This window comes from Crinia signifera, chromosome 4 (assembly GCF_055691185.1).
Source record: "Crinia signifera chromosome 4, ASM5569118v1, whole genome shotgun sequence".
NCBI lineage: Eukaryota > Metazoa > Chordata > Amphibia > Anura > Myobatrachidae > Crinia > Crinia signifera.
Genome location: NC_139220.1, coordinates 290,558,356 through 290,826,299, shown reverse-complemented (window position 1 = coordinate 290,826,299; position 267,944 = coordinate 290,558,356). Strand labels below are relative to the sequence as shown.

The window sequence follows — 267,944 nt, the reverse complement described above, 5'->3', positions numbered from 1 at the left end:
GTGCTCCCTGGATCTAATTGCACTTGTCGTTGAGGAGGTTGGCTCAAAGCTTAAGAAAATCAAAGTAGAAATCTCTGAGAATGAAAAAGAATCATTAAGTATTTTGAAGGCTGAGAAGTCTGAGGATTGGTTGGGGCTTATACAATCCCAAATAGATAAGTACAAAACAGACCTAATAGCCTTCAAAAGGAAAAAACTTGAAACGCAAGAAAGTGACTACCAGAGACACGTTGTTTATAAATGGTTGACTGGGGAGGGCTCTTCCCAAACCCCTGGGTATCGATACCGAGGAGGGTATCGATCTAGACAAACACGCTACAGAGAGCCTGACTCACAATTGTCCAATTCTTCCTCTGAGACTGACACGGGAAATAGTTTACCACCCTCCCGAGGCACTTCTTACCAACAACCTACCCCATCTTTTTTAGATCAGGGTACCAGGCCCACCCGCAGGGACGTCTTAAGTCGACCAGCAAAAGACCGCACCCGCGGAGGGGTGGGAAATCAAGGCAGATGGTTCAGGGGGTACAGGAATTGATTTTCAACCTATCCTCAAAAACTCTTACGTACCCAAAGAGCACATTGCTCTCGAAAGGTTTGAACTTCATCCCCACACATAAATTTAATTCTTTTCAGTGGTCTATTGACCACTTTAAAATGGGGAGGAAGCTCCGACTTCGAGAGCATTTTGACAATAAAACCACACAAGTACCTCCTGGCACACCTCATGTCAGGAAGATTTTCAAAAAACCAAGTACTTCTATTCTATTAGCATGAATGCTAGTTTGAAAACCTTCCTGAGGGTGGTGGACCATCTAAGCTGGAAGACTGGTGAGTGCTCTTTACAAAAAGACTATATTTGGCTGTACCCCTGGGACTACATGCTTGAGTTTGGCACCCCAGCAGTTGGAATTTGAGGATTGAGTGTGCCGGTTCTATGATATTCTGTATATATGGAAATTCGCTTCTACTGACTGTGTTTCCTGGACTGTGCACCCATTGGATACAATTGAATTCGATATAAATATCTCTGTTGTTAATAACATTGTGGAATTGGTTTATACCTAAAGTTCTGGCATGGGAGTGAGTTATATCTCAGAAGTGGATTTCTTCACCATTCATTTTAATTGATACATTTTTTTTTAAAGAAATTGTTTCAGTTAATGTAATACTATTGTGGAGTCCTGGTAGTTAAACTTAAATTGATGTGATAAAGTGTGATTAGTGTATACTAATGGCGACAAGTTTATTGGGGTTGGATGAAATCGCCCTGAGCGATGCGGAAAATATTCAAATCAGTTTAACTGATGATGAAATAGACAAGGTACTTTTGACTGAGTTAGATTTTGCTCAATTACCCTCTGCTACCTCTGCAGATCATTTCCATAAATTACACAGGTTAAAGAGAAGGGAGATTGATTTAACCCTACATGGGCAGTTCCTCTCCGAGTACTATCGAAAGAAACGTATTCCGAGAGGATTTAGAATCAACAATACTCCCACCATCAGCCGTCGGAATCCATCTTTTTGCGTCCGATGGTGTGGAGTACTCAACAAGTGCTCCCTGGATCTAATTGCACTTGTCGTTGAGGAGGTTGGCTCAAAGCTTAAGAAAATCAAAGTAGAAATCTCTGAGTATGAAAAAGAATCATTAAGTATTTTGAAGGCTGAGAAGTCTGAGGATTGGTTGGGGCTTATACAATCCCAAATAGATAAGTACAAAACAGACCTAATAGCCTTCAAAAGGAAAAAACTTCAAACGCTAGAAAGTGACTACCAGAGACACGTTGTTTATAAATGGTTAACTGGGGAGGGCTCTTCCCAAACCCCTGGGTATCGATACCGAGGAGGGTATCGATCTAGACAAACACGCTACAGAGAGCCTGAGTCACAGTTGTCCAATTCTTCCTCTGAGACTGACACGGGAAATAGTTTACCACCCTCCCGAGGCACTTCTTACAAACAACCTACCCCATCTTTTTTAGATCAGGGTACCAGGCCCACCCGCAGGGACGTCTTAAGTCGACCAGCAAAAGACTGCACCCGCGGAGGGGTGGGAAATCAAGGCAGAGGGTTCAGGGGGTACAGGAATTGATTTTCAACCTATCCTCAAAAACTCTTACGTACCCAAAGAGCACATTGCTCTCGAAAGGTTTGAACTTCATCCCCACACATAAATTTAATTCTTTTCAGTGGTCCATTGACCACTTTAAAATGGGGAGGAAGCTCCGACTTCGAGAGCATTTTGACAATAAAACCACACAAGTACCTCCTGGCACACCTCATGTCAGGAAGATTTTCAAAAAACCAAGTACTTATGATTCTATTAGCATGAATGCTAGTTTGAAAACCTTCCTGAGGGTGGTGGACCATCTAAGCTGGAAGACTGGTGAGTGCTCTTTACAAAAAGACTATATTTGGCTGTACCCATGGGACTACATGCTTGAGTTCGGCACCCCAGCAGTTGGAATTTGAGGATTGAGTGTGCCGGTTCTATGACATTCTGTATATAATTATACATATATTAAAATACTAATAGAACTAGATATATTCATTTATTTAAAAATATATTTTTCTTATACTTGTAAAATTCATATTATAGATACTTTATCTTAAATATTCATTCATTTCTTTCACAGCCTCTGTGTATCTTTATCTCGAACAAATATATATTTATTTCTTACAAAAAATGTATACATATATAAAGAGAGAGTATTCACTTCATAAACTTTATACTATCATAAGATGTTGTTTATAGTCCAAAATCATATATCATTTATTACATTTGTGCCCTATCTAATTCTACATCAATCTATCCTAATTATCTTAATCTATACTCAATTTATTTTAATATTATCTTAATTGGCACATTTTATAATATAACCCCCTACCATCCCCCCCCCCCCTTTGACTTGATCCCAATGTCCCTCATAGTATTACATCAAGTCCCCCCTCCCTATAACAGTTACAAGTACCTATATTTCCTGTGTCCAGCCCTTTCACATAGAAGCCGAATTGTTCCTGCAAAACTCTGTGTGTCATAAGAAAAGGACAGTTTCAAAGGCACACAGAGATGAGGTTATGAAAAGTGGGAGTTGACTGCTCACTGCATTGCATTAAACATGGCTGACAAGTTTTTGAACCCAGAGGTCTTCTGTGTTTTTTGCTGTTTATAGCAAATCAGAGCATTATGCAGGTGCTTACACTGTGCTACCTTGCACAGTTTTATGCAAGGAGGAGAAACGCACAATTTTTGGTGGAGAGGGCTTCCACTCGACGCAGGTATTTGCACCGGAATAGAGCCCGGATTTTATCCAGTGTTAACTCCATACTCAGGTTTTCAAGTGCCTCGAACTGGTCATTGTGGGCCAGAGACCGCAGGCATGGAGAAGCGTTCTGGGTCACTGTGGAAGCTTTTGCACCAGAGCAGTGGCTAGCACATTTTTTCGTATGTCACAAGCTACCTTTTAACTACTATTTTTTTTTTTCAAATGAATTGTTTTAAATTGTGTCTTTTTATTAACTTAAATGAATTAAAATATGTATAGAACAATTAATTGCGCTCTCTTATCTATTGTACTTTTAACTTTCCTGCTGGAACTGGTCACCCCAGCACTTATAAGGGGATGCACCAACTATCGGAAGTCCATCAAGCCGTGCAGGGGATGTGTTGTGGTGGTACGCAACCCCATGTCTGTTTGGTGTGGGCATTTCTACAGTGTGTGTTCTAGTCCGGGAATTGACACAGGCATTGTTGGACAGCCTTTACCACTGTTTCATCTGCTTACCACAAGGCAACTGACTAAATTAGACCATAAAAGGCTTTCTGCAAAGAGGCTATCCGCAGTGTGCTGGAGCCATCAATGGGACACACATACCCATTATTGCACCCCCAGATAACTCAACGGATTACCATAATCATAAAGGTTGGCACTCCATCATCCTGCAGGCTGTGGTGGACCATAAGTATTGGTAAGTAATATGCAGTGTTTACATGTAGGTGATGTGATTGGGTTGCACTGTATATTAAACACAAATACGTTTTTTGTTCAGTTTCACAGATGTCTACATTGGCAGGCCTGGTCGTGCTCATGACTCACGGGTACTTGCCAATTCGGACTTGTTCCAGATAGCAGAGGAGAGGTGGCTGGTTGTTCCCTAGAGAGGTAAATGTGTCTATTTTTGAAAAATGTTTAGTTTACTGCAAAATAAGCATGCAGTAGTTGTAAATTTGGGTAAATGTCCGCCCTATTACATTGTACAGCTAGGGTGTCAAATGTATGTTGCTAATGCTTCGGAATAACTACACATCCCAGCATGCTGTGTCATAGTTTGGAGATTTTATAAAGCTGAAACCGTGTAAAGGCATGCTGGCATGTTGTTATTAACTACCGCTGTTCTCGTCTAATATACAGTAGATAGAGCCTCAAGTAATGCAACATATACTTGCCACCTATACTATTCTAATGTTTTGTTTTTACCTTCACAGAGATGAAAGTTTGTATCTGGGGTGGAGATCCCAGTCCATCTTATTGGAGATACGGCATACCCTTTGAGGCATTGGATTATGAAGGGTGTCTGTGGACATAAAATTAGAACACCGTGGGGGGGAGTGGCCGGACCTGGAAACTGAATGGACGTGCAACAGGGTGCCACTGGAGTGTTTCTAGCATGCACCGCAGAGCAGGGAACCCAGACCCAAATCTGCCCACGACAATGACACCTAACCTGGGTAGACAGCAGAGACCTGGTGCACGGGAGGATACCGCGTGGACCTTGGAGCCGGGCACTCGGTTTTCCGTGTGCTGCAGGTTGAGGCTGATTGCGGCGGCAGGAGCAGGAGGAGAGGAAATGGGGAGTGCTCCCACGGGACGGACGGAGTGTGACATGGCAGCAGTGTGATCGGCTGGTGCCGAGATCTGCCTGACCGAGAGAGGAGTGGGCAGCAGGGACTGCGGAAGAGACGCAGGTCAGTGGAGGAGGTGGGCACCTGAATAAGGAGTCAGAGTTTGAGAACTTTGGACGGCCTGCCGGAGGAGCCTGTGGACGCAGCAGGAGCCAAGCACCGGAGCAGGGGGCCTGAGTTGGGTGAGTGGAGAGTCTCCCCTTTTGAGCCCTGCATTATAAACAGGCAATTGGAAACTGCTGTATTGCTGTAACACTGGGGACATAAATTACATGCTGGGATAAGAAGTGGCATAGATATACAGCTGACCAAAATTAGTGGGCACAGGGACCCGGCTGAGAGTTGCTCTTGAAATATTATTATATCACCTCTTGAGAGACGCTGCAGAGGGGACCTTGGAGCCGAGCGTGCAGATAGCTGGACGCTGCAGGTTGAGGGGAACCACTAGAACAGGAGCAAGTCAGAAATACCTGTATAGGAGTCCTGTGATTAAAGCAGTGCGAACACCTTGGACCCAGTAAAGGAGTCATAGGAGAGAGGGGATACATAGATCTGAGGTCACCCCTGGATAAAAGCACACCCTTGACGCCTGAATCTGGAAACCGTGAAGGGGTAGCATCAGGGATTTGGGACACTTAAAACCAGGAGGGTATGGGGTGTTGAAGCACGACTGTTATTTGTGACTATCTGCCACAGGATTTGGTAGATGGAATTTTGGAGGCCTATTTCAGAAGGCTATATATTTCCTATGGGAATACTTTACTAAAAGTTAATACAAAAGCCCTGAATCCCTTCAAACCCCAAGACACCCAAGGAGATCCTCTCTTTCTTTCCCCTAAAGATCAGACCCATGTTTCCAGGCCTCAGATCCAAGTGGATGGATATAATTAGGTAATAGAGATGCTTGGGCTGCCTGCTAACTAAATATTGTTTATGAAGGGTCACTAAAAATGAGATAAAAAAATATCTCCTATAAGCTAAAAGTTGGAAAAACTTGTTGGAAGCTAAAATCTCAGTAAGAATACTGGTTACCAGCAAGAACAACCCCCTCCCTCTCTTTGTGATGGATCTTATACAGAGATAAAATGGCTAACAAGAACTGCAAAAATCAATCCCAGGAACAGTCCTCTTTTTTCAGCTCAAAAAGGGGAAAACAGGGAAATCAGCAACCACTTTCACCAGTGACTGTCTCAAGTGAAATTAACTCACCATCGCATTCTGAAACATCGCAACTAACCGATGTAGATCCATACGAGTCACTGGTGCAGAGATTAACCACTACATTTGAGGTAGAACTGCAGGCGGCCACACAAGAGTTGAAAGCAGAGATCTCCTCTTTAGGAACACGCATTGATACGCTGGAACACAAAACGGATGAAATCTGTAACTATCAAGATGGTATATCACAAGAATTTGCAGAAATGAGAGCAGAAATGGTGAATATGCGCGATCATATGGAAGATCTGAAAAAAACAGATCGAGAAGAAATAATTTGCGCATAAGAAATGTCCCCGAAAGTGTTGACAATTGTCATTTCCAGGATATTTGAAGGGCCTCTTCCAGCAATTGCTCCCAGTCTACAAAGAAGATCAATTTTTGCTGGACAGGGCCCATAGATAGGATCTGCTGCACTATGCTGGGATATAGAGAAAAAAAAAATCCTTGCTAATACGATATTCGATATGGGTAGAGAAGAAACATCTACTATAAATACCTCATCAGAGGACATTGATTTAGATCATGTGTTTAGGAAATTAGAAAAACTACTCATTAAGGAAAGCAAGGTATGGTGGGAAACCGTCACGATCGAACGGTATATAGCAGATCAACTTATTCCCAAGGGTCTTAGAATACATAAAACCTGTTCTTTCAAAAGTGAAAACCCAGAATTTGTTAAAGAGTGGGAAGGAGCACTTGAAAATTGTGCCTTCTCTTTAATGAATATTATTGTTAAAGAGAGATGACAAGAACTACTAAAACTAGAGACATCCATAAAAGAGATCAGTAAATGTATGGAACCATTTAGGGACCTTCCTGAATGTAAAGAATTAGAGGAGGCATTAGAACCCAGAATTATAAGAAAAGAGAAAGAAATTATCTCACGAAAACAGAGGAAATTTGCCAGAGATAGAGATGAGATTATAGAGTCCCAAAGACAGAAAGATGATGAGGAAGTGGTATTTACGGAGGATGAGGAAGAGTCAGACGCAGAGGTCCCTCTGGATGATCCCCCTTGCCCTATCCACAATACACCACTCAATAAATTAAATATTAAAAATGAAAATCTCAGATGGAATTTAAAACAAAAGGTCTTTCGGACTCATGATGAGGACCCAATAAGGAATAAAAACAGAGAGAGATATAGAACTCCGAGTGATGAAAGGAGACCTATAATAAAGGGAAATTACAGAAATAGATATAACTCCTTCAATAATAGGTACTCCTAGAGAGACAGACGGCCGAATAACTACTATAGACCATACCAGAGATCAAATTATCAATCAAGGAATAGGTCTTATAATAGACAGGACGATGATTTTTGGGAGTCAACATATACTAAGAACAGATATGGCCCCCTCACTAGACCGTCTTTTTTAGAACGGAATTGGAGGAGGAATCAAAGATACTAGTGACTAAAACTAAAAAGAAAGCCAAATCTAATAAAAGAGGTAAAAGGGGCAAAAAGAAGACAGCAATTAAAGAGCCAATAGAAATGGGAAACCCCAATACTGATGCGGAAGTTAAAACAAAAATCTTTAACCTAAGCAATTATACATTAGAACCGAATGAAGAAAAGATATTAGAAATAGGTCTCAAATTTGCCCCACAAAGTAAAATGAACAAATTTGAGACATATATATATACAAAAGTTTGTGAGACATTTGAGTCTAAAAAGATATTTTTTTAACCAACCTAACAGTGAAAAAGAAAGTGAGGCCAGCACTTCAGATAGAATCTATCAATTCAAACCTAAATCTACATTTAATCCTACTTTGAGTAGGGGCTGTTTCCTTGAAAGTTTTAATAAGCTTGTCTGTGCAGATTTAGAAAAAATCGAACCCAAGTATCAAGGAAAAGCAAATATAAACAAAAAGGAAAGAGAAGCACTAAAAAGATTAGAAGAGAACGAAATGATTACTATTAAACCGGCTGACAAAGGCGGAGGAGTGGTCATTATGAATACAGAGGACTATGATAAGGAAGTACTCCGCCTTTTAAATGATAGGGAAACCTATAAACCATTAAGAGGTAACCCCACCGAAAGGATAGAAAAAAACCTTATCGAGTTAGTTGAAAAATATAAGAACCTAAAAACCATTAGCGACAAAGAAAGTAAGTACCTCATTAATAGTCAACCAGTCATGCCAGTTATTTATATACTGCCGAAAATCCATAAGGATTCACAGAACCCACCCGGCAGACCAATCATTGCTAGCACAGAGTCACTTTCATCTAATCTTAGTCATTTTTTAGATTCATTTTTACAACCCGAAGTTTTAAAATTAAAATCGTATGTAAAAGACACCATAGATGTCATTAAAAAACTAAAAGACACCAATATCTCGAATCACTGTCAGCTAGTGACAGCTGACGTGACTTCGTTGTATACGATTATTAAGCATGATTTAGGGATAGAAGCCCTAGAACACACTTTTAACGTCAGTTCAGATAACCCACACTTAATTTCTTTTATTAAGGATGCTGCTATGTTTTTATTGAATAATAATTTCTTTGGTTCAAAGGTCAATTTTATCTACAGGTACAAGGTACCGCTAAGGGGTCACGTTTTGCCCCATCATATGCGAACCTTTTTATGGGATGGTGGGAGGATAACAACATATGGAACAACAATCCTTATTTAAAATACATACCATTGTGGATTAGGTTTATAGACGATATTTAGTTTTTATGGGAAGGGAGTCAAGAAGATTTGACAGCCTTCTGTGAATATCTTAATCAAAATACCTCCAACATTAAACTGACATTTACTGTCAGTAATAAAGAACTACATTTTTTAGATCTCACCATTTCAATTGAGGAGGGTATAATACTCACTAGTAATTTTAATAAACCCACTGACAGTAATGCCTATATTGGTATAACAAGCCAACACCACCCGCAATGGCTAAAAAACATCCCAAAAGGCCAAGTCCAATGTGTACGTCGTAACTGCTCCAAGAAAGAGGTATTTTTTTGGAACAAGTGAAAACGACAAAAAAAATTTTTGGTACTTATGTATTATCTGGGCTCCCATGTTAAATGCACCCCATTTTTTCATACCCCTACTATCCAACTACGCATGGAGTTGATTTTATATAGTGTGGCGAGCGCAGCGAGCCACCGTGCCCGAAGCGTGGCGAGCGCAGCGAGCCCCGCGAGGGGACGCGGTCTGATAAGAAAAACGGGAGCCCAGATATTACATAAGTACCAATTTTTTTTTAAAAAGGGCTATGATAGTAAAAATATTGACCTCCTTATCACTAAAATTGCAGATATCCCCCAAAATGAGTTATTAGTATATAAAGAAAAAAATTTAGAAAATAAACTGAATGTCCCTTTTATATCTACTTTTAATTCACAATATAGATCAATGGAGAAAATTATAGCAAAACATTGGCACATTTTAAAAGCGGACCCCATTTTAAAAGACATTATACCAAACCGACCAAAATTTATATATAAAAAATCTGGGAATATAAGAAACAGACTGGTAAAAAGTGCAGTCCCAGACAAAAAATCAGATCGCATTAAGACAAAAGGTTTCCACAGATGTGGTTCATGCTTGGTATGTAGGGCACACAAAAAACAAGAATCAAAACATATAGAATTTACGTCTAATGCAAATAAGAAGAATTTTAAGCCGGTTCCGGCTCTCTGATGAGAGGAGGCTGAACGCTGCAGCTCCGCTCACGAGGCCGCCCAGACCACGCTTTTCAAGGCATATTTGCCTCCCAGACGCCGCCATCCACCAGCCCTCCCTCCCCAGACACCATACGCTGCATGGAGACGCAGCCACAAACGATGCCCGCTCCCAAAAGCCGATCACAGCGAGACGCTGAAAAAAAATCCAAGATGGCGCCCGGCATATCAGACGCTGCGCCTGGATCCTTCCTGGTCCCTCCAGACACCCCAGCACGCCGATCGCCGACCCCCCATAGCGGGGACACCAGCACAGCACCTCTCCAGACGGAGGATAATGCTCCAGATCCCATACAGGTACTCCCAGCACCCTCACACCCAGTCACATATGGGGACATGGTCCAGACCATAAGAGCTGCTATTGGGCCTTTACTCAAGGAGCAGACTGCTGATATTAAACAGCAGATAGCTCAACTGACACAGAGGACACTAATCAACGAACACAGGGTGGGAGAAAACTTTATGGCGATTGCTGAACTGAAGCAAGAGTCACACAGGCACACTAAAGAACTTTACCAGGTTCACAACAAACTACAGGACCTGGAGAACAGGTCCAGGAGAAATAACCTGAGAATCATCGGCCTCCCGGAAACAGTCAAAGGCCAAAGCCTATATGACTTTATAAAGCTTACACTCCCCAATCTGCTTCAGATACAAGACAGATGTACAGATATGGTTTTGGAGAGAGCTCACAGGTTAGGCCCCCTGCGACCTCAAGAGGGAGCCAGACCCAGGGCTGTGATCTTCAAGCTACTGAACTATTTACACAAGGAATTAATCTGGAGTGCCTCCCGCAGGCACAGAAATATTGAATGGGAAGGAAACAAAATCCTCCTATTCCAGGATTTTTCAGCAGAGGTCGCAAAGGCTAGGAAAGACTTTTCCCCAATATGTACCAGGCTGATAAAGGCAGAAAGAAAATTTGCACTTATATTCCCGGCCAAACTGCGTATATTTGAAGGAAATTCATTTAAAGAGTTTTCTACCCCCCTCGACGCAGAGCAGTACCTAAATGAGGACTCTCAGACCCACGCATCACCCCGCTTCATGTCGGAATGTGACTGAACCTGTCACATACTTAACCTTAGAAAAGCTGCACCATCTCCATCTACCTTCATGCTGCAACCTTCTCCCCCTTCCCCCTCCCGTCACCAACCTTACAAAGATCTTCAAGCAACTATACCCATACACAGATAAATAAAAGTGGGCAAAGGCTTTGGGAACTAACTGAGGACTATACCCTACAAGTTCTCAGCATGTCGACCACATTTACAGAGGAAATGTTCACAGAGACAACATATCCATGTAATTACAATCTCTCCTGATTCTATGAACCTCTGCCTGGACGCAACCGGAAGAAAAGCCTAAATACCCCCCCCCCACCTCCCCCCCATTCCCCCCCCCTCAACTCCACCTGCTCAATCACCCAGCCCAGAACCACCCCACAACCCCCAGACCCAGAATACAGAACCCAAGGAAAGACTCCTGAATCATGGGCTCCCCTATACCATTCCCCCCCCCCCTCCCTCCTCTGTTGGCGTTACAGTTTTTACGTTTATTTCTATTGGGCCGAAGTGCCTTGGGAGTTTATGAGCGTTCCCACCTAAGATACGTAAGTTGCACCTAAGATGCACAGAACTGCATACCCGAACTCCATCCCTCCCGGAAGTTTACATGTTATAATGTTACTGGAAATGTTTTCCAGTTATCTCCTCTTTTTACTCTCTCATTTTCTATTCTGTTCCCTATCTTTACTTTCCTCCCCACCTCCCTCCCAAGCACATCGACGAAATCTTATATATGACAAGTCACCCTCAGTGAGTATGAAACTGCTTAAATTCCTATGTGATAATGTCTAATGTCAGTTAAAATAGCCTCTTGGAATGTAGGGGGCATCAACTCCCCCTGCAAGAGAAAGAAAATTCTGATATACTTGAGGAAATTACATGTGGATATTGTATGTCTCCAGGAGACACACTTGACTGCCACTGAGTCTCTGAAATTATCTACCATGGGATGGAAGGTGCAAGCCGCTGCCCCTTTCACCTCCAAGGCAAGAGGCCTGGTGATACTATCTAGAGGCTCAGTCTCAGTGAGGGTTGACCAGGTAACGCCTGATCCAGAAGGCCGTTTTCTGTTGTGCCGTATCACGATTGCTGACAAAGTTTATATGTGTGTGAATGTCTACGCCCCAAATGTCTATTCAAAACCATTTTTAGATAAGCTGGTCTCCCTAATTTCCCCTCACTTACATCTCCCTATATTATTATGTGGTGACCTAAACATGCTGGCACACCCGGTACTAGACAAACAAATAAAGACAAATACAAAGAGGCGACAGCCCAAATTTGGGGTCACAGCACTAGCTTCTAAACTACACCTTATTGATGTGTGGCGCACACTGCACCCCACAGACTCAGAATTTACATGCCTATCAGCATCCACGGGGGGGCTCTCCCGCATAGATTATATACTAACGTCGTCTAATATTCTGCCAAATATTGAAGAGGCTAACATAGAGTCCATTACACTCTCGGACCATGCAGTCGTATGGATAAAATTGGCCCTTTCCCCGGAACCCTCCTCTTTTATTTCATGGAGATGCCCACCTTCCTTAGCCTCCTCGATCTCGTTGAGAAACGAGGTCCTGAAGGCGTGGGAGAACTACCATAAATCCAACTCAGAAACCCTTGAAACCAACCCAATGCTTTACTGGCAGGCATCTAAGGCCGTCATTAGAGGTGCAATAATTTCACTAACCACACATCAGAAACGTAAACTAACAGCAGACTATATTTCAGCCCAAAGCGTCCTAACAGAAACATACCAAACATACAAATCCCACCCCTCCCCACAAAATCGCATCACCTATAACCAAAAGAGAACCCAATTTGACAAACTACTTTCCAAACTTGAAGCAAGATTCACTTTTAAAAGGGAATATAAATTCCATAAATATGGAAATAAATCGAGCAGACTCCTGACAAACCTTCTACAGGGGCAGAGACCACCATCCACGATCCATCCATTAATCAAACCTGACGGTACACATACAACAAGTAATAGCCAAATAGCAAAAGTTCTAAATGAATTCTATGCCAACTTATACGCTCTCCCAACCTCAGCAGCCCAACACCGAGATCAATTCTGGAATAACATCACACTGCCCCAATTAGATGAAAAAACAAGGGAGACCATCATAGCTGATATCACCTTAGATGAAGTAACCAAAGCCATAGCCCAATTAAAGTCTGGTAAAGCCCCTGGCCCTGATGGCTTCACGGCCGAATACTATAAACTTCTTTTACCCTATATAGCCCCAACCCTTACCTCTATGTTTAATGCCCTCCTGAAGTCAAGAACTACCCCAATGCTATTTAACTCTGCTAACATTAGAGTATTACCCAAACCAGGAAGAGATCTGTCGGACCCGGCCTCATACAGACCGATTTCCTTGTTGAATCTGGACTACAAGCTTTTAACAAAAATTTTATCATTTTAAATTGAACTTTACCCCTACTATTCTGAAAATAACAAATTCTCTGGCAGGTTGGAAAGATCTTCCTCTATCCCTACTGGGACGCGCTGAAGTGGTAAAGACCATACTACTCCCAAAACTTACATACATTATGCAGCTACTCCCAATTAGTATCTCCAGGAAAGACGCCATACATACCACAAAAACATGTAGCTCATTCATCTGGCACTCAAAAAAGCCCAAAATATCTATGAAAAAGCTGCAACAACCAAAACACCTCGGAGGCCTTGGCTTCCCCGACCTACTCCTCTACTCTAAAGCCCTCCTCAACAGATACGCCCTGGACTGGATCCTCGACAGAGACAATTACACTATCCCTGACCTAGATAAAGCCATACTCTCACCCTACTCACCCTGTGCACTGCTGCACTCCCCTAAAAAGCTAATACCAACCCTGATACACTCTAATATTTTCTTTAGAGATACGTACAAAGCATGGCTCTTCCTATGTAAAACACTCAAAAAAGACCCATCAAATTCCCCTTGGCTGACATTTTGGGGCAATCCAATGTTTACCCCGGCTGTAAACTCTGCTTTGTTTAACCGTATCAAATCAAAAGGATTGTGCCTCACTTCCCAAGTCTATGACCCAGGAGGAGGCACTTACTCATTCTCACAGCTGCGAGAGGACTTTGGACTCCCCCACAACACTTTATTCCCTATCATGCAACTCACACACTATGTTAAATCACTCCCATTAGACACTTTCCCCCAAACTCCTCTAGATCCATTCTACAGGATCACCTCCAAATTTCTATCCAAAAAATTTAAAACAAAGATGATATATGCAGAACTATTAGCTCCACACACAGAAACCCTTTGGTCACCTCCAAGGCAAGAGGCCTGGTGATACTATCTAGAGGCTCAGTCTCAGTGAGGGTTGACCAGGTAACGCCTGATCCAGAAGGCCGTTTTCTGTTGTGCCGTATCACGATTGCTGACAAAGTTTATATGTGTGTGAATGTCTACGCCCCAAATGTCTATTCAAAACCATTTTTAGATAAGCTGGTCTCCCTAATTTCCCCTCACTTACATCTCCCTATATTATTATGTGGTGACCTAAACATGCTGGCACACCCGGTACTAGACAAACAAATAAAGACAAATACAAAGAGGCGACAGCCCAAATTTGGGGTCACAGCACTAGCTTCTAAACTACACCTTATTGATGTGTGGCGCACACTGCACCCCACAGACTCAGAATTTACATGCCTATCAGCATCCACGGGGGGGGCTCTCCCGCATAGATTATATACTAACGTCGTCTAATATTCTGCCAAATATTGAAGAGGCTAACATAGAGTCCATTACACTCTCGGACCATGCAGTCGTATGGATAAAATTGGCCCTTTCCCCGGAACCCTCCTCTTTTATTTCATGGAGATGCCCACCTTCCTTAGCCTCCTCGATCTCGTTGAGAAACGAGGTCCTGAAGGCGTGGGAGAACTACCATAAATCCAACTCAGAAACCCTTGAAACCAACCCAATGCTTTACTGGCAGGCATCTAAGGCCGTCATTAGAGGTGCAATAATTTCACTAACCACACATCAGAAACGTAAACTAACAGCAGACTATATTTCAGCCCAAAGCGTCCTAACAGAAACATACCAAACATACAAATCCCACCCCTCCCCACAAAATCGCATCACCTATAACCAAAAGAGAACCCAATTTGACAAACTACTTTCCAAACTTGAAGCAAGATTCACTTTTAAAAGGGAATATAAATTCCATAAATATGGAAATAAATCGAGCAGACTCCTGACAAACCTTCTACAGGGGCAGAGACCACCATCCACGATCCATCCATTAATCAAACCTGACGGTACACATACAACAAGTAATAGCCAAATAGCAAAAGTTCTAAATGAATTCTATGCCAATTTATACGCTCTCCCAACCTCAGCAGCCCAACACCGAGATCAATTCTGGAATAACATCACACTGCCCCAATTAGATAATAAAAACAAGGGAGACCATCATAGCTGATATCACCTTAGATGAAGTAACCAAAGCCATAGCCCAATTAAAGTCTGGTAAAGCCCCTGGCCCTGATGGCTTCACGGCCGAATACTATAAACTTCTTTTACCCTATATAGCCCCAACCCTTACCTCTATGTTTAATGCCCTCCTGAAGTCAAGAACTACCCCAATGCTATTTAACTCTGCTAACATTAGAGTATTACCCAAACCAGGAAGAGATCTGTCGGACCCGGCCTCATACAGACCGATTTCCTTGTTGAATCTGGACTACAAGCTTTTAACAAAAATTTTATCAGACAGACTAAAACCAGTAGTCCCTAACTTGGTCCACCCCGACCAAACTGGTTTCGTCGCCGGGCGTCATCCGGTGACGAATATTAGGAAAGTCCTGGCAGCACTTTCCCAATACCAGGGTTCCGTGTCGGGGCCTTCAAAGGCAATCCTTTCATTGGATGCCGAGAAGGCCTTTGACATGGTCCACTGGGATCACCTGTTTCACACACTGGACCGTTTTGGCTTTCCAGAGGAATTTATATCATGGCTGCAAACTCTGTATGAGGCCTCGTCCTCCAGAATCATATGTAACGGCTCCATTTCAGAACCCTTTAAGGTACTCAGAGGTACAAGACAAGGATGCCCCCTATCCCCTCTCCTGTTCGCTCTCGCCCTAGAACCCCTAGCTGTTGCTCTTCGCACATCCCCAAGATTTACAGGTATCATGGTAGGGCACACAGATATACGGGTGTCACTCTTTGCAGATGACATGCTACTTTTCTTGTCAAATCCCCAACACTCCATCCCCACTTCTCTAGAAATTATCAATCAATTCGGAACATTCTCAGGATACAAAATAAATATTGCAAAATCTGAACTACTTAACATTTATGCCCCCCCCCCCCCCGGAATTCCCAGATAACCCAGACCTGAAAACTATCAGAATCCAAACCTCCCATATCAAATATCTTGGCATCCTTCTACCAAATAAAATTGAAAATCTATATAAATTGAACTTTACCCCTACTATTCTGAAAATAACAAATTCTCTGGCAGGTTGGAAAGATCTTCCTCTATCCCTACTGGGACGCGCTGAAGTGGTAAAGACCATACTACTCCCAAAACTTACATACATTATGCAGCTACTCCCAATTAGTATCTCCAGGAAAGACGCCATACATACCACAAAAACATGTAGCTCATTCATCTGGCACTCAAAAAAGCCCAAAATATCTATGAAAAAGCTGCAACAACCAAAACACCACGGAGGCCTTGGCTTCCCCGACCTACTCCTCTACTCTAAAGCCCTCCTCAACAGATACGCCCTGGACTGGATCCTCGACAGAGACAATTACACTATCCCTGACCTAGATAAAGCCATACTCTCACCCTACTCACCCTGTGCACTGCTGCACTCCCCTAAAAAGCTAATACCAACCCTGATACACTCTAATATTTTCTTTAGAGATACGTACGAAGCATGGCTCTTCCTATGTAAAACACTCAAAAAAGACCCATCAAATTCCCCTTGGCTGACATTTTGGGGCAATCCAATGTTTACCCCGGCTGTAAACTCTGCTGTGTTTAACCGTATCAAATCAAAAGGATTGTGCCTCACTTCCCAAGTCTATGACCCAGGAGGAGGCACTTACTCATTCTCACAGCTGCGAGAGGACTTTGGACTCCCCCACAACACTTTATTCCCTATCATGCAACTCACACACTATGTTAAATCACTCCCATTAGACACTTTCCCCCAAACTCCTCTAGATCCATTCTACAGGATCACCTCCAAATTTCTATCCAAAAAATTTAAAACAAAGATGATATATGCAGAACTATTAGCTCCACACACAGAAACCCTTTGGTCCCAAATTACACAATCGTGGAACCGAGACCTACCAGACACCCTCTCCCAGGACACGCTATTTAAATACCACTCGAACATAATGAGCATATTGAGAACTTCTTTATTGCAAGAAACACATATTAAGACAATAAACAGAGCCTATATATCGCAATCACAAAGAAGCCACTATGTAGACGGAGAGACTGGGCAATGTCCAAAATGTAAAGGCAATCCCGCAACGATTCTCCATAACCTGTGGACCTGTGGACACATTAAAAATTTTTGGAATAAAATTATAAACTATATCAAGATAAATTTCGGAATCACCCCCACCCTACACCCCATACCCATGCTCTTTGCCAATTTTGACAGGTGGCAATTAAATACCTACCAGACTAAACATATACCCTTCCTTGTCATATTGGTTACAGCAGCGAAGAAGCTGATCCTTAAAAATTGGATAACCCCGCACACCCCAACTTTACAAAACCTACTCCTCATGCTAACCAAAATGATGCACTTTGATAAATACGACTCCTCCCTCCCGAGAGCCTCCAGCACAGGATTCCTCAGAAGATGGGAACACTATGAGAAGATTTCAAAGTAGTAGGATACAGGTCCAAATATTCCCTTAACCCCCTTACTGGAATAAGGTTTTGACTCACGAGAAATGCAAAACAGGTTGAAAGTTAATCAGAGTGCTTGTTAACCCAAGTTACCCCCCCCCCCCACCCCCCTACCCCCTTTACCCTCCTCTATTCCACTTCTCCAACTCTATTTCATCCTTTTCTAAATGTTTTAAGTGTATTTTTATATTATGTAAACAACATTTGGTAACGTAACATGACCCTATTTGAGTATAGCAAGGATACTTGGGACAGATCTGAGAATACAGGGCGTCGCAAGAACTAAAAGAAAGCTGAAGGCTTCTGAGCGGGACTGAGCCCATACTCCTCCTCAAAAGCGACGCCCTGGATATCTCAATACCCCTATGAGTTAAGTGTGGTACACAAAACCACACGGATCCTGAAAATAAAATACATACGCCCAAAGTAAACTTGTGTTATCAAATGTGACCATTATATATCTCACCTTATGTATCTCACCTGTATGTCACCTATTTCGATATAGCGACCGTGTTACTGTACTGTCTAAATAACTCTATTTTTATTTATATGCACTTTAAAATCAAATAAAATTTGTTTAAAAAAAAAAAAAAAAAGAAGAATTTTAAAATCACGGATTTTATGACGTGTAATAGCACGAATTGTGTCTATTTAATACAATGTAATTGTGATCTGCAATACATAGGACGCACTACGAGAAAACTGAGGGAAAGATGGGGAGAACATCTACGTAATATTAAAAAAGGATTTATGAATCTTAGCTTCTCAAAACATTTCAAGGAGAAACATAACTGTTCAACAGATGGTATCAAATTAATGATGGGTATAAAGAAAATTGAAGGAAACTGGAGAATAAAAGGTATTGAGAGTTTCCTAGCAAAAAATGAAATGAGACTCATCTATGAGGTCGAAACTTTAGAACCACTAGGATTGAATAGTGATTTTGAGATCAAATAGTTTTTATGAAAAAGTGCTATACTGGTAAATGTGATTTTTAATATTTATCTTTTAGTATTCTCCATTTCAGCTATGTATTTATTTATTTATTTATTATGGCCTATTTGCACCCAAATATCGTGTTTACATTTTTTTATAAAATATGCCCTATAAAGCGCCCCAGTGGCAGCATTGCATAAATAGGAACTATAGATAAGCCTAGTGGAACGCATACCACTTCCTGGCTTATGGAACGCATAGGGACTTCCGGGCGCAATGATAAAAAGCTCCGGATAGATAGACAGGCAGGTGGAACGCATTCTAAAATGGCCGCTGACACGCGCGCCTACTTCCGGGAGCGGACGCCAACGTCCCGTGGTGTGGACGCTGCTGTCTTTTAGAGGGGGCATTAAGGAAGGAGATCCATCTCCTAATATAAGCGCTGCTCGCTTGTTATTGTACCTACATGGATTATTAAGCTATGGGGAGGGGATAATAAAACGGAGCACCATCACTTCCGGCTTGTATATTTCCGGTCACATGGGACGCCAGTGTAAGGAATATAGATATTCGAGTGATTAACTTATTTTTGAGACAATAGTATTGTAAGTATGTATTGTTGTAACACATGTATACCTTGGTTTGTTTACTTTTAACAACGATTACAAAGATATGAGCATCCCCATGTGACTAAGTATGGGGGAGGAGTTAAGAGGCATGATGGGTATAAAAACCCAGACAGGCCACCATTGAACACACACCCTGAGGAAGGCTTGTGATCAAGCAGAAACGTGTTGGTGGATATTTTACCATATTATCACCATACCATCTGAGGCTATAATAGGAGGACTTTTTTCGGTGGAAACCCGGGATCCCACTGAGAACTATCCCTCTGACTGTCCATTAAGCGACACAAATAGCCTTGATGATAAGGCCAGACACGGTACTATGCCAAATCATTGTGTGTATTTTTGTGTATTGAAATAAATTGGTACAGTTTTACGCTATGTGCATAATTTAAATTTTGGTACTTATGTAATATCTGGGCTACCGTTTTTTCTTATGAGACCGTGTCCCCTCGCGGGGCTCGCTGCGCTCGCCACGCTTTGGGCTCGCCACACTATATAAAATCAACTCCATGCGTAGTTGGATAGTAGGGGTATGAAAAAATGGGGTGCATTTAACATGGGAGCCCAGATAATACATAAGTACCTAAATTTTAAACTGAGGTATACAAGTGAAAGAGAAAGGGAATCATATTTGGAAACGACACTATACGAGATATCTTGTGGCCTAAGAAAAGGCTCATTTGCGGTACGGGAAAAATCCTTTGACCTGAGAGATTTTAATTATATGTTTATTTTATTTTTAATATCTACACTATGAAGGTTGCGATTTCTCTTTTTTTCTTGTTTTGAGGTATCGCATTTCTACAAGGCTCATCAACATCGAAATCCTTTATCTCAAGTGGGAGCGCCCTGTCAACCCTACTGTTCTTTGTATCTGCTATCGCTGGATAGTTTGGTGACTATCTTTTTTTTTTATAAGGCTGCACCCTTTGTGTAGAGCGCAGGTTCTTTATTATTTTTGTATTAGGGCCCATAGAGAACCAAACCAGCTATGGACCAACCGCCTAGAGATATCATTGTACGAGTACACCACTCACATATTAAAATAAAAATTATGGAGTCATGTAGGACAACCTCGTCAATTCAGTACAAAGACTCACATTTGTTAATTTTTCAATACTTAGCTCCCTCAACGTTGAGGAAGAGAAGAGAGATGGGGGCCTGTTACCAAAATTCTACGTGAAAAGAGGATTCTTTACAGATGGGGGTTTCCATTCTCGCTCCAGTTTTCATACGATGGGAATAAACAGACATTGAAAAACTTAGAATCTGGATTAGAAACTTTAAAGCGTCTGGGCCTTCTGGTACCCTCTCACTTACTTCCAACAGAAGGAGACTTGGGAAACTCAAAAGCTAAAATTCCCCGGGAGCAGAATGGTCCAAGTCATGAAGCACCGAATAAAAGTGTTAACGAAGATTGTGGAATCTGCAGCAAATAAGCAGTTTAAGAATTGAACCGATTAGCATTATTTAAATGGAAAGTTTTACACTAATGAGGGATCCATAGATGCAAAATGATTTTCCCTTTTTTTTTCCCCCTTTTTCTTTCCTCTTATCTTCTTTGTTCTCTTCCATATTCACACTTTCACGCTCACACTTAATAGTTTAGGGGCACAGAATTGATTGAGCCAAAGTAAGGATGTAGCCACAGCTCAATCCCTCTTAAATTTAAGGAAAAAGAAAAAGATAATTAATATATATTAGGCACTGTGAACCTAGTATATGGATTCACGATATGTAAAGAGCATCAATGTAAAATGAGCACTAGCACTATTTATAAAGTAAGAATACAGTACTAGTCCTCCTCTCTTTTTTTTTTTAGGGGGGGGGTTCCCCCACTTTCCGTCAAAGGGGGGAGACGGGGAGGGGAGGAAAGGAAGAGTAAAACATCACACGGAATCCATTAGAATGACTAACATAGGATCTTCTTCTTCTCCTCCTCCTGCCCCCTTCCTCCTTCCTCCTATAAGGGAAACATCATAACGACACTAAATGTGTATAATATGACTTAGTGGAGACTGGCTGTGTCTTCCAATAGCTAGACATCACAGCATCTGAGTTAGAGATATTAATTAGTTTAATGAAGCTTAGGAATTTGTGTCAAATACAGGAGCTGACCTAAGATATCCAAGGGCAGCCCATGCCTCACTAAAACACTTTTACCCCCACACACACACACACACCCTCCGCAACTTGAGGTCCAGACCCGGAGGGGACGACTAATTTTTTTTTCTTTGTACTAAGATGTCCGGTTGGACACCTTCCCAAATGCGCTTTTTCGTTTTTCTTCTTTTTGTCTTTGTACCACCCCATCCTCTTTTCCTGACATTGTAGCAAACGACCTTATTGCGAAACACTCATATCATGAAATGTATCCATCATCATTACCCACCATGAAGCTAAAAATAATGACATTAAATGTGAATGGTCTAAACTCGCCACGTAAGCGTACGATGGCGATACAGTTTTTAAGAAACAACATATACTATTATTGCAAGAAACGCATTTCAATCCTCAACACCCTGCAATGTCTTCAAGTGCCCTCCCTCATGCTTACTATTCTACATTTGAAAAACAAAAAAAATGTACTGCCATATTGTTGCATAACTCATTGGCGTTTAAAATAGATTAGATAGGATAGATAGGAATCTATGTAAATCCGGGCGAGCGGTTTAATATCCTGGTCCTACATCTGACTCACTCCTATATAACTATAGCATCAGTCTATGCCCCAAATATGGAGCAAAGGGCATTTCATAAGGTTTTCTTTATACTACTTAATAAAATAGCTAGAGGAAGAATAGTCATTGGAGGAAATTTTAATGCGGTCCCAGATGTAAAATGGGACAGATCAGCAGCTAAACCTTGAAGCCCGGCAATAGTTAAAGAATCAAAAAGACTTAAAAGAGTCTATAACGGATCATAATTTGTTTGATGCCTGGAGGGTAGCACACTCTGAGGAACATACTTACACGCATTATTCCATACCGCATAAAACATACTCTAGATTGGATCTATTTTTGATGCTAATACAACTTCTGACCTAGCGAAGGCCTGGGTCACACCAGTGGTATGGTCGGATCATATAGCGGTTACAATAGAGATAGGCTCTAGGCAAACATTTTTCTCAGCGTTTCGATGGAGATTGAACCCGTCAATTCTTTTGAAAAAGGAACACATTACCCATATAGAAAAAACGCTGAAAGAATATTTTGAGATAAATATTACAGAAGATATCCACCCATCAGTAGTCTAGGAAGCTCACAAGGTGGTAATCAGAGGGCATTTTTTAGTTCTAGCGAAATCCAAAAAAATAAAAGATCAGAAAACCTGTACCGAATTGGAACAGCAGATAGAGTCATTGACACTCAGCCACCAAAAAAACCCCAAAAAAACATAGTATTTATAGTAAACTTTTAACGCTAAAAAGTCAATTATATCAGAATCAGTTAGCAAAAGCAGTAAAAACTATGAAATGGCTTCAATATAAGTGTTATGCGAAAGGGGATAAAGCTGACTCACTGCTGGCCCAACGGTTGCGAAAACGGAAACAAAGGGATCGCATTTTTTCAATAAAAGATGTGCAAAATAACTTAACATATGATCCTCAGGGGATTGCACAGTGCTTCAGAGAGTTCTATCACTCATTGTATAATATTCCAAAAGAAATGGATGAAGGAACAATAAGGACACAAATAGACAAATTCTTAGCAACATGTCCTCTTCCTGTGCTCTCTGAGGCACAATGGGGAAATTTACTAAAGGAAATTTGTAAAAAAAAATAGGTGTATTTGTATCCATATATACATTTATTTTTGACATTTACTATTCCGAAAATACGGCAATTCATATTCGTATTGATAGCACATCAATACGAATACGAATTGCCGTATTTTCGGGATAGTAAATGTCAAACATAAGTGTATTTCTGGATACATATAAACCTATTTTTTTACAAATTTCCTTTAGTAAATTTCCCCCAATGTGTCAATCCATGGAGGCTGAAATATCACTTGAGGAGATCGAAAGGACAATTAAATCATTGAAAAACCCTTCAGCGCCAGGCACCAATGGACTGACGGCTATATATTATAAGAAATTTAGCAATATCTCAGCGCCATATTTAAAAACCCTTTATAATACAATCTTAGGGGGTCAGTCATTTATACTAGCAACAACTCTAGCAGAGATTATAGTACTTCCCAAAACTGGAAGAGATCCTTCTCTTTGTAGTAGTTACCGCCCAATATCACTATTGAACTCAGACCTCAAACTCTTTGCAAAAATTTTAGCCAATCGTTTAGCAAAAGTAATACCCGTACTAGTCCATCCAAACCAGGTGGGCTTTATTCCGAATAGGCAAGCTTTTGATAATATAAGAAGGGCAATTGATACGATTCAGTTAACCGAAAGGTTTAAAATACCCTCATTAGTTATGAGTTTGGATGCTGAAAAAACGTTTGATCGCGTATCATGGACTTATATGATCCAGATCTTGGAACGGGTTGGGATTTCAGGGCGATTCCTGATGGGCATCCAATCTTTATATAGAATAGAATAGAATAAACTTTATTCTCCATGTGTGCTTGCGCACACTAGGAATTTTTTGTGAATTACAGTGCAGCATCAAGCAGGGATGAAATGGGGGGGAGGGGGACACATTACATGCATTCCATTGAGACATTATACACATTCCATTGAGACATTATACGCATTACATTGAGAGCATTTAGACATCACTTGCGGGGATCACATGCCCGCCAAGCGGCACAGCGCCTAGGCAGCCATCAGTGGCGCCACTGGTCGTTGCAGCAGCCAGGTAGGTAGCAATATAAGCAGGGACAGTACATTTATCACATAAGGGACATGTACCTGCCGAGCTGTACAGCGCCTAGGCAGCCATCAGCGGCGCCACTGGTCGTTGCGGCAGCCAGGTAGGTAGCAATATAAGCAGGGACAGTACATTTATCACACCGGGAACATATACCCGCCGAGCTGCACAGCGCCTAGGTAGCCATCAGCGGCACCACTGGTCATTGTAGCAGCCAGGTAGGTAGCAATATAAGCAGGGACAGTACAGTTATCACACAGGGAACACATACCCACCAAGCTGCACAGCGCCTAGGCAGCCATCAGTGGCGCCACTGGTCGTTGCAGCAGCCAGGTAGGTAGCAATATAAGCAGGGACAGGGATAGCTCCCCTGTAGCATCAGTATTGGTTAATGGGTTTAAATCAACCTCATTTACAATTAAAAACGGGACAAGACAAGGATGCCCCCTATCCCCTTTAATATTTGCACTGATGATTGAACCCTTAGCAGTCAAAATTCGGAATTATATTGATATCGGGGATTAAGATAGCAGAGGAATACAAAATGTCACTGTATGCAGATGACATTCTTCTGACACTATCAGACCCAATCCCGTCCTTATCAAAGCTATTTCAGATATTGCAAGAATTTAGTATAATTTCACATTTTAAAATGAACACTGCAAAAACAGAAGTATTGGATATCCATCTCCCCACTTCAGTGAAAGATGAAATTTTGTCTATGTTTCATTTTGAGTGGAAAAAACATCAATTGAAATATCTTGGAATATTCTTAACTAAACAATACCATCATCTATATGAGGCTAACTACACGAGATTGATAGGAGAAATCACAGGGGAATTAACCCCTTCCCGACATTTGACGTATATATACGTCATGGCCGGGAAGTACTTCCCGACACATGACGTATATATACGTCATGACTTCAAACTGTCACTGCGTCTAGAGACGCAGTGACAGAGGGACGATGTCTGCTGTCCCTGACAGCAGACATGTCCCTGCATGCCCAGGGGGGGCTGCGATGCCGCCCCCCCGTCGGCGATCGCTGTGATTGGCTGTTCAGTGTGAACAGCCATTCACAGCGTTTTCTGTGTCACCGGCGAATAACGTTCGCCGGTGACACGGGATCGGAGGTGATTGGTGCTGTAAAGTACAGCACCAATAACCGCGGGGTGTAAGGGTGACACTGGTGTCACCCAACCTCACCCCGCCCGCCCCCAAAGGCCGTGATTGGTTCGTCGGACCGACGGACCAATCACAGCCATGGAGGGGGGTTTAAACTAACGGTGACTGCACTGCAGACGCCATTCCGGTCTGGAATAGCGTGCAGTGCGGTCACCGTGCCCAGCTGCCGCCATTTACTGACCAGAACCTTGCTAAATACTTACCTGATCACTGCCTGGATCTTGCTTCTTCTTGTGACATCCTGTGCTGTGTTGTGCTGTGTTGTGCTGCTGCGAGTTATTAGATAGAGAGATAGAGAGAGAGAGATAGAGAGAGATAGAGAGGCCTAGTGACAGAGAGTGCTATATTTTGTGCTGCTGCAGTGTAATAGAGTTATAGATAGAGAGATAGAGAGAGATAGAGAGAGAGAGATAGAGAGAGATAGAGAGAAAGTGACAGATTGTGCTATATATTTTTTATATAACTGACTGCTGCCCCCCCTTTTGTGCTGATCAGTATAAATTAACTGATCAGCAACTTTTTGGGGGCACAGGTTTTTTTTATATATATATATATATATACCTGTCAGTGCTGCTGCTGCAGTGTTATAGAGTGATAGATAGTGAGAGATAGAGAGAGATAGTGACAGAGAGTGATAGAGACTGCTATATTTTGTGTCTGCTGCCCCCATTTTGTGCACCCCCAGCAACTTTTTGGGGGTGCAGGGGTTATTTTTCATATATATAACTGTCAGTGCTGCTGCTGCAGTGTTATAGAGTGATAGATAGTGAGAGATAGAGAGATAGAGAGAGATAGTGACAGAGAGTGATAGAGAGTGCTAAATTTTGTGTCTGCTGCCCCCGCCTTTTGTGCTGATCACTATATCTGAGGTGATCAGCAACTTTTTGGGGGTGCAGAGGTTTTTTTTTTTTATATATACTTGCCAGTTGCACTGTCAGTTGCACCAAAGGTTGTGCACCTGCTGCCCCTCACTGGTAATCAGTGTCGCATCACTGATCACCTTTTTTTTTTTTGTGGGTGCTGTGGGGTCTTTTTTTAATTTTTTTTTTACACACACTGTGATTTTGTGGGTGTCCTGTGGCCACTGTGCGCTGATCAGTGACGTACATCACTGATCATCTTTTTCGGCACAGGGTTGATCTATTTTTTTTTTTGATCAAATTCCTGTTGCCTTTGAGCGCTGTTCAGTGACGGACGTTACTGACCAACATCTGTGCTCAATTTTTGGCGCAGGACCTTTTTTTTTTTTTTTTAACCCCTTCAATTATTTTTTTTTTTAACCCCTTCAATTTTTTTTTTTTTTTAACCCCTTCAATTTTTTTTTTTTGTATAAAGTATTTTTTTTTTCTGCACTACATACACACTACACACTACATACCCCCCGGGTTGAAATAAAGTTTGTACCCCCCCCCCTACACTATACACGTGTTGAAACATTTCACTACCAGTAACACAAAAATAAAAATGGCATCCCAAATGTCATCCCAAATGTCATCCCAGTCATCCAGAAGAATGTATTCAGCGGAGGAGGCATATGCCATGCTTGCCTCTGACTCTGACACAGCCAGTGATGCAAGCGGGGAATTTGAAGGATTCGTCTTAAGCTCCTCTTCCTCCTCTGGTGATGAGGGACCCCCTCAAAGACGCCCCTGTAGAGCAGCTGAGACCCACCCCCCAATAATTGATCTCGTATGGACCCCACCACCAGACAATTTTGAGCCCCAGGTTCCTGAGTTTTTGGCCATGCCAGGAATCCAATTTGATTCCACAGGTCTCAGAGAAATTGACTTTTTCAAATTATTTTTCTCTGATAATTTTATAAATTTAATGGTGGACCAAACTAATTTATATGCCCAGCAGTTTATTGCTCAAAACCCCACGTCATCATTTGCTAGGTGGACCCCTGTAGATGCAGTAGAGATGATGACGTTTTGGGGTCTGGTGTTTCATATGGGCATAGTAAAAAAGCCAGAAATTAGGCAATATTGGAGTACAGATGTTCTGTACAGCACCCCATTTTACCGTATGGCCATGCCCCGGGCTCGATTTGAGACGATCCTTAAATTTTTGCATTACAACGATAATGCACAGTGCCCACCCAGAGATGATCCCACCTTTGACCGGCTATTCAAAGTCAGGCCGGTCATTGATCATTTCAGTGCCAAATTTGAAGAGATGTACATCCCAGATAAATTCATTTGCATAGACGAGTCCCTTATACATTTTAAAGGAAGGGTTAAATTCCGCCAGTACCTTCCCAGTAAGAGGGCAAGGTATGGCATAAAAATGTATAAGCTGTGTGAAAGCACCTCAGGGTACACTCACAGGTTTAGGGTATATGAAGAGAAGGATTCAAGAATTGAACCACCAGAATGCCCCCCCTCCCTCGTAGGTGTTAGTGGAAAAATTGTCTGGGATTTAGTGCACCCCTTCCTGGATAAAGGTTATCACCTCTATGTGGATAACTTTTACACTAGCATCCCCCTGTTTAAGGCCCTTGGTTCAAGAGGTACAGCAGCTTGCGGTACTGTGCGCAAGAACCAAAGAGGCCTCCCAAAAACGCACATTGCCCAAGTAATGAGAAGGGGTGAAAGCAAGGGAATATGCACCGAAAATATGTTGTTGGTCAAATATAAGGACAAGAGGGATGTCCTTATACTGACAACAATTCACGGAGACAGTACCACCTCCGTCCCTATACGAGGTACCAGTACCCACACCTCAAAACCTAATTGTATCCTGGATTACAATAGGTACATGGGCGGAGTGGATCTTTCAGATCAGGTACTGAAGCCGTACAGTGCCCTGCGGAAAACAAAAATCTGGTACAAGAAGCTGGCCGTGTATATCATCCAGATGGCACTGTATAACGCTTACGTGCTATTCCGTTCTACCGGCCAGAGGGGGACATTTATGCACTTTCAAGAGGAAGTCATAAAGGGCCTAGTATTTGGGAACCAGCAGGCAGAGGGCCCCAGTACTTCTAGTACTGGCCCCCGTATTGTACCAGGGCAGCATTTTCCGAACGAAATCCCCTCCACTGCAAGAAAGGGCAGGACACAAAAAAGGTGCAAAGTTTGCTATAAAAAGGGAATAAGAAAGGAAACTATTTTCCACTGTGAAACTTGCCCCGACAAACCCGGCCTATGTATAAAGGAGTGTTTTAAAATATACCACACATCTATGGATTATTAGGTTCATCATTTCACCGTGCTTCGGGGGTCTTGCTAATGCCACATAGCACCCACCAACATTCCACCAGAATCTGAGCTGCAAAATCCAAAAATCACTCCTTCCCTTCTGAGTCCTGCCATGCACCCAACTGGTATTTTTTGGTCACATATGAGGCATTGCCATACTCGGGAGAAATTGGGGCACAGATTTTGGGGTGCTTTTTCTCCTTCATACCTTCTGAAAATTAAAAATTTTGAGCCAGAACTGCATTTTTGTGTAAAAAAAATGTAATTTTTCATTTTCACTGCCCAGTTGTATCAAAATTGGTGAAACCCCTGGGGGTTTGAAATGTACACTATACCCCTAGATGAATTCCCTGAGGGGTGTAGTTTGCAAAATGGGGTCACTTGTGGGGTGGTTCCACTGTATTGGTGCTTTTAGGGTCTTGCTAATGCGACATAGCACCCACCAACATTCCACCAGAATTTGTGCTGCAAAATCCAAATATCACTGCTTCCCTTCTGAGTCCTGACACTTTTTGGTCACACATGAGGCATTGCCGTACTCGGGAGAAATTGGGGCACAGATTTTGGGGTGCTTTTTCTCCTTCATACCTTCTGAAAATGAAAAATTTTGAGCCAGAACTGCATTTTTGTGTAAAAAAATGTAATTTTTCATTTTCACTGCCCAGTTGTATCAAAATTGGTGAAACCCCTGGGGGTTTGAAATGTACACTATACCCCTAGATGAATTCCCTGAGGGGTGTAGTTTGCAAAATGGGGTCACTTGTGGGGTGGTTCCACTGTATTGGTGCTTTGGGGGTCTTGCTAATGCGACATAGCACCCACCAACATTCCACCAGAATTTGTGCTGCAAAATCCAAATATCACTCCTTCCCTTCTGAGTCCTGACACTTTTTGGTCACACATGAGGCATTGCCGTACTCGGGAGAAATTGGGGCACAGATTTTGGGGTGCTTTTTCTCCTTCATACCTTCTGAAAATGAAAAATTTTGAGCCAGAACTGCATTTTTGTGTAAAAAAATGTAATTTTTCATTTTCACTGCCCAGTTGTATCAAAATTGGTGAAACCCCTGGGGGTTTGAAATGTACACTATACCCCTAGATGAATTCCCTGAGGGGTGTAGTTTGCAAAATGGGGTCACTTGTGGGGGGGGTTCCACTGTTTTGGTGCTTTGGGGGTCTTGCTAATGCGACATAGCACCCACCAACATTCCACCACCAAAAATCACTCCTTCCCTTCTGAGTCCTGCCATGCACCCAACTGGTATTTTTTGGTCACATATGAGGCATTGCCATACTCGGGAGAAATTGGGGCACAGATTTTGGGGTGCTTTTTCTCCTTCATACCTTCTGAAAATGAAAAATTTTGAGCCAGAACTGCATTTTTGTGTAAAAAAATGTAATTTTTCATTTTCACTGCCCAGTTGTATCAAAATTGGTGAAACCCCTGGGGGTTTGAAATGTACACTATACCCCTAGATGAATTCCCTGAGGGGTGTAGTTTGCAAAATGGGGTCACTTGTGGGGGGTTCCACTGTATTGGTGCTTGGGGGGTCTTGCTAATGCAACATAGCACCCACCAACATTCCACCAGAATCTGAGCTGCAAAATCCAAAAATCACTCCTTCCTTTCTGAGTCCTGCCATGCACCCAAATGGTATTTTTTGGTCACATGTGAGGCATTGCCGTACTCGGGAGAAATTGGGGCACAGATTTTGGGGTGCTTTGTCTCCTTCATTCCTTGTGAAAATGAAAAATTTTGAGCCAGAACTGCATTTTTGTGTAAAAAATGTAATTTTGCATTTGCACAGCCCAGTTGTATCAAAATTGGTGAAACCCCTGGGGGTTTGAAATGTACACTATACCCCTAGATGAATTCCCTGAGGGGTGTAGTTTGCAAAATGGGGTCACTTGTGGGGGGGTTCCACTGTATTGGTACTTGGGGGGTCTTGCTAATGCGACATAGCACCCACCAAAATTCCACCAGAATCTGAGCTGCAAAATCCAAAAATCACTCCTTCCCTTCTGAGTCCTGCCATGCACCCAAATGGTATTTTTTGGTCACATGTGAGGCATTGCCGTACTCGGGAGAAATTGGGGCACAGATTTTGGGGTGCTTTTTCTCCTTCATACCTTCTGAAAATTAAAAATTTTGAGCCAGAACTGCATTTTTGTGTAACAAAATGTAATTTTTTCATTTTCACTGCCCAGTTGTATCAAAATTGGTGAAACCCCTGGGGGTTTAAAAATGTACACTATACCCCTAGATGAATTCCCTGAGGGGTGTAGTTTGCAAAATGGGGTCACTTGTGGGGGGGTTCCACTGTATTGGTGCTTTGGGGGTCTTGCTAATGCGACATAGCACCCACCAACATTCCACCACCAAAAATCACTCCTTCTCTTCTGAGTCCTGCCATGCACCCAACTGGTATTTTTTGGTCACATATGAGGCATTGCCATACTCGGGAGAAATTGGGGCACAGATTTTGGGGTGCTTTTTCTCCTTCATACCTTATGAAAATGAAAAATTTTGAGCCAGAACTGCATTTTTGTGTAAAAAAATGAAATTTTTCATTTTCACTGCCCAGTTGTATCAAAATTGTTGAAACCCCTGGGGGTTTGAAATGTACACTATAGCCCTAGATGAATTCCCTGAGGGGTGTAGTTTGCAAAATGGGGTCACTTGTGGGGGGGTTCCACTGTATTGGTGCTTGGGGGGTCTTGCTAATGCAACATAGCACCCACCAAAATTCCACCAGAATCTGAGCTGCAAAATCCCAAAATCACTCCTTCCCTTCTGAGTCCTGCCATGCACCCAAATGGTATTTTTTGGTCACATGTGAGGCATTGCCGTACTCGGGAGAAATTGGGGCACAGATTTTGGGGTGCTTTTTCTCCTTCATACCTTCTGAAAATGAAAAATTTTGAGCCAGAACTGCATTTTTGTGTAAAAAAATGTAATTTTTCATTTTCACTGCCCAGTTGTATCAAAATTGGTGAAACCCCTGGGGGTTTGAAATGTACACTATACCCCTAGATGAATTCCCTGAGGGGTGTAGTTTGCAAAATGGGGTCACTTGTGGGGGGGTTCCACTGTATTGGTGCTTTGGGGGTCTTGCTAATGCGACATAGCACCCACCAACATTCCACCACCAAAAATCACTCCTTCCCTTCTGAGTCCTGCCATGCACCCAACTGGTATTTTTTGGTCACATATGAGGCATTGCCATACTCGGGAGAAATTGGGGCACAGATTTTGGGGTGCTTTTTCTCCTTCATACCTTCTGAAAATGAAAAATTTTGAGCCAGAACTGCATTTTTGTGTAAAAAATGTAATTTTTAATTATCACTGCCCAGTTGTACCACAATTGGTGAAACCCCTGGGGGTTTGAAATGTACACTATACCCCTAGATGAATTCCCTGAGGGGTGTAGTTTGCAAAATGGGGTCACTTGTGGGGGGGTTCCTTACTTTTAGCATCTTATGGTGCCTAGAAACCTACATGGTGCCTAAAAAATAATCTCATAAAAAGGAGGCTCCAAAATCAAGTAGGTGCTCCTTCTATTATGAAGCCTGTGGTTTGGTCAACGTGCACACTAGGGCCACATATAGGATATTTATGAAAAAAAAGAATTGGGGGAATTAATTTTTAGTCACATTTCTCTAGTAAAATGTACTGTGTTCCTTAGAAAAATGTATTAAAATTGCAAATCTGCAAAAAAAATTTTTTTTGAAATTTCACCTACACTTTGTTTTAATTCCTGTAAAACACCTAAAGGGTTAACAAACTTCCAAAATGCTGTTTTGAATACTGTGAGGGGTGCAGTTTTTGAAATGGCATCATTTATGGGGGTGTCTCACATACAAGTCCCTCAAAGTCACATCAGAACTGAACTGGTCCCTAAAAAAATCAGTGTTTGAAATTTTCTTGAAAATTTGAGAATTTGCTATTCATATTGTAAGCCTCCTAGTGTCCAAAAAAATTAAAAGGAAGTTGAAATAATGATGGAAACATAAAGTAGACATATGGTCTATGTTAGTTATTAACTATTTTGAGTGGTATGATTATTTGTCTCACAAGCAGAAAATTTAACATTTTGCAAATTGCTAAATTTTCCATTTTTTTACGACATTTTGGTATTTTTCACAAAAAAACACAGACTGTATCGACCAAATTTACCACTAATTTGAAGTACAATGTGTCACGAAAAAACAATCTCAAAATCACTGGGATAAGTAAAAGCAAAAAAAAGTTATCCCCACTTAAGTGATACATGTCAGATTTGAAAAAAAGGGCTCTGTCAGGAACGCAAAAACTGGCTCTGTCAGGAAGGGGTTAACTGAGTGGTCTGGACAATTTATATGGACAGTTAGAGCAAATGCCCTGAAAATTAATGTGCTCATAGGCGCCGAAACCAAGGGTGCTTCGGGGACTGAGCACCCATGGAAAGTGAGGAGCACCCACGGCACGGGCCACGGCAGCGGGTTCCCAGCAGCGGATATACCATCAGCTGTGGGGGTCCCTGCGGCGGATGGGAACTAGTAGCGGTATTAATACCGCTACTAGTTCCCATCTTCAGCAGGGACCCTGATGCTGATGGCATATCCGCTGCTGGGACCCCGCTGTGGGGCTGCCAGGATCCCTAACGCGAGCAGCGGGTGAGTCCCAGAGGCAGTGGGGGGATGGTAGTTCGGAGGGGGAGGATGGTAGTCCGGGGGGTCCTGTGGGAGCACCCACCTGATAAAATGCAAATCGGCGCCCCTGAATGTGCTACCCCATTTGCTCTATTTATTTCAAGCCTTGCCAATAGTGATACCATCATATATTATTTAAGAACCTGCATAGGGCATATGCACGATTTCTATGGGCAGGAAAAAGACCTAGAGTACGTTTGAAATTACTACAGAACGGTACTAAAGAAGGTGGACTTGGGGTCCCAAACTTGAAACTTTATTACTATGCCATACATATGTCACAGGCAGTGCTATGGCACTCACAGACATCAACTCGTAGATGGGTACAGTTGGAATCAGAAAGCCTTCAGCTGCACTCTAGTTCGACATTACTTTGGTTACCAAAAAATCAGAGACCTATAAATGTAAGGAACTCTCCAATTATCACATTTACCCTAACACTTTGGGATGGAATAACCAAATTTTACAAATTATTATCTACTCATCAGGCCCTTTTTGCACTCTGGGACAACCCAGACTTCCCTGCTGGAAAAAAAGAGATATTTTCGTAAATACTGGACCAAAAAGGATTTGTTATTTTTTAATGATCTCTCCAGTACATATAATTTTCCAACATTTTTGGAATTGCAAACAAAATATGATATCCCAACACACTGTTTCTATCAATTTTTGCAGTTACGCAGCTTTCACATGTCAATGTCTCAGTTGGACAAATTAGGGAGCAAAACTAAACTAGAATCTCTGGGGGAAATTTACTAAAGGAAATTTGTAAAAAAAAATAGGAGTATTTCAATCCAGAAATACACTCATTTTTTACATTTCCTACCCTGAAAATACGGCAATTCGTATTCGTATTGATGTGCTATCAATACGAATACAAATTGCCGTATTTTCGGGATAGTAAATGTCAAAAATAAGTGTATTTCTGGATACAAATACACCTATTTTTTACAAATTTCCTTTAGTAAATTTCCCCCTTTATGTCTGAAAAGGACAAAATCTAAAGGTTTAATATCATGCATTTACCAACTCTAAAACACCTATAAGATATTTACACGTTGCTATATGACCCCTTCGAGACTAGCCCGGATTTATCCTAATGAATCAGAATTTTGCTGGAGAGAATGTGGGTTAAGAGGCATTTTGCTTCACATTTTCTGGGAATGTTCCAGGGTAATTAACATGGAAATTCATACATGGATTAATAATCACAGATTACAGAGCTAACAATTCCATTCACCCCGGCCTTCCTTCTACTACCACAAAATATACCTAAAGTACCAAAAGATGCCCAGAAGCTTTTATGGTTCATGACTAGTGCAGTGAAGATCAAAACTGACCTTCATTGGAAGTCGCAAACTATCCCATCGAGGAACGCTATCTTGGCAGCAATTTGGGACATGTACCATATGGAATATCAGCGCACACACCCAGAGAGACATAAACCCAGGCTGGGTTTATGGTGTAAAGGGATCTGCTGATTCCCTGGTTCCCCGAGGGGCTCTCTGCAACTGTGCACATACGGGCCCGCACTGTTATTCACTCATCCATTTATTTATTTTCTTTGCACCACTCTGTAATTTTCAATAAAGCACTTTATGCACACAATACTGACTAAAGTTTCATTTAACATATACACAAGCAGCGCTTCAGCCCAACCTTTCTTTGTAACTTGTAAACCAATTGGGGGTACGGGACACCCCTGAGGCTCGAGCAGCGCCAAAACAACTCACCACAGGTGAGCGCGGTATAGCCACCATTTTTCCATATGGAATACATGTCCAGTATTGTTGAGGATAAACCATCTCCATTCAAAGAGATCTGGGCACCTTGGTTATTATACCATAACCTCCCCCCGTCGTTTTCTTAATTCCTAAAGGAGCAAGTGGACAGGAAAGAAAAGGTGTACTTGTAATTGTCGAGATATGTAGGGATGTGGAGCACTTGGTGCTCCATCAGGTTCTGTAACAGTAGCAACGATCGAGTTAAGGGTATAGAGAGTGTAAAGGCATACGAAGTAGCAGCTGCCTCCTTTTCCCTTCCCTAGTGACCCTGTGTTGTTATTTTTTGTTCTTGTTGTTTTTTTCTTCTTTCCTCCCTCCCCTCCCTTAAACCTGTATTGATTTATATGTCAATGGATGTATTATCTGTAAAACCTTGAAAAAACAATAATAATAAAAAAAAAAATGAGAACACCGCACTTGAAGGCCCTTGTAAGTGCCACTGGCATAGGATATTATCAAAAAATATTATAGGAATCAAAAAAAAAAAGAACGAACGTTTCAACAATATGGTAACATTACTACAACTGCCTGTAGGCATTGCTGATTACAGTGCAGGCTAGACTGTTATGATTAGTGCCTTCAGAAAAACTAGACCCGGAATCATATGCATAATTATGCACATTGCCATATTGCCTAGTATATCCTGTGCCATTGAGACTATTATGTATTGTCTCCTGTGGACTGGTATTGGCATGAGGCCTGCTTGGCACTGTGGCTTGTGCATAATTACTGGTTGTGTCTTCAGTTTAACTTCGCCCTGGGGCCTGCGGAGTAGTTTGATTTGGATTTGAAGGCATAAATGTACGGCCTCTGTTGTGATGTGGTGGATTACAATAATCACCCTCAGCGTACAAAGGACTATACATCTTGTAAGGGTGCGGATTCTGTCATGTAGACACCATATTGGTAAGGAAGGTCATCTGTGCCTCACTGTTTTCACACGGTATTCATTCATGGAGACACACAAGCTGTGTGAGAAACAAACCTTGTAGCTGTCTCTTATTGTCAAGAAGCGCTGCAGTCGGGCATCCTCTTGAGTTTGGAATTCAACATCGGATTCTCGCAGATGATCAACCAGGATTCTTGACATTGTGCGTGTAGCAAGCTCCATCTTTGATGTTTTTTTGTTCTTCCTTGCAGGTACATCAAGTACTACAAAGAATCAATCATTGCAATCGACTAGCAGCCATGTCAGCATATACTGTATATGCTTGAGGCCTTCTCGTGGCCACTCACTAATTGGTCCTTGGTGTTTTTTGGACACACAATTGTACTCACAATCCTTCATACCATCTAGAGCCGGCACTGATTCCCAAATTACTTAAGTGGGGGTCGCCCATATTTTAGTGTTCAGCACCAGGCTCCACTAGCAGGGGGTGTAATGCCATAGCCAGGGGACACACTTGACGGGGTCCCGTGGCCAAAGCAATGCCCACCCAAACTAGTCAGCACAGGCCAGGAGTTTCTGGGATGATAGGGACCCCAAATAAAGAGGTCCCCCCTTACCAGGGCACACCAGGCCTGTGCTGAAGGCCTGGGCGATTGCTGTTTTACAAAATATTGGCTTTTACAGTGGGACTACAGGTCCCAGCAAGCCTGCCGCACATGCTGGTACTTGGGAGAACCACATGTACCAACATGTGGGGCATTAAAGGCCCACCGGTACTTATAGCTCCCTGTAAATCAAATATTAAAATAGATACACAAACAATAGCTTACTGTTACGATGCAACGTTGGGGTTTCAGTCTGTGCAGGAGTTGGTGTCCCAGATGGTGTGCTGGTGCTGGCTCCACAGTCCTCAACCTCATCATCTATTGCAGGGGTGGGGAACCTCCGGACCGTGGGCCATAAACCCATTCCATCCTCCCAGCACCATTTTTCCTCCTGGTATTGTCACAAACTTTGTTGTAGTACTAGCGGAGAGCTTTTAGTTTGTTGACTACCGGTTGCTGGGTATGCACAATGCCCCTTGAGGTGAGGATCTCAGCGTCCTTCACTGTGCCAGTGATTTGTTTCGTGATCTCTTCCTCCCCTCTGACCGCCAACAGCTCACTGACCTCGTCTTTCCAATGTACCATGCCTGCTGCAGCACATGTCTGATGCCACTGCCAAACCTGTTCAACCTCTCAGGGACCCAGAAATGCTCAGCCAATCGCACAGCGCCATGCTGCACAGCTAATACATACAGATAGTGGTAGATGCTCAAATTAGTTCAGTAAAACTTTTCAGGTGCATGCAAGGGAGGGGTAAATACTTAGTAAGTACCAAGACATTGGTTCCCCCGGCACACTGAATAGTTTTAGCAACCAATCTTGAACACTACATGATAATAGACTTCAGAGATATTGGTTACATATACCTGCGCAGGTGTATGACATGCCCCCAAGCCGCGTCAAGGCTTCACTGTATATTGGGGGTCCCTAGCGCTGTATCTAGGTGCAGCACCCCAAAAACTATCATAAGCTAGGAGGCCCAGCACGGCATGCCAGTGAGATACTAAGTGTTAATAATTAGTGATAGGAAGCCGAAGCTATACATAAAGAGATAGATAAATGAAATGTTATTAAAATTATTTTGGGTTACTCCATGTTACTGTGCTACATCTGTGCTCTGCAGATGATGGACTATTTAAAGTACTTAAAATGTGCCTGAACTCATCTGAGGGTCAACTTTCGGCTTTGTGGCTCTGACCAGTGGTGCAGAGAGAGGGGGGTACTAATTATCCGGGCTCAGGTCTGTTACCTGGCAGATGCAGCAGCTCTTATACTTTTTCACACCAGAAAATGCAGGGACTTACCCAGGAAAATGGTCCCTGGATCATGCAGGGACATTCCCAGGTTGGCCACTTTCACACCAGCCTAGTCCCTGCATTTTGTGGTGTGAGGGGGAGAGAGAACCCCCCTCCTCCCGTTTAACTTGCTATATTTTCGTAACCAATTGTCCCATTACGGGACCAGTATCATATTGAAGAACTTTTTAGTGGGCTTTGAAGGATACTGGTCCCATAAAACTGGGTTGTTTGGTTCCAGAGAAATCTGCCCTCAAAGAAATCAACATCCATGAAATTACATTTCAGAAATAAAACATTTGTTTGCCCGCAATCTCTCCAGAAATAATTGACTCATATGGACCATCCCAGTATCATATTGAAGGCCCATCAATTTAGGTTTGAATGAGATCAGCCAAGAGCTTGTGTGATGCCGGGGGGACCAGCAGTCATCAGAACCCAGCGATATCTTGTTGGAAAGCCCCAGCCCTCAGCTTCAAAATGAGTTATGGTGGGAGGGGGTGGGTGCACAGCATCTCCGGCAGCAGGCATTAAAGACCCGGCAGCTTTCCCCAGAGGCGGCTGATAAGGGAGAGGGTCCCCAGGCAGTGACCTGGCAGCTTCACCAGCAGCAGCGCACATTACGATCACCAGGGCCAGCGAGAAGCCAAGTAAGTACCTTTCACACCAGCCTGTATCCTTCGAACCTGTAAATTTTGGCTGTTGTGAAAGGGTATTAGCCCAGTACATGTTCCTGTGTTCTAGTCTGCAGTGTGGCCAAGGAGGTGCTAAAAATGCTATTATTTTCTGTATTTCTATGGGTGCATGGCCTTCCTTCCATACTTAGAAAAATATTAAATATATAAAATAAAACTTTTATTACTATTTATAAAAAAAGAAAAAGTGAAATATAAACACACGCACATGCACAAGTGAATGGAACACAGTGAAGGACTTTATTCTGGGTCACTCGCAAATGCAAATTCCTTCTCAAATGGACAAAACCATGTGCACTGCAGAGGGGGGGGGGGCAGATGTAACATGTGCAGAGAGTTAGATTTGGGTTAGTTCTTGTTTCTGTGCAGGGAAAATACTGTCTGCTTTTTTTTTTTTACTGCAATATAGATCTCACTCTGAAGTAGAACCCCACCCAAATCTAATTATTTCAGCACGTTACACCTGCCCCCCCCCCCCCCCGTTTTGTCCATTTGAGAAGGAATTTGCCTTTGCAAGTGAACCAGAATAAGGGCATAAATGTCTTCTTGTAATAAATTTGTGAATCAAATTCTTAGCATCTAATTTTTTCATAATACAAATGTATATAGTGATTTCATGCTATCCAGCTAAATCATCTTCATCATCTTCAATATACCGGCAACTTCGGTAGTATCAACTTTACAGTGTGATATATAATATATATTTCTTCAATCTCCCTTATATATTGAGACATCTATATATACAAGAAATTTAGTGGAGTTCCCACATAATTCGCAACATTTGTTGTTATTTCTTGTAACATGAAGAGTAAAGCCCCGTACACACGGGGGAGATATATTGCTCAGTTTCACCTTTTCATCAGCGACCAGAGATGGTTGCTGATGAAAGGGAACCTCTGCCGGCGGTGCTGCAGAGGTAATTAGCTGGTCGCAGGAGCAAGCTCCTGCGACCAGCGATTAGAATGGGGCTGAAAACGGGAGCGCGCACCCGGCGATTTATCGCCGGGGCACACTCCCATCACTGGCAATATGGTTGCCTGCGACCATATTTCCAGCGATTTCAGCCCCTATTGCCCCCCGTGTGTACACAGCTTTAGTGTAACAGTCCAGTACCATAATTGTTACTCATGTTTGAGTGGCTTAAATTGTATTTACTGCATAAGATTTCTGTTTCATCTAGACACACAACCTACTAGGCAGTTTGGTATTTCTCATAAGGGGTTTCTTTTGCCTGAACAGTTTAATACATTTATACCCCTTTCACACTGCAGCTATTAAACGGTAAATTGCCATTTTTTTTAGCCTTATACAATGGGTAAAGCTGCAGTGTGAAAGTTTCAGGGTGCTTTACCCATTTAGCAAAATACCAGTACTTGTTAAACGGTTAAAAACCGTGTCTTACCTGTTTCAGAGCAGTTTTTTTGGCAGTGTGAACGGCTCTGTTTCTATGGCTTGAAATGTGTTCCTTGGGGGTTAAACAGGTTGATTGTGTGAATAGTATTACATGCTATTTAAAATGGTTTTCACCTGCAATGTGAAAGGGGTTTAGTGGCTCAGACCCGTTTTTAATACCATTTCAAAATACTGGGTCTTAAACGTTTAGGCAATGTGAAAGCAGAATAACTGGTGATTTAGCTGGAAAGCACAATTTATCACTATGTACATTTGTATTATGAAAATAATGAGACGCTAAAAATTTAATTCACAAATTTATTAAAACAAGACATTTAGTGCATTGAAACACTCACATCAGCTTTTTAACTACCCCTTTTTTGTGTTTGTTCCATTCACTTATGCATGAGTGTTTTTATATTTCACATATAGTTAGTAATAAAAGTTATATTTTACATCTATTCCTTCTTGGTGCACTATACCTTGATATAGTATATATTTTGGGGATAGTGCTGCGCTCAATCTTATGTACTTGATACTATATAATTATGGGAATAGTGAATAAATGGATGTGACACAGTGTTTACTCTAAACCAAATTTACTTAAGGAAGTTTTTACATTGATACAGTGATGCACACAGTATAGAAAATTTGCCACATTGCGTGCACTGGCCCTTGGCCTCTGTACACGATTTGTGTCTGAAATCTCCTGGTCTGTGTGCTTGCACAGTTCAAATTGTCCAATCTTTGCTGCTGGATTGCAGCGTTAAAAGTCTCAGTCTATTTGACTATACTCTGTTTGCGGCGTCCCGTCAAACAGTTGTATAGTAGTGCAAATAAGTCTTCGGGTACCCCTTTAGATCTTACAGCTTCTTCTGCGGATTTTCGGAGGGAAGGAATGGTGCAGATTAGGGTGCCGGTGTCTTCTCCGCTGCTACTTGGGATGGCGGAGGTGCCGCACGAGTGATAATGCACTCAATACGTCACACGCCGCTGACACCCATTCGCTACAGGGACTTAGAGCAGCAGGGGTCAGTGTATTAGGCAGTACCTTGATATACCTTTTCTTATTTTTTTACTATTTACCCTTCATTTGTCTGCAAATAAAAAGGTCCCATTTCAACTATGACAAATCATTAGATATCAACATAAGATTTGTATTTCAAAGTGATATTTTAATATTTAATTCATTAAAATAAAAGGTCATTTTAAAATAGCTTCCATTTGGTTAGTTTTTTTTTTTGTTTTTAATGTTTTAATTCTTAGCATAATTCATTTTACAAAAGTTTTTGGTGGGTATGCATTCCCTCTCTGCTATTTTCGATGGGGAAAATAGTGGCGGGTGCCTATTCAATGCTGTCTTTCCTGACAGCATTGAAGAGACATCTCGGCAGAGCAAGCCGACTTTAAAAGCTGCCGGACCCCTTGTGCAGACTTCATAAGTGTATTCACACCACCTAAATTGCATATTTGCTTATATTATCTGTTGGGCCTGCATCAGTGTTCTTTCAGCTTACCATCGATGCAACCCCCTGCAGTATTACCTCTTTATGTACACATGTGATAACAATCTGCAATACCCTGTGATACCGATTGCCAAGTTATTTAACAACTGCCATTATCTGTACCATCTCCGGCGAGCTTTACTAAAATACTTGTTTTACAACAGTCATCTCCTCCATTCAATGTCATGCCTTCGGGCAACCCTACTGGTCACCATATCCTGGCACAAGAGCCCCTATGCCTGCGGCTTCTGAGCAATTCCTCAGGCTTGACATGTGGGAGGCATACAGCCTACCATATGACTGACATCCGTGGAATTCTCCTTCAGTATCGGGGAGGAGCTGCATGTGTAAGTACGTGGCTCCTCGTTCCCTTGGTTCGGGTTACTCGTTTTGTTTTGTAACCCTTGAATTAATACTTGAACCCAAGATAACCAATCTACCCCGGAAGTAGGGGAGTATAATATATACCCCCACAGGTCCATAAGGGATTCTATGGGACAAGAAGACAGACTATGTGGGAATATAGGTAAGTATGAGAGTGCATGTATGTAATGTAAGTTTTACTTTCAATGGTGTGTCTTTATTTTAGTATTGGTCTTAATGGAGAACTGCAAGTCTTCGCAGGCCCTTTAATGGCCCACATGCAGGTACTCATGATTCTCCTTTTTTTTTTTCTACTGCAACCAGGACCGATTATGGACTGGTTCCCCCATTATTATTATTATTTTTTTACTTGAAACCCACCTTTCCCAGTTTCACATTTGAGATTTTTTTTTTTTAAGATGACAAAAACAAATAGAATTGCACCCTATTATATTTGGCCCCATATACAAGTTATTAGAACATGCAGAGCCAGCCCTAGCCAAGATTTTGGCTGGTGCCCACTAGCACTGCCGCTAGTTATACCTATGACCCAGCAACCCTTTCCCAGCACAGCACATTCACCCAGCAGCACAGATCCTTGCAGCACCCAGCAACACCCTTCACCCATAGCAATTCTATATCACCCCTTATAAAGAACCAGGGATGCCATCATAAATTGGGGGGCCTGTGATTGACAAAAGCGGTAGGAGATGAAGAGAGGTAGAAGATAGAGCTGTATCTCATTCACACTATATACAGAGCAGTATCTCATTCACACTATATACAGAGCAGAAGGCAGCAAGGTATTTACTAAACTATACAACTGCACTGCTTCCTTTCGCCACTGAGCAGCCTCTGTTGTAAAGGATCATTTTGTGGGTGGCAGTGCTGCAAGTAAGTTTAGTACAGAGTAGTACGGTGTACCTTTAAGAAATATGTTGCCGATACACCATACCACCCTGCATCCCCTGCTACACTTCTCCCACCCCTCCAGCAGCTGCTGCTAAGAGGTGAAGGAGAGCACCGAACAGCACCACAGGCTATCCCCACCCCTCAGGTGCCTCCGCAGGCTTCCCTCACCCTTCTGGTGACTCTCGGCCATTTCAATTACAGCGTTGCACCTGAGCCAATCGGAGTATGCGTACAAGCAGCCACGGTGATTGGCTCACAAATTTGCACCAGATTTGAAATGGTCGAGAGCCACCGGAGGGGTGAGGGAAGCCTGCGGCGCTGCACAGCCTGGGGTCAGGGCCCGGGAGTCAGCATGGCATGCTGAGATGTGTAGTTCAACAACAGCTGGAGGGCCGAAGGTTTCCCATCTCTGCCGGCATACCAAGTGCCCTAGGCAATTGCCTAATCTTAGGACTAGCTCTGAACACATGGACAACACAGTCACGGTATAGAACTATTGTATTAGCTCTTCAACGATTGCAACATAAAAAATGTATGTAATATAACATGTATACAAAAGTGATTAGACACTGACTGTAATTAGAACATCAATTTACTAATATCAGTAGGTTGTAGGGCCACCATAAGCAGTGTATGTTTTGCCATTCTGCCTTAAGTACAGTGACACAGGAGGTGGTCGAATTCGGCCTATAAACACACCAGTTGTTCCAATCCGTCCCAGAAGTTCTCAATGGGGCTAAGATCTGGACTCTAAACTGGCCAAATTCTCTGTATACCAGTCCAGCATCGCACTGGAAACATGATAACTTTACTGTACCAAAATGTACACTCTGGCATCAGACATTCTGGCAGTCACCAAACACATCCATTTAATCTGAAAACTGTGATTCATTCAGTTTCACTTGTGCAGAGGTGTCCAATTACTTTTGTCTACATAACATACTATAATCACCACATGGAGGGTATCTTTACTCCAAGCCTACAATAGACTTCATGACACAAGGGCCAAACAGTGCCTGGCAAAAAAAAAAAAGGTACCTGTGTACTAGCACGGCACCCACAATATTTGGTCGCACAACATATAATCACATGGCATACACCCAATGCACTGCGATGCAATTTAAAATTGTATAAGCCCCCTATACGATGTTTAATTGTATAAGCACCCTAATGGGGGCTTACAATGTTAAAATACACCCCCACTATGAACGTGAACTCAAAGCATGGTGAGCGCAGCGGTACGCGTCCTATGACCTTTTCATACCCCCACTATCCACATTGGCGTGGAGTTGATTTTAAATAGTTTGGCGAGCGCAGCAAGCCACCGAGCCCAAAGCGTGGCGAGCCCCGCGAGGGGACGCGTATTACTTTACATGTATTCTGCTGTGCTCGTCATGCTTCGGGCTCGGTGGCTCGCCACACTATATAAAATCAACTCCGGGCCGACGTGGATAGTGGGGGTATGAAATGGTCGTAGGATGCGTACCGCCGCCGCTCGCCACACTTCGGGTTGGCGTTGATAGTGGGGGTGCTTTTAACATATTAACCCCTTCCCGCCGCAGCCTGTTTTTGCCTTCCTGACAGAGCCCTTTTTTTCAAATCTGACATGTATCACTTAAGTGGGGATAACTTTTTTTTGCTTTTATCCCAGTGATTTTGAGATTGTTTTCTCGTGACACATTGTACTTCAAGTTAGTGGTAAATTTTCGTCGATAAAGTCTGTGTTTTTTTGTGAAAAATACCAAAATGTCGTAAAAAAATGGAAAATTTTGCAATTTTCAAAATGTTAAATTTTCTGCTTGTGAGACAAATAATCATACCACTCAAAATAGTTAATAACCAACATAGACCATATGTCTACTTTATGTTGCCATCATTATTTCAACCTCCTTTTAATTTTTTTGGACACTAGGAGGCTTAAAATATGAATAGCAAATTCTCAAATTTTCAAGAAAATTTCAAACACTGATTTTTTTAGGGACCAGTTCAGTTCTAATGTGACTTTGAGGGACACATCAGAAATGATGCCATTTCAAAAACTGCACCCCTCACCCCTCACAGTATTCAAAACAGCATTTTGGAAGTTTATTAACCCTTTAGGTGTTTCACAGGAATTAAAACAAAGTGTAGGTGAAATTTCAAAATTTCATTTTTCAATTTCATTTCATTCAAAACAGCATTTTGGAAGTTTGTTAACCCTTTAGGTGTTTCACAGGAATTAAAACAAAGTGTAGGTGAAATTTCAAAATTTTATTTTTTTTGCAGATTTTCAATTTTAATACATTTTTCTAAGGAACACAGTACATTTTACTAGAGAAATGTGACTAAAAATTGATTCCCCCAATTCTTTTGTTTTCATAAATATCCTATATGTGGCCCTAGTGTGCACGTTGACCAAACCACAGGCTTCATAATAGAAGGAGCACCTACTTGATTTTGGAGCCTCCTTTTTATGAGATTATTTTTTAGGCACCATGTAGGTTTCTAGGCACCATAAGATGCTAAAAGTTAGGAATCCCCCCACAAGTGACCCCATTTTGCAAACTACACCCCTCAGGGAATTCATCTAGGGGTATAATGTACATTTCAAACCCCCAGGGGTTTCACCAATTGTGGTACAACTGGGCAGTGAAAATGAAAAATTAAATTTTTTACACAAAAATGCAGTTCTGGCTCAAAATTTTTCATTTTCACAAGGAATGAAGGAGACAAAGCACCCCAAAATCTGTGCCCCAATTTCTCCTGAGTACGGCAATGCCTCACATGTGACCAAAAAATACCATTTGGGTGCATGGCAGGACTCAGAAGGGAAGGAGTGATTTTTGTATTTTGCAGCTCAGATTCTGGTGGAAATTTGGTGGGTGCTATGTCGCATTAGCAAGACCCCCAAAGCACCAATACAGTGGAAGCCCCCCACAAGTGACCCCATTTTGAAAACTACACCCCTCAGGGAATTCATCTAGGGGTATAGTGTACATTTCAAACCCCCAGGGGTTTCACCAATTTTGATACAACTGGGCTGTGCAAATGAAAAATTACATTTTTTTACACAAAAATGCAGTTCTGGCTCAAAATTTTTCATTTTCATAAGGTATGAAGGAGAAAAAGCACCCCAAAATCTGTGCACCAATTTCTCCCGAGTATGGCAATGCCTCACATGTGACCAAAAAATACCATTTGGGTGCATGGCAGAACTCAGAAGGGAAGGAGTGATTTTTGTATTTTGCAGCTCAGATTCTGGTGGAATTTTGGTGGGTGCTATGTCGCATTAGCAAGACCCCCAAAGCACCAATACAGTGGAAGCCCCCCACAAGTGACCCCATTTTGCAAACTAAACCCCTCAGGGAATTCATCTAGGGGTATAGTGTACATTTCAAACCCCCAGGGGTTTCACCAATTTTGATACAACTGGGCTGTGCAAATGAAAAATTACATTTTTTTTACACAAAAATGCAGTTCTGGCTCAAATTTTTTTATTTTCATAAGGTATGAAGGAGAAAAAGCACCCCAAAATCTGTGCACCAATTTCTCCCGAGTATGGCAATGCCTCACATGTGACCAAAAAATACCATTTGGGTGCATGGCAGGACTCAGAAGGGAAGGAGTGATTTTTGTATTTTGCAGCTCAGATTCTGGTGGAATTTTGGTGGGTGCTATGTCGCATTAGCAAGACCCCCAAAGCACCAATACAGTGGAAGCCCCCCACAAGTGACCCCATTTTGCAAACTACACCCCTCAGGGAATTCATCTAGGGGTATAGTGTACATTTCAAACCCCCAGGGGTTTCACCAATTTTGATACAACTGGGCTGTGCAAATGAAAAATTACATTTTTTTACACAAAAATGCAGTTCTGGCTCAAAATTTTTCATTTTCATAAGGTATGAAGGAGAAAAAGCACCCCAAAATCTGTGCACCAATTTCTCCCGAGTATGGCAATGCCTCACATGTGACCAAAAAATACCATTTGGGTGCATGGCAGGACTCAGAAGGGAAGGAGTGATTTTTGTATTTTGCAGCTCAGATTCTGGTGGAATTTTGGTGGGTGCTATGTCGCATTAGCAAGACCCCCAAAGCACCAATACAGTGGAAGCCCCCCACAAGTGACCCCATTTTGCAAACTACACCCCTCAGGGAATTCATCTAGGGGTATAGTGTACATTTCAAACCCCCAGGGGTTTCACCAATTTTGATACAACTGGGCTGTGCAAATGAAAAATTACATTTTTTTACACAAAAATGCAGTTCTGGCTCAAAATTTTTCATTTTCATAAGGTATGAAGGAGAAAAAGCACCCCAAAATCTGTGCACCAATTTCTCCCGAGTATGGCAATGCCTCACATGTGACCAAAAAATACCATTTGGGTGCATGGCAGGACTCAGAAGGGAAGGAGTGATTTTTGTATTTTGCAGCTCAGATTCTGGTGGAATTTTGGTGGGTGCTATGTCGCATTAGCAAGACCCCCAAAGCACCAATACAGTGGAAGCCCCCCACAAGTGACCCCATTTTGCAAACTACACCCCTCAGGGAATTCATCTAGGCGTATAGTGTACATTTCAAACCCCCAGGGGTTTCACCAATTTTGATACAACTGGGCTGTGCAAATAAAAAATTACATTTTTTTACACAAAAATGCAGTTCTGGCTCAAAGTTTTTCATTTTCATAAGGTATGAAGGAGAAAAAGCACCCCAAAATCTGTGCACCAATTTCTCCCGAGTATGGCAATGCCTCACATGTGACCAAAAAATACCATTTGGGTGCATGGCAGGACTCAGAAGGGAAGGAGTGATTTTTGTATTTTGCAGCTCAGATTCTGGTGGAATTTTGGTGGGTGCTATGTCGCATTAGCAAGACCCCCAAAGCACCAATACAGTGGAAGCCCCCCACAAGTGACCCCATTTTGCAAACTACACCCCTCAGGGAATTCATCTAGGCGTATAGTGTACATTCCAAACCCCCAGGGGTTTCACCAATTTTGATACAACTGGGCTGTGCAAATGAAAAATTACATTTTTTTACACAAAAATGCAGTTCTGGCTCAAAATTTTTCATTTTCATAAGGTATGAAGGAGAAAAAGCACCCCAAAATCTGTGCACCAATTTCTCCCGAGTATGGCAATGCCTCACATGTGACCAAAAAATACCATTTGGGTGCATGGCAGGACTCAGAAGGGAAGGAGTGATTTTTGTATTTTGCAGCTCAGATTCTGGTGGAATTTTGGTGGGTGCTATGTCGCATTAGCAAGACCCCCAAAGCACCAATACAGTGGAACCCCCCAAAAGTGACCCCATTTTGCAAACTACACCCCTCAGGGAATTCATCTAGGGGTATAGTGTACATTTCAAACCCCCAGGGGTTTCACCAATTTTGATACAACTGGGCTGTGCAAATGAAAAATTACATTTTTTTACACAAAAATGCAGTTCTGGCTCAAAATTTTTCATTTTCATAAGGTATGAAGGAGAAAAAGCACCCCAAAATCTGTGCCCCAATTTCTCCCGAGTACGGCAATGCCTCACATGTGACCAAAAAATACCAGTTGGGTGCATGGCAGGACTCAGAAGGGAAGGAGTGATTTTTGGATTTTGCGGCTCAGATTCTGGTGGAATGAATGGTGGGTGCTATGTGGCATTAGCAAGACCCCCGAAGCACGGTGAAATGATGAACCTAATAATCCATAGATGTGTGGTATATTTTAAAACACTCCTTTATACATAGGCCGGGTTTGTCGGGACAAGTGTCACACTGGAAAATAGTTTGCTTTCTTATTCCCTTTTTATAGCAAACTTTGCACCTTTTTTGTGTCCTGCCCTTTTTTCCAGTGGAGGGGATTTCATCAGGAAAATGCTGCCCTGGTACAATACGGGGGCCAGTACTAGAAGTACTGGGGCCCTCTGCCTGCTGGTTCCCAAATATTAGGCCCTTTATGACTTCCTCTTGAAAGTGCATAAATGTCCCCCTCTGGCTGGTAGAACGGAATAGCACGTAAGCGTTATACAGTGCCATCTGGATGATATACACGGCCAGCTTCTTGTACCAGATTTTTGTTTTCCGCAGGGCACTGTACGGCTTCAGTACCTGATCTGAAAGATCCACTCCGCCCATGTACTTATTGTAATCCAGGATACAATTAGGTTTTGAGGTGTGGGTACTGGTACCTCGTACAGGGACGGAGGTGGTACTGTCTCCGTGAATTGTTGTCAGTATAAGGACATCCCTCTTGTCCTTATATTTGACCAACAACATATTTTTGGTGGATTGTGCCCTGCTTTCACCCCTTCTCATTACTTGGGCAATGTGCGTTTTTGGGAGGCCTCTTTGGTTCTTGCGCACAGTACCGCAAGCTGCTGTACCTCTTGAACCAAGGGCCTTAAACAGGGGGATGCTAGTGTAAAAGTTATCCACATAGAGGTGATAACCTTTATCCAGGAAGGGGTGCACTAAATCCCAGACAATTTTTCCACTAACACCTACGAGGGAGGGGGGGCATTCTGGCGGTTCAATTCTTGAATCCTTCCCTTCCTATACCCTAAACCTGTGGGTGTACCCTGAGGTGCTTTCACACAGCTTATACATTTTTATGCCATACCTTGCCCTCTTATTGGGAAGGTACTGGCGGAATTTAACCCTTCCTTTAAAATGTATAAGGGACTCGTCTATGCAAATGAATTTATCTGGGATGTGCATCTCTGCAAATTTGGCACTGAAATGATCAATGACCGGCCTGACTTTGAATAGCCGGTCAAAGGTGGGATCATCTCTGGGTGGGCACTGTGCATTATCGTTGTAATGCAAAAATTTAAGGATTAACTCAAAACGAGTCCGGGTCATGGCCATACGGTAAAGTGGGGTGCTGTACAGAACATCTGTACTCCAATATTGCCTAATTTCTGGCTTTTTTACTATGCCCATATGAAACACCAGACCCCAAAACGTCATCATCTCTACTGCATCTACAGGGGTCCACCTAGCAAATGATGACGTGGGGTTTTGAGCAATAAACTGCTGGGCATATAAATTAGTTTGGTCCACCATTAAATTTATAAAATCATCAGAGAAAAATAATTTGAAAAAGTCAATTTCTCTGAGACCTGTGGAATCAAATTGGATTCTTGGGATGGCCAAAAACTCAGGAACCTGGGGCTCAAAATTGTCTGGTGGTGGGGTCCATACGAGATCAAATTATTGGGGGGGGGTCTCAGCTGCTCTACGGGGGCGTCTTTGAGGGGGTCCCTCATCACTAGAGGAGGAAGAGGAGCTTAAGATGAATCCTTCAAATTCCCCGCTTGCATCACTGGCTGTGTCAGAGTCAGAGGCAAGCATGGCATATGCCTCCTCCGCTGAATACATTCTTCTGGATGACTGGGATGACATTTGGGATGACATTTGGGATGCCATTTTTATTTTTGTGTTTCTGGTAGTGAAATGTTTCAACACGTGTATAGTGTAGGGGGGGTACAAACTTTATTTCAACCCGGGGGGGTATGTAGTGTGTAGTGTGTATGTAGTGCAGAAAAAAAAAAAAAAGGTCCAGCGCCAAAAATTAAGCACAGATGTTGGTCAGTAACGTCCGTCACTGAACAGCGCTCAAAGGCAACAGGAATTTGATCAAAAAAATATAAATAAAATAGATCAACCCTGTGCCGAAAAAGCTGATCAGTGATGTACGTCACTGATCAGCGCACAGTGGCCACAGGACACCCACAAAATCACAGTGTGTGTAAAAAAAAAATTAAAAAAAGACCCCACAGCACCCTCAAAAAAAAAAAAAAAAAAGGTGATCACTGATGCGACACTGATTACCAGTGAGGGGCAGCAGGTGCACAACCTTTGGTGCAACTGACAGTGCAACTGGCAGCAACTGACAGGTATATATAAAAAAAAAAACCTGCACCCCCAAAAAGTTGCTGATCAGCACAGATATACTGATCAGCACAAAAGGGGGGGCAGCAGACACAAAATATAGCACTCTCTATCACTCTCTGTCACTATCTCTCTATCTCTCACTATCTCTCACTCTATGACACTGCAGCAGCAGCACTGACAGGTATATATATAAAAAAAAAAACTCTGCACCCCCAAAAAGTTGCTGATCAGCACAGATATACTGATCAGCACAAAAGGGGGGGCAGCAGACACAAAATATAGCACTCTCTATCACTCTCTGTCACTATCTCTCTCTATCTCTCTATCTATCACTCTATGACACTGCAGCAGCAGCACTGACAGGTATATATATAAAAAAAAAAACCTCTGCACCCCCAAAAAGTTGCTGATCAGTTAATTTATACTGATCAGCACAAAAGGGGGGGCAGCAGTCAGTTGCACACGCAGCACAGCTGTATATATAAAAAAAAAAAACCAGCACCCCCAAAAAGTTGCTGATCAGCACAGATATACTGATCAGCACAACAGGGGGGGGGGGGGGGCAGCAGACACAAAATATAGCACTCTCTGTCACTATCTCTCTCTATCTCTCTATCTATAACTCTATCACACTGCAGCAGCACAACACAGGAAGTCACAAGATCCAGGAAGCATCCAGCACGCTACAAGCAGTGATCAGGTAAGTATTTGCAAGGATCAGGTCAGTATATCACGGCAGATAGGCACGGTGACCGCACTGCACGCAATTCCAGACCGGAATGGCGTCGGCAGTGCAGTCACCGTTAGTTTAAATCACCCTCCATGGCTGTGATTGGTCCGTCGGTCCGACGGACCAATCACGGCCTTTGGGGGCGGGTGGGGTGAGGTGGGGTGACACCAGTGTCACCCTTACACCCCGTGGTGATTGGTGCTGTACTTTACAGCACCAATCACCACCGATCCCTGTGTCACCGGCGAACGTTATTCGCCGGTACACAGAAAACGCTGTAATTGGCTGTTCACATTTGAACAGCCAATCGCAGCGATCGCCGACGGGGGGGAGGCATCGCCGCCCCCCCTGGACATGCTGGGAAATGTCTGCTGTCAGGGACAGCAGACATCTCCAAACTGTCACCGCGTCTATAGACGCGGTGACAGTTTAAAGCCATGACGTACATTTATGCCATGCGTCGGGAAGTACATCCCGGCCATGACGTAAATGTACGTCAAATGTCGGGAAGGGGTTAAGCACCCAACACGTTTAATTAACTTATAGGGGTCACTTTTAACATGGGAAAACCCATTAGGGTGCTTATACAATTTTAAATCGCATACCATTGTATATGCGATACAATGGCATACAATTCGATGGTATACAATTTAAAATTGTATACCATCGCATCGCATGCCTTATAGTCTGCGATGCGATGGGCGCCGTGCTAGTACACACGTACCCAAAAAAATTACTTTGCAAAAGTAGTCAGGTCAACATTCTCACTTTACAGAATAACAAATTATGTAATACATTTAGTTGATATTTTTTTTATTCCAAAGCACTGAATCTTTGCAATACATTTTATGTGAAATCATTTTAGGCTACAAAACATCTTCAATAAATAAATCTGTTTACATAAGTGTTGAACTCTTGTTTCAGCAAACGTTTGTGAAGAACATTTTCCACAAGAGGACATTGTTAACATTTGGCCTCCGGAAGTGAATCATTAAAAGAACTAAAAGACATTCTCTCCGTAATAACCCTATAGGAAAGGGATGATTACTCAGAGTGTGAATCTGCAGGAACACTATGAAAATGAAAGGATCACAAAGATGTTCTAGATAAAATGGAATGTAGTGCATCAAGTAAAAGACATACAGTATGAAGACAAGCTTGTGTGATGTGGCCTAGAAAACTTGTGCACAAGAAGAAGGGGATGTGGTCATTACGTCAGCAGTGTCTAGGTCAGGTATGGAGAACTTTTGGCCCTCCAGCTGTTGTTGAACTACACATCCCAGCATGCCCTGCAAAAGTTTTTTTGTTTTGCTTGCCCATGCTAAACCTGTAGCAAGGCATGCTGGGATGTGTAGTTCAACAACAGCTGAAGGGCCAAAGGTTCCCCATCTCTGGTCTAGGTAGACAGTCAAAAGGTAAACCACTATAGGTCTACATGGTCAACACAAGCAAAAGGTCAACATGAGTTTTGCAGGATTTGTTTTTCTAAAACCAACTTGTTCATAAGTTTCCATTCCAGTGGGCATAGAGAGAAAAGCATGGTGAGCACAGCGAGACATGCAAGGGGACATAGTACACTTATATAGTGTTCGTGTCGACATAGACACCAATAAAAAAAAAAAATGTAGTTGACCTTTTGTCCATGTCAATATCTTGACTGTGTCGACCTTTTTCATGTAGCGACCTTTTCACTGTAGACTAATAGTGGTGGACCTTTTCACTTTCTACCTAGACAATATTGACCTAACAAACCCATACTCAAAAGGAGCCATGTGTAGTATGGTGGTGGCAGCATTTTATATGGGGCACCATTACAATCAGCAGGGGCATGGGCAGCTTTGTAAAACTGAAGGAACAATGAATGGTGCAAAATAATGTAAATACTGTTAAAAAATAAAAACCACAAATGTCCTACATAAAAGTCATCATTAGACAGACTTAGTATCGAACATGTCTGTCTGTATAAGACGCAGTGGCAAAGGCAGGATTTTTAGATTTCCAAATGTAATCCAAAATCTCCAACTCTGCAGCGCATTGGAGTAAGTACAGGAGTCTGTGGGAGCGGTAACAGCCCTGAGAATTGGTCTTTTTATACAATGGATACTGCAGGGAATACGGTATTAATATTTTACAGTACAGATTGTCTATAGCTGGGGTAGCCAACTCCAGTCCTCGAGAGCTACCAACAGTTAATGGTTTCCAGGTCTCCTCACAGAATCACAAGTGAAGTATTTAGCTCCACCTGTGGATCTTTTAAAATGTGTTAGTGAGTAATGAGTGCACCTGTGCAGCAGCTAGGTTGTCTGGAAAATGTGAACTGTTGGTAGCTCTCAAGGACTGGAGTTGGCTACCACTGGTCTATAGTATAGGCCATTTTTAAAAAGATAAAATGGGCAGGAAATGTTTAAACATATCAAAATAAATACACAAACAAAATAGAACCAGTACTGCTCTTCCTAATCTCGCAATCTCCTACTTCATGGTAAGGCTCCTGTCTCTTCCTCCTGGCAGCTGCTCTCTGGTCCATTATGATTTTTTGAGGGCTCAGATCCACACATACAGTAAATGTGGTAGAAGAAGCTCTGCTTTGACCCTTACACTGCAGGATGTGGTGGCAGCTCTATTGATCATATAAAATACTAGTGCTGTTGTTGTCATAATTTAAGGCACTTGCCAAGAGGAGGGGGGTTTCTGGGCAACCAGAACCCCTCCTGCATTTGCCTATGAGATGGTCTCTCACCAGTTACAGATCTCACAGGACTTTGCCATCTTGCAAGAAGAGCAGCCGGTACTTGTGAGTTATCCGGGCTCCCGATTTTTTGATTGTATGCCTTAAGTTAAGGCATACAATCCGATGCGATGCGATACGATATCGCATCGCATCGCATCGCATCCGACCATCGGATGCGATGACCCGATTTTTCCATAGGAATCAATGTTAAAATGATTCCTATGGAAAAAGGGGTCCTTTTCATACCCCTACTATCCAAGTGGGCATGGAGTTGGATATAAACCTGTGGCGAGCGTAGCGAGCCACCGAGCCCGAAGCGTGGCGAGCGAAGCGAGCCCCGCGAGGGGACGGTATTCCGTGTCCCCTCGCGGGGCTCGCCACGCTTCGGGCTCGGTGGCTCGCTACGCTCGCCACAGGTTTATATCCAACTCCATGCCCACTTGGATAGTAGGGGTATGAAAAGGACCCCTTTTTCCCATTGAATTCCATGTTAAAATGGACTCAGTCCATTTTAACATTGATTCCTATGGAAAAATCGGGTCATCGCATCGCATCGCATCCGATGGTCGCATGCGATGCGATGCGATGTCCCGATCCGACCCGATTTTAAAATCGGACGCCCGGATAACTCACAAGTACCGAGCAGCCTTGATAACTTAAGAAAGGAAACCAAAAAACAAACATTATCCCATCTGAAGAGGTGCGATTTTGCTTGCGATTCAATTGGATCAAAATGAACGGCAAGCAAAACACATTTGATATGGACTATACGAGTATAGTACAGATCTGTACTATATAGTGTGGCCTGCACAATCTATTTTTCTATTAGATCGATGCTACATAACAGGATCAAATTGGCATTGAATGCGGCTGAAAACCATTCAATGTCGATTTGATTTTGCTTATATTATCAAAATTTTATAGAAAAATAGACCAAATCGAACCGTGTGTATGGTGCATTACAAGCACATCAAGAGTTTATTTACTAAAATAGGAGTATTATTGAAGACGGGATGTTGTTATTGGAAACCAAAACAGAATCTAATATCTTCTAGAAGGTGTTCGATAAATAAGTAGATGATTCACATAGGTTGCTATTGGCAACCTCCCATTTTACTAAATACACCCCATTTTTTGGCTATGGTTTTGTGCAGAATCCACGTTTCCTGAAGATTAGGTTTTAAACAAACAAAAAAATGCATTTTAATTAAAAATGCCTCCTCTTTTTTACTCAATTTAATGTCTCTGCTTAAGCGCTTCCTATGTGTAGGAAAAATTAGGAAGCTAATGAAAACCTGCCATTTTAAAAACTCAACAACCTACCCCATTAAAATGAGGTATCACTTTTTTTTTGTTTGGTGGGAGGGGGTTAGTTATCTGCTTTTAAATACCTTAGTAAATGGGAAATGTTATTTTGCATACGGTTTCAGTTATTGTCTGGTGAGCACCATAATGACTTTCCAGATACTGGACAACGGGCCTAATTCAGACTGGGTTGGAGTTTTGTGACTACTCCCCAGGGCCGGTGCTAGGGTGTCTGGCGCCCTCCTGCAAACCAAACATTTTGCGCCCTTTCACATTGCCATTGCAAGAAGCTGCAGCCCGATTGTGGGAGCATATGCAACATGCGATCTTATGGAGGATCTTGGGTGCATGTACACGTATGCAATGCATACACCATCTCAGTGCTGTGTCTACAAAATTTTGCAGGCACTAAAGGTGCCCATACACGCTGCGAGAATCGCATATGTTATAGGCTAGATCGCATTGCATCGCATGGCATGCAATGTGTGTGCAATGCGATCCGAAAGCAGTACAAAAAGTATATGCTGCACATACTTTTTGTACTGTGTGATGCGATGCCCGATTTCAGCGTGTATGGCCACCTTTAGGCACATAACCCAGCCCATTATTTAAAAAGTGTCTAAATTAATATATAAACATCTACAATTATTTAAAAAATAGTTAGAAACATGTATAATAAAAGACTCACTGTTCTTTTGCTGTTTAACTCTTGTATCTGCATAGGCAGGACGCTGAAGATGCCATTACACCCCTCTCATGACTGAGGGGGAAAGGAGGGGAGAGAAGGAGGAGATGGAAGAATAGGGGAGGAGATAGAGGGGGCGGAGTGTTGAGGACTGGCAGTGGCCTCTCCATACTACCGCCCACTCCCCCCCAGCTACTTAAGCTGCGGTCTTGCGTGCGCGAAAATCACAGAGTAGCGTTTTTTTGGAGACCTGCAATGATTTTTGAATCAAACCCAAAAGCTGAATCAAGCCCAATAGTCTAAAAGAAGGGACTCCCTTCTTTCATATGCGGGTAACCTCACATTTAGAGATGTAATCGGAAAACGTCAGGGTAATATTGTCTGGTGATTACCACACATGTCCTACAGCCCGCCTGACAGATGCAATTATTTTTGCTCAGATAAACCCATCTGATAAACAATAAAACATGTCAGATAAATGTCATGCCTATCTGATGTGGATAGCAAGCTTCATCAGCAACCAGGAGAGCACTGGACATTATATATAATCCCAGCACAGTATGATCATGTCAGCAGCCAGAACATCACGTATAACCCCAGCTCAGAGAGCCACCCTTTCTGAAATCAGATCATTGGAGAATGCAGCACAAATTCAGTTGTGCACAAGTAGCATTGGATGGTTATTGCTGTGACCATGACAACAGTTACAGTACCACTCCTCCATGGATTGGGAGAAAGGGTTGAGACACGAATACTGTATTGGATGATCTTATCCTGCTGTCTAATTAAAAAGAATTCCAATATGGTCTCACATCTTATAAAATCTGAATTGCTTATTAGCATTGGAATGCTGCATTTCCCCAACGCAGATAGCACCCAACTAGCCATATGGTCAACACTACTATCCGGTATTGCTATATACAGACTACAGCTTGGCCCATTTCACAGGCATTTCCTTCAAGTGCATCACATTACTGGATTCAGTCCGGCGTGACAATATATTATCAATACTAATAAAAACCATCATTTGCTCCTGAGAAAGCAGACATTGCCTCTTTGCAATAAGAGGTGGCTGCCATGCATCGTGGCAGAAGAATATTAAACGTTCATAAATGGAATGTAGTCATCTCTGTCCCTTTATAGGATTAGACATCCAGACTGTATCCGGCAGTACTCAGCTTCCTCTCCTGAGCCCCAGAAACTCGGCCCTTGTTCCTGTAGGGCTGGTGACAGTCCCGGTCTGTTAATGGAGGGTAATACTGTCTGTAACAAAGGCAGGCAAAAAACAGTCCAATAATGGCACCAACTACAACATCTGCAAGAGAAAGAGTTGTGTAGTTAGCATTAAACGTGTCAAGCTTTGGAACGACTATACTAATACTACCCCCTGCACAAAGCCATTATACCAGCATATCGGCATACTCACCCTGCCAGTGATGCTTGTAATCACAGGTGCGGGACAATGCGATGGCTATAGCACAGAGCAGGGGAAACAGGAAGGTGCACAATCTCCAGGAATGTCCACGACCAGTGGGGGAGAAGCTTCCAAGTTTCCCAGCGATATACAGAGCAGTGAAGCCAAGCCCGGCAAAGGCAACTGGTAGAGAAGGGATAGGGGGGGGGCAAAGGGAAAAGAAAAGATTTACTAAACTGTGGGATTTCAGAAGTGGAGAAGTTTCCCATAGCAACTCATCAGATTCTGGCTATTATCTCCCAGAAGGTGCTAGGTGGTTATGCAGTATAATTTGATTGGTTGCTATTGGAAACATCACCACTTCCAAATCCTGGTGGAGAATCCAAATAACTTAAATCACTTTGCAGCAGAAAACACTTGGGGATCTGCCTATACCAACGGTAGTGAATATCAGGTTATATCCCACACACAGGACTAGTGTTAAAGAGTAGAATACATTTCAAATAGCTTTTTGTATAACAAAATGAGGTGTTAGACCTCAAAACATCTGTGTGGGAGATGCTCCCTGGAACGGAATACTCAAATACAGAGGATGGATAATTTAACCAAAGAAAGTGGTTCTTTTGCAGGGCACACTTTTGTAATAATTACAGTTTCATTCATACATAGCTTTTATTCCCTTACGAAGATATTACTCCAAATGGACAAACATTAGGAATACAAATTAAAAACATACATAATTTAATGTAAAGTGCTGAAACCGCAAGAAATAGTAGAAACAAATTAGTATAGGCTTGTTAGTTAGCAAAGCGTGATGAAAAATCTCTGTGGCAATTGACTAAGTCTTAATGGAGATCAAGGTTATTTTCCTTTTGGTGGTGAAATTGATACAATTATAGAAAGTTTGCCGCTTATAAACAACCATTCATTTGGTCATGAACAACCTTATGTAAAGGTGTCATTTGCAGTAAAGGCATGAAAAACCTTATGTAAAGGTGTCATTTGCAGTAAAGGCCCATACACACTTATTTATTGATTATTATCAGTGTCTTATATAGCGCACACATATTCTGCAGCGCTTTACAGAGACTATTTGAACATTCACATTAGTCCCTGCCCCAGTGGATCTTACAATCTATATTCCCTACCACATGTACACGCACACAGACATTCTAGGGTTAATTTTGTTGGGTGCCAATTAACCTAACAGTATATTTTTGGATTGTGGGAGGAAACTGGAGTACCCAGAGGAAACCCACGCAAGCACGGGGAGAATATACAAACTCACCACAGTTAGGGCCAGTTAGGGCCATGGTGGGTATCGAACCCATGACCTCAGTGCTGTGAGGCGTACTGTCCATAACAAATGAACCATCATCGCAAAACATGCTGGTAAAACCAGCAGATGAACCACCTGGCTAGCGATGATGCGGGAGCGCGCATCATCACTAGTCGGGCTTCGCTGGCCCATACACACGTGCTGATTTTCAGCTGTAAGTCTGCAAGTGTGTATGGGCCAGCGATGCCAGACTAGTGATGATGCACACTCCCGCATCATCGCTAGCCAGGTGGTTCATCTGTTTTGCAATGATGGTTCATTTTTCAACCATCATCGCTCAGTATGTACGGCGTTGGGCGATGATGGCTGAAAGATGAGCCATTGTCAGCCCGCCCTCCTCCCTCCCGCTTACCCATACATCCCTGCTGCCCGCCTTCCTCCCTCTCCCTGCTCCATATGGAGCACACTACTTGCGTCTTGGCGGTCTGGCCTCCTCCCTCCCCCTGCTCCACACAGAGGGAGCACATTACATGTCACCGCCTCGCCGGCTTTCCGCCCGCCCCCTCCCTCTGCTTCAAACGGTGCACGATACATACTCCACACCGACTGGCTGCTCGCCTGCCGCATCAGTAGGAGCACCAATGTGCGCCCAGCTGCCCGCCCGCTCCCTCCCCCTACTCCCCCACACACACACACACACACACACCGCATCAGTAGGAGCAGTGGGGCTTTACACTGCCAACCAATGTGCACCCAGCTGCCCGTCTGCTCCCTCCCCCTGCACGCTGCATCTGACAGTAGGTGCAGTGGGTCTTTACAATGCCCACCAATGTGTTATTTACCGATAAGCCAGTAATATATACATTGCTAGCACAGGCCAGCAATGTACATTTATTTATAAGCCAGTAATGTATGCATTGCTGCACCACTACCCGCCAATGCACATTTCTTTATATGCAGCTAACAAGGACATAGGGAGGGCGGAGCTCAGGTCACCAAAAGAGTACCACTCTCGCTGCCCACTGATCCGCCCTCCAAGTGCGCTCCGTCGCGAAGGCGCAGAGTCTCTGACAGCATTACAGAGAGCCTGCGCCCCAGCAACCACCACAGAGAAGACATGCTAGAGGTACTCCTGCACCTCTAGCATCTGCCACACTGAAAGAAGCCAGAGGTACAGGAAAACCTCTAGTGACTGTCTCCTTTGTGGCAGTGGCCATCTTTGGAGGAATGCAGAGCATCTGTGATGCTGTCAGAGACGGTCTCCGGGGCGGACGGGCGAGCAATATAAACATTTTAATCCCCCTGGGGAACGAACATGTAATCTCCCTGGCTATGTGCATGGAACATCTGGCAACAAGCATGTAACCCCTATGGCAACGAGCATGTAGTTAAGCGGCACATCAGGGTGCATTAGTAGCACTACAGGGTGCATTATGTGTAAGTGGAATTAAAATGCCATAAGGGGGGGGGGTGTAAAATGTATAATTATGAATTGCGTGTATAGTAGTGTGGTTGTGGTATAGGGTTCCGACAGTCGGGATCCCGACGGTCATTATCCCGACTGGCCGGACCCAGACAGCATGGTGAGCGCAACAAAGCCCCTTGCGGACACGGTGGCTCGCTGCACTCGCCACCTATTCTATTCTCCCTCTCTGGGGGTCGTGGTCCGAAACGAGGGAGAATAGCCTGTGGCCGTCGGGCACCCGTGTGTCCGGGTTTTGACTGTAGGGATCCCGACATCGGGTAAATGACTGTCGGGATCCTGTCCAGCACCCGTATAGTGTTACCCTGAAGATTGTGTGGTAAATTCTATAATGGGCATTACAGCTTGTGTGACTAGGGGGAGAGGGGGTGCCAAAATGTACCATTGCTCCTGGGCACCATGTCACCTAGATACTCCTCTGGACGGTAACGTATACATTGCTGGCACAGGTCAGTAATGTTTACATTACTGGTGCCACTGCACCCCCTCAATGTAGATTTTGTTATGTCATACATTGCTGGTGCAGGTAAGTGGATTTCTACCTACGTTTACCAATGGCTGCAAATGAAAACGCAGCTGTGCACATGGGCGGGATTTTGCTCGGTTGGGGTGGAGTTGACTCGGTCGCTGGGCTCTGAATACACACAGCCCAGCGATCAGTACTGAATCAGGCCCTAAGAACAGAAATGCACTGAATAAAATGGCCCCTACTCCCACCCTTGGAAGTCAAACCCAGCCCATTATGTAAAAAACCTTTTATATGAAAGACTTTCAGCAAAGTCTTTCACCTCCTGAAAATATCTTGCTCTTTGGGAAAATAACTCAGTGTGTATGCACTACTTTGGTGACAGATATATCTTTCAAAGATTTTGGCAAAGTCTTTTGAAATTAAAATCTTCTGGTGTGTATGGGCCTTAAGAGTGTAGGGTGTACACACAGAGAGATTTTGGCTAATGGACAATTTTGACTACGCAATTTTGAGAGAGATTTTGGCTAGATGCACTGGAGATTTTGACTAAGCGATTTTGTCTAAGAAATGATAGTCTATGATCTAATCAAAATTACCTTGCCTGCACAGTCAATCTATGGTATAATAACCAAGAAGAAGAAAATAATTCCTACAAGGGGCACTCAAAGCTGACTTATATTGGCTTGTTCAGCATTTTTTTTATCTGTTTAGTCTCCCAAGAAAATTGTATTAAAATTTAACTTTTATTATTATTATGTAAAAAAGCTGCGAAATATGTTAAAACAATAGTGACAAAGTGCAAATAAAGTGACAGTAATTAAAATAGAGCTCACCGGTCCGTGTGTGTATTGTATTATGGTTCTGTGCCTATCTTGCAATTGTGTAACAATTTCAGGAATTAATGTATCCAGATGGATGTTCTCACCAGAAACATGTTGTCTGGCACTTGTTATCTGAGAAAGTTCTCAGAAAGTCGTAACTTTAATATAAATTTCTGCAACTATGTTGCTTTGATGAGTTACCAATGTGCTCTTAGAGCGGTATAACATAATTTTCATCAACAGTATATACTAATATCAACTTCCCGCTAACTTACAATCAATATTTGCAGAGTTAATTGCAGTATACTAACACCACATTTATTCAACTGGCTCGAGGCAATACACTTGCATCTCCACTACAGTTGTGAGGCTGAACAAGCCAATATAAGTCAGCTTTGAGTGCCCCTTGTAGGAATTATTTTCTTCTTCTTGGTTATTGTACGATTGTATTAATTCCTGGGCAGCACCTCCCTATACATATTAAGCCTGAATTTATGGCAGCACCCCTTATAGGGAATACCTGACTATTGAAATGAATTGGGCTGTGCGGATTAACCCTCTCTGGTCAATTACAGTCAATCTATGCTAAGCAATCTATGCTAGACAATATTGACTAAGCAGGGGGAAAAAAATAGGGAGATTTTGGCTAACCTTCTAGGAGATTTTGACTATCTAGTCAAAATGTCCTGCTAAAATCTCACCGTGTGTACACCCCTTTACAGTGATGATTGTCTATACCACACCTATATGGCCTATGAATATGTAATGGATTTGAGTGCAGGAGGTACTCTAACCTGTAGATCTTGTTTTTATCATTGCTTTGTCCAACAGTAGATTATCTACTATTCTATTAGCAGTCTCCTCTATATAACAATTGTTGCCAGTACCGCAGCTGGCGCTATACCCTTGACCAGAGGTTACTATCAGAAAGTATAACAATCCAAGACCTGGGACAGTGTGTAAGATATAGATCATTATTCCTACACTACTGGTTAAATGGGGAAGGACCTTGCAATCCAACGGAATCAGATATCTTCGGCACTAGTGGCAAGCTTTCACAACTCTGTGTCTAACATTTGGCTTAGGACTCTATATCATGCAAAGTAAATGGAGGAAGTGAATAAAAGTGTTATTTATGGTATAACAAAACACAATACAAACTTTTAGTAGAAATAAAGAATTGCAGAGAAATTAGTCACAAGGGACACCCACCCAACAGGCACTATGATACAATGTGGTGACCATTCTCCTCAGTAAGAAGTGGATTACATAAGTCCTCTGCTTATATCTGCCAACAATGTATGTGGTGACTAATTTGAAATGTTGCTTACATGAGGCGTGGCCACTGGGAAAACTCTTTCTCCCTTCAATCACCACCTCTGGGTCACCTGTACAGTCAAGTCGGGGAGATTCTCGGCCATCTGGAAAACAGCGGAACAAGAAGTCTGGACGAGGCCTAAGGTAGGGGGAGGAGAGAATAAAAAAAAAATATGGTATAAAACGCTGTGACGCAAAATCAGAGATGCAAACAGATCGGACAGAAAACAGCGATCATCCTGGATTCAAGCATCAACAAATAAAATGATGATAGAAAGGTGCGGTAGATGGAAGGTGCTGTATAGGACTGTCTCATCAGCCAACAGAAGTCATATTACATTTGGCGGAGTAGTAAACCTCCAGAAATAAAAGTTCACCTATTTGTGGTGCCTAGAGCAGTCACATTCACCACAAACACATTGATGGGATATGCTGTAGAAGAGACATCCCCCCCACACGCACTTATAATTTTTCCCTCCTGCATGGTAATTATACATTCTTTCAGCCACAACAGGTTCACCACAAGAAAGTGGAACTGGATGTGCCTGGAGACAAGTACAGAGAAAGCCGGATCATTGCTGTTCTCTCTAAAACCAAACTGCACCCACACTTTGTTTAAACTAAATAAATCTCGGTTAGAGGTATAAAAATGAGAGGGGGGGGGTGAGTGAGAAATCTCCCAACTCGACCCTTCTATACAAGTTCTGCATCTCTCATCCACACTCATTACCTTCCAGGAATTCACAGCTACAGGCTGCTCCCCCTCTTTTGAATGCGCTCCCACCCTCAGTGAAGACGTTACTCTAGCCTTCCAAACATTAAGTAGTTATCTGAAAGCGCAACTTCCATAAGTTATTCTACCCACTTACCTCCCCCCTACACATAACTTAATGCAAGCTTTCTACACACATACTGCTGACCCCAGGCCAACACTCCTGTGTTAGTGGATCATACAGCCCACCAAGAACCTCTGCCATCTGGCTTGAGTAATATTCATCAATTTTCTATTGCCCTGTAGACTTTAAACATGCAAGCAGGGCCCTCTTACCTCTTATTACAAAGTGTCATTTAATTACTGTTCGGCTCCTAACTGTAAAGTGAATATGCTGGCACTATATAAATAGCAAGCCCGCGCTAAGCAAAAGCTTTGAAAGCTAGTCTGCTACCTTCTGTGTTTGTGCATCAGTGAGAAAGATGTAGTTATCCTCTCTGTCAACAGAGGGCAGTGTTTGAGACTCACAGACACTAGACATATATAGATCTGAAAAGTGGGGAATAATATTGTATCTTAAAACAAATGCATTGCCGGGTTTTTTTCTGTAAGAGATGTGCAAAATATTGGCTAAAAATGCCAGCGGCCAGTTATATGAATTCAACTAAAGAGGTTGTGTAAAAATAAATAAATAAATAAAAAAAAATAGATATTTCCTATAAAAAAAGAAAACATTATTGGTCATTATGATGAATAAAAATGGTTTGCTTGCCAATTTTCACACCAATTTTGACAAATTAACTTTGCAATCAAAGGGTTAAAGAAGATCTAGCACTTTCCTATCGGATCACGTGGATCCTTATGCTTAAACCAGCAAGAGTCCATATATTTTTAAATATGTTGATCGAGGTCCAGAAAAAAAAAAAAAGAAGATATAAAGATAGAGATAGATACATACATACAAAATCGGCACTCGGTGCTTAAAATGTACCATGTGCCGCAACCTGGTGGTATGCAAGACATTTCAACACCCACACAACGACTACAAGTTTATCATCCGACATGTGTTAACTTGCTTGACCACTCACGTTGTGTACCTCATGTTTTGCCCATGTCGACTGTACTACGTCGGCAAAACTATTCGCACTATCCGCGAAAGAATGGCTTTACACCGCTCTGCAATCAATAGTGCCATCACCACTAGAAAATCAAACCAACCTGTGGCCAGACACTACCCAGAAGCGGGCCACCAAGTAGCAGACATTAAGTTCATTCTTATAGATCATGTACCCCCGCTGTCCCGGGGAGGTGACCGTGACGGGCTTCTCCTTAAGTTGGAGACTAAGTGGATATATAAATTACAAACAGCCAAACCCAATGGGCTAAATGACCGCTTAAACTGGAATATTTTTCTGTGACCTTGTGCCATATTTAGTATGCATTTTTCTTTATTTTTTTTTCATTTATTTCACCAGAGGTTCTGTCCGCACACCCTGGACTATGTTCATCTATGCACTGCAGTGACCTGATTATTTAGCTAATATGCTGCTCTACTGAGCGTACTTAACACTTGTGTTCCTTTGCCTCTGCTTTGTGTATTCTGGTACCCGGCCAATGGGAGCCAGCCTGGTTACTGAGGACGCACCCAGTCTGTCTGCGTTGCTATGCGGTGCATGGGTGGTGACGTCAGTAGCGCGCGCCCCTTTTCCGTGGGGAGAGGAGGAGGCGGCTGCTACACTCAGATGCAGGCTGGAACTATTGGAGCCGGTAACTATATATTTGTGGTCCCACCGGCGTGCAGGCTTATTGTATGGCATGTTCATGTAGTCTTGATAACGATTCTTAAGTGAATTGAAACGTCGACCAGTATCATGTAACTGCCTTTATTCTTCATAAAAAAAAAAAAAAATTTGCTTTACCAAGTCCCCTGAAGTGATACGACTATTTATTCAAGATAGATAGATATAGATAGATAGGTGTGTGTGTATTCATATAATTATTTATTAAGGGGGCACAAAACTCCATCCCATTGACCTGAGAGACCCCTCCTCCCCATTCCCCCCCCCCCCCCCCACTGCATAGCATCCATTAAAAGAAAAAAACAATACTCCCATCCTATGTTAAATCTCTTACTGGGAGTGGCTGTCACGACCCCCGCTGTTCCCTGCTGCTGTAGCTGCTCCCGGCAGGTCCTCATGCCTTCACAGCTCCCGCTGGGCCTTCCTGCCACTGCACAGTCTTCTTGTAGAGCTGTGGCAGCCTCAACACATGGCGCCGATTGTTCTAATCACTATATGCGCGCGGTGACATCACCCGGCACCAGCCACAATGCATTACTGGGACCGCTGCAGGCGGATAGAAAAGTGGACCGTTTAAACTCCTGAAACTAGCAGCACCGCACTGCTAGTTTCAGGAATTTAGACTGTCCACTTTTCTATCCTTTGCGGTCCGGGAGATGGACCGCGGTCCGCCAGTTGCCGATCCCTGCCCTAGAACATCAAAATGTCACCCCTCGGATAAAGGTTTCTTATTGAGAAGATATAGATATATTTAAAAAAAATAATAATAATTGTCCACATATGTTGTTATGATTGGCAACCACCAACACTGGTTTCACCTGTTACACTGCCCATAAATAATGTGAAATGAACACTTGCAAGTGGTTTAACACAATTGTATAGGACAATTACTGCGCCTCTGGTACAGCAGCTTATGGAAATATCCTAGGAATTACCAATAACTAACATGCTACCTCCAAAATATAGAAAAACCACCAACGCTGTACCTCCACAGTATAATTTAATGATATATAGTCGTGAAATGTATACAAAAAAAGTTATTTTCACAGAACAAACAATATATGTGACAGTGATCTGCTACAATCTGTACAAATGCAGTCTGTACACAGAGTTTAGTATCCAACACTGCCTCCTACAGAAGTTGGTCAGAAGAACTACTGTTACTCTGATAAATGTACAGATAATGGCATGTATAGAGAGTATTAGGGAAAGGGCTACTATGTTGTCACTTACCTTCCTACTATGAGTTTTATTGTATTGGTAAATATGCCATTGAGGGCAAGAGAGAGACTGGCAGCTGTGGAAACAAAGAGAGGAAACATGAAACTACATAATCCAGGCTTTACAAATATGCCAACGAGGAAAGATTTCAGCTTTGTACATAACATAGGCACACAGACAATAGGCAGAAATAAATGTTAATGCTATTAAATGTTAATTTTATGAAAGTGGTCTTTCCTTGCTTTCATTCCCTGGGGAAGAGAAAGAGAACCCAACTAGCTATGACATTTACTCATGGCTAATAGATTTGCAAGGCGCTATGCAATTAGCCCTGAAAAGCCAATGTCAGCCACCACTTATGGAACTTACAAAAGAAAAAGTGAAAATGTTCTCCAGCCACAGCACTATTTCAGCTAATTGAATAAACCCACAAGTGTAGAGAATGGCACAGATATTCCTTTCTTGCTCAGCCTGTGCTTACAAGTTAAAGGGTGCAGACACTTGGAACCAAATGTCTGTCTTCTTCAGTACTTTGGGATCAACAATCTTTGTGCTCCAATACAGATGTGAGGTTGCTTGTGCAATGGGCCCAATTCAGATCTGATCTGACGGCGTACGATTATCAGTGAACTGCACATGCAGATAGGATGCAATGTGCATGCACGATGCTCGTCAGTGATGAATTCCTGCAACTTTTTCTGATCGCTGGTTGTTCGCGCATTGATTGACATGAAGTAGGCATCCGGGGGTGGGAACCAGCTGTTTAGTGGGAGTGCTAACAAATGCAGATGTGCCATAAAAAAAAAAAAGGGAAGAAGTGAACAGTAGATGGTGAGACCGTTACAAATATTCACACAGGTGCGAATGGATGTGCACATTCATTCGCACAGCGAGAACATTAATTGGCAAGGCGGGATTTCCATGGAACAGGGCGGTGGCTTATCTGCACATATTTGCAGTTGTGCAAACAGTTCTGAGTCTGGCTGACAGTGGGCTGCAATGGATATAAAAGCTTCCTTTTTATCACCACTAAGTACATGGAGATCCTTGAATAAATTAAATGTTATCCACCTGCCATTCAAAAGGTGACTTGGGCAAGAACAAACTGTTCTCTAGCGGCCAAGGAGTAGCAGTCCGTGCTGGGAAAGAGACCCCCTGCAAATAAGCTACAGATTGTAACAAATTATATGCCAATAAATATCCATTTGGTTTCACACATGATGTGAGCTGGTAGGAGATGATGTTGAATGAACCTTGAATTCCATGGAGTGATAGGGAACATGTATAATGTCCCTGATCAAAGGGTGGAATTGTTAAAGGTATATGGATTCTAGCCATTCTATAATCATGTATCTACTTCTATCATTTCAAAACCAGATATCAGTTTATCACGATGACTTGCAATTTGTTGGTCATCTAATGAAATCCAGACGTTCTGTATAAAACAGGATATGTTACGTAAGGGTATTTCCAGAATAATCTTTGGAAATGAGCCTTTTTGCACACATTGAGAATAAGTCATAAGACCGGCCTCTATAGTGGCAATAGATCTTCACGCAGTTAAAATGACCATACATGGACTTAAGGAAATGCTGGTTATGACGTATTATTAGGAGTGTCTGCCCGAAGCATCATAAGTTATAAAACTAGCCACAACTGCACCCAAGGTTCAGGTTGTCGTGTGGTGGTCGTAGGGAGTCCAGCAAGGAGACAGCAGAGATGAAGGGGCAGGAATGGGAAGATGTCTTGCCATGTGGTATTGTATTGAATTACATTCTTGTGTATGATGAAGAAATAAATAATTAATACCCTTTACATTGCTTCTGGTAAATGTCCTTCTTGCATGAGCATGGCGATAGCACTATGTTGTGGATAAACCAAGTTTCAACAGAAAGCTCACTAGCTAAGCACAAAACAATATCCCACTGAACAGAAACTCTCTAATGAAAGGCCTATTTCCCGATAAAGTTTAAGCTTGCAGACAGGGATTTTCTTCACCTTAAAGGTGCCCATACACTGTGCGGCTTCACTGTGCGATGAGCTCCCGCAGGCATCTCATCGCACAGTACAAAAAATATGTGCTGCACATACTTTTTGTACTGCCCTCGCATCACATGCGTTGCGATGCAGCCCATAACGCGTGCGATCATCGCACCGTTTATGGGCACTTTAGTTTTTACTCAAGTCTGTGTATTAAGAAATGGACAATTTGTAAAAACATTACTACGATAACAAATGTCTTTCCCATAAACTGGTCAGACAGCCGTCACCTCTCATCCACCTGACACACCAAAACATTCCTCCCGAAGATAGATCTACTGAACAAAAGCTTTTACAAGCCATAATAATGTACCATTGTGTAATAAACTGCAGAACCGACAAAGCTCTGTAGTTCTTTTTTTTTTTTTTTAATAGAAGGTGTGTGCGCCACAGTTATTATTGTGTTTTATAAAAGAACCTGGGGTTTCTGCTGCTGGCATGTCAGATTAATAACTCATACCCCTTTCACACCGCACCATGGACTTGGGTTATTACCGACGTGTCAACCCGGGTCGAGGCGCAGCGTGAAAGCTTATAACCCGGGTTGATCAACCTGGCAATTCGACCTGGGTTATAAGAAGCGGTAAACCCAGGTCGCCATCTGTATAATGGGCGAACCGGGATCAAAATCCCAGGTCCGAAACAGCTCATCGATGTGAAAAGGAGTATAAGCAACTGCTGTAAGTGTGCGCTGTGCCATATTATACATAGAACTACTGTCATGAGTTGGTTCCAACTATTTTTCTTTTTATCTATGTCAATGGGCAGTATTCAATGAGAAAAATTCGCCCTGTTTTATGGCAAATTTGTGCTTTTTTCGCCTTGGACGGAGCATTTTGCTCTCCAAAAGCGAGCAACCCTATTCAATGTGAAATATTTGCCGTCTTTCTAAGTGATTTTCGCCGTCTCTCGCCGTGTAGCAATTCTCCATCTTTTCATGGAGAGCTGGAATGTGAACTTTTAAACTAAAAGGTTTTTTTTTTTTTTGGTGTAAAAAAAAAAAAAAAAAAAAAAAAAAAATCAGGATTTTTTTTTCTGTGAAGGGGCATGTTATTTTTATTCATGTGCTTATAGCACATGAATATATATTTAAATTTTAAAAAATATATTTTTTTTAAATTATTATTATTTTTTTTTTTTTAACACAGAGCAGCCAGCAGGGGGCCGGAGCTCTCGAGCCACTCATTAGATATTCATATATTCACTGCATCCGATCATTACATTTATATTCACTGCATCCGATCATTACATATGCACGATCGGGTGCAGTGAATACTGGGTCCCCCGCTGGCTATAGGGGGGGGCAGCTTGTGCTGCCTGGGTCCCGGGGAGCCCACCTCCCCTCCACATATGTTCTGGGGCAGCCAGGGAGACTTTAATCTCCCTGGATGCCACCGTCCCACGGCTCCCTGCCAGCTCACTGCCGCGGACGCTCATCCGCTGCAGGGGTTAAGACTCGCCGCGAGTGGCGGCGAGTCTTAACCAGATTGAATAGAGGGAGCAGGAGTGGCAGCGAGCCCTCCGGAACAGGGCGAGTGCATGGCGAGAGAAAAAAAAATCTCTCGCCATGCACAGCGATTTTTTTTCATTGAATACTGCCCAATGAGGGGATATGGGCAATATCCTGGTATATGGCCACAAATATATCAATGCTATTAAGAAAGGTAGTGCACTGAACGGTTAACGAAGGTTTCTCCAGGGTAAGAATATTTAAAATCACAGAATATCTTGCGTGAAATCACTCTGCATGTGCCCAGTGGGGACACTTTGAAAGACTGATGCTTAAGCCAGCCTGCGTATGGAGAGGTAGGACTGAAGAGGAGATAAGAGGTTCAACATAGACCAAGTAAAGAATGTGGGAATTCAAGCTAACATTATATGGAGATGGCAAGAAGCAGGTGCATACAGTACTCACAAACTACATCTGCCTGGTGACGATTGATTCGGTCTATGTTGGCCATCCATAGATTGTGTGTACATTTTTATCCAAATTATTTAATTATCTTGTAAGAATGTTACTTTAAACAGGTATATATGCTGCTGATGTGGATCTGAATGTACCTTACAATAATTATAACTTTGTAAAAACAAATAAATTTAGTTAGTTTTTTTAAATAAAAAGCCAAAATTTACGAATGCTTTTTTTTTTTTTTTTTTAAACTCAGGACCCCACACAGTGCATGTTTTCCATGTCTCCTAACAGAATCACAAGTGAAATAATTAGCTCCACCTGTGATATTTAAAACAAAATTTTTAGAGGCTTCAGTAAAATTACCCCTTAAATGTTAACACAGATTTTCATGAAGGATATGCATGATAACAATATAAGGTACTCTTTACTTAGTTGGGCGCCCGTCGCGGGCATCGCGGGTACATTTTGGTCTGGCCGCGACGCGACCGACGCGATGCCTGTGATTTCCCATTGAAACCCATGTTAAACATGGAAATCGTGTCGGTCGCGTCGCGGCCGGCCATAAATGTACCCGCGATGCCCGCGACGCGATGCTCCCGATTTACCATAGGAATCAATGTTAAAAGGCGCGATGGACCCGATTTTACTGTTAAATGGCTCAATGGACCCGATTTGGCCATAGGAATCAATGTTAAATGGGCCACAGAGCCCATTAACCCTTAAATGTCCCCCCCAATTTTTAACGCCACCCCACGATCCACGCCAACCCGAAGCGTGGCGAGCGCAGCGAGCCCGCGAGGGGCGGCGGTACGCGTCCTCCGACCTTTTCATGCCCTACTATCCACTAGGGCGTGGAGTGAGAATAGAATAGTGTGGCGAGCGCAGCGAGCCACCGAGCCCGAAGCGTGGCGAGCGCAGCGAGCCCCGCGAGGGGACGCGGATACCTTCACAGGTAGACGCGTCCCCTCGCGGGCTTCACAGGTGTCGGCGTCGCCACGGACACCTGTGAAGCCCGCGAGGGGACGCGTATAACTGTGAAGGTATCCGCGTGCGCTCGCCACGCTTCGGGCTCGGTGGCTCGCTGCGCTCGCCACACTATTCTATTCTCACTCCACGCCCTAGTGGATAGTAGGGCATGAAAAGGTCGGAGGACGCGTACCGCCGCCCTTCGCGGGCTCGCTGCGCTCGCCACGCTTCGGGTTGGCGTGGATCGTGGGGTGGCGTTAAAAATTGGGGGGGACATTTAAGGGTTAATGGGCTCTGTGGCCCATTTAACATTGATTCCTATGGCCAAATCGGGTCAATTGAGCCATTTAACAGTAAAATCGCGGTCAATCAGCCTTTTTAACATTGTTCCCTATGGGAAAATCGCGGTCATCCCGATTTACCCGCGATGCCCGCGATTTTTACCCCCGACGACCGCGATTTCAATCGCTGGCGCCCATCTAGGTAAAGAGTACCCAATATAATTATATTGAATACAATCCAGTAAATTGAATGTGTACACTGTGAAATTGATATTGAATCGAATGTAAAAGTACAAATATAATGCCAGATCTAATGCCAACATCAAATCTAAAGGTGTGTACACACGTACAGATTTTCTGTCTGATCTATCTGGTGGGAACAAAAACTGTATATGTATGGGAGCAACTGACAATCCAAAAATTGATCCCAAACACTTGAAAACAGACAGTGATCAGTCAGACAAATTGTTTAATCGTTCTGATATAACAAATTTATTAAAGCATATATTTTTTTTCGGTTTTCCTGCATTTGGTTGGAAATAATTGAATGTCATATGCTCCCATACATTTACAGGTTTTTGTTCCCACAGATAGATCAGACAGAAAATCTGTACGTGTGCACGCACCTTAAAGCAAATCAAAGTGTGTGTGTACACAGCTATAGACATGTGGTTAATATCCCTTTCACACTGCAGCTCTTAACCGTTATATTGACTTATTTTTAGCCTTTTAAAATGGTTAGAGCTGCAGTGTGAAAGCGCCAGTCTGTATTTACCGGTTACAAATAACTGGTACTTGCAAACGGGTAAAAAAGCAGAGTCCTACACAGTTCAGAGCCATTTTTTTTTGCAGTGTGAATGACCCTGAACCGGTATATAGGACTCAAGCAGTGAGCACTGAGCTGGTTATCCGCGCTGTGTATATGTGTATATATATATATATATATATATATATATATATATATATATATATATATATATATATATATATATATATATATATATATATATATATATATATATATATATATAATGAGCGGGAGCCGATCATTACATATGCACATATGTAATGAGCGGGACCCGCATATGTAATGAAATATGCACTGCACTGTCTAGCTACTGCCTGTCCTGTTCTCCTCCCTGCAAACCTGCTTGAGACCCGGTATTTATGTGCGGTGTGAAAGGGGTTTAAAACAGTAATATACCGGCTTTCACCTGCAATATTAAAGGGGTTAAGTGGCTCAGACCAGTTTTAAATACCAATATACCGGATCTTAAACGTTTAGGAAATATGAAAGCAGTATGACTGGTTGACAGAAGCTTGCAGATGTAGAGGACTTGCAGCCTGATTCAGACCTGCTCACTAGGCTGCTTTTATCGGGTAAACACCAAACATCAGACCGGGTAGCGAAGTCGTCCTGTACGGAGCGGAACTGAATCGCCCCATAAGTGATTGCTATAGAAAATTGAAGAGGAGAAACCAGAAGGGCTCCTAGATAGTGGTTCCCAACCTCGGTTTTTGGAGTACCCCCAACAGTGCACATTTTCCAGGTACACAGAATCACAAGTGACATAATTAGCTCCACCTGTGGATGTTTTAAAATTTGTCTGAACAACAAGTGCACCTGTCGGGGTGACCTGGAAAGCATGATGATTGGGGTTGGGAATCATTGGTCTAGGGCCTTGATGGCTAACCTTGACACTCCAGATGTTGCTGAACTACACATCCCAGCATGCTCTGCATCAGATTTAGAATGGCCAAATAGCAAAGCTGAAGCAGAGCATGCAGGGATATGTAGTTAAGCAAAAGCTGGAGTGTCAAGGTTTGCCATCAATGTTCTAGGGTATAAAAAAAATAAGAAGAATTCAAAAAAAGAAAATTTCCTTGACAGTCCTTTTCGGAAATATCCTTTGCAGAGCTACATGTTGTATTGTACACTGTATGAGTAATGCTCAGGTTACTCATCAATGTGTTAATCTGCACTTTCTTTTATTTAAAGAACCTCTGCACTATACCGCCCTACCTATACAAATGCTATGGGTTCAAAGGTATCTTGCAAACATAAAACAAGAACACTGCTTGGATTGTAAACTCACATTATGGCTCGTGTATCTTTGCGACTCAGAAGGAAATCCCTTTATCGAAAGCTCTGTTTATTACATATGAGGAGACCTGAAATACTCAGCCATGCAAGGAAAGCATTGACAATATTGCCATTGTTCACCGATAAATTAGATCACTTAAGCTTGATTTTTTTGGTTTAATAATCCAGGGAACAGTTGCTGAACACTATAAAATGGATTTATGCTGCGTACACCAAGTGCCAGCGGATCCAGCAACTGCCAGCCCCACCGATGAAGCAGCCAATTTGGTAATTAAATACACACACACACAAACACACAATTGGCTGCTCAGTATGTTTGACATTTGAATTTCCCTGACCAGCTGTGCCATTACCGTCAGTGGTTCCTGTGAATAGCATATGGTACAGTCTACCACACATGGCAAAATATGGGCATCAGCTGGTGCTGTAGGGCCGACCTGATGTGTGTAGTCTGAATAACAATAACACCCACCGATGCACTACAGATATAAGGTTTGTCATGCAACATCTTTCTAGCGTGTACCCAGCCTTACACCTATACTGCTGTGAGTAAGCAATTTAATATTATAAAAATGCATTACCAAGTATGGCTACCAATGTATCCGCGTGATCCGCCTTGCGGCAAATACGTGCGATGACCATGACAACAATAGGAGTCAGGAAAGAGATCAGCTGGAAACACAAAGAATATCACATCAGAACCGAAACACATGCACATAAGGATTTCCATATTCATAGGTGGATCCTCATTCCCACCAGGAATGTTTAGGATTAAGAGCACAGACTACTGGAGTTGGAAATGGCAATGCAGAAGAAGGTATGGGTGAGGCAGGGAAAGCCTGTAGCTAGTGAGGACGCTACATAGCGTATGATGTAAACAGCAGCACAATTATTGCAATAGAGTGGTCAGAGCTGAAATAATGAGTATATATGTGGGATTATATTTTAAGTGAGAGGTTAAACTAGAAGCATATGCTCACCATTTGACATAAAACCTTTATTATGCTCTCTCCCTTTTCAGCAAGTCATGTAACAAAATACATGTTCTATAAACTCATCACTTTATTCCGCCAAATATAATATTGTCTAACTAAGCTGGAAGGGGCTACATTTACCATACGGAATTTAGCCAATGGATTTAAAAATAAATTAAACGGAATACATAACACTCCTAGCTGTGTATTAAATATAGTGACCCCTTTAAATCCAGCAGCCAAAACTACTGCAATTGCATAAGCTTTTTTCAGAATTACTACAAATTTAAAATTCAGCCGAAGAAATTTTGTGCTCACTTTTCTGTTCTACCTTTTTTTTTTTTTAAATAATGGACTTTATATTCCTGAAAAACAGCTGTGCCACCTGAAATTAGGGGTCAAGTCACACTAGGCACTACAGTATAGGTCAACCCCATCACAATACTATCCTTGTGTTAGGGTTTCCCCATAAACAAACCCCCCCCCCCCCCCCCAACAATACATAAGAATTTATGATCATGGTAATGGTCTTGTAATTGGCCTAGCAGGGCTCTCATGTAAGTAAGCATGCTGTTCTGCTACCCCCAGCAAGTGTCACCCCTAAGCACTTGCCTCACATGCCAAATGGGAAATTCACCAATGGTACCATCAGAAACTTACAAACATACTGTTAGTGGGGACCCGATCGGAAGTCACATATGGATTTCTATAAAGCCACATTTCCTCAGGCTGTATCACCCGCTGGAATGGGTGCATCATTTCTGTCAATCTATGGAGTAGAAAGGGAGGGGAAAAATATTTTATAGAAGAGCTATATAGATACTCTAGGCTAGTGGTTACCAACCCTGGTCCTCAAGTACCCCCCCCCAACAGTGCACGGTTTCACAAGTGAAATAATTGGATCCACATTTGAATTTTATAAAATGTGTCTGAATAAGAGTGCACCTGTGCACATGCTGGGTGATCTGAAAAACACAGACTGTTGGGGGTACTTGAGGACCAGGGTGGGGAACCACTGTTCTAGGACTTACTATTGTTCAGAAGTGCAAGCACCTGAACTCTCACCCTATGTGGACGCACTGTATTTTGTATGCAGCCATTTGGCAAAATATAGTGCTACCATAGTCAGGAATACATAAAAATGGTGGTACATTAAATGCAGTATATAGACAGAAGACCTTTGAAAGAACTTTGACCCCAACTGAATTGCCCCTGGAAAAAGTAAACCGAATTGGAGGAGCAGAATAAAAGGTTATTTAAAGGACCCATTCATATGGAAGGAATGGGCTTCTCTGTGATGCACATAAATGTGCAGAGAGATTTAGATTTGGGTGAGTTATTTTATTTCTGTGCAGAGAAAATACTAACTGCTTCATTTTTACACTGCAATATAGATCTCACTTTGAAGTAAAACCCCACCCAAATCTAATTCTCTCACAAGATACATCTGCCCCATCTGCAGAGTGCACATGGTTTTGTCCATTTGAGAAGGAATTTGCCTTTGCGAGTGAACCAGAATAAGGGCCCATGTGCAGGATCCACAAAATGTAAAAATAATCAGCACAGTCTATGGGTGTGCCTAGTCACATCGCCTTAAGACCAAGATGCATTATCTGAAGGGAAAAGCTATATCTGTATGCGGTCCTTTTGCATACGATGTATTGCATGCAATATCATTCATGGCTGCAGGAACTGATAGATCCTTGTGGCAGTCACTGAGATCTGCAATTGCGATGAGAGGCAAACAGGAACACGCCTTGCAGGAAAAGGACACGCAATACACTTCATACGATCCATAACAACAATGCATCAGAAACGCATGAAAAGTGCCCATGTGGATGGGGGCCTTTAAGCTGAGATTTATCTGTCCAATCTGTTGGGAACAAAAACTTGTAATGTATGGGAGCATATAAGAATCAAGCATTTTCTCCAAACAACGGAAACAGACAATGGGGGAAATTTACTAAGAAGGGAGATCTATTTCACATGGGATGTTGCTATGGGCAACCAATCAGAATCCACTTCTTATTTATTTAGCATTTTCTAGAAAATGCTAAATAAATAAGAAGTGGATTCTGATTGGTTGCCCATAGCAACATCCCATGTGAAATTAAACTCCCTTCTTAGAAAATTGAACCCAATGGCTATTCCAGCACGTTGGATACAATTAGAAGTGAGTATTTTGTCCATAGTAACCAGATTTTATACATTCTAGAAGGTACTAGATAAACAAAGTATCATTACATATTTCTAGATCGCCATAATTATGTAGCGAAGACATAGGGGCCAATTCGGAGCTGTTCAAACAGGTCCGAAATCGTCCCCGTCCCGGATGGTGAGGGTCTGCGTGTGTGCAAAGCTCCAGTGAGCGCCTTCAGTGAGTTATTTTTTATTTGGCAGGGCGCTTGCTACCTGATTGACAGGCAGGGGGCATTCAGGGGTGGGCACCCGGCTTTCATGGGCGTGTCCACAAAAATGATGGGTGCAGCAGTGAATATACACAGCCTAGCGAGCAGGTCTGAATTGGACCCATCGTTTACACTCTATAGAGGGAGAGGGTCCCACTGCATTGACACAATGGCTATAAATATAAACTGGATGCCAAGTGCACGAGATCAACTGTGAATGCACAAATCCAGAAAATGAAAGCTTAATATGCAAAACAAGGCGTATCTCCCTCTTTGTTAGAGTGCCTTTGTTGGCATATAGGGCCTGATTCTGGTGGACTCGCTAAGCAGTGGTATTTTGCTGCTTAGTGAGCAATGTACTGCCGCCGGGTGTGCGTATACCCACCCCCAGCAAATTCCCCACTGCACTGCGAACGGATGTTTTGCATAAACATCTATTCGCAGAGTAGCATGTGTGCCCATAAATTATTCGATGGATGCCGACCATTGAATGATTTCTACAGTGCTCACATATCTAAGTCAGTCCCTGCTGACTTAAGGTGTGTGCACACTTGTACAATTTAGACTACATAGTGCAGATCTGCACTATATAGTCAATGCAGCCAAGACTTTCTGGCTGTGATACGGGAGCGCAAGGGTTAAAACCCATACAATCTGCATGAGATCCAGAAAGTTATCAATTTAACACTACAAAAGAAAGAGAACTGGAAAGTGTACAGAAGCCGGATGTTTGTATATGTACAACACATATTTAACTGCCTAGGATTAGTGCCTCATGAGTATTCATTAAGCTTTAACAAGTTCATTAGTTTCTGTCTAATCAGGAAGCTGCATTCAAATTATCTGTTGGTGGTAGCGGACATGACTCACAGAAAGATTCCTAGTAGCAGTATCCGGATGCAGAATTCAGCTGCAAAGCCTTCCAGGATCCTCTTGTTCATCCTGGTGTAAAAGGTCAGAGTCTGAAGTAGGAGACAGTTGGTAAAACATTGTAGTATCCACAGCCTCAGAAATGCGCACACCTGCCTTTTGTATTCTTACTAGGAAAGTCTGGCATATAAAAACATATAATATATATATATATATATATATATATATATATATATATATATATATATATATATATATATATATATATATATATATATATATATATATATATATATATACACACACACACACAAAATATTGGGCTCAATGACCTGCCAAACATAGTCAAAATTGATCTCATTTTATCAATGTTGAAACTTACAACGCTTATAGAGATTGCATTTATTAGGGTTTCATCTCTGTGTGACAAGTATACATAGTGTTCATTCTAGCACCCGCTATCTTTGAAAACCCATGCAGTTCCTCTTCCCTACCTGGGGTGTCGCTGTCTGCTGTGGTGTTTCTAGCACAGGTCTGGTTTGCATATCAGTGCTGATATACAAACCACACTGTGCTAGAAGCACTACAGCAGACATCGACACCCCAGACAGGGAAGAGGAACTGCATAGGTTTTCAAAGCTAGCAGGTGCTAGAATGAACACTATATACACCTTTCACACCTCAGACCCAGGTGCTGACGTGTCAAGGTGTGGTGTGAAAGCACCAAAGCTTATAACCCAGGTCGACCAACCCATCAATTTGATTCAGGTATAAGAAGGGTTAAATCCAGGTCACCATCTCTATAATGGATGTCTTAGATTTAATGTGAAATTTAGCTCGATCCCCAAGTCAAAAAAAATAAAAAAGTACTATAAATAATAGGTCTACTAATGAGGCAATTTCAGGGCATTTTCTAAGTGATCGAACTAGAAAAATGCCCCTACATTGCTCTGTGGTGATGCGGTCAAAATTTCGGCGGTCGAAATATCGACGCCAGAATCCCGACTGCCGCAATGCTGGCACTTCCTCTCTCTATGGGTGTCCACAACACCCATAGAGGGAGAATAAAATAGTGTTCCGAGTGCAGCAAGCCCATAAGGGCGGGGCGTCGGGGGGAATCTACGTCCCCCCCCTTGTCGGCATTGCAGCGGTCGGGATTCCAGCATCGGTATTTAGACCGTCGGGATCTCATACTGATCCCACTCGGTGTGTAGGGGCCATAGCAATAGCGATGCGCGGCACTAATCACCCAGCGAGTAATATCCATCATGCTGTACAAATCTAGTTAATAGCCGGTCAGGGCCAGCGCTGACACATTGCTGTGTGCCGAATGATCTAGTATTGCTCAGAATGCTCAGCAAATCTCCCAATGTGTAGGCCCCTTAAGCCTTGAAAAATGAGAAGTTTGAGAGAGATAAAGTACAGCCAATCAGTTCCTAACTGCCATGTTATAGGGTGTTTTTGAAAAAATACAGGGAGCTGGTTATCTGGTAGTTTATCACTGTTGAAGCTTAGTACACCTGGCCCAAAGACAGACCAAAAAAAAAAAAAACCTGGCCCTATGAGCTTAGTACCAACCCCACAACACCCCCCCCCCCTTTTTGTTTACAGTAGTGGTAATATTAGTTTACAAAACACCCACTGCAGCACATGTACGTAGTCATCCATATTGCAGCACAGGCTGTAGGGAACATACTGAAAGTAGTGCCTAGATATTATATGGTAAACTAGGAATCGGTAACCACTCAAAGAACCAACTTTCCAGATGATCCAAAGCAGAAATATTCGGTACTTCCTCATCTTTGCAGCCACCGCTTATGCCAGTTTTGTTAGCCGCTACGTGAAACGCGATTGTCCATTCGCAGGCTCGCTTAACTCACAAAAGGGAATAGATGGTGGCATGGACCCCAAATATAACCCTCGCCGCTCGCTATGTAAGTTCAGTAGCGTAAGCGATGAGGATGTACCAAATATTCTATATAAAAAGACATACTGGGGACAAATATAAGCACAACCGTTATAGTGAATGAATCACTACAAGACAGGCCTTCATATTTTCTTGTGCCCTCCAGCATTGAAATTGTTTGCTAAACACTGAAGTTACAGACAAGCTCAGCTCCATTTACCTTATTTATGTACAGTACTTCTTTCCTGACTATGCAATGGTGCGTTTCTTTCTGCTCAAACCTTACCACAATAACAGAATAACCATTTAACAATTGAAAGTGAGATAATTGACAGTTCTTTATACAGAAGTGTGTAGATTAGATCTGTGCATATCAAGCATTTACCATAACACAGTTCTTATCTTAATTTACTGTAGAAAACACAGGTGGTTGGCTCCAGTCCAGACACAAGCTCCAGGTCATTACAGCACCCATACTTACTATTGTGACAACATTTCCTCCAAAAAGCCTCTGGGGGTTTGAGAAATCATCCTAAATATCTGGTTTAGAATAGTTTCATGTACCAAAACCATTACAGTCCTGTGATGCATGCACTTGCTAATAGTTTTATGTGCACCATCACAGTACATAATAGCAAATGACATTTGGATAAGGCTCTAGAAAACCAGGTTCAGGGCTATTACAATCTGACAGGCTGACAAATGGCATACTACTGGTATGCTTTCTAATATTGATACTTGCATTGTACGCAAGTTTCCCCCTAATAAAAATAATCAACAATCACACACAGACCTGTAAAATATATAAATAAAAAGTACATTATACTACAAACATAATACAAATAATAAAGGGGTTAAAAGCATGTACCACAATGCAGTGAAAAATGCATTACAACAATATGCAGCGTCTATCCTGCATGCATTACAGCTCTACAAGCTACACAAACGACTTATCTAGCGTACCACGTCATGTATTAGCTCCAATGAGGCAGTAATGGAGAGCTAATCAACACCCGCCTGAGGAATAGTGTGACTGTGACCCAGCGGCAGGGACCAGGCTATCAGCACCACTACGGTGACGTGCCCAGGTCCCGCCCACTCAACTTGCACACGTGGCACTGGCACAGCTCCTGATTGTCTCTGCAGCCTCAGATTCCGCTACATACAGCGCTAGGAGAGAGACAAGCCGGTCACCTCTGTATGGCGTGTGCTGCCACCTACCTGCCGCCGGTACAACTACAACTAGTGATCACGAATTCTAACATAAGTGAAATAAAATGTATCAGTTACATTAAATGTATCACCTGTTTTATTACCGCTTCATGTAGCAGCAATTGCTGCATATGTGCCGATTCTGTGGGTGCTTGAGGGCCCAAGCACCCACGAAAATTGATGAGCACCCACCCACTCAGCAGCGGCCCACCCGCCCGTGTCCCATTGCCCTCCCTCGTCGCTGGCACAGGTAATGTGTGGGCATTTATGTACCTACACTGTGGGGGCATTTATGTATTTGGCACTGTTGCCATAATTTGAATATTGGAGACAACTGTGCTGTCAGTATCAGTATTATTTTGAGGCCACGCCCCTTTCCCATGAAGCCACTCCCCTATATTTTTGGCTTGAGCACCCACCAGCAAAAACATAAATCGGCACCTATGAAGTGCTGTATATATTCTTTGGGTACTTGTGTAGTATCACGGCTCCCACGATGTGCATCGTATAGGAAAAAATCGCATCGCATGCGATGTGATGTGATGCGATGCGATGCAATGCAATGCAATGCCATTCTTCACAGAAATCATTGACGTGTTAAAATCATGTTAAATGCACCCCAAAGGGCATTTGTTACTGTACCACCCCCACTATGAACGCAAACCCAAAGCGTGGCGAGCGCAGCGAGCCCGCGAGGGGCGGCGGTACGCATCCTACGACCTTTTCATACCCCCACTATCCACGTCGGTGTGGAGTTGAGAACAAAAAGTGTGGCGAGCGCAGCGTGCCACCGAGCCCGAAGCGTGGCAAGCGCAGCGAGCCCCGCGAGGGGACACGGATAGCTGTGAATCCCGCGAGGGGATACGGATACCTGTGAAGGTATCCGCGTGCGCTCGCCACGCTTCGGGCTCGACGTGGATAGTGGGGGTATGAAAAGGTCGTAGGATGCATACCGACGCCCCTCGCGGGCTCCCTGCGCTCGCTACGCTTCGGATTGGCGTTGATAGTGGGGGTGGTACAGTGTGAAAAATGACACTTGGGGTGCATTTAACATGTTTGCTACTAATTTAAATGCATTTGGGTGCATTTGTGATCAAAATCGCATGCCATCGCATCGCATCGCTTCGCATGGCATCGCATGGCATGCGATGCGATGGCATGCGATTTTTATAACAAATGCATAAAGCACCCGGAAAAATCGCATCGCGTCGCATGCCATCGCATGCCACTACATATGGCATGCGATGGCATGCGATGGGAGCCGTTAAGGTATACAAGTACCATTCTTTGTATAGTAGATAAGTGGATTCAATTTATTAGAAAGTTTCCACTTAAGCGTCTGTGCCCTTTTTTTGTGGATTGCATATTCTATGTGATTTGTGTCTGGCAGCTGGCACACGATTTTCGTGAGGGTGGATAAACATGCTGCTACTGTACTGTGCAAACAGCAGTGATCCTTATCCATACTTGCCTACGTTTGAAAACTAGTTTCAGGGAGATTATAGTATAGTTGGTAGTAGAATTTTGCACAGTGCCACATTGAAGGGGCATGTTATGCTCCACCCAAAGGAGAGATTGTGAAGAGATTGTGAATGTGGCACCTAGAAATGTTGGTGTGTACTGCCACATCTGAGAATAATATTTTAAAATGACTTATATCCAAATGTAGATGACCCCCAAAGCAGTTAGTAAGAGCTACTATACTTGCTAAAGAAAAGTCACTGATACATGTCATGGATTGTTCATCTATTGTATTTTACACATGGTTACATATAAAAATGGACACAAGACATGCATGTAGCCATAGGGATTATTGGCACAGATGTATGAACCAGTGTTAAGTGCAGAAATGCACTTAACACTGGTTAACTGGGGGGGGGGGGGGTTACGTTTTTCCTAATGTATCACTAGCGCACCTAACGTGCACTAGGCGGGGCTGTCCCCTGCAATCCCCCCCAGTGATTAGCGGCCGGGGCGATGTATTAAAAGCCTTCAAGGCGTTAATTCGCCCCGGCCACTTCGCCAGCTCAGGGCTAGCGTTGTCCTATCCCCCACTGTGGGGACAACGCGAGCCCTGCTTCTGGCTCTGGCTGCGCTGGAGATCTCGCGTTTGCGCATGCCCAGAAAGCCGGCTGGGGGCGGGCTGCGAGTGCGCATGTGCGGGGCGGCGGGGGAGCCAATAAGGAGAGCCATTCACGCTGGGCATAATGGCTCTCCTTATCTGCTTTGGGGGGGTTAATACATCTGTTTGTAACGTTTGCCCGCTTCTCCACGTTATGCTGGAGAAGTGGGACTTGTTATGTGCAAAACATTATAGGCAGATTCATACATCTGCCCCATTGTGTTTTATCACCAACTCTGGGAAATGGCGCTGATGAATCAATGTAAATGTATCTATTTATTTATTTATTATTAACAGTTTCTTACATAGCGCACACATATTCCGCAGCGCTTTACAGAGAATATTTGAACATTCACATTAGTCCCTGACCCAGTGGAGCTTACAATCTATATTCCCTACCACATGTATACGCACACACAGACATTCTAGGGTTAATTTGGTTGGAAGCCAATTAACCTACCTGTATATTTTTGGATTGTGGGAGGAAACTGGCGTACCCAGAGTAAACCCACGCAAGCACGGGGAGAATATACAAACTCCACACAGTTAGGGCCATTCCTATTTTTTACAAAAAATTTTTTAGCTACATAATGTGGGTTAGGTGAAATAAGGGAGATTGCTAGACTAATCATGGAGAGCGGGAGATTGCTGCTATTTCAGGGAGTCTCCTGCAGAATGCAGGAGGGTAGGCAACTATGTTTAAGACCTTATCTACAAGAGAGCCGGTTATCAGGGGAACGGAATTGGTTTATAAGTATCCAAATCTCGATTTCCACAACCACACCCCACCACCCCTTAACCCTAGAGGTGATTAGAAAATAGCTAGGCACTAAAGCAAAATACAATTATTATATTTATTAGTATTATTATTTTTATTAATAATAAATAAATAATATAACCATATAATAGTTTATGGGGCCCATTTATCGATAACTGCATTTTGACTGGACTTTACAACTTGCATTACAATTTATGACTAACAAGGGCACAACCAGGGCCGGTGCAAGCCCTGTCAGCGCCCCAGGTGACCAGCACACCCGCCCGCCCCCCTCACCCGCTCCAACCAGATCCACGGGGGTGCAGCGGGCACCACCCGCAGATCACTTCGCTCCAGGGGGGCCAGCATATTGCTGCTGTCCATCACGGGGGAGGGGGGAGGGCAGGGGGTGCCTGCCGCTGACTAGCTGGGGTGCTGCTGCCACTCTCGATCGTAATCCACGGGCGGGCTCCAGTCAGGGGGGAGGGGGAGTGGTGGGGGGTTGAGTTGCTGGGTGTCCCGTACTTGCCAACTGCTGCAGCATTCTTCCGCTTTCCTGGTCTCCTCGGTGGCTCAGTGCTGCCCTCCAGTGGCCGGCACCCTAGGCAAATGCCTAAAGCTGCCTAGTGGTGGCGCTGTCCCTGGGCACAACTGACATGGGTGCAAGAAGTGCAGCAGCTATGGGTAGAGTGACCAACCATCCCGGGTTTGCCCGGGACAGTCCTGATTTTAACCTCATAAATCCCGCGTCCCGGACACACCCATCCCGGGACGCGTAAAGTCCCTTTTTAACAAAATAAAATGTCTGGTGTTGTTACTTAGTGATGTGCCGGGCAGCTCACTGCTCTATCCGGCCTCACAGCATTAGACTTGGAGTGTGGGAGGGGAAGCTGTTACGCGGTGTGCGTGCCTCCCCATTATTGGTTAGTTCGGCCGCCGCGTGACCGCTTCCCCTCCCACTCTCCCAGTAATGCTGTGCAGCCACTGACTGCCAGCCAGGGCGGGTGCGGCCGGTCACCGTCAGGCAGCATTACTGGGAGCACGGCGCCGCGTTACTGACCTGCTGCTGCCTTTGCTGGTGAGCCCCTGGCCTGGCATGACTGAAGGCGGTGACCCGACGGCTGCTGGAGGCTGGAGTCTGCGAGGCTCTGCTGAGACTGTCAGTCAGTCTCTGCTCTGTGTCTGCAACGGACGGTATGCGAGCTGCTGAGTGTGCCACCCTGCCCTTGCCTGTGTGCGGCTGGGTGAGTCACTCTGACTCTGTGAGAGTCGAGATAAATCATTAAAAGTTCTGTTCTATGGGGGCGTGGCTACGGTGGCGAGCGGGTAGGACGCGTTTGGACGGAGCTCCCTGGCTAACCATCCGTTACCCCATCCTGCGCCTTTGGCGACACCTGATTTCCCCGCCAGCGGTTGCCTGGAGACTCAGCCCTGCCCCGCACTAGCCGCCCGCCCGTCAGATTCGGTCCCGGCGTAGCAGCCAGCCCGCCGGACCGAGGAGAGGACTGCGGCCTACCACCCTTGCCGTACAGCGTACAGTGCACTCCCGCCCAGACGCCTGCCGCTGCTGTTGCTGAGACCGCGCCGTGGAGGTGATCCCCGCGAGCGACTCACCCGCTGACACCCGGCGCCCATCGAGAGGGAAACATCCTCCATCTCCCCGCCTGGATCCTGGTGAGTCCTGCGCTGCGGGCGCCATCTTGGGCTCAACGCAGCACTTATACAAGCCCACAAGCCTGAAGCGGCCCCCCCAGAAGGGCCTCACATCCCCTGTCAGCTGCACCTACCCAGAGGGGTCCTCACAGGACTGCCATTGCCCAGAACTACCAGTGGTGAGGGTAGCTTACAGTAGCCCACACCCCATTAATAGATCCAGCACTATAACCTTATACTGACAAGAGACTGCCATAGCTGAGGAGGGGGTGTATATTAGCCCGGCGCCATTCAACATGGTGAAGCAGAATCATAGCACCTCTGCAGCAAAGCTGGCCAAATTTGCAAGGGGGCAGGAGGCACAAGGCCCGTCGGCACCGCCGGGGGACTCCGGGCAGGGCTCTGGGGACCCAGCTGGCCCTGATGCCCCCCCTGACGACACTTCGCCTGCACCCCCATCCCTCCAACAAATCCTGGAGGCCATTGCTGGCACTGAGAAACGTTTATCTGATAAAATGGAGAAGGTGCAGTGCGATCTATCCCTCCTTAGACAGGACGTGCAGCGCATCAGGGAGCGTGTGGGGGAGGTGGAGACCCGGGTCTCAACTGTTGAAGACGCAATAGATCCTATGAAAACCACAGTCTCTACCCTGACACAGCAGGTCACAACTATTCAGAATAAACTAATGGATATGGAGGGCCGTTTGAGGAGAAACAATGTCCGCTTCATCGGCCTGCCGGAAAAGGAGGAGGGTACGGCGCCAGAGGCTTTTTTGGAGGCCTGGCTGATCGAGACATTTGGCAGAGAATCCTTCACCCCTCAATTTGCTGTCGTGAGAGCCCACAGAATCCCTACCCGTCCACTCCCTCCGGGGGCCCCACCCAGAACTTTTATTGCCAAACTCCTACATTATAAGGACCGTGATACGATCCTGCGACTGAACCGCACCAAAGGCCCTATGATCAGAAACGGCGTCACCATCTCCACGTTTCCTGATTTCGCCATAGAGGTACAGAAGAAGAGGGCCTCTTTCTTCCCTGTGAAATGCAGGTTGCGAGACTTGGGCCTTCCCTATTCCATGCTCTTCCCGGCCCGGTTGCGGGTGGTGGCGGAGGGAGAGACCAAATTCTTCAGCAGCCCTCGTGAGGTGGCAGCCTGGCTCGATAGATATGCGCCTGGAGCTCGCCAGTTAGCTCCGGCCTGATCCTCCATGATTGCGAGACGAAGGACTTGATTTACATTTATATGGACACCTTACTCCACTCTCTTATACGCTCTCCAGGAGATCCCAAGACGCCTGAGTGGTACTGATGTTGTCCGATTAACGTGAATATTATTAGAGATGTATTACAATTGATCTGATTCACTATGCCTTAGCGGGAGGGGGAGGGGAGGGGGGGTGGCGGGGGGGGGGAATGTTACTAAATGTTGTGTACTCTTTGCATAGGTGTCGCTTTAGACAAACTAAGGCCAATATATAGCCAGGGGGCCCCGATGCTTGCATTGGTAGTTATTAACTGACTGCTCCCATAGTTCGTAGACATTGCTGACCTTTCTTGGTCTCCATAGTTACTAGGTTAGGGTTACAAGTATGCCTAGGTTGGGGGAGGTATACAGGGAGGGGGTGTATTTTGTTGGGATTGTTATTTCTATGTTTCCCTGTTTTTCTTCTTTCTCCTTTTCTATTAGTCATGTAAGATATACTGATTTGATATGCACACAATTGGAGGGTATGATGTGTTTTGTAGTAATGATTGCGGTGTACTCGGGTCTACAAGGCGGCAGCACTGATACGACAGTTCTCTACGGCCCCCGCCCTATAACTCAATATGACGCAACTTAACATTTTAACCTGGAATGTCCGGGGGATAAACGATAGAGTTAAACGTTCCCTAGTTCTTAAAATGGTTAGGCAGTACGGCTCGGACATCACCTGCCTTATCGAGACCCACTTGGAGGGAAATAGACTAATGTCCCTACGCAGGCCATGGGTGGGATGGGCATACCATAGCTCCCACACGACTCACTCTAGAGGGGTTTCTGTACTAATTAACAAATCAGTACAATTTGTGCTGCTAGACGTTAAGACAGACCCACTGGGTAGATACGTCTTCCTCCAATGTAAACTATACTCCCAGTCCTTCTTTATCCTGGCGCTCTATGTCCCCCCTCCTTTCAACTACGATGTCTTAAAACAAGCGGCTGCTTATGTGGCCCAATCTCCTGACACACCAGTAGTATGCCTTGGGGATTTTAATAAACTAATGAACCTGCAGCTAGACAGATGGTGGCCCCCTGGTTCCGTCCCTACTGATGACCGCCCCACAGGTTTTGCAAAATATGTGGAGTCAATTGGCTTGAGGGATGCCTGGCGACAAAAACACCCCGCGGTCACTCAATACTCCTGCTTCTCTAAAACTCATAACTCCTTCTCGCGCATTGATCTGGCCCTAGTCTCCCCCCCAGTATTGCCCAGACTCCAAAACATCTGCTACAAAGCGAGGGGTGTCTCGGACCACTCTCCTCTGATGCTGACGGTGGGGATGGAATGCCAGAGGGGACAGTCCTTCTGGAAACTACATCCCTCCTGGTTATTACAAATTGGAGAATCCTCGGACCTCCAGACTTTGTGGGATGGGTACTTTGACATCAATACAGGTACAGCCCCTGCCCCGGTAGTGTGGGAAGCATTCAAAGCATAGAACACTACATGATAATAGAATTCAGAGATATTGGTTACATATACCTGCGCAGGTGTATGCTATGCCCCCAAGCCGTGTCAAGGCTTCTCTGTATATTGGGGGTCCCTAGCGCTATATCTAGGTGCAGGGTGCGGCACCCCAAAAAACCATCATAAGCTGGGAAGCCCAGTGCGGCATGCCAGTGATATACTAAGTGTTAATAATTAGTGATAGGAAGCCGAAGCTATATAAAAAGAGAGAGATAAATGAATGTAATTAAAATAGGATAGAGATAGTGTTAGTGAGGGAAAAGTGTTCATAGAATGTAAGGGCATGCTGCACTAAAGCCACCCAGCCCATCCAGTCCAGGAGCACCGCACCCCACACCACCGTTACCATAAATTGGGTCTACGATTAACCAGCAAGGAGCCACATGATAATATACTGATGCTAAGGTTAAATTAAATTGATTTAATTTAAGTACGAGGATATTAAACCTACCTAGTGGGTCAGAATATAATTGTTCTATTTGACATGTTAGTGAATTATGTATAAATATGGCTGTCCCTTTTCGTTTTTTTTTATCCATTGAATAATACACCTTAGGGAACGTACGTGAAGCTAATGAGGGATGTTTGGTTTTAAAATGTGTCTCTTGTAGTAATAATATTTTAACTTTTTGTTTTTTAAAGAATTGAATTGCCATTGTACGTTTGCGTGGAGAGTTTAAACCGTTTACATTTAATGTCATTATTTTTATTGTCAAGGGGAATTCCTATGGTCTATGCATATCAATTGTACGATGGATTGTAACATATCAGAATATTTTACCCAAGGGAAAGAAGAAAGATCAGAGGTGTCAAAAGGACACTTGAGTGTAGATATCCAACAGGGCATCTGAGAAAAAAAAAAAATTGTCCGTTGACTCACGGTCACGGCTATCCGCCATATAGGTGTCAACTAGTTAGTTGTCTACCCAAAAATTGCGGAGGGGGGTGGGGGTATAATGGTGTGTGGGCTGCCATTTTCATATTTATGTAGATATTTTCATCTTACTTTAGAGATATATCCTGAGTTCATACACTACTAAAAACCAGGTTATTTCCTTCCTTTCGTATCGTTGTCTCGAAGGGAGGGGAGAACAAAAAAAAAAAAAAGGGGGGGGGGCTCTATAACCTGTTTTGCCATAATATCTGTTTAACAAATAATCTGAGTTCCCCTCATCAATCCTAGCTCTTGTCATTCTGATATATGACAAATCAGGTCACAAATGTTTAATAAAATTTACCTAATTTTTAGTGTCCCCTCCATAATTAGAACTATTTCCCAGAAGTATTTATACCATTTATAGAGCCTATTAAAAAGGTTTAGAAAAGAACCGAAGTGATATATATAAGAGAAAAAAAAAGTAAACCGTAAGTAAGATTATAAGAGTGTGTGTGTGTGTGTGTGAAGGGGGGGGGGGGGGGGGGGGGGGATCGCATTCCCCTTAAAGATCCTCATTCTTGTTTTCATGCTGAGTTACTGGGGGGTTTTAATAGTCTCCTCCATTGAATATTTCTGCCAGCCCCCCGATCGTTTTTCCTTTCCCCCTTTTCTTAATTTAAGATTGACAGTATATTTCAATTCAAGCTTGGTGCTTATATTAGTTCCATATTTTCGTGGTGTGCAAAGTGAAGATAGGTGAACAGAGAGAAAAAAAATAAAAAGGTAAGTGGATAAAGGGAGTACCTTCCTTTACCTCTTATTTTGTGTTTTCCCTTCCCTCCCCCCTCCCCCTCACCCTCTCAAATTTACTCTTATGTGCTTTTCTATTCATATCTACTACAGTCGTGAAATAAACCAGATATAGTTCCATATTTTAGTGGTTTGTGAAAAAAAAAGGGGAAGTGGATAAAGGAAGTACCTTCCTTTACCTCTTATTCTGTGTTTTCCCTTCCCTCCCCCCTCCCCCGAGCCCTCTCAGGTTTACTCTTATGTAATTTTCTATTCATATCTACTACAGTCGTGAAATAAACTGGATATAGTTCCATATTTTAGTGATTTGTGAAGTGAGAATAGGTGAGTAGAGGAAAAAATTAAAAAAAAAAATTAATAAAAAAAAAAATTAGGGGGGGGGGGGGAAGTGCTACGGTCATGATTTTTACAGTCAACTAGGTACAGAAAAATAAAGATGAAAAATTAGTATTTGTCTGATCCTTATTGTGGTGACTTGGCTACATCAGTCCGGTTCTTCTCTTTTTCCTTGAAAAAAAAAATACATATATATACGTATATACATGCACACATATATATACACACTAGGTGATTCATCGCGCCCTACGGGCGCTCTTCACACCGTCGTAAGGGGCTGCGCCCCCTTAATTTGTGAATGTTTGTATATGAGAAATATAGTTAGAATTGTATGAAAGATGCCCTGTATTGCAACTTAGGTGTCCGCGAATCGCGGGAGGGGGGGTCGCGGAGGGTGCCGCGAATTGCAGGAGGGGGGGTTGTGGGGGGGTGGATGCTGCGAATCGCGGGAGGGGAGGGATTGCAGAGAATCGCGGGAGGGGGGTCGCGGGGTGGGTTGCCGCAAATCGCGGGAGGGGGGTTACGGGGGTTGCGGCGAATCATGGTAGGGGGGGTCGCGGGGGGTGTGCCGTGAATCACGGGAGGGGGGGTCACGGGGTGGGGTGCCGAGAATCGCGCGGGGGGGGGGTGTGTGTGCCGTGAATCGCGGGAGTGGGGGTTGTGGGGGGGTGGGGGGGGGGGTGACGCGAATCGCCACAAGAAAAAATCAACACAGAAAGGTCAACACATGTAAATGTTGACATAAGTGTGGCACTTCATTGGTGTCCATGTCGACACATGAGAATGAATATGAAAATATTCAAAAAATGAAAAAAAAAAATTCAAAAACTCATGTTGTCAACCTTTTTCATTGTCGACCATAGCCATGTCAGTGTTTTCCATGTGCAATTTAATTCTGGAGCTGCTGCGAATCACGGGGGGTGCCGCGAATTGCGGGAGGGGGGGGGTCGCGGGGTTGGGTGCCGCGAATCGCGGGAGGGCGGGGTTCACAGGGGTTCCGGTGGGGGGTTGCCGCGAATTGCGGGAGGTGGGGGGTCACGGGGGGTGCCGCGAATCGCGGGAGGGGGGGTTGCGGGGGGGGTGTGACGCGAATCACCACAAGAAAAAATCAACACAGAAAGGTCAACACATGTAAATGTTGACATAAGTGTGCCACTTCATTGGTGTCCATGTTGACACATGACAATGAATATGAAAACATTCAAAAAATGAAATAAATCTTCAAAAACTCATGTCAACCTTTTTCATTGTCGACCATAGCCGTGCCAGTGTTTTGCATGTGCCATTTAATCCTGGGGCTGCCGCGAATCGCGGGGGGTGCCGCGATTTGCGGGAGGGGGGGGGGTTGCGGGGGTGGGTGCCGCGAATCGCGGGAGAGCGGGGTTCATGGGGGTTCCGGTGGGGGGTTGCCGCCAATTGCGGGAGGGGGGGAGGTCGCGGGGGGGTGCCGGGAATCGCCGGAGGGGGGGTTGCGGGGGGTGTGACGCGAATCGCCACAAGAAAAAAATCAACACAGAAAGGTCAACACATGTAAATGTTGACATAAGTGTGGCACTTCATTGGTGTCCATGTCGACACATGAGAATGAATATGAAAATATTCAAAAAATGACAAAAAAACTTCAAAAACTCATGTCAACCTTTTTCATTGTCGACCATAGCCATGTCAGTGTTTTCCATGTGCAATTTAATTCTGGAGCTGCCGCGAATCACGGGGGGGGGGGGGGTGCCGCGAATTGCGGGAGGGGGGGTCGCGGGGGTGGGTGCCGCGAATCGCGGGAGGGCGGGGTTCACAGGGGTTCCGGTGGGGGGTTGCCGCGAATTGCGGGAGGTGGGGGGTCACGGGGGGTGCCGCGAATCGCGGGAGGGGGGGTTGCAGGGGGGTGTGACGCGAATCGCCACAAGAAAAAATCAACACAGAAAGGTCAACACATGTAAATGTTGACATAAGTGTGCCACTTCATTGGTGTCCATGTCGACACATGACAATGAATATGAAAAAATTAAAAAAATTAAAAATAAATCTTCAAAAACTCATGTCAACCTTTTTCATTGTCGACCATAGCCATGTCAATGTTTTGCATGTGCCATTTAATCCTGGGGCTGCTGTGAATTGCGGGGGGGGGGGGGTGCCGCGAATCGCGGGAGGGGGGTCGCAGGGGGGGTGCCGCCAATCGTGCAAGGGGGGGTCGCGGGGGGGTTCTTTTTGCCGCGAATCGCGGGAGGGAGGTCGAGGGGGGGGGTGTTTTTTCCGCGAATCGGGGGGGGGGGGGGTCACGGGGGAGGGTTTGCCGCGATTCGCGGGAGGGGGGGGTCGCGGGGTGGTGGTTATGCCGCGAATTGCGGGAGGGGTCGTGGGGGGGGTTCTTTTTGCAGCGAATCGCGGGAGGGGGGGTCGCGGGGGTGTCTTTGCTGCGAATCGCGGTAGGGGGGGTCGGGGGGGGGAGCGGGTGTTTTTGCCGTGAATCGCGGGAGGGGGGGGGGGCGCGGGGGGGAAGGTTTTGCCGCAAATCGCGGGAGGGGGGCGCTCACCTGGTGGCTGTGGAGTAGCAGTGCTGGGCAACATGGGAAGGCAGTGGGTGTCTGGCACTGTCTGTGGGCTCACTGGGCTGGTTCTCTGTCACATACCTCCCAACATGACCCTCTCCAGGAGGGACACAATGCTCTGTTTCTAGACTTCCCCTTAATGTATGATTGCCATCACCTGTTTTAAACAGGTTAATTTCTCAGAAAGGTGTTCAGCACAGATGAAGGCAATCACACATTAAGAGGAAAGTCCAGGAACAGAGCGTTATAGACACAGACACCCACTTTGAGTGACAGATGTAGCCAAATATATAGGAGATATATATAAACATCCCCCTCTTCTCCCTCTCCCCTCCTTTATATCAGTCTTATATAAATTCAAAGTCCATAGTATAACCTGGATAGTTTCTCAAACTTTAGCCCATTCTGGTTGAGGTGCTATCTTATCCTTTTTCTTTTCTATTATTGTAGTTTTAGCAAGCAAAGGGGTTGTTGTTAATATTCCTAGGTGTTTAATCCTTTCCATCCCTGCTTCCGGGTTTTTCACTATCTGTTTGTTTCCGTTCACATTAAATTGGAGTGAAAACGGTAAGCCCCATTTATAAAGTATTTTTTGCTCACGGAGGATTTTAGTGACAGGGCCCATCTCTCTCCTTTTCCTTAGTTTTGAGGGTGCTAGGTCCTGAAATATCAAGATCTGTTCCTCGTTGTATAGAATGGTGGGGATTATCCTGCTTGCTTCTACTATTTTTAATTTTATGTGTCAGTAATGCATTCGTAGTACAATGTCTCGAGGTGGTTGGTCCTCTGCTGGCTTGGCTCTTAACGCTCTGTGTACTCTGTCCATCAAGAGTTGATCCTCTGTACAGTTTGGGAGTAATTGCTGAAAGAGGCCGACTAAATATTTTGTTAACATCTGATTGTCCACTCTTTCTGGGACATTTCGGATACGCAAATTATTTCTTCGCGACCTATTTTCCAACTCTTCTATCTGGTCACGCATTGATTCCATTTCTGTTCTCATCTCAGTGATTTCTTGAGTTATTACATCTTGATGGTTACAAACTTCGTCCGTTTTGTGTTCTAGTGTATCTATACGTGTACCCAAAGATGCAATTTCAGATTTTAATTCCTGCGTGGCAGCTCTCAATTCTGTTTTAAATGTAGTTGTTAGTGTCTGGACCAGTGTTTCATATGGATCTATCTCTATTAATTGGGACGTCTCCGATCTTGAGGGTGAGATATTTTGACTTAGTCCTGTTCCTGGGGAAGCAGGAGGCTGATTTGTTTGTTTCCCCTTTTTTGAGAAAAATGTTGTTTGATCTTGTGATTGGTTTTTACAATTTTTGGACATCTTTGCAGGTGGTCTCTTTAATTTATTAGTATCAATAGGACCTTAATTAGACTGTTTGTCTAATAATATAATTCAAGGGTAATATCTCTTATTCATATTCCCAACTCGTGGGTTATTTCATTCTCAATAAGGCAGCCCTAATACCCTTATTTCTATGCGGTATTTTCCATCTAGATGGTTAGTTAGGCCGGAATGAGTTAGAAATTATATATTTTATTTTGGTGGAGATTGTGATGGAAAATAAAATCTCACATTTCACTGGCGTTTTTAGTCCCGTATCTTTGCCCTCTGTTTCTTTATCTAATAGGTCGCAATCCGCAGGGGCTTTAAATACGCCCCCCGATTCTGCAAGCCTATTTTTATTTGTATATTTTGTTTCAGGCCTTAATAAGGATATGGGGAGGATATAATAAGGATATAATAAGTTAGGAGAAAAAAAAATAAAAAAATTGAAGGGACAAAAATAGGGTGGGTTCTCGGGGAGGTTTTCACCACTCACCCATGCCCGTTCAATGGTTCCTTTTTCTCTCTGATGCTGCTGATTTTGCTCTGGTTTCTGAGTTTGAGATATGTCGGCATCTGATGATTAGAGCTTAATGTCGACTTTTCTCTTTATGTCGATATCCACCATTGGTGTCAGCAGTTTGCAGTTTGCCTCTTTCTTCCTCCTATATTCCAGTCAGCTTAGACCCACTAACCAGTTAGTTGTTAGCTAGGTGTATCCTTGCCAGTGGTATGTCTGACTGATGCCAGTGATGCTTCTCTCCACTCAGGAGGGCTTTACAGTATGCCTCCTTCTCCACTCCTGTCGTTGCGTCTCCCCACAGTTTGTATGACCTGATGCCCTCAGGTCGGGTCTGAGGAGAAGGTTATTACTGATATTCAGCCCTGCTGGAGGGAGCTTTGCAATGAGCCTCCCTTTCTGCCTCTGTCGCCACGTCTCTGCTTATGGTGCCTGTATGCAGAGGGAGGGGAGCCGACTCCCGTCTCTCCCGTGGGGGGTATGGATGACGTCGGCGGTGTCTCTCCTCCTCGACGTCCGGTCTCGCTGCCCGAGCCTCCGCTGCCGCTGCAGTGTGCCACCTCAACCCACAGTGCTCGATCGAGTCCAGCACCCGGCTCCGAGGTAAGGGCTACACTGCGCTCTCTCTCCACCCGTCTGCCGGCTCACAGTACTGAGGATCGTCGGGCTCCAGGGATACGTAGCTCACCAGCACGGAGCTTCGTCAGTGCCTGTGTCCGTGTTGCTACCTCTTCCGGCCACTCCTACACAGATTGTTTTTATGTTTTTCCACGTGATTTGAGGTTCTACTGCATGGTCACCAAAGAATCCAGAATAAGAATACATCACCTAAAGGTGGCCATACATCAGAAAGACCGGTCTTACAATCATGATTGTGTCCAATTTCCCCTCAAATCCCTGGCAGTAAGTGGTGGTTTTTAGACACACAGTGTACTCACAATCTGTCCTACAATCCATCTGCTGCTTGATTGTATGGTTGAAGCTTTGTTTAAATAGGGGGCTGGCCTGCTAGGATAAAAAGGATAGGAGTACCAAAAATCCATTTTTTTTAATAAATTTTGGTACTTGTGTAGTTTCACGGCGCCAGCGTCTGAGTCCCCTTGCGGGCTCGCTTCGGTCACCCACGCTGCGGGCTCGGTGGCTCGCTACGCTCGCCACACTATCTAAAATCAACTCCATGCCAACGTGGATAGTGAGGGTATGAACTATCCACGTTGGCATGGAGTTAAGTTACTTTATTTTAGATAGTTTGGCAAGTGTACCCAACCCATGCTGGCGCCGTGAAACTACACAAGAACCTTAATTTTTTATTTACAGGTTGCCAGTAACGACCAATCTGCTGACAACTGCTGCACTACTTCATTATTAAATAGCCCTAATGCAGCAATCCTCTGAAAACTGTTTTCAGAGTAGTGACAGAATTCTTCAAATGGACGTCCACCACTCTCTTCAGCCGCCTGCCCGTCTGCGGTTTGGAAACCTCTGCGGCTCCCAGTGTCTTCACTGCCATAGGCCAACTGGAAGCTGCACCTCTCTTCTCTGCTAGTCAGGGAGGGAGTGTCAAATAACCCTGGTTGTATGAGCCATCTAATGACAGATTGCATGTGCTTAAAAGCACATGCAATCTGTTCCCAATACCAAATTATCTGACGTGCAGCACGTCAGATCAGAAGACCAATCCTCCAATCGCTCGGGGCCGACATTGTACGATTGTGTGTACACAAAGTGCACACAATCTGCATACAATCCATCATACAATCCATTGAGATTGTATGATTGGGTACAATGTCTTTCAGGTGTATGGGGGCCTTAAGTCTTTTCATCAGGAACAATGGATGTATGACATCACAGACCTTCTAAAGCCACTGTTATCATTCTTCAGAATCTGATGGAGTTAATTTATGCTAATTGATCCTTCTCTGACAATACCCAATGACACAAACACTTATACTCCTTTCAGACATACTACCCGGGATTTTAGACCCGGTTCAAACCCAAGTTTTTAAAAATTGCAGGTGCGCAGGACCCAGGATTTTAGAGGACTAAAATCCCGGGTAGAGCCTTTCACACATACCCTAGTCCTGTGATTGTGTGTGTTCACGTGAAAAATCCCGGGATTTTTCCGTATGTCTGAATGGGGTATTACTGATGGCTATGCATGCACAATAAGCACACGGCACCTAAACAAGGAAGTAGAGTGATAGTGTATGGTCTGCTGACCATGCATGTGCAGATGGAAATTGTCAGGGAGGGTTCCTACTGATCCCTCTCTTGGCAATTTCTGTACACAGTAGTGGTTCTGCACTCTGGGGTACCTCAGGACAATTGCAGGGGTGCCTTAGGTTTATGGCCCATGACCAATTCAGATTTATGATTAATGTAACAGGCAAAACCAGTGCTGGTGGCCACCAATAATAACATATCTGGAAAAATAGAAACAAGTCCTGTACCTCATCATATAAATCGTCGCTAAGGATGACATAAAAACACAATTTACTTAATTTATAATTTTTTTCTTCATTTTTCAATGAGAAACGTTTGGCCTAGGGGTGGCTCGGAATATAGAATTTGTAATGCTCTAGCCTAGCGTCGTGTGATTTGAAAAAGTTTGTGAACCACTGGGCTAGAACACTATCTGAAGAGAAGAGAATTCTGCTGTGGTACCCCCTACATATATCAAAAGTGTTAAAGGATATTAAGTCACCATTTTATATCTTTGTCACAGAATTCATTTTAAATATGCAGTACTGTACTACTGTACAAAAGATTTCCGCAGGTATGGAAAAAATGCTGCAAGTAAGAATTCATAGAAGTACTAATAGTTTATTTGTATCAACACAATTAAAAGTGAATAAATAGAAGAGAAATCTAAATCAAATCAATATTTATACTAGCACACAGTTTATGAAGCAACTTAGCAGAGAAATTGTTTAAAAAATCTTGGAGAACTAACCTCAGATATTCTGTGGATGTAATCAAGTAAGCTTGCTCACATACTTCTGTCTCTTCATGTAACCCCAGACAGACTCTGATATTGAGGTTAGGGTGCTGTAAGCGCCATACCATCATTTCTGAGACTTCTTGTTCTTCCCCTCTCTGAATATAGGCCCTTATTCTGATCGGTGCGGCCGGATCCGAATATGCGGCCAGGACCGTGCGTGCGAAACCCCGCCTTCCATACGGATCGCCAACTCCGTCCGTACGCGGTAAGAAGCTGGCCGAACGGACCGCATGTGTATTTTTCACGGAATACACCTCCTCCATCTCAGGGAACTTCCCCCATCATTCGATGGTCGCAGACCATCGAATGCAGGACCGAGTGCTCCACCAGCTCCCGCAACCTCAGACCACACGGACATTTTACCGTGCAAAAGCAGGGATCTGGGCAGGCAGCTGACATCCGGCGATGTCATATGTCCGCCCCCTACACATGCGTCACGGCCGCATTACCATACGTACGCCCAGCGTTTGCATGGGAACGCCCATGAAACGCAGGGCGTATGCATATGGTAATGAGCCCAAATAGCCCTTCACGCCCCTCTCCACCCCCTGTTCGGAGTGTTCAAATTTCATGCAGGATTTGGCCGTACGCCCCGCTCGCACATGCGCAGAGACGCCTCTGCACATGCGCAGACACAAAACATCGGCAGCATGAACGCACGCGGATATTACCGCACCGATCAGAATAAGGGCCATAGTTCTTTTATTTATTTATTTTGGATAACAATTTTATTGTTTTCACATAGAAAACACAAACAAAAACAAAAATTGAGAGTACAGAACTATACCATTTGAAGAGCAACAAATGTCCTGACAATAAAACATATTCAAAAAAGGAAAAAGAAAATGAGTGTCAATGAAATCTGTATTCATCCTTAATGCGTCATCATAATACAGAAAATACATATTAAACTAGTTAACAATCAAACATTGTCAATAGGAGAGACACAAGGGGTAATAGAGGTGAGGGGGAAAGCATAGTAGAAGGGAGGAGAGAAGAAGGGGGAAGGGAGAAAGGACGAGGGGGTACAGGTCCTCGACTATAGCGATAATAATGCTATTAAAGTGTCACCGATACACCGAAACACCACACATTGGGCAAGGAGTAGGGAATTACAGTATTAAGGTCCGGGTAGCTGCCTTGAGCAAGGACCATGACTGATTTTGAGAGAAGTTGTGAATTTTAGATTGAGTCTCAGCATCAAATGTGGAGAGGTATACACCCCACATCTCATGAAAGCGCCTGTGTCCACTATAAGTTGACAGGATAGTGGTTTTACTGTCGTAGCACAATTGTTGGAGTAGCATGGTATGAAAATCAGACATAAAAGTTGCTGATTTGGATACCCAATGTTTAAGGATCAATTTCTTTACAATAGTAAACATCAAGGTAAAAAGGGGGAACATATGTGCAACGGGCACTGTTGAATAAGCCCATATAGAGAACTTTATACATAAATATGCCATGGGATGTGGTGTCACCAGTGCCGGTGTAAGGCACCCCAGCGCCCCAGGCGGGCGGGGGGTATTGCGCCCCGCTGCTCCACCCGCTCTGGGGAGTTGCGGGCGCTGTTCATGGCGGGAGATGCTACACGGAGGTGTGGGTTGCGGCCGTATCACTACACGGGGGGGGGGGCAGGGGGGGGTTTGTATCTGTGGCCACCTCTGACCATTTCCACAGGGTGTGTGTGTGTGGATAAAAATATTGATGCTCCTGTCTCCTAAAAGGGACACAGGTACAGTATACCGAAGGATAGGGGGCGCAACGGATGAGCAGGTTAACTCTAGATTGCCGCTGCAAAAACAACATGTTTAGTCTAACCTGGAGAGAAAGATACAATACACAAATAAAAAAAAAAATGTGTGTGTGTGTGGCCGTATCGCTACACAGGAGGGGGTGTGTGGCCACCTCTGACCTTTTCCATGGGGGGGGGGATGGGGTGCATACAGCCGTATCGCTACACGGCCGCCTCCGACCTGCTGCAGGGGAGGGAGGGGGGTTTCCTGGAGCAGCCAGGAAACCCCCCTCCCAGGGGAAGGGGGGTGCGGCAGCCCCATCGCCGACCTGGTCCAGGTCCACAGGGGGTGCCGCTCACCAGGGTCCACTGGGGGTGGGGGGTGGAGCTGCTCTCAAGTGCCGCCTTTAAGTTTCCAGCGCCCCAGGCAAATGCCTAAGTCTGCCTAATGGTGGCGCTGGCCCTGGGTGTCAGAGATAAACCATACGTTGAATGAATGTGGGAAAACACCTCATTCCAAAAGCGTCTGTGTCACACACCACCGCGGCGGCACACAGCGGGTACATTACTCACCCGTCCATGCCCGCTGACAGCTAGCGTGTGTGGGCTCTCGGCTTGTGGACGGCAGGCGGTGGCGGCTTGTGGATGGCAGCGGGGAAGGCTGGGGAGTGCAGCGCTGTGTCTGGCGATGCCGGGAGGCCGTGACGCCATCTTGCTTCAGGGCAGAACTGGGATTGGGCCAGGTCAGGGGTCTCCGCCCACTACTATCCTGACAGCCAATGGCAGCCACCCTCTAGGGATATAGGGGATCTGCCTAGGGCTGTTCAGGGTCAGTACAAAAAGTCTTCTGAGCTGTTCAGTTCTAATGGATGACTCCTGACTCTCTTGGTGCCTTTGTCTCACTTCTCTGTGCTCAGACTATTGACTGCCTAGGACCCCATCGCTCTTGTTCCAGCCAAGCCCAGCAGCTAGCCCGTGCTTCCGAGCTATCGGCACCACCACCTCCCAATTCTTTTCAGAGACTCATTATCCATCCTCTTTCAGTCTAAAGGATCCAATAGTGCCCTCCATCATTACCATATTCATTCCGGAACATCATCACTACCAGTCTTCCTGCCAGCCTCATTACCCACTTGAACTTTCTTTCAAAGACATTGCCTATATTCATTTCAAGTACCTTGCATGTGTTTTTCTGTTTACCACTAACTGCCACTGAAGTATTTAAGTGAAGTTGCCACCTATATGAAATTCTTCATTAAACCTGCACGTTTTAATCCTTCATCTTCTGGTCTGTCTCCTGTTCCTAAGCATCACACGGCTTCATCCAATCCCTCACCCGTGACAGTCTGATCTTAAAACAGTGAAAGAACGAGTCCCGGGTACGGCTGCACTTGGGGCATCTGTCATCGGCAGCAGGGGTGAAATATGCTCTGATCGAAGGAGGCAGATACGCCCTGTGAATGGATTTGAAATGGACTTCCTGAAGGTGGGCAGATCCTAAGATCTTCATAGTAACGTCGAAATGTAGGAATAGCAATTCATGGGATTCTACAGTGGGGATATCTTTTTGGTACTTGTGTACAGTCACGGCTCCCACGATGTGCATCGTATACGGAAAAATCGCATCGCATCGCATGTGATCGCATGAGATCTGATGCGATGCGATGCGATTTTTCACTGAAATTATGGACCTGAGTTGAAATCATGTAAAATGCACCCCAAATGTCATTTTTCACACTGTACCACCCCCACTATCAACGCCAACCCGAAGCGTGGCGAGCGCAGCGGTACGCGTCCTACGACCTTTTCATACCCCCACTATCCACGTCGGCGTGGAGTTGAGAATAGAAAGTATGGCGAGCGGACACGGATACCTGTGAAGCCCGCGAGGGGACACGGATACCTGTGAAGGTATCCGTGTCCCCTCGCGGGGCTCGCCACACTTTCTATTCTCAACTCCACGCCGACGTGGATAGTGGGGGTATGAAAAGGTCGTAGGACGAGTACCGCTGCGCTCGCCACACTTCGGGTTGTCGTTGATAGTGGGGGTGGTACAGTGTGAAAAATGACATTTGGGGTGCATTTTACATGATTTCAAGTCATGTCCTTAATTTCAGTGAAAAATTACATCGCATCGCATCAGATCGCATGCGATTTTTACCAAAAATGCATCAAACCACGGTAAAATCGCATCGCATGCCATCGCATGCCACTACGTATGGCATGCAATGGGAGCCGTGAAAGTACACAAGTACCATCTTTTTTTTTCCACTTTTCAACTAAGGGAACACAGTTGGAGGGAGAGGGATTATTTTCTAGAAGTGAATAAAGATGACTGGTTTTGAACGGGCGCTGCTCCCATCATTTTAAAACTTTCGCAATAGCGGACAAAGGTAGGTGCAAGTACGAATCTAATTTGAGGGATTGTACAGTTGTGCTCATAAGTTTACATACCCTAGCAGCATTTGAGATTTTCTGGCCATTTGTCAGAGAATATGAATAATAACTCACAAACTTTTCTTTCACTCCTGGTTAGTGGTTGGGTGAAGCCATTTATTGTCAAACAACTGTGTTTACTCTTTTTAGATCATAATGACAACAGAAACTACCCAAATGACCCTGATCAAAAGTTTACATACCCTGGAGATTTTGGCCTGATAACATGCACACAAGTTTGCACAAATGGGTTTGAATGGCTACTAAAGGTAACCGTCCTCACCTGTGATCTGTTTGCTTGTAATCAGTGTGTGTGTGTGTGTATCAAAGGATCTAAAGAAAATGGTAATTGAATTGACGCTAGCAGATCAGACACAAATAACAACATAACACCCGCCAAGAGGGCAATTTTGAGTAATGCCCATATAGATAGGGAAAGTATGAGGGCCATTGCAAGTGGCTCTAGGGCTATCGCAAACAAAAGGGGTGAAAGTGGGCATCCGTGACTCGTTCCTTTTTCAATAGTGAAGGATTCTGACAAAAAACCATTACAAGAGACTAGGGTGCTGGGCAAGGTGTATAGAGTGTGAATGGTCTTGATGAAAGAGTCAGGGAATTGAAAGTGAGTGATAGTGTCATAGAGATGGGGCCATTCAAGGAGAGAATGGTAGAATTTTGAAATAGAGGGTTGGAATGACATTCGGACAGAGTGGCAATAACCCTCCGAACATTGACAGTGGCTTGTCGCCCAGAGATAAACCCTGTTTGGTCTGGTTGAATGATGTGGGGAAGAATCAGTTTGAGTCTATCAGCAAGTATTTTCGCTAGCAATTTATAATCCAGATTCAGCAGGGATATGGGGTGGTATGAAGGTATAGGTCACGGTCTGGTTTGGGTAATATTTTCAGAACTGCTAAAGAGTTAAAGTGTAGGTCCTAATCAGGTTGTATGTTTAGGGTTATTTTCCTACTGCAGAATAAATTTGGAGCCAATCAGATGTCTCCCTGGGGGTATTGCATGTTGGATAAGTACCGGACTATATTTCTCAGCATTGAGAACACCTTTAATCCTGACTAAATTACTTGTATGGAACCTCCTCCATGGTTCACTGTTGCCTATGGACGCTCATTATTGTTCCGCTCTCCAGCCATTCGGTAAGCAAACTGCCCCGTGGTAATTATTTAACAGCCTGTAAGGTTTCATTAGCATAATTCTGGCAAGTTAGTCCATATTTTTAAAGCAACATTTAAAAGGCAATCCCAGGTTAGTTTTGGTGTTTAAATTATTGTAGGTTTAACCCCTTCCCGACATTTGACGTATATATACGTCATGGCCGGGAAGTACTTCCCGACACATGACGTATATATACGTCATGACTTCAAACTGTCACTGCGTCTAGAGACGCAGTGACAGAGGGACGATGTCTGCTGTCCCTGACAGCAGACATGTCCCTGCATGCCCAGGGGGGGCGGCGATGCCGCCCCCCCGTCGGCGATCGCTGTGATTGGCTGTTCAGTGTGAACAGCCATTCACAGCGTTTTCTGTGTCACCGGCGAATAACGTTCGCCGGTGACACAGGGATCGGAGGGGATTGGTGCTGTAAAGTACAGCACCAATCACCGCGGGGTGTAAGGGTGACACTGGTGTCACCCCACCCCACCCCGCCCGCCCTCAAAGGCCGTGATTGGTTCGTCGGACCGACGAACCAATCACAGCCATGGAGGGGGGTTTAAACTAACGGTGACTGCACTGCAGACGCCATTCCGGTCTGGAATTGCGTGCAGTGCGGTCACCGTACCCAGCTGCCGCGATATACTGACCAGAACCCCTCTAAATACTTACCTGATCACTGCCTGGATCTTGCTTCTTCTTGTGACATCCTGTGACATCCTGTGCTGTGTTGTGCTGCTGCGAGTTATTAGATAGAGAGATAGAGAGAGAGAGATAGAGAGAGATAGAGAGGCCTAGTGACAGAGAGTGCTATATTTTGTACTGCTGCAGTGTGATAGAGCTATAGATAGAGAGATAGAGAGAGATAGAGAGAGATAGAGAGATAGTGACAGATTGTGCTATATATTTTTTATATAACTGACTGCTGCCCCCCCTTTTGTGCTGATCAGTATAAATTAACTGATCAGCAACTTTTTGGGGGCGCAGGTTTTTTTTTTATATATATATACCTGTCAGTGCTGCTGCTGCAGTGTCATAGAGTGAGAGATAGAGAGATAGAGAGAGATAGTGACAGAGACTGCTATATTTTGTGTCTGCTGCCCCCCTTTTGTGCACCCCCAGCAACTTTTTGGGGGTGCAGGGGTTATTTTTTATATATATAACTGTCAGTGCTGCTGCTGCAGTGTCATAGAGTGATAGATAGTGAGAGATAGAGAGATAGAGAGAGATAGTGACAGAGAGTGATATATTTTGTGTCTGCTGCCCCCGCCTTTTGTGCTGATCACTATATCTGAGGTGATCAGCAACTTTTTGGGGGTGCAGAGGTTTTTTTTTTTTATATATACCTGTCAGTTGCTGCCAGTTGCACTGTCAGTTGCACCAAAGGTTGTGCACCTGCTGCCCCTCACTGGTAATCAGTGTCGCATCACTGATCACCTTTATTTTTTTTGTGGGTTCTGTGGGGTCTTTTTTTAATTTTTTTTTTACACACACTGTGATTTTGTGGGTGTCCTGTGGCCACTGTGCGCTGATCAGTGACGTACATCACTGATCAGCTTTTTCGGCACAGGGTTGATCTATTTTTTTTTTTTTTTGATCAAATTCCTGTTGCCTTTGAGCGCTGTTCAGTGACGGACGTTACTGACCAACATCTGTGCTCAATTTTTGGCGCAGGACCTTTTTTTTTTTTTTTTAACCCCTTCAATTTTTTTTTTTTAACCCCTTCAATTTTTTTTTTTTGTATAAAGTATTTTTTTTTCTGCACTACATACACACTACACACTACATACCCCCCGGGTTGAAATAAAGTTTGTACCCCCCCCTACACTATACACGTGTTGAAACATTTCACTACCAGTAACACAAAAATAAAAATGGCATCCCAAATGTCATCCCAAATGTCATCCCAAATGTCATCCCAGTCATCCAGAAGAATGTATTCAGTGGAGGAGGCATATGCCATGCTTGCCTCTGACTCTGACACAGCCAGTGAGGCAAGCGGGGAATTTGAAGGATTCGTCTTAAGCTCCTCTTCCTCCTCTGGTGATGAGGGACCCCCTCAAAGACGCCCCCGTAGAGCAGCTGAGACCCCCCCTCCCAATAATTGATCTCGTATGGACCCCACCACCAGACAATTTTGAGCCCCAGGTTCCTGAGTTTTTGGCCATGCCAGGAATCCAATTTGATTCCACAGGTCTCAGAGAAATTGACTTTTTCAAATTATTTTTCTCTGATGATTTTATAAATTTAATGGTGGACCAAACTAATTTATATGCCCAGCAGTTTATTGCTCAAAACCCCACGTCATCATTTGCTAGGTGGACCCCTGTAGATGCAGTAGAGATGATGACGTTTTGGGGTCTGGTGTTTCATATGGGCATAGTAAAAAAGCCAGAAATTAGGCAATATTGGAGTACAGATGTTCTGTACAGCACCCCATTTTACCGTATGGCCATGCCCCGGGCTCGATTTGAGACGATCCTTAAATTTTTGCATTACAACGATAATGCACAGTGCCCACCCAGAGATGATCCCACCTTTGACCGGCTTTTCAAAGTCAGGCCGGTCATTGATCATTTCAGTGCCAAATTTGAAGAGATGTACATCCCAGATAAATTCATTTGCATAGACGAGTCCCTTATACATTTTAAAGGAAGGGTTAAATTCCGCCAGTACCTTCCCAGTAAGAGGGCAAGGTATGGCATAAAAATGTATAAGCTGTGTGAAAGCACCTCAGGGTACACTCACAGGTTTAGGGTATATGAAGGGAAGGATTCAAGAATTGAACCGCCAGAATGCCCCCCCTCCCTCGTAGGTGTTAGTGGAAAAATTGTCTGGGATTTAGTGCACCCCTTCCTGGATAAAGGTTATCACCTCTATGTGGATAACTTTTACACTAGCATCCCCCTGTTTAAGGCCCTTGGTTCAAGAGGTACAGCAGCTTGCGGTACTGTGCGCAAGAACCAAAGAGGCCTCCCAAAAACGCACATTGCCCAAGTAATGAGAAGGGGTGAAAGCAGGGGAATATGCACCGAAAATATGTTGTTGGTCAAATATAAGGACAAGAGGGATGTCCTTATACTGACAACAATTCACAGAGACAGTACCACCTCCGTCCCTGTACGAGGTACCAGTACCCACACCTCAAAACCTAATTGTATCCTGGATTACAATAGGTACATGGGCGGAGTGGATCTTTCAGATCAGGTACTGAAGCCGTACAGTGCCCTGCGGAAAACAAAAATCTGGTACAAGAAGCTGGCCGTGTATATCATCCAGATGGCACTGTATAACGCTTACGTGCTATTCCGTTCTACCGGCCAGAGGGGGACATTTATGCACTTTCAAGAGGAAGTCATAAAGGGCCTAAAATTTGGGAACCAGCAGGCAGAGGGCCCCAGTACTTCTAGTACTGGCCCCCGTATTGTACCAGGGCAGCATTTTCCGAACGAAATCCCCTCCACTGCAAGAAAGGGCAGGACACAAAAAAGGTGCAAAGTTTGCTATAAAAAGGGAAGAAGAAAGGAAACTATTTTCCACTGTGAAACTTGCCCCGACAAACCCGGCCTATGTATAAAGGAGTGTTTTAAAATATACCACACATCTATGGATTATTAGGTTCATAATTTCACCGTGCTTCGGGGGTCTTGCTAATGCCACATAGCACCCACCATTCATTCCACCAGAATCTGAGCTGCAAAATCCAAAAATCACTCCTTCCCTTCTGAGTCCTGCCATGCACCCAACTGGTATTTTTTGGTCACATATGAGGCATTGCCATACTCGGGAGAAATTGGGGCACAGATTTTGTTGTGCTTTTTCTCCTTCATACCTTCTGAAAATGAAAAATTTTGAGCCAGAACTGCATTTTTGTGTAAAAAAATGTAATTTTTCATTTTCACTGCCCAGTTGTATCAAAATTGGTGAAACCCCTGGGGGTTTGAAATGTACACTATACCCCTAGACGAATTCCCTGAGGGGTGTAGTTTGCAAAATGGGGTCACTTGTGGGGGGGTTCCACTGTATTGGTGCTTTGGGGGTCTTGCTAATGCGACATAGCACCCACCAACATTCCACCAGAATTTGTGCTGCAAAATCCAAATATCACTCCTTCCCTTCTGAGTCCTGCCACTTTTTGGTCACACATGAGGCATTGCCGTACTCGGGAGAAATTGGGGCACAGATTTTGGGGTGCTTTTTCTCCTTCATACCTTCTGAAAATGAAAAATTTTGAGCCAGAACTGCATTTTTGTGTAAAAAAATGTAATTTTTCATTTTCACTGCCCAGTTGTATCAAAATTGGTGAAACCCCTGGGGGTTTGAAATGTACACTATACCCCTTGATGAATTCCCTGAGGGGTGTAGTTTGCAAAATGGGGTCACTTGTGGGGGGGTTCCACTGTATTGGTGCTTGGGGGGTCTTGCTAATGCGACATAGCACCCACCAAAATTCCACCAGAATCTGAGCTGCAAAATCCAAAAATCACTCCTTCCCTTCTGAGTCCTGCCATGCACCCAAATGGTATTTTTTGGTCACATGTGAGGCATTGCCGTACTCGGGAGAAATTGGGGCACAGATTTTGGGGTGCTTTTTCTCCTTCATACCTTCTGAAAATGAAAAATTTTGAGCCAGAACTGCATTTTTGTGTAAAAAAATGTAATTTTTCATTTTCACTGCCCAGTTGTATCAAAATTGGTGAAACCCCTGGGGGTTTGAAATGTACACTATACCCCTAGATGAATTCCCTGAGGAGTGTAGTTTGCAAAATGGGGTCACTTGTGGGGGGGTTCCACTGTATTGGTGCTTGGGGGGTCTTGGTAATGCGACATAGCACCCACCAACATTCCACCAGAATCTGAGCTGCAAAATCCAAAAATCACTCCTTCCCTTCTGAGTCCTGCCATGCACCCAAATGGTATTTTTTGGTCACATGTGAGGCATTGCCGTACTCGGGAGAAATTGGGGCACAGATTTTGGGGTGCTTTTTCTCCTTCATACCTTCTGAAAATGAAAAATTTTGAGCCAGAACTGCATTTTTGTGTAAAAAAATGTAATTTTTCATTTTCACTGCCCAGTTGTATCAAAATTGGTGAAACCCCTGGGGGTTTGAAATGTACACTATACCCCTAGATGAATTCCCTGAGGGGTGTAGTTTGCAAAATGGGGTCACTTGTGGGGGGGTTCCACTGTATTGGTGCTTGGGGGGTCTTGCTAATGCAACATAGCACCCACCAACAATCCACCAGAATCTGAGCTGCAAAATCCAAAAATCACTCCTTCCTTTCTGAGTCCTGCCATGCACCCAAATGGTATTTTTTGGTCACATGTGAGGCATTGCCGTACTCGGGAGAAATTGGGGCACAGATTTTGGGGTGCTTTTTCTCCTTCATACCTTCTGAAAATGAAAAATTTTGAGCCAGAACTGCATTTTTGTGTAAAAAATTTAATTTTTCATTTTCACTGCCCAGTTGTACCACAATTGGTGAAACCCCTGGGGGTTTGAAATGTACACTATACCCCTAGATGAATTCCCTGAGGGGTGTAGTTTGCAAAATGGGGTCACTTGTGGGGGGTTTCCTAAATTTTAGCATCTTATGGTGCCTAGAAACCTACATGGTGCCTAAAAAATAATCTCATAAAAAGGAGGCTCCAAAATCAAGTAGGTGCTCCTTCTATTATGAAGCCTGTGGTTTGGTCAACGTGCACACTAGGGCCACATATAGGATATTTATGAAAACAAAAGAATTGGGGGAATCAATTTTGTCACATTTCTCTAGTAAAATGTACTGTGTTCCTTAGAAAAATGTATTAAAATTGCAAATCTGCAAAAAAAATGAAATTTTGAAATTTCACCTACACTTTGTTTTAATTCCTGTGAAACACCTAAAGGGTTAACAAACTTCCAAAATGCTGTTTTGAATACTGTGAGGGGTGCAGTTTTTGAAATGGTATCATTTATGGGGGTGTCTCACATACAAGTCCCAAAGTCACATCAGAACTGAACTGGTCCCTAAAAAAATCAGTGTTTGAAATTTTCTTGAAAATTTGAGAATTTGCTATTCATATTGTAAGCCTCCTAGTGTCCAAAAAAATTAAAAGGAAGTTGAAATAATGATGGAAACATAAAGTAGACATATGGTCTATGTTAGTTATTAACTATTTTGAGTGGTATGATTATTTGTCTCACAAGCAGAAAATTTAACATTTTGCAAATTGCTAAATTTTCCATTTTTTTACGACATTTTGGTATTTTTTCACAAAAAAACACAGACTGTATCGACCCAAATTTACCACTAATTTGAAGTACAATGTGTCACGAAAAAACAGTCTCAAAATCACTGGGATAAGTAAAAGCAAAAAAAAGTTATCCCCACTTAAGTGATACATGTCAGATTTGAAAAAAAAGGGCTCTGTCAGGAACGCAAAAACTGGCTCTGTCAGGAAGGGGTTAAGGAATATGAGCTTGCTAGCAGGAATTGCACTCATGCCTGCATCTCCATGCAATTGCATAAGTCTATATGAGGGGTATGTAGGTGGAAGTTCAGGATAATTTCATCAAGATAGAGACTTCGGCTGCGGCTTGTTGACAACGGGGTTGCCGCAGGTGGATCTGGCACAGCAGCCATCACATGGAGTCATGACCTAGGGCAGGGGTTCTCAAACTCGGTCCACCCCACACATTTCACATTTTTCAGGTCACCCAGCAGGTGCATAGGTGCATTCATTACTCATTGACACATTTTAATAGATCCACAGGTGGAGTTAATTATTTCACTTGTGATTCTGTGAGGAGACCTGCAAAACATGCACTGTGTGAGAACCTGTGATCTAGGGAGTCAGCAAGCTGGAGGAACAGCGTAACCTGGTCAGGAAGGAGAACACGAGTGATGCGTATGTGTGTGGCCAGTGGATTTTACCTCATCAGGGAAACTACTGCTAGGAGCATGTATCTGGATCTAGTCTGGACCTCTGTGGAGGAACTAGAGGACAAACACTAAGAACGTCTGCGGTCAGCTGATTTGAGCTCTTTAGAGTACATCTCTTTGGAACACTATTCGCTGTACTTACAGCTTTAACAGTTCCCCCATCCGCAGTCACTAATTGTTTACCTACTCGCTCTGTCTACTCAACAGTTCATGGACTACCACTGTTCCCTCTGACTGGGAGAGGTTGCAGGGCTATCTTCATCTAAACACGTATAGCAGGTGGCATCTTAAGGGTGTGTACACACTATCTAATTTTTTTTTTCAATGATATGCAAGATAGCAAAATATATTATTGTGAATATCATCTAGAACTATATGGTTAACAATGCCTCTCTCTCGCGTGTTAACAGCACTCCATCAACTTTGCATGCAGGCAAATCCTGATTTTGGGCCTGATTCAGCATTGATACACTGCATTATCATAGTTTCAGGTTTCTTTCCTCCCCGAGCTCGCCTTAGGAAACTTACATCACGGTTTGACAGGTGTACCGCCCCAGTCAAACTCCCCACCTGCCACTGTCAGGATAATCATGCATAAAAACAGCAAAAAAACTGGTTGTTTCCAACCTGTTGGACTTAATCAACTTTAAACGAGTTAATATCATTAACATTGTTCCAGTACATGACAAATTTATCCATCCAACTGACCAATCTTTAGGTCACAGGAGTCTGCCTACTTCTATATGTAATAGCAATCTATTCAACACTAGCACTATCAGCCTAGTGCTGGTTACGCCAACATTAAAAGGTAAAACCCAGGTGGCGTCACCATCCGATTTTAGGGTAACTAGCAGTATATTTTTCTATGCCTGAAAAGTTAACCCATAGAGAATTCTGCAGTGTTGGTGTCCTCCCATCCTGGCTTCAATTAGCACCAAGGCTGGTTCACTGGTGTTTTAATATATAATGTATTTGCCGGCGTATAAGACGACCCCCCAACATTTCCACTCAAAATATAAAGGATGTTATATACTCGCCGTATAAGACTACCCCCTCTTCCGCACACCTTCCACACACCAAATAAAACAAAAAAGAACATCAGATTTGATTTCAACATGTTAATTTATATTATACCGGTATTACATGAGTGCCATTAGTATTAGTGCCATTACAGTACCTGTCATTGTCACCATTGTACGGCCGCAGCATGACCACAGCACCTCCGGCCCACCCCTGCATCTTCCTGTGACCGGCACTAGTGCGCAAGTGCGAGCTCTGCGTAGACAAGGGGCGGGCCGGAGCGCCGCGGCTTCCCGCCGAGCAGAAAGGGCCGGTCATACCAAAAAGGCGGGCACCCCTGTCTCGCTGCTGATGCTCGCCGCAGCCAAGCTGATGACCCGCCGCGACCACGCTGATGACCCGCCGTGGCCGTGCTAGATACCGGCACCGCATCGATCCCCGCGATCCACGGTTCATCCCCCTGGCAGTTGCATTCAGTCCCTCTGCTCCGGCACTCACAGCGGGCATTGTACTCATTAATTTGCTCTCCACAAACAGCTCTCCAAAGTTTCTGCATCCCGTGGTTTGCCACACTTTATAAAATCAACTCCACGCCGACGTGCATAGTTGGGATATTAAGCATTGTGTATTTTTAGGGCTCCAGAGCCACTTACGTAGTTTACGTAGCCAGCATAGTACTGTATTGGTATTCTCAATACACTACTACGTAAACTACGAAATGGGCACCCTGATAATACACAAGTACCTTTTTTTAAATTTATGATGAAATTCACAATTTTTTTTTTATTATATTAAGAACTGTAACAATGGACTGTTTTAATGGGCGATACTTATTCACAATGATGTAATAAAAAAAACTTATAAAAACCCTTAAAAATAAGGAATACAATAAATTCATATGAACACATGAATTAACACTAAAAATAATTTATCTATTGATCATTGTGAATAAGTATTGCCCATTAAAATAGGGCATTGTTACACTTCTTGATGTAATAATTTATTTTTAAATTAATTTCATCATAAATGTCTAAACATAAAACAGCACCTTAGTTTTTTTTGGAGCTGCAGTTTGTAGGAAAGCAAAGGGTTAAGACCCGGTGTGCAGTGTTTTTTTAAAAGAAGACAAGTGCCTCTTATTTCATATCTTCTTCACTGGTGTTTTCCCTGCAACCAGCTGGAACAAGTGGTGAGCTGGAAATTTTTTGACACCTGGCCCATGTTGGGTTTTGTAGCATGACAATGACAAAGATTTCAAATCTCTTTTACACCATTGCCCACCTGACATAGGGTGCTTGTAGAGGCCTAACGCTATTGTCACTAGGTTTAGTTCTATCCAGTTGGGTAGAGGCTGTTGCGGACATTAGAACGGCAAAGGCTAGCTTCAGGTAATGAGAAATCAGGACAAGCATAGTGATTTTCCACTATTAGACCAATGCCTAGTTCTAGTTAACTCTTCAGGACCCATTGAATTTTTCTGATGTATACCATCCGCCCACTTCCGCCGTCGACCTGCGCACCAGGTCGCCTGCTTTAGGAGGCACCTGACCCTAGCTAGGGTGTGGGGCGGTTTTTTATATTAGGGATTCGAATCCCGGGATTGAACATTTTTCAATACCAAATCCCGGGATTGAAAAAATGCCCCAGGATTGGCATCCCTAATCCCAGTGATGACACTGGTAAAGTAGGCGAAAGAGGCCCAAAGTAAAACACCCAAAAATTGTGCTTTGGTCATTTTTATTTTTAGTACATAAAGCATTGTAGCTTATACACCCAGAAATTGTGATTTATTCCAATTCAAAATTATGATGCTCTAGCATCTGGAGGGAAAATATTAACAGCATTTTCGATCATTTAAATGGACATTGGAATTTCAAAGGCAACCGTCACTACAATACAGTCTGCTCTACAAAACACATTTTTTAGTAATGTCCATTTAAATGGAAAAAGGGTTCATAAAAAGTTAAAAAACTACTTTCAGTGATTGGAATTTTTTTTCTTGTCAAACTCCTGGTTTCCCGCTCTTTTTTTAAATGAAGCAAAAAGTCACAAAATTATCTGAGTGTATGGGAAGAAACAGGTTGTGATTTTTTTTTCTTAAGTAGAATAACAGACAGAACTAATTAAAAAAGTTGGGTAGTATATGGAGCCAACTTCAAGATTATTTAGTCAGCTAATCACTCAGTTAGGTAGTTAGATGAAAGTATGCATAGTGCATGGCCAGCATAATTCGGCATTATTAATAGGGTCCAGTACATGAACATCTACCGTTAACACCGCAAATCCACAGGCGATTTCAATAGCCTTCCAAATCTCAACCAGGAAAAATGGTTTCTTAGAAAAACTGTATACAAATGCATACAAAACACATTTTTAAAATGCCATGGGGTAGAAGTCCTAAAAACTGTAGTAGTTCCAACATATGGGTACATTAGAGAAGACATTATTACAATTAAAAACTATCACAAGGAGTTGAGACATTCACAACAATTTTATTGGTCAACAAGCAAACTTTGAAATCAGCGGAATGTCATAAAAAAACTTTTTTTTTCAGTTTTCCTTTAATATTCGAACAGCTAAAACACATTTAAAACATTTGTCCATAAAAGTAAAAATAAAATAAAAAATAAAAACAATAGAATAGGCAATGTCATTTAATGTACAAAAAACGATTTGCAGACATTCAGTGAGTAGCTAAAGTGGTACAGCGATTTCTACAATGGTTAGTGTAATATTTGTTTGATCTATTTACATATATATAAATATATACAGTATATATTTGTCAGTCCCACTTAAGACTAAGGATTAATAACAACTGATGTGTTTAAAAGTTGATCAACAATGCCATATTTTGAAACCATTTATACGATAGAAGTTTCCTTGGTGTTAGTACGAAATGTACACTGACTTTCACAATCTGTAACCCACAGAAGACAGAGAAGGTAACAAGCCTTAAAGTGCGATCTCCATAGAGGGTTATGAAACACAACTACCTAAAATAAATTGCCCTCTAAAATACTTCTAATTAGACAAAATAAATAGTGGGCGATATTGGAAAAAAACTTCATTCCAGTCTTACAACATTAATTGCCCTGACCTGAGTGGGAGAGCAAATTAAACTTGGGTTTCATATAGAATACTGTGAAATGATAGAGGTTTGTCCTAGGGCTCATACACATGTCACTAAACATTTAAATTTCTCCTTGCCTTAGTAGAGCTTTAGAAGCACATTTATGGACCGGTCTAAGTTATTAACGGTGTGAAGTATAAATGTGTATGTCAATGACAAAAATAAAAGGGTTGAAAATATGTATGTGCGCATAGATTCATTAGATCACCTAATTTAGCAGTGCATTTAGGAGTCTGTTAAATGTACATTAACATTATAAAATAATGTCCGTGTGCTAGTCCCTAATGGCACAGCAGTAAAACCTATTTGTAGGAGGGTTGTTCATCTAACTAGCATTTACATACAGTACATTGAAGGCATAAAAAAAAAAAAATGATTCTTAATTTGCAAAATCTACAGTTCATTTTCAAGTTTTCAAAAATGCCTCACAGATATACATTTTCAACTACCAACATGTATTGCCCAAAACTCATCAGCCTCACTAATTTAACCTTATGTGGGACTAACTTTAAAAAAATTAAAAAATAATAACTATATATATATATATATATATATATATATATATATATATATATATATATATATATATATATATATATACATATATATATATACACACACACACACACACACACACCTGTAATAAGAGTCACTCCGGGACTCCATCACGCAAAGTGGAATTTTAATATGTGTCTACGCCGTTTCGAGCCTAGGATCTTCTTCAGGACATTAAGAGCCTAGGTTCGAAACGGCGTAGACACATATTAAAATTCCACTTTGCATGATGGCGTCCCGAAGTGATGCTTATTACAGGTGTATGCATTGAAGGTGGTATCCCCACAGCAAGCGAACACCTGGGCAAGTACAAGTTGTAGCCAACCCAGAGTGCCGGACCATATTGGATGATATTGATATCTATATATATTAGATAGATCTCTATCTATCTATCTATCTATCTATATATATATATAACAACAAAGCAGAGGAGGGGCGCTCCATAGTGTAAAACCAGAGTATATTTAATATGAAAGAAAGTTCACAGGTAACAGCCGATAAGTGCTCGTACCAGAAGACAAACTGCTGTGTTTGTCTTCTGGTACGAGCACTTATCGGCTGTTATCTGTGAACTTTCTTTCATATTAAATATACTCTGGTTTTACACTATGGAGCGCTCCTCCTCTGCTTTGTTGTTCTAGATTCCATTTGTTTCCATAAATCCTGGGAAACCTTCTGGAGGGAACTGCAGTCCAGAAAATTTAAGGAATTAGTGTTTTCATTACCCTAAGCACATAACTTTTGGGCTTCTCTTTATCCAACTGGCTGGACACAATTAGCGCTAATTTACCACAGCTTGTACCAAATATATATATATATATATATATATATATATATATATATATATATATATATATATATGTAGTAAAAAAAAAAACCAGATGATTAAAATGTTGGAAAAATAATAAATGTAGCAAAAACGAAAACACACCCTGTACATCTGAATTTCAATGTGGTCACATTAAGTAAAAAATACAGAAATCATCCACTTCATTTATGATAAGGTTTACTAAACTCGGGATAAATCATAGTTTGAACTAAAGTTTCTATAAAATACAATGTCCAACACGCTTTTCAGAGTATCCTTAATAAACTTGTAATTTTGGTTGAGTATCTCTTATACAAAATGCTTGGGACCACTAGCATTTTGGATTGAAGATTTTTAAATATTTTTTTTTCATACTTACCTAGTCCCCTTTGGAATCCTCTTCAGTGGCAAACCACTGGTCTCACTGGTGCATTGTGTGAGTGCGCCAGTGAAGTCACCGGTGCATCTGCGCAATGCATCCTTGGAACCAGGGATGCCACTGAAGAGATATCTGAAGGCCGCCGTGGGCACTGGTGGAGGAGGTAAGTATGAAAAAGAGGCGGAGGTTGAAAAAAATAAAAATAAAAAACAGTTTTCGGAATATTTCGGTTTACATATAAACTACAATGTCCAACAGGCTTTTCAGAGTATCCGTTATCCTTTTCATAAATTTGTATTAATTGTATATATATATATATATATATATATATATATATATATATATATATATATATATATGTTATTAAAGTAGCAATATTTTATTAATTGGAAGATTCAGAAGCTAGTACAATAAAATGTATAAAAAAAATAAATGCACAACAATGCAATATATAACTTCAAAACATATTTTTTTTTATTGTCTTTTGATAGGTTGCGGCTTCAGAAATGCTACCCGCTTTAAACAAAAAGTTACATAGTACAGGGAAATCTGAAATATTAACACTTGGTAGGCTTTTCATATACCTACGTTAAAATGGTAGTTTTACTGGACCACCATGGTGATAAAAAGAAAAGATTCGGAATATATCAAAGTAAAAATATGACTAAGAAAAAAATATAAAAATATATATATATATATTAAAAGAAGAAAACCATAAAACATATTTGAACATATAACAAAACCGGAATTTTGTTTAGAGTTATTAGTAGATTAGTATATATCTTTCCTGTGCAATTAAACTGTATCTGTCATCTATTCACATCGGAGGCATACCTTTTATAGGGTTCACTGTAATTCAAAAGAATGGAGCCTCTGTCCACTGGGACCAGTATCATGAGGTATATTGTGCCACATACCTCAGTAAGGTAACTAGCAATGGGATAAACATTAATTCAACTCAAAAATGGCTGCAAACACCATATGAAAGTTATAGTCTGGTCAAACTGTACCTATCAAGGATAAAGAATAAGCTAAATAGCTTACAAGTAGTGGCATCACAGAGGAATATAGAAATAATTAAATTTCTCATGAGCCACTAGTCCCACCATAAACCTACAAACATATACAATAAACATAACAAAAAACAAACAAACAAAAAAAATCACTTTCATTGATAAAACCTCATTAAGCTACAAGTAAACTTTGACCATTGAAGTAAAACATCGCAATGTGCACAGGGCACACGGTTTTCCCTGGGACCAAGCATCTAAGACAGGTATGTCCAAACTATGGCTCTCCAGCTGTTGTGAAACTACAAGTCCCATCATGCCAGGCCACAGTTTTGCTACCAGGGAAGGCTAAAACTATGGCAAGGCATGCTGGGATGTGTAGTTTCACAACAGCTGGAGGGCCACAGTATGGAAATGCCTGATCTAAGAGGTAGGAATACAGCACAACTGAGATATTTAATACATTAACTACTCTTTACATTGCGGAAATGAGTATTAAAAAATAATAGGAATAATACATTTTTGATTAAATTTTGTTGAAACATTTATAAAAAAAATAGATATTTATGTTAAAGAGTTTTGTAATTTATTATAATTTGTTTAGATATAAAGGCAAAAAATAAAATAAAAACACAACTACAAAGCAAAAACGGACATATATCAAATAAAATTGGTCTTTTCTTTAGCCTAAATAAACCCCAGCTTATTTGATGACAGAACAGACCCTGGTAGGAACATGGCAGGAATTGATATCAATAGACAAGGAGAAAGTTATCAAGCAAAAGGCAGTTACTCCACCATAGAGACACAACACTTGTTTTTTTTTTCATAAATGCCCCTTAGTGCGTAGGTATTTTCAAAAAGAAAATGCAAATAATCAACACAGAAATTAAGTAATAATTAGCAAAGAGTAAGAAGTTTAATGGTACAGTGAATGTCCTTAACTAGCTACCACATATTCCAGGCATTCCCTTACATATATTCCGTTACATGCTATAAAAATAGTAATAACTGTGGATAGACCTGATCATACCGGGGCTTACTGATATATGGTATATTTATTTATTTTAAAAAGTTCCTTTTTTTTAAAGTATATTCTAAAGGTTTTTGGCTTAATATCGCTCAGCAACCAAAATCACTCAGTGCACGTTTTCACCAGCAACCAGCGATTTTGAGCCATAGTCGAAGGAGCATACTTCTGCAACCAGCAACCAATAAAGGCTGTTGTGGGAGAGTGCTCCTAACATTATATCACCCTGTACACCAGGGCTGGGCAACACCGGCCCTCCAGATGTTAGTGAACTACACATCCCAGGATGCTTTGCATTAGTTTTGCTATGTGGCCATGCTGAAACTGATGCAAGGCATGCTGGGATGTGTAGTTCATCAACATCTGGAGGGCCGGTGTTGCCCAGCCCTGCTGTACACACTAACAACACGGGCCATATGGTCGCTTAGCGACCATTTAGCCGGCGATACTAGCTAAAAAAATTTTATTAGCTAGTACCGCTGGCTAAATGTTCCCTAAATTAAATTTATTGTTACTGTTCAAGAAATCCTAGGGTTCAGCAAAACTGGCAAGGTAATGCAGGTTAGATCATCTCTACCATTAGACCATGGAAGAATCTTGGTGATTACAGTTTCTCATTGGTTTGTTTTTTCAGACTGCTAATAATGATTAGTCATTATGCAGATTTGTACACTATGAAGGGTACGACTGACCCGAATTTTACATTGGAACCAATGTTAAATGGTCCCCGAGACCAGATTTTACATTGGATTTTACATTGGACTCAATGTTAAATGCCCCCCAGACCCCATTTTTAATTGTATACCCACCCTGATGGGTAATTACTACGTGAAATGCCCCCCCCCCATTGTTAACGCCACGATCAACCGCACCACACTATATAAAATAAACTCCACGCCGACGTGGATAGTGGGGGTATGAAAAGGTCGTAGGACGCGTACCGCCGCCGCTCGCCACGCTTCGGGTTCACGTTGATCATGCCGTTGCATTAACAATGGAAGGGGGGGGGGGGGGGGGCGCATTTGACATAATAATTAAGCATCAGGGTGGGTTTACAATTAAAAACCGGGTCCAATGTAAAAATCGCGTCGGTCGCGTCGCACGCCATTATAATGGCATGCTATGCGACCGATGTTTAATTGTATTAAAAGCGTCTTTAAAGCCCGAGAATCGGGTCGCTCGGGTGCCATCGCATACCTTAAGTTAAGGTATGCGATGGGACCCGACGGGCGCCGTGGTAGGAAGCAAGTAGCTTATGAAGTGACACAGAGGAGAGAACGAGCTGTCATGTGCATGGTGCACCTAATTACAATTACAATTTACTTTTATTATATCATTTAGAGATTGCAATAGAGTGAAAAGATTCCGCTCAGAATATCGACATTCTATATGGACTGATTACTGAATGACATTTCCATAAATTGTCATCGGCAGGTTCAATACATATCTTTTGAAATATTATATCTATTGCTATCCTATATAACTCCCGACTCATAAATCTTTCATCACACTGCTACATTAGTGACTACATGTCAGTGATTTACATTCGGTGTTGGGTTCAAGGAAATATTTTGTAAGCACCTAATATATCTACTATTGATACTCGAATATAAAGGAATTCAAAAAGTAAAGCGCCCTTAAGAGCAGACGCCTGAGAACTACCATCCACATGAGATCAGTGCACTCTGTGAGCCACTTTATTTTTAAAATCAGTTATTCTTCTCTTTAGTTTCATTCTATTGTTTTTATACTTCGCAAATTCTAAAACGATATAATAAAAGTTACATTTTAATTGTAATTTGGTGCACCACACACGACAGCTCGTTCTCTCCTCCGTGTTAATCAGTTTTTTGTCTAGTGGTAGCACACCCCCAATATGTCATTTTGAATCAGACAGACACACGTTAGGATATAAAGGGGGTCCATCATACTCAAAATTAGAGGGTCCTGTGCTACTGGCACTTTCTGTTTCTACACTTTGAAGTGGCTACCATGGCATCCACAGTCACACAAGATGCTTTAAGGCACCACTCTCTCTGTACTGTCCTCACTGACATGCTTTGAGTCTGTTTACTAGTCTGACTTTGTTTGTGTTTGGTAGCCATCCTTGGATTTCCTTCAGGTATTTAATAATAATAAAAAAAAAACTATATGATTGGTATAGTATATAGATAAAAGAGTAAGTGTAAGCTAAAAAAAAAGGTACGCTACTTGAAGAAAACAAAAAATAAAAAAATACATGTATGTGGGATTGCTGCTTTAAACAAACACTTGAAGGGTGTTCGAATGTCAACATTTGTGTGACACAATGTTTAGATTTTTTTAAATTGTGTGTAGGTCATATGACCTAAATTGCTGCAGTGTGGACACTAAAATGAGGGAATAACACTGCTCCAGTGTTACACAGTAATGAGTCATTCCTAAATAACCTGCATGCAGCATTGCAACTGAACTACTCCAGTGCGACCGGGAACTGGAACCCGTCACTCCCCACAATCTGTCTCTGTGACAGTGGTAAGCCCTTACATTCATTTTACAGCATCTAGCAGCTATAAAAATGGATCACACCAGTGCTGTTGTAACCGCCTCTCTACCCCAAAAAAGGTGCATTTGGGAAACATGGCAATGTCAATTTCCTACAGTGTCAAATTCCTACTAAACGGAAAGGTGGACACTTATGCTTTTTTCCTCTACACAAAAAGACTGATAATACAAGGGGTATGCAATCCAGGATCACGACTGTCGAACCTTACTGACAGCCGTGATCCTGGCATGTTTACAGTCTGATCGACTGCAGAATGACAGGCGGGATTCAATGTCCGAGCTGCCGCTCTGTGCAAAGGGGGCATGGCCACGAAAACTGCCGTGCATTGGTGATCTGTAACCGGGATCATTACAATCCACGGCCGGTATTATCAGGATGGGCCCGACAGCTTCTAAAGTCGGGCCCGTTCTGCCGTAAACCATGTTCAATTCGCTAAAGGCAACATTAAATAGGGAGCTGCCGCTATTGCCCACATCGGAAATAGCGGCGGCAGATTGCATACCCCCAAGGAGTGCATTAAAATTGGTATAAAAACAAAAACTCAGCACAGAGTCTTGTAGTTAAATGGAGAAGGGGTCTGGCAGTGAGTGACAGGTTGCCACACAGAAACAATCTGCTAAGAGCCTAATTCATTCTGGATCACAAATAAATTATGGACAAAACCATGTTGCACTGCCGGAGGGGCAAATGTCACATGTGCATTCTGGGAGAGAGAGAGAGAGACTGCATTTCATTTAGATGATGAAGGGATTTTTTGAAAATATAAGGGAGTATAAGGATGAATTTAGGAGTGATTTACCTCCAAATGCTGAGCGATACAATGCAGTGTAGGTTGGAGTGTGTAGTCTCCCTCTCCACATTACAGTTATTTACCAAACACAATGCACCTGCAACCGTTACACCATACATACGTACAGTGCAAGCGTACACGTCTCATTCACATTATTTATCTTTAACATGATCATTTACTTGTGTGATACAATAAATAGCAAATACCTCTGCATGGCAAATAATAAGCACCAGATGAACATAGTAGTCATGGAAATGAATGCTAACAGATGCAAGATGTAGCATTGTACATATATGTAATCTATGTATATGTGTGTTCTACCGTTAGACAATTGCAGTGCATTTGTTTCCATAACCCGAGGGATGCAGAGTTGTGTTTCACCCTGTGCACGATTTGTGCTGAAAAGTACGGGGATGTACTATGCACAGCTCAATAATGCCCTGCACTCATGGAGGAATAACTGGGTGGTAAGTCGGCACTCACATGTAGGCACATTTTAGAGAAAGATGTATTTTGTACTGGGCAGAGTTCTGCACGTATTTAGTTACCTCCTGTTTCCAGAGTGATCTTTTGCCCCTGGTATAAGGCTACTAGAAGTAAACAATGGAAGTGCCTGAGACACCCGGAGTATGATAGATGGAGAGCTGAGGCTTGACTGCCCATATGATTACTTTTGGTATCATAGCTGCAGTCAATTGTATATATTAGCTCGGCAAACGTCCCCTAAATGCATTTTTTTTAAACATATTTGGTTTGTTTGTAATTAAACAAATTTTGTTTCTCTTTTTTAATATTTAACTTTTTCCCCCCTTTGGGAATGTAAAACCATTATTATTGTTATCCCAATGTTTTTTGTGTGTGTGTTTTTTTGAGGTACAGGTAGTTTCCCATTTTTAAAATAATTTTTCCATGCGGTGGAAAAAAAATTGTGCTCAATTTTTTTTCCAATTGGGAGCACTCCAGATACCTGAAATAATTAATAATTGGCTGTGAGGTCGACAGCAATTTTTTCGTATGAAATTATGTCTTAATTAAGCAGTCAGAGTTTCTTTATGTAGATAGCCTTGAAATACTGTACACTTCATATGTGCTCCCTGAACTGGATCAATTCACAGAGAACAGCATAGCAGTTCTATACCGGAGTAAGAAATAAACATGTATGCCTGATAATTAAATACAGGTGTGAAAAGCACAGACAGAAGCCAGAAAGATCAAGCAATATATTTAGTACAGCGTACTGAATAAGACGTACAAAGCAATAAATGAAATCAGCCTTGATGACGAATATGTAAAAAAGTATACCTTCGATGAGGGCGAAATTCATTTCTAGGTGCATGCTCATCCTTAGCCTTTCATTTGCATAATACAAAAGGTCATATGACAAAAATGGGCAGGACTTTTTTGCTTACATTTAAGAAATGTTTCTAAAAAGTAGATGAATTTAGTACGTGATCAAGAAAAAAATAAAATAAAATTGCAACATTACGGTAGCAGCAACTTTCATTGGTTTTCATATAATAAAGAGGTTACTAGATTCAACGAAACCATAGAGGAAGTGACAGACTGGTAAAACATCACAAAACAATCATAACAGTATGTAAAATCTTTCCACTTGAAATGTAAATACATAGTTTTATTGGCACATAATTTGGACAACCGAATAGAAAACTTTATTATTTTCTTTCCCTACTATAGGTTTACAAACAAACACAAAAAAAAATCAAAAAAAAAATATCACTGTTTAAAAAGCTGGTGTGTTTGGCACATGGAAAGACCTTGGGTGTGTTTGTAGGGACATACGCTGAAGATTAAAATAACATGTGACCAGTACCCAAATAACAAAATACTCTAACAAATGTGAATTTCATCTCTAGTATATGTAGGTATAAAAAAGATAGAACTTCAAAAACAATCACAATTTTTACTATAGTACAAAAAACAAACAAAAAACATTTGATTAGTGATAGTGACTTTTAGATTTCAACAGATTCTGGGCTAATTTTCAACACTACTACACTTCTGTAATATAAGTCCACCCTCTGCAGGCTTGTTGGTAGATAACCAAAGATGCACCAAAATGGGGTGAAAATGTCAATTAATTGTTCTTGGCAAGAAAGATTACTAATACTAGACATTTTGGAATTGGGAGCTACCCTAAGCCCAGAGAACAATACAGTTGATGAAAACACAGAGCTTAGAACAGCACCTCATACATAACATAGTATGTGCATTTGTTTGCATGCATGTGCATTTTATGCAGCGCAATTTAACTATATGTTGTGCAATTTAACACAGTTACAATGTAATGTGACTGCCCCAAAGGGCTGGGGGCAGGGTTTAAATGCCATATGCAAATTAGAGCCTTGGTTATTATTTCTCTGCTTTGAACTGTCCAACAGATCATCAAGGCACAGCAATGGGGTCTAAAGGTGACAACACACTGAGACCCTTAGTGTCAAAGTTGCACAAAATCTAACCTTTACATAACTATTGAGGCTGTAATAATGCTTGCAGTCATTGTAATGAGAGAGAACTAAAATCTACTTAACCTGACTGTACACAGTGAGTAAAACACAACAGTTCAACCTTACGTACTTCCGACATGCCGAAAAGTCAGAACTATTCTAGAATACTCACAACAGATGTACAGGTACATCCAGCATTTCTCTAGAAAATAGCTGCAGGAAGCTGTTGAAAATCCCTTAATGTCCTTTTATAACAAGCTTAAAAATAAACAGATATAAGTGCCTGACGAATTGCAATATCCGTCCATTTGTGACCGGAGACAGATATTGTTTTCATAATAAGGGGTTGATTACCTAGAAAGGCAATCCATTATAATGTTTACATTTTAGAAGTGATGGGGAAAATTGTCTTCTTAGGACTGACAAAAATGGACGCCAATCCAGAAAAAGAGACAAATTAGCTTTTCTTTATCCTCATTCCTTAAGAGGTATGACATTTGTCTATAATGATGTTGTAAGTTCCCACAGAAGAATATAAAGAGTGATAGTGGCCATAATATCACCAAGTTTGCCAGACGAGTCCCAGGGAGAAAAATCACTGTGCATCCTGATGAGCAGACATATAAAGGGGAAAACCATTGTACTTTTACACTAGAAGGAGTTAATAACCTGTTGAATTTCAACTTACAACCTTTAAGAGACAACTGCTGCTTTTAAATCCCATTTAAAGCAAAGCTAGGAATACTCTTGAAGACAAAAGGGTATAATGACAAGTTTTTGTTTTTTCAACACTTGAGAAAGGGACGCAGAGCGCTACGGACGTTCACTGTCTTGTCTTCAACACTTGTTCTGTGAAATTGGTTGCCCGAGTCACATTAGTTCATGATCCAGATAAAAATAAAAAATATAATAAATATAATAAATACAACTTGCTTACCACAACCGTTGGGTAAAGAGGGATAAGGAATTCACTATTAAGATAAAAAAAAGGTAAAAGGAGGTTTCCAGGAACAACAAAATGACACTAAGAGGACATATACAATCCAATCCTGGTATTAAAATATGATGTGTGCGTTCCACGCCCCCACCAACTGTACAAAGAAGAGTCACGTCGTTCAGACAGGATGAGTCTTTAGTTGTAAGAGCAGTATCTCCTTTAGAACGGTGATTGAAACGAGGAGTCCTCACACTCTATTTTACACTTAAATTTCTTCTTCTCTCCATAGCACAAGGGGCGTTTGGGGTCGTGTTCAGAGCAGCACAGACGGCCCTCTAGGGCTGAGGCCGTCAATGATCCTTTCTCATGCTCCTTGCAGAAAGAAGAAGGACAGAAGTCACAGAATGAGGAAGCAGCAGTCCCACACTTGTCACACTGGTGCCACGGGCAATCCCACTTTCCTGAAACACAGAGGGCAAATGATAGACTAGCAGGCAATATATAGACACGTGCAGCACAGAAAGAGTCTGTATAGGAAAACTTCAACAGATCAATACAAAAAGGTCAACATAGCAGTTGAAGAAATAAATAATAATTTAAGAAAATTTGAGGATCTAGCCCAGGGCTGGGCATCACCGGCCCTCCAGATGTTAATGAACTACACATCCCAGGATGCTATGCTTTAGTTTTGCTATGTGGCCATGCTGAAACTGATGCAAGTCATGCTGGGATGTGTAGTTCATCAACATCTGGAGGGCCAATGTTGCCCAGCCCTGATCTAGCCTGATCCCATTATAATGTAAGGTTTGATGCAACATCTAAAACAATTTCAAGAGAAACAATGGAAAAAAGTAGAGTATACAAACACACACACTAGGCGATTCTGAGCTTAAAGTAGCTACGTTTTTCCATTTTGAGGTACACTGAACTTTTTTTGAGCTATATTGAACTTAAAATCAGCTTGTGTGTATGGGCGGGCACCATCACCAGCCGCCACCCTTCATCATCCTGTTTTACAGGACGAATGAACAACTACATTCCCGCTGAAAAACAACAAGCCAGGTGAAAACCGCCCAATGTCTAATCACTGAGGGATTTATCGGCCAGTGATTTTCATAACATCGCTCATGGGCAAAAACGCTCAGTGTGTATGCATCTTTATAGGTAAAGATTTGCTCCTGGAAGACTTAGTACAAGTACCAAGGCAATCCCTACACTCAAGTAATATAAACAGTGGTGTGTAATTAAGGGACTGTGCAATTAATGTGATGCCCCACAAATTGAGAATGCAGGGAGTACAAAGTACAAATATACTGTATATTAAGTACACACTGCCACAAAAAAAAAAAAAAAAAAATATATATATATATATGTGCATAAACAATTGACAGTAATAAAGCAGACAGATGGCAGTGAGCACCACTACAGTGCAAGCAAAAAGCTGCCTTTCCTTGTTCCTTTGTAGTGTCCTGCTGTGGCTGGGATCCCCGCCATGCCTATATAAGCGGTCAAGCAAAGAAACTGACCCACTTGCCAGCGCTGGGGGTGATGAAGCGGCAGTGCAGATGTCCTGTTGGACACCTAGCACTGCTTGCATAGGCACCAAACCAAAACTATTGGCCTGAGGCTGGGTTAGGGGAGTAGTCTGGCTGCTAAGCCTGTATCCCCTATGGTCTGAGGGAAAAACATGACACAGTAGTGCTCCCTACTGACACTATGTGCTAAACAGTGTACCAGAGACCATGCAGTGTATAATCTTTATAACTTAATTTATACTGCTGGTGTTCCATTATTGTTTATCGTTTGTGACCCACGTTTCGGAATGCGTTTGGGTATTTGCATCCATTCAAGCAAGAACAGGCCAGCTCTAGTAGAGATTTCACAAACTGGCCAGTTAGAAAGAACGTATTCTATGACAGTGCTATTCAGTGTGACCCATTCTATGGCTAATATCGGACTATTGAGATTATAGAGATGTGTGCTTAATTGGAACTGGAGAGAGACAAAGGTATCAGAAGAGATAGAGAGATGCGGATGCAAATGGAGAGACAGGTGGAGAGAATGAGAGGTAGAAAGCATGTAGGAAGGCAAGAGAGGGATAATGTAAAAAGAGTGAGTACGACATACAAAGAAAAAGACGACAGAGGGGGAGATGGATAAATGGGAATAGATATTACCAGATGGATAGAGTGAGTCAGAAAAAAGAAAGCGGAAAATGGGGGAAGAGGGAGAAGAAAAGTAGGTGGAGGGAGAGGGTGTTAGCGACAGAGAGAGGGCTGGATGGGGAGAGAAAGAGACAGAGAGAGAAAGATGGAGAGTTCAGTGGGGAGAAAGACATAAAGAAAGATGGAGAGGACATGATGCAGAGATAGAGTGAGACAGACAAACGGATAGACAGACATACAGAGACAGTGAACCCGAAGAGGAAATAGAGGGAGAAGTAGAGAGAGACAGATAGAGTGACAGCGCAAGGAAACAAAAGACAGTCACATTTATTGATCATGTGTTACCGTAGGGCGGCTGTGTAAGGTTAAGGCAGAGGAGGTGATAAGCCTTTGGACAGTCTCTCTTATCACACATCACCAGTTCACCTCCATCACCACAGCGGAAACAGAAATCTTCGTGCACCTGCTTCTGCTCCGTTTTGATTTTTCGCTTTTTTGCCTTCAGACGGGCATTTTTGGCCTTTTCTTCTGTTGCCGTGGCAAATGCTGTCTGTAGAATCAATAAACAAAACTATCAGGACATCAGAATGGGGATACAAAATAGCGTAAATCAAATGACTTTTTTTCCTTGATTCCAGTCAAAGCTTAATAAATTGCGTGTATAGAAAGACAAGGAGTAACAGACAGTGCTTCATTGACAGGAAACTCAATTTCTCTATTACAACACTGCATTCATATGAGCTGAACAGCCACATTCGTTGCCCTACTTGCAGCATTAGAAGTAGTGGGTGCAGGACTGGGGCAGACAACCAATCAGCTGTAATGTAAAGTTACAGAGCTGCTGGAGAGTATCCTTTGGGTAGCGGTTCAATGTCTCTCACCACTTAGCTACCAAAAAGGGTGGGGGGAGTTTACAATAAATTATTTTGGGTTAGCAAATGTCTCTTTCAAGGGGTCTTGAAAGTTAAAATAGCCTTAATTATAGGTTTAAGTACCATGATCTAAAAAGTTGTTACATTTACTGTATATTTACATCTTAATTTCATGGCCATGGTGCCGCTGCAGCATGGCCATCATTAACGAGGACCTACCTCACCCAAACATGCTGGATGAGGGAGGGAAGCGTTAACGATGCGCAGGAGCGCAGCGAGCCCTGCGAGGGGACGCAGAATTCATGTAAAGTAATCCGCGTCCGCTCGCTTCGCTACGCTTGCCACACTATATAAAATCAACACCATGCGTAGTTGGATAGTGGGGGTATGAAATCACCCATGGTTGACTATACAATTAAAAATCGTGTCTTTACAATGAAAAATCGCATCGCATGCCTTAAGTAGTGGCATGCAATGAAAAAACCGGGCGCCCAGATAATACATAAGTACCGAAATGGCTTTCTGAAAGATATCTTTCACTTTATCTTCGAGTGTGTATGGGGGATTAAAATCTCGAATAAACCAATTGAATGAAATAACTATCACTTTCATTCCATAACCTGAGAAATTATAATATTTGCATTTACTACCGCTTAATATAATATTTATCATGATACATACATTTTAAGTTAGAAAGCTGGCTCCCTATCTTATATCAAGGTGACTGACCTCAATATCACATGTATTCAGCGGTTTTTCCCTTCATAGTGTATTGATATGCACAGAATATAATTATTTGCAATTACAGCTGCCTGATTACATAGGAACATGAAAGCAACTTGGTGACTTACTTTTGGTCGTACCCCCAAGAAACCACTGCAATTATCTGCACCACAATGACACTCCGTACGACCATTCCCCAGACAGTCAAGATTATAGTTAAACGTTAACTCGGTGCCTAAAAACATGAATTTATAGAGTAATTTCTATTACTTAATAGATAAAAAGAACAACAGTGGCATTCTGGGAACATACTGTGAATTGCAGGCATGGGAAAACTGCATGTGCGCAAGCATTGAAACTGAAGTCGCACCATGACCGCAGATTAAATAGCAATGGGATGCGGAAACAAGGCAATAACGAATAATACAATTCAGCCTCCTCCCATGTCACATTATTGGACTGAGCTGGAGTGACACACGAGGGACCTAAAGATGAGTGACCCATGGGGGGGGTGTGTGTGTGGGAGTGGCCCCATAAGTCACTCGTCTCTAGGTCCCTCATGTGTCACTCCAACCCAGTCCAATAATGTGTCATTCCACCAACCCCCCAGGCAAGACAAAGTCAGAAATCAATTGTGATATATACCGATTTTTAAGTAATGAGTAGTGCTTTTTAGTAAAGGTGTGATTTTTATTAACGGGAATGTGTGATTTTTTTAGTAAGTAAAAAAAAAAAAAAAAAAATGGCTCATGGACTGGTCCTGGTTCCAAAAATATGGGTGACAAAGACTGGGGGGTGCCCGTATTTTGAAACCAGCAGTGAGCGCCAACAGCGTCATGCCACAGCTGGGGGACAGTTCTCCACGAAGATGGCTACATTCAATCAGGGCTCAGCCCTACTTGGCTGAGGGGATACCCAGTGTTCCCTGTCAGTAGTGTGGGAGAGGTGTCTTTCAGTACACACAAAGGAAATTTCTCTAGTTGGAATTTTGCGTTTTTTTTTTAACCCCTAGCATCCTACTGGAGAAGAGGACAGACCTGCGGCGGAGTTGGCAAGGTGAGCATGTATGTATGTTTGCATGTATGAATGCTTATATGCATGTATCTATTAAAGCTCTACTGTTCTGGGTGTATGTGTGTAATTATTGTAACATTGTTTATAAAGTAGAACTACAAACCCCAGAAGGCCCATGATACGCCAGAAGATACTAGGATGTGCCCCTGGAGCCGGAGCCTTACAGGATGTCAGCTCAGGTTTAGACAGCTGTCGGAGTCTGGAGACTTCAGCCAGTGTGGCACGCCCTCTAACATGGTCCCTAAAACTGTGGTCATGGACTGTCTGGGACCTGCCTGGTCCTGGGTAGGTGCGTTTGTAGCCTGGCATTAAAATTTAGCCATGTCGACATGACCGAAAGTCGACATGGGGAATGTCAACAGTCAAAAGGTCGACATAGGGTTTTTCACTTGTTTCCAACCAACATGTACCGACAGGCGGTATTTCATGCCCTACCATCTACTAGGGCGTGGTGGGAGAATAAAATAGTGTGCTGAGCGCAGCGAGCCATGTGAGGAGATGCAGTGCACATTTTTAGTGTCCATGTCAACATTCAAGTTAAAAAAAAAAAAAGTGAAAAAACCCATGTCTGCCTTTTCACTGTCGACCTAGCCCCATGTCGACCGTCAACCTTCATGCATGTCGACCTAGTTGCTGTCTATTTAATGATCCATACCCGGGGTGACTCCTACTCTTTCTGGACCCAGAATTTCAGTCCCAGAAGTTCCTACGTTCTAGTTGACAGACTCTTGCTTTGTGGTATGAATCCCACTGCTATTTTGTTATTTATAGCCTCATATTAAAGCCTACTGAATACACACATTCACATCTAACTAGATCGCTACCTCAGTCATACAGCCACAGTTATATTCTTCTTCTTACTTAAGGATATGATGAACATGTGAGGTGGCATTTAAAAGACAGAGGGGGAGATGTAATATGTATTGGAGAGAAATAAAAAAAAAAAAAAAAAGGTTATTTACCCAAAGCACCCATTCAGCTTCTGTCACTGCAAAGACTGTGCTAGACTATTGACAGAATCTGATTGGTTGCTTTACAAAGTAGTTTCAAGAAAGTAAAGGAGTTGGGGTATATGCAATAGAAAGTCGTTGTGCTATTGCTGGGAATGGATACAGAGTAAAGACTGGGAAGAAGAAATCTTTAACACCTCTCTTGAGCTGCGCAAGGTCCCCTCCTGCCTCAAATTTTCCATCATTATCCCAGTCCCCAAGAAATCAACTTCACTATCCCGTCCCTAAATGACTACAGACCCGTTGCCCTGATGTCGGTAGTTATGAAAGTGTTTGAGCGTCTATTGCTGACCCACCTCAAAGACATAACTGGCCCCCACCTAGATCTGATGCAGTTCGCCTACCGGGCAAACAGGTGTGTGGAAGATACAGTTACACTACATCCTGCAGCACCTGGGTCCCATTTACCGACTCTGCGTTCAACACTATTAACCCCAGCATCCTGCTTTCCAAACTTCTTCACTTAGGGGTTTCTGAATCCACCTGCTCCTGGCTAGTAGATTTTCTGTCGGACAGGAAGCAGGTGGTGAAAGCCGGTGAAGTCTCTTCGAGTATGCATAATCAGCACGGGGGCCTCCCAGGGATGTGTTCTCCCCGCCTGCTTCCTGCTTTTCTCCCTATACACCAATGATTGCACTTCAGAGAATCAAGCGGTAAAGACACTAAAATTTGCGATGGCACCACCATCATAGTCTAATCAGGGATGGAGATGAGTCTGCCTACAGACTGGAAGTGGACCGGCTTTCATGGTGTGAAAGTAACATCCTTGCCCTAAACCCACTCATAATGGTAGAGATGGCAGTGGACTTCAGAAGGAAAGTGACTGCCCTGCCCCCGCTCATGATCATCGACAAAGTGGTGTCGTTAGTGGACTCCTTCAAGTTCTTGGGCTACAAGATCCCTTGAGATCTTAAGTGTGGGGCCAACTCTGCCATCATCATAAGGAAGGCCCAGCAGAGGCTTTTCTTCCTGAGGCAACGCAAGAAGTTTAACATCCCTCAGAAGCTGCTGCTCCTGTTCTACTCTGCTACTGTTGAGTCGGTCTTAAGTTCCTCGATCATAGTCTGGTATGGATCCACTAGCGAGGAGGGCAGACATACTGTAGGCTACAAAAGGTGGTGAGGACGGCTAAACAGATCATCGGAACTGACCTCCCGCCTGTCCACAACCTGTACCTGACCAGAGTCAAGAAAGGTGGCAGGAAAATCACAAAAAGACCATCTGCACCCTGGCCATGAACAGTTCAAACTGCTTCCATCAGACAAGGGCTTCAGGGCCATACCGGTTAAATCAACAAGAAGACTAAAAAGCTCTCTGTCCCCAGGCGGTCCACCTACTGAACAATTCTAGCATCCCCCCCCTCTGTTGTGTTGTCTCTTGGCAGTTGCATTGTAACTGGAAGCAAATTCCTTGTATAAGAAAGTATACCTGGTCAATAAATTCTGATTTAACAATTCAGTCACACAATGGTTTCTGACATAGAGGGTGAAGAGATACCTTGAGGTATGTCACAAAGTGCAAACAGCCCGACCCTGATGTCACCATTTACTGTCCACTTCTGAGTTTCACAGTTGGGGTTACAGCTATGGTTCATGAACCGTGAGTAATTTCCCTTGGGCCCAGCATCTATGATGCGATCCTGAAATTCACAATACAAAAATAACAATATAAATTGGAAGAATAAAAAGTTAAATTACATTCGTAACATTTTAAAACCTAAATGGAAAAAATAGAAATTATAAATTGCTGTCAAATATAAATGACACAGAGAACAGAAAAATAGATGTAGTTACGAAAGAAATAAAGTTAGCAAAAATTCGAAAGCCATTTAAATTAAACAAGCAAAATGTGATTTTTGCTTAATCAAAGTATTAATATATTAACATATTCTTAGATTGTAATCACTATTATCCATCTGTGATACTGTTAAAGCTGCTGTAGTGCAACATCTGTGATACTGTTAAAGCCACTCCTTAGAAACACAGAATTTGACGGCAGATAAGAACCATTTGGCCCATCTAGTCTGCCCCTTTTTTACCCTTCAGGTAAACTCAACCCTTTTTAATCCTTATTTCTTTGTAAGGATATTCATATGCCTATCCCAAGCATGTTTAAATTGTTCTACTGTCTTAGCCTCTACCACCTCTGATGGGAGGCTATTCCACTTATCCACTACCCTTTCTGTGAAGTAATTCTTTCTAACATTTCCCCTGAACCTACCTCCCTCCAGTTTCAGTGCATGTCCTCGTGTTTTATTACTTGTTTTCCTTTGAAGAAAATTTCCCACATGTACTATGTTAAAACCCTTGATATATTTGAAGATTTCTATCATGTCCCCCCTTTCCCTTCTCTCCAAACTATACATGTTAAGATCTTTTAGTCTATCCAGGTAAGTTTTGTGATGTAGGCCATGAACCATTTTAGTTGCCCTTCTTTGTACACTCTCCAATGTATTTATATCCTTCTGAAGATATGGTCTCCAGAACTGGACACAGTATTCCAGATGAGGTCGTACCAATGACCTATAAAGTGGCATTATTACGTCTTTTTTTCTGCTACTGATTCCTCTCCCTATGCAACCAAGCATCTGACTAGCCTTCCTCATTGCTTTGTTACATTGCCTACCTGCCTTTAAGTCACTTGAAATAGTGACTCCTAGATCTCTTTCCTCCTCAGTAGTTTCCATTATAGTACCCTTGATACTATATTGAGCCTTGGGGTGTTTGAGTCCCAAGTGCATAATTTTGCATTTTTTAGCATTAAACTGTAGTTGCCATTCTCTTGACCAATTCTCAAGTTTACTTAGATCATCAGTCATTTGATTTACCCCTCCTGGTGTGTCTACTCTGTTGCATATCTTTGTATCATCTGCAAAAAGGCATACTTTCCCTTCAATACCATTTGCAATGTCACTAACAAAGATATTAAAGAGCACTGGTCCAAGTACAGATCCCTGTGGTACTCCACTGGTAACATGTCCCTCCATAGAATGCACTCCATTTACGACAACTGTCTGTTTCCTATCCTGCAACCAGGTTCTTATCCATTTAATTGTTTTATAATCCAATCCCACACGTTCAAGTTTATTTAGCAGCCTGCGATGTGGGACAGTGTCAAATGCCTTACTAAAGTCTAGATATGCCACATCTACAGCCCCCCCTTCATCTAGTATTTTGGTCACGGAGTCAAAAAAGTCAATGAGACTTGTTTGGCATGATCTCCCTGCAGTAAAACCAAGCTGTTTTGGATCCTGTAAGTTGTTTAATTTAAGATATTCCACTATTCTTTCTTTTAATAGTGTTTCCATTATTTTCCCTACTACTGATGTAAGGTTCACTGGTCTGTAGTTACTTGCTTCTTCTTTGCTTCCGCTTTTGTGCAGTGGAACTACATTTGCTTTTCTCCAGTCCTCTGGAACTGCACCTGTGTCTAGTGACTGGTTGAATAAATCTGTTAATGGCGCTACCAACACATCTTATAGTTCTTTTAGTATCCTTGGATGCACTCCGTCTGGCCCCATTGATTTATCCACTTTCAGTCTTGAAAGTGGATAAATCCTTGTTGTTGGAACAAGGGGGAATCGGCGTATTTTTCTGCAGAAGCAGCGAAACCCACGCTGAAATGCAGCTAATTCGATGCATTAGCCACGGGTTTCACTGTTTGGGGGAAATCTGTGACAGGGAGGATTCCACAGGATATCCACGGAACGGTGAATAGGGCGATTGGCCGGCGAGGCTAATGCAGCGAGGATCGCTGTTATTCTGCCGGCCCATTGAATATGACCCTTGTTTATACCTTTGTTTAACTCATTGTGCTTTGTTATAAGCATATACTACTGCCACTACCACTCACTACTATTACTAGTCCACCACTATTACCACTACCATTATTAGTACAGCAGCTGCAAATACTACCAATACTATTATTAATACTGCTAGTAATACTGCTCTCCCACTATTACCCCTACTAATATTACAACCAGAGCAGTGTACCCCCCCCTCCCTTCCTGTCCATCTTCTGCTCCCTCATCCCCTCCTGCTGAACGCAACAGATCCCGAAGCACAGGCTTCTTCAATGCAGGACGCCTGCAGCCAATTAAAATGCAGCACATGCTGGTGAGCCATGTACCGGCAGCCTCGCTGATTGGTTCAAATGGTACACAAGCTTTGATTGGCTCAAAAGCCGGTGCAGCATTTTAATTGCCCACCGGCGTCCTGCATTGAAGAAGCCTGTGCTTTGTTCAGTGCACCGAGCGCACAGGGGTGTGGATGTTGCGGTGGGCAAAATGATCTGCCCATTCTCTTCCAGAGGCCGGGGCCTAGGACAGTTGTACCCACAGCACCACCTTATTACAACTGCTGTTACCACTACTACCCCCCCTTCACCACTACCACTGTTACAATGGCTCCCCCATTATTACTGCTGCCACAACCACTACTACTCCCGCCGCCCTCGCTACTACTATTTTTAAAAATGCTGATACCACCACTACTACTCTGCCCCCTATCACCACTACTACTTTTGCTGCTATCACAACTACAGATGGAGCACCTCTAAACCTTGCCCGGGGATCGCCAGCATGCCTGCGCTGGCGATCGCCGGCACAGAGGCGCTCCATCTGACTGGGACACGCGTGCGTCTCACACGTACCCGCGTCCCAGTTTCAGGATGGCGCCGTGGCAGCATCCTGCCGGTCTCCTCTTTAGGGAGACGGGCAGGGATAGGGGGGACGGTGAGGGGCACCAGGGGGGGATGGCGAGGGGCACCGGGGGAGGCGCGCGCCGGCCGCTGGCGGGGGTGGCGATAGAATCACCAGCCCCTGCAAAGATGGAGCCTGCTCCATCTGTACAAACACTACTACCTCCACCGTTGCTACTATCACTACTAGACACTGCCAAACTATTCCAAAAAGAAGCCATTTCTCAGCATCCATGTTTATCACAGAGTATGGCTGTCCTCACCTTGGTGACTGTCAACAAGTAAAAGTTGGTGATTCCGGTTTCATGGGCACGTTTCATGCGCTGCCTGCACTCTTCCTCATCGATCAACTCGCCCACATATTCATTCACAAACTCACCCTAAAACAAGTAAAGCATGACTTTCAAACACAAGTAAGAGAACACCATTGATACCTAATATAAAACTTTAACAAAGGACCCAGAAACAAATCCATCCACAAGGTTTTGCAAAAGGTGACATCATGGCATGGTTTCTAAGCCGCTGAATTACAGTGTATGGTTTCTACTCTTATCTCATGGTTACCTGTCATTTATCTTTAATACCATTTTGTTTTCCATACATGTAAACTTCGCTACACACTAGCGGGCATTTATACCGGTCACTGTGGCCTATACTGCTACCTTGGTGTGGAGCGGATACTGTGGCTGGAGAAGGCACTGCCATAAAATGGAAACCTTTTTGGTGGTTAATCTCTTCCCCTCTCCAGCCGTCCATCAATCTGTATTCTGTTTTCACTTGCTTATGAAGTGAAAACAGTTTCTTTTGCAAAAGCAACCATTTCATGTTTATTAATATCTTATATATTTATTGTATTGGTAAAAGCATAGTCCTCATCGGGAGTGAAAGGCAGGGCTGCCGAGAGAGGGGGGGGGCATGAGCATGTGCTGTGCTCAGCATGAGCGTGTCACTGACAGCATGCTGTAGGTGTACTTCTTCTGAGGGGGGGGGGGGGGGAGAAGAATAACACTACCCCCTCGACTTCTGAGTGTTTTTTTTTTTTCACCCCCTAAACTTTTTGGGGACGTGGCCTAATTGCGGAAGGTGACCATGCCTCCTGCAATCAGGCCACACCCTCAAACTTTTACCAGGGCCCGGCATACCTCTCGGCAGCCCTGGTGACAGGTATGAGCGTTTATCCAGCACTTCCCCGATAATCAGAGCTCCCAGATAGGGTGGGAAGTGTCACCCGGTCATCTTTGTTTTGTGTTACTGGGTACTCTGACCACAGGTGCACAGTATCATAGGCCCACAATCCAGGGTCCACAGATCTCATAAAAGGTGGGGGATAAGTTGCAGAGCAACAAAAAAACGGGCGCCAGCTAGGGGTGTGTTGAGAAGCAGCTACTTAAGAGGGGTGAGTGACCCCTGAACAAGAAGATAGGAAAAGGAAAAATAATTTTTAACCTTTTCCTATCCACAGATCTCATATACTGAAAACACAGTCTATTTATGGCAGCAGAGATAGATAATGTAGTGGTACCAGACATGAAGGAGAAGCTGTCCTATGTATAGTACTGTGTTTGCACTAATGGGAAAGGAACACCTGGGGGATAGTGCATTTCCCTATTATACCCCTTTCAGACAGAAAAGTCTGAAAATCCCGGCAAATACACGGCATTTCAAATACCGTGTAATTTTGCCGGGTACAGCCTGACCCCCCTTCACACAGAAGAACAAATTACCGGGTTGAAAATTTCTACCCGGTAATTTGCTGAATGACACGGGTATTTCTTCTGTGTGAAAGGGTCAACACGGGTCATAAATCCTGTGTCCTCGACCCTGGTCAATTCCAGGGTCGGAGACATGGGATTTACGACACGGGTGTGCCCATTCACAAAGAAAAAGGACCCGTGTATTTAATGAAATTCCCGGGTGGAACTGCTTCACCCGGGTATTTCATTTTCTGAGCGAAAGGGGTAAAAGTAACACCTTCTCCATGATGTGTTTTGCTGTAGCTATGTGTTTCTTCACCAAACCTCTTCCATTCCTGGATTTTCAAGATCAAGATTCTGGAGTGATGGTCACATTCATACCCTCTTTTTTTGCATATTAGTTCTTTAGACTACTGTGAATGGACTAATCAGTTCATTCTGTTGTGGGTGAGCAGACTCAATATCAACAGTGCTCGTACTCTTTTCCATGGTATAGGCAAATCCACAGATGCTAGATGAAGAACTAGATCACCATTTATTGGAACAAGTAGAACTGAACCGCAGCCAATTTTCTTTTGTTTTAATCTGCCCAAAGGATCATTAAAACGGCCTTGAAATAAACATCTGCAGACTTCCAGTTCACTTAGCATTATGAGGCTTATACATCTCTGTGGGCCGTACTCTCAACACCAATCCATGGACATCAGTGACTTGCAAGCCATCGGGCAATCAGCAAAATACAGCATGTTAAAAATCCCTGGCCTGAATCAAGGAACACTCTAACCCAGGCACCGGCAGAATGGGGAATTATCCTCTGACAGCTGCCTGAATTATGGGCCGCATTACTCATGGTCCAACAAAAATGTTCCCAATTCTTATTTTATGATGCTTGGTTTTCACGAGCAGAAAACCAGGCTTTGTGCTGCAAAAGGTAAAGCATTTTTTAGAGCCCTCTATCTCTTTTTCTTATCCTTCTCTATCTCTCTAGCTTCCTCCATTACCCACCTACCAGGTTATCTATTTTGCACAGTGAAACTCGTACACCCCTTTTACATCACGAATGCCGGGTCGCACTCGGGATTTGGACACAGTGTTTAGCTGCTCACAGCAGCACAACTTATTGCCAGGTCACTGACATCATCCACAGGGCGAATCGGTGCGTGTGAGGCGGGGGAGGAGGCAGCACTTAGGTGGCGCTGCTGCCTCCTCCATAGAAGTGAACAGGATCTGGGTCGCTCGACCCGGGATTACCTGTTCACACTGCTTAGCTACCCGGGTCTGACCCATGAATAACACTTCTTTTATCCATGGCCGGATTGCTGGTTTTCTGGACTAAGGATATTCAAATGGCCCTTTCACACCGCACGCCCACACGGGTCAACCCGGCAACAACCCGGGATTGAACGGTTATTTGCGTGGTGTGAAAGGGGTATTACTGACTATGGGTCCCCATTTGTCATTTAATATTTGCAGCTCAATCCCCCAAAACACCAGTTTTTGGGGGTTAGCAATACATTTTTAAGTATTCCCCGAATGTATCAGGCAGAACCGCAGCAGGAATTGGAAGTACAGGAGGGGGCTTCGTGGGGGGGTACAGGATAAATTATGTAAATACAATAAAAACATGCATTTGAATCTTCATTTATTAAGTTACACTGCAGCACCATACCTTGCGGATATCCCTTTTGCATATGAGGCCCCAGCCTCTCCTCTCTGTGCGGAAGATCTCAGTCTCCGGGTACAGTCGTTTGGTGAAGCTCTGGTTTTGGCAGCACTCACCAGCAGGGCACACCTGTGGGTGACACTCATACAGCAACATGCGGTTCAGGCACTGTGTGTCCAGACCACAGGGAGTATCATCAGTGGGACGACAGTTACAACGAGGTATTTCGGACACATCAGCCAACTGGATCTGAACTTTCCCCACGGCTTTATTGGTCTGTAGGGGGAGAAAAAACTGAATGTAAACATGTTATAATGATGTGGGGAATGAAGAGAAAGCACTGTAAAAACGATATACTTTATTGGGGTTTTGTGTCACTAACGAAGATATTATTTTAGGAATCGCTGCTCCAACAGTTTTGTTTTTCAAAATTATTATTTAAACAAATTCAGCATATTAATGACAGTCAGCAAAAAGCATCTGATCCTTCATTGGTCTGGGTTACATGATTTATTCAGCAAAATTCCCACAATGCATATGGGCAGTCAACTCCTAATGCGCTGCAAAGACTGCAATGCTTACATAAGGAATCATGTTATCATACAACACAGAGATTTTAAGCAAGGTTATCAAAACATGGGAACAAAACACACGGTTCTATGGTTATATTCAGACTGCGCCTCGTTCTAACAGTGATCTGTAAGGACAATGACTGTTTATTCCTATGTCCTCTTTCAGAGCCTCATGCATATAAAAGTCGGGACCAGCAAGTTCTATTAAGTCATGCCCATCAGGACTCACCTTCCTGGGGTAAACCATGTAGATAGTTGATTCCAAATGTGTTAGAGGGTTAATGTAGGCTATCATTGTAATGAATATTGCTGCTGTAACATTCTATAATAGCACTATAGTGAACACTCCAGTCAGAACCCTAGCCGAGGTTTAACTGAAGAATGATATCTTACTGACCCCTATGTTTAGTGTATTTCAAAAAACCTACTGACATTGTGGAGCCCCCTCCAAGCAGCAGGTCCCCAGTGACTTGGGTTAGCTCCTGATAAGAATGACCAATTATATAAAAGGATGCGGACAAATATTATCTGACTGTGAGCACTACTGAGGGACTCTAGTCTGTGGATGTGACAAAAAAACATGACCAGTGCCTAGAGGAAAAACTGAACCAGCAGGACAGCAATCCCAAACCGCATGCCCAGGACAGTTTTTGAAAGCAATTTTAAAGGATAACTGGAACCAAAAGTAAAACTAAGTAAATACAATGGCTCGCAAAAGGAACGCTACCATGGAAGGACCCTTGCATAGATGGTTCAAAATAGAATTCCTATTGCTAAACCAGCAGTCTCTTAAATTAAACCTTGAAGTTCAGAATACATTATTTGTCTACAGATTTAAAAAAACTAAAAAATAAAATTCTTGCACAAATATTCAACTGCTGTGCTGTGGGAGTTCCAAGTTTACAGAATGGAAAGATTATGCTCTAACATTTAGCTTTAAATAAACCTCTACATGTTGACAAATCTGAAGGAGAGTTGTAAAAATAAAGACAAAGCGCATCCTAATGGGGCCTACACACGTAGCACTTTAGGGGCATTTTCTAAGCAATCTCACTAGATCACTTGCCCCTACATCGCTTCGTGTGTAGGGGTCAAAGTGATAGCGATGCCCGACCCAGTGCATCGCAATTGCCCGGCGATTAAAATCCAGCATGCTGATATTAATCAGTCAGAGAACACTGGCCCTGACAGATCGTTCCGCACACAGCACTGACACATCGCTGTGCGCGGAGCGATCTTTCTGAAGCGTTCTGAGCAATCTAGCATCCTTCAGAAAGCTCAGCAAATCTTTACATGTGTAGGCCACTTATGAAATAAAAGTTCCAGACATGCACAAGATAGGAACTTACAACACGCAGGGGACTTGTGAGAGAAGCCACAGAGCTCAGCAATCTGTTTGAAGATGCTACAGAGATTAATGCGTCTCTCATCCACACTCATTACTTGCTCCGACTTACACTTGCATGATTTTTGTCGGACAGCACCCACCCTATGGAATGCCCTTCCAAACTTTCAAGCGTTCCCTGAAAACTCACCTCTTCAGGCAAGCCTATTATATTCAGGAACACCCACACAACCTCCAGTAGCATTTATATCTAATTGCATCCCATCAAGACTGTCTTGTAATCTGTTGGGACTGCCATGCTATGGAACTCTATCCTTATGTATCCTTCCTATTATCCCTATAGATTGTAAACTTGTGAGCAGGGCCCTCCTACCTCCATGTCGTTTTCTATCTACCCAGTTTGTTTAATCACTGTTGTTTCCAATTGTAAAGCGCAACGGAATATGCTGCGCTATATAAGAAACGGAAAATAAATAATAAAATAAATTCATGACCCGGGATTGAATACTGCCCTATGTGTGTACATACTTAACGCTACCAAATCCTCAGCAAAACCATCCTAGAGTTGATATATAGGAAAGCACCATAATATTGTGGGGATGTTTTTTATTCTCAAAGAGGACTAGGCATCCTGTTAAAAAAATTAAGAATCAAAGGGGTATACTGTCAATAGGTTGTCCTATATTAGGTCGACATGCATTGGGTCGACCACTGAAGGTCAACACATAAATAGGTTGACATGACATGTACTGTCAAAAGGACGACATGAGTTTTTCACATTTTTTTTTTTTGAGCTAACATGTGCCGACAGGCGGTATTTCATGTCCTACCATCCACTAGGGCATGGAGGGAGAATATAATAGTGTGCCGAGCGTAGCGAGCCATGCCAGGGGACATGGTACACTTTGGGTGTCCATGTGGACTATGCCCTCAAAAATGTAAAAAACTCATGTCAAACTAATGCTTGTGTCAAACTGCCAACTCTGTCAACCCAATACATGTCGACCTACTATGGATTGACCCAATGACCCATACCCATCAAAGGATGGTAAAAAATACAAGAAAATACTGCAAGACTGCCGGCTCCAGTCTGCTGTAAACCAAAAGCTTTGGAGAAGGTTCAGTAGGACAATGACTAAGCACAAGGTTAAAGCAACATGTGACGTAACTGGAAATCAAACACGTGACCATTCTGCAATGGCCAAGTAAAATAATTGAGAATGTGTGGCATTATTTGAAAGGGAATGTGTTCGTTAGGTCAACAGTCTTTATGTCGAGTACTATTGTTCGACAGGCAGAAGCAAGACATATGAAAAAGGTCAACATAATCAAAAGGTTGACACACAATATGCCGACGTGAAAAAAGGGGCAACATGACATTTTCCCATTTTTTTATTTGTTTTGTTTTTCAACAGTCCCAGTGGATGTGGAATCGAATAGTGTGCTGAGTGCAGTGAGGTACTGTGCTTGAAGCATGGTACTTTTATACAGTGTCCATGTCGACTTACGTCGACATACACATAAAAAACCCGGTACTTTTTTACTAGCACGGTGCTCGACAGGTCCCATCGCATACCATAACTTAAGGTATGTGATGGGACCCTATCACACCCGAAAGACCAGATTTCCGGGTTTAAAGACGTTCTAATGCAATTTTAAAATCGGTTGCATCGCATGCCATTACAATGGCATGCGATGCGACTGACCCGATTTTACATTGTACAGCCACCCTGATGGCTGATTACAATGTAAAATGCCCCCCCCCCCCCCCCCCGATTTTTAATTGTATACTGACCATGATGGTTAATTATTAGGTCAAATGCCCCCCCCCCCCCCATTGTTAATGCGACGCCACGATAAACACCAACCCAAAGCGTTGTGAGCGCAGTGAGCCCGCGAGGGGCGGCGGTACGCGTCCTCCGACCTTTTCATACCCCCACTATCCACGTCGGCGTGGAGTTTATTTTATATAGTGTGGCGAGCTCAGCGAGCCCGAAGCGTGGCGAGCGCAGCGCGCCCCGCGAGGGGACGCAAAATACATGTGAAGTAATCCGCGTCCGCTCGCCACAATTCGGGCTCGCCACACTATATGAAATTAACTCCACGCCGACGTGGATAGTGGCGGTATGAAAAGGTCGGAGGACGCGTATCGCCGCCGCTCACCACACTTGGCGTTGATCGTGGCGTGGCGTTAACAATGGGGGGGGGGGGGCATTTCACATAGTAATTACCGATAAGGGTGGGTATACAACTAAAAATCGGGTCTATGGGGGCATTTTACATTGTAATCAGCCATCAGGGTGGCTGTACAATTAAAAATCTGGTCGAATCGGTCGTATCGCATGTGATCTGGTCGCATGTGATGCGACTGATTTTTCAGACCTTCCAATGTTAATCGTGGCGCAGTGCTAGGAAACAAGTACCAAAGCACCTAAAAAAAAAAACTCATGTTTTTTTTTTTTTTAATGCTAACCTATTATTGTGTGTGTCAACCTTTTTCATAGTGTTCACAACTGTTGACCCATACCCATTTAAAAGTCAGAAGAGAAATTCAACCAACTGGAATAACCAGAAGCAAGTCTGCAAGGAGGAATGGGCGAAAACCATTCCTAGCTAGTGAGAAAACTTGGCGGAAACTCCCCCAACAGGCTTGAAGCTATTACTCAATACTTGGTTCTACCTGCAGACAAAAGATTGGGAGGCTAAAGTTTTCGGGTCTGCTGGTTCTTCAAACAAACATAACAAAAAATATATATACCTGTTTGGAAAAGTCTTTGTACTGTAAGTATTATTTGTAATACAAAGGGCGGTATTCAATGAGAATACCTGCGAGGTGCAGCGAATCCTTTTTAGGATTCGCTGCACATTCGCCACGTTCCGGAGCCGGCGGGCTCCGGTATTCAACGTGTCAGGGGCTCGCTGCCCCTGACTGGCGAATATGAGCTCCTGCGGCGATTGCCGCAGGGAGCCTGAGGACGGTGCCAGGCAGAGAGATGGTAGTCTCTCTGCCTGCCCCAGAACTTTGTGGGGGGTAGGTGGGCTCCCCGGGTGCCAGGCAGCACAGGCTGCCCCCCAGGGGGGGCCAGCAGGGGACCTATATTCACTATACCCGATCGTAACGATCGGGTGCAGTGAATATATGAATATGTAATGAGCGGCTCGGCTCCGGCGCCCCCTGCTGGCTGCTGTGTAAAAAAAAAAATATATATATATATTTTTTTTGTAAAATTAAATATATATTCATGTGCTTACAGCACATGAATAAAAATAGCATGCCCCTCCTCAGAATAAAATTCCTGATTTTTTTACACCAAATGTAAAAAACAAAACACTTTATTTTAAAAGTTTACATTCCACTTCACCATAAAAAGATATCGATTGCTACTCGGTGAATCATGGTGAAAAAAACCTTGAAATGTATTCGCCATGTGGTCATTGAATAGGGTGATTCACCGTTTTAGTCAGAAATTCGCCAAACAGCACAAATTTGCCATAAAAACATGGCGAATCAGGCTCATTGAATACCGCCCAAAGAATTCTGTTGACATTTTAGAGTTGTTGAATACTTTTGCAAGCCACTGTAAAATACTAAACGTACTAGGACTGGAGCTCTCCTATACTGGTCACATGGGTTCTTTGTCCCTTCAAATGGCGACTAGTTATGAGTACGAGTGACTGTTGGGTGTGTGTAAAACTGGATGACATATGTATGTATCATTTTAGTAGAAGATCCCTCTAAATAGCACTTATCTCATGCCACACATATTGCTGAAAATGAGCATGGAAAGAACATGGTGATGGGGCCAGTACCTTGATGTGCTTGTAAGGGGGAGGCTTCCTGGAGTTACGCTCTACCTCCAGAGCTTCTTTACTCTCCCGCTGAGCCTTCAATTCATGGAATCTTTTGGCGGCCTCATCTAGGGCTGTGGAGGAAGGATGAGGCTCCATTTAATGAGGACAAGAGATAAATTCAAACAAAATCAAAGAGAATTAGAGAGATCATTACAAGGGAAAATCTCAGCCGTGTATTATTACACTGCAAAGATAAATACATGCCTTGCATGCAGGAATGAATGCGTGTTACACAATACAATGGGGATACACTTAAGACTCCAACCCATGTGCTCACCTTTTTTGAATGTTTTATTAATACTGGTCTGTCCCTCTGCAAAGCTCTTATCCCCTTCTACATAAGGGAACACACGACCCTGATGCACCCAGTAATAATCATGGGAACCGAAGAAGAAAACTGGAAAATCCCCTATGTCATGCTTCAGTCCCTGGATATTGAGTGGAACAGACCTTGGATTGCAGATCTCAGCCGGCCACCACCTGAGAAATAAAACATCTTAATTCACTGGGTTTCAGAATGTGGGTCAGATTCTCTAAGCTCCAAAAGTGATAAAATAAAGCGTGATAAACAGCCAGCCAATCAGCTCCTGTCTGACATTTTTCAAACACAGTCTGTGACATGGCAGATAGGAGCTGATTGGCTGGTTGTTTATCACTCTCCATTTTATCACTTTTGAAGTTTAGAGAATCTGGCCCTGTTTTTGTATAAAAGAGACAAACAGTCTGTTTAGAACAGGCATGTTCAAACTATGGCCCACCAGCTGTTGTGAACTTACAAGTCCCATCATGCCTTGCCACAGTATTGCTATTAGGGAATACTTATAAAGCATGCTGGGATGTGTAGTTTCACAACAGCTGGAGGACCACAGTTTGGACATGCCTGGTTTAGAAGCTTTGGGCTATTGTATGCATCATATCAGGAAGTTGTAGTTAAGCAAGAGCTAAGCAACTACAGATTATCAAAGCACTATTATTGGTACAATTTCTATCACGTTCAGACATTATACACATTGCATACTGAAGACTTGCCTGTAATTTCCAAGCTTTACCCATACGATCTGCTTGTAGTGTAGCTTCTTTCCCGTCCGGCAGTCATTGCAGCTCCAAGATCCTTGTGGCATCTCCATATTGAGACACGAGGGGTGGAAGGCAGCTGGACAGGACTCACAGCATAGGAGTTTGCCACCTCCTCGGATAAGCAGAGAACACCTCATTAACACCTCGGAATTAGAGTGCAAAAGCAACCCTTTCATTTGGTTGGGCCATCCAGCCAACCAACAAAGGGTTAAACTGCACAACAGGAGGAATTGGTGGACTGCTATTTGAGAAGGTGTTAGAACCTAAAGACCACGTGTAGGGATCATCCAAACTGCCCAGCAGTATGGATACATGGAGTGGTCTCTTGCAGCCTGTGCACACAGATATTTAAAGCTGTGGGGGATTCCTCCGACATTGTATACATGGACCAAACGTGCACACACCACTGATGATGGAGGGGTAACAGATTGATAGGCCCTGCAACACTGCACGCACAGGCATAAAACACTTGCCTGAATAGGTCATTTTCAATACATTTTTTAGCATGATCACTGTATCATTAGCATGAAAAAAACATGAACATATGATGCCATGGTGGGAGTGTGTAATGTGCAGGTTACCTATATGCAGTTCCCTCCCCAGACACACCTTACATCAGGTAAAGCAGAATAAGGTTGCTTGACAGTGATTGGGGTAACATATGGATCTAGTGACAGGAAAAGGTTCTAGTGAAAAGGAGAGAAACAGGAAGGAGATCTTTTTCTGCACCATAACTCCACCTTGCAGGGATCCATAATAAATACTACAGGTAGGACAGATTGCGCTCTGGAGGGCAAATTTTATATATTGCACACTATCAAGAAAAATGTAAATGTTGTAATGGATTACAGTATGTAAAACTGCAGGAACCACAATGGATTAGGGCCACACTGGGTAGTCTATACATGCTGCAAAATTAATGAACATTTATGTTTCAATATAGTACAATAAGTGTTTTAAACAATGAACAATAGTTTGCTATTAAGGTACTTGTGTATTTTGGCGGCGCCCCCGATGTCCGTCGTACGACGAACATATCGCATCGCATGCCATGCACCCGATGGCATGCGATGCGATGCGATTTTGACCCCCTATACGACCAAAAATCGTATAAGCACCCTAAAGGGTGCTTTTGAGCACCCAAATGGATGCTTACAATGTTAAATGCACCCCCACGCCACCCCCCACTATAAACGTGAACCCGAAGCGTGGCGAGCGCAGCGAGCCCGCGAGTGGCGGCGGTACGCGTCCTACGACCTTTTCATACCCCCACTGAGAATAGAATAGTGTGGCGAGCGCAGCGAGCCACCGAGCCCGAAGCGTGGCGAGCGCAGCGAGCCCCGCGAGGGGACGCGGATACCTTCACAGTTATACGCGTCCCCTCGCGGGCTTCACAGGTGTCCGTGGCGACGCGGACACCTGTGAAGCCCGCGAGGGGACGCGTTTACCTGTGAAGGTATCCGCGTGCGCTCGCCACGCTTCGGGCTCGGTGGCTCGCTGCGCTCGCCACACTATTCTATTCTCAACTCCACGCCGACGTGGATAGTGGGGGTATGAAAAGGTCGTAGGACGCGTACCGCCGCCCCTCGCGGGCTCGCTGCGCTCGCCACGCTTCGGGTTCACGTTTATAGTGGGGGGTGGCGTGGGGGTGCATTTAACATTGTAAGCACCCATTTGGGTGCTTAACATAGTATAAGCACCCATTAGGGTGCTTATACAATGTTTAATCGCATCGCATCGTATGGCATCGTATGCCATGTACAATGGCATACAATTTCAAAATTGTATGCCATCGTGCTCTATCGTACGATATCGCGTCGCATCGCATACCGTCGTATGTGTTATGGTATGGTATGCGATGGGCGCCGCCAAAATACACAAGTACCGCTATTAATGATTGTATTAATTTTATGTAATAGTTTTTGCAAGTTGCATGTACACATTATTCATAGTTGAGTGTAACACAGTGGCTCACAGAATTCAGTATTTTATTGCTAGAGACCTGTTCAGGGCATCTGGCAATGGGTTGCGTAGATATAGTCAGAGAATTTAGCAATGGGTTGTACAGGCATGCTCAAATTTTCTGGATGTGGAAACCTGCCCAGAGGATCCAGCTGTGGTTTGCTCAGAGGTTCCAGCAGTAAGTTGTAGATACTGTATTTGTTCAGAGAATCCTGCAGTGGGTTGTCCAGACCTGCTCATAGGAGCCAGCAGCAGGTTGTATAGACCTGCTCAGAGGATCCAACAGTGATTGTAGATACCCGCTCAAGGGATCCAGCAGTGGGTTGTAAAAACCTGCTCAGAGGATCATGCAGATCCTTTGAACAGAGAGACCTGCACAGAGGATCCAGCTGTGGTTTGCAGAGACCTGCACAGAGGTTCCAGCAGTGAGTTGTAGAGATCTGTTCAGAGAATCCTGCAGGGAGTTGTAGTAAGCTGCTAAGAGGATCCAGGTGTGCGATGTTAAGAGACCTATGCAGAGGATTCAGCATTCGGTTGTAGACACCAATGCAGAGAATCCAGCTGTGGTTTGTAGACACAATGGGTTGTTCAGACCTGCTCAGAGAATACATGTGGTGCATTTACTAAAATGGAAGTTCTAATAAAGATTCTACTTATTTATTTAGCACCTTATAGATAGAATGTCATTGGATGTTATAGGCAACATACCAACTTCAATAAAACTCCCATTTTAGTAAATTTGGGATGTTCGAGACCTACTGTATGTAGAGGATCCAGCAGTGGGTTGTAAAGACTTGCTCAGAGGACCCAGGTGCTGATGCTGCAGGATGTGTCCTCTCCGGCCCTATTCCATGGTCTTTGCTTACACTAATCAGCTTGCTTAATGAATAGAGGAAAACCAAAACAAGATACGGATGTATACTCTATTTTTTTTATTGGATTGAGGATATGGGTTTGGGATTTTGCCACATAGTAATTATGTGGCCTGGTCTTTTTTACACTCATATGAGAGTTAAAAGCAGATACAGGATAGATTTAAAGCAATGGGAAGTTAATAGAACCAATTCCAATGTGTACTGTTGATTTGGGTTTATCCCTATTTTTGGAAGGCGTAGGAGTAATTTTTGCAAATCAAAAGGCAGCGGAAATAGTATTTTACATTTTCTTGTTCAATCAATTACTGCTAGCACTATACTCATTGGCCCTTATTCAGATCTGATCGCAGTACAAACTTGTTCTCAAAATGGGCAAAACCATGTGCACTGCAGGTGGGACAGATGTAACATGTATAGAAAGTTACATTTGGGCGACTTATTTTGTTTCTGTGCAGGGTAAATACTGACTGCATTTTTTGTACACTGCAATTTTGATTTCAGTTTTAACACACCCCACCCAAATCTAACTCTCTATACATGTTACATCTGCCCCACCTGCAGTGCACATGGTTTAGCCAATTTTGAGAACAAATTTGTACTGCGATCTGAATAAGGGCCATTGTCTGTCAGATACCACATGCTAAAACACTTTCATAAGGACATTTCACTTTTGTAAGATATTGTGAAAAATAACCCCACTAAGACCTGACGGGCTTAAAGCACAGCACGCAGGACAACTTGTCTTCTGCTTGTAGGTGTTTACCACAAATAAAAGAGATCAGTAATCCTTAAGTGCACAAGGGTTTCCTATTGTATTATAACCCTAGTTTCTGTTTTCTTTTACAGTAATTTGGTGCCATGTTCATAGGCTGCCAGTTAGTATTACATTCCTCCTACTTGTGCCTACAACTACAACCATTGGACCTGCTCATCCAAGCCACCACTAGCCAGCCAATGGCTTCTGATGAGTATGTGTTGATTTACCAGAATATATTAACACATTATCAAAACGGAATCTGCTGCGCTATATAAGGAACTGTAAATAAATAAATAAAACATTGTTCCCTTCCAGTATAGCCAGGCATTCTGATCTGGCAGCATGAAAAGCTAAACTGCTTTTGAAGACTAAAAATTTCAATGGAATATTTTTTGGAATTTCATATCGATGACGAACAGGTCTTTGTTCTATAAACTCATTTTCCACGTAATCTGTAATTAAAGCTGATATACATTCCTCTTGAAGCAGGATCACGCTGCGTCTCTGTGGAGGACAACTTGTCAGTACTGGAAAAGCCACTCAGCCAGAGGGATCATTTATGCCCATTTTTCTTTTCCAATATGCAAATGCATACAAAAATTGTTCGTGTGGCCGGTAAGAACCTGCAGATGCTTTTTGAACATTGAGCATGCCTCTGCCAAATGTTTCAGTGAGTAGCCCTAAAAGTATTTTTTTCTAATTTTACAGTTTGTCTTGTTTTGCCCTCCAGTTTTTTTTTTTTGTTTGTTTGTTTGTTTTATAGTAAATACATTACTGACTTCCTTTGGTTTGTTTAAGACACAAGTAAAAGAGAAGTCGGTGGTGATGGTGGATGGGGTTGCACATAACAGGAAAGGGTGTGGAAAAAAATGTGTGTGCATTAAAGTTCTGTGGTGGCAAACTGCCTTTTCAGGCACACACTTTTGTGCCTAACCCTTGAAATAATGCATGGTTTAAAAGAACAATAGGAAGCAGAACAATGTCATGTATTTCTGAAAAGTTTGTTGCATGTACAACAAACAAACAAATAAATGAAATAGCCCTTTTAGCAGTATGGGACATCAGTAGTATTTGTTAGGATAGTTTACATGAAATAACAAGGAGGAGTTATGTGGATCTCTGAAATAGGTTATGACAGAAGGAACAACGTAGCAGTGTAATAGGAGGTGTTACAGGGAGCAGCCACACAGAGTGATAACAGAAGTTAAGGGAGCAGTCATACAGAGTTATAGGAGGAGTTATGGGAGCAGTCATACAGAGTGATAGGAGAAGTTATGGGAGCAGTCATACAGAGTGATAGGAGGTGTTACAGGAGCAGTCATACAGAGTGATAGGAGGTGTTACGGGAGCAGTCATACAGAGTAATAGGAGGTGTTACGGGAGCAGTCATACAGAGTGATAGGAGGAGTTACGGGAGCAGTCATACCAAGAAATGGGAGGAGTTATACAGAGTGATAGGCGTTACAGGGAGCAGTCATACAGAGTGATAGGAGGCATTACAGGAGCAGTCATACAGAGTGATAGGAGGAGTTACGGGAGCAGTCATACCAAGAAATGGGAGGAGTTATACAGAGTGATAGGAGGCATTACGGGAGCAGTCATACAAAGTGACAGGAGGCGTTACGGGAGCAGTCATACAGAGTGACAGGAGGCGTTACGGGAGCAGTCATACAGAGTTATAGGAGGAGTTACGGGAGCAGTCATACCAAGAAATGGGAGGACTTATACAGAGTGATAGGAGGAGTTACCGGGAGCAGTCATATAGAGTGATAGGAGGAGTTACCGGGAGCAGTCATACAGAGCGATAGGAGGAGTTACAGGGAGCAGTCATACAGAGCAATAGGAGATGTTACAGGGAACAGTCATACAGAGCAATAGGAGATGTTACAGGGAGCAGTCATACAGAGCAATAGGAGATGTTACAGGGAGCAGCCATACAAAGTGATAGGAGGAGTTACAGGGGAGCAGTTATAAAGAGAGTGATAGAAGGAGTTATGAGAGAAGTCATACAGAGTGATATAAATTACAGTGAGCAGTCATATGGAGTGATAGGAGGAGTAACAGGGAGCAGTCATACAGAGTGATAGAAGGAGAAGTTACAGGAGGCAGTCATACGGAGTGATAGGAGTTACATTGAGCAGTCATACAGAGTGATAGGAGGAGTTACAGGAAGCAGTCATACAGAGTGATAGAAGGAGGAGTTACAGGGAGCAGTCATATAGAGTGATAGGAGGAGTTACAGGGAGCAGTCATAAAGAGTGATCGGAGGAGTTACAGGGAACAGTCATATAGAGTGATAGGAGGAGTTACAGGGAGCAGTCATAGAGGAGTTGTTACAGGAGGCATAAATATGATAATATGAACTATAGGGAGTTGTTATATGCAGTAAGAGGAGGAGTTATAGGAAGAGGTTATATGCAGTAATATGAGGAGATACAGGAAGAGGATATATGCAGTAATAGGATGCATTATACACTGAGAGTTTATATGAGGCAATATGAGAATTTTTTATTAAGAAAGTAAACGGAGCAACAGGTTATAATAGAAAGGTTATAAGCAATATGGAACATGACACATTGTAAATTAACCCAATAACTAAAAGTAGTAAGAATTATTTTTAACTGTCCACCATTTATGATCCTGTATCTACAGTGTATATGACAAAATAAACATCCCACCAGGCAACATATAACTACACAGTGTTTGGGCCAGCAGGGTAACACACATAAAATCCAGTGATTCCCCCACCGTGAAAACATTATGGTGTGAAACCGGTTCACACTCCTTGTGAGATAGCCTCATTTTCTTCCCAAGAAACAGAGAATTCACCAATCACTATGTGAAGGACTCCCAGCACCCAAAATAGCCATGCTATATTTCTTCATTGAAATGCTCATGGGTTTTCCATGTCATCTTGCAATGCACATTTCAGAGGAAATATATATAATATATTCAGTGTACAAGCACCATAACAAACACTGACACTTCTTACAAATAATGATTCAGTCCAAGCCAGGTGCAGGGAGCGCAAGCAGAGGGCTAAAAATAATTGTGTTCAGAAACTTGCTGAATCCACAAGAGATAAAATAGAGGTAGGTTTCCATTCATTGTATACAGTACATTAAATTACAGAGAAATTAAACAGAAAGCAAAGTCTGTATGGAAGCCACAAAGGGCTACTGGTATGGCATTGTGACGATTACAGCAGAAAGGTGTATGGGGGCTCTGTTGTATTTCCTTGTAGTTTAATTAATGGGTAAATATAAAAATCCATCTTCCTGCAGAGTCCTATTTATCCATGCATTTATAAAGTAATTGTTTTAGCAGACTTTTCAGAGACCCTTAAAATTAAGGATGGGTAATTCATGAGCAGGCCTTTCGCTGGACTAGTTCCCAAGACCTACAAGTTTGGAATTCTCCATGCATTGCTGTCAGACATATCGTTGAAGCCCTTTAGTTGAGACGGTCCTTTTCATACCAAGTTTACTATGTAGCTACACGTGTCTGCATACATCATTCCCGCAGTCACGCAAAACAGCCCCTCTCAGCATACCAGGTCTCGTGAGGTGCTGCCAGCATTGGATGTCGTTTTGACCCCCAAACTAATTCTAAGATGCAACGCGGCTAAAGGTGCCCATAGACGGTCCGTTCCCAGACCGTCCATTCTGTACTATGAGATGCGCAATCCCGTGCATCTCATAGTACGGTACAAAAAGTATGTGCTGCACATACTTTTTGTACTAGCTGTTTATCGCATCGCATTCACTATGCATGCACAAGGCATGCGATGCGTACTATATAAGTACACAACGGATCCATTAAACGGACCGTGTATGGGCGGCTTAAGACATACCAGGCAACTATGTGGTTTAATTTGATATGTGACATTAGTAGATTGGTATGCGACTGAGTCTCTATACACCATGTGCAACAATGTACAGTAGCAGCATAAGCTTTTTTTCCATTGTCCTCCATATACAGTCAATAACACACAATATACAAGTGTTGCATATCAAATTAATCAGCTAAGTCTCCTGGTGCTTCGCATTATAAGTGACTAAAATAACTTTGCGGCAAAATAGAAAGACATCTGTAGAGTTAAACAGGACTAGACGCCCTTACACGGAACAATTGCCGGGTGCGAGGAGATGCGCGCTCCCGCACACATCCCATCGCACAGCTCAAAAAGTATGCGCTGCACATACTTTTTGTACTAGACTGCATCTCATTGCATTGCAAAACTTATGCGATCTAGTCCAAATTGTAAACAATAATTGTACCGTGTATGGGAAACTTTACTCGTCCCGGACATCTTGGACATGCATTTTGGCTTACTTGTGCCAGACATCTTGTGCATGTATGAGGACACATTTGTACCAATTAACCCATTGCAGCTGTGTGTATCAAGTACCTGTCAGCATTTATAGTACCTCACGGAGCGCCCTCTTGTGTCCCAAAATGTTTATCCAATATCCACTTAAATATAGCTGCTTACAGCGGTCTTAATTTAGAAATGGCCACAAATTTAATTAAAAAATGTGTTATTTTAAAATATAAAGTATACAATGTAGACACATTACACTAAATGGCTAGATGGTTCAGATATGCAGCCACGTGCCTTAAAGTTTTATTTGGAAAAGTGTTTTTTTTTTAATTATTATTATTTAGAAGTGTAGATGTTGCCAATAGCAACAATATTGTACATATTTATCTAGTACCTTCTAGAACAGGGGTGGGGAACCTTTTTTGTGCCAAGGGCCGTTTGTATGGGGGTAAAAAAATCCTTCAGGGGCCATATGTAAAAATTTCTCTTACAAATTCCCCTGCTGCAGCCGCCCCACGCTCTGGCGGCTACCACTGAATAGGACTCACAGTCTCCGGCTGCTGCTGATTAAGAGGAATCTCATGAGAACTACCGACCTCTCGCGAGAATTCCCCTGTACTTGACTCCCAGCAAAGCCGCCGGGCGGGTGGGCCACTCAGACCAGCTACGGGGGGCTGCATACGGCCCCAGGGTCTAAGGTTCCCCACCCCTGTTCTGCAAGATACCTAGAATCTGGTTGCTATAGGCAACATCTCCTCTTCTAAAAACCCTCACTTTAGTAAATATACCCCTTAGTACTTTAAATGTCAAGTGGCTTTGTGAAAAGTAAGTGGTTAGTGCAGTCTGAAGTAGCTTTACACAAGTGCAGCAGTTATAGGGTTTTTGCAAGATTTTAAATGAGAATATTGAAGCTTTTCAGACCAACCAGACACAGTCATTGCTATTATTGTGCAACTTACACAATATTATACCATCTGTCGGTGACACCCCCCCAGCCAGCTATATTTGCCACTTTTTGCTAGCTATTTTAGTTGCATTTCAAGACTACATGCCAACACTAACACCCAGCTGTGTCTGCATGCCCAGTGATTACCCATTCCAGAACTGGTCCTGGCTCCCTGTCATATGCAGTAGCATTACAGAAATTTGTTTGTGCTGCGCTCAGTCCTCTGGTGCATCTATTTCACTGCGTATATATTATAGTAGGGGTATAAACCTCTCTTATTAAACAAGTGTATCTTAGTGTGTGTTCTACATTGACTGGGAATGACACAGTGTGATTGTAAAAAAATATTTAACTTCAAATAATTTCTTACAAGTACTTTTGCTTCAAATCGATCAGCAATACTTGGCATTAATAATGACAGCCCTGATTCTGTTTAATGGTGTAGCACTGAGCCCCAGTTGGTGTACCAGACTTGGAGGCAACAGTGGTCTCCAAATTGTCTCCAAATTGTCTCGCGTCACGCTATTCAGATGTATGGTATTGGAGTCTTCAGGTACCCCTTCAGTTGCCAGGTGACTGTGAGTGAGTATTTGGAGAAAGGGGGGTGCAGCTTAGTTCAACTGGGGCTCAGTGTTACACCATTTGCCAGAATCAGGGCTGTCATTATTAATACCAAGTACTGCTGATAGATTTGAAGCAAAAGTACTTTTGAACATTCATTTGAAGTAAAATATTTTTTTTACAAATCACACTGTGTCATTGCCATTCAATGTAGAACACACACACTAAGATACACTTTAATAAGAGGGGCTTATACCCGTACTATAATATTTACATAGTGAACTAGATACACCGATTTGGGCATACAGGCCCAATATAGAAGGACGGAGCGCAGCACAAACAAATTTATGTACGGTAAATATCCATAGTTGGATTGGTCAAACTGTTTTTCATGTTTTATGTGTGTTGGTATATGTATGTCTAAGAGTATACTGGTATTAGGCCACACCCCCTTAACATTGATTACCTTGTATACTTATATATTTTTACTATTTTTTTTATAATAAATGTAATACACATTTAGAAGTTTTAGTGTGTATCTTCTACGGTTTATGGTGAATGGATGCGCAGGAGAGTCCATTTTCTCTTTGCTTTTACGTTTTTCATGTTTGCTGCTAATCCGAGCCAAAAACTCAGTGCGCAGGTACAAAATCTCTCTCTCTCTATAGATATATATACAAGTCGGGTATCCCGTATCCGAATTATTCTAAAAACCGTGTTTTTTTGGAATAATTCAAATCCCCCCCCCCCCCCCCCAACCCTCTTTTGATACTTACCAAGTCCTCCGGCGTCCACGGCAGGCCTTCAGCATCCTCTCCGGCGGTCCCAGAAGTGCTTTGCGCAAGTGCGCGCCGGTGACGTCACCGGCGTGCCTGGGAACTTGCGCAAAGCACTCCTGGGACCGCTGGAGACGGTGCTGGTGGCCTGCCGTGGACGCCGGAGGACTCCATGGATGCCTAGGGACCATCGGGGACCCACCTGGGGCAGGTAAGTATGACTAAAAAAAAATTATTCCAAAAACCGGAATATTCCCTTATCCTGAATGCTCGTGGTCCCGAGCATTTCGGATAAGGGATACTCAACCTGTATATATATCGTTATATGCAGTAGCATTATCAGGAAAAAAGGGCACAGTAAAAAAAAGACACGCATGCACAATAATACAAAGTTTTTACATGTGACATCCATACATTTTTACATTACCCGTTATGTCATTAGACAGTTAAAAAGTACCCTGTTGTCTATAAATCTTTCATTAGGCATAGAAGGGTATTTTTTCATGCCTGTAAATGTTTATTAAAAGTCATCTGGTTTTTACATATCGTTATATTAAGTAAATTTGGTAGACCTCTATTTTTTTTTATATTTAATGTACCCCCTTTATGAAATCTAAGGCATATCCAACATATCCCCAAGGTTATATATACCAGGGATTGGCGAGTATATTATTAATGTACTGTATATTGTAATTTATTGCAATGACACAAAATCCCCCAATTCTATAATACAATCTTTTAAAATGTGCCAGTGAGTAATTAGTGCACCTGTGCACCTTCCAGGTGACCTGGGAAATGTGCACTGCTGAGGTTCCTAGTTTGGAACCAAGGACCTTATTCTGGTTGACTCACAAGGCTGCAAAATCTGCAGACGCTGCAATCCCCCACATGGCTGCGAATGGATGATTTGCATAATCATCCATTCGAAACCTTGGGTACGGGGGAGAAATCATTCGATGGTCGGCGACCATCAAATGATTTCTCCATCGCTCAGAGATCTGAGACACCTCTGTGGTATCTCAGATCTCCGAGCACTCTGTGCATGATGTGGGCGGGCAGCTGACATCAGCTGCCCGCCCCAGCATCACCAGGCCATTACCATGGGAGTGCCAAGCGGCTTCATGGAAACGCCCACAAAACACTGGGTGTTCCCATGGGCTATGCCCACCGCCACCGCCCCACACTGCTAGGAGTGAGCGGGACGGCGAACATGCAGTTCGCCGTCCCGCTCACACCAAGCGTCTGCACATGCGCATAACTGAGCATGCCCATATGCTAAAAATCGGTCCCTTGTGCAAACGCGCGGGCGACCGATTAAGCTAAAATAACCAACACTGGAAACCACTGGACTATGTCCAGCAATGACATCACTGCTGATTCCTCAACAGAAGATAGGCACTACAACATACAGGCTTCACCACTGCAGTGATGTACGGAGAATTCAAACTTTTGCAGGTCTGATTTAAAAATCTAGCTGGGAAAAGGGTAACCAATAATTTTAGGTTTTTCAAATAAGTTTTAGGTTTTTCAGCTACAAAATATAAAAGTCCTGCATCCTCTACTGCAATCACTTCCTGCACTGAGATGAGTAATAGCTGGGCGACTTCATATTAGGTTAAAAGGCCATAACCACATTACTTTTCATGTAATTAAGTAACAAAAGCACTCCTATTACCTGAAATATTATGTTAATGATGCTGTAACAAGTGAACTATTTAAATCTAAATAAAGCTAAATATATATATATATATATATATATATATATATATATATATATATATATATGATTTCAGATATAATTATTTTAAGCCCTTTATGCCATTCAAAACACACACACACACACACACACACAGAAATGAGAAAAGGAAGACAACACACCCAAAATAATTTGGCATTCAATACAAATCCAAGTAGCGTGCAAAGCAGGAAGGAGAGCAGGGACAGCTTGTGCTAGAAAGGGATGTATTTAATGGTATTAAAAATAAAACAAAAATTAAATAATAAAAAAAATGAAATGCAGATTTAAGTGGATTAACAGGGGAAAAGCTATTTTTTAGTTACCTTTCTCAGATTTCTTTAGGAAAGCTGGCGAGGAAGAAGGAATCATAGGTATTTTCATCAACTCTGCACGCTTTGAGTCATTCAGTAGAAAGTGGGATTTAAAGGACATAGAACTGACCAGGGTATAATCCTGAACTATCAGCCCTATACAAAACAAACAGAGAGATGCGGTCAATGAAAGCACCCATGATTCCACAAGGATCAACACAGGGTGGGGAGGGGAGGAGGAGGTGGTGGAGGAGGAGAAGGAAGGAATAGAAAAACAAAAACAACAAACAATACAAATAAATAAAAAGACAATGTGCAAATGGAAAGAAAATGTGACTCAAAAGAATGACATGATAAAAAATAAAATGAAAATGATACTGTCAAGGTCAACATGTGGCTCTAGATTCAGGTCAGAAAGGATGATAAACTCTCTTTTAACTATAGACTTATATGTAAGAGACTGTATTGTCCAAGAACTATGTTGAAAGAGCTAATTTAGAAAGTAAGCCTGGGGCACTGTCAGGCATTTTGAGTTTCAGGCACCCAAACCAAGTGTTAGAAAGCGACTAGATTCTTAAAGTAACATTTCTTTGGGGTAAGTCAATTGTTTTTTTCCCCATCTTAAGAATATACACTGCCGGCATTGCCACGTGAAATGGCTAAACACTACTAAAGTTCTTCGTGCAACAGGTAAAAGTAAAGACCAATGACTTTTTGCACATTCAGCTCACCACATCTAGGGTCTGTCGGCAGAAATACTGATGCCAGCAGTTGTTCACACCCAAATAGAGCAACAATTGAATTGCTCAGTTGGGCATTCGGCACTGACAGTTGCTGGTGAAAACAATTGATTTTCTCCCAGAGTCACTGGGGCTCTGTTTCCATGTCATATGATTCCAATACAGCTGAAAAGGAACCAATTGAACACTATGATAGCTGAATCATTATAATGTGACATGAAAACAGAATTCTACATAAATTTTATGTTACGCATAGAGATTGGTCAGAAAATGTAAGCATTCCAAAATGGGAATACGGTCATTGGGTCACCAGCATGTTGGTCGAAAGTCATTAGGTCGACATGAGTCTAGGTTGACATGCAGGAATGTTAACATGAGTCTAGGTCGATATGGGTTAGGTCGACAGGGTCATTAGGTCGAGATGGGTTAGGTCGACAGCCAAAAGGTTGACATGGGTTGTTTTACATTTTTTTCGAGCCGACATGTGACGACAGGTGGTATTTCATACCCTACCATCCACTCGGGCATGGTGGGAGAATAAAATAGTGTGCCGAGCGTACCGTGGCACTGTACCCGAAGCATGGCGAGGGCATGCAGTGCTACGTTTCAGTGTCCACATGTGTTGACATTTAGGGCAAATTTGTTTTGAAAACCCCCATGTCGACCTTTTGACTGTCAATCTAAAACATGTCGAACTAATGACCATGTCGACCAACATGCTGGTGACTTAATGATCCACACCTCTAAAAAGCCTCTCTGACAACATTCTGCACCCAGTGTGTGGTCTACAAGTAGAGGTTGGTCTCGCATCCCAAGCTGGCAGCTCATTGGAATTACTCATGATTTAAAAAAATAAATACTTAACTTCCCCCCAAAAATTATATAAAAAAACATATTATAGTTTAAATCTGCTAAAAAAAACTAAAACAACAAAAAAACATGTAATTTAAATTTCTGTTCTGCAAAAGCTAGTCCTCTACTGACTAAATCTGGGTGCCGGACGGGTTCCCGTCAGTCGGGGTCCCGACAGGCATTTACCCGACGTTGGGATCCCGACTGTCAAAACACCGACAGCCGGTTTCCCGACGGCTGTCGGCTATTTTCCCTCGTGGGGCCCACGACCCCCATAGAGGGAGAATAGAATAGGTGGTGCCCGCAGCATGAGGAGCGCAGCGAGCCCACAGCGTGACGAGTGCAGCGAGCCCGCAAGGGGTATTGTTGCGCTCGCCATGCTGTCTGGGTCCAGCCAGTCGGGATCCCAACTGTCGGACCCCTGTACCACACCCCTAAATCTATGTACTGTTAAGCTTAATACACTTTATGGATAACTAGCTGTCTTAAGGCCCCTCATCCACTAGTGCGATATTGGCATGTTTTGTACAATACAGACAAACTGTTGTGATGGATCGCATAAAAAGTGGGTACTTGTTTCCTATCTGGGCGCCCAGGTTTTCTACGTACGGCACCGTACTGAAATCGGATCGCATCGCATCGTACACATACACGATATTGAACGATGCGATGCGATGCGATCCGATTTCCCATAGGAAACAATGTGAAATGGCTCAATTTAGCCAAATTATCATAGGAACAATAGTAAATGGGCCAAAAAAACCCCTGAACATTGAAATGTCCCCCCAAAAGTAGTTGACGCCACCCCGCCATCAACGTGAACCCGAAGCGTGGCGAGCGCAGCGAGCCCGCGAGGGGCGGCGGTACGCGTCCTCCGACCTTTTCATGCCCTACTATCCACTAGGGCGTGGAGTGAGAATAGAATAGTGTGGCGAGCGCAGCGAGCCACCGAGCCCGAAGCGTGGCGAGCGCAGCGAGCCCCGCGAGGGGACGCGGATACCTTCACAGTTATACGCGTCCCCTCGCGGGCTTCCCAGGTGTCCATGGCGACGCGGACACCTGGGAAGCCCGCAAAGGGACGCGTTTACCTGTGAAGGTATCCGCGTCCCCTCGCGGGGCTCGCTGCGCTCGCCACGCTTCGGGCTCGGTGGCTCGCTGCGCTCGCCACACTATTCTATTCTCACTCCACGCCCTAGTGGATAGTAGGGCATGAAAAGGTCGGAGGACGCGTACCGCCGCCCCTCGCGGGCTCGCTGCGCTCGCCACGCTTCGGGTTCACGTTGATGGCGGGGTGGCGTCAACTACTTTTGGGGGGACATTTCAATGTTCAGGGGTGTTTTTGGCCCATTTACTATTGTTCCTATGATAATTTGGCTAAATTGAGCCATTTAACATTGTTTCCTATGGGAAATCGAATCGGATCGCATCGCATCGCATCGTTCAATATCGTGTATGTGTACGATGCGATGCGATCAGATTTCACTACGGAGAATAGCATGGTGCTCAATTAACTTAGTGGGCGCCCAGATAGGAAACAAGTACCAAAAAGTGTCATATCGATCCTTTTCCTGCGTTGCGAGGCACGTTCCCGCACACCTCACATCGCAATTGCAGATCTCAGTGGCTGCCACAATGACCTATCAGATCCCACAGCCATGAATCGGATTACATACAATTCACCATATGCAAAAGAACCGCATACGATGTATACTATGAGTTTCAGCCACCTGGTGAGTTGGCGGATTATCGCACGCACAGGGCCGGCACCACCACTAGGCAGCCCTAGGCATTTGTCTAGGGTGCCAGCCACTGGAGGGCGTCATTCTGGTGCAGTTCCCCCCTACCACTCTAGGTAAGCATCGCATCCACACCCCCCCCTCGGCGGTGGAGGCCACCCCCCCCCCGGGCCTCGGTGGCTGCATCACCGCCCCTCCCCACCTGGGACTCGGCGGTGGCGGCTCCCCCCGTACTCTGCGGTGGCCGAATTTCCTCTGTCTCCCCCCCCCCACCCCCGGCGGCCGCTTACCTCCCCCGCCGCATCACTCACCCCCCCCCCCACTGTGCAGATGAGAGGGCGGGCGGCGCTCCCCCCCATGCCTGGGGCGCTGCGGTGCACCGGCCCTGCGCACGCAAGATACTGCATGCAATATCTCCCACTAGTGGATGGTGGCCTTTAGGAGGTCAGACTTGGTATATAACTTTCGTAAAAAAAAAAAAACAATTGAGATTGAGACAAAGAGATTTGTCTTTATACAGACTAAAAGTTAAACAGAAATCTTAATTTGAATGAGATAATGAATAGATGCATAGCAACAGACTGGTCTTTGGCTTAAAAGTTCCTTGGTGGTGCAGTGTACCTCAATTTGCAGCAATTAACCAAGATTTCAGTGTATGGTGTTGGGAATCAAAAAGTTGGTGTTGACAGAGGAGTCTGTTTGCTGCATTTGCCGGAGCAAGCCAAGAGTTCAGTATGGACACACTGATGATTCTGCTTTTGCAGAGAACTGCAAGAATAAGATTTCACTCTGCACAGTGAAACGAGATAAAGGAGAATAAATGGCATGGAGGCCCATCTAGTCTAGGGACTTCTTTGCGGTGTAACAGAGCTCAAAGGTTTCCTCTGGAAAAGGATTTATATCAAAGATTGCAGACACTGTTTCATGTTCTAATTTATATGGAGTAAATAACAAAGTTGACAGATGCACTTTGAAGAAGAAGTGGTTTTCTGCACAAACTCTGCCAACAGTAAAATGAAATATCTAACACACACAAGTGGCGTGTGTAATAAGGTCAATGCAGAAATCCTCTAATTTCATTGATTTGATAAGCCACACCATTCAGACTTCTGCCACGTTTTCTCCATTTCTTTACGATGGACTAGATAAAGAAATGGAACCACCCCCGATCTCCCAGAACCCTCCTTTGTCAAGCATGTCCTTTCTTTCTTTCTAGATCTTGGAAGAAATTCAGGCTGAACTACTTCTAATTGGTAAATTCTTTGTAGAGAGGCATTTTCTCAACTTAACACTTTTGAGGTGTTCGTACGGGCAGTACATATACTGTAATGGTTAGCAGGGACTGATGTGTATGTTCAAATATTCTCTGTAAAAGCGCTGCGGAATATGTGTGCGCTATATGAGAAACTGTTAATAATAATAACATTACTGTCTCACAGCGCTGGGGTCATGGGTTTGATTCCCACCATGGCCCTAACAGTGTTGAGTTTGTATATTCTTCCTGTACTTGCGTGGGTTTCCTCTGGGTACTCCAGTTTCCTCCCACAATCCCAAAAATATACTGGTAGGTTATTTGGCTTCTAACAAAAAGCAACCTTACAATGAATATGTGTGCGTGTACATGTCGTAGGAAATCTAGATGGTAAGCTCTTCTGGGGCAGGGACTGATGTAAATGTTCAAATATTCTCTGTAAAGCGCTACGGAATATGTATGCACTATATAAGAAACTGCTACTTATAGTGTGCCATGACTGGCTGATATGTGAGCAGCTACGTATCATGGCACTGCTTGAAAGCACATCCTCTGTAACTGAAATTATACCAATGTGTCTAGAAAAAGACATTATACATAAAAAACTTATGACCAAATTTATTTGTATGTGACTGTATATTAAATTTATTAATGTGTACCTGTAATTTAAAATGCTTTTGCTTAGAAGTTAGGTAATACTATGTGTTTGCAGTCTTCTGGTGTATAGCTACCCAGGGGTCTTGGCCAAGGACTAACAATGAGGTTAAACATTTCCACCCACAATTAATAAGGCAGACAAGCTATGGTCCCATTACATACTTTATAATCTCTACAAGTCCACTCGGCAGACTTAAAGGGGCTTATCACAGCAGAGATGGAGGACGACACAATCAATACCAATTTCTATGGACCTTTCCCTTAGAGCAGTGGTAGCCAACCCTAGCCCTTGAGAGCTACCAACAGTTCACATTTTCCAGACAACCTAGCTGCTGCACAGCTGCACTCATTAATCACTGACACATTTTAAAAGATACACAGATGGAGCTAATTAGCTCACTTGTGAATCTGTGAGGAGACCTGCAAAACATGCACTGTTGGTAGCTCTCGAGGACTAGGGTTGGCTACCCCAGCCTTAGAGAGAACACCTGTAGTCCAATACCCTGATAATAAATACATCATGTTGCAGCCTTCATCAGAAAATGGAGTTGGAGCTTTAGGGGGATATTCAATCACCTGCAAGCATCTCCTTTCAAGGGAGATGGCTGTTGGGCCCAATTTAATGCGGTCTTCCTCGACAGCATTGAGCAGGGGATCTCGCAGAACGAGCCAGACTTCACAAGCTGTCGGGCTCGTTTTGCCGAGAACGGACGGGAATTGTCGAGCTCAGGGCCGCAGCTGGACTTTTCCCGCCCACGCCCCCTTCTCACCCCGCGGCAGGCGGGACATTGAATCATGCCTGCTTGTTCTCGGTCGAGCTGACCGATAACGGGACTGGGTCACGGCTGACCCCCAGATTGAATACCCCCCTAAGTGTCAGTTTTTGGAGCAAGGACTGGTTGGTTATAATTATAACTGCTGGCTTGGACTGTTGTGACACGATAGAGGAAATCTTAAAACCCTGGAAGGTAACCATGGAGGAGGCTATTGCATCAGTAGGAGTTCATCTAAATTGTCAATAGACGTGTCTTATTATCGAAACCATATGTGATTACCTCATGTGAGGCTTTATGTCCTCTTGGTGTACACTGGACCTTCCCGGGGGTTCTGATTCACCTGGACAGTTAATGGGCGGAGGGGCATCAACACCCACTCAGCTCACTTCAAACAGGTCAAGCTGGGAGTTGTGAGTTTTACACAGCCAAGCGAATGGGCCAAATGGAAAGCGGTATGTATGTAATAAGTAGGTTTTTAATTTATCTCATCTCACTCAGTCTTTAAGAAAAAAATAATAAAAAAACACACATTAACACCAGTCACACACTATGGTTCAGCATTGCCATTGCACTGTTAGCAGGTAGTGCAGAGATTACTAAATTTAAAATCCATATGTAAGGGTAATAGAAGGAAGACACATGGCCACCAAAAGGTGTTTGTGGCCAGATCCCAGATCAGTAGTTTGTGTGTTTGTGGCCAGATCCCAAAATGTTTGATTTCCCTCTGTTAGCAGCAGCAAAGAGATAAGGTAACACCCAGTGTGCACCGTTGGGAGAGCACAGCAGTCTTCCAGGTGGCCCGGTTGTGTTAATGGAGACCAATGCTGAGACTGCCAGCTAAAGGTTTTCAGGGAGTTCCGAATATCTTTACCTCAGTGGCCAGGAAACCCTGCTGAGGGAACATTGTTGCCCATATTGAAGCTCCAATCCAGGCCAAAGATGGTGAGCTGTATCCATTAGCAGATTCCTGGAAGATCATCTTGGAGGGAACTTTTTTTGTAAACCCTGATAAGCCGGCACCTGAAGATGGCCTAACACTGAAGATGGCCAAAGATGTGAGCACTCCACACTAGCTATTGGGTATAATGTTAAGATTAAAGGTGATCATGCCTTGGATATGCAAAACACATTTCCTTTACTGGTTTGAGTAAAGAAAACACGACAACATATTCTATTGCATGTACTGTGTGTCGGATTAAGATAAAATGGAGGCCTGTCTGCCGGCCTCTGTAAGTGGATACCTTCTGTGACATCTACAAGTGTTGAACTGCTGTTAACATCTGTTTGCTGTATTACCTTGAAAAAGTTAAGAAGTTTTTTTAAAGACTATTTTAAAAATAAACACCCAGCCTTTAAGACGACTCCCTTCCATCTTGCAACCAAAAGGAATGTGAAACGCGCAATTTCGATATCCGCTTGTTCTGGGTTGAGCCCACAATCTCCAAGCTTCGCCCTCTGCCAGCTAGCATGCAGGCTTATCCAAGTACCACAGAAGTAGTTCAGGTGCTGATATAGTTGCTTTCACGGAATTAATTAGATTCATTCTTACCAAGTAGCAGAATAATGAATATGCTGGTGATTGCCGATTAGCTTATTCAAGTGCCAACTACTACTCTATCATTTCTGTGCTAATTATAGAATAAAGGACTGGTATGGAGAATCAATCCATGTATGTATCAATACATATAAACCCAAAACAGATACAAAATACAATTGTTTATTTATTATAAACGGTAGGTATATTAGGCGATTTTTAATTTAAGACCATGTCTCCCTTAATGTTATTTATAGAGTAGCCTCTCTATTATTACTGATATGCAACGGCAAACTGACAGGCACAGTTTGTGTTATCCTCAGCAGAAACATATAGACAACCTTTTTTTTCTGTCAGTAAAATGTTAATCTAGAGCCACATGGACACCATTAAGGACAACTCAATTTCTTATTTGATATTGCAGTAATACAAATTATGCAAGCAGCTAATACACTTGATAACTTATTACCTACCTATTGAATTGTGGGGTAAATACTTATTACCTACCTATTGAATTGTGGGGTAAATAACTGTACAGCATTATTACACAGGGTAGAATGATCTTACCTTTACCATGATTACATATCCTAACATTTCTTCTCATTAACAGATCTTGGACTTAACATCTATGAGAATGATGAGGCTGGTAATTATCTCTTCATATTAAAAGCCGCCTGCTGCAGTTTACAGACCAGCAAATCAAATATTTTCTTTCTCATATCTATTAAAACTTCCAGTTGAAGCATCCAAATGGCGCAAATTCTACTTTCCAGGTGCTAAGGGATTAAATACTATTTGCAGAGTGCAAATTTTTGGCTTCATATATGATTTTGGTCTGTGCCACCTGCATTCTTTATATCTAGAACAGACCCTTACTGCAGATATACAACTACAAACATGCCATCCACAATCTAGTATTGTATTGGCAATTGTCAGCGCAACGTTATCAAGTGTAATTGCTGTTTGTAAAGCAGGTAATGAGCAATGAGTTTGTTAAAATAAAAACATTGACAGAGATGTGAATAAATAAGAACAAAAGATTCTATATAGGCTGCATCTGGTCAGGGAATTGGATACATTGTTTTATATCTGTGGGCGGGTTCTGTTATGCATTCTAATATACCATATAAAAGGGCTTTACCTAATAACATTCTGGCTGGAAACAGATTTCAGATTAAATCTTAATTACCATTGATGATCAAGCAACATGTACAAAGTATAATAGCTAGCAATTCAATTCTTAAACTCTAATTAATAACAATTAACTCTAGAATTCACAGTTATTTGGTGCCAGACACTGTATGAAATGGGCATATAATCAAACATGGCAACTTGTAGATGCTAGGTCTTATCAGTTCTGTGTACTTATATAACCAAATAATTGCATTTTGTTACTTAGATGGGAATTGTTAACATGTGTTACTTTGTTATTAGGGTGGTATTCAATCTGCGGGTCACGGCTGTCGAGCTGGCTCGACAGCCGTGACCCAGTCCCATTCTCGGTCAGCTCGACCGAGAACAAGCAGACGGGATTCAATGTCCCACCTGCCGCGGGATGAGAAGGGGGTGTGGACATGAGCTGCGGCCGGGAAGAGGTGAGCTTGGCAATTCCCGGCCGTTCTCGGCAGAACAAGCCCGACTGCTTGTGAAGTCGGGCTCGTTCTGCGAGATCCCCTGCTCAATGCTGTTGAGGAAGACAGCATTGAATAGGGCCCGGCAGCCATACCCCCCGACGGGAGTTGCTCGTCTGTGATTGAATATTCTCCTAAATCTCAGTTCCTCTGGTATATTTCAGAACATACACCTGTTTTCTATGCATTTTCCCCTCTTAGGGGTAGATTTACTAAGTAGCGCTTTAAAAAAATGCAGCATCTTCGGCTTCTGGATATAAAACCAGGCATGTTAGGCATTTAATGTTCAAGCCACTTTAAAATCAATGCCTGAAACTGCAGCTCAGTAAATTGACATCTTCATCTCCCATATTCTAAATGCCTGTACACACTGGGCGAAAGCTGCTCTGTTTACTCATTTGAGCGACTTTCAGCTCAAAACCCACCCAGTGTGTAGCGGGCATCGATGAGCAGTGAGCGCTGATGCACGCTGCCACATCGTCACTAGCCCAGCCGCTCCCTTGCTTTTAATACCAGCAGAGGAGCGAGGGAGAGGAAGGCTTACCATAGCATTCTGCAAATCGCTAAAAGGGCGAAAAGCGCTCAGTGTGAATGCACTGAGCTTTTTTAGCCCAGCGACTTTCCCCATGATCCTTGGCTAAGCAAAATTGCCCATTGTGTATGGACCTTTATTTTTATATTGTGTTGCAACATTGCGTTCCGTTATACCCTTTCTTTTGTTTAGTATTTCACAAAACTGAAAGAAACAAGAGAACACACAGCAACGTGATAGGAGAAGATGAATGACTGCACACACACTGACATTTCCTGGCCCTTAATCGTTTTAAAATGTTTTTTTTAAACCATTGTCAGTTGATTCAGATAAGTAAAACTGATGATGCTGCATAATAAAGCATTGCTTAAAGTCACTTACTTACTTTTCACAGAAACCTGTTTGCTTAGAAGACCGCTATAGATGTGATATCAAAGTAAATTTAAATTCTGAAGATAGTAAAAGTAACAATTGTACAGTGTAGAAAATAAAGCCATGGCCAGGTCTCTGGTTACTTTATACTCTCTCAATTATTTGCATCTATGGTGCATTTTATTTCCAAAATTTGGTATACTCCACGTCTCTCCCCTTAGCCGAACACATGCAGGTGTCCTCCTCACCTTTCCTGATCACCTTCTGTGTGCTGTGCTCCTCACCTCTCTCACTTTCCCCTACAATGGAGTTTATTTAATACGATGGGAGTTCTATTTAATATGGGATGCTGCCCACAGCAACCAATAAGAATATACTACATATATTTGCCCCTTCTAGAACAGGGGTGGCCAAACTGGTCATCGAGATCTACCAGCAGTTTTCCAAATTAGTTGGTGCACAGCTGTAGTCATTACTATCTGTCACAATTTTGAAACATGCTGCATTCATTCCTACTAAGAACTGCTGGTAGATCTTGAGGACAGGTTTGCCCCCCCCCCCCCCCACCCCCACCCCCCCATTCTAGAAGATAGATAGAATCTGATTGGTGGCCCATAGCGACAACCCATCTGAAATAGAATTCCCATCTTTGTAAATAAACCCCAATGTGTCTATCTCCACCTCACTGTTCCTATTCACCTACAATGTGCGGTCTCCTCACCAGTCAAGTTCCATTACCCCATGTATGGTCTCGTCCATGTCACCGTTTCCACCACTCCTGTAGCCCTACAAGGTGCCGGTCTCCTCACCAGTCACGTTCCACTACCATGTGCCAGTCTCCTGCTTACCTCGATTATCTTCCCGCATATACACCAGTGTCAGTCTCCTTTTCTGATTATCTCCCATTATCCAACCATGTGTCGTCTGCACCTTACCTTGGTCATTCCCCACACATGTGCTGTCATCTGCCAGTTCCTCACCTCTTCCTTTTTCAACAGTTACTAGGCTCCTCCGCACCTATCCATTCCATCATGGGAGATGGGTATTCTAACATCCAAGCATTCCCTCCCTCTTGTCTCTCCCATTCTCCTCAAATTCTTCACCAAATTCCACTGCTTCCCAATGTCACAATATTGTGTCTTTCTCCCTATGCCCACCTAGCAGAACATCATCATGACTATGTTTCTTTGGCTTTTTCCCTGACAGTTCCGTACTGTATCCCTTGCACATGCAGTGTATCAAAAGGTGTATAGATAACACAGAAGTGTAAGCACATACACTAATCTCAGTTACTACTTTTAGGAATTAGCACTTTAAGAGCATGCTCACATAATAATAACCCATTTGCACTGACATACACTCAACATCTCATCTCATATTTCTTACCTCGAGCGCACACGAAGCAGAAGCTGACATTAACAGCGCAGGATGAATGCCCACTGCGTTTGGAATGGTTGCTGCAAATGATGAGACTAAAAGAGAGAATAAGGCTGCCTGCAGCCACACAGCTGTCCCCACTGTGATATGCCACAGGGCACCGCACACAGCGCAACATGCGTCCTGCAAGAGAAGAGTCCATATAAGAGATATAAGAAACACCTTATACATATGTATACATACTTTATTAGGTACACCTGCTTGTGAAACACTTGCCTTGCATGGCTGCATCAGATGCAACTACACCAGGCTGGGCTTTCCCGGATATGGTTGCATCTGCCAGATAAAAAAAGCCTGATAGGTGACTAACTGCCACTATCAGAGGGACCTTACCAGTGGCTTAACTATAGTCCCATTGATTGATTGCTTCTCCCGTTTGGTTTGAGCCTCTCGAGTACCACTTTCCTCCATTCCCCGGACACCCATGCTATCGATAGGTACCTCCCTGGTACTTGCAAGGAGGCACCGTGGGCAAATATTTCTGGTGATTGGAGTGCTGGGTCCATTGTGTATATATATATATATATATATATATATATATATATATATATATATATATATATATTCGGCTCCAGGCAGAGCCTTTGTCAAGACTTTATGACAGCCAAATTTTTACAAACAGTGAGAAGACACCTCACGGTGCCAGACTCGATAACACGCCATATTGCACGTGCAGATGCCGCGCTGTCATAGTCTTGACAAAGGCTCCAAATATAAACACCAGTTACGCAAAACAGGTTCATGCATCTATTCAACCTGTAAGCGCAGGAGGTTTATGTAGTGTAATAATCACTGAGGTTCACAGCAGCAATCTTGTGAAATAAAGCCTATGCCCTCAAAAATGAACGCATCATCTCAACCTCATTGGTTACCTGTATTCTGCCGTGTTCAATACAAAATACTTTAACTTAGGCCATAAACCAAACTACACCAACATACATCTCTTCTCTCATCTCAAAATATCTTCCAATCGGACCTCTTCACTCCTCACAAGATCTATGTCTCCCATCCACACTCATTACTCATTTCCATTTCTGATTGCAGGACTTTCTTCGGGCTGCTCCCACCCTATGGAATGCTCTTTCACGCACAATAAGACTCTCCTCCAGTCTCCAAACCTAGAAGCGTTCCCTGAAAACTCACCTCTTCAGACAAGCTTATCAAATTCCAGAAACAACCACTTAACCTTCATATACCGTTCCTATCTAATCACATCCCCACTGTACAGGCCGCACATATTCACTCTTTCTTTTTTCACACTTTACATCCTCCTGGGGCCCTGGCCAAACTGCTGGGTCAACGTATCTTACAGCAGATCAGAGATCTTTGCATTCTGGTGGACTTTATAAAATAAAGAATATCTATCCTATGCCTATTTCTTTATAGATTGTAAGCTTGCAAGCAGGGTCCTCCTACCTTTTGAGGGTCTGTAAAAACCCAGTTTGTTGTATCACGATCTCCATTGTAAAGCACAACGGAATATGCTGTGCTATATAAGAAACTGTGGGCCTTTATACCCATGAGTTTCAGAACAAAATCCTCATGTAATATATTCATCTCGCAGTCATACAGTCTACACATGCAAGACTCCTGCTAATACACACGAGACACAGCCATTGTGTGAGGTAAACCAAAACAGAGCCCATGCTTTGTACAGGAACTGAGTGCCTCCATGAAGCATCTAATGACTAAAGCTGCCTCCAGTGTATATATGCAATTAGAACACGAGCAGACAACATGCATCTCTCCAGCGTCACCTTTGCTAGCTCTGTAGCTGTCTTTGTCAGCAGTGCAGGAACTACAGCAGTGATGTGGGCATCGGAAGCCCCTGGAATCAAATACGGATGCAGAATATTGGCGTGCACAGGCTTCATGGAAGAACTTGCCACACGATGCCACAGAGCAGCGCTTCACACTGGTGCTGGGTATCTTGCAGGAGAAGCAGGTATGGAGGCCTGTATAAGAGAAGTAAACAGATAAATCTACACATTTTAAAAAATAACCTTTGGCCTCGCAATTGTGTTTAAAATTTGAATCGGAGTAATTCAACTGTTGCTCCGTTTAGACTCCCATTAGCTGCGGAGGTGACATTTCTTCTCACTGCCTCCTGGGGGCGCAAGAGGAATTGTGTGCAAAGTTTGTGGTACCAGGACTTTATAAAGCAAAAATATCTGCCAGATCAGAGAACAATTTAATAGCTCTCATGAGTGCACATTACTTTGGGTGCCCCCCAAAAAGTTGAATGACTCCCAATTAGACAGATGCCGAGTTGAACATGAACAGTTTATTAGCCTGTATGCATAGCTGCATCTACCTGTATGCTGCATTTGATACAATCAGTTTTATATCACGCACAATCTCCTGTTTAAAGTGACGGGAGAACGTAGGGCAATCTTCAATTGATCTATTTTTTGCGCATCTCATTCCCACATTTCAGCTCACCACCCCGGGGATAGCGAGCTGAAATGCTGGTGAAATACTGGCCAATATTTCTCAAAACTGGTAGTTTTCACTACTGTCCAACTCAGCTGTTGTTGAGAAACTCCCTCACTGTTTTTTGCCCATGTTAAAGAACCCCGTTGAAGCCCAGTTCTGTCCCTTCAGTGAGATGCAACTGAAAAGTTCACAGTTCTGCCAAGTTCCCGGGGAATATGCATTGGAAATAGACACAGGGGGAAATTTAATAGGATGAGAGATTCTGAAAGTGAGAGATTCGGTAAGAAATCTCCAGGTTTTTTTTTAAAGCGGCAATCGTTTATACTGCAAAACCAGTTTGATTTTAAAGTGTAAATGATTGTCACTTTAAAAAAAAAATCCTGGCGATTTCTCACCAAATTCCTCACTTTCTGAATCTCTTATCCTATTAAATTTCACCTATAGTGTCTGATTCTTGTTGCAAGGCAAATGCTCACAACATATTACTGTATGCTATGGTGAGCATTTATACATCTCAATGCGTACTTTCAAACCGCCCATCCGCAACTGTAATTACTAGTATAGGCACTTAAAGCTACCCTAGGTGCAAAATATCACTTAAAAACAGATGTCTTTTTTCTGAAAGCACATCTCTAACAAGCACAGAGGTCTGGCTACCTGCCCACAACACGCATCTCTTCAAATAACATGGCAGCCTCCTATTTGCCTACCAGAAACTCTAATTTCACTGACAGAAAGACCCGGCCACACAAGGAGCGTCCCAGGGCTTTCATATCCTTTGTCATGGCACATATGCGTTATGCGTAGTTAGCAAATTGTCTATTTATTGGGACGCTTGTACAGTCTGCTGTTAATTACAAGACTTGACCACTTTTGAACTTGCATCATATTCCGAATCCTTATTGTCCATAACATTACACAAAAGCTGTTTGGGATAATGCCCCATCCTGTATAAGTCCCAACAGCTTTTGCTTATGTTATGGACAGCAATGACTGCATGGCATGGAACATCTGACATTATGCAGATATAGCAAAGACACAAAACCCTTTAGACATGTCATCAGTGACTGGGGGAGAAGCGAGCGCACAACCGCTGGGTCAGCCAATAGATGCAATATTTAGGGCAAGACTTGTTTCTGTTTCAACACACCTGTTTTACATTCCATGCAAACAAACTTTCCATCTGGTAATGTATCCATCCCCAGGCACTCGAGATGAAAGAGACGAGAGCAATCTCCATCGCAAGAAACAAGGGACTCGCCAAAATTTTCACAAATCTAAAAACATAATTTCATAAAAAGGTTTCCACAGTACAAATTACTTTTGTGAAATAGATATATAAAGGTATAATATACATAAAGGCCAATAAGATCACTGAAATCTTTGTAAATAAATTACGCAAAGCCACAGCTTACATCTGTTCTCTGGACCCCGCCAGCTACATTTGTACATACCTGACACACAGTGTCTCTTTTGCTTGACCTCCGGGATACACTGGAATCTACAGACTGGACATCAGAGGCGTCTGCATCAGCAGCGGCTGACGGGCTGTCTAGTTGCTTCTCAAAACTGATCTGTGTCAAAAAGTGATTAAATAAAGCATGGCTCTCAATTGTTAAGGTGGCCATTCACTGGTACAATTTGGGCCCTTTTCACCTGTCCTTTCCGCCACTTTGTTTGGGCCCTTTTTAGCCCAACACATTGGGATGAGAGATCAGATGAAAAGGTCAAATTGCATGTGTTTTGCGGCAATTCTGATGCAGACTTGTGCACGTCGGATTGGAGCAGGAGATCGCAAGGGCAGCATTACATATTTGACTGATCCAGCAGCCTTAGATGGGATCGTATTGGATACATTGTATACAAAATAAATGCATACAGTGTATCATATGTGGAAAGGCCTGGAAAAGCTCCCAGGACAGTTCACTTCAGAGAAGTCACATAAGTGTGTGTGTGTATGCTAGAATACAGCTAAAAGGTAACAATACCCCAGCAGAGCAAAAGTAATGGAATCCTTTAGCTAATCTATTAAATGTAATTATTTTGTAATCTCTACCTGTACTTAAAAATCGCAGCTGCCTCAGCAAAGGAGAAAAGGCCAGATTCCCAAATAAGAGAAAGATCAGACATGAAACTATGCAAGGTGCTATTACTGCTGCAGAAAAAAAATAACAATTCCTTTTATTCATTCACATATTTTGTTTTTTCATTTTTCAAAAATAGTATTTATAGCAATGAGCAGCAATAAAACTAACCTGTGCGTCATTCAGGCCACGAGAGTCAGAGTCTGACGCATCGCGGTAGGAGGAGTTTGCAAGTTCCACGTCAGTGGAGGCCCGGCTTCTCTTCTTCAGGGGCTTGCACGCGTCTGAGATCTCACTGGCACCTTGTAACAAAGAATGTAAGGATTCACTAACGAGCCACAGGGTGAGTGCAGTCCATTCCAATAATAGTGAATGCAAATGTGAGGTAAAAGTCTAATTAAGTGGTTATTACATGTTATATAAACCTGGAAACTCTGTGGGGGCAGATGTACTAAGCCTGGGAAAGTGATAAAGTGGAGAGAGATAAAGTACAAACCAGATTATAGCTATTTATTTTAATAAAGTCTGTAAAATGGCTGTTGGGAGCTGACTGACTGGTACTTTGTGGGGTTTCCAATCTATGCTGATATTTCCCGAAAGGCCATTTTTCTGGGAATCTACAAGTCCCATCATGCCTTGCTAGTTTGGCTATTATGGGATGCTAAAACTGTGGCAAGGCATGCTGGGATGTGTAGTTTCACAACAGCTTGAGGGCCACAGTTTGGTAATGCATAATTTACGGACTTTCTGACACTAGACAGTAGGAACATTGAACACCCCCTTAATCTCTCTCCACTTCCTCACTCAAGCCTTACTTAGTACATCTTCCCCATAGCGTTCTATTCTCAGCCATACTCACCCTTTTGCAATCCTGTCTGTACTGATGTTAGGGGAGTGACATCCACCTAATCATAAAAAAGAAAAGCACAAATCTGATTTAATATGTTTAAACAATAATAAAAAATATCATTTCATATTCTGAATAAAAAAATCTGCCACCTGGAAGGAAATGTGTGTTCTCCAAAAATGTTAGGTTGATTCTGTGACCTGTACTACAATAATTACATATAGAAGCCAACTGCTTCCAAAGCTACCCTGATGGTGTAAAGAACAGCATTCTTGTTCTACCCCAGACTGTATTGCCATCTTACAGATATTTAAATTGTTCATGGTTTTGAGAAAATACTTCAATGCTACACACAAAATAAATCACTAGGTAAAGCATAGCAATAACATAGCTATCTCTATATACTATAGGGTTGGGATCATTTGGTCTACAGCATGATGGTCGACAGTCATTAGGTCGACACCATTAGGTCAACATGGGAAAAGGTGTACATTGTTATAGGTTGAAAGGTCATTCGTTCGACAATGTCTAGTCAAAAGCTCGACATGGGGTTTTTCACTGATTTCTGACCTCGCGATGCGTCGGGCACGGTGCCTGGCTACGCTCGGCACACTATTTTATTCTCCCACCACGCCCTTTTTGACTGTCAAACTAGACACTGTCAAAGCGAATGACCTGTCAAATTAATGACCTTTACCCATGACGACCTAGACCCCTGTCGACCATCATGCTGTAGCCCAAATTACCGCATCCCATACTAGAAATACAACTCACAAGTGTTTACACATTTACCATCTTCCAGAGTTGCCCATGTCAATGTTAATTACCTAACAATACTTTAGGTTTCAGCACAATTTATGTTAATATCAGTCATAGTATGTTTGAAATAATTTAAACTTTATTGATCCATATTGAAAAAAGAACATAATTTTTTTTTTTTTTTTAAGTAATAGAATAATTTGCAGAGGAGCATTAAAAAAATTGACCAAATTAAGGTGGACACACATTAGGTTACTATGAGCAAGTTGGTGGGCATGTACAAGTCGCCAAAAGGAAGTGAAAATGATTAAAAAAAAAACAAAAAAAAAACACACCTGGGTTTCACAGGTTTGTGCCTGAAAATACTATAGGTCTTTTATTCACACTGCATGTACATTTCAACTGGCTGTCCACACTAACATGGCAATGTGTAACCAAAGCATGAGGAACTATAGAATTTGACAGCAGATGAGAACCACTTCTAGTCTGCCCCTTACACCCATCAGTTCGCAGCAAATCTCAGTGTCTGAATGTCAAGGTACTGTATATGTCAAGATTTTAGTGTGCACCACCCATAATATGTGTGAGGTGTTACTATATATATATATATATATATATATATATATATATATATATATATATATATATTGAAACAAATACAAATAAAATATCAGAAATACCACTCAGTGATATCTTTATTTTCATGACATTATCTACAGAACTTTCATAGTTTAATATATATATATATATATATATATATATATATATATATATATATATATATATATATATATATATATATATACATATACACTGTAAAGCAATGTTATTGATGTCAAATTATCTACGGTGTATACAAATGAAGAGATTTAAAAAAAAAAAAAAAATCAGTTAAAAGTGTTGAAATATTTTTATTTCAAAATAAATTAAAACAGTGAATGACTACAGAGAAACCATGCATACCGGAAATAAATCATTGTGGTTAATTGTGGAAGTTCTAATACATAAGTAGAAAACTACATTTCCTGGAAACCAGAAGGGGCTATGATGGTACAATTTTTCAAATGTACTGGGAAAAAAGTTTTGAATGTCAGCTAACCCTCAACAAGTATGGCGAGACAAAGGGGACATTTTTCCAACAGTGCAAGCCTTTAAAAAAACTTTTAAAGCAGATTTGAAGCTAGGAACTGTCATCATGAGACCTTTAGAAAGGCGGAGGCGTTCAGCAGCAGAGCTCGACAAACAGGGTTCAGACATGTGTTTAGTCATGTGTGCTGGCATATAGAAAATGCTGAGTAATATTTGCAGGAAGAGGTCATAATGAGGTTGCTGGCAGAAAGTGGTTTATTTACCAAGCTGAGGTAAAAATCTTATTAAAGGGCAAACATTAGTAATATGAAGGGTCGGATAAAGTGACTAATGGGCCAGGAGCTGAAAATATTTAAGGGCCTATTATGAGAAGTGGAGGAGGTGATGCCAAGGGTATGGGTCATTGGGTCGAGCGTGCATTGGGTCAAGCACTGAAGATCAACAGACACCTGAAATAGGGAGACTTGGCTAAGGTCAACCGGGTTGGAAGGTCGACACAAGCATTAGGTCGACAGTCAAAAGGGTCAACATGAGTTTTTCCACGTCCCCCCCCCCCCCCCCGAATGTCAACATGGACACTATCACAGTGTGCTGTGCTCACCATGCTTCGGGCACGGTGCCTTGCTGCGCTCGGAACACTATTTTATTCTCCCACCATGCCGTAGTGGATGATAGGTTATGAAATACTGCCCGTCGGCACATGTCGGATCAAAAGAAAAAATGTGATAAACTTATGCCGACCTTCTGACAGTCAACCTATTTTTAGCTCAGGTGTCGACCCAATGCATGTAGACCCATACACTATACGTCCCAATGTCTCCATAAATATATAAAAGTACAGAAATTGCTTAACTGTGTAAAATAGGAATATCATTTTGAAGGTACTTGTTTAGTTTCACGGCGGCAGCATGGCCGTGCGTCTGAGTCCCCTTGCGCAGCTTGCTTCGCTGGCCCACGCTGCACTCGCAACGCTATCTAAAAACAACTCCATGCCAATGTGGATAGTGGGGGTATGAACTATCCACGTTGGCATGGAGGTTATTTAGATTATTTTAGAAAGTTTGACGAGCGCCGAACCCAGAAGTAGCGCGCAGCCACGCTGCCACCGTGAAACTAAACAAGTACCTTTTAATATGTATGTTTTAAAGCCAACCAAAGCTGGTGTCTGTCTGGTGTTCATCATGCTGTCATGGTGATGGGCCTATTTTTATGTAGGGGCCTGGAGCTGCAGCTCCATCTGCCCCATTATTACTCTGGCCATGATAACACGCAAACCCTATAAAAGGTATTCAGTTTACATCGACTACAGATAAATAAGCATAGCAATCACTAGCAGACACGACAGCTAGACCCACACACAGCAATAATATGTCAGCCAGCCAATGATGCGAGAAGCAGTGACTGTCTAATATTCTGGCTCAAAGACCAAATATACTGCCTGCTCGCCACAGTATGGGGACGTATGGGCAGTTTCACTAGCCTTATAAAGGGAAGGGCAGTTAACTCATTCCCTGCCATAAACTTAATGTAATAGGACACATTTTAATGCACAATATTTTTTAGATTTAGTCGTTTGAAAGGAACACATAAAATCATAGGTGTGTGTTAAAATGTGGAAATGTTCAAAATGAATACTTTTATAACTCCCCCAAATCTGAGTGACTCATTAATCAATCTCACAATAAGCTGAGGCGACAGTGACGTTGAATGAATGTTATACCCTTTCCTAATACTTCCATTTTCTAGTACATGGGTAGGCACCATCTTTTACTCCAGCTGCTGTGTAACTATATATCCCAGCATGCCCTGACACTGGTTTAGAATGCTCTAACAGAAAATCTGCTCCAGGGCATGCTGGGAAGTGTAGTTTTACAGCAGCTGGAGTGGCACACATTGTTTATCCTTTTTCTAAAATATGTGTTTTTTACTCAATCATGTATTTCTCTAAGCACCTGGCAAAGGAAATACAGAGGGGCTGTGGGTTGGATGCAGGGACGGAGAAAGATATCTTTGTTCTTATAAGTTGCCAACAGTTGAAGGAAAATTATGCAATTTTTTTTTAACTGGAAATGTTTTTTAAAGCCTCCAAGTCTATCCAAGCAAGATGGAAATTACAGTTAAAATAATTTTACATAATCAAACAAATCTCAGAAAATTCCCCCAATGTAGTCCTTTATCACTTATTTTACACATTTCTATCCCAGAATTGTAATAATATTTTACTGTTTTTATTAATAAGTAGTCCAATGCATGATGTGAACGTAGGTAGCTATGGCTCATTTATGAGGCTGGTGCAATAGAACAGTAATGTGTTGTATAATAGAAGGAATTTGGCTACCCCATGAAAGAAACTTGGGCTTAAAAAACAGAATGAACCCCCTTGAGATATCACTGAACTTCCTTGTAACAATGTGGGCTGCAATTGGCAGGTGGAGATTTTGGGCCTAATTCAGACATGATCACAAAGCTTTTTTCTCAAACAGACAAAACCATGCTGCACTGCAGGTGGGGCAGATGTAACATATGCAGGAGAGTTACATTTAGGCGAGTCATGTTACATCTGTGCCAAATGGTTTTGTCCATTAAAAAAAAACAAAAAAAAACTGCTTTGTGATCAGGTCTGAGTTAGGCTCTTGGTGTGGATTTAAAAGATTGACAGTATAATTATAATTTGACGCACAGTTCAAAATTCAAATAGGGGAGACACACCATCTGCCAGTCAGTCAGTTTGGAATGGCAGTTGGTGGCAGTGGGTGTGGCACCCCTATTTTAATTTTGAACTGCGCTGCAGCCTCCCCTGAACCTAACCCTAAAGTAGTGTACACACGGTGGGATTTACTTTCTATTCAATTGCGATTGCATTGGAATCAAACCGCGCGACACCATGAACACATTCGATTTAGACTATTTACTGTAGTACAGATCTGTTTTTATCTGTATTATAAAGTCTTGCCTGCAGTCTATATTTCAATTAGATTTTGATGCCACACATTGACATAGAATAGAATGTGTTCAATTTCCATTTGATTTTGATTTGATATTGCTTATAAAAGCAAAATCTAATAGAAATATAGGACTACATCGAACCTTGTGTGTACACACTATAACCCTCCGCCTCGTGCCTAACCACCCCCTTGGGCAGCCTAATCCTAACCCTCATTTAAAAAAAAAAAATGAAGTGTTAATCTTTTATGCATCGAGCCTTTGACCCCGTTGAACTTTAGACTGACGACCAGGTGTCGACCCACTGACTGTCAAGTTATGGTCTATCTTCTATGACATTTTAAAAGTGATAAACTGCTTAGCAGAAGATGCTACTCCAAAAAACAATCTATAGGTGAATCTATCCCCAATCCCCCCACAGTTTCATTGATAGGAAGTTGGAGTTTGGGGGGTGGTGACTGCTCGTTTTCTGACAGTCTCAGAAAAAAACGCAGGCATGCACAGGCGGTTTCAGCGAGGGTCTGTGACGTCCGCTCCAGCCTCGATCAGCCTGATTCTGTTGCCGAGTTGTGGTTGAGTCAGAGTTACGTATACTTGCACAGACTGGGAAAATCATTAGATGGTGAGTCTCAAATCTATTGCTGATCTGCACATTTGCAGTCAGTCATTCGGCGACTTGCACGGTGCGGAATGTCACGCTGTCTGCGTGGCGACTATCAGATAGCAGGCCTCTGCAAATTTGCACAGCAGTAATCAGGTCTGAATCAGGCGCAATGTCTTTGGAATTTTTGGGTAATAAAGATACAAGTATGATACATTTTGTAATTCACTTTGGCTTTTAAAACTCCCAGGTAGATGTAATGTATTAATAATGAATGATATTTTAACACTAGTTTGCCAAAAAGGGGTTACTGGTGCAACAGATCATTATAAAGCTTTGGCGCTGTCATGGCCACTGCTGGTAACAGGCAGCACAATGTTCCATGAAACCCACCTGCTCTTTCTTCACTTTCTTCTTTGGCACGGAGTCCAGGGACTTCTCAGATTCTGAACGAGTCCGATTGGACCTTCTCTGGTGTTTCTTCTCAGATGTTCCTGATAAAGAGAAACTGCGTTGTGCATTAATCCGTTATTGGGCCAGTCCCTCCTAGGACTACAGTGATCCACCTCTGGCAGTGATGACCAATACATTTTAAATGTTTCTCATAGTCTGCCCCTTTCCATCAGTTTTATGCCAAAAACACTATGTTCATAAAGCCACCGGAACCCAGAGCACATAAAAAAGGAGGAATGGGGGGGTGGAAGTAAAGATGATGCCTAACTATTTTCAATTGTATTAATAACAAAACAAAAACACATTCTTACATTCTATTCACAAACTAATGGTGTGTACACACGGTAAGATATGGCTTCCGATGTTGCCGATATAGTGAACATCGGAAGCCATATCACATGCAGATCGCATGTTTTTTTTAGGGCTTGCGAGCCCGATGCGCTGCCGATGCGCGCTCCCGTGTGAGCGCAAATCGGCAGTGAAATAGAGAGGGCAACCAAGACTATATAGTGCAGATCTGCACTATATAGTCTAAATTGTGCCTCTGCAGCATGCCGTGCTATGCGAGTCCCGATACGATCTGATGGTGTCGGGACTCGCATCTCACGGCATATCCTGCCGTGTAGGGATTGAAAAATGCTCAATCCCGGGATCTCGGGATTGGCCTCCCTAATACAAAAAAAACATGCCCATCCTCTCTGCCCTGTCACTTACGGCGGCGGTGGTGGTGACAGGGCACAGGCAGCAGCAGGATGTCTATCTCCGGCGGGTGGGCGGAAGGCAGGGGGCGTAACGGCGGGCGTCTGTCCGGGTTTGGGACAGTGTGCTGTGCTGACAGGCAGAGCAGCGGCCAGGCTGCGCAGCGTGACGTGATGTCAGGGGTCACGCTGCGCAGTCTGGGCGCCGCCATGCTTGTCAGCACAGCACACAGTCCCTCCCAACTCCTGACAGCAGCACCGGGGGTAAGGAACAGTCAGCTGGGCAGCATCTGAGCCATATACTGGTGCTCAGCGCTGCCCGGCTTTAAGCAAAAACTAATGGGGTTACTAATCCCGGAATCCCAGGATTGGAAGCTTCAATCCCGGGATTCAAATCCCGGCGATTTTAGGCCAAAATCCCAGGATCCCACCGATCCCGGGATTGGCCTCCCTACTGCCATGTGTACACACCATTACTTTGAGAGATAAGTATTATTAATTAAAATGATTGCATTTATCTTCTTTTGCTTCAGTATTTCAGAAGCATTTGGGATAATAATTGTGGTTTAAATTTTGACAAGACATTTTTGCCACTTAAAATCCTGTTTAAAATATAGCAAGCTAAGATAACATTATCCAATTTGACCATGGGATTTCCATAGCCAAAATAACCGTATAAAATACATGGATGGTGCAATAGTTAGCATTACTGCCTCACAGCACTGAGGTCATGGGTTCAATTCCCACCTTGGCTCTAACTGTGTGGAGTTTGTATGTTTTCTGCGTGTACACCGGTTTCCTCCCACAATCCAAAAATATACTGGTAGCTTAATTAGCTCCCAACAAAATTAATGAATGTATGCGTGTACATGTGGTAGGGAATATAGATTGTAAACTCTACTGGGGCAGGGACTGATGTGAATGGTCAAATAATCTCTGTAAAGAGCTGCAAAATATGTTTGTGCTATAGAAATAATTGGCAACAAATAAATTGTAAAACACAATAATATAAATGTAACATTGAATATACAGTAGACTAAATAAACAATAATATTATGTTACTTCATATTAAAATATAGCAAACACCGATCTTGTAAAGAAATTTAACACTAAGGAAAATTCTTTTTTAGTGACGAATAGCAATATTTGGCTTTAATGTCCCTTTATGGGTTTGCCCACACATATCTGGTATAGCCCCGTTTCCTATCACTGTACTCCAAAGAGAGCATTTAAGAAGCTTTTTAACCCTTTGAGTGCCAAGTTAATTTTGTCAAAATTGGTGTGAAAATTGCTTAGCAAACATTTTTATTCATCGTAACGACCTGTAATATTTACTTTATATAGGATATACAGTATAATCTTTTTTTGCACAACATTTTTTATTTGAATTTATATAACAAATGTGAGCGGCGCTGGCATTTTTAGCCAATGATTTGCATATTCTTCAAAGAGATTTTGGCATTTTTAGCAGATATTTTGCACATCTCTCACAGAGAAGTTGGCAATGAAAGGGTTAAAGGTTGATGCCAGTACAAAAAAAATGTATATTGATGAAAGCGCAAAGCATGGAAAGAACATGGAATATTCTAACCAACCGCATTAATAAATTGCTTGGAAATCACACAAATCGTGGGTTTGCTTGCTTTTTCCAATGCTCAATGCTTAATTAAGCAAATGAGCCCTAAAGAGGATAGATTCACAATGCCTTCCTGTGAATGACCTAACAAATAAAGTGACTTGATTTTGACATTATCTGTTATGCAGTCCGTCTGTTGGAAACATTCTGTACACCCAGTACTAGCACTGAAAACCATCACTCCTTCTCATTAGATTGCATGCACTGCAATATTGAGAGGAACAGAACCATTAAATGTTTTTAACACGTCACATGTCGAATTTAAAACATTTGTTTTAGTGATCACGTAAACTACTCCTGTAGTCTGGGGGAGGGTCTAATTCATGGAGCACATGACTCAAGTGAATCATATCCTTAGTGATCAGTGCAGACCTCACTTAACCTTTGTCTGCATGAGCACAATCCTGAAAATACATCTCATAATCAGGACTGCACAGAGCCATGGAAGGAATTGAGAGCACTAATACATATGCAGCTACACCTGGCCTGAATCATCTGTATAGGGAACAAACATACATCTATTTCTCAATTCTTAAACCACAGCATATTCAGATACATGAAGACGTATTCAGTAATTTCCGTTATTTTTTGTAAAAATTTCCCATTTTCAGTATCCCCGCAACTGTAGATGGTGGATTTTATATTCCTGCATATTGTCTACTCTGTCCTCTATAACAAGTCTCCTGCACTGGTTCTCACTCCCTGCAGTCACACCCTTGGCTTTGTTCTGTCTATAGAAAGGCGCAGGAGCACAGAGAGTAGGGAGGATTACGGTGCCTGGTAAGTCTGCAGAACTCATGCAGAAACAGTTAACAGGTGTGGGGGGTGGTTACCAGGAACAGAAAGCACTGCAGAATTTTTAGGAGTGAATTTCTACGACCCATGCTAACGGTTTGTAAAAGAAATAAAAAAAAATCCCATGTTGTTTTAAAGCAGCAATCAATTACATGGCAAAATCAACCTGGTTTTGTCATGTAATTGATTGCTGCTTTAAAACAACATGGCAAAACTCTCCCAAAATCTCTCACTTTCTGAAACTCTCACCCTATTACATTTGGCCCTGAATGTTTATGAGGTGGTTTAACAGTGTTATGCATGCAAAAAACACCAGCAACTAAAAACACAATGTGAATGGATGGTGACCCTGGTAATTCTCAGATAACACCTAAATGGGCTAAATTGCTGTCAGCAGCTACGGGCTGTAATTCATTAAAACGAAAAAAAAAAAAAATAAAAAAAAATGCTGCTTTAAAAACCTTTAAGGAATATCCATAGGAATATATATATATGCAGTTATAATGTGCTGTGCTTTTTACTAAGTGCTGCAGAAACGAATCACAAATGTGACCCTAGCCTTACCATCAGTTGTAGTACATACAGTAAATCCACTATGGTGAAGGGGAGACAGAGTAAGCAGGAGAGAATAGTTTACATTTAATAACACATCAAAATGGATGGTTACTTTAGTTCCCCATTGCCATTATATTTATGTGACTGCTACGTAAATATGAATAATAGGTGTAGTTACTGCTACATAGTGACTTAAGCCAGCCATAGACTGCACGGTTAGGGGAGACAACAAAGCAGACGTACGATGGGAGGAGCGATTACCCAATAACCAGAGCACATATAGAACAGACAGGGCCAAACAAAACAGGCAGTTTGAGACGTTTTCAGGCTGTGAGCAATTATCTTTCCATATCAATACACTGGACGGTATCCGGGTGGCTGACAGACAATTCTTAGGTGGACAGTCAATAGGCTGATACTATATGGTCAACACGACGAGCAATGGGTTGACACATGACAATGTCCACGTGAATGTCAAGTTTTTTCTATATTTTTGGGACATTTATAATTTACCAGTTTGAAGTCCAATTGGGAACGTTAAAGAATGACAAGTGAAGAGAGCCACATGAGGGGAGGTGGTACACTTATTGGGGGTCCACATGTGTCGACACTGACACCAAAAAAATAAATGAAACCCATGTTGACATTTTCATTTGTCGACCCATTGCTTGTGTCGACCATGTGCATGTAAACTTAATCATTACATGTGCGCTATACCACACCGAACCATAATAGAATGTTTAGAACAGTAATTTCATCATCAAATCTGTATGCTTATTATTCAGTGTACAGGCAGATTGAGCAGTTACATACAGTATAGCACATTAAAAATCAGCTGCTTGACATTACACATTATCCAGGAGTTGGTGCTAACTTTATATGAGAAAAAAAAACTATTATATGTATTAAATGTACTAGAGAAAATGGACAACAGACGTTCAGCCATGGTGCTAAACTATGAACTTACCATAAAGTGGGGACACACAATGACAAAAACAACTTTTTGACCGAGAAAATGAATGAATGGTCCGTCCAACTTCTTCTCATTACCTATATACTGCACAGCTGCAAATCACAACGCTACAAAATTATAACACAATACTCAGCAAACATCTCCAGCAGATTACCAAGCTTCTACTATCATGGTATACAGTAAGAAAGTCAGGATAAGTGTGTGGAAGATGAGCGGCACCGTGAGTAAGCGGATGTTACACTTCAGAGTCACTCTCTACAATGGGCACTTACTGCATCTCTGACATTCCTGTTACAATGGTTTATAGATGAGATTAATGTTTGTGGATCACGCTAGAAGTGTTGGTGTTGATCATTCATAGACCTCTTTCTATTCCCCCACCTCGTCATTATTCTTATTTAGTTTCTGCAGACTTTCAATACCGCTGTCCCCAAACCATGGTCAGCATGATCACTTTTTGGCTTTTATTCACATTTTGGCTCTTGTAAACCGTAAAGGTCTGGAAACCGCTTTATTTTAGGAAAGGATTTCAATTGTTCTTAGACATGTGTACATAAGGGGTGATTTTTAACTGTTCTGCAGTAGGATAGCAATAGAATAGAGAAAGGATAATGTGCGCCTAGGCTGCCTATGATGGGAAAAAACCAAAGGGGGGGGGGGGGGGGGTGACCCTAGACACCCCAAAAAGACAAGTGAAAGAATAGAGATGGAAAATTCCCTCCACTGGCGCCTATAAATATATGGTATTTAATGACGTTCCTATATCAACTGGAACGGTCCTCTTCTCCAAAAAAATGACATGCATATGAGGTGATATGTAATCCTACGTTACTTTTTGATATAGTAGCGGCTCCTCTTCTCCTATGTCGACTGCTTATGTATGGTTAGGAGAGACACCAGGTCTCGAATCCACATTCGAATTTATACTCGATCCAGTTAAGGTCCCAAAAGAAAATGGAGAAGGGGCATATATGGTGCAATACCACCTTTTATTGAATAAAATACAATGGAAATGTAAATACACAAAGAGAAATAGAAATGGCTAATTACCGGATGGGATGGAGAGACTGAACCAACAGCTCTCAAAAGCGCATGTATACAAAGGATGATGGCCCGGAATCCGTCACCCGATGTTGGCTCCAACCAGTGTAGTAACCAGATCCAATTCAATTTTTTAAAAATCAACACCAAAGTCCTCCAAACGCGTTTTCGGTCATCACTATGACCTTTTTCAAGGAGAATCCAATTAACTATGGACCTAGTCATACTCAAATGAACAGTGCTTTGATGCGCCAAGCAAGCTCCAATAACTGCAATTTGGACAAACAAAAGCCTGGCGGGATTTCTTCTCACATCCTCAAGAGTGTGCAGGCATCAATGACCTATTCTGTACATACAATGCACTGGCGATGTTGTGGTAAGCACTTATATCTATCGTACATACAACTTTACATGAATGTTGATGTGTGCTGGCCGGCCTCCCTTCAGTCAGCGCTATGGTCCAGTGGCAGCAGCTGCTGCTGGCAAGTGCTATGGCGTTTGTGAAGCTATAAGGGGAGAGCTTAGTGCGGAGATGAAACCGTATGCAGTATAAGAGACAGATTGTCTGTTTTTATCTTCTCTGATAGGTGCAACTGTTCTAATAGAAGAGTCCATAATGTTGTTTCTGACTATACAGTATCTATGGTTTCCTTTAAAAACTCACTCACTGTAACCTTATCCATATGCTCCATAATTATGTCAGTCACGTAGAACACTTATCTCACTAAGGACAGACAAACCAGATGGGTGGACCCCACAGCTCACATATAAACCTTTTCTTACAACAAAATTAGCATATCAGTTTGAAAGGGGGAGAGGAGTATACATACAGTAACCGCTCAGTGCCTATAATGCCCCTAATGCCCCTTTCAGACCGCACAAAAAAAACGGTATTTTGCCGATTTTTTACCGTTTTGAAACGGTAATGTGTGCGGTCTGAAAGGTGCAAAGTGATTTTACCGTTTCCAAAAAACTGTTTTTTGGAAACGGTAAAAAAGCAGGGTCCTAACCGTTTCAGGCCCGTTTTTTTTGGTGACAAAAGAGATCTGAAACGGGATTCCTACCCCCCCCCCCCCCCCCCCCCCGGGCAGCGCTAGGGGCAGGGGTTCCCTACAGTGTATGTTATATCAGTGGCGGGGTCCCTGTAGCTACTAGTTCCCATACGCTGCAGGGACCCCGCCACTGATATAACATACACTGCAGGGACGGGACGCGCCCCCCCCTTCCCCCATACACCACCCTGCTGTCAGATGTGGATGCTTACAGACAGCGCAGCCCATGCTTTGATTCCTCCCGAGCCGAGTCCCCGCTGCTGCCGCCCTGGGCGCCCTCCTCAGTCCTCGCTGCCAGCGGTCAGTGCCAGCGGCGACGCGTCCTGTCCTGCAGCCGGTGATGCGCTGCGGCCGCCCTCCCGCATGTCCCTGTGCACATCCCGCAGGGAGCGGTGATAGGAAGCAAGGCTCCTGCTCCTCCCGCACTACTAACGCCTCCTGCAGCTACACCCGGCCGGACGTCTTGTATCAGCAACATGGTAAGGCGGCCGCGGCTCTGTGCATGTGTGCGGCTGGGATGCTGCTATTACAGCAGGCAACGCACCAGGGCTGCTCCCGGGGTTCATGGCTACTGCTGGGATGATGCTAATGGGGGTGCACAGGGCGCCACAGGTCTGCCCCCTCCGTGGCTACAAAGTCTTGGTGGGGACCCTGGGGCTCCTCTGTAAAAATTGATTCATTGGGGGGAGGCTCCCCAGCCTCCCCCCCCCCCCCCCCCCAATAAATTAATCAGTTTTGCCGGAGGACCCGCGGGCAGACGCCCCCCCCCCCCCCCCCCAGTCTGGACCGGCGACAGTGCACAGAGGAGCAGTGTGAGCCGTTTTCACTAGCGCTTTCACACCGCAAACCTGCTTTAGACCAGGTATTTAGATGCGGTGTGAAAGGGGGTAAACTTCCACTGACCCGTTTTAAAAAACTTTTTAAATACCTGGTCTAAAGCAGGTTTTGCGATGTGAAAGCAGCATTAGATGTGTAAGTGGCTATTCGGCATCACTGCTACATTTAATAAAGGAGTGAGTGAATGAATGAATGAATATATGAATGTGTCACGAGTGAATGAACACTGATCTCTAGCCTGTGGAATTATAATGGGATTTGAATGCTTACAGTTACTAACTTAACATGTTCTCCATGTTAGGGGCGTTCTATATAAAAGTACAAATAAGACTCAACTAAAATATAAAGTACACCTTTCAGTCTTTCCGGATACTGTTCTCTTAGGTCTTACTGTAAAATAAAGCACAATGTATACGACTAACAAACTCCTCCAAACAAACAAGTTGAATTAGAATTTGTAGCATGTTGTTTAGGATCTCATGCAGGGTTATACCATCCCTGGTGCAGACAACACACATGCTGCAACAATACATCAGCTGTGGTTGGTAGACTATGGCCATAGGCTTAGCTACATATTAGTAGATCTACTTAGTTTGTGGAGAAAAGTCTGCAAATATGAGAGTAACCGATAACAACAGAAAACCCATTCAACAATGCAAATGTCATGTCATCTTTGTATCGTTTATTGCACAAAAAGCAGCATATAACAAAAATATGAAAGGGATGACAGCGCAGTTTTGACAGGAAAAAAAAAATACTGAGTTGGGGGGATGTCCTCTCTCCGTTTATTTTAGTTTATAGATTTCGGCGGCGGGCACAACAGTCTCTTCCCCCCTCCCCCTTTGGCAGTAGGGGGCTTGTGTTAGGGGCAGACACGTGCAGTTTGCCTACCTGTGGCCCCCGATGAGGTTTCGGGAGCAGGCGTGTGTTGTGCTGATGTTTTCTCGGCCTTCAAGTTGGGGGAGGGTACAGATGTCTTTTCTGGAGCTTTAACTGTGATTTCTGTTTTGTTACCAACACCCTTTAAGACAAATATATTGCAGATTATATGCCGGAAAGATAAACGACCTGAATATTTAAAGAAGCAGTCAGCCAGACAATCCCACCCTCTGTATCAAGTCATCCTGTCCAATGAGGGTCTCTGGAGGAAGATGAACTGTCTGAAAGCTCTAGTTTGTGTATTTGACAGTGTGTTTTGTTTATATGAATTTTAAGGGTCAATCTGTCAGGATCACCGGCAGTTCCTCCTGGGGGAAGTATAAAGCTACTCTCTAAGGGCCAGATGCATCAAGCTTCAAAAAGTGATAAAGTGGAGAGTGATTAACATCCAGCTCATACCTCTAATTTTTTAAACTCAGCCCGAGCTGATTGGCTGGCTTTTTATCACTCTCCATTTTATCACTTTTTGAAGCTTGATACATCTGACCCTACATTTAATAGACCATGATAAAATTATTTAGTGAAAAGGTCATACTACTATACTGAATATTTGCTAGTTCTCGTGTATGTTTCCAAAATAACTGTGGGGTTAGCAATAATTGCATCGGTCTCAACACTAAACCAGTTATCAACGTGGTCCTGCCGTGATGTATGGACAGGGTGTATAAAGGCACAGAAAGAATCCATTGTAGGTCTATAATGGAAGAATTACTGATATATAATAAGCATGAACGTCACATTACCTTGGTTGTGTATATGAATTGATCAAAACCATCAGAAGATGCATTCTGAAGGGCTAAGACGTTTTCTATTTTCACCACAGGTGACATATTGCACTTCTGCAGGTCAATTGTTCCCTTGTGCAATAAAACTGAAGCAGGTAGCGACTTGCGGGCAGCTGCCGTCTTCCATGGAATTTTAGCTGGAGGGGGCTGGGGTGGCGGTTCTTCTTCCTGAACCTGTTTTCTCTGGCTCTGCCTCCGCGTTTCAGGTATAGAGTCTTTAATGTCCTTTGATATTGAAGGCTGTGGAGGAGTTCCCTGCCATACAATAGGAGATGTAGTAACTTCTGGGGGACGGGCAGGTTCTGCCTCACTACTTGACGTGGACCTCCGACTCCTTTTGCTACTTTGTACTGTCTTTTTGTGTTCCGGAGAGCTTTCCGGGTCTACATAGATGAAGGTGTACTGATCAATTCTCTCCTCTCGTGTCATGCACAGGGCCTTCTCAGCATGGGCGATGCCAATCTCCCACTGTATGCGCTCCTTCTGAGGGCGAGGCTTCCGCATCTAAATAAAAATAAAAAACACAAGTTACAGTAATTACTAAATCATTCAATAGATCCAAGGACTACCCAGCCGACCAATAAGAATGAGAGAGAGAGATCTGTTAGACCAGCACTCAGCTGGGTTAATAAGGAAAGTAGTTAGGATGCAGATAAGCAGCAAAAAGGAGCAGCGACACTCCAAGGGTTAAATTCTTCAAACATATATTGAAAAAGACATGAAGAATATGGGTGGATGTTTCAGAGCCCACATTGGCCCTTTTCTCAAGACATACATATCATGCATCAATGAAAAAGCATTAACAGCAATAGAGAACAAATATTACCTATTAAATAGAAGTTCCACTCATGGAGTCCTGCTGCTATATATATATATAGATCTGACAGGAAAAAACAACATCACTCCGGGACTTGTGCAAAATTCTTTATTGTATGACTATGGCGTTCATTTCGGGCACAAAGTCTGTCTTCAGTGCCTGAATGGTTCATGTCCTGAAGACAGGCTTTGTGCCTAAAACACTGTAGGCATACAGTAAAGAATTTTGCATAAGTCCCAGAGTAACGTTGTTTTCCAGGGCGATCTACGTCTCTTGGGCCAGAATACTACAATTTGTTAACCAGCAGGCAGTGCCAGATCTTTTTTTTTTATACAAATACTTGGATCAGTGCTTTTTATTATCTTTATTGCTGACATTGCAAATGGTATAAAAGGGAAAGTACGCTTTTTTGCAGATGCCACAATAGTATGCAATAGGGCAGATACACCAGGAGTGATAAAACAAATTATTGAAGATCTAGGTAGACTAGAGGAATGGTCAAGAGCATGGCAACAACAGTTTAATGCCAAAAAATTTAAAATCATGCACTTGGGTACCGTAGTGAAATCGCAGCTATGTAATTTATTCACTGCTATTTCCCCCCATGGGCGGTGCGATCGCATGCGATTGTATATGGTGTGATTGTAAATGGTGTGATGCCGTTTACTTTAGTATACAGTTGTATGAGATGCAATGAGATTGAGGCACCCCCTCCCCCGAGTATCCATGGCACCCCGAAGCGTGGCAAGCACAGCAAGCCCCGCTAGGGGCGGCGGAACGTGTCATCCAGACCTTTTCATACCCCCACTATCCACGTCGGCTTGGAGTTGATTTTATATAGCGTGGCGAGCCAGAAGCTTGGCGAGCGGACACGGAATACATGTAACGTAATCCGCATCTGCTCGCCACGCTTCGGGCTCGGAGGCTCGCTGCACTCGCCACACTATATAAAATCAACTCCACGCCGACGTGGATAGTGGGGGTATGAAAAGGTCGGGAGGACACGTTCTGCCACGCATTGCATCTCATACAACTGTATAGTAAAGTAAACAGCATCGCACCCTATAGAATCGCATGTGATTTCGCGGTGCGATGCGATCGCACCGGAGGAAAAAAATAGCAGTGAATACATTACATAGGAAAATCACATCGCACGCAAAAACAGCATGCAATGTGATGCGATTTTCTTACGCAGAATCGCCCACTAAGCTATTTGCTTAGTGGGCGCCCTGCTAGGAAACAAGTACCGTATATCCTTACAAAGAAATAAGGCTCAAATAGGGACTGAGGTAACAAAATGGTTTAAAAAGGGTCAGACTAGATGGGCCGAATAAAAAAAAATAGGTATTTTGTGGTGCGCTATCAACAGCTGCTGGCACTGGGTTTGTCGGACCCAAATAACAAGGAAAAACAGGAATGGTGTGCCAGCGCTGGCTGTTTTAAGAAAACAATACGCGGTTCATAATAAAATTATACAAATTTATTAGTAACAACACTTTATAAACAATTTAAAACACTAAAGGTGAATCGCTCTAGATGGTGCTAAAAGCACTATATTTGGGGCAACGTTTGTGCAAATGCAAATAAATGGAAAGTCGGCTGTATATTACCATCCCTTTTTGTGTACAAAAAGGGATGGCAATATACAGCCGACTTTCCATTTATTTGCATTTGCACAAACGTTGCCCCAAATATAGTGCTTTTAGCACCATCTAGAGCGATTCACCTTTAGTGTTTTAAATTGTTTATAAAGTGTTGTTACTAATAAATTTGTATAATTTTATTATGAACCGCGTATTGTTTTCTTAAAACAGCCAGCGCTGGCACACCATTCCTGTTTTTAGATGGGCCGAATGGTTCTTATCTGCTGTAAAATTCTATATTTCTATATAGCTGAATCTCCTTGCAATCTACAGAGTATTAACAGAGGGGGGAATTTATTAAAGCCTGATGAAGTTATAAAGTGGACGGTAATAACGCAGCAGCCAATAAGCTCTTTACTGTCATTTTTCAAACCCAGTCTGTTACTTGACAGTTAGGAGCTGATTGGCTGGTGTATTATCACCGACCTGGTGTATTATCATCACTTCACCAGGCTTAATACACCTGCCCCAGAGAATAACATAAGGAACACTGGGGCAGATGTATTAAGCCTTAACAAGAGATAAATGCAAGGGTGATAAAGAGAGATAAACGTCCAGCCAATCAGCTCCTTACTGACTTTTTTCAAACACAGCCAGTAACATGGCAGTTAGCAGCTGATTGGCTGGATGTTTATCTCTCTTTTTCACCCTTGCATTTATCTCTTGTTAAGGCTTAATACATCTGCCCCGATAATCCTTACAAAGGAACAGAGAGTATTTTCAAACGGTTTATTTATTTCTGGATGGCAGAACATAGATGGAAAAGGAGTAATGTGTACAGTTCATACTATGGGGCCTATTTACGAAGCACTGAAAAGAGTGAGCCAGTGGAGAAGTTGCTCATAGCAAACAATTACTTGCTATGTATAGTTTTATAGAATGCACTTTAAAAAATACCCCTATATCTGGAACATCTATTTAGGTAAAAGCGCTGTTCATTGAACGTTAGAACCAAGCATAAGAAAGCTAGCAATAAATATACCAGTGTGCAAAATTCTCTAAAGATGCGGCTTATGTACTGCAGTATATTGAAACATTCCCATTATAGCCAAGCTCTGGACCTGTGGTGTGGCAATAACAACTGTGCCTTTGCGTAAGGTGGCAGATAACCATGGTTTATTTCACAGGTAAAAAACTAATTAACTAATTGTAAATGGTTTAAAAAAAAAAAAAAAATATATATATATATATATATATATATATATATATATATATAAAAAATATCATTGGATTTGTCTTTACCAATACGTACCTTCAATTTCTCTGATTGGTTAACCACTTTGGCATTGTCTTCAGCCACCAGCTGTTCGAACTGCTTCTGCCCCCGGTATTCCCGTATGCGTTTCTCATGTATCCAGGCTCTCTCCGGCTCATTGCTAAAAAATTGCACATGGTATTCGCGAGCACCTGCCGAAGAGAGAAAGATTACAGCATATTCACTATTGAAATGGGTGTGAATAATTAGGTTAACCAGAGGAAGGTCAACATGTATTAAGGTCAACAGGCCTTAGGTTGACACATGAAAAAAGGTTGACATGGCTTTATGCCGACAGGTTGACAGTCAAAAAGTCGACATGTGTTTTTCACAGGTTTTCTAGTCCCTTGTGTCGACATGGACACCGTATCGCTGCACGCGCCACCTCGCATGGCTTGCTACGCTCCGCACACTATTTTATTCTCCCTCCAAGCCCTAGTGGATGATAGGGAATGAAATACCGCCTGTCGGCACATGTCTGTTCACATGTCTGTGCATATAAGAAGCTACTATTAGAGATGGAAGTGGAGGATGAACTTCATTTATACTAAACGTTAATTGTAAGTTTAGAAGGGAGATCGACATTGAACTTGTCCACATCCACAATCGACATGACAATATCAAAATTGTTAATGTTGACACTTTTTCTCAATGTTATGGATAGGCTTTAGTAAGGGTGAGATAAGAACTCTATGGCAAACTGCATGGTCCACATGCCCAATGTCAACATTCTGAATGTCGATTTCCCATACATGCATTCAAATGTTATTGCGCCTGCAGCCACTAAGATGGAGCCCGATGCAGCTATTCAATTGTAGCTCAGTATAGGGCCGGCTCCAGCTGTCGGTATTTCAGATTGCACCTCTATTGGGTAAATTCATGTGCTTTGCTAGCTGACAGCCATTAGATGTCGCCTGACAGAGCAATTCAAGTGTTGCTTTGTGGAGATGCACAAAGCCATCAGCGCTAATATTATTGTTATAGTGTTCTGTCATTTTGATGGGCTGATAACTAGTACAATGTAAATCTGCATAAATGAGAAGAAATTTACATTTCTTGTCACCCCCCTTATCTACCTGTACATTTGCTACCCTCTCTTTATCTTCCCATCTACCCCATTACCGTACATTTCCTGGGATGCGGTCGTTAGGTCGGCACAAGAAAGGTCAACACTGGAAGGTCGACAGACAGAAGGTCGATAGGGTCCTTAGGTCGACTAGCGGAAGGTCAACAATGCAGAAGGTCGACACGGGAGGGAGAATAGAATAGTCTGCCGAGCGTAGTGAGTGTTTGGAGGGGCTGATGTGCCCAGTGTCCAGAACTAGACGTCTACATCTAGACGCCTTAAAAAATACGTGTTGACCTTCTGCTTTGTTGACCTTCCACCGGTCGACCTATGGACCCTACCAACCGTCCGTTGTCGACCGAATGGATCAATACCCCATTTCCTACCCTCTCCATGTCTTATCTTCCAATGTATCTCAATGACACACATTTCCTACCATATCGTTATAATCCCACCTACCTCCCTGTCATTAATTTCCTTCCCCATCTTACCACATTGCCATACATTTCCTGCCCACTGCTGATCTTCCCACCTACCTCACTGCCACTCCTTATCCCCCATTTACCTCATTGAAATCAATTTCCTGCCCATGGCTCTCATCTTCTCACATAACTCATTGCCATGTATTTCCTATCCGCTGCTTATCTTCAAACCCACATCTGCTTTTTGGCCTGTACCCCAAACACCCTTTTCACATAACCAAAACAACTGAAAGAAATCTATAGAATGATAAATCGAATCAATGGAAACAACAGCCCACAATGCATCACTTCTCTTGTAGAGCACACTTTCTTGGTGTAGATTCTGCATACTATTGAGCACAGTGCTGCCCATGCACATATTACATACATAAAACGGTTTACCTCTGGCATTGATTTTGCTGTGGACGTGAAGTTGCGGGTCACAGGACACCATACAGGGCCACCATGGATAGGACGCCACTTTAGACCAAACCAAGTCACCCACTTGAAACCAGGTCACAGTCCTAACCTCGGAGGGGAGCGGAGAGATGGGCAAGTGCTGCTCGGCCTGGAAACATAAGAACATTACAAATATTAACATTTTCTTTTTATAAATTGAAATTGTCAGCTTATTTTATTATTTTATTAATATTAATTTTAATTTAACAATTAATGGAGGTACCTGGAAACTGAGAGGATCCTGCAGGGATTGGCCATGGGAATAGACCACTTGGCTGGGTCTGTGTTGTGGGCCAGAGCCAGACTGTGGGGGTATTCAATACCGGGTCACGACCCTCGCCTGTTCTCGGCTGATATTCGGCAGGCGGGATTCCATGTCCCGCCTGCCGAGCACGAAAAGGGGGCGCGTCTGCGAGAAACAGCCTTGGATCATCGAGATACGGCCGTGAGCTCCACAATCCACGGGCGCTCTTGGCAAAATGGGTCCAACTGCTTTTAAAGTCGGGTCCCTTCTGCCGAGATGCCTCTTCAACGCCGTCGGGAAAGACAGCATTGAATAGAAACCAGCCGTTATTTCCCCCGTCAAAAATAGCGGCAGGGGGTGGAATACCCAATGTGTGTGCAGTGTGATGTTGGCTAATAAGGCATGTTGTGCGACTGTTGGTTTTGGTGTAAAATGGAAGTAGTGCTCTTCTTTCACTTTAACAAGTAGCCTGGTAGCAGGTAAAAAAGCCCTGGACACCTACAATGCCTAACTGGCGCATCACCATAGACAAATATGAGCACAATCTACATTACAGAGCACACTAACTGGAGACACAGTGCAATCAGTGGGGTCTACAGGCATCAAACCTTTATATGTCCCACCCAACAGCTCGATTCAAGGCATCCACTGCAGTACTACTGTCATCAGAGATCGCACCGTGTGTGGGCACCATTACTCTATGCCCACATGGATCGTGAACGACATTGTAGGGATCTGCATTTTGGCCATGTTGGCATAATGAATGTCAGCATTTTGAACAAGTGGTATTTTGACTGTTGGTATTTTAACTGCATCCCATTTGGGCCCAAAATGACATTTGCTAAGTGGTCAGCAGAGTGACCTGTGTGCATTATTACGTGTCCCCAGCTTTCACTCTGAACTCATTGTGGTCTCAATGACGTTCTACATGAGGGAGAGCGAAGCTTTGTGCACATGCAATTAGACAGCCACACTACAAATCCGCGAAAGGATTGGATCAGATGCCAAGTGCCCATAAACAGAGCGGTGTCCCCGTGTGATGCGTGCTCCCGCGCACATCGCATCAAACAACACAAAAAGTATGTGCAGCCCGCACTTTCCTACTAGATAGCATGGCATCTAGTACAAAATGCTCGCTGCTGTAGCAGATCGCATGCTTTTGTAGTAGATGCGATCTAATGAAAATGTACGGAGCACAACGCTCATGCTGCAGCCGCCTAGAGTTCTATAGAGACACCTATAATACATCCCAGAAATGGTTGTGACGCCCCTACACTTGATTTACCTCGCCCTGATTACCTCCCCAAATGGTCGTCAATCCCTTTACACATAAATCCTCTATCGAAGCGCTTTCTCAAGACCAATGAAATATGTGCAGTGCGACTTAGACTCATGCGGTGGCCAGAAATCACTCCACTGAGTAGAACACTGGCGCAGTGCCCATCCCTGCATAAGGCCCATAACTGTAGAGGTGAAGAGAGGTTTTAGAATACCAAAAACTATGGTCATGATCTTGATATACCAGCATAAGTCTGACACAAAGGGAAATATGATAGGACAGGCAAGGCAACCACGTCCGTTTCATGTCAACAAAACATCCAACCAAGAGAGTCAAGGCTGTAATCATATCATTTAGAAATCACATTGTCCAGAACCAATGGACATTCAGTATTGGTGCGTACACACGGGGGCGATTTTGTATAATATCGCGGGCAATATGGTCGCTAAGCGACCATATTGCCCGCAATGGGAGTGTGCACTGGCGATATATCGCCGGGTGCGCGCTCCCGTTTTTACCCCTGTAGTGATCGCAGGAACATGCTTCTGCCAGCTGATTACCACTGCCGGGCTCCCCCGGCAGTTTATTTTTCTTCAGCGACCATCTCTGGTCGCTGATGAAAGGAGAAACTGAGCAATATATCTCCCCCGTGTGTACGGAACTTATGAGAACAGATCTCTGGTTACACGCTATACAATATATTATCAATCGTGTGATCCATGATGGAAGGACCATCACAGTGTTCACCACCCAATCCATGCTATTCAGGAATGGTCTTTCCACATCTTCCCATATGATGTGCTGCATGTCAGAAGGGACAAAGCAAGGTAGCATTACCCCTGTAACAGTCTCATCACGTGGGGGATTGTGCTGCATGTATATAGACACCATATATCATCACATCATATTGAACAGTCGCTAGATGGAGATGTCATTCGGGCCTGTGTCCAGCTTAAGAGAGATAGCAGTTCATTGCGTATAAGCATCAGCTGTGGCCCAATACTCAAGACAATATTTTGGAAGATTTGTCATTTTGAGCCAAATTCAAATGAAAAATCTGACACAGTCTAGTGTGTACATAATATTGCACATTCCTGTGCGTTTATCACATCTTCCGATCTGGAAGATCTGAAGATATTTTCAACAACAACAACATGCTCCTGGATGTGGCCACTGAACAATATATTGTTCACCAAGTACAGCTAATCAACATAACTTTTTGTGTGATTGGCCACAATCCACGTCTGTCTGGTGTGTACCGAGCATAAGAAACTATATGCCATTAGGTTGTGTATTGCCCAGATGCACCCAGGAGTGATGCCCTGGATGTGTATCTGCCAGCTTTCAGAGGCTGTGACAAAAAACGGTTTAAGATTACTTTTCCATTTAAATAGTCTACATGAAAATGTTAAAAGGGGTGGCCAGATGGGTTGCCTGCAGGCTAGCATCAAGGAATTACCACTTATAGAAACATAGAATGTGACTGTAGATAATAACCATTTGACCCATCTAGTCTGCCATCTTTTTTTTTTTTACCATATTGTTACCTCAACCCCTATTTGACCCTTATTTCTTTGTAAGGATACCCCCTTATGTTTAAATTATGTCTATCTTTAAATTGCTTTACGGTCTTAAGGACCCCATACAATAGGGTGATTTAAGTGCAATCTAGACACTTTTCATGCGATTATGGCAATCAATCTAATTAAAAAGGGCCCAAATTGCGTGAATGACAGCAGGTCTGATGCGATGCACTATCCCGTGCACATCACACCAGAGTCTGCGAGTCGCATTGGCTGCTGAAGCAATCTGCAAGATTGCTTCTGAGCTGGGCAGGCTTGGCTGGGATCGCATGCACACTTAAGCCACACCTTCTTGGGTGGCTCAAAAGCGGATTGTGGGTGACTTCTCTGAGGGGAGATGTTGCCTAGTGCATGCCCAGTTTAGCCTCTACCACCTCTGATAGGAGGCTATACCACTTTTCTTCTAGCCTTTCTATAAAGTAATATTTCCTCAAATTTCCCCTAAACCTCCCACCCTTTAGATTTGTCTCACACATCTCCTTCCCTACGAGAACTGAGGGACAGATTTATTAAGCTCGGTGAAGTGATAAAGTGTCTGGTTTTTATCACCGGCCAATCAGCTCCTAACTGTGAAGTTACAGGCTGGGTTTGAGAAATGATAGGAGCTGATTGGCCGGTGATAAAGTACCTGCCACTTTATCATTTCACCGAGCTTAATAAATCTACCCCTATGTTCCACAGCCCTGTGTGTTCTCGTTGGGAAGGAGATGTGCAAGACAAACATGAAGTAGTCCCCCTCTAACCGTCTCTCTCATTTTTATGAAATGCAATGAATACCAGTAGGATTAACTAATTACAACATATAAGTTAGTGGTGTTAATGTTTATGAGGGACATCATGGTGGCACAGTGATCAGCACTGGGGGCTGAGGCCCTTATTCTAGTTCACTCTGACAAAATCCTTCTTAGATGGACAAAACCAGGTGCACTGCAGGGGGCAGATTTAAAATGTGCATAGAGAATTAGATTTGGGTGAGTCATTTTGTTTCTGTGCAGGGTAAATACTGGCTGTTTTATTTTTACACTGCAATATAGATCTCACTTTGAAGTAAAACCCCACCCAAATCTAATTCTCTCTGCACAAGTAACACCTGCCTCACCTGCAGTGCACATGGTTTTGTTCATCTAAGAAGGATTTTGACAGAAAGAGTGAACTAGAATAAGGGCCTGATTCAATTCCCACCAGGTATCTATTTCTGTGGACACTGTGTCCTCCTTGTGTTCTGCATAGCTTTCCTCCAGGTATTACTCCCACAAAGTTCATACTGGTAGGTTCATTGACTTTGATCAAAAAAAATGGGACTGTAAGCTCCAATGGGTTGATTCAGCAACTGATTGCCTTCCAAGATTGTGGCTTCACCCTTTGCAGAAATCTGCCTCTGAGATATTATCCCAAGCCCAATAAAACTACCACCCAGCTATCCTTTAGACATGCCCAGAAGACTCATCTTCTCACTCAAGACTCATCTTCTCACTATCCCTCCGTTGAATAGCCCAACCTCTGCTTCCCCCTCAAGCATCACAGGGAGGGTCCTGCAAAGCATTTTCTACATAACAAATATGTTCTTTATGTTATTGTCTGTCCTTTATGTTGCTTTTATGCCATCTGTTGTGTTTAATACCAGTAAAAGCACTACAGAACCCTTGTGGTGCCATTTAACTATAATAATAATACTACATATAAAAATATATATATATATAAAAAAAAAATATATATATATATATATATATATATATATATATATATATATATATATACACACATATACATACATACATACAGTACATACATACACACACACAATTACATGTAAATGGGTCCACCTATATACAAAGTATACCTTGATTTTCTTACTTTACTAAAACTCTTATCCACATAATAAAATTTGACGATTTAATTTATTTTATTAATGTATGTTCCCCATTTGTTTTTATCTTTCTTGCAAAAGAAAGTGTGCTATGATGCAGTTAAAGGAATTTAGATGGCAGGGAAATGTGATTGGACGCAGAAGCTCTCACTTAATTTTCAGGAACCAGGTGAGGACATCAGACAAAATCTTTATTTAAAAAAAACAACAAACCACAACAGGTAATCAAATAAACTGAATGCATCAGTAAATATGCACAACCAACACCATGTTTTTAAAACACACAATTTATGCCCATAAGGAGAAAGTCTATTTGAGAATTCAACGTCTATAAAATGCATTTCTAAAATGTAAAAAAAATAAAATAAAAAAAATGTACTAAAAGGACCACGAAGGGTGTTCTGACGAAGCAATTCAACTGTTGCTCTGCTCTGGTGCAAATGTTGCAGGGAAAACATTTCTGCTGGCAGCCTCATGCGGTGGTGAGCAGAAACATGTGGAAACTATGGTTTGAGAGCACCAACCAGGATGGATTTAGTTGCTATATGCCGATAAGCCTGATCTAATTGGGCATGATAACTAATGGACAGCTGGATCAATTGAATTTGCCCACTGGATGCTCAGAAGTATTGCAGTTATAAAAGATTTATATCGCCTCCTAGACACCCCAAATAATAGACACTAAAAATTATGTTTGCACCATATTTTTCTACAAGGGGATGTTGTTTGTATTCATGATTTGTATTATGGTGTTCTGAGGTACTGAAGACTTAAAGATTTCCGTAATCATTTTTCAAATTGGACCTTTTTATTCATGGGTGATTACTGATTAATATTTTTAAAGTGAGGTATTCTTTAACTGACTGGTTAAATGGTTGTCCACAGGAAAGTAGAGTATTGCCATGGGATTATACTTTCCAAGTGGAATGATCAGTGTATTCAATTACTTCCTAAAAATGCCAATGGGCAGATAATGCAGCATGTATTTTATAATGAGAACAGATACATAAATAAATAACACCTTCTGCAGAGAAATTCATCAATTTTTAAAAGAAAAATTCTATACGTGGATGTAAAGTGTTACATTTATCACATGCAGGGAGAAATTTACTAAGATGGGAATAGGACTTCACATGTGATGCTGCTATGGGCAGCCAATCAGAATCTACTTCTTATTTATTTAGCACCCTCTAGAACAGGCATGCCCAAACTGTGGCCCTCCAGCTGTTGTGAAACTACACATCCCAGCATGCCTTGCCACCATTTTGTTATTAGGGAGTGTTAAAACTATGGTAAGGCATGCTGGGATGTGTAGTTTCACAACAGATGGAGGGCCAGTTTGGACATGCCTGCTCTAGATAGAAGACAGGATTTGATTGGTTGCCCATGGCAACATTACATGTGAAGTCTTATTCCGATCTTAGTTAATTTCCCCCACATGGTTCTCTAAAGGCCATAATAAAACTAATATAAGTGGGAGTCAACATGCACCAAATAATCCCTGAGAGATGTCACATTGCCAGTCTTTAGTGGAAAAAGAACAGTCAAGGTTGTAATCTTGGTACAGAAAGTTTATTGGCGACCTTCCTGATAGCATAAGAGCATAAGAATCATAGGAATAATAAGACATTGACCCATGGTTTTAAAAGTAGTTGTGGATAGATAAGTTACTTGATGAAAAACATCTTCTGTGATCTCATTGTGCAATAAACTGGGTTATGATTTGTTTTTTTGTTTATTTCCTTCTCATTGACCGTGGATGTAGTGCTTCTAGGCTCCGGTCCAAGGAGTCCTAAAGCTAGAAATGAGATTTTTTTTTTTTTGAGGACAGGCCCATAGTTCTGCCTCTGCAATTTCCCAATATCTGTGCTACAAATTAGCTTTTGCTTTTTTTTTTTTTGCAATACTACACTGAATTAACATACTGGGCATTTTACATATTCAAGGGTTTTGTTTTTAGTTTTGTGTTGTTTTTTTGCCAATAGAGCACACCAAACAGAGCTATTCAATTGTAGCTCAGTTTGGGCGCATCTGGCTGCCCGCGCCGGCATTTCAGCTTGCACCTCCCAGAGTGAGAGTAAGTTGTGTTAAAAAATAGACCTAATATTTAATAAATGCCTGGGAATGCTAGGTAGGTGTTTTGATATTACAGGGTCGTACGAACACTTATTCTGTGGGCGGTGTTAAATTCTGCTGCGCCCAATCTCCTGTCTAAAGAATTGCTTTTTTCCACAACAGAAAGTGTCAGGATTACCCATGCATAGGCCTTTATTCAGAACTGATCGCAGTACAAATTTGTTTGGAAAAAGGGACAAAACCATGTGCACTGCAGTCGGGGGGGGGGGGGAAGAGAGATGTAACATGTGCAGAGTTAGTTTTGTGTGTTATTTTGTTTCTGTGCAGGGTAAATACTGGCTGCATTATTTTTACACTGCAATTTAGATTTCAGTTTCAACACACCCCACCCAAATGTAACTCTATCTGCACATGTTACATCTGCCCCGCCTGCAGTGCACATGGTTTTGCCCATTTTCCAAACAAATTTGTACTGCAATCAGATCTCAATAGGGGCCATAGTGGCCAAGCCCTTCCAAACTAAATGATTGCGGTGTCACAGCTTTGCCTGATGTTGGATGCACACAGCGGGAGCTCTTAATGGAATGGTTCTAATTCTAAAGTCCTTTTTTGAAATTCTATCCATTCTTTCTGTGAATCTGTTGTGGAAATAATATACACCTTACGGCAGATTCTAGTGATTCAATTACTACCACAGAAGTTGATTATTCTATTTGGGCCCTATTTTATGTTCCTGTAATATGGGATTACCACGCATGCTTTAAGAAATTAATTTCTCTATCTAACCCTGATGTCAGTAACTGACAAAACGCGTAGAGTTAGCAGTATTTTTTTCTTATACATGCTGCACATCATGAACATGAACGTTAAAAACATGGCAGCTTTGGCAGATTCAGCTTTTAAAAAAAAGTGGCAAAAACGGCTGCATTGAATAAGTGTGTACTGATATTTTCGCCTGTCGAAACTATCGGCACAGATAAACATTATAGGATTCTAATCTGTTGATTAGTATTATAACCTTTTATTGCTAAATGGTCATTGATCAGCTCCGGTCACGACACAAGATGCACTTTCTTTATTCCTAGGTTGTTTGCCTTGTTTTACAAATTGCTTTACCACAATGCTCCGCCTTTGGCCCCTAGCTGTGAAATTGGTCAGGTAATTAAGGTCATGAAGTTTCAGAATCGTATAACAAGTATTTATTTATTTATTATTTACAGGTTCTTATATAGTATTTATTTTTTTACAAATTGAAATATTAAAAGGAGCAGATTCATATTCTCATCAGAGAAATAAGCCGGAAACAGCAGCCAAGAGACATGAGGCCCGCAAATTTTAAACATCCCACGGGGAAGGAACAAAATCCTAACTAGAAAATTATCTGTGTAAAGTTTGTACTGGATTGCCGTTTGTGAGATGAAGGTTAGGTTAGCTGGATTATAATGAGTGTGTGTGTGTTGAATAAACACTAAAAGAGGAGATGTATTAAAGCTTGGAGAGAGATAGAGTAGCAACCAATCTGCTCCTGTGCCATTTGTCAGGGTAAAATCCTGCCCAATGCAAGTCTGTGAATTAGCTGCAAATCCATTCACAAGCTTATCGCCATTGAATGATTTTCCAGTGTGTGGAGTAGCCATGTTTTTGTTCCAACCAGCCAGATCTGAAGATAAATCTTACTAGTGTATGGGCACCTTTTCTCATTATGACAGCAATTGCTAACTCACCCCCACTTGATCATCACTTTCCATTTTCACTTTCTTTAGAAAATTGTGTTCTAAGGGGGGAATTCAATTGCTGCTCGCCCCAGCTGCCCTTAGATTGCACCCAATGGAGCAATTCAATTGAGTTGAGTGCCCATTCAGCCGCAGTCGGGTTAGACACATTTCAGTTCACAGCCTCCTAAAGCAGGGCTGGGCAATTGTGGCCCTCCAGATGTTGATGAACTAAACATCCCAGGATTCTTTGCATTAGTTTTGCTATTTGGTCATGCTGAAACTAATGCAAGGCATACTGGGATGTGTAGTTCATCAACATCTGGAGGGCCGCAATTGCCCAGCCCTGTCCTAAAGTGTTAGCTGAAATGTGGTAACATAATGGTTTGCGTGCTCAAACTACCTAATCTGGATGGCAGAGTGTGGACAGACATCTTGGTAATATGAGAAGAGTGGAGCAAATGTACCTTATTAGTGATGAATTTATTAAATGGGTGGGCTTTTCCTAAAATTGATATGGCAGTAGCCGAAATAACCACTAGGACCACTATTCCCTTGGAAGACAGTGCTACTTTTAAGGACCATATGGATAAGAAAATGGAGAGTGCATTTAAGTGGTTACATATCTCTAATTCAATGACTTTGAAGTCTGGGATAGCAGTCACCTCAGTATTTAGGGCTCCCAGGTTGTAGTGTTCATCGTTACAGAATGACTTACAAGAGAGAATATATGTAAAAGTTTATCCTCTATTCAAATCACTAGTGATTAGGTTTGTGAGGCATCGTTGGATGTTAAGACTTATCAGCTAAATCTTTAACTTCTGGCATCTTGGCCAGGAGGGCCTTGTGGTTCAGGTCTTAGGGCAGTATTCAATGTGAAAGTTCTCCGTGCATGGAGAGCGTTTTATTTCGCTCTCCATGCACTCTCCATGTTCCGGAGCCTCCTGCTCCCACTATTCAATGTTTTGAAGACTCGCCGCCACTCGCGGCGAGTCTTAACCCCTGCAGCGGACGAGCGTCCGCGGCAGGGAGCCGGAAGCAGCCAGAGAGATTAAAGTCTCCCTGGCTGCTCCAGAGGACTGTGGAGGGGAGTTCTCCGGAACCCAGGCAGCACAGGCTGCCCCCCCCCCCCCCCCCCTATAGCCAGCGGGTGACCCAGTATTCACTGCACCCGATCGTGCATATTAACGATGGGGTGCAGTGAATATATGAATATCTAATGAGCGGCTCGAGCGCTCCGGCGCCCCCTGCTGGCTGCACTGTGTAAAAAAACAAAAAAAAAATTAAAAAAAAAAATATTTTTTTAAATTAAATATATATTCATGTGCTATAAGCACATGAATAAAAATAACATGCCCCTTCACAGAAAAAAAAAAAACCTTTTAGTTTAAAAGTTCACATTCCAGCTCTCCATCAAAAGATGGAGAATTTCTACACGGAGAGAGACGGCGAAAATCACTTAGAAAGACGGAGAATATTTCACATTGAATAGGGTTGCTCGCTTTTGGAGAGCAAAATGCTCCGTCCAAGGCGAACAAAGCACAAATTCTCCACAAAACACGGAGAACTTTTCTGATTGAATACTGCCCATAGGCAGTATATTCCCATTCCAAGGGGAGACACTGTGCTGCCCTATCAAGAATCCTTTTTATTTGTCAGTAAGCTGGATTTATTGATCCATAGGACGTGATGAGTTCCTTCAGGCAACAATTTAGGCAGGCTAGGTCATATAGACTTGGTAGGCCTAGGATAGATTTCATCCCAATATGTCTAGATCCTGAAGGGGAGGTCAGAGACAATGACAATGTCTGGTGAAGTCGCAGGAAGAATATCAAGATTTGCAAGTTCATGGATAAAAAGTGTCCAAGAGAAATGAGTCCTAAGGATAATTACAGAATGACACCAGTTAAATTTTCTCAGCAACCCAAGGACAGACAAATTTGTGAAGTCGAGACTACCAAGTCTGGATATAGAGGTTTCAACACTACTTAAGAATCTGAGCAACTTAATCCACTCTGGAGCAGTAGAATGAGTCCCAAAGTTGAAAGATAAAAAAGGCGTTTTCTCCCGCCTGTTCATGTGCCAAAAGCTTCAGGGGGTTTCAGAACAATTTTGGAATTCAGAAGCTTAAACAAAAGAATAGGGAAAATAACGTTTTGGATGGAAACTTCGGTACTTGTGTCCTTTCATGGCGACAGTAATGCCGTCAGCATAGCGTTCCTGTCGGAATCAACGTAGTGTTCCTGCGGCCGCTTCATCGTCCCTGGCGCTGGCTGCAGCCTTGAAACTACACAATTAACTACCGAACTGTTGCCACGAACTGCATCTCTGTCCCCGGAAAGCCTACTCAGCGCCTCTCTTACACCGCCGGCGCCAGCATGATCCCCTCTCTTTGGCGGAGAGGGGATCATGCTGGCTCCGGCAGAGAGGCGCTCCATCTGTTTGACACGCAGGAGCATCTCAGAGGCTCCAACAATCAGACGCTCCTGCGTATGAGTAGCTATTACAGCAGGGTTTTGTAGCGCCTTAAGGGTTTTGTAGCACCTCTTCAAACCCCCACTATCCACGGCAGCCCGCAGTGTGGAGAGCACCGTGAGGGGACGCGTTACGCGTCCTCCCAACCTTTTCATACCCCCACTATCCAAGTCGGCGTAGAGTTGATTTTATGCAGTGTGGCTAGCGCAGCGAGCGGATGCAGATTACCTTACATGTAATCCGCTGCTCTCAACACACTACATAAAATCAACTCCACACCGACGTGGATAGTGGGGGTATGAAAAGGTCGGGAGGACGGGTAATGCGTCCGCTCGCCACGCTTCAGGCTGCCGTGGATAGTGGGGGTTTGAAAAAGCACTACAGAACCCCTATCCCTGTAGGCAGGGTTGCTGTACCCTGCCGTATTAGCTACTCAGACGCAGTAGCGTCTCATTGCTGGAGTGTCTAAGATGCTCCTGCGTGTCAAACAGATGGAGCGCCTCTCCGCCGGCGCCAGCATGATCCCTTCTCTGCCAAAGAGAGAGGATCTTGCTGGCGCCGGCGGTGTGAGAGGTGCGGAGTAGGCTTGCCTTGGATGCCGGGGACAGAGATGCAGTTCCTGGCAACAGTACGGTAGTTACTTGTGTAGTTTTACAGCAGCAGCTTAGGCTGCCGCCGTGAAAATACACAAGTAAGGCAGCCATTGGGCTACGCTAATAGCGTAGCTTCAAACGTATCGTAAGTTGCCGCCGTGAATAGGAGGTTTCAAAAGCAACAGATTCAACTAGTTCTGGCACTGAGGCTATTGGGCATGATGGTGTCGACCATTGGAATCATCCCTTCGGCTAGATGGAGAATGAATGAGTTCCAGTGAGATCTGCTCAAGCATTTCAGACAACGAACGTCTTTAAACTATTGGTTAAGCGTATAGGCCTCGGCAAAACAGCCCCTGTCATGGTGGGGAGGCGGTCAGCTCTGTGTAAAAAATTCCCCATTGGTGGAACCGCAATTCAAAGTTCTTACAAAAGACATGTATGGCTGGGGAGCTCATCTGTTGCTCAAGAGTTGTTATGGGTTTTGGTCCCCTAGAGCAGTGGTTCCCAACCCTGGTCCTCAAGTACCCCCAACAGTGCACGTTTTCCAGGTCACCCGGCAGGTGCACTTATTATTCAGGCACATTTGAATAGCTCCACATGTGGAGCTAATTATAGCACTTGTGATTCTGTGTGGAGACCTGCAAAACATGCACTGTTGGGGGTACTTGAGGACCAGGGTTGGGAACCACTGCCCTAGAGAGAAAACTTTCTTCAAATATAAAGAAAATTAGAGCAGTCTGGCTAGCAATATGCTATTTTCGGAAGTATATCGTTGGAAGGCATCTGAAAATCTTTTCAGACAATAGGTCAGTAGTGGTGTATATCAAACAAAAATGTGGAACCTAAAAGTTCAGCTATCATGAGGGAAGCGGAGTGCATTGTCGACTGGGCAGAAAGTCATGTACATCTCTGGTAGCATTGCATGTTCCGGGGAAATACAATGTGGTTGCGGACTATTTCAGCAGGAACATGGTATGTCCAGAAGAGTGGGCATTAGAAGATTATGTATTCCAAATGATAGTAAGCAAATTAGGGCTTCCTGAGAGATGGCGAGGGCCACGGCCAGGAATGTGAAGCTGAAGCTCTTCATCTCTCATGCCCAATCTGTGGCACAGTGGAGTTTCAGCATGGAATAGGTTTTTCCTCCTTTCTACTTCATTTCCAAGGTGTTGAAAAAGATTCTAGAAGACCAGGCACAAGTGGTCATAGTGCTACCCTTTTGGTCAAGAAGGTCGTGGTTCACGACAATGCAGAACACGGCAGTCTGGGAACCTCTGAAGCTACTGATAGTTCTATGCTTGTTGTGCCAGGGACCACTACGATATCAGAATCCCCAAATCTGTCTTTAATGGCATGGAAATTGAATGGGGTATCTTGAGACAAAGGCCACTCCTCTCCTGTGATTGACCTTCTTAAGCAAGCAAGGAAGAGAGTTTCATCTGTTATATATATTACAGGATTTTTATAATATTTATTGACTGGTCTAGAGCAAAATATGATATGTCTAAGGCAGATATTCCTCAAGTTCTGCAGTTTTTGTTGGAAGGCTTTGATAAAGGTTTAGCAATATCCACCTTGAAAGTACAGATCGCTGCTTTGAGTGCTCTGAAAGACAAGAAGCTGTAAGAATACAAATTAATCACCAGGTTTGGTCAAGCCATAAAGTAGGCCCAGGCCTAGAATTAAATCTTTTGTCCTGCAATGGGACCTAAATTTAGTGCTCAATGCACTTACGCTGCCTCCATTTGAGCCACTGGATAGGGCAGAGATTAGGTTTCTTACATGAAAAGTGGTTTTCCTCAAGGCAATAACTTTAGCAAGGCGAATTGGAGAGTCGCAAGCCCTGTGGGCTCAGGAACCATATTTGAAGATTTTTCCAGGCAAGATTGTTTTCAGAACAAATCCTTCTTTTGTGACTAAAGTGGTAACATCATTCCACATTAATCAATAAATTGTTCTACCCTCTTTTTCCTCTAAACCAAAAAATACAAAAGGGAGGAGAATCTCCATACATGAGATGTTCTGTGAGCTATCTCTATCTATTTGGATAGAGTTGGTGGATTTAGAGCAAAGAATTTCTTTGTTATTCCAGTAGGGGCCAGGAAAGGTTTCTCCTACTAAAAAAACTATTTCAGGTTAGCTTAGAGACAATAAATTTTGCCTACAAGAAGGTTGGAAGTGAGGTTCCAAGAGTGATTAAGGCAAACTCGGCTAGATCAATGTCTGGCTAAAGAGGCTCAAATGTCGGAGAGAGACATATGTGCGGCAGTCACATGGTCGATTTCCAAACATTAAGCACTGGATGTGGTGAGAGTACTTTGGTTGCCTGTCTATAGGAAGGGACTTAACCCCCATTGTGAAGGGCTGCCGTGAAGTATTCCAAAGAAGTGGAATCGTAAGTATAATCCACTGTTTTTCACATGTAATTGAATTGCTCCCTAAGTGTGTATAGAACACATTCTCAGCGACATATTACCACTTTAAAAACTATACAAATGACTTCACAAATCATTGTCAATATACCATAATTTCCCCTTTCCTTTGATATAGGGCTCTATTTTGGATGATCACACTTCTCTCTGTGAATTAGCTTTTATGAGGGAATTTTTCAAAGAACAGTCCCCCTAATCTCACTGGCTACTATGGAGCAGAATATATAAGAATCTCTAATCTTCCATTTTTCCCCTTCATCCATTTTATCAATCTTTTTTTTTTTTCCCTGTTCCACAGAAGAGCAGCAGCCTTACAGTCTCCTGGACCATTGATGGAGGCAAGGTAGTTCCCGTCACATCACCCCCATTTTATATATAAAAAAAAAATTGTACATGGCAATGTATACATAATTGTGGACTGCAAATGGGCTCTAAGTGAAGACACACAAAGGAAATTGTGAAAATATTAGTGCCTTCTCAGTTTAGCCCTCCTTTCAGTTTAGAAGAATTTTGGAGAGGTAGGGCAAAAAGGAACACAAGCAGCCCTATAATACCACAGTGCACCTAACCCAAAGTAATTGATCAGTGGAAACTATCACAGGTTTAGTTCAATAGGTCGACTGTGGAAAGGTCAACAGTGTCTAGGTTGACATGGAAAAGGGTCAACAGCCCTTCTTTTAAGTTGCCAATTTTTATCATTTAGCAAATTGAAAAAAATAAAATAAAATAATAATAGTTAGAGCTGCACTTTTCAGTTCCAGATTGTAGTACACGTGGATGATAACAATAACAGGAATGAGCTGATTGGATGGCTGAATCACTCTTTGAAGCTTGCTACATCTGGCCCAATAAATGAAAAAACATGCAGCTCCCACCTAAAGAAAGTATATCTACACGGTCATGTTCATAACAGAGACAGGCCAAGAAATTCTGCACCCTACTTATTCATTACACACCGCATTCTAAAAAGAGTACAGGTAAGCACATACTAGATGAGATTTAGTTGGCATCCAGGTGCTCAGGATGCCAGTGGATGGAAGACAAGCGCCAGAATCCTGACAGCCTGAATGGTAGCATCAAGGACAAGTTAGTTAGGTGGCGGCGTTAGAGGGCTAGGGTTAGGATGCCGGGTCATTCTTAGGTGAGATTCAATGCAAAACCCCCTACTAGATAAATTTGATGAAAATTAATAGGATTACCAGATGATCGGTATCAGCCTGTGGTTTTCTTCAGGCCCTACCCACTCTACTAAAACAGGAAAATCTCTGGCTACTTGGCTTTAATGCCAACACGCAAGCACTGAAAGCTAAATAATATATTTATGGCAGTAGCCCAACAATGGTGACCCTCCCGCCGCAAAAATTTCGATGGGTATCCCAAAATTATAGGCAGGGACCCCTCTGTGTTCACCTTTGGCTTACCTTAAACACCAGCTACATTCACTTCCCCCACTGTGCAGTTCACATCCTGCTCAGAGAGGAAGTGACCATAAGAGTTCTCCTCTCTGCAGAATTTCATTTTAGAGTACTTGGATGTGGCACACACTGTGGGCATTCAAACATTTTGTGGTGTCTGAAGCCAAATGAGCTTATTGCTAACCAGGGACACCCAAATTAGCCTACAAAGTTACAAAAAAAAACAACACCACCTTTTTCACTAACCGCATTTTGTGTAACCTGTTGAGAAAATTACATTACTTGTAAGATTAACCCTTTGAGTGCCAAGTGAATTTGTCAAAATAGGTGTGAAAATTGCCAAGCAAACATTTTTATTCATCATATTGTTCTGTAATATTATTTACCTTACATAGGAAATAAAATTAGATTTTATATCTCTTTTAAATTAAAAAAAAAAAAAAAAAATTTGAATTTACAGAATACTTATGAGTGACACTGGCATTTTTAGCAGATATTTTAAATGTCTCAGAGATGTTGGCACTCAAAGGGTTAAACCAGATGACTGAGAAATATTCACCTTTAAATATTTATTCTGGCTGACCAATGTACAATACTACATCTGAATTACAGATATTAAAGGTTTCCTTTTACATATTTAAAAGACTATTCAGAAACAAAAAAAATATAAAAAAATCAGTTTTGGAAGAAATGATCTTCAAAAAAAAAAAAAAAAAAAAAAAAAAAGGCCACAATTGATCAGACTCAACACCACGCTCTTGGATGCCCTTCTATAGCTTGTACAGGAGTTTCAGGGAAAATAGGGCAGACTAGATGGGCCAAGTGGTGGTTCTTATCTTCCGTCAAATTCTATGTTTCTAAGTGTATAAAATAACCAGTCAGCTCATCAATTTTGAAATACAAAAGGAAATTCAATTAGCTTCAGTAAAATTACCATGGCTAAGTAAACCCCTTTGGACTATTATCCCCAAAACAAAGCAGTGTCATCTCCAAGCACAGAGGATAGGCCACTACCTATTCTGCAGTGATGTCCCCAGAATTATTTTCCAGCTGGGTGGGGGTCTTCGCAATAAAGTGTTTAAATCCTTTCAGTCGTCCAAATATTACACAATTGTTCTCCTGCCATAGAAGGCTCCCACTAGCTGGCACCACCCAGAATAAACAATGCCCGCACAAAATGCTAAGCAGCTCCCATATGCTGCCCTTATTTTGTGGCAACACACAGTTATTTAACAGCTCCCAGAGTATACACACACAGAGAGACAGTGACATTGTGGTCACTGCTGTACAGTCAGGCAACTGTTCCCGCCTGAACAGCGCACCATGGCTTTTATCCAGGGGGAGGGATCACCGTCCTCCACCCTGGCGTAACCGTTCTCTTGCTGGGCGGACCGCCCGAAAAACCCAGTACTTTTGGGAAGCAAAGAGTGAAACAATTAATGAGAACCCAAAACTGAGTAACTCAGTCGGGCGACACACACACAGAATATGGCCATGGGCAGATCAGTGGCAGCGGTGCCCGACCACCCGCACTCTCCCTCCAGACCAGCGGTCAGGGAACTTGGTCCTCATTACCCCACGCAGTGCAGGTCTCCTCACAGAATCACAAGTGAAACAATTAACTCCACCTGCGGACCTTATAAAATGTGTCTGAGTAATTAGTACACCTGTGATAAGGACAGAGTTCCCTGACCACTGCTCCAGACAGACCAGCGGCAGAATTGCCTGACACTCCCTCTCCTGCTGGTGGTCAGTAGCAGCGATGCATGCCCCCGATCCCGGTCAGAGTATTTTACCTAGATTTCCATACAGGGTACCAAGTTTAAAAAAAAAAAACCAATTGGGTCCTTAGACGCGCTGTGCTGGATCAGTGGCTGGAGCTGTGGAGAGGAGCTACTGCAACAGCGGCGCCACCTGAAGAGACCCGAGGGCTGTGTTGAGAGCATGCATGCAGGGGCCACAGACATTGCATCGGGAGTGCTCCATCTTTAGTACCTCCAGTATGGAGATTGCTGAACCACTGCTTGCTCAGTTTGAGGACTGGTAGGACTTTTACAAGCTGTCTTGCGTCCTCTTCCACCTGGAGCAGCAGCCGCCTGGACATGGTGAACACAGACCCAACGCACCAACAGGGAGAAGCGGTGGCCTGTGCTTGGGAGATGGAGAGCCCGCCACCAGTGAACGGGAGGCCCACTAGTAAGAGCAACAACTTTGTCCTCTCATCATCTCATCCGTCGCCCCCTAACCTTACCCCGTCGGCACCTCTCATCCGGTCACGTGACCTTGTCACCACACCCACTCTTGCCCCATCACCTTACCCTCTCACCTCCCGTCACGTGTCCCCCTCCTGCTTTTTTTGTGGGTGAGTAATGGTGCCCATACATGGTACCTTTTGTACCGTGCGAGGAGACGCGCGCTCCAATGCATTAGATGGTACAAAAATTATGTGCAGCAAGTACTTTTTGAACTAGATTGCATCTAGTTTAAAATACACTCTGCTGTAGCACATCGCATGCATTTTGAACTAGATGAAAACGCACGGCACGTATCGCACCGTGTATGGGCACTCTTAGTTTGTCTGATTTGTCCTATATTTTCATCCTGGCTCCTAGATTTGAAAAAAAATTGTCAGGCCCTTAAACCTTGTCAGTAACATTACATGTGATGGGAGTGAAGGGTGTGTGCCAGCATTGGGACCAATGCATGATATCTGCTATAGCAACAGGGCTGTGCAGATCACCTGAGCTCTGATGATAGTGTAGTGTTCCCGCTAGGCTGTTTTAGCGGGGCGCTGTGCCCTGCCCGATTTTTCAAGGGCAAGATGCGCCCTGCCCCTCTGGCAGCGCCCCGCTAAAACAGCCTGCCTCCTCCTCTTATCGTGATATCGGGGAAGCCCGGCGCCGCAGTATATAGCGGTGCCCGGCGCTTCCCCGGCAGTGGAGAGCCTTCGGTGTGTCCGGGCCTGCCCCCTTCAATGACGATGCTGGCCGGGCCCGCCCCTTTTCCTGACGGCGGCAGCCGGGCCCGCCCCTTTTCGTCACGACGCAGCAGCCGGGCCCGCCCCTTTTCGTCATGACGCGGCCCGGGACCGCCCCTTTTGTGACGTAGGCGCACGGGAACGCCCAGAACAGTGACGACGGCAGGCCCGATCCGCCCCCTTGACGATGCCCCCCGTGCAGCGGCACCCTGCCTGCCCTGGTTCCTAGAAGGAACACTAATAGTGTTCCTTCTAGCACCTGCCATCTTTGAAAACCCATGCAGTTCCTCTTCCCTGCCCGCTATGGTGTTTTCTAGCACAGGTCTGGTTTGCATAGCAGTGCTGATATGCAAATAAGACCTGTGCTAGAAGCACTACAGCAGACAACGACACCCCAGACAGGGAAGGGGAACTGCATGGGTTTTAAAAGATGCCGGGTGCTAAAATGAACACTAGATGTGAGAGGTTAATAGATAAGAAGAGGATTAAGCAGTGTAATACATTTCTAAGTGCGGTCTACATCATGGAACAGGAGATAAAAATTGCTTAATTGATCAGAGCACTGCATATTGAGTACACTGAAGGTCTGTCGTGCCATACCTATAGAACTGGAGACTGAACATTGGGGGGAAAAAAATATGTAATAGCAATAAATCAAATGGTTACCATATGACTGCCATTTCCTAGAAGACCATTCTCATGGAACAGGATAACCTATTTATCTATGACCAACGTTTTTTTTTGGTCTTCAAAGCATTCAAATTATTAATTTCATATAGCTCTTATGTAAGGTGTGAACACAAATGTAATTTATCCTATTAGGACTTCTTTTATCAATCAAATTTTATTAACCCGAGTTCCTCACAACGTGCATATTAAAGAAAAAGTTAGAATTCCTCACACATCAGTTGATCACGGAACACATTCGAAAGAAGAGTCATTAGGATTCACTCAGGGGTAAATTTACTAGAGATTCTAAAAACCAATCAATCAGGTTCTGTCAATCATTATCTAGGCATGCAATAGGGAAAGGATAGACAGAATGGAACAGGTTGCTATGGGCAACATCACCTCTTCAATATCTAGAGGTGGATTCAAATGTTAATTGGGACCTATCTATCTAAAGTCATGGGAGATTCAAATGCTCCCCATTGTGTATATAGCTCTCATTAAAGTCAGGTTTAGGCGCAGACAGTGGCAAAACCCAACCAAACTAATAAGCATGCCGCAAAAAGTCCAGTTTGCGCACTTAAATGGTTGACTTTTTATGCATTTCAGCTCACCACCCCAGTGGGGTGCAGGTTGAAATGACAGCGCCAGCAACCATATACGCCCAAACAGAGCAACATTTGAATAGCTTCATTGGGTGCCCTCTAGTGGGGCAATAAGATTTGGCCCTTAGACTCTAGTAAAATTTACCCTTAAGTACAGTAAGGAGTATATTTACTAAAAAACTGCTTTACAAAAAAAAAAAAAATGGGAGGTGGTTGCCCCTAGCAAGCAATCAAATACTAGAATGTACCAGATAAACAATATCTAGAATCGAAAGCATTGCTATGGAGAACCTCTCAAAGTTTGAAAAGCTGCATTTTAGCAATAATATCCCTAAGCGTATCCAACCAACATAAACATGAGTGAAAATAGGAGCAAACAAAATCTGACAAGACAGTAAAATGATGGCTACAAAAAGCATAAGTCTGGAATGCGAAATAAGTCAGCAGATCACAAAAGATGGATTTTAACCCTTTATGACGCTTCATCCATTCTAAAAAAAAAAAATTATTGGCAGACTTTTTTTCAATGAAATCCCAATGTCTGTTTAAATTTGCAAAAATACTGTTACAAGTTTCTAGCAGATGGCAGACCTAGATTGTAACATTTTCTGCTAGTCTGAAAGACTGCATCGCTCAGAAAGATGTCCAGGAGGTGAGTATCCCAATTTACAAGTAAAACCATGTACTTTATCAGTCGAATTTTGGCAAAATCATTATGCAAACATTAACTGGAGTTGCTAGAGTATTAAAATATTGCCATGTTTTGATGTACAATTACAACACTAGCAAATAATTGGAATAAAAATGAAAAATGACCAAACCATTGTTTTTTAGGTTACTTAGGGACTTATTCATCTTTAACCGGTGTCATAACTGGGAAACAATGAAAGTGGGTCATAAAGGGTTAAAGATCATTGATTAAGATTTTGCAACAGCACTTAAGGGCAAGTCATTACAAAAGAATCGAACACAAAAGCAAACCAAAAAGATATATATTTATATTAAAAAAATAGATAGGGAGCGCTTCAATTGTCTAATGGGCACAAGCCACTAGCAGCAATTCAATTGTGCTACCGTATGGACACATACTGCCTTTACAGAACGTTTCTGCTTGTAGCCTCCTAAACTGTGAGCAGAAATGTACGGGGACGTGTCCAAATAGAACTTTTCACATTGGGTGCAGCAATTAAGTCAGGCTTTTGCGCAGCTAAACCCAGCACTTCTGGGAGTGCTAGAACAATGGGGGCACAATAATGGATACTGGCCCATCTAAAGCAATGGGGGAAATGAAATTATAAGAGGCCCATTAAACAATTGAATCGTTCCCATTGATATTAATAAGAAAATACATAGATGTTAAAACAGTAAAGCAAAGATAAAAGAAAAACAAAATTTTTACGTAATTTATTTACAAAAAAATAAAGAAGAAAAACAGTTGGATGTATATCAGTGTCTGACTAGAATAACAAATAAGGTTGCACAGCAGAGAAATACAAATAGGAAAGAACATTAATGAAAGGGTCACTATGAACACCCCATGCAAGCAATGAAATAAAAAGCATAAAGAAGTTACAACATTACATTCCAGTCACCTATATTTAATACTAATAGTAACACCTCTGGAAACTATACTTAGAATAAAACAGGTGCAGCAAAACTCACAATCTCCTCCTCCTGAGGCACCAACTTTTGTATCTTATGTGGCAGCTGCTCCTCGACTTTCACCTCCTCATGGTGGTGAGGATGATGATGGTGGTGGTGATGCCGACTGCTCTTCTTCCTCTTCTCCTTCCTTTCTCTCCTCCTCTCATGCTTTTTCCGGATGCTTTCATTGGCTTGAAATTCATGAAGGAGATCCCCACATAGTGAGGACTCAAACATCTCCCTACCATTCTGAATAGTCTTTGTAATCCTTAGTTTAATCTCAGGAGAGCCAGTCTTCTTTTGAGCGATAATTGTTGAGGATTGAGGAGGTTGGAGAAGAGTTGGAGGAGAGGTGGGTTGAGGGGGGGAGGATTTAACCACTCCCTCATGAGGCCGCATGGCTGCCGTTTCCAAGTGGTGGTAGTACTCCAGAGTACTGTAGTTCCTGGTGCCGTACCCATTGGCTGACCCATTGGGGAACTGAGAATAAGTTGGGTATTTGACCTGTGTATCATACCCCAGTGAGGACTGGTAGCCATTGGTGAGTGGTGGCAGCTCCTCTGTGGTATGAGTGGGGTACTGGAAGTCCGGCTGCAGGCCAGAATCATAGGGCGTATGACCGCCCTCGTCAGCCTGATCACTGCTGTTGGCATCATCCTGCCGGTTGTTGGCGGAGTCGATGAGTTGAGGGGGTTGCTGGATTGTGTTTCCCATGATCCCTTGCATGAAAGAGAAGGAGAAATCCATTGTCGTGCTCAGGCATCATCAGCTTTCCCTTTCTCTCATAGGGCCTAAAAAAAAACAAAAAAAAAACGACAAGATATAATACAGATCAGTAAAAAGAAACCACAATAATTAAATATCATTACCACGTGATGTGATTATATTTCCTCATTACATCAAACTGTCCTGACTATGAAGCAGTGCCTAGAGCTTCAACAAGATGAATAATCCCTTTCACTCAAGTCCAAATTCCTTAGACCTTATCTGCCCTAAAACAAACGCTAGTGAACCTACATAAACATCTGCAGACAGAGGTAAGGACGAGTTTCCTGTCTGCTGCGAGACAACACAAAAGACGCAATACTACAATTTATTACTACAACACTCCTAACTATTAACACATACATCAAACTATTAAGGTTCCTTTCACAACACAATATCTACTGTAGACACATGTTTTGAAAAGACATTTCATTTGCAGGTGAATCAATCTAAAATGTATTAAATGTAGTTAATTTCTTTGTACCTCATGTTGAATATTGATAGAACAGGAATGTTGCACTATCAGAGGCACAACATCTCATGGTAAGCCTAGTCTAAAATGCACCCAACAAACATTGGCCCTTGTTCAGATCTGATTGCAATACAAATTTGTTCTCAAAATGGGCAAAACCATGTGCACTGCAGGTGGGGCAGATGTAACATGATTTGTGTGAGTTATTTAAGTTTCAACACACCCCACACTCTCTCTGCATATGTTACATCTGCCCCACCTGCAGTGCACAAGGTTTTGCCCATTCTGAAAACAAATTTGTAATGCAATCAGCTCTGAATAAGGGCCATCGTGCCAATGGCTTCAGGTACAAAATGTCCATAGTAACCATACTGTATATAGTAGATAGTATAGCCCACTTTACAGCAAGAACGAAAACATATGGAGTGATGTGGGTAACAGCACCTAAAGGTGCCCATACACGTTTCGATTTTTAACGTGCTGTGCGTTTTGAACTTCAAGGTGCCGTGCGATTTTGGGACTTGTAGCGGATGTGATGTACAGTACTGTACTGATGCTTGCCATTTTTTTAGTTTATAGTTACCCAATGATCATCGCATTGCATGTACTACAAAAGTGATGCGATGCAATGTAGCACAAAAAGTACTGCCTGCAGATACTTTTTGTGCTATACAATATTGTACCCGCGGGGGCGCACATCGCATTCCTGCAGGTACACGGTGCGATTCTAAACAATGCGATGCGTTTTGAACTTTTAAAGTTCAAAACGTAAGTTAGAATCTCAACGTGTATGGGCACCTTTAAGGTGCCCATACACGGTGTGATGAACTCCGTGCTTTTAGTACTAGATTACATAGCATCTAGTACAAAAAGCAAACAATGTGCTACAGTACTGTGTTTTTTGTACTAGATATGATTCAATCTAGTACTAAAAGCACAGGCTGCACAGACTTTATGTGCTGTGCGATGGGATGTGCACGGATCTCATCGCACTGCCCTGTCGCACTGTGTATGGGCACCTTTCCTTGCATTCGCTCCACCATTGCTTTCCTGCATGCATGGAAGATCATAGACCAATGTTAACAATCGTTGGATACACATATCACTAACGATGCACGGAACGATTTGAACGATTGGTCATACCGATCGATTGTGAACACCCACATTGTGCTTCAAATCATCCCGTGTATAGGCACCTTCAGACTGGCAAGCATTCGCACTGCATTACTACATCTACCCCCCCCCCCCCCCCCCACGTGAAAGACATCACAACTGGTTTTATATGCAATAAAGAGGAAGCCAGTGTGCAAGACATTGCAACATGAGTTATATATGTAATAAAGGCGAAACTCATGTTAAATTGGTTCGTTTAAACAGTATTCTTTGTTTTATATATTCAGTCAGCCTCAGGGCTACTCGTAAATTCTGAGAGACTCTGGAGCATCACAAGTCTGGGACACAAAACTACATTACTGTAGACTTACCAATTGCAATACATCAGATGTCAGTAGAATTTAAAGAACTATGGTCACCAAAATACAGGACCCAGTGTTTGTGTGGGTTAAATCAGTTCACATTTATAATCCTTCAAAGGAATACACAGAGTCACATGGAGACCAAGAGGACAGTTAAAGGGGGGTGGTGACAACTATACATACATCCAGATTACATGAAACCATCTCTATTATGTATTAAATGCAGTCCACCATCAGGGGGGTAATGCAGGGCCTCTCAGACCTAAACAGAGAGGTATACTGTATGACAGTGATTTTGAGCTGTGCTGCTGGAGCACCTAGTGGTAGCCAGGCAGACCATGCCAGCTCATTTCGAACACAGAGCCGGTTGCGAGTCAATCAGAACACGCGGAGCAGCAGACAATCAGAATCCGCCACAGCAACGGTTACTGATTGTCGATTGGCTGTTGTGCTGCAAGTTTTGACTGGCTTGCATCTGACTCCATTACAACGAATAGTGGGGCAAAAAAAAAAAAAAAAAGTAAGGACACATTACGAACTGATGGTTTATGGAAGAAAATAACTCAATTGTTCTTTGAGCACATATACATAGCACACTGAAACAGACAGGTTTTAAACCCATCTAAAACCTGACTTTGGGTGTTCAAACTACCGTTTAGACAGCCAAAGTGCTGAGTATGTACTTTCTTGCACCACAACGGACTGCAAGAAAAGATGTTCTGCCGTTTGGGTGGACAACACCCACGTAGGTCACAATTGAATTGCTGTCATCAGGTGCCATTTAGTGGTGGTCTCAATAAAAACAATTGAATTCCTCCCTTAATGTACTATGGTTTGGCATACGCCTTATGGGCCCTACACATGTAGCGATATACAGGCATTTTCTGAGCCATGTTACTTAATTCAACTACATTGCTCAGAAAATGCCCCTACATCGCTGCGCTGTGTGTGTAGGAGCCATAGCAATGAGCATCACTATTTCACAGCGATTAACCTTTTGGGTGGTATGCCCAGAATTTTTGTCAGGCTCAGCTGCGCTGCCGCAGCGGGCTGTCCCGGATAATTTCGGGGCATACCGCTATACAGTAGGTGCTCGCCAGTGGTGCCTCCAGCTGTGTGCCACCTCTAGGGTAGCCCCCTCCACTCATTCCCTCCCTCCCCACCCCATCACCTCTGCTCAGATAATCATACGCCGGTGCTCCCCTGTCGCTTCCCCAGCCGCCATTCACAGCAGTGACTAAGGCGGCAGGCTAGGGGATGTTCGGGGCAGCTCGGGAGTGCTCAGGAGTTCAGACGCCCAAGTCCTCCCGAGCCGCCGTGAACATCCATGGGCCTGCTGCATGTGGTCATTGCTGTGACTGGCGACTAGGGCAGCGGAGCTCCGGCGTACAAACATCGGAGCGGCGGTGAGGGGGCCTACATTCTGTGGTGGTTTTTGCCCTGGTAGGTTTGTCCTGCCACAGCAAAACCCACCAGTCAAGGGATTAAATAACCAATTGGTCAGGGCCAGTGTTCTCACTGGAGAACACTGGCCCTGACAGATCACTTTGCAGAGCTTGCGCTGAGCGATCTAGCATCAATCAGAACGCTAATATACACATACAATGATGTGTGTAGGCCCCATAAAGGCTTATTAAATAAACCCCGCTGACCACACCATGACACACTGCCCATCTGCTGGTATTACCAGAAGACTGAGCGGCTTTCCATAGCGTCCTGCTATGGAAAGCCATTCACATGGGCGAAAATCGCTGGACAGGGGGAAAGTCACTCAGTGTGTTCGCACCGATCAATTTTCAGCCCAGCGATTATCGCTGTGCAATAATACCAAGGGTGTATGGACCTTAATTTAGTTTTGAGATTTTTTTTCACCAGCCCGTCCTGTAGAACCGGACAGAACATAAGCAAAACGGCAATGTCCTGATGGGACTTACTGAAATTTGACAACAGTTATTGTGGTGGCTGCTACTAATAGCCGCATGCACGGAACAATTCAATTGCTCAATTCAGGCAAACATGTGGCAGTAGGACATTTTTGCTTGCCATCGCCCGATGTGGCATACAGAAATAGAGGAAATGTCTGTGTTAAGGGAACTCATATGTGCAAATAATGTGCACCCAAAACAAGTGAATTGTTCCATCTGACAGCATTTAACGTGCAATTGTGTTGCTGAAAACAATTGATTGCCCACAAATAAAATGATAAAAATGTGGCATGTGTGTGGGGGGGGGGGGGGGGGGTGGTGGGTTAAAGCCACTTCGAGTGCACAATGTAATATGCAAACAGTCCTAAAAGGTGTTAAATACTCTTTGAAGTGCATGCAGAACAGGACTATATATGAGAAAGTTATTGCTGAAAGAGAATACAGAAATCACAGTTTACAACAGCATTTCTAGTGGTTTGTTTCCACATGGATTTTGTACTCCCTTTACACATGATATTAGGACACTCTGGAGTTTATTTACTAAGAAGGGAGTTCTATTTCACATGGGATGTTGCTATAGGCAACTAATCAGTAGTTATTTATTTAGCACCTTCCAGAATATAATAGTATCTGATTGGTTACCCATAGCAACATCCCATCTGAAACAGAATTTCGATCTTAGTAAAAAAAAACCGCTGACCACACCATGACACCTCACATATAACTGGGCCTAGAAACCAACCAACATGCTTTAGCGCAGGCATGTCCAAACTATGGCCCTCCAGTGGTTGTGAAACTACAAGTCCCATCGTGCCTTGCCACAGTTTTGCTATTAGGGAATGCTAAAACTATGGCAAGGCATGCTGGGATGTGTAGTTTCACAACGGCTGGAGGGCAACAGTTTGGACATACTTGCTTTAGTGGTATAGCTTGAGTAAAAACTAAAAAAAGGTACAAATAAATAAAATCTTAAAGAGGGAAAGGCAGGTTATTTTACAAAGTAGTTTTTGGTGGCAATTAATTTAATGACTGACTGCAAGGTGCCAGCATTCAGACAGTTTCCCTGGAAGCTCAGACCCACAATCACCACATTCTACCTTGTACACCAAAGAATGTTGCAAATAGACAATTCACTTTAGGCCTGCTGCAATCACATAGGCCTGCTGCAATCACCATCACTGTACATTACCTTTCAAAAAGGTGGGTACACCAAAATCAGCAGAAGTATCCTGCACAGATAAATCTATATTTCAGACTGCTAAACCACAAACAGGAGTTCCTAGTAAAAATGGTAATTTACAAACTTTCCATACCAAATATAAATGGGTACCCATGTGATACACACACAGAAAATAATGGAATTTTTCAAAAGCAATCCACAGCTTGACAAAATGTCAATTAAACTTTTTGAAAACTGAATAAAAAAAAACATCTTCACATCAATGTGAAGCTTATACAGCAGTATTAGATATTAATATACAGCAATAAACAGTCTGCCATACTCTTCTGTAGTAGATTGCCATGCTTAGAGGGGGAAATAATGACTTTAAAGTCTGTATTTGGATTGGACGATACACAGCACAGGGCAAGTGGTCTGAAGCACATAAACAATCGCCATCACGCATTGTATGCAATCCTATTAGAACAAAGTCCTAAATGTTCAAGGAGCTAAAAACTGAACAATACTTGTAACTACAAGGCATTGCATCTTAAGAATTCCGTTTCGGGAGTTTAGTGGCTCTTTCATTATACTGTGCCATCCCTCACAAATACCATTTCCTATACGTAACAGTAACTATGTGGATTGGAGATTTTATCTTAATCAAATAAGATGATGGTTTTTTTGTGCCCTCAGTCAGCATCACTTTATAGAGCATCTGTCATCACGTTACACCAGCTTCAAAGGCACATGGTAATCAACCACTTACTTGAGAACCATCATTTATCACCCATCTCAGGCCACACAATCATATATATCCTTACTTACCTATACACCACATCAGCCTAATCCAGAGGATCCCAAACGTGGTCCTCAAGGCACCCTAACAGTCCAGCTTTAAATATACCCATGCTTGGCCACCGGTACCTTAGCCAATTTGACTTAACCAGCAGATCTTGCCACGCATAAATTTAAACCTTGACCAGAAGCATGTTAAAGGGCTAACGTTTTGTTACCTCCGGCCTATTCAACTAGCATCACCCCATTAAATCGCTTTCCCCCAGCCTACACTCCGGTTTGTGGGATACATAACCTTGTTTGCGGTTTCCTCTTGCCAAACCCTCTCTCTCCAACAGACAACTCACATCCAGCGAGCATACCGGTCCCATATCATACTGTATACAGCTCCCCAGCTATGGGGCCACAGGCCATCCCACCTTTACACCTATTTCCACAAATAACACCACCCAGCACCACCTCCGGCATCCCCAGGTTAGCAGCAGCACCACCTTTTAACAACCTATCCACCCGCATAGCAAGGCCACCCAATTACATCTCACCCTCCTCCAGTGTAAGCCCCATGTTATATCCCCATAGTCAAGACAGCCACTCACCCCATCTCTCCATTCCGGGGGGACTAAGTAAAAACCGGACCCGGATAAGACACCGGAACGCCGGACCAGACATCAAACTCTGCATTCCTGAGCTTATAGTGTCTGGTCCGAGGGGTGTCCCATGCGGGGGGTGTCTTGTCCGGGGGGATGCCTGTGATTGCTCACACCAGGGACATGGGGAAGGGGAGATTACAGCCTCCCCGTGTGGTCTGGAACGTTCCAGTTTTTATTACACCCCCGGACCATGCAGTGAGGCTGTATTCTCCCCCCTCTCCTCTCCCAGGTGACAGAGCAGCCCCATCAGATGGAGCACCCCCGGACAGGACACCCCCGGACCGGATACTACAAGCTCCGGAATGCAGAGTTTGATGTCCAGTCCGGCATTCCGGTGTCTTATCCGATTCCGGATTTTACCCATACCCCATTCCGGGTGCCTCATTCTCATTTACCTCCCCCCTTAACCCACGCCATAATATGTCACACTGGTCAGCACACACACACCATACCCAGGGACATCACACACATCCCAGGCCCCTCCCCCGCTAGACTGTCAGCTCTTCAGCCAAGGATGATCTATGGCCCTATATATGCTCCTCGACAGTGACGAGAAACCGCCCGCACACCCTCTCCTCTCCCGCTACACCCGCCGCATCACCTTCAGCTTGTTCCATTCTAGATCACGGTGTCTCCGACTCAGCGACAGGAACCCGCGGGTGACCGTAAAGAGGAGGGGCGCCAAGAAAATCGGGTGTGTGACGTAATATCCGGGGGATAACCCCCTCCGAGAGTAAATAATGCGGGCGTGTTCTCAGCTGGAACGTAGTGGTTTTCGGGTGAGCCTGACCTGAGAAGGGCGACAGAAAAATGGCGGCTGTTCTTTTATTCGGGTGTCTCTGATATTAAACCCCCCGGTTGATGTCGATGTCACAGAGTGCGGCGCCGGTGGATATCCGGTCACCTGGGCTGCGCTCCGGATGCTCTACCGAATTGCGGGTGTCACGGGTGATATCCGGGGGCTTTATTGTCCCAGGCCGCTGTTGAGGGGTTTTCTCACGCCGTGCGAAGCCTCCAGGTGGCCGATCCCGAATTTCCAACTCCCCCTCCCTCCCCCCTGGTGCGTTTCAATTGGTGCGGGTGTGTCCGGGTCACCACAGCCCGCTTCCTCCTCACACAAAAGCCGCCCGCGCGCCCCGGCAGGGCCAGTGAAAAAAAAATTCCCCCAACGCGGATTGGTTGGTAGGCCACGCTATGGATGCCGGGATTTGTAGTTCCACTCGGTTTGTCAGGGTGATTGTTGTCATTAAAGCTTGAGAGAACCTTAAAGACCTTGGCTGCTGTGTGCTGCGACACCTAGTGGCTGGAGGTATTTCTGTTCTCAAGTATAGTATAATCGTGATGGCTACAATTCATAAATCCTGGATAGTGAGACAAATAAATGCCAACCAATCATCTCTAAATTTGTCGGTACTTTATCTTTCTCCAATATTTGATACATCTCCCCTTGACTGCCTAGACATGTAGCGTTTATGGTACTTTAGCTGCATACACTTATCTGTGTTTTGTCAGTTTGTAATTTTCAGACCACTAATCCAGTGGTTCCCAAACTGTGTGCCAGGGCAGCTTGTGGTGCCTTGGGTCCAATTCAAATACATTTTGGCCAATGTAATTGGCAAGACCAAAGCTTGTGGCTGCCAATCATAACATATATGGACAAACAGAATTAGATCTTGCCCCCCACCACATAACTGAGCACAAGGATGACATGAATAAAATGTATGTAATTAATATTTTCACCTAATTTCTAAATAAGAAACGTTTGGGGGGTATGGATCATTCGGTCGACACAAGAAAGGTTGAGACTACTTAGGTTGACACCGGAAGGTTGAAAAGCAGAAGGTCGAAAGGGACTGAAGGTTGACGGGGTCCTTAGGTCAACCGCTTACTGTATTGAGAGCAGTGCAAGTTACCTGGGCCTTGACCTTGGACCTTATGAAAAAAGTTGATTTTAGGTTAATTTGAGGCCATTTTTTTTTAATCCCAAAAATGACGTAATTATTTGTCCAATTAAGTTAATTGAAAACTTCTAAAAGCCTAATTAGTCATTTAAAAGGGTGCCATCAGTGAGGTGTGAATGTCAGTTTGATTGGTTAAGTGCGAGTTTCTAATTGGATTGCAAAGTGAATTTGCAATTGAATTGACCCAAATGTTGTATCATAAAACTTTAACAAGATTTTATATTATTTTATTGCGCACTTTGAATTGCAACATGGTTTGTCCAAGTACAAATCTACTTAGTTTTTTTTTTTCCATCATTTTTTACTTTGTTCCCATCTCAGAATCAAGAGTCAATCTCAAATAACATACCCTCCAACTGTACCGTTTTAGCCGGTACAGTACCGTTTTTTAACGGTCTGTACCGTCTAAAATAAACTGTACCGATTGTACCGTTTTTTTAAACATCAGCTCAGGCTGACTGAGGGACTGTGGGAGATGTAGTTTATAACACTGCCGACTGCTCCCCAGGGAGCGTGGGGGAGCCGCCGGCCAAAACTACATCTCCCAGGGTGGCACGACGAAGGTACATACATAGCAGCCTCGCCTCCCCCTGCTCAGGTGGAGACTGCTGTGCTGTTGGGGGAGACAAGTCACAGTGTACTGTAGTGTGTGACCAAGCCGCCGCTGGGTTGAAAGAGTGGGCGGCGTGAGGTCACCAGCGGGCGGCCAAATGTCCAACAGCATGGGGAACGCGGCGGCAGGCAGCGGGGACTTACAGCGGGCAATCTTCCTGCAAGATCCTGCGCAGCTGGCGGGACTGTCTGTGACTGACACTTAAAGAAATTGGTATGATATGTAATGGAACAGTTGAGGCCACGCCCCCTTTACCTATGACCACGCCCCTCTGTCTATGGCCACACACCTCTGTACCGATTTTCCTGTTGGAAATGTTGGAGGGTATGAAATAATACAAATTCGAAAATAAAGCCCAAAGTAACACATAGATGATGAATTGAGACAGGATTATATGCATTTGCATATTTTGCCCATTCTCTCTGGTTATTGCATATTTTACATAAAATATAGTGATGGTGCATATTTTAGGCTCCGCCCTCTTCCCACCCACGAGTCACAGCACTGCTTTTCCCTGCTGCTGTTGGCCAGGTAGTGGTAGAGTGTGCAGGCTGGGACAATATGTGCGCAGTGTGGGGAACCTTGGATGTACGCTATGTCTTACACTGCTCTAGGCTGCCAATTCATGTTGATAAAAGTCAGTCGGGGTGGATGCCATTACGAAGCTCCTGAACCTTTGCCTGCCCCTGGCCTGGGACTTTACACCAAGAGACAGACTTCTGCAGCAGAGGAGGCGGGCCGAAGGGCTGTGACATCACGCGGCGCAGAGGAAATGCCGTGTCACAGTGAGTATGCGGCGCAAGAAGGAAGCCTTCCACTGCGCCGCCCTTACACGCTATGCTGACATTTGATCCATCGGTGCTGGAGATGAGGGTCCGTGTAGTTGATGCAAGAAGAGCCTAGGATGCTGCAGTCTGCTGTAGCAGCCATTAAGAAAAAAAATCCTGTGTACAGCACTAGACATCTGCAGATGCTGTGGGCCTATTTTTGAGGTTTATTTTGCAACAAATTGTATGCTGATTTTTAAATAAATAAGTTAAAAATGACTTTTTTATGATTTAATGTAGCATATTTTAACGCTTTTCATGCATATTTTAAGTATTTTTCATGCATATTTGCATGCATATTCAGTAGCGCACGCAGGGGGGGGTTTCTGAGTACCCAGAACCCCCCCCAGGAGGCTAAGGACCCTAGGCTGAAAGCTGAGGGTCCCCTCTTTCCATGGGTACAAGAATTGTAAAAATCGGCCTTTAGGAACTGGAGATATCTGACTTCAAAGCAGTGGTCCCCATCCAAGCCTGTTAATTGCTTTTCCCAGTCAGATATTTCAGGTTCTATCTGACGTAGAGTTTTTCTGAGGGTATATTCCAAAAGCTAGGACTCTCCCCCTTTATGGACACTGGTAGCTTGTCTGTACTGTTCCCAGAACCAGAGATATCAGCCTTCCAGCAGCTGGTTACTACTCCAGCTCCACACACCTGGTATGTAGTTTTATATCCTCGTTGGCAGATTTCTCTGTCTCCTGAACTCTGATCACCTAGTCCCCAGTACCATTTGGTAGGTGGGATTATCTTGTTTTTAATTCCATTAAAATCTAAGAAATCTATTCCCTGGAACTGGAGATATCTGCAGTCAAGCAAGCTGTCCTCCCACCAGAAAATTATGAATAATAAGCCCATTCCACTATACACCCCTCCTCTGCATATTAAACATCCTCTACCACCCTGGAAGTTATGTATCAGGGCCCCTTCATTCAGCCCAATGCCCCCTTCTCCCATCTCTCCCCATCTGTGCAGTAAAGGGGTAATTAGTGGAAATTACTAATCCAGGCCCTACATGCTGAGCGGTTGATATAATACCCCCTACCACCCGCGGGACATCAAAGCTTCCCCCACCCCTACCACTGGAGGATCAGTAGGGGCCCCAATACAATGCTATTCCCAGGGGTCTACACTGCTGTTGGTGCCCCTGTATGTGTATATATATTTTTATTTTATTATTATTTATATAAATTTGGTCTATCTATAACACTTTAACTGACCCGGCATATACTGGGTCACCTAAGTGTCCATCTCCGTGCTTTGCTCCGCCCCTCTGGAAACCCCCTTCTGAAAATCCTGCGTTTGCCCCTGATATTTCAAGGTTTTTATGTTGCATATAATCCTGTCTCTAATGATGAGTAACAAAATGTTCTGTATGGGTTCTAACTATAAAGAACAGTGTAAATCACACTGGCAAGTCCAGTCTAGCTATGACCCTTGGTGCCATTGTCATTTATGGGTGCCACTGATATCAACGGCATAAAAAACATTGATGGTAGCATTATATTCTATACTGAACCTTAAATGGTTTCAACCATCAGTGGTTTGCGCACATATGTGCATAAAAAGCGATCATATGTGCATAAAAAGCACATACGATCTGCTTATGACAGCAATGAAAGTCGATGGATCAGATGAGCAAAAGGCTGACCTCATGACCCGTGGGACCGCACATCGTAACGACATTACACGCAATGTGCACACGATCCATTGCATGACCTGTCGAGATTGTGCATTCGAGTCCAATGTCGTTCTGGTGTATGGGAGCCTTAAGAGCAATGCATCCATCCAGGCTGGCTATATGTATGAGCTAGAGCTGAGGGGCGGGGCTGAACTACTGAATGACAGCTAAACTCAGCCTATGTATGGTCAGCGAGGCAGGCCAGCACATTCTGGAACACATTCATATATACTGTACTGCATCTATGTGTAAGCTGTTGCCGGCATAGCGCTGCTGGCTGATAGCCTAGTAGCGCTGTGCTGTAGCACTCTATCTCATATAGATTAAAAAAAAAAATGTAACCCTACTATCGATGGTGGGAAACCATTTGCAGCCCCTCCATCAATGTAAAAACTATTCAGTATTTGAGGGAAACCATTGATGATCGATGGTTAATGGCCGTCCCTTGTCCAGTCTTGGTCTAATTCAGTACTCCTACAATGAATGCCTCACACATAAAATATTCATCTTGAGAGTTCTGTAAAAATGGCTTTTGCCTTTATCAGATGCTCCTATTTCTTCCTTCATATTTGAGAAAATGTCTAAACCTGCTCATCCATTTCAGCCTATCCAAGTCACGTCTTGTCTTGCAGACCCCGAGGCTGTGGCTTAACAACAAACCATTGTCTGTAACCATATTCCTTGACTTTAAAACTACTATTATTAGTGAATAAAGAGTTGTGTCTATAATTCTACAACTTTAGCACTTGTCTTTCCCTCTGTATGGCATGTCCTATACCAGAATTCCATTGACAGATCATTTAAACAAATAAAATAAAAAATAAAAATCATGGAAACAATAAAACAGAATAAGAAAAACAACATAAGTGATTTGTAGAACTTTAGTATTTAATATTTTAGCATACATCCATTCACTGTACAGTTTTTAAGAACAGTTGTTATGCGGTCATATTTCAGAGTGAAAATATATGTGTACTACATGGTTGATCTTGTCGTTTGCAAAGCTAACCTAATTAAACATTTGTAAGCTCTTATGGTAGAATACAGTATATTTTACCTTCCCTGAACATAATGGCAATCTCCACTATCATCCTCTGAGGCACTTATGTATTTTTAGCTTCCCTTCTGGACTTGTAACTTGGTGGGACTGCTATGCTATTACTGGTGCCTGTCCTTGTGTTTCCCTCCTATATCACTATAGATTGTAAGCTTGCAGCAGGGCCCTCTAACCCCCAAGTCTGTCTGTTGTTACCCAGTTTGTTTTATCACTGTCTACTATTGTAAAGCGCAACGGAATCTGCTGCGCTATATAAGAAACTGTAAATAAATAAATAATTATTAATAATATACATTTGGTCTATGTATTCCATACCTGTCTAGCTCAAGTTATTCCAGTAAGATCTTCAGATATGTCCTCGTCATCAAGTCTCCCAGAGGCCTACCAAGACTTCGCTGACATCTTCAGTGAAAAGGCTGCTGATAACCTGCCTCTTCACAGGGAGTGGGATTGCCCTATAGATCTCATCCCTGGTAAAAATCCTTGTCGTGGATGAACTTATCCTTTGTCGGTACCAGAGACTGAGGCTATGAGCACCTATATTAAAGAGGATCTCCAGAAAGGGTTTATCCGTCTGTCTTCTTCTCCTGCCGGAGCGGGATTCTTCTTCATTAAAAAGAAGGATGGAGGATTACGCCCTTGCATTGACTACCGAGTGTCACATCCACCATGGCTCTCACCCGAATCCCCTGTGCTGTGCCCAGCCCTAGGCTCTCTAATCGCATATGTAACACCATGGCACTCACCTCTGCTTATGTCCCTGGTCTTGGTGGGGTACATGTGTCCACGCTGTCACTGCGTGGTGACACTGGTGCTGTGTGCCCTGGTGCCGCGCGGGGCATGAGAGAAGTGGGTCCTGATTCGCCATGTGTGTTTGTGCCTCGTTAGGCCAGAGTCTGAATGCCGGCGTTTGCGCAGCCGGCTGTAACCTGTCGCCCTCTCTGGCGGCCGCCATCTTTTTGGTTCCCTCAGCCTCTCCTGTGCGGCTCCACCCCCCCCTGGTAATGGGCTGACCAATCCCCGCACAGTCCACCTGTTAAGTACAGACTGGCCGCGTTAGACCGGCAGTCAGTACAATGATGTCTAACCCTATGCATCATTGCTCCGCTCTGACTCTGTAGTTCCCACTACAATCCTGCGTGTCTTCAAGGAAAGTCTCTCCTGCTGATCGTCCACTGCTTTGTTCAAGTACCACGGACTCCACTGCCGCCAATGTGGAGCAAGTAAGGTTAGCCCCCCAAATTGGTATTATCTTGCTGATCATTCCCGAAGGTTATATCAAAAGGTTACCTCTGATTGCAGCCACGATCCAATCCAGCAAGGACAGTCTTCTTCATTTATTCTTCATTTATATTCTTCATCCAACCAATCATCCTATCATCCAACCAACCATCCAATCCTTCAACCAATCATTCAACCTTCCAATCCTCCAACCAATCATCCATTCCTCCAACCAGTCATACAATCTTTCAACTAAACAATCAATCTTACAATCCTCCACCCAATAATGCAATCCTTCAACCAATCAACCAATCTTCCAACCAGTCATCCAATCGTTCAACCAATATTCCAACCTTCCAATCAACCATCCAATCTTCCAAATGTTTCTTCAATCTTCATTCCAACATCCAATCCTTCAAGTATCCGATCAATTCCCTTCTTCTTCATTTATTCTTCAATTCTTCAAGTAATATTACAATACTCTTTCAAGTATCAAGCATCATCATATTCTTCAATAATTTATTGGACAATTTACTTTTACATTTGCATAATCTACAGTATATCATTTGTGCCATCAGTATCACTTGTTTGCAATATCTTTATTAAATCAATTTCATTTTATTCTATTGTTTCACTCCCTTCTGTCGTGGATGCAACATCCTTACATTAAAGCACCCAGCCTCCTTTACACTACAGCTGGTGCTTCTAAGAACGTGACACCGAGGTCTGAGCGATGTGAGTATTAAGAACAGCTATCCACTGCTGCTCATTACCAAACTGTTTGACAGGGTAAAAGGGGCTCGTATATTCACCAAGTTAGATCTTCGGGGAGCCTATAAATTGATCCGTATCTGTAGTGGTGATGAATGGAAGACCGCGTTCAACACCCGTGACGGTCACTACGAGTACTTGGTCATGTGGGTTCTATTCACTCAAGTTCCTTCCTGCAGAAAAGAACTACTCCATAGAAGACCAAGAACTCCTGGCTATTAAACTAGCTCTAGAGGAATGGAGGTATCTCTTGGAAGGAGCAAAGTTCCCAGTGACCATTTACACCGATCACAAGAACCTACTTTATTTGAAAACCACACAGTGTCTCAACCCTCGTCAGTCTCGTTGGTCATTATTTTACTCTTGTTTCAATTTCAAGCTTCATTTCCGATCAGGCACACAAAATGTTAAAGCTGACGCTTTATCTCGTTCAATGGGTCCAGATGAAGTCTTCCGATTCAGCCCTACACCCCATCCTGAATCTGATGGTCTTTGCCTCTACTCAAGGCTCTCCAGTTCCACCTCCGGGGAAAACGTTTGCCACTCCTGATCTCCGTTCCAGTCTCATCTCTTGGGTGCATACTTCCAAGTTCAATGGATAAATATGAAGGCAGATGTACAAGAGTTTATTGCTGCCTGTCCTAAGTGTGCTCAGCATAAAACATCACATCAGGCTCCCGCTGGGCAGTTAAGGCCTTTGTCCATTCCTAATTGCCTGTGGTCTCATCTATCTATGGACTTTATCTCTGAGCTTCCACCATCTGATGCTACAGTACCATTTGGGTAGTCGTAGATAGATTCACAAAAATGGTCCATTTCATCCCTCTCCAATGTCTACCTTCAGCCTCTCAGTTGGCTCAAGTCTTCCTTAAGGAGATTTTCTATCTCCACAGTCTACCCAAGAAATTAAATCTGACCGCGTAGTCCAATTTGTGGCAAGGTTCTGGAAAGCTCTCTGTTCTGCGCTGCAAGTTAAGCTGAAATTCTCATCTGCGTATCACCCTCAGACGAATGGGCAGACAGAGAGGGTGAGTTCCTAAATTTCAAGACCTTCCAGGTGTCAGGTTTTGTGAGTCCATTTGTGAGTCCATTTTCCATCAGGAGTTAACAGGCTGACTGGGGGACATAAGGAGGCAGGCCTAATGTAAGTCTTTCTCATAGACAAAAGTCAATGCATCCACATGTACATGGAAAAACGAAGTAACAGTCACTGGAGCACAGATGCCTGGAAGCACGGAGTATAATACATTGGAGCACAGGTGCCTGGAAGCATGGAGTAGAAGACACTGGAGCACAGGTGCCTGGAAGCATGGAGTAGAAGACACTGGTGCACAGGTGCCTGGAAGCACAGGGTAGAAGACACTGGAGCACAGGTGCCTGGAAGCACAGAGTAGAATACATTGGAGCACAGGTGCCTGGAAGCATGGAGTAGAAGACAATGGAGCACAGGTGCCTGGAAGCACTGAGTAGAATACATTGGAGTACAGGTGCCTGGAAGCATGGAGTAGAAGACACTGGTGCACAGGTGCCTGGAAGCACGGAGTAGAAGACACTGGAGCACAGGTGCCTGGAAGCATGGAGTAGAAGACACTGGTGCACAGGTGCCTGGAAGCACGGAGTAGAAGACACTGGAGCACAGGTGCCTGGAAGCACAGATTAGAAGACACTGGAGCACAGGTGCCTGGAAGCACAGATTAGAAGACACTGGAGCACAGGTGCCTGGAAGAACGGAGTAGAGAACACTGGAGCACTGGTACCTGGAAGCAGGGAGTAGGAGACACGGGAGCACAGGTGCCTGGAAGCACAGAGTAGGACCACTGGAGCACAGGTGCCTGAAGCACAAAGTAGAACCACTGGAGTACAGGTGCCGGAAGCACGGAGCAGGTACAGCTTGTGCACTGGTGACTGGAAGCACAGGAGGAATGCAACCAGGGCAAAGGTGTGGGTAGCTAGGATCTGCGGCAGTGAAGGTAGACACAGGTGTCGACACCAAGGCACACAGGTGCAGGTGGTCACAGGTGCAGGAACTGGAGCACACAGGTGCATGTGGTCACAGGTGCAGGAACTGGAGCACACAGGTACAGGTGGTAGCAGGTGCAGGAACTGGAGCACACAGGTGCAGGTGGTTGCAAGTGCAGGAACTGGAACAGGTGAACACTGGTACAAGTACTTGGAAGCACACAGGTGTAGGTGAACGCTGGTGCAGGTACGTGGAATCACACAGAGACAGGTGAACGTTGGTGCAGGTACTTGGAAGCACACAGGTATAGGTGAACGCTGGTGCAGGTACTTGGAAGCACACAGGTATAGGTGAACGCTGGTGCAGGTACTTGGAATCACTCAGGAACAGGTGAACACTGGTGCAGGTACTTGGAATCACACAGGAACACAGGTTGCAGGATACCTCCTAGGGAAGAAATAGAGAAGCACTGGCATTGGCTAGGTCTCAGATGAGGGATTAACTCCCCCGGGCATGTTCCTGATTGGATGAGCAGGGAGGTCCAGAGAAATCCGTTGGATGGCAACAGGAAGATGGCGGCGGCCCATAGGACACAGGACAACGCCAACATGGTGCCCGGGAATGGACTCCGGCAGCAGCTAGGCAAGAGGAGACACACACCATCCTGAAGAAGCCTTGTTTGGCGAAACTAGTCGATGTATGTGGAGATCCTGCCTATGCCGATTGCGCAACACGGCATTGATGGGTAAGTCTGCCAGCACACCCCTTGTACCCTGGGAACAGGTATTTACTCCAAACCGTTCTAACGAGCATACAAGACTTTGAAATAAGCTACTTAAGCTACACCCACATGGCCTGTGCACTGGACTCTTTCATGTTTGTCCTGTTTGTCCTGTGATCCCCTGTCCATTTGTTTGTGTATACTGGTAGTAGCACTCATATAGTTTTTATTAACATTTTTATATTTATATAGCATATACCTAGCATATTTTAAACACGTAGTTACAGTGTTTTGTATTGCTATTTTTATTGCTATTGAAACTGTCATATTTCTACTGTTAAATACATTTGAATAAATAAAATATATATTTAATTTTTACACCTTAACCACTGTGTATGTATATTATTTGAATATTGGAAGTAAAGCGCAGGGTGTACATCCCCACTTGCCAAGAGGAGACAGCCGGCTGGACGGAACAGCAGCACTCCCCCGGCTGGTACCAACACGGAGGGAGCGGAGACCCTGCTGCCGGACCCAGACCGGTAAGTGTCGCTGACGTCAGCGATCGTGAAAGCAACCCCCCCCCCCCCACCCCTTTGAAGTGGACTCCGGACACTTTCCTGGTTTACTAGGAAATTCACAATGACATTTTTTGATGAGTGTTGGGGCATTAATGCTAGAGGCGTCGACCAATGTCCGTTCTTCTGGACCGTATCCTCTCCAATCCACTAAATATTGTAACTTGCCAAAGCGATTTCTGGAGTCTAAAATCTTTTTGATCTCGAAGTCAACATCTCCCTGAGACAGGATAAGAGACACCAAGGGTTTTAACAATGAGATGTTGAAGGAATTAGGAATCCTTAAGGATCGAGGCAATTGAAGTTTGTAAGTCACGGGAGAAAGAACAATAGAATATGGTCCAATATAACGAGGAGCGAATTTCATGAAAGAAACTCGTAATCTGATGTTCTTTGTGGCCAACCAAACTTTATCCCCAACCTTCAAAGCTGGAACGGCTCATCTGCGTTGATCAGCTAATGTTTTGTACCGTTGAGAAGCTTTTTGCAGTGAGGAATGCAGTGAGGAATGTACGTTCTTCCAGGTGTTTGCGAAGTAGCGAAGAGAGGAGTTCACTGCTGGTAACTCGAGAACTGGAAGACTCTGGAACATGAGGATTTTGTCCGTAGACAACAAAAAATGGAGTTTGATTCAAGGAAGAATGGTAAGAATTATTATGAGCAAACTCAGCCCAGGGTAATAACTCACTCCAGTTATCCTGAGAAGAAGACAATTATAAACGGAAGAATGCTTCTAAATCTTGATTGACCCTTTCTGTTTGGCCATTGGTCTGTGGATGGTAGGCCGTAGAGAAATTAAGTTTGACCCGAAGAGCACAGCACAGGGATCTCCAGAATCTGGCCACAAACTGTACCCCTCTGTCAGAGATGATTTCTTTAGGCAGTCCATGTAAACAAAATATTTCAGAGAAAAAGAGTTGAGACAGTTTAGGAGCAGAAGGCAAACCCTTTAATGGAATGAAATGAGCCATCTTGGAGAAGCGATCAACAATCACCCAGATGGTGTTGTATCCCTGAGAGGCTGGCAAATCGGTAATAAAGTCCATTGACAAATGGGACCAGGGGCGATCCGGAATGACAAGAGGCTGAAGAAGGCCCGCTGGAGACTGGCGAGGACTTTATGCTGGGAGCACTGAGTACAGGAAGCGATAAAGGTAGAGACGTCCGTCTTCATGGATGGCCACCAGTAAGATCTTTTGATGAATTCTAAAGTCTTTCTGATGCCAGGATGATCTGAGAAACAAGAGTCATGTGCCCATTGTCGCGGCTAAAGGGCTGGATGGAGTCGTGTGGTGCACAGGAACTGGAGATGGACCAGGAGGAGTAGGATTGAAACGTGCCGGTTTAATAATGGATTTCATAAATGATAAACTTCACTCAAATACTTCTTTAAGTGACAGTTAGATAACTTAAATAGAGTCCAGCACAATACTAATAACGGGCAGGTAAATCTGGAAACGTATACTTGAAGAGACAGAGTACATAGAGGAAGATCCGGAAAGAGGTTGATTTGATGATAGAAGAAATGGATCCGGATGACTGAAAGATGATGGAATGAATGAGTTGAATGAAGGAGGACAGCGGAGAGCTGAGCAGGGTAATTCTGGGACACAAGCAGGAACAAGCACTAGGTAGGACTTGCAGCATTGGTGTCAGGAGAAAATTTCCTTGTAGAAAGATGCAGGGAGCAAGGCACCAGAGTCAGGAGAGAAAGAGCCAGGATCCAGGAATCAGCTAGGAGTTGTGAATGACTCCAAAGACTCATTGCACTGACACTGAACAGCCTAGGCAGATCCCCTATATCCCCAGAGGGCGGCTGCCATTGGCTGTCAGCGCAGGAAGAGGAGGGAACCTCCACTCTGAGCCAATCTGTCTCCTGCCCTCAACCAAGATGGCGACGCCGGCCTCCCGGCGTCGCTATCTGCAAGGACGCCGCTACCCGACGCTCCCCTGCTGCCATCCCTACCTGGAGCTGCTCCTACCCGCACGCCGCAGCCTGGGACCTGCACACGCTAGCCGGCGGCGGGCGCGGACGGGTGAGTACTGTACCCGCCGCGCTCCGTCGGGGCTACGTGTGACACCCATTGAAGTAACGCAGGTCTAAGCTTCGGACTCACAAACGTCTTCCCGCGAGGATTGGATAACAGTTCAGTGTGAGCGAACACTGCAGGGTTGAGGATGTGACCTGCCACATGTTCCTCCTGGGATGAGGAAAAGGACCGACAGAGAGCGTCTGCCTGGTGATTCTGGGAGCCTGGACGAAAAAACAAGAAGAAGTTAAACCTGGTAAAAAACAGAGCCCATCGGGCTAATCTTGGATTAAGACACTGTGCATTTTGAAGATAGAGCAGGTTCTTGTGATCGGTAAGGACCAATCCTGGAAATTTGGCTCCCTCGAGAAGGTATCTCCATTCAAATGCCAGTTTGATGGCGAGTAACTCTTGTTCTCCAATGGGGTAATTTCTTTCGGACGGAAGGAATTTTCTAGAAAGGAATCTAAGGTTGCATACTGCCATCGTCCACTTTTTGGGATAAAATTGCTCCTAAACCTGTGGAAGAATGAAAGGACGAGAGCAATCTGGCTGGTACAGGATGGGAACCGTGGTGAACACTTGTTTGAATGCTGTAAGGCTGCTACAGCCTCAGGAGGCCAGCGAGCTGGATTGGCTCCTTTTTGTGTGAGAGCAGTTATGGGACTAATGAGGGAAGAAAAGTTCTTAATGAATTTCCTGTAGTAGTTGGAGAAACCGATGAAGCGTTGAACCGACCTTAGAGTTGTGGGTTGAGTCCAATCGAGGACAGCTTGTATCTTGGACGGATCCATTCTCAGCCCGGTTCCAGAGATGATGTAACCTAGGAAAGGTATGGAACTTTTATCAAACTCACATTTTTCGAGTTTGCAGTATAGCTGATTTGAACAGAGTCATTGAAGGACTTCTTTGACATGATGTCGGTGTTCTTGTAAATTATGGGAGAAGATCAAGATATCGTCCAGATACACTACTACAGAATAATAGAGAAGATCACGGAAGATTTCATTTATAAACTCCTGGAAGACCGCAGAAGCATTGCTGAGACCGAATGGCATAACTAAGTATTCATAATTTCCATCTCTGGTATTGAATGCTGTCTTCCATTCATCTCCAGCATGAATACGAATGAGGTTGTATGCTCCTCTGAGGTCAAGCTTTGAAAAGACTTTCACCCCTTTAATCCTATCGAATAACTCGGTTACCAAAGGATTAGGATAACGATTCTTGATAGTAATATCGTTCAGTTTCCAATAGTCAATGCAAGGTCTGAGACCACCATCTTTTTCCTTAACAAAGACAAACCCTGCTCCAGCAGGGGATGAAGAAGGATGAATGAAATCCTTTTGGAGGTTCTCTTTGATATGTTGAGCCATGGCCTCAGTTTCACGTAGGGAAAGAGGATAAGTCCGACCCCGAGAGGGAATTTTGCCAGGAATTAATTCAATGGGGCAATCCCAAGGACGATGAGGTGGTAGCTTATCTGCTGATTTCTTGCTAAATACATTGACAAAGTCTTTGTAAACAGACGGAAGAAGATCTGGAATGGGCACAGAGGTAGACTGTACTGGAACAACTTTCTGTAGGCACGTGGAATGACACTCCTTTCTCCAGGAGAGGATTTGCATGGTTTTCCAATCTATGACAGGAGAGTGTTTTCTGAGCCAAGGGAGGCCAAGGACAACAGGATAATTAACCCTGGGAATAGCTAGAAAGGAAAGTTGTTCCTTATGAAGAACGCCCACTTGTATTTCCAAAGGATTAGTCCGATGAGTGATGGACCCGTGAGGAATCAAACTACCATCAATAGACGAGAGCTGAAGGGCTGCTGGGAGATCATGAAGTTCCAACCGGTGGGCCGTTAGGAACTGAGTAGACATAAAGTTCTCTGCGGCACCAGAGTTTACCATCGCTTGGGTAGTGACGGGACCATCGGGCAAAAGAATTTGAAGAGTAATGAAAGAGTCATTTTAGGTTGGAGAGGGTTGAGATTGTCCTAGTCTGGCTTCTCCAAGGCCAACTAGGACTGGCAGTTTAACGGCCTGTGAGGACAGCTGGCGAGAAGATGACCGGCCTTCCCACAATAGATACACAGCTTCTATCGATGCCTCCGTAACTGTTCTTCAGGAGAAAGACGAGTGTGATTAATTTGCATCGGCTCGTCTCGTGGAGGTGAAGACGAGGTTACAGCCAATAGAGGCGACCGGGGGGCTGAAGAAGGACGGCCTCGATCCTAAACATAGAAACATAAAATTTGACGGCAGATAAGAACCACTTGGCCCATCTAGTCTGCCCCTTTTTTAAACATGTTACCTCAAACCATATTTGATCTTTTTTTGTTTGTAAAGATATCAGTATGCTTATCCCAAGCATGTTTAAATTGTACTACTGTATTTGCGTCTACCACCTCTGATGTTAGGCTATTCCACTTAACTACTACACTTTCTGTGAAGTAATTCTTCCTCACATTTCCCCTGAATCTTCATCCCTCTAGTTTCAGTGCATGTCCTCTTGTTCTGTTGCTCCTCTTCCTGTGAAGAATGTCTCCCACCTGTACCTTGTTAAAACCCTTGATATATTTGAAAGTTTCTATCATGTCCCCCCCTTTCCCTTCTCTGCTCTAAAGTATACATATTAAGATCTTTTAGTCTTTCCTGGTACGTTTTGTGATGTAGGCCATGCACCATTTTAGTTGCTCTTCTTTGTACAGTCTCTAATGTATTTATATCCTTCTGGAGATATGGCCTCCAGAACTGAACACAATACTCTAGGTGAGGTCGTACCAATGACCTATACAGTGGCATTATTACTTCTTTCTTTCTACTGCTGATACCTCTCCCAATGCAACCAAGCATCTGACTTGCCTTCTTCATTGCTTTGTTACATTGCCTACCTGCTTTTAAGTCCCCTGAAATAGTGATACCTAGATCCCTCTCTTCCTCAGTAGTTTCCATTATAGTGCCATTTATACTATATTTAGTCTTTGGATTTCTGAGACCCAAGTGCATGATTTTGCATTTTTTGGCATTAAACTGTAGTTGCCATTCTCTTGACCATTTCTCTAATCTACCTAGATCCTCAATCATTTGTTTTACCCCTCCTGGTGTGTCTACCCTGTTGCATACCTTTGTGTCATCTGCAAAAAGGCACATTTTACCCTCAATTCCATTTGCAATATCACCAATAAAGATATTAAAAAGCACCGGTCCAAGTACAGATCCCTGAGGTACTGCACTTGTAACCTTTCCCTCCTTTGACTGTACTCCGTTTACTACAACTCTGTTTTCTGTCCTGCAACCACGCTCTTATCCATTCAACTATCTTAGAATCCAATCCCAAGCTTTCAAGTTTATTTAACAGTCTGCGATGTGGGACATTGTCAAAAGCTTTACTAAAGTCTAGATAAGCTACATCTACAGCCCCACCTTGATCTATTACTTTAGTAACCCAGTCAAAAAAGTCAATAAGATTTGGTTGACATGATCTTCCCCCAGTAAACCCATGCTGTTTTGGATCCTGTAAATTGCTGGTTTTGAGATATTCTACAACTCTTTGTTTTAAGAGTGTTTCCATCAATTTCCCTACCACTGATGTAAGGCTCACTGGTCGATAGTTGCTTACCTCTTCCTTGCTTCCACTTTTGTGCGGTGGGACTACATTCGCTGTTTTCCTGTCCTCTGGGATTACTCCAGTAGCTAGTGACTGGTTGAGACTTCTTCAACTGCCTCTCACGGTAGCAAAGATCAATTTTGTTACATAGAGAGATGACCTCCCCTAAGGTTTTGGGTAAGTCCCGGGTAGCTAATTCATCTTTTAAACGATCTGACAGTCCAGCCAAAAAAGTTGGTCAGTGCCTCCTCATTCCACTGTAGCTCAGAGGCTAAAGTTTGGAAGTCGATTACATATTGGGCCACAGTCTTGGAGCCCTGATATAGACATAGGATTTCAAAAGCCGGTGAGGTCACACGGCCAGGTTCATCAAAAATTCTTCGGAAAGAAGAAATGAAGTCAGAATACTTGGTTAGCAGGGGATCATGTCTTTCCCGGAGGGGAGAAACCCAGTCCAGGGCAAATCCAGATAATAAGGAGACTATGTATGCTACTCGGGTCTGGTCATTAGGAAAGTACCAAGCTAATAAAGAAAAATGAACCTCACATTGATTAATAAATCCCTGGCAATTTAGAGGGGAACCATCAAACTTGGATGGAGTGGGTAACCAGAGTGCAGGTCTGGAGGGAGCCTGAGAAAGAGATGGTCCAGGGCTGGCCACAGCAGGAGCCGGAGGCCTTGAAGACAAAGAAGATTGGAGCTGGTCCTGGCGCTGGGCCATATTCTGGAGGGTCTGGGATACTTGCTGTTGACCCTCTCCCAAAACTTGGAGATGGTTGGCAATGCCCTGTAAGAGCTCCTGACCAACAACCGGATCCATTTGGCCAGTGCTTACTATCAGGACTCGCGGGTTTTGTGAGTCTGTCTGCTGATCAGGAGTTAACAGGCTGACTGGGGGACAGAAGGAGGCAGGCCTAATATAAGTCTTTCTCATAGGCAAAGTCAATGCATCCACATGTACCTGGAAGTATGAAGTAACAGTCACTGGAGCACAGGTGCCTGGAAGCATGGAGTAGAAGAAACTGGATACCTCCTAGGGAAGAGATAGCGAAGCACTGGCGTTGGCTGGGTCTTAGGTGAGGCATTAAATCACCCGGGCATGTTCCTGATTGGAGGAGCAGGGTGGTCCGGAGAAAGACATTGGATGGCAACAGGAAGATGGCGGCGCCCCATAGGACACAGGACAACGCCAACATGGCCTTGGAGGAGAGGGCCTGGTTGGGCTTTGTGTTCTGTGCAAATTACACAATTGTGTGGGAGGAGAGTTTGAGGTGGTAGGGGAGTTGGAGGGGGTAGGGTAGGGCGAGGGTACAGGGCCTCCATCAGGGGGGTCTAGGGGTACATCTGTCCTAGTACCGGCTGCTCTGATAGAGAGGGAGGGCCCGGGATGCTTTGTCACAAAGTAGTACCTCACCTCCAGCCAGCCACGGGAGCCGCATTCTCATATCAGAGCCAGCCAGCGGGTCACTTATAAAGCGGCAGCCTTCGGGCACCTGGGCTAACGGGGAGATCTAGCAGCAGCATAGCTCCTCTCAAGAAATGCCCGGCAAGTGCACTCGCTCTCCTCCTGTCGTTAAACCCCCACAGGAGGAGAGCGAGCACACTTAATGATGTGGGTGACAGCGGCTCAGGATCTCGGCAGTGCTAAAGCAGAGCCGCTGCCTGGCTCCACGCGACATCCTCCTTCCAGGTAACTGCTTAGACTCTCCGACACCCTGGGCACATCTGCTGCTGATAATGTACCCCTCTCTCTCTCACTATTGACTCCCTTGGAGATTATATATATATATATATATATTCCATAGACAAAAAACCTTACGGTTTTACATGTCCCATTAAGGCTTCTAACACATGATCTGGCATTTCAGAAACCTGCTGTAACTCTTCCACTCAAACGCCAAAAAGCAATGAAATTCCGATCATTAAGGCTGGCGCCTTAATGGACGTGTTCCTTGCGCAGTACAGATATGGTACGCCATCACAGCCTGTGGGTAAGTGCAGATTCAGCACTCTCACAGAGTGAGATTGCTGTCACTCACACAATGGTGGAGCTGCTAATTCACAGATTTGTGTGCTCATTGGAATACACACATGCAGTCTATGCAACTGAAGGTCTAAGCAGTAAACAGAGCCGAGAGGATGGGGTAAAAGTGGTGTTGATTGGGGGAGGAGACAGTGTGGTGCAGTTGAGGAATAGAAATGCGTAGATGGTGGAAAGGCTAAGCAGCATTGATGGGAGACTAACAAATGCGGATGGGTGGAAAACAGTGGCACAGATTGGGGGAGGTAAGACAGAGTGATGCGATTGGGTGGGAAACAGTGAAGCAGTTGGAGAAAAGACAGTGGACCAGATAGGAGAGAGATAGCAGTATAGATGGAAGGAAACTGTGGCATGGATGAGAAGGGCAGAGCAGCATGGATGGAGGGGGTACAGAGTATCACTAATAGACTGGGATGCATTGGCACAGATAGAAAGAAAAAGAGTGGCATCGGGGTGGAAAGACAGGGCAGCGCAGATGGGGAAAGACACATTGGTGCAGATGAGGCAATACACACAGCAGTAGGTATCAGGGAAGACAGAACAGCATGAAGGCATATAGGAGAAGAAAGTGTAGATGCATAGTAGTTGGGAGTATTATACTTTTTGCAATTATGAAAGATGTTTCTGGTAACTGCATGTGAATACTAAATGAAATGGATATATGTAGTGAGTGTGAAAGATGTTGGACCCTCAGTGGGATAGTTCTAGTAATAGTGTTTATTCTACCACCTGCCATCTTTGAAAACCCATGCAGTTCCTCTACCCTGTCTGGGGTATTGCTGTCTGCTGAAGTGTTTCTAGCACAGGTCTGGTTTGCAGTGCTGATATACAGACCACACTGTTCTCGAAGCACTACAGCAGACAGCTACACCCCAGGCAGGGAAGAGGCACTGCATAGGTTTTCAAAGATGGCAGGTGCTAGAATGAACACTATAGTAATTCAGTGGGCTAGACAGTTTTAGATGATTGCGAGTACTTACAGTATTAGGATGAGTGCGCCACATAACTGCTCAGACCTTCAGTTGCATAGACTGCATGTGTGTATTCCAATGAGCACACAAATCTGTGAATTAGCAGCTCCACCATTGTGTGAGTGACAGCAATCTCACTCTGTGAGAGTGCTGAATCTGCACTTACCCACAGGCTGTGATGGCGTACCATATCTGTACTGCGCAAGGAACACGTCCATTAAGGCGCCAGCCTTAATGATCGGAATTTCATTGCTTTTTGGCGTTTGAGTGGAAGAGTTACAGCAGGTTTCTGAAATGCCAGATCATGTGTTAGAAGCCTTAATGGGACATGTAAAACCGTAAGGTTTTTTGTCTATGGAATTTCACCGCTTTTTTTCAATTTATTTTTTTAATTCAGAAATGTAAAATTTTACTGTAAGAATAACAATTGGATTTTTAAAAATGTTTAATAATAACACTGGCAACGAACATTACCCCTGGCTAAAAGCATTACAAACCCCTGGCAACGAGTATGACACCTGTCCCAGAGCATGAAAGCCCTGGCAATGGAGACACCCATACCATGAGACCCCTGGCGATGAGCATGACACCCAGTGTGTAGAAGGTTCACTGTAGGGCACTGAGGGGAACCGCAGACATGGGGGCACTGAGGTGGGACCGCGCACACATGGAGGCACAGTGCACACATGGGGACAGTGAGGGGGGACAGCGCACACATGGGGACAGTGTGTGGGGGGGAGCAATGCACACATGGGGACAATTAGGGGGGACAGCGCACACATGGGGATAATGAGAACAGTGTGACAGTGATGGACACCAGTATGAGCAGATGAAGCGCTAGGCCCTGGGTATATATGTCACCTTCCTCCTCTTGCTGCGGCTGCTCCGTCATTCTCCCAGGGCCCTGCTCCATCCTTCAGCTCCTTCTCAGAGACCTCCTGCCGTCTGAGTCCTGACACACTACACATTCACGGGTTTGTCCAGGTCTCCAGCTAAGGGGGATTCACTGTGGAGTCATGAGTAGAGAGAGAGCAGGTGTCCTCCGCGGTTCATGCATGAGTCATCAACAGCCGGGCTGCCCTCTGCTCTCGCCCGGCTGTTCCGAATCCCGACTCCTGGGGTTCCTGCAAGCGGCAGATTTTGATTCGGGGCACAGCGCACAATGCACACATGGGGGGGACCGAGGGGGGACGGGGCACACACGTGGGGAGAGGGGGAGACAGGGCACACACATAGGGGTACTGAATATTACAATACAATTCATACGGAATGTTCCGCTAATAGATAATATAGCGTCATAAGTAGTAAAGATAGTACACTACTGAACTTACCCAGGCCCGCCCGACTGAGGTCAGATTCAAAAAGACGGGCAGGGAGAGAGACGGCAGTTACCTGAATAAGGGCTGAGAGCCCTGCCGCATATTGAATATAGTTGTAATAGCGGTAAATCAGTGGTAATAATATACTTGCAGAAATACTTGAAGTCTGTTTAATACTGTAAACTTATAAACGTGATGGGGAACATTGACATATGAATAGTGACACTTAAATACGCTATTCACTTACAAATAAAAAATTACTTGCCCCTGGAGACAATGGGTGACATTTAATAGAATGCGATTTTATTGCACTTTTTGAAATCGCACCATATCGGCGCAAATCACACTTTTAGAACTCGCATTTTTCCCTTTTTATCCGCATATTTAACTAAATGCGAATTCGTCGGGAAAAATTGGGATATGGTGCGATTTTAAGTCATGGAAATGTGCGCATTTTCAGTCATGAAAATGTGCGCATTTCAAAACATGCGATTTTTGGTATTAAAAAAACAACGGCGTGAGGTCCCCCCTCCTGAGCGTAACCAGCCCCGGGCTCAAGGAGCCGGTCCTGGTTTCATAAAATCACGGGGCAAACCAAATAGGGGTCCCCTGGATTTCATAAAACCAGCACCAGGCTCAAGGGCCGGTCCTGGTTCCCAAAATATGGGGGACAAAATGAGTAGAGGTCCCCCGTATTTCAAGAACCAGCACCGGGCCCAACCAGCCAGCAGGGTAATGCCACAGCCGGGGGGGAAACTTTTTATACAAGTTCCCCCTGCCAAATCATTCATCCCCCTGACCGGTCAGCAGGGGTCCTGGGGAAGTGGGGACCCCCCAAAGCAGGGGTCCCCCCCTCCAGAATTTACCTGCCCATGCTAAAGCCCGCGGCTGTCCTCGATACCCCTGGGCTGTGGGCATCGAGCTAATATTTGGTGTAAAAAATAGAAAAACTATTGTGTATTGCTGTGGCACTATAAGTCCCAGCAAGCCTGCACCACATGCAGGGACTTAAGAGTCCCAGCATGCGGGGCAATAAAGGGCCCGCTGGGACTAGTAGTGCCCCAGCAGTACAAATAGTACTATTTACTATTACTATTTATAGTACTATGAGTGCTATACAATCTTTGCTATCTCTATACTTTTTACATACAATCAGCTTTAGATTTGCACTATATAGTCCTTGCTGCCCTGTCTATCTGGATTTCGATATGTGCTCTCACGGGAGTGCGCATCAGTATTGCAAGGTAAAAAACCTGTGCGATCTGCATACAATCTCCATATGATTTTGACTATATAGTCAAAATCTCATGCTGGTTTGTCCCGTGTGTACACAGCATTAAACTCAGCTTGAAAACCTGCTGTGTTCTCAATACATAAAGGGTATCTACTGTGTCATTGAACATTGGTTATAAATAAAGTGCACTATTTGTATCCTCATTCAAATTACATAAAATCCAGTTTGGAAACCGGCTGTGCGTATAACATGTAAATGGATAATTACTGTGATATTAAACATCTATACCCATTTGCACAAAGTACTGCTTCCATATGACTTATATGCAGTAATTACTTAAATTAGAAGATAGCCCTATAGTACCCCTTGAGTTGTAATTCTGAACCGGGTGTAGGTACTAAGGAGGAAATACAATATTTCCACAATTACATGTAACATACAGACGAACTTACACATATAAAACCCACACAGAGAGTCTTGTTAAACCCAATAATAATTAGAGGAGAAGTCTTCAATACGAAGATTCCTTCAAATTGTGCTCAATGGCTTGCAATTATAGGTGAAAGTGTTAATTATTAATGACAGAAACACTTATTTTCAGCTACTTTGCTGAGTTCCTATATAACACTTAATTTTTGTGCTCCTGCTAGCAGGAGGCTGTCTAACGCGCACAGTATTTATATGGTTGTCCCCTTGATTTTTCTAGAGGGAGTGGTCTACAGTGATAAGGTCTATTACCGTTAATCCCACTTGCTCAAGTGCAGTGGGTAACGGAAATAAGGTTTTAGTTTAGTAGGTAATACAATTTTACAACATAGTTATTTCTGCTTGGTACCCTGTGCAATAATTGCTTTTATGAGAAACCAAAAAGAGACAGATATTTGCGGGCTAACAGAGAGCCATCAGCAAGGTAATCCGCCTATCCTCCTACTCTCACCATCGTGTTTCAGAGGATAGTGGGATGGGGACTAGGCAGAGAAGCTTTCTGCTCAGAAAGTGACACAGGAAGTGATCAAGCCCTCAACGGGCGAAACGCGTCTTTCCACGCCACCACACAGAGAACTATCCAAAGGCAATCCGCTCCTGCTGACTGGAGCTTGTCTGACGCTGCCGCAGGTCACATATGGGACATTGATTCAAGACCGGGCACACAGCGCAAACGGACCAACCGGTCACCCTCACCTATCAGAGGGATCAGTATACATATCTGAGGTACGAGGGCACAGGAGCCCTACCCAGGGATAGCCTGCTCCAAGAACTGCAGCCCGCTTTACGCTACTCCAAATAGGACTATTAATGAATACCTGATGCTTGTTGCATCAAGCGGCACGGCTTTCCCCTTCTCTCCCTTCTCCCTGACAGCCGGATCTGTAGACCTGTCTGCCACGTATGGGACGTCGGGAGAATACAACACCAGATAAGTAACCGGGTGTTTAAACTATACTAAACATCCTATATCTAATAGACCCCGCTGGTGTGTATCATATGTAAATGTATACTACTCTACCTATTCATACCTTGAGCTGATATATAGCGCAGCCCACATTGCTTAATATACCTTAGCATCGACTTTTTAACTCCTGCATGCTAATTGGATTATACAATATTAATTGAATAAATACTCACTATAGTTTAAGGCTATTAGAAATATTAAGGTATTTTAATAACTCTGTTTAAACCTAACTGTGAAGCGGCTAACTGGTACTGCTATAAACTCTTCTCACTCTCGGGACCGGTAGTTCAAGTCCTGCTATGCGTAATAGTATCAGGATTGGTCCTACATGTTAAACGCAGAGCAGCAGAGAGTTTACTTTATCTTTCTTCCAAATTGACAGATATCCTATCAGATCTCTCATCCCTCATCCTCTTATCTAAGATGAGGTGACAGCAGAATCTATATAGGAACTAATATCCTGTCAATCTCTAACATTGAACTTTTTCTCTGTACAAACCGGGTGGATACATTGTAACAGATTTCTCCTATGCACACAGCTAGTGTGTATCCAATGTATCAATCGCACGGCAGATCTCTGTCTATTTGTTGGTAAACTCATTTACACACAGAAATTATTATTATTATTATTATTATTATAATTTTATTTATAAGGCGCCACAAGTGTTTCGCAGCGCCGTACAAAGGAACAATACAGGGAGACAAAACTTGGCATAACATTGAATAAATAACAAAAATACAGTACAAATAAAGAGCACCACAGTTCAATACACATTACAGCTTAAATGTAAGTAGTGAGGACCCAATCAACATACAACTAGAGGCTTGAGGCCAATGATGGAGATGAGTATGAAGATGGTCACTGAGTGTTGGATTAAAGGAGTGCTGTGAGTGAAATGTGAAGAGAAGTGGGCTTTGACAACAGGAGGGAAGAGGGCCCTACTCGGAGGAGCTTACAATCTAGTAGGAAGGGGAGACAGACAGATTACAAGAGGTGCAAGCGAGGGGGTGGTGGTTAGATAGCAGGATGTAAACAGGCAAGGGGTCGGAGAACCAGCTGGTTTATGCAGTGGAAGGGTACGCTTTGATGAATAGGTGAGTTTTCAGTGCACGTTTGAAGCTTTGCAAGGTCGGGGAGAGTCTAATGGAGCGAGGGAGTGCGTTCCACTGAAGGGGTGCAGCACGGGCAAAGTCCTGGACTCTAGCATGGGAAGCAGTGATCAGGGTGGAGGAGAGACGACAGTCGTCAGCTGACCGTAGAGGGCGGGAGGGTGTATGAATGGAGATGAGGTTAGAGATATATGGAGCAATGGAAGTAGAGATGGCCCTGTATGTGAGTGTGAGGTGTTTGAAGAGGATTCTGTAGGGGAATGGAAGCCAGTGCAGATTTTGTTGAAGGGGAGTAGCAGAGTTAGAGCGGCGGGAGAGGAAGATAAGCCTGGCTGCAGCATTGAGGACAGATTGGAGAGGAGCTAGTTGGGATTGAGCGAGGCCAGTGAGAAGAGCATTACAGTAGTCAAGCCGTGAGATGACTAATGAGTGGATGATCAGCTTAGTTGCACTCTGTGAGAGAAAGGGCCTGATGCGAGCAATGTTGCGTAACTGGAACCGGCAAGAACGGGCCAGGGCTTGGATGTGGGGTGCAAAGGAGAGGGAGGAGTCAAGAGTGACACCCAGGCAGCGGAGTTGGGGAACAGGGGAGATGATGGTGTTGTTAACAGTGATAGAGATATTAGTAGGGGGCATAGCTCTGGGTGGGGGAAAGATAATAAGTTCGGTTTTGTCCATATTCAGCTTCAGAAATCGCTCAGACATCCAGGTAGAGATGGCAGCGAGGCAGTTGGAAACTTGAGAGAAAACAGTGGGGGACAGATCAGGAGAGGAGAGGTAGATTTGGGTGTCATCTGCATAGAGGTGATATTGGAAGCCAAAGGAGTTAATGAGTGCACCCAGAGAGGAGGTGTACAGAGAGAACAGGATGGGGCCAAGGACGGAACCCTGAGGGACCCCGACAGGAAGGATAGAAGGTGGTGAGGTAGAGCCAGAGGCAGAGACTGAGAAGGAACGGTTGAAGAGGTAAGAGGAAAACCAGTTGAAGACTGTGCCAGAGAGGCCAATGTTTTGGAGTGTGTGGAGGAGGAGAGGGTGATCCACAGTGTCAAAGGCAGCAGATAGGTCCAAAAGGATAAGCAGGGAGAAGTGACCCTTGGATTTGGCTGACAGCAGGTCATTGGTGACTTTCACTAGGGCAGTCTCAGTGGAGTGAAGTGGGCGAAAGCCAGATTGAAGGGGATCTAGGATGGAGTGGTCAGACAGGTAGCTGGTGAGACGCCTGTAAACCAGCCGTTCTAGTATTTTAGAGGCAAATGGGAGGAGAGAGATAGGGCGGTAACTTGTGGGAGATAAAGGGTCCAGGTTAGGTTTTTTAAGAATAGGCGAGACCAGAGCGTGTTTGAAGGGTGAGGGAAAGATGCCAGTAGAAAGAGATAGGTTAAAGAGGTGAGCAAGGTGGGAGCAGCCAGTGGGGGAGAGGGAACTGAGGAGACGGGAGGGGAGAGGGTCCAAGGGACAGGTAGAGGGGGGAGAGGATGAGATGAGGGAGCGGACTTCCTCAGCTGTAGTAGGGCAGAAGGATGACAGAGTGGGGTAGTTGGTAGGGGAGGATGATTGGGGTGGGAGGGCAGCAGAGGGGGTATGGAAGGAGATATCATGTCGGATTACCTCAATTTTGGAGAGGAAGAAGGAGGCAAAGTCAGTGGCAGTGAGGGATGAAGGGAGGAGGGGTGGTGCAGGGCGAAGTAGAGTGTTGAAAGTATCAAAGAGACGTCGGGGATTGGAGGAGTGGGAAGAGATGAGAGATTTGAAGAAAGATTGTTTGGTATAGGAGAGAGCAGCGCTGTAGGAGGAGAGAATAAACTTGAAATGGAGGAAGTCTTCCAGAGAGTGAGATTTCCTCCAGAGGCGTTCAGCAGAGCGTGCACATTTTTGCAAGAATCTAGTTATTTTGTTGTGCCAGGGTTGTGGTTTAGAGCGTCGAAGGGGAACAGTGTGGAGGGGGGCTACAGAGTCGAGAGCAGAGGTGAGAGAAGAGTAATAGAAAGAGGCAGCCTGTGTCGTTTCTCTATTTATCTAAATTTTCTATTCATTCCTCTCTCACTTGGCTGGTATCTGGGCGACGGCACTGCAAGGTTATATAACATCAGTGTCGCCATACAGATATAGGCAAGCAGTAGAAGGAAATAAAACTGTCACTTTCTGAGCAGAAAGCTTCTCTGCCTAGTCCCCATCCCACTATCCTCTGAAACACGATGGTGAGAGTAGGAGGATAGGCAGATTACCTTGCTGATGGCTCTCTGTTAGCCCGCAAATATCTGTCTCTTTTTGGTTTCTCATAAAAGCAATTATTGCACAGGGTACCAAGCAGAAATAACTATGTTGTCAGGATCACCCTTACACTGCCCCCACCTCGGAGTTTCTCTCTGAAGAGTGGTACCACTATTCATACCATTTTCAAGCTTGCGTCACAACTTCTATTATACAACTTACCATTGATACTCAAATAGACATTCCTATCGATGTCTTTACAGATTACAGCTTGTAATCACACACAAAAAGAGTGCCCCAAAAAAAGAGAGAGTCTTTTTCTTCTCGCATTTCCAGATAACTCTTATTATTCTAGATCCAGGATTATCTAGTACATATCAATCAATGTTTCACCAAATTATTACGTAACGGATATAAGCAATAATAACACACAAATACAACACGTGCGATTAAAAAATTTTTTTTTTATTGTTTATGTGGTGAAAATTTCACCTAAACTGTCTTACTATAAATAAATGAAAAGGTATATTTCATCTTGTATTTATTTTCTGCAATATTTTCCTCTTATCAGTGCGCCAGCAAAAGAGACAATCCTTTTCCCCTCTTCTTCTATCATACACATGGGTGGAACAGGGTGCACACATGGGGGACAGCGAGGGGGGAGGCAGCGCACACATGGTCACAGGGGGAGAGCGAAGAGGGAGGGAGCGTACACACGGGGGCAATGGGGGCGCAGCGTACACACGGGGGCACTGGGGGGACAGGGTACACACGGGGACAGTGGGGGGACACGGTACACACAGGGATAGTGGGGGGGAGAGGGTACACACAGAGACAGTGGGGGGACAGCATACACACAGGGATAGTGGGGTGAGGGACAGCGTACACACAGGGACAGTGGGGGGACGGATTCACCTGGTTGCAGCTGCAGTACAGGGGGGGGGGCACAGGGTATATACAGGGACAGTGGGGGGGACAGGGTGTGCACAGGGATAGTGGTGTGGGGGACAGTGGGGGGGACAGGGTACACACAGGGATAGTGGGGATGGGGGACAGTAGGGGGGACGGATTTACCTGGGTGCAGCTGCTCCTCTGATTGCCCGGGTGGCTTGTTTCTGTCTTCCGGGTGGCGGAGGCAACTCAAGGCTGGGGCTTCACCAGACTGTTAGGCATCGGGAGGACAGAGTCTGGGCAGGAAATATTATTATAATAACAACAACAACAACAACAAAGGGCTCAGCTTTAGGAGCTGTGGGTGGGCGGCCGGGGATGTAGGATGCCGGGGATAGGAGCTGCTGGCTGGCGGGCGGCCATGTCCCCTGGCTGGATGGTAGGGAATGTAGGATGCCAGGGGGGACAGCGTACACACGGAGGGGGGGGGGGCACTGGGAGCGTACACACATGGGGGGCAAACAGCGTAAAAATGCGGGGCACTGGGAGCGTACACACATGGGGGGCAAACAGCATACACACGCGGGGCACTGGGGGGTGGCACAGCGTACACACACAGGGGCACTGGGGGGACAGCGTACACACACACGGGGGCACTGGTGGGGGACAGCGTACACACACGGGGGCACTGGTGGGGGAAAGCGTACACACACGGGGGCACTGGTGGGGGACAGCGTACACACACGGGGGCACTGGTGGGGGACAGCGTACACACACGGGGGCACTGGTGGGGGACAGCGTACACACACGGGGGCACTGGTGGGGGACAGCGTACACACACGGGGGCACTGGTGGGGGACAGCGTACACACACGGGGGCACTGGTGGGGGACAGCGTACACACACGGGGGCACTGGTGGGGGACAGCGTACACACACGGGGGCACTGGTGGGGGACAGCGTACACACACGGGGGCACTGGTGGGGGACAGCGTACACACACGGGGGCACTGGTGGGGGACAGCGTACACACACGGGGGCACTGGTGGGGGACAGCGTACACACACGGGGGCACTGGTGGGGGACAGCGTACACACACGGGGGCACTGGTGGGGGACAGCGTACACACACGGGGGCACTGGTGGGGGACAGCGTACACACACGGGGGACAGCGTACACACACGGGGGCACTGGTGGGGGACAGCGTACACACACGGGGGCACTGGTGGGGGACAGCGTACACACACGGGGGCACTGGTGGGGGACAGCGTACACACACGGGGGCACTGGTGGGGGGACAGCGTACACACACGGGGGCACTGGTGGGGGACAGCGTACACACACGGGGGCACTGGTGGGGGACAGCGTACACACACGGGGGCACTGGTGGGGGACAGCGTACACACACGGGGGCACTGGTGGGGGACAGCGTACACACACCGGGGCACGGACATCGTACACACGGGGGCACTGGGGGGGGGGGGGACATCGTACACACGGGGGCACTGGGGGGGACGGACAGCGTACACACATGGGGACACTGGGGGAAACGGACAGCGTACACACACGGGGACACTGGGGGGATGGACAGCGTACACACACGGAGACACTGGGGGGGACGGACAGCGTACACACGGGGGGCGACAGCGTACACACGGGGGCGACAGCGTACACACGGGGGGCGACAGCGTACACACGGGGGGCGACAGCGTACACACGGGGGGCGACAGCGTACACACGGGGGGCGACAGCGTACACACGGGGGGCGACAGCGTACACACGGGGGGCGACAGCGTACACACAGGAGCACTGCGTCGGGGACAGCGTACACACACGGGGGGCATTGGGGCGGGGACAGCGGGGTGGGGACAGCGCACACACACGGGGGGCACTGGGGCGGGGATGGCGTCCACACACGGGGAGCACTAGGATGGGGACGGCGTTCACACACGGGGGCACTGGGGGGGAAGCTTACACACACGGGGGCACTGGGGGGTGCAGCATACACACACGGGGGCACTGGGGGGTGCAGCATACACACGGGGGGCACACCGTACACATGGGGGGACAGCGTATGCACGGGGGGCAGCGTACACACGGGGGGCAGCGTACACACGGGGGGCGACAGCGTACACACGGAGGGCACTGGGGGGACAGCGTACACACGGAGGGCACTGGGGTGGGCAGCGTACACACGGAGGGCACTGGGGGGGGGGGAAACAGCGTACACATGGGGGGCAAGGGAGGGAGACAGCGTACACACGGAGGGCACGGGGACAGCGTACACACAGGGGCAACAGCGTGCACACGGGGGCACTGGTGAGGGACAGCGTACACACGGGGGGCCCAGCGTACACATGAGAGGCACTGGGGGGGGGCAGAGTACACACGGGGGGCACAGCATACACACGGGGGGCACAGCATACACACGGGGGGCACTGGGGGGGACAGCGTACACACGGGGGCTGCAGCGTACACATGGGGGGCACTGGGGGGGACGCGTACACACGGGGGGCACAGCGCACACACGTGGGCACTGTGGAGTGACAGCGTACACACGGGGGGGCAGCATACACATGGGGGGCACTGGGGGGGGACAGCATACACACGGGGGCACTGGGGGGGACAGCATACACACGGGGGGCACTGGGGGGGGGAAACAGCGTACACACGGGGGGCAGCGTACACACAGGGGGCACTGGGGGGGACACAGTGTAAACACGGGGGTACTGGGGGGGCAGCGTACACACGGGGGCACTGGGGGGGACAATGCACAAACGGGGGGCACTGGGGGGGCAGCGAACACACGGGGGCACTGGGGGGGACAATGCACAAACGGGGGGCACTGGGGGGGCAGCGAACACACGGGGGGACAGGGTACACACGGAGGCAGTGGTGAGGGACAGCGTACACACGGGGGGCCCAGCGTACACATGAGAGGCACTGGGGGGGGGGGGCAGCGTACACACGGGGGGCACTGGGGGGGCAGCGTACACACGGGGGGCACTGGGGGGGACGCGTACACAAGGGGGGCACAGCGCACACACGTGGGCACTGTGGAGTGACAGCGTACACACGGGGGGCACTGGGGGGGGACAGCATACACACGGGGGGCACTGGGGGGGACAGCATACACACGGGGGGCACTGGGGGGGACAGCATACACACGGGGGGCACTGGGGGGGGGAAACAGCGTACACACGGGGGGCAGCGTACACACAGGGGGCACTGGGGGGGACACAGTGTAAACACGGGGGTACTGGGGGGGCAGCGTACACACGGGGGCACTGGGGGGACAATGCACGAACGGGGGGCACTGGGGGGGCAGCGAACACACGGAGGGGGGGGGGCACTGGGAGCGTACACACATGGGGGGCAAACAGCGTAAAAACGCGGGGTACTGGGGGGGGGGGCACAGCGTACACACACAGGGGCACTGGGGGGACAGCGTACACACACGGGGGGCACAGCGTACACACGGGGTGCTCTGGGGAGGGACAGCGTACACACGGGGGGCACACCGTACACATGGGGGGACAGCGTATGCACGGGGGGCAGCGTACACACGGGGGGCGACAGCGTACACACGGAGGGCACTGGGGGGGCAGCGTACACACGGGGGCACTGGTGAGGGACAGCGTACACATGGGGGGCCCAGCGTACACATGAGAGGCACTGGGGGGGGGGGCAGCGTACACACGGGGGGCACAGCATACACACGGGGGGCACAGCATACACACGGGGGGCACAGCATACACACGGGGGGCACTGGGGGGGACAGCGTACACACGGGGGCTGCAGCGTACACATGGGGGGCACTGGGGTGGACGCGTACACACGGGGGGTACAGCGCACACACGTGGGCACTGTGGAGTGACAGCGTACACACGGGGGGGCAGCATACACATGGGGGGCACTGGGGGGGGACAGCATACACACGGGGGCACTGGGGGGACAGCATACACACGGGGGGCACTGGGGGAAACAGCGTACACACGGGGGGCACTGGGGGGGCAGCGAACACACGGGGGGACAGGGTACACACGGAGGCAGTGGTGAGGGACAGCGTACACACGGGGGGCCCAGCGTACACATGAGAGGCACTGGGGGGGGGGGGCAGCGTACACACGGGGGGCACAGCGTACACACGGGGGCTGCAGCGTACACATGGGGGGCACTGGGGGGGACGCGTACACACGGGGGGCACAGCGCACACACGTGGGCACTGTGGAATGACAGCGTACACACGGGGGGCACTGGGGGGGACAGCATACACACGGGGGGCACTGGGGGGGACAGCATACACACGGGGGGCACTGGGGGGGGGGGGAAACAGCGTACACACGGGGGGCAGCGTACACACAGGGGGCACTGGGGGGGACACAGTGTAAACACGGGGGTACTGGGGGGGCAGCGTACACACGGGGGCACTGGGGGGACAATGCACAAACGGGGGGCACTGGGGGGGCAGCGAACACACGGGGGCACTGGGGGGACAGGGTACACACGGGTATAGTGGGGTGGGGGACAGGGTACACACAGGGACAGTGGGGGGAAGGATTTACCTGGGTGCAGCTGCAGTACAGGGGGGCAGTGTACACATGGGGGGGGGGCAGCGTACACACGGCGGACAATGGGGGGACAGCGTACACACGGCGGGCACTGGGGGGAGGACAGCGTACATACAGGACAGTGGGGGGACAGGGTATGCACATGGATAGTGGTGTGAGGGACAGGGTACACACAGGGATAGTGGGGATGGGGGACATGGTACACACAGGGACAGTGGAGGGACGAATTTACCTGGGTGCAGCTGCTCCTCTGATGGCCCGGGTGGCTGCTTTCTGTCTTCTGGGTGGCGGAGGCAACTTAAGGCTGGGGCTTCAACAGACTGTTAGGCCGCAGGCTGTGGAAGCGCCTGAACCTGGTCCCGACGAGTCCCGGCGGCAGCATGGGGAGGACAGAGTCTGGGCAGGAGATATAATAATAATAATAATAATAATAATAATAATGACAACAACAATATTAATAAAGGGCTTAGCTTTAGGAGCTGTGGGCGGGCGGCCAGGGATGTAGGATGCCGGGGATAGGAGCTGCTGGCTGGCGGGCGGCCATGTCCCCTGGCTGGATGGTAGGGAATGTAGGATAGCAGGGGGGACAGCGTACACACGGGGGGGGGGGGGGGGGCACTGGGAGCGTACACACATGGGGGGCAAACAGCGTAAAAACGCGGGGTACTGGGGGGGGGGGCACAGCGTACACACACAGGGGCACTGGGGGGACAGCGTACACACACGGGGGGCACAGCGTACACACGCAGGGCACAGCGTACACACGGGGTGCTCTGGGGAGGGACAGCGTACACACGGGGGGCACACCGTACACATGGGGGGACAGCGTATGCACGGGGGGCAGCGTACACACGGGGGGCGACAGCGTACACACGGAGGGCACTGGGGGGGCAGCGTACACACGGAGGGCACTGGGGTGGGCAGCGTACACACGGAGGGCACTGGGGGGGGAAACAGTGTACACATGGGGGGCAAGGGGGGGGAGACAGCGTACACACGGAGGGCACGGGGACAGCGTACACACAGGGGGCACAGCGTGCACACGGGGGCACTGGTGAGGGACAGCGTACACACGGGGGGCCCAGCGTACACATGAGAGGCACTGGGGGGGGGGGGCAGCGTACACACGGGGGGCACAGCATACACACAGGGGGGCACTGGGGGGACAGCGTACACACGGGGGCTGCAGCGTACACATGGGGGGCACTGGGGGGACGCGTACACACGAGGGGCACAGCGCACACACGTGGGCACTGTGGAGTGACAGCGTACACACGGGGGGCACTGGGGGGGGGGACAGCATACACATGGGGGGCACTGGGGGGGGGGGAAACAGCGTACACACGGGGGCAGCGTACACACAGGGGGCACTGGGGGGGACACAGTGTAAACACGGGGGTACTGGGGGGGCAGCGTACACACGGGGGCACTGGGGGGGACAATGCACAAACGGGGGGCACTGGGGGGGCAGCGAACACACGGGGGCACTGGGGGGACAGGGTACACACGTGTATAGTGGGGTGGGGGACAGGGTACACACAGGGACAGTGGGGGGAAGGATTTACCTGGGTGCAGCTGCAGTACAGGGGGGAAGTGTACACATGGGGGGGGCAGCGTACACACGGCGGACAATGGGGGGGACAGCGTACACACGGCGGGCACTGGGGGGAGGACAGCGTACATACAGGACAGTGGGGGGACAGGGTATGCACATGGATAGTGGTGTGAGGGACAGGGTACACACAGGGATAGTGGGGATGGGGGACATGGTACACACAGGGACAGTGGAGGGACGAATTTACCTGGGTGCAGCTGCTCCTCTGATGGCCCGGGTGGCTGCTTTTTGTCTTCCGGGTGGCGGAGGCAACTTAAGGCTGGGGCTTCAACAGACTGTTAGGCCGCAGGCTGTGGAAGCGCCTGAACCTGGTCCCGACGAGTCCCGGCGGCAGCATGGGGAGGACAGAGTCTGGGCAGGAGATATAATAATAATAATAATAATAATAATAATAATAATAATAATAATAATAATGACAACAACAATAATAAAGGGCTTAGCTTTAGGAGCTGTGGGCGGGCGGCCAGGGATGTAGGATGCCGGGGATAGGAGCTGCTGGCTGGCGGGCGGCCATGTCCCCTGGCTGGATGGTAGGGAATGTAGGATAGCATGGGGGACAGCGTACACACGGGGGGGGGGGGGGGGCACTGGGAGCGTACACACATGGGGGGCAAACAGCGTAAAAACGCGGGGTACTGGGGGGGGGCACAGCGTACACACACAGGGGCACTGGGGGGACAGCGTACACACACGGGGGGCACAGCGTACACACGCAGGGCACAGCGTACACACGGGGTGCTCTGGGGAGGGACAGCGTACACACGGGGGGCACACCGTACACATGGGGGGACAGCGTATGCACGGGGGGCAGCGTACACACGGGGGGCGACAGCGTACACACGGAGGGCACAGGGGGGGCAGCGTACACACGGAGGGCACTGGGGTGGGCAGCGTACACACGGAGGGCACTGGGGGGGGAAACAGTGTACACATGGGGGGCAAGGGGGGGGGAGACAGCGTACACACGGAGGGCACGGGGACAGCGTACACACAGGGGGCACAGCGTGCACACGGGGGCACTGGTGAGGGACAGCGTACACACGGGGGGCCCAGCGTACACATGAGAGGCACTGGGGGGGGGCAGCGTACACACGGGGGGCACAGCATACACACGGGGGGGCACTGGGGGGACAGCGTACACACGGGGGCTGCAGCGTACACATGGGGGGCACTGGGGGGGACGCGTACACACGAGGGGCACAGCGCACACACGTGGGCACTGTGGAGTGACAGCGTACACATGGGGGGCACTGGGGGGGGGACAGCATACACATGGGGGGCACTGGGGGGGGGGAAACAGCGTACACACGGGGGCAGCGTACACACAGGGGGCACTGGGGGGGACACAGTGTAAACACGGGGGTACTGGGGGGGCAGCGTACACACGGGGGCACTGGGGGGGACAATGCACAAACGGGGGGCACTGGGGGGGCAGCGAACACACGGGGGCACTGGGGGGACAGGGTACACACGGGTATAGTGGGGTGGGGGACAGGGTACACACAGGGACAGTGGGGGGAAGGATTTACCTGGGTGCAGCTGCAGTACAGGGGGGGCAGTGTACACATGGGGGGGGCAGCGTACACACGGCGGACAATGGGGGGGGACAGCGTACACACGGCGGGCACTGGGGGGAGGACAGCGTACATACAGGACAGTGGGGGGACAGGGTATGCACATGGATAGTGGTGTGAGGGACAGGGTACACACAGGGATAGTGGGGATGGGGGACATGGTACACACAGGGACAGTGGAGGGACGAATTTACCTGGGTGCAGCTGCTCCTCTGATGGCCCGGGTGGCTGCTTTCTGTCTTCCGGGTGGCGGAGGCAACTTAAGGCTGGGGCTTCAACAGACTGTTAGGCCGCAGGCTGTGGAAGCGCCTGAACCTGGTCCCGACGAGTCCCGGCGGCAGCATGGGGAGGACAGAGTCTGGGCAGGAGATATAATAATAATAATAATAATAATAATAATAATAATAATAATAATAATAATGACAACAACAATAATAAAGGGCTTAGCTTTAGGAGCTGTGGGCGGGCGGCCAGGGATGTAGGATGCCGGGGATAGGAGCTGCTGGCTGGCGGGCGGCCATGTCCCCTGGCTGGATGGTAGGGAATGTAGGATAGCAGGGGGGACAGCGTACACACGGAGGGTGGGGGGGGCACTGGGAGCGTACACACATGGGGGGCAAACAGCGTAAAAACGCGGGGCACTGGGGGGGGGGGGGGGGGGGCACAGCGTACACACACAGGGGCACTGGGGGGACAGCGTACACACACGGGGGGGCACAGCGTACACACGGGGTGCTCTAGGGAGGGACAGCGTACACACGGGGGGCACACCGTACACATGGGGGGACAGCGTATGCACGGGGGGCAGCGTACACACGGGGGGCAGCGTACACACGGAGGGCACTGGGGTGGGCAGCGTACACACGGAGGGCACTGGGGTGGGGGGGGAAACAGCGTACACATGGGGGGCAAGGGGGGGGGAGACAGCGTACACACGGAGGGCACGTTGACAGCGTACACACAGGGGGCACAGCGTGCACACGGGGGCACTGGCGAGGGACAGCGTACACACGGGGGGCCCAGCGTACACATGAGAGGCACTGGTGAGGGACAGCGTACACACGGGGGGCCCAGCGTACACATGAGAGGCACTGGGGGGGGGGGCAGCGTACACACGGGGGGCACAGCATACACACGGGGGGCACTGGGGGGGGACAGCGTACACACGGGGGCTGCAGCGTACACATGGGGGGCACGGGGGGGGACGCGTACACACGGGGGGCACAGCGCACACACGTGGGCACTGTGGAGTGACAGCGTACACACGGGGGGCACTGGGGGGGGCAGCATACACACGGGGGGCACTGGGGGGGGGGACAGCATACACACGGGGGGCACTGGGGGGGGGACAGCATACACACGGGGGGCACTGGGGGGGGGAAACAGCGTACACACGGGGGGCAGCGTACACACAGGGGGCACTGGGGGGGACAATGCACAAACGGTGGGCACTGGGGGGGCAGCGAACACACGGGGGCACAGGGTACACACGGGTATAGTGGGGTGGGGGACAGGGTACACACAGGGACAGTGGGGGGAAGGATTTACCTGGGTGCAGCTGCAGTACAGGGGGGGCAGTGTACACATGGGGGGGGGTAGCGTACACACGGCGGACAATGGGGGGACAGCGTACACACGGCGGGCACTGGGGGGAGGACAGCGTACATACAGGACAGTGGGGGGACAGGGTATGCACATGGATAGTGGTGTGAGGGACAGGGTACACACAGGGATAGTGGGGATGGGGGACATGGTACACACAGGGACAGTGGAGGGACGAATTTACCTGGGTGCAGCTGCTCCTCTGATGGCCCGGGTGGCTGCTTTCTGTCTTCTGGGTGGCGGAGGCAACTTAAGGCTGGGGCTTCAACAGACTGTTAGGCCGCAGGCTGTGGAAGCGCCTGAACCTGGTCCCGACGAGTCCCGGCGGCAGCATGGGGAGGACAGAGTCTGGGCAGGAGATATAATAATAATAATAATAATGACAACAACAATAATAATAAAGGGCTTAGCTTTAGGAGCTGTGGGCGGGCGGCCAGGGATGTAGGATGCCGGGGATAGGAGCTGCTGGCTGGCGGGCGGCCATGTCCCCTGGCTGGATGGTAGGGAATGTAGGATAGCATGGGGGACAGCGTACACACGGGGGGGGGGGGGGCACTGGGAGCGTACACACATGGGGGGCAAACAGCGTAAAAACGCGGGGCACTGGGGGTGGGGCACAGCGTACACACACAGGGGCACTGGGGGGACAGCGTACACACACGGGGGGCACTGGGGGGGGGAGCGTACACACATGGGGGGCAAACAGCGCACACACACGGGAGCACTGGGGGGCACAGCACACACACACGGGGGCACTGGGGGGGACAGTGTACACACACGGGGCACTGGTGGGGGACAGCGTACACACACGGGGCACTGGTGGGGGACAGCGTACACACACGGGGCACTGGTGGGGGACAGCGTACACACACGGGGGCACTGGTGGGGGACAGTGCACACAGCACACGGGGGCACAGCGCACACACACGGGAGCACTGGGGGGGGGGACAGCGTACACACATGGGGGGACAGCGTACACACACGGGGGCACTGGTGGGGGACAGCGTACACACACGGGGGCACTGGTGGGGGACAGCGTACACACACGGGGACACTGGGGGGACGACGGCCTACACACGGGGGCGACAGCGTACACACGGGGGGTGACAGCGTACACACGGGGGCGACAGCGAACACACGGAGGACACGGGGGGGCAGCGTACACACGGAGGGCACTGGGGTGGGCAACGTACACACGGAGGGCACTGGGGTGGGCAGCGTACACACGGAGGGCACTGGGGTGGGCAGCGTACACACGGAGGGCACTGGGGTGGGCAGCGTACACACGGAGGGCACTGGGGTGGGCAGCGTACACACGGAGGGCACTGGGGGGGTGAAACAGCGTACACACGGGGGGCAAGGGGGGGGGACAGCGTACACACGGAGGGCACGGGGACAGCGTACACACAGGGGGCACAGCGTGCACACGGGGGCACTGGTGAGGGACAGCGTACACACGGGGGGCCCAGCGTACACATGAGAGGCATGGGGGGCGACAGCGGGGGCGACAGCGTACACACGGGGGCGACAGCGTACACACAGGGGCACTGGGTCGGGGACAGCGCACACACACGGGGGGCACTGGGGCGGGGACAGCGTACACACACAGGGGGCACTGGGGCGGGGACGGCGTACACACACGGGGGGCACTAGGGCGGGGACGGCGTACACACACGGGGGGCACTGGGGGGGGCAGCGTACACACACGGGGGCACTGGGGGGGCAGCGTACACACACACGGGGGGCACTGGGGGGGGCAGCGTACACACACGGGGGGAACTGGGGGGGAAGCGTACACACACGGGGGGCACTGGGGGGGGAAGCTTACACACAGGGGCACTGGGGGGTGCAGCATACACACACGGGGCACGGGGGGGGGGGGGGGCAGCGTACAAACGGTATTATGTGCCGGGGGGGCAGTTTGGGGGTATTATGTGCAGGGGGGGGGGGGGAGGCAGTGTGTACAGGAGTGAACAGTGGAGTGAACAGAGCTCTAAGTGCAGGGGGGGCAGGTTGTGCAGTGTGGGGGTATTATGTGTAGGGGACAGTATGGGCAGTGTTGGGGCAGTATGTGCAATAGGGACAGTGTGGGGGTATTATGTGCAGTGGGAGGGACAGTGTGGGAGCATTATGTGCAGGGGGGGCAGTGTGGGGGCATTATGTGCAGGTGGGCAGTGTTGGAGCATTATGTGCAGGGGGGGCATTATGTGCAGGGGGGGCAGTTTGGGGGAATTATGTGCAGGGGGGGCAGTGTGTGTGCAGGAGTGAACAGTGTGTGGGCGAGGGGAAGGTGTGCCACTGGGTGTATATGTACCTTATACTCGGGAGCACCACACACAGTCTACAACATGCTCCTGTCCTGCTTGCAGTAGTAAACGAAGAATGGAAGGAACTCAGTTTACTCCTCCCATTGATGACAGCTGGTCACGTGGGTATGATGTCATCAGATGTCCTCCTTTCACTAGCCATCTCTACTCCTAAAATGCAGCATCTACCCTGCTGGAGAGGAGACAGCAGCAGCTGCTGGCTTGTTAATACTAAAATATACTCTGCCTGCGAGTGTTCTCTGTATATACACTCTCAGTCTCTCCCTGTCCTGTCAGCCTGAGAGCAGCAGCATGATTTTTGCTGCAGGGTGACTGGACACGTAGAGTGTACATACAGAGGACCCTTGCAGACAGTATATTCTACTATTAACAAGCCAGAAGCCGCTCACATTGTGTACCTTGCATTAAGCCAGCAGCCGCTGCTGCATCCTTCCCCCTTTGACCACGAGCTCACCCGCCCCCATTGTATATTATATTGTAGAAACAAGTGTGCAGCAGCTGCTGCCTTCAGTAACACACCCGCCCTCTCCCCCACCACTGTGCAGCCAAGCTTGGACGTGTAGATTGTGCAGGAGCTGGCAGAGAGACTCGGTGTCTCTGCCGCGCTGGGGAAGGTCCGGAGTCTCTCTGCCAGCTCCTGCACAATCTACACGTCCAAGCTCGGCTGCACAGACTATCCATAGTAGCGCTACATACAGTAGTCTTTACGTGAGTAAGTGGTGGGGGAGAGGGCGGGTGTGTTACTGGAGGCAGCAGCAGCAGCAGCTGCTGCACACTTCTTTCTACAATATTATATACTGTAAGTGTCAGCAATGGTGGCGGGTGAGCTCGTGGTCAAAGGGGGAAGGATGCAGCAGCGGCTACTGCACACTTGTTTCTACAATACATACTGCAGGCAATGGTGGCGTGCGTCTTCGTGCAGGCTGCCCAGGCGCTCCCCATGCAGCGGGGAGGAGAGGGAACAGGGCAGCCAGAGCAGGAGGGATGACACCTGGCTGGGGCAGCGGAGCCGCATCGCAAGCTACCACCAGCCGGGCACAGAGACTCATCTGTTTTGAATTTCCCGGCAGTGCAGTGAATAAATTAAATGACGTCAGCTTAGTTACAGCCACCTGACACAGCGGTAGCACGGACCTTAAACACTGTAATTAAAGCAATGTCAGGGCTAATAAGCACTCAGTACCCATCCCCATCCCCACACCCACCCACATTTATAACATAAACACTGCTAATTCCACTTACAGACGAGAATTTCAGTTTGCGAGCAGGAGTCGGCCATCTTGGTACACCCAAGTGAAGCCACTCTCTGTACTCCCCCAGCTGATGACTTGTGCGGCTGCGCAACAAGTTGAGCTCTCCTATGTTTATAATGGGGCATGTTTCACTAAATTATAAAAAAACTGCATCTATCTGAAAATCCTCAACCCCAAAAGGCACTCCACTGGGACAATATCTACCTAATAAAACAAACCCCAAGTCTCAATTGTTCCTCTACCCCGAGTTATGCCTTCCCAAAAAACCCCTCATAGACTAACATGGGTGACAAGTTGTCATTTCGCGAGTGTCAGAAAAAAACTGACAGTTGGAAGTTTAGATCGCTCCCAATTGGTCATTTTTTTATATTTCGCCCTGAAATTTGGCACGCAGCACCGTTCGACGATTCTACGCGTACATGCCAAATTTCAGCTCAGTCCACCCAGTCACTTTTGAGGTGCAGTCCCTCAAACGCCATGCCCCCATCCGAAAAGTTCCCTATGGGAAAAATCCGTTCGTTGGATTCAGCCTTAATATAAGGGCACTACCGTGCCCTTATAATATATATAATGTGATATCGAATGGAATGCAATGGGTGACGCAGTGCAGCGAAATGCCGGGCTACCGGCTGTTCGCTTGAGCCAGACACAAGTGCTTTGCATATGGCAGATCTATGTTCTGCCATGCGATCCTTAAATGGTATGCATTTGGAGAATTAATAGTGACAGGTCTATAGCAATCACACAAATTGATGCACTTATAGACACATTTATTTATATACTGTATATATATATATATATATATATATATATATATATATATATATATATATATATATATATATATATATATATATATATATATAGAAATGAAAGATCCGGCACTCCACTCGCATTAAAGATGCAACTTGCTCCGGTGCCTTCCCTGAACCAATAAGGCACATCAAATAGAAGACAGGCAAGGGCGTCACTCTGAGACTTGTTTCTTGCTGAAACAAGGGGGCCAGGGGGTCTCTGTACCATCCAGTATCCACCTATCTTGACTCGTTACTGAATCCTATCATTCAAAGTACCAAATCGTATTTAAAGGACACTAACATGTTAATCAAATGTTTGCAGGATAATGAAGTATGGCCAGAAGATATGCTGTTGTGTAGCGCTGATGTCACCAGCCTGTACACCTGCATCCCCCATCAGGAGGGGATGGATGCGGTGTGCAGGTTGCTTGACAGTAGTGATAGTTACAGTGGCCCGCCTACACAATTTTTCATGCAATTATTGTTCTTTGTCCTTAATAGGAACTTCTTTACATTCGATGGTACTATATATAGGCAAAAGCTTGGGTGTGCGATGGGGTCCCCGGTGGCCCCGTCATACGCAAATGCATTCATGAATATAATCGATGAGTCTTTATTTTATCAAGGGGTACACAGTGAGCATGTGATTTTTTATCGTCGTTATATCGACGATTTGTTGATATTCTGGGGGGGTCCAAAACAATTGTTGATTGACCTGTTTGAGACGCATAATAATTCTCCAAGTCCAGTTAAATTCACCTATACTATTATTGAGAATGTAGTGGATTTTTTGGATGTTCACATGGAGTTAAAGAGGAGGTGGCTGTCCACTTCTATTTTTGTTAAACCCACTGATAGAAACACTGTGTTGCGCCACGAGAGTTGCCACCCGTTGCCTTTACGGGATGGTCTCCCTTATTCCCAGATGCTCAGGGTGAGACGCATTACTAGCGATCCCCAAGAAACTATCCAGCAGTTGGATTTAATGCAAACTAAATTTGAGCAGAGGGGATATAGGCAGGACCACCTAGTTAAGGTTAAGAACAGGGTCCTGCAGATTCCTAGGGATGTGGCCTTTAACCCCCCTGATAGGACCAGGTCACCCACACAGAAGATACCATGGGTAAATCAATACGCCTGTGACAGTAGGGCTGTTACTAGAAAAGTAAAGCAGCATTGGCCTTTAATTACTTCTGATAGAGATCTGCCTGGTCTCAATAGAATGCAACTGATGCCAGCTTATAAACGGGGTAAAAATTTGAGTGATTTATTGGTGAAGCTGGATATTTCACAGCTTACCAGACCAGCGGCACCCACTCACTTCTTGACCCGAGCTGCGGGTTGTTTTAGATGTCTTGGGTGTACCACCTGCAGTTCAATGCTGGTGGGTAATTCGATTAATCACCCCCATACTGGTAGGAAGATTCCGATCAGATCTGCAGTGACCTGTTCCACTAAATTCGTGGTATACATTCTGTCTTGTCCATGTGGGCTTTACTACGTGGGCAAGACAGAATGTCAATTTAAAG

General features: G+C 44.3%; 2 protein-coding genes across 7 annotated transcripts; both read right to left on the bottom strand.

Moving 5' to 3' along the window:
• Positions 1 to 54,550: 54,550 nt before the first annotated feature.
• PLPP5 (phospholipid phosphatase 5) lies at positions 54,551 to 81,141 on the bottom strand. The gene is made up of 8 exons (XM_083185007.1): positions 80,990 to 81,141; positions 78,121 to 78,212; positions 75,503 to 75,611; positions 74,450 to 74,540; positions 66,578 to 66,641; positions 62,848 to 62,972; positions 57,477 to 57,647; positions 54,551 to 57,365 (listed from the first exon to the last, which is right to left on the bottom strand). Exons 2-8 carry the CDS (start codon positions 78,189 to 78,191, stop codon positions 57,196 to 57,198), a joined length of 801 nt encoding a protein of 266 aa, XP_083041133.1. The 5' UTR covers positions 78,192 to 78,212; positions 80,990 to 81,141; the 3' UTR covers positions 54,551 to 57,195.
• A 42,180-nt stretch (positions 81,142 to 123,321) lies between these two features.
• On the bottom strand, positions 123,322 to 225,611 carry NSD3 (nuclear receptor binding SET domain protein 3). 6 transcript variants are annotated; one of them, XM_083185000.1, is made up of 23 exons: positions 225,023 to 225,611; positions 217,196 to 217,968; positions 195,547 to 195,712; positions 193,615 to 193,769; positions 189,861 to 190,406; positions 189,070 to 189,199; positions 180,532 to 180,632; positions 174,759 to 174,804; positions 174,071 to 174,201; positions 173,270 to 173,389; positions 172,966 to 173,092; positions 171,137 to 171,334; positions 169,329 to 169,502; positions 157,873 to 158,016; positions 145,563 to 145,722; positions 144,811 to 145,013; positions 144,492 to 144,604; positions 138,771 to 139,040; positions 135,671 to 135,787; positions 132,207 to 132,348; positions 128,754 to 128,860; positions 127,376 to 127,580; positions 123,322 to 125,326 (listed from the first exon to the last, which is right to left on the bottom strand). In XM_083185000.1, the coding sequence occupies exons 2-23, from the start codon at positions 217,922 to 217,924 to the stop codon at positions 125,085 to 125,087; spliced, it is 4,326 nt and encodes a 1,441-aa protein (XP_083041126.1). In that variant the 5' UTR covers positions 217,925 to 217,968; positions 225,023 to 225,611; the 3' UTR covers positions 123,322 to 125,084. The 6 variants fall into 6 exon arrangements, with proteins under 6 accessions (XP_083041126.1, XP_083041127.1, XP_083041128.1 ...); XM_083185001.1 differs by having other exon boundaries at positions 145,563 to 145,719; XM_083185002.1 differs by having other exon boundaries at positions 157,873 to 157,896.
• Between the last annotated feature and the right edge of the window lie 42,333 nt (positions 225,612 to 267,944).

Coding starts and splice junctions, on each gene's coding strand:
- PLPP5 (XM_083185007.1), bottom strand. CDS start 78,191: ATGAACAAGAGGATCCTGGAAGGCTTTGCAGCTGAATTCTGCATCCGG. Junction 62,973..66,577: donor ATAAAACTCATAGTAGGAAG/GTAAGTGACAAC, acceptor CCCCTACCTTAG/GCCTCGTCCAGACTTCTTGT. Junction 57,366..57,476: donor TTACAAGCATCACTGGCAGG/GTGAGTATGCCG, acceptor TTTCTCTTGCAG/ATGTTGTAGTTGGTGCCATT.
- NSD3 (XM_083185000.1), bottom strand. CDS start 217,924: ATGGATTTCTCCTTCTCTTTCATGCAAGGGATCATGGGAAACACAATC. Junction 195,713..217,195: donor TGCCTCAGGAGGAGGAGATT/GTGAGTTTTGCT, acceptor TTATGTTTCCAG/GCCGAGCAGCACTTGCCCAT. Junction 127,581..128,753: donor TCTTGGGGGTACGACCAAAA/GTAAGTCACCAA, acceptor TTGATTCTACAG/ACAGCATTTGCCACGGCAAC.